Raw genomic sequence first — 237523 nt, forward strand, 5'->3', positions numbered from 1 at the left:
TATGCGTATAAGCATAAATACTACATACTTGCGCGACGCCTTTTGATTTTACTGAAAACTGCGTAGACTATGCAATGTTTTTACAAGTGGAAAATGTTCTATGCTAGATATCATTTTGTCAGACAGTTTTCTTTTTTTTGATTTGGTTCTTATAATATGCCAAAAATCTTTATATTTAATAGAGTTTAACATTAAATTATGCGTTTTACTCTTAACAGACGTATAACCAACCCGATTAACAGACCAATCTCCCATATAGCCGCATACTCAATATAGATTAACCGACCAATCTCTCGGTTAGCCGAGTGTCGGCCGTGATCTTTTGGCTCTTTTTTTGACATGATTATACATTTGATGATACTAGTAATATATTCAAATTTTATGTATATTCTTATATACTCTGACATCTGTTAAAATTTAGTTGTAATTCATTTACGACACTGTAATTATATTACATGAAAAATGTTCATATATACGGCCGTATACCTTGCATCATCTAAATATACATATCATAGATACAAGGATTAAATATTGTATTTACGCAAGACGCGCGTTTCGTCTACAAAAGACTCATCAGTGACGCTCGATTCTAAAAAAGTTAAAAGGCCAAATAAAATACGAGGTTAAAGAGCAATTAGGACCAAAATTCCTAAAAGTTTGGCCAAATACAGCTAAGGTAATCTGATTAAAATAGCGATATGATATCTCTCAAACAACCGTATCATTATGTCAACAGAACAAAATTAGTGAATTGTAATTCATTGGTTTGTCAATCGAAAGTGTAATAGGCCAAACATTTTACAGAGTACTAGGTACAAGCAGGAAGTTCGTTCGGTACTCGTCAATCTATTATAGTCAATCGGAGTTTTTTTTGTAAATTGGTTGCAATCGAAACCTATTTGTAGGCGAACCGAGAATGACCAAGTAGTATTTTTTGTCGATACTAACAAAAATAAGTTTTTAGATACATAAAAAACGAAAAACGAAAAGCACTTATGAACCACATCAACAAACGACAACTATACTGAACATACTGACTACTGTATGAATTATCTCTATCATATGCAATCATGTATATCAGATACCAATATCGGAAATTCTAATTTCGGAAAGAACATGACAATTAGGTTTAAAATAGAGTATGCAATTCATACAAACAGAGATGTATAGTTGCTCTTCACCTTGCTTATAATCTTATGACCTATATGAACTTATAGTTATTGTACATCGACATGTACTTTTTTGGACAATTTAAGATAGATTATATCTTTGGTTTGAGACAAAAAGACTTTTTACACACTCAGCTAAATATGATTTTTGGTAAAGCCTTGGTACATAATCTATAATATACACGTTGATAAACCAGATCTAAAAAAAAAAATGGCACTATTTTGGCAGATTTTGGCAGATTTTGCAGTTATTTACTAAATGCTAGAAATTTAAAGCCCAAATGCAAACATTTAGTTGAAAAACTTTTTCAATGGAAAATAAAACAAACTATGGTACATTTCCTTACACACTAATGTCTTATGGACTTTTATAGGATTTTCTTTGGAAGATTTATAGTACTATTTGACAAATTCAGATTAAAAAAAAGGCTCTCAGGCGCGGATTCAAAAGGGGGGGGTTCCGGGGGTTTTAACCCCCCTTTTTTGGACGACCAATGCATTTGAACGGGGACATGTAGTTTAAACCCCCCTTTTGTCCTGGATCCTGGTTGGATCCGCCCCTGTTTCTCCTATTCAAATTTTAAAACGTTTGATACTCAAATAGGAAAATATTTATAATGACATAATAATAATGTGGTTGAACTATGGTATTAAGTGAATCCACGATCAAATATTTTTTAAAGATTTTAAACAATTATTAAATATTCCATTTAAGAAGAGGATAACAACATTGGAATTTGGAAATAAATAAACGATTGATATTTCGTGACATGTTGCGAATAGTAGTAACTAATAAATGCGCAAAATAAAAGTGTTATTATTCTTACTAGAAAAAGCACGTGAACTTATAAATGACATATACTCTTGAAAAAATACCACAATTATATCTTAAGATTATGAACACCTTTATCAAATAAAGGCAACAGTAGTATACCGCTGTTCAAAAATCGTAAATCTATGGGTGTCTTCCTCCTATTCCCACTTTTTAAAAGTACTATTCCTTCTATTCCCACTTGCAAATAACAATAGATGTTTTGATAAATAATTTGTTTTTATAACAATCAGGGTTAATTAGAATTTCACCTAAGATCTACCTGTATTATTTTTAAAGCATAACATATTTGGTACACTGTTTAGGTATAATACCTTGTTTATTTGTAATATGTTTCTTTTTTCATAAATAAATACTTAAAAATAGAGAAAAATTATGATAAATAGATTGGAGTTAGATTTATTTTTAAACTTTTGAATGTGTACTTCAAAATAAAGAAAAATTATGATAAATAGATTGGAGTCAGATTTATTTTTAATAATTTTTGAATTTGTAACTCATAGCCAGAAATTAGTAGTTCTTTTGCTAATTAAAAAATTGTCTGCTTTACTAATAAATCATCATATAAATAATATTATAACCAAGTATAATCTTATATATAGATAAATCTTTATTCTCACAAACCAAATAACAGAACGGTATAGAGATAATTTTACATATTTCAATACAATTACATAAATATATATAATGTACGAAAGTAGATAGAGGCATTCACAATTGTTCACCCAGAAAAGTTTAATTTGTTATTGATCTCCTTAATAAGTTTACAAAGTTCGTTCAGTTCTGTACATTTTGGGGAATTCGTTAAGTCATAAAACTTCAATGTGTTTGTTCTATTTCTATTGTAAAATGCAATACATTGTTTTCTACAATTATCGAAAGCTGAACAATTAAAAATGTAATGGTATTCACCACCAATGGCATCTGAATAACACAATACACATTTTCTGTTTTCTCTTTCTATGTTTTGCCATCTTCCAGTTTCTATTGGAGATTTCATGTTCAAAGTTCCAAATTTAAGAAATAAGGATATTTGTCGGTCATCCAAAATAAATATTTCTCAAACTCCAAAGTAACTTTAAATTAACGATAATTTAATGCTTTTGGTGATTCCTGTTGGCTTAAGATGTGGAATAAAAGTATACTTTAAAATATAATTACTTGGACCAATAATCAAAGATATAAAATATTGGGTCAAAACTGTTAACTTTACTTCATTATTTATTTTGTTTAAAAAAAAACAGAATTCATACAGATGCAAAAATAACTTATTACCTGTTCTAATAAAAAAAAAACACTGGTCAATTAACAGTTGATTAAAAAATGTTTGTACAGTATAATCCTTTGTTTGCACAAGTTTTCCTTCTATTCCCACATGAAATTTTACCTTTTCTTACCAGATTTATAAAAAGTGGGAATAGAGGGAATGAACCAATCTATGAACAAAAAACAAAATCGGGGAAACAAACTAAAACTGAGGGAAACGCATTAAATATAAGAGGAGAACAACGACACAAAATTAAAATGTAACACACACAGCAACGGACTAAGCATTAGACTAAATCCGATGAGAATAACCAATATAACATCAAAACCAAATACATGAATTTGGGATAGAAAAGTACCGTGACACGTCTTATAGTAATGTGAATTCACACTCAAATATAGAAGAAAACAAATGACACAACGGAAACACAGCGTAAAAATGTTACACACACAGAAACGAACTATGATATAACAATGGCCATTTTCCTGACTTGGTACAGGACATTTTTAATGAAAAAAATGGTAAGTTGAACCTGGTTTTGTGGCAAATTTGATTTGATATTGCTGATTTGATCAATAATGATTCCTATGATACATATATGTTCTACAAAACATTTATATCTATTATGCATTACAGATGAAATAAGACCAAGGATTTGTATATATATAGTATATTGAGAAAGGGAATGGGGAATGTGTAAAAGCGACAACAACCCGACCATAGAACAGACAACAGCAGAAGGCCACCAATGGGTCTTCAATGGGTCTTCAATGTAGCGAGAAACTCTCGCACCGGAGCCGTCCTTCAGCTGGCGCCTAAAAATATGTATACTAGTTCAGTGATAATGGACGTCATACTAAACTCCGAATTATACACAAGAAACTAAGATTAAAAATCAGACTAACAAAGGCCAGAGGCTCCTGACTTGGGACAGGCGCAAAATTGCTGCGGGGTTAAACATGTTTATGAGATCTCAATCCTCCCCCTATACCTCTAGCCAATGTAGAAAAGTAAACGCATAACAAAATTCAGTTCAAGAGAAGTCCGAGTCCAATGTCAGAAGATGTAACAAAAAATAAACAAAATGACAATAATACATAAATAACATCAGACTACTAGCAGTTAACTGAGATGCCAACTCCACACCTCAATTAAACTGGTTGAAAGATTATGATCATATGAACATTAGGCACAATCCTTCCCGTTAGGGGTTCAGTATCTTACTATCATAAAATATATGAGAAGAACATAACCCGTGTCATGCCAACAACTAATTTTTTTAGTGTGGTTAGTTCCAATGCAAAGACCCTATAAGTGAATCAATATTAAAGCCAAAGTATGCAATCTTTACTGACCTGACTACAGTATCGTAACTATATACCTTCTTAATAAGTCTGTTTAAAGGTTTTGTAAGCTTTTGAGGTCAATACTGACATTTTTGTGCTTTGTAAAGAATATTACCATAAAAGATTGGATGTGAAATACCTGAACGTATAAGATGTCTGCATGTAGAGTTATATTAGGATATCGATGATAAAACTTAGTAAATGTGTTGACTAGTTTGTGATATCGAAAACCCTGGTGTAATAATTTTTCAGTAATACATAAATTTCCGTCTCGGAAAATCTAATACGTTGTTACATACACGAGCGAATAGTACAAGTTGAGATATATTACACCATAATAATCCTTCTTGACATTAAAATCATTGATAAGACACACTGTGACAGTAATATGATTATTAACAAATCATCTTGCAAGAAAATTATATCGAAATTCAAACAAAAAAAATGATATATAGAAATAGAGATAATTATAAGCAGAGGTTGCTGTCTTATTTACATCAATAGCGACTTCCTTGAGGGACTGGATGTGGTTAACAAAATAAAAAATGGACTTAAAAATAGAGAGAAGTATGCCAAAACATAAAGAATATACAGTGGTTGTCCCTTGTTGATGAGTTAATTTCTGTGTCATTTGTACTATTGTGGCGAGTGGTTTCATTGGCAATCCACATCTTCTTTTTTATAAATAATGGAAAAGGTGATACAAACCTACAAATTGCTATTTATAAAAAAATCAAGAAAATAGAAATGAATACCCCACCGATATACCGACATCTTTGTCATTGTTTTTAGTAATTTGTATTTATGTCACGTTAGTGATTTAGTATGCTTTTAAAATGATATTCAAGCTCATGCACAAACATTTACTCTACAACCGACACATAAATGTATCTCTAAGATATAACCGACCGGGATTTTTTTTATGTTAACATGGCAGAAGATATACAAACAATAAAAGCGAATCCACAACCTAGCGGTAATGTTTGTTTACTTGACCAGTCTGACAGGGATGGAATGGACTTCCTTGTTACAAGTCCTCTGATGTTATCTCCTACAGGTAAATCAATATTTGTTCGAATTTGGTGGGTGCTCATTATCTATGTTAAGTACATGAGATATATCAGTGTAAATAAACAATGTATGCTCAAGTTTAATGAATAACGTTATTATTGCTTTTAAATATACATATTCAATGGATATTGTATATGAGAATATCAAAATTTGGCAACTTGAACATTTTGAATTTGAAAATAGCCAGGAAGAAGTGCTAGAAGATGAAAACAAATTTTATTTTGTCGTTTGGAAAAAAATGATCAAAATAGTAAACCGAATTAATTTTGACATTTTCAATCTTTTAACATTTCCTTATTCAATACAAGTCTTATTTTTTTCATTATTACAAACTTAAACAGCATAAAAAGCTAGAGCAAGCAGAAATTTTAAAAAAACTTTGTTAAGTCGTTTGTTTGATCAAAATATGTTCCCAGAATAATTCGGACATCATTGTTAAATAGCCTTTTTTTTTACATGCTATACGATTTTCATCATAACTTTTTTTTTACAACAGGGATGAAGATATCTAAAATTTGTCTAAACAATAACTCAATTCTATTACAATAGTACAATTATGTTGAGCTTTATTGTGGAAGTAAAATTCCAACTGCAGGGATTAATTAAAAAAAAACATGTTTCACACCCATTGTTTATTATAATATTATCAATAAAGTTCAAAAATTTATAAATTGTTTTTCAAAGTTTTGGTTTTGAATTACAGCCGATTTCAATTAGTGTGTAGGCAAAGGTAATACCTTTGGTTAGCTTGCTTGCTAGGCGAACCGTGAAGTCATTGTTAGGTTAGGCAAATCACCTTCCTTTAAAAGTAGACTAGTCCGACATATAACCAATCTATCTGTCTGTAGTGCTCGGCTACTTCGAAAGGAGGGTATATACCTTAACTTATAATGACTTCACGGTTCAACTAGCAAGCACGCTTACCAAAGATATACATTAACCTACACACTGTATGGAATCGGCTGGTTATGATAATTATGTTAGTCCATTGTTGTGTAGAAATTTATGACGATGGTGTAAAATATATTTATTGAAGTAAATAATTGCCTTTCATATAAGTGAATAAGACTTTAAAAGGGTACACCCTGCCGCAAGGTAATCAACTTTGAGCAGTGACTACACGAGCGCTCTTCGATACAGTAAAATTTCTATATTGTTTTGTTTGTACTTGTGTTTTGAATTCTGTTAATTCTTCTTTCGTTGTGTTTATATTACATGTAAATGTTTTACTGTACTAATTTTTAGCGAAGTTCTTTAATTTTAACTTTAATTTAGTTAACTAACTGACCTTGATTAAAAGAGGACGGATTGAGATATAAGAAAAGAATTAAAACCTCTAGATAGTCATGGGCCTGTCCTGTGTCAGTAAGATTACAAAAATAAGAAGATGTTGTATGATGGCCAATTAGACAACTCTCCTCAAAAGTCCAAAAGACACAGAAATTAAAACAACTATATGTCTACGCACGGACTTCAACAATGAGAAAAAAAACCTTACCGTATAATCAGCTATAAAAGGCCCTTAAATTACTAATGTAAAACGATTCAAACGAGAAAACTAACGGCCTGATTTATATACAAAATAATGAACGAAAAATAAATATGTTACACAGCAACAAACGACAACCACTGAATTACAGGCTCCTTACTTCGTACAGACACATACATACAGAATGTGGCGGGGTTAAACATGTTAGCGGGCTCCAAACTCTCCCCTTAAGCTGGGACAGTGATGTAACAGTACTAGTTCAACGTAAGAACAAACTATAAAAAGTAGGTGAAAAGATTAGTTTTATGCTATTGTGTGTTTTGTCATTTTAGAGAAAGTGTTCGATGGCAGATCTAGATCTTTGATAGTCCTAAGTCCCTGGGGAAGTCACAGATCGAATTGACATATAATATAGGCTCCTCTCTATTGTTGAAGAGAGTTTGTCGAATGTTGACTGCTAGATATGTATTAAGGTATTTTTCTTGGAGGGTGGTTGAGGTTATCGTATTGGCCTATTGTACCAATCAAATATGTGCAAACTATCCTTTCGTTGGGTTGGTGTCTGTTTTTTCACCCTCGTGTTGTGCTGTACTGTATACATGTATACTGTTTGTTCTCATGGTGTACAGATTTTGTTTTGATTTTGTCGATAATGTATTGCGTTGGTGAGAAATTCAATTTTACCGAGTAATATCCATTTACATACTATTCCGATATGGTATATAATATATATATATGTATATATATATATATATAAGTCTTGTGGCGATTTAACGGATAAGCATGGTCTTTCAGGGGTTACCGGTGTCGAAGGATACAATAAATTTTCAACTGATGTGCAATTTCATTTTATCTCATTGGGCTACATTTATCATTTAATTTACGTTTTACACTAGTTCCCTGGGGATATCAGGAAAAAGGGACGGTCACTTTAGTTTAAGGAGGATCGGGACTGGCAGTGACATATTATATTATATAATAGTATAACAGATATAGGAAGATGTGGTGTGAGAGCCAATGAGACAACTCTCCATCCAAATAATAATTTATAAAAGTAAACCATTATAGGTTAATGTACGGCCATCAACACGAAGCTGAATATCTGACTTAGGACAGGTGCAAACATTTGCAGCGGGATTAAACGTTTTAATGGTACCAAACCTTCTCCCTTTTTCTGAAGCAATAGTATATTTAACATCACAACATAGAAAAACACACGATAAAATATTTGTAATATAACAGTCAATGGAATATTCACATTACACCTGGAATACGCAATTTAGGATATGGCTTCCGAAAACTTCTCCTTCACTAGCAAATCTAATAAAGGTCACACGAAAATAAACTGTTCGAAACACCCTTATTTAATTTGTATCGCAAGTTCAAAATATTCCCTAAACCCATATCCGCTATTTATGAAATTTATTGTTACTTTAGGATTGTATTTTTGACATAAGGGTTTGCGTCACACATAAAATAATGCACTTAGTCTGGGTGTTAAATTGGTGTATTATCTTCTGAAAGATTGTTTATATTTGCCTAACCTAACAACCATTCAATGGCGAGGTAGACTATGTAATCTATCCCACGTGGTTTCAAGTTTACTATACATTAGATGCCACCGTCTAAATAACTTTTTTTGGAAGTTGATACCCTTTAACGGTAAGAATAGTTACTTTTTTTCTGAAATGATATTGCAAATTTATCTATCTTTACTTGTTGCTAAATTGTAAGTCTTAAGAATATTAAGATAGCGCTAAGACTATTTTTAATATACGTTTAAACATGTTAGTCCTAGTAAGTTAGTACAACATGCATTTCTACAGAAGAATGTATTTTTAATGTGTGGTAAATTGCAAGACTTAGTGTAAGTGATGCATTTGTCCTGAATTGTTTAGGTTTTTTTTTGTATTTGTTTTTATCTAATGCTTTTATAATTTTCATGATCATTCTTTGCTTTGACGCTTTGACATAATTGTTTTCTTTCCTATTACGAATTCTTAAAAGCACCGATTTTATAAATAAAAGGACTCTTCTTCGCTTTTGACTGAACTGTTTTCTATGCATGGAATTATGGGGACCTATATAGCTTGCTGTTTTGTGTGAGTCAAGGATCTGTGCTGAAGGCCATACTCTGGCATTTTTGGAACCTTTTATAGCCTGCTGTTCGGTGTGAGCCAATTCTTCGTGTGGAAGGCCGTACTTTGACCGTTATTGGTTTACTTTTTACAAATTGTGATGGAGAGTTGTATCATTGGCACTCATGACCACGTCTTCTTATATCTATATGTACAAAATCTTTAGTTAACAATTTGTATAAATGAATGGAAATGCGTCATACTTTAAAACGAGACAGCTAACCAGGATCAATATTTAAAGGTGAAAACGTATCTAAAGGTTTTAACCAATTGATAAGTGAAGCTTTATTAAGTTCTGATTTTAGATAATTTGTAGATAATTATATTTAAAAGAGAATCCAAAGATATTATTAACTACATATGCTGTATGTGTCGGTATTCATTTATAATGTTAACTTGTTCTCGTCCTGAACATGCATGAAATATTTGTCACTGGACGTTAAGCAACAAACAATCAATCATCAATCGGTATACAATTGTTATGTGTTAATTCTGTATCAAAACAATCAATATTATAAATCTCTCCAATTGTCCCTTCAAAATTCGGTATCATATTAATTATGTAAATTTTTGTAACTAGAATTACCGCTTTGTTTCGCGTCATCCCACTAATTTCCCCACTCCAATTAGAACATACATAAAAGTATAGCCCTTCCCTGACAATTATATAGTGCTTTTGATCAGTGTCATTGTTTACTTAAACTAACTAACAAATGCAGATATGAAGCGTTGGATGAAACAGAAATATATTTACAAGATTGTGAGCCAAATGTTACTTGTTCATGAGTTTTTATTAAACATTGAGGATTAATGCAATCACTAGTTCACTTATCTAAGATATCCCGAAAACCAGGGGTTATTTTGTAGTAGTAGGCAGCGGTGGATTTAGGAGGGGACAGGGGACCCGGGCCCTCCTTTTGTTTTGGAAAATGTGTTTGATTATATAGGGAATCACTGAATCATGTCTGGAGCGAGCCCCCTTTTGGCAGTCAATGGACCCCCTTTTATGAAAATTTCTGGATTTGCCACTGTGGTTGCCTTCGGAACAGATGTATTTCACTACGAGACATTAAACATTGGTGGAAAATTATTATGTAGAAAGGTGATATGTACTGACAATTTAGAATATACCAGGTTTCTATGAAGTTAAACTTTAAGGTAAAATTGTAGAAATCTGTGAAAATTAAGCAAAAATGATCGAATATATCGGGATTTTGAATTGATAAACTAACACCTTCAGAACTTACACTTACAATGTGATTATAATAGTTTTTTGCATTCTTAAAAAAACCTCTTCGAGTGAAATTGACGAGAAAGTGTTTACAATATATACCTAAATAATGTACAACAAAAAATGTAGATTATCCTACTGACCTACGCTTGAACTTTTGTTTCGACTGAAAAGATAAAAGAACCTTTAGGTTTTAATCATCGAAGGCACGATGGAATTCAACCAAATAAATCGATAGTCAGATTGTCGGAATTTTCTTATGTAGAAATTACATTGATAGTCAGATTATCAGAATATTATTATATATAGGGTTACAAAAAAACCCAGTTTTTAATGTAAAGAAAATCTTCAAACTGAAATGTCTACACTGTGTTCCTATCATTGTAAATGTAGAGGCTTATGTCAACACTGTGTTCCTATCATTGTAAATGTAGAGGCTTATGTCTACACTGTGTTCCTATCATTGTAAATGTAGAGGCTTATGTCTACACTGTGTTCCTATTATTGTAAATGTAGAGGCTGATATCTACACTGTGTTCCTATCATTGTAAATGTAGAGGCTTATGTCTACACTGTGTTCCTATCATTGTAAATGTAGAGGCTTATGTCTACACTGTGTTCCTATTATTGTAAATGTAGAGGCTGATATCTACACTGTGTTCCTATCATTGTAAATGTAGAGGCTTATGTCTACACTGTGTTCCTATCATTGTAAATGTAGAGGCTTATGTCTACACTGTGTTTCTATCATTGTAAATGTAGAGGCTTATATCTACACTGTGTTCCTATCATTGTTAATGTAGAGGCTTATGTCTACACTGTGTTCCTATCATTGTAAATGTAGAGGCTTATGTCTACACTGTGTTCCTATCATTGTAAATGTCGAGGCTTATGTCTACACTGTGTTCCTATCATTGTAAATGTAGAGGCTTATGTCTACACTGTGTTCCTATCATTGTAAATGTAGAAGCTTATATCTACACTGTGTTCCTATCATTGTAAATGTAGAGGCTTATGTCTACACTGTGTTGTAAATGTAGAGGCTTATGTCTACACTGTGTTCCTATCATTGTAAATGTAGAGGCTTATGTCTACACTGTGTTCCTATCATTGTAAATGTAGAGGCTTATGTCTACACTGTGTTCCTATCATTGTAAATGTAGAGGCTTATGTCTACACTGTGTTCCTATCATTGTAAATTTAGACGCTTATATCTACACTGTGTTCCTATCATTGTAAATGTAGAGGCTTATATCTACACTGTGTTCCTATCATTGTAAATGTTTCCAATTTATTTGCTCTACCTCTTCCCCTGTTCATTCTAACACGTGTGTTTGTTATTGATTAGTTTCCATCTATGCTATGTAGATATAGGAAGATGTGGTGTGAGTGACAATAAGACGACTCTCCATCCAAGTTGCAATTTATAAAAGTAAACCATTATAGGCCAAAGTACGTATACAGAGCCTTGGCTCACACCGAACAGCAAGCTATAAAGGGCCCGAAAAATTACTATTGTAAAACCATTCAAACGGGAAAACCAACGGTATAATTATATAAAAACGAGAAACATATACATGTACATTCAATACGTACCTCAAACGTATGCATAAAATATTGAAATGAAAATATTTAAGATCTCAGATGTTACCGTGCAGTATGCAAAGTTACAATAAGTAATAGTTTAAAGTCACAAAGATTTTAATGCATTTAGGGAGATTACAATATCAAGCTAGTACGCTACCCTGACACTGTGACAACAAACTGCACAATATATCTTGTACGGTGACATATAGTTGTTAATATCTGTGTCAGTTAGCCTCTTGTGGAGAGTTGTCTCATTGGCAATCATACCATACATGTTTCTTCTTTTTATATGCAATTGCTTAAGCGCATAAGGTCAATTGTTCAATTGCTGGTCAAGCATTGAGACTAATTCAAACATTGTACTGTATAAAAAGAATAGTTATGTGTATAAAGAGTGTCCTTTGAAAAACATTTTTTCACAATTGTAAAAGAAGATGTTCTTTCAAGTTATGAGCAGTTCTCTTTTTATTCTGCAGTTGTTAACTGCATGTGGGATTATCAAACAATCCAAAAATAGGGAACAGAAATCCCTTTTTTAAAATAGTGCACGGAAACCAAACTTGTTGTTTATCAACGGGACCAACGAAATACCAGATCCATTATCTCCTCTGTCGGAGTTTTCCAGAGACCCAGTTTAATTTCTCACTTTGATGAGGACCAGTGTTTTACGTTTTTATCTACCCTTTCTTGTGATTTGTAGGAATGAAACAACTTTAAAACTGTGCGACAAATGCACAGTATCTTGTAATGGAAAGGGTATTCATATCAATTCTGTATGCAGAAAAAAAAACCAACTCTATCAAGGTTGTATTGTTTATCATCCTGACCTTTTTTTTAAGTACATTTGTATTATAAATAACGGTAGCGCAGCCGTACTTATGCTGTCAAGAAGATACCTCTGGTGTACTTTCGAACGTAATTTACTTTCTTTTCCTTTAAAACACTTGTTATAACTACACAAATATTTGATCGTACATGTACCAGTGTTATCTACTGTAATGATTTTCTGCGTAATTTATATGTCTGAAAGTAAATGACAGAAAGGCAAAACACTCCAAATAAGCTTAGATAACGACAACAATATTCTTGGATTTAGATCTTTCTTAACAGTATATTTAAAAAAGAAGATGCGATATGATTGCCAATTAGACAACTCTCCACAAGAGACCAACTATTCAATTTGTCTTGTTCAAATTATTTCCTTCAATTTTTCAGATTTTCAAACGTTTAAATTTATTTAAGGAATGACTAGTATTTTTTTGTGTGTCTATGTATACATTAAATAATCCAAGTAAACTTCTTAGCTCGCCAGTTTAATGATGACAACACTAAATATATAAGTTATGTTTTGCGTAAAATGTATATGACTAACATTCGAATGTACTAGATCTTTTACATATCGATAATGATAATTTCAAAAAAGAATTGTTAAGTATTAAATTTATATATATTAAGATCCATTTTGTTACATCTTGTGATCAATTGTATTTGGCAATCGACAATGGCAGTCGTCAGCAGGGTTAAAGAACATCAGTTGTTCAACCTATTAGTCAAATGTGTTTTGTTTAAATATACTTTTTCACTTTTTTTGGTCTTTTGGAAAATGTTGTTTGTGCTGTATTTAGACCCTTCTACAACGAAATTTGTTTTACATGCACACGTATAAAAATTGCGGTTTTTATCCAACGCAATCATAGGTTTGAACGTAGTTTTCAATTTAGACTTGTTTATATTTTTTCGTTTGGGCTTGTATCATATTTTCCCTCCGGTTTATATGATCCGTTCATCCTATATTGACTCTTAAAACGCAAGAGTCTATCTTAAATTGAGGGTAAATTATATGGCCTTCCAAATACCGTTTCGATCCCTAACATCACTGAAGAGACATATATTGTCGAAATCTAGATCTGGTGTACAAAAAAATATTGACACCTTATGTTTGTGGCATAACATCTGGGCCACAAGTTTATTGTTTTCTGTTTAGCATTAAATTTATATTAAGATTCATTTTGTTACATCTCGTGATCAAATTTATTTGGCAATCGCCAATAGCAGTCAGCAGGGTTAAAGAACATCCGTTGTTCAACCTGTTAGTCAAATGCGTTTTGTTTAAATATACTTTTTCACTTTTTTGGTCTTTTGGAAAATGTTGTTTGTGCTGTATTTAGACCCTACTACAACGAAATTTGTTTTACATGCACACGTATAAAAATTGCGGTTTTTATCCAATGCAATCATAGGTTTGAACGTAGTTTTCAATTTAGACTTGTTTATATATATATTAAAGGAAGTATCCTGAAAAATGTCCGTAAAGATGTATTAATATATTGATATATTATGTACGTACTCACATCCGGACGGACCGGTGACCGAAGACTCTTATTTGAAATCCTAAGCCTCGTATTGGGAATCCGAAGCCTTGTATTGGGAATCCGAAGCGTAGTATCGGGAATCTTAAGCCTCATATTGGGAATCCAAAGCCTCGTATCGGGAATCCTAAGCCTCGTATTGGGAATCCGAAGCCTTGTATTGGGAATTCGAAGCGAAGTATCGGGAATCTTAAGCCTCATATTGGGAATCCAAAGTCTGGTATCGGGAATCCGAAGTCTTGTACTGGGAATCCGAAGTCTTGTATTGGGAATCCGAAGCCTCGTATGATCTTGTATTGCGAATCCGACTCCTCGTATTTGGAATCCGTTATCTTCAGCTCTGACCATGAAAAATAACACCCTACAATGGTCTATATATTTTCAACAAAATTTATTATTATCACCTTTGCTAAATAACTATTTTGCTTAGTTGAATTTTGTCATTTTAGATTTGAACATGGAGGAAAAATCTAAAGAGGAACAACAGAACGGTGGTAATTCAATAGACGTTCCACCACCGTACAGTATGGCCACGTCTGCTGGAAACTCTAAAACGCCCCCAATGGGAACGAAGACAATTCTCAAAAATGTTCTTGTCGTCAGTGTTGGATTTATGTTCCTATTTACATCATTCCAGTCCCTATCAAATCTACAAAGTACATTAAACAAAGAGGAAGGACTTGGAACAGGTGGATTGTCTATAGTATATGGCGCCCTTGTTGTATCATGCATGCTGTTTCCATCTTTTGTTATCGCGCATCTTGGATGTAAATGGACTGTGGCATTATCAATGTTGTGTTATATTGTCTATATGGCATTTAACTTTTATGCCGTATGGGGAACCATCATACCAGCTTCAATAATTGTTGGATTAGGCGCAGCCACATTATGGTCCGCTAAGTGTGCATATCTTACGCAAATTGCTGTGTGGTATGCTAAATTGACAGGCGCAACGGAAGATGACGTCATTAATAGATTCTTCGGTTTCTTCTTCATGATATTTCAAACAAGTAAGTCAGATTTCATTATTGACTTAATTGAACAGATTTGAAGACAATTTGATTCTCAACAAGAAGATAGATCTATACCCTTTTAAAATATTAGTTATGGTTAGGAAGCATAATGGGTTCGTTATTTTTGTTATCTTGGATGAAGGTGTGGATGGGGTTTACAGAATAGATATAAGAATGGGCAAAACGTGCAAAGAAAAGAGAAAAATGAAGCAAAAACAATAGTAGGGTTTTAGAATATAAAGAATAGACAATAATGGGCAAAAAGTATAATGAATAGAAAAAGTAACATAAACAAATTAAAAGATTACATAAAGAAAGACCTCTAGCCGTACCCACTTGTATTACCAGTTTAGTGCAACATGCCTTTGACGTGGGAATCCATATTGTTTCGAAATTTTTGACAATTTGAAATAACCTTTCATTTTTAGCTCACCTGACCCGAAGGGCCAAGTGAGTTTTTCCCATCACTTTGCGTCCGTCTCCGTCGTCGTTAACTTTTACAAAAATCTTCTCCTCTGAAACTACTGGGCCAAATTAAACCAAACTTGGCCACAATCATCATTGGGGTATTTAGTTTAAAAAATGTGTCCGGTGACCTGACCAAACAACCAAGATGGCCGCCATGGCTAAAAATAGAACATAGGGGTGAAATGCAGTTTTTGGCTTATAACTAAAAAACCAAAGCATTTAGAGCAAATCTGACATGGGTGAAATTGTTTATCAGGTCAAGCTCTATCTGCCCTGAAATTTTCCGATGAATCGGACAACCCGTTGTTGGGTTGCTGCCCCTGAATCAGTAATTTTAAGGAAATTTTGCTGTTTTTGGTTATCTTGAATATTATTATAGATAGAGATAAACTGTAAACAGCAAAAAAGTTCAGCAAAGTAAGATTTACAAATAAGTCAACATGACCGAAATAGTCAATTGACCCCCTAAGGAGTTATAGTCCTTTATAGTCAATTTTTAACAATTTTCATAAAATTTGTAAATTTTTATTAACATTTTCCATTGAAACTACTGGGCCAAGTTCATTATAGATAGAGATAATTGTAAGCAGCAAGACTGTTTAGTTAAGTAAGATGTACAAACACATCACCATCACCAAAACACAATTTTGTCATGAATACATCTGCTTCCTTTGTTTAATATTCACATAGACCAAGGTGAGCGACACAGGCTCTTTAGAGCCTCTAGTTACTCTGAAAGAGTGTTTTCTTGTCGCATATTTCCTTCTAAACGTTTCACAGAGAACATTTTGAAACTTAATAGTTTTGATCAGATGCATGTAAACAAAACATGTTTCCAGTTTTGGAGTTTGTTATTCTATATTCCATAAAAAGCTTTTAAGAGCTTATATTTGTATCGTTTTATATATGTGAACCGATTCAAAATAAAATGTTCGTATTCGTATTCGTATTGTCCGTATTTAAAAAAAACCAACAACACCAAGAATGTTAATTTTCAGTTTTTTAAACAACCAAATCGTTAGCCTTTTAATGTAAAAAATATCAAATAATTGATTTAAAAGTAACCATAAATATCAAGGTTTAGGTGAACATGTAAATGTTATATGACAAGTGCATCTCCATTGCTTTTAACATTTGAAAAGACAACTAAGGATATTTTTTTTCAAGAATTCAAGGACATGTTGTTTTAGTACATTTACTTCCGTTTTCTGTATATGATTCGAGTTTCAAGAGAAAACGCACTTGATATAGTGTATACAAGACATTATTTCAACAACTAGAAAATGATACGAAGTAATGTATGTAAGGTATAATAGGTGTCTTTTTCTGAACTTCCTTCTGGTTATGTTGCAAAAATACTTTTTCGTTTAAAACAAAAATTGCACCAGGTATCAATCAATATACAACGAAAAACCTAGAACTCGAAGAAAAATAAATTATCAAAAAAATGAATGTTGTAAAGCATATTTTTGTACTTTTCAGAAAAAAAAAATCATTTTTAAAATCAAGGGCAGATAATTCTTATTCATCGGAACAGTTACCGTAAATGATAAGCTCACTAGCTCAGTGAAGTAACATCAAGCGGAACTCTTCATTAGAATATCGCAACAACGTTGCCTGTAGGCAAATGTGTTTAAATTACTCATACATTACGTTATAACTAAGATAATTTTGGTGCAAATGAAATGCCAATTGTCGCAAAAGCAAATCACCCGAACTAATGCTGCCGTTCTTCGAATCCTGACACGCGTTTCCCAGAATACGTAGTTCTTGATGAATAAAAGATATGAGGAGAATCGTATGGCATCATTAAAATACATTTCTGAACTTATTATATAATTTAACAAACATGCAAGTGCAATTATAGCTAATAGGCATAAAAAGACTGAATAAATAATTTTAAACTTGCAGGAACCTGTTCTTAAATATGATTTTTAGAATGTTTTAACTGATTGTGCCTTTAATATATTCAGGTCAGATTTGGGGTAATTTGATCTCATCCACCGTGTTTGCTGTAACGCCAGGGAATACCACAGAAGATTTAGAGTTATGTGGGGCAAATTTTGATCCCACTGCTCCAGTAGCAAATAATTCTAACTTGGATAGACCGGATGATACAAAGGTTTGTGAAAACTTCACCTTCGTTAAATTTTTGTGATAATATAAGTAAACTATCAAATATTTAATAAAATAGAATTGAGAACGGAAAAGGCGATGTGTCAAAGAGACAACAACCCGACCAAAAAGCCCAAGGCAACCATTAATGGGTCTTCATGTAGCATGAAAATTCCGCATCCGGAGGCGGGCTTAAGCTGGCCCCTTAACAAAAAGGTGTACTACTTCAGTGAAAATGGACGTCACACTAAAATTCTTAACATTTATGAACTAAAATTTAAAAAAAAGATACATACAAGACTAACAAAGGCTTGTAGCTTCTGACTTGGGACAGGCGCAACCAGGCATAAAGCATGACATTTATGATAGCGTGTTGTTTTTATTTTTCTCTTGCTGGTGGGCTGTAAGTCTCTGAGGATATCATCAGCACAGTAGTCATATAGATATGATTTATAACAAACCTTTCTAAAATTGTCCGTTTATAAAAGATATATAGAAACTTTTTCAACAGTCCTTCAGACAAAGTTGACCTTAGATAGATTTGGCTATGTTTTTATGTCCTTTTTGATTATATATAGCTTTCAAATATTCGACTTTACGCGTTCTTGATGAAGGTAAATCAAGAAAAGCGCTTTGGACACATGCAATTGATAACATGTTACTCTCGTGTTTTAGATCCTTGTTCCAAGAACATCTGAGCTCATCACCAACTTTAGGTGGTGGTGTTTCCAAAATTTATGTGTATGTGTAGTGATTGGTTGAATCATACAAGTTAGTTTTCACCATTGTAATAAAACTGACAGATAACATCGTCAAATCATCCATTTAAAACCTATCATCTGTCGTCTGTGCTTGTGCGTTCGCTTTCACAGCATCAATTATGCAATTATGAATTGATGCCATGCAAATTGGAGACGTTTTCTGAACAAAATGAACGTTACAAACGATGTTGCATTAGAATGTATCATTAAAATTTTCTTTGGCAGCAACCATCGATTAAGTATGAAAGTAAATGTACATGTTATGGTCAATTGCAAATGAACAGATTTTCAAAAAAACACCACATTTTTATTAAAAAAAATAGAAAACAAAGATCAAAAATTTATGTAATATTTGATGATTTACTGATTAACTAATCGTTATACATCATTACTTCAATACTGTGAATGTAATTTTTTGTGTCAACCTTTAAAATCAAACTCAAAACAAGTTTTTGAACGTTTGAACTTAAGTTTGATATATTTTGATGATTTGAAGTTGATCAATAAAGGTACGATTACGACAACCGAAATTAATCTATAAATTGTGTTCTTACTTCCTGGTCTTAGAAACATTTATTATTTCTTACAATTTAACCTATTAGTCATCACTAGTACTCGATTATCTTATCATTGAACATCGGAAAGTCCATTTCAGGTTGAGGCCATATAATTTAATAAATTACATATAAATATTCTGACAAACAAAACAAATCAGGAAAATAAAATGACGCTTATATATACCAAAAATGTTAAAGGTTATTCACCCCTCAAAGTTATCGGAACCTGAAAGGCTAGACAGGAATTTTGTTTCGTAGCGCTTTTTTCGAATACCATGACAATAGTCCGATCGTTGAACGAGTCAGTCACACAGAGTCTATCGATCATTCTCTCATTTTGAGTATTGAATGATTGTAAATTGTTAATATTCGTCTGAATTGATTATTTATAACGTTTAGTTTATGTAATACAGATAGTTTGAACATATGGAAGAAATGTATGCAATAATCCATCTGTTATTGAAATTGCCTGTAATGGCTTTTAAGATTAGACATGACTACATGTACCAACTATTTGCAATCAATTAATGCTTGGACTTAATTTCATTATATTGACCAATTACAGGTATACACACTGTGTGGTATTTATGTTGGATGTGCTGTAATGGCGTTTATTATTATTGCAACACTTCTTGACAAGATTACTCTGGATAAAAAACAACAAGGAGGAGATGGCAAAATATCACCTGAATTGTTCCTGTCAACATTCAAGCATTGGTGGGGTTCAACACCACAGAAGCTCCTAACATTCTTAACCATCTACAGTGGTATTGAGCAAGCATTTATAACAGGCGATTACACAAAGGTATTAAACATCTGTTGAGAAAGTATATTACGACTACAGTAATTGAAATTGTACCATAAAAATTAACTTGATGCCTACAGCAAGTAGGTGGCAAAACATTTGTAGTTATGTTTCAGTAAACGTCGAATTATTGTGACAAATTGTAGATAAACTGTCTGTACTCACGTTTTGTTTTGATTTGAGAGGGTAGATGCGATATGGACCCTATCTGGTAATATCTTAAATATTTCAAAGTAACAAATATTCATGTTGATGCATGAATCTTTGAGAAAGGAAATTACCTCATTTTTGTTTGCCATTTCTTAATTTATTTTTAGGAAACACAAACTTTAAGTTTGTCAAATTACACTATTAAGTCATATAGTTTATCTGTAATAAAGTGTATAGATTACACGTTGGGATTGAGCATGCATTTAATATATGCATACTTCATTCGGATATCTAATCTTATAGGTATTTTGTAATACTACCTCGTTTTGAAATGTTTTTCTATCGTTAAAGACAAAAACGACTGTCTGTTTTCAGAATTCATTCGAGTTAAGGGCAAGGTGTGGTAAACATTATATTAATTATATCAAATAAGAAGTATGAAAATTTGAGAAAGGAAAACAAACGATGTTTTGTTTATCTTTCCTGATTATCTAGCATTGAAATTAGCACCCGAAATCAGTTATAATATACATTTTCAATTTGGTAAAAGTTGACAGAGCCGCTTGGATATGAACCACATTTATATTGTTGAAACACAGAACGCATAGTTCGACAAAGTGAATCGCCAAGTCCTGTCAAAGGTCTTATGTCGAAACATTCGCTATACTCTTTAGTTCTAACCATAAGTGGAAATTTGAATGCTTTAAATTTATACAATTTGTTGGACCTTAGACATGAATGCTTATATTGAGGTATTATATTCAAATAAATGGGGCAAAGAAGTATTATATTTGGGTCTTATCGAAACTTCCCCCATTACGGTTTACCTTATAAATGATACACATTTTCAAGAGATTTGATAACACATGTTAACAAAACAGTGGCGGCAAAGATCAAAAGTATTTTTAAAATAAAATTTCCACAAGAATGATGATAAAAAAATTCGTGGAAACAAGTTTATCGATGTTCAATCTCATAGATCCATCAAGAAGATAAAAACAAATTAGGTGAAAAACAACAATTGAATTCAGGCGGAATGATTCCGGATGCGTTGACAGAGTAAAAATCGTCAGCAACAATGCATGCATTACCCGCCGTAGAAATCGACATTCAGTCAAGATGTCACGATTTGTTGACCGCAAGAAATTTCGCTAGTGAAATGAGACACAGAAACAAAAACATTGTCTACTTCTTTTATTACATACACAGGCAAATTTAAATTACATGAATTTCACGTGAATTGAAACTCTTGTGAATTTCACGTGAAAATTACCCGAATTTTGTTTGAAACAAAAATTTTACGTGTATGTTTACTATTATAAACAAATAACATCTAATTATATTTTCAAATTTATTTAAAATCATTTGACATATTTTGACGTCAGATTCAGATTTATCATCATTAATGTGAATCACAATTCACGTGTGAGATTTTCATGTGCGTTTCATGCGTTTAGATCGTTTTAGGTGAATCTCACGTGACATATTTGATGTGAATTTCATGTGATGTTCATATGCGCTATATTTTTCTGTGTTGACTGAGCATGCATGACTGTTACGTTTTAATATGAAAAAACCATGTCAAACTCAGGATTATCATTAAAATAATTATGATTGTAAAAACCGCGGTTTAATTTGCTATAACCACAAGATTAAAATCCGTTCTGTTCTATAACATTTAAGCACCATAAAACAAAGTTCACAATCCATAATTGTGGTGGAAAAAAATATGACATTTTGACAAAAATAGATTAAGATTTCGTATCTTTCACTTCTGATAAAGCTTATCAATTGTTTTGGTGTTTTTTCTTATTTTTTATCCTTTGTCTAAAATACAGACGTCATACTTTTTATTATTTCAGTCGTACATTAGTTGTGCAATTGGGATCTGGAACGTTGGTTATGTTATGATCTGTTATGGTGTAGTGGATGCTATTTGTTCATTCGCTTTTGGAAGATTGGTTCAATTTGTGGGTCATGCACCTTTTTTCCTGCTTGGTAAGATATCTGAAATGCAATCAATTATCGTATTTATAAAATAAGATCCAATATGTGGTCTAAAGATGAAATATGATGTTCTAGACCTTTTCAAAAATGCATGAATAAAAAATATGTTAAGATAACAATATTGTCTTCATTTGTTAAATTTATAAAATTTAAAGACAATAAAAAATAATTATTTTCTTGATATTCTAAATTGAAGTACAATCGAATGCACTAAGTTTTTATAATATTTTTCTTCATATTTCATTTACAACTTAAAATTGAAAATATGAAATAATTTTTCAGCATTTTTATTGCATGGAGGAACACAAATAGCTTTGTTTCTGTGGCAACCAAATCCAGACAACGAGATCCTGTTTTACGTATTTGCAGCAATGTGGGGAATGGGAGATGCAGTTATTCAAACACAAATTAATGGTATTATGTTTAAGAATATCTTAAGTTTTCAACAACAACAAAAAAAAATAGTTATCAAAGGTTCCAGGATTATAATTCAGTACGCCAGACGCGCGTTTCGTCTACATAAGACTCATCAGTGACGCTCATATCAAAGTATTTATAAAGCCAAACAAGTACAAAGTTGAAGAGCATTGAGGATCCAAAATTCCAAAACGTTGTGCCAAATACGACTAAGCTAATCTTAGTTAAAGTATTTGTCAACTAAACGTCAATAAAACAGCAATCACAAAAAAATATATATATTTATAAGGATTGAACATAAGTGGGTGATTGGGGGAAAAAAGATTAATAAAAAAGTGACAAAAAGCTCAATGAATTGCACATTGCAAATTTAGTAAGATATGTAACGAATGAGAAAGTATTGAACCAGCTTGAAGAAAAAGGAAAAAAGTAACAAAATGTCTTACACTACGAGCAAGAGAGATAAGATAGTTTTTAACAAGCAGCACATTCCATGACAAATGGTAGCGAAACGTTTTCACTCATGCAGGTGTTAAAATAGTTCCGACAATTCAATTGCCGTAAAAGTAAGATGCTGATATTCCGATGTTTCATGTTTCATTGACCATGGTATATTAAATGTTATCAGATACGCTTGGGATCAATTGATTAGAAAGCAAACAGTATTAATAAAAAAAAAGGATAGTGTGTATTAATACCAATGATACTGCAAACTAACGACACAAATGACCAGAAGACGTCTATAATCGTTTGATAACATACAATATCATTTCATCTAAGAACCCAGCCAACTTTTGATGGCTTTATAGTTTACATTTCTTGATTATCGAACCGTTTCAGTTGTTTCATGCTGACTTTACTCTTGATTATCGAACCGTTTCAGTTGTTTCATGCTGACTTTACTCTTGATTATCGAACCGTTTCAGTTGTTTCATGCTGACTTTACTCTTGATTATCGAACCGTTTCAGTTGTTTCATGCTGACTTTACTCTTGATTATCGAACCGTTTCAGTTGTTTCATGCTGACTTTACTCTTGATTATCGAACCGTTTCAGTTGTTTCATGCTGACTTTACTCTTGATTATCGTACCGTTTCAGTTGTTTCATGCTGACTTTACTCTTAAATGTTCTATTTTTTTATCAATGTTAAAACCTGTTAGTGACCTTCTGCTGTTGTTTTTTCTATGGTCGGGTTGTTGTCTCTTTGACACATTCCCCATTTCCATTCTCAATTTTAACATTATACAATGTCTTCACTCATTTCCACTCATATCAAAATTAAGAATTAAAATAAGCTTTCTTTTATTTCAGCCTTGTATGGGTATCTCTTCACAAATAATACGGAAGCAGCATTCTCGAACTACAGATTGTGGGAATCGTTAGGGTTCATTATGGCTTTTGCATGGAGTGGATTTTTGGTTACAAAAGTCAAACTTGGCCTTTGTTTTGGATTCCTTACAGTTGGAATGATCTTTTATACAATCACAGAAATTCTTGAGCGTCGCAAAAAGAAAGGTGATTTCCACCTAAATGAAAACAAGAAGACACCTTTGTAAACATTTCATGGTATAATTGGTATATTGTTTGTAATATTGTTGATCTGTACATAACTGATGTGGTGCTATTTATTTTGATTTTATTATTTTTAAAAACAGATTGATAGTCATTCAACTTGCATTTGTCACCAGAACTTTACTGTTTATATATTATGTAAATGTGTGTAAATGTATTGGTAATTATTTAATGTGAATGTATACCATATGTGCATTTAATTCCAATGTCATTGGTTGATTTGTTTAGGACAATGACAGTCAAAGAGAGGTTTAACATCATAGTTATAGTATTTAGTGAAAAGAAATTCCAATGTCGACCATGATCTTCACATTACTAAGGTCAACGAAATAATGTAAAGGTTGTATTAAAAAAAATGAGTCTCGCTTTTTTGATTATTTAATCGGCATGTCAGTGGCGGATACAGAACTTTTCATAAAGGGGGTGGGGCGCTGACTGAACTAAGGGAAGCCCGCTTCAGTAGTCATACTTAAGTGATTCCCTATATTATCAACCAAACTTATCCCACGAAGGAAGGGGGGCCCTTATGACTCTCAAAACACATACCCTAGCTAGAATTCCTCTTTAACCACAGCGGGTTTTTTAGTTGGACGCCCATGTAACCGGAGAGCATGGATTTCATTACAAAATTGTTTGTCTCTACCGGGACCTCAGTGTTACAAGGCAGCGCGTTAACCAACTGATCTAAAGAAGCACTTCCTAAGCACAACCGCTTTCGGGTGACTAAGTATCTACTATATTTTCTAAGGGAAGCAATCCCGTCTAACGTATATGACATAAAAATCTAAAAGTCTTAGATATAAGAAATATATAACGATTCTACAAAATAAGAAAAACCAAAAAGTGCACGAGAACAAACACTGAGAGTGGGAAGTGTCAAGATTTTATCTCTGATAGCATTGCATATTATTTAAGAATTGAATGCTTCTTTTTGTAACTTTATTGGGGTGTAAAAGCGTTGACCGAAGTACATTTTGTATGAAGCGCGGAAGCGCTTCATTCTAAAAATGTGCGCACGGTCAACGCTTTTACAACCCTATGAAGTTACAAAAAGAAGCATTCAATACTTATAATTACATTTTTAGCTAGTAGGATCATAAAAACACGATTTAAATCAAGTTTTTATTTAATTTACCTGTGCACTTTATTATGGGACCTCGTGTCATCATGAATGATAAGTTTTATTGTGTGATACAACTGCTTAAGGAATAACACGTGATGTGCAGTTAGCCAATCAGAATAACGTATTATAATGAAACATACATCTAATGTAATTATTCAGCCATGCATGTATACGCAACCAAGAATAAATGAAAACTGACATGTTTATTCTAGTAAAGGTATGTACATTAAGAGTTATTTTAAATGTTATAATTTTTTCGTATTAATATGACTCGATTAATTCATAACAATAGATTTACCTTATAATTCTATATTCGATAAAAGATTGAGAATTGATCTCGATACGGTTTTTGCTTGATTGTTTTGTTTGGTTGCAGTATCATTGATGTATGTCTAGATCGCCTTTTAATGATATTTAGGTAGTTTTTCGTCTACACATAATGACTTTTTTTTATCACCTATACCAGATGTTTCGTCTACATACGACTCATCAGTTTCGCTTGAAAACAAACCAATTAGAAAGTCAACTCAGCTACGAAGTTGAAGACCAATGAAAATTCGAAGATACAACAAGAGGATGACAGATCTGATAACGGTACAGTTATCTATGTTTTAGGTAACAATAACTTCAACATTCAATAGACAGTGAGCCGACGAAAAATGGTCGTAGCAATTATATCAAATGTTAACACAAGAGTCAATACCGCTAGGCTGATTTTTTGTGATTGCTCTGCGCCGCAACAACACAAAAAAGATTTATCACGGCGATCACCCACTACTTGAATGTACCTTCAGATTTGTTTTACACTGATTCTTCGATGTCAACATTTATAAACCTATGATAAGCATTATACAAACCCAGGTCAAATAAATACATATCATGTAACGGTACTTGTATAAATAAAAGGCAACAGTAGTATACCGCTGTTCGAAATTCAGTAATCGATTGAGACAAAAATAAATTCGGGTTACAAACTAAAACTGAGGGAAACACATCAAATATGAGATGAGAACTACGACACAACAGAAACACAACATTAAATTGTAAAACACACAGAAACGAACTATAATATAACAATGGCCATTTTCCGAACTTGGTATAGGACACTTTAAGAAAAAAAAATGGTGGGTTGAACCTGGTTTTGAGTCATGACAAACCTCCCGCTTTTATGGCAATGTTAAATATAACAATACATGTAAAGCCACTATAACGCTCTAACTTCAAATTGAAGTAGTTTCAGTGCAATTTTATGACGTATATGTATATGTCATGCACTCAATACTAATACTCTAGAACCGCTACTGTAGAGGCTATAGAAACAAATTAAGAGCGTAAGAACTTTTTCACGGTGAACACTTCACATACAAAACATTATTGTTGGATAACTGTTCCATTTTATATAGTTATATATAAAATGTTGATTGAGTTTGGGAGTAGCTTTTATTCGTAAAATGCATGTACCAAGTTAGGAATATGGTAGTTTATATACTGCAGCTGTGCTATTTGAGCAGTCAAATTGCATTGACCGTATATTCATATGTGATATACAGTCACTGACCGTAAATCACCTCGTTTATGACGGTGACAATGTGTTTCCGTAGAGTTTTATTTATGACGTCTTTAAAACATACAGGTTCGCGGAGATTTGACGTCTTCCGCTCAAAATTAACAAATGATGGTTTTTACCCTAAATACTTCATTTAGAACAGTTTAAGAGTTGCAGTATATAGAGAATAATCATACATTGTCTCCAAATATCAATGTTATTTGTACTCGGCTAGAAACAGGTAGAAATGCTCGGCACAGCATCCCTTTCTACCTGTTTCTAAGCCTTGTACAAATAACATTGATATTTCGAAACAATGTATGGTTATTCTATATATATATTTCGCTTGTCCTGTTGATTGGTATCGTTTGATTATGTCAGTTTTTAAAGACTTCCTGTTTTTGGATTTGCCTTAGTGTTCAGTATTTTTGTTTTACTTTTTTTCTCCTTTTGAAAACCACAAAATGTAATGGTCACACTTTCCATACAAAGAAAGGTTATAAATAAAGGCAACAGTAGTATACCGCTGTTCAAAAAATCTATGGACAAAAAACGAAATCGGGGTAACAAACTAAAACTGAGGGAAACGCATTAAATATAAGAGGAGAACAACGACACAACATTAAAATGTAACACACAAAGCAACGGACTAAGCATTAGACAAAATCCGATGAGAATAACCAATATAACATCAAAACCAAACACATGAATTTGGGATAGAAAAGTACCATGACACGTCTTATAGTAATGTGAATTCACACTCAAATATAGGAGAAAACAAACGACACAACGGAAACACAACGTAAAAATGTAACACACACAGGAACGAACTATGATATAACAATGACCATTTTCCTGATTTGGTACAGGACATTTTTAAAGAAAAAAATGGTGGGTTGAACCTGGTTTTTTTGCATGCCAAACCTCGCACTTTAATGGCATTGTTAAATATAACATTAAAATGACAACATAATAATACAGGACTACAATAAAAATAAATAGGAGAACGTATTAGGCAAAGAAACACATGGATAATAGATAATTAAAGGCATCAGTTTTAAAATTCAATACGTCAAAAACGCGCCTCGTCCACACAAGACTTACCAGTGACGCCCAGATATAAACTTCGAAAGTCCAAAAAAGGGTACAAAGTTGTACAGCTCTGTGGATCAAGAGTTGAAAACGGTTGTGCCAAATACGGCTAGGATTTTCTGCTTGTGATAAGAACATCCTTATTATTTAGAACAATTTATGCTATTGCAAACAGTAAATTTTATCAAATGAATATAAAAGATTTACATGATAAAACTCACGTCTTAACTAATTACAGAAAACAAAACCCGAATACATAATACATTGAAGACCTACACAGAAAATAGACACACCCGACTAAGTCCAGGCCTCAACGCAAAAAAAACATTTAATAACAGACATCACTTACCAAGTGTATAATAAAAGGACAAGATTTGTTAGTGGTGACATTATTTTACATAATAATCTAATAAAGTGTAGTTGGTATAACGGGGTTTACAAATTTTGTTTAAAATTATTACAAGGCACATTTAACAATTCCTGAAATGGCAAATACGTCAAAATAAACTAGTAGCTCTAAAACCTTAAGTAATTTATTTTAGCTTTTAAACTTCATATATTTGTACTATAGTCCTGTCATGTAATGTTGTCATTTTTGTATTATATTTAACATTGCCATGAATAAAAGCGCGGGGTTTGACCCACCATTGTTTCTTTAAATGTCCTGTACCAAGGCAGGAAAACGGTTGTTGTTACCTTATAGTTCATTTCTGTGTTTTGCATTGTCGTTTTGTTTTTGTTGCACTTCATTGTTTCTATTGTTTCGCTGTTTTCCTCTAATACATGTAATAGTTGATGTGTTTCCTTCGATTTACCCTCGGTTTACCTTGTAATCCGGGTTTTTTTCTAAATCGATTGATGACTTTCGAACAGCGGTATACTACTGTTGCCTTAATTTACAAATCATACGTCTGTTTTATATTTGTAGTCAAGTCAATATAAGTCATATAAGATTGTATTCAAGTCAATATAAGATTGTAGTCAAGTCAATATAAGATTGTAGTCCAGTCAATATAAGATTTGACATGAAAGAAATTTACATCAGAACATTTTAGATGCTTTAGAAAGAAAAATATAGAAACAAGTTTTAAACATTTTCTAAAATCTGACGAGTGGAAAACTTGTAATTTAAGGATTGAAACCTACATAGAATATAATTGAAATTTATGCCATCAAAGGCATCCATACAATGCAAAGGGAAGTAACTACATTCATTGCTCATTAGTTTTATTCAGCAAGTAGACATAATTTATTACACAAAGGGTGGGTAAAAAATCTTTCTTTTTTATTTAAATTTTTATTTAATACTGCAATGTGATATTGCAAACAATTTATTGGTCAATAATTGTTTATGTCAAAGGAATGTGCAGTGTGACCTAATATCACCAATGTTGCTATAATTTGTTGCTATAATTTGTTGCTTTAATATTTTAAAGTATTAATTCATTTAATTGTAAAATTTGATCCCTAAATTATATTAAAACGTTCATTAAAAGAAACAAACGCATGATATAAATTGAAGTGGAACATTTTATTTCTACCGTGTAGTTTTACTTATGGAAAGCCATTAAGGCTATACATACGAATTGAACTATACAATGTTTTATTTTAAGATAATACTTATATTGTCTGATGGAACACATGATCACAATGATCATTAAGGATCGGATGTATAAGTATTGTGTTTGAAAACAAATATTGAAAAATAGATATATTTTATAATGTTTTGTCAATCGTATCAGTTTACGTCGACAAATTTGGCGGCATGAAAGCATGATTTTCCTCCTTACATTAGTACGACAACGTAAGTGAAGATGGATTAACAAGCAACTCAAATTCAGCTAAGTTAGTTTTATGTTATATTAAATTTTAAACATTTTTTAAAAGAGAAATACATCCAATATTTTAAGATTAGTTATACAAATACCTAATAAGTTGTGTTAAAACGTAAAGTATACCTACAGTGTATATACTTGTAGATACTATCATGCTAATATTTTACTTATATTTACCTGATAGTCCTAACATTCTATTGTTGTACCTGTAGCCTGTATATAGTTATCAAAAGTACCAGGATTGTAATTTAGTACGTCAGACGCGCGTATCGTCTACATAAGACTGATCAGTGACGCTCATATCAAAATGGTTATAAAGCCAAACAAGTACAAAGTTGAAGAGCATTGAGGATCCAAAATTCCAAAAAGTTTTGCCAAATACGGGTAAGGTAATATATTCATGGGACAGTATATGCTAGAACTCTAATTTAATTAACGTCTTTGCATGCTAATGATTTATTGTTCAAATAATATGAGATGCATTTTTGTCAGATTGTAATATCCAATGATGGACAGATGCATAATATGTAATGATAATTTAGACAATGATAAACCGACTGTCAATCTTTGGGATGATGACAGCAGTTCTATGAATAAAGCAAGCAAATAAAATCGTGTAATCACTTTGGAACAAACATGTCAATATGTATATCAGGAATGTAGTAGAATGAACTACAATCCCAAAAGATTTAGAAACCGTTCTTCCTTAAAACCGTGCTCAAATTACAATACAAATGCAACATGACTATCGGATGTTGCACTACTGGGTTTCTCGTACATTTACAATCAGAATCACAGAACGTGTCTATGACTTGTCGGATTTTAAGAAAGGACTGTAGGAAGAGTGAATACTTTGTTATGCATATCCTTTCCGTAATCAATTCTTTATGTTTTACATTCCCATGAATATAACATATTATTAAAAGTCTAGTATTCTGTCATTTGTTTTGTTATACCTTTCCCATACATAACAGTTTAAATTCAACCAATTATCTATAAAAAGAAAGACAACTAGACTTACATTACATATAAAGAATATCTTTACGTCACTTATGTATATTGTACATGATTTTGCCCATTTTATGTAATAATCATTATTGTAATGACGCGATTGTGTTAATAACTGAGATGAAAAAGAAAAAAAAAACCCTAAATATATATATTTGCATTCTTTTCATTGAGACACGGATTTTTTTTATTTAATAGGACAGAAGAATTTGTTGTACGTTACAGCATTCTTTGCGTAATTAGAATGTTGCGGTTATAGGACTGACCTGAAGTTTGGACTACTGTCTAAAGAAATATTGTTTGGGTATTTATTTAAGGATTTATCGCTATTTCTAAGTGTTAGCTAATATAGTAAGGTAAAACATTTATTGACACTCTCCGGTTTACATATTATCTAAGTAAATGATCATTTAATTTACTTCTCGTGTGTTACAATAATATTTTAAGATTTAACACGCCCCGACGCCGGACTTTAGAGATGCACGTACCAAGTTCGGAGGTCGAACCAGTTCCCTAAATTTTCATATCCTTACTTTCGTGACACGTTTGAAAGACCATTATAGATGAAAAACGTTCTACATCAATTCATTCACTTTAAGAACGGTTGTAAAAGATATAAAAATGTAACATTTAGCTTATGTATTCATGAAAAGTACTTTCATTTTGAAATACCCCAACACCAGATGTTCTTTTAAATGAATACGGAAGTAGTGAAATGGAACCCTAAACCATGTTAACTTTTAGATGTCATAATTTCTCCCGATTCTTCGTTCAATGCAGATGTGTACAGATGACATGTTACTAAACTGAATGTTAAACCGTATCCACTATGCACAGATTTTGTATTTCTTTAACATTTTTAGCTCACCTGGCCCGAAGGGCCAAGTGAGCTTTTCCCATCACTTGGCGTCCGTCGTCCGTCGTCCGTCGTCGTGGTCGTACGTCGTCCGTCGTCATTAACTTTTACAAAAATCTTCTCCTCTGAAACAACTGGGCCAAATTAATCCAAACTTGGCCACAATCATCTTTTGGGTATCTAGTTTAAAATATGTGTGGCATGACCCGGCCAACCAACCAAGATGGCCGTCATGACTAAAAATAGAACATAGGGGTAAAATGCAGTTTTTGGCTTATAACTCAAAAACCAAAGCATTTAGAGCAAATCTGACAGGGTTAAAAGTGTTTATCAGGTCAAAATCTATCTGTCCTGAAATTTTCAGATGAATCAGACAACCTGTTGTTGGGTTACTGCACCTGAATTGGTATTTTTAAGGAAATTATTATCTTGAATATTATTATAGATAGAGATAAACTGTTAACAGCAATAATGTTCAGCAAAGTAAGATTTACAAATACGTCAACACGAACGAAATGGTCAGTTGACCCCTTTAGAAGTTATTGCCCTTTATAGTCAAATTTTGACCATTTTTTCGTAAATCTTAGTAATCTTTTACAAAAATCTTCTCCTCTGAAACTACTAGGCCAAATTAAACCAAACTTGGCCACCATCATCATTGGGGTCTCTAGTTTAAAAAATGTGTGGCGTGACCCGGCCAACCAACCAAGATGGCCACCATGGCTAAAAATAGACTATAGGGGTAAAATGCAGTTTTTGGCTTATAACTCAAAAACCAAAGCATTTAGAGCAAATCTGACAGGGGTTAAATTGTCATCAGGTCAAGATCTTTCTGCCCTGATATTTTCACATGGATCTGACAACCCGTTGTTAGGTCTTGCCCTGAATTGGTAATTTTAAGGAAATTTTGCCGTTTTTTGTTATTATCTTGAAAATTATTATAGATATAGATAAAATGAAACAGCAATAATGTTCAGCAAAACAAGATCTACAAATAAGTTTTCATGACCAAAATAGTAAATTGACCCCTTAAGGAGTTATTGCCCTTTATAGTTAATTTTTAGCATTTTTCATATATTTTTGTAAATTTTTAGAAAATATTTTCCACTGTAATTACTGGGCCTAGTTCATTATAGATAGAGATAATTGTAGCAACAAGAATGTTCAGTAAAGTGAGATAATTGTTGCAACAAGAATGTTCAGTAAAGTAAGATCAACAAACACATCACCATCACCAAAACACAATTATGTCATGAATTTATCTATGTCTATTGTTTAATATGCACATAGACTAAGGTGAGCGACACAGGCTCTTGAGAGCCTCTAGTTTTACTTTGCTAGAAAACTTCTAGATGTTCGGATTTTGATTTAAGCCTGATAACTTTGATGAGTTTTGTCATTTTAGATTTAAATATGGAAGAAGAGTCTATGGAGGAAACCATGCAGATGGAACAACTGAACGGTGGTAATCAGATTGACCCTTCTTCCACATCCAACGATGAGCCATCTCCTGAAAACACTGAACCCCCGCCAATGGGTAGAGTGAGGATTCTAAAAAACGTCTTTGTTGTCAGTATTGGATTTATGTTTCTTTTTACGTCATTTCAGTCTCTATCAAACCTCCAAAGCACTTTAAACAAAGACGAAGGACTCGGAACAGGTGGATTGGCAGTCGTATATGGCGCCCTTGTGGTATCATGTATGTTGTTACCATCTTTTGTTATCGCGCACCTTGGATGTAAATGGACCGTGACACTATCAATGTTGTGCTATATTGCCTATATGGCATTAAACTTCCATGCCATATGGGGAACTATTATACCTGCTTCAATAATTGTTGGATTAGGCGGAGGAACATTATGGGCGGCTAAGTGTGCATATCTTACGCAAATAGCTGTGTGGTATGCTAAGTTAACAGGTGCAAAGAAAGATGACGTCATGAATAAATTCTTCGGATTCTTTTTTATGACATGCCAAACAAGTAAGTCGAGTTGCAGTATTTTACCAGTTTCAGATTGCTTTTTCTCTATATATAAAAAAAAGTTAAAACATTAAAGTTTGAAAAGTCAAATTATAGTATTTTTATATACAAATTAAGTTTGAGTGTTATGAATCATTTGACCATTTTGGCTTATGTTTTCTCTGTACTATTCGAGTTTAAACCAATCAAAATTTCATATCGTGACGCATATTATTCAAAGTCAAAAATTGTCAGTATGTTTTGTTAATTCTCATTTAACTGCTGCAAATGTTTTTGAAGGCAGGAACAATATCCTTAATATGGTTTGAATAAATCTTCATCATTCGTGATTTTAATATACATGAACATTCATTGTATATATTTAGGCGACATATGGGGAAATATAATTTCATCAACCGTTTTTGCCGTTACGCCAGGGAATACAACTAATGATATTGATTCATGCGGAGCCAATTTTGATCCAACTGCTCCGACAGGAAATAATTCTAATTTGGATAGACCGGATGATACAAAGGTTTGTAAATGCTTATCTTTCATTAAATGTTCTAACACGCTGCACATACATATCAATTTAAATAATAGGTAAATATTCTGTATAATATGTAGGACTCGGAACCGCGATGGTCACGCTGAAGAGAGATGGTCTACGCTGAAGTGCGATGGTGACATTGTGACGTTAACTTGTTGATATCTACGCTGAAGTGCGATGGTGGTTACGCCGTAGTAAGATGGCTAACCTAAGACTTTGAGTGAAAGCAAAATGTACATGCCCTGTTTTAAATAAATAACAACATTAGGCAGCAACCATTTGATTTTCTGGGGGGTTGGGGGGGGGGGGGGGGGGCTATGTTTTTTTTTGGAAAAAAAAGTTTGTTTCCAGGTTTTGGTGAAAAAAATAATTTGTTTTGGACCCTGAGAAAAAAAAATGTTTGTTTCACCCTCAGCTGCCACTATATGTAATGCTAAAATTGAAAGAAAAAAAAATAGATTGTTCTTCGCTGAAGGCGAAAAAAAAAGTTTGCACAGAAAAAAAAACCATAGCCCCCCCCCAGAAAATCAAATGGTTGCTGCCTTAAGATTTGACAAAAGTAGCTGCTAGCCTCTTATTTGGAAGATGTGTTAACTTCTGTTTAGATCAAACCAAAGACTTTAATTTTTGTTTTAATCTAATTTTCCAAATCTCCAATTCTCCTTGTAGCACGCAAGAGTATGCAATAAGGAGCTCAAGGGAGAAATAGAAAAAAAAAGATTCAGCGTGTAGGTCTTTATAAAAGTGCTAAGAATTTTCCATCTCATTTACTTAAATATTATGATAAAACTTAATAATTGATTAGAGGCGGTTTAGGAGGGCAGAGGACCTACCCCCTGTCTGGATCCGCCACTGTAAATTGCTCACAACAATTCTTCATTAATTTATATATACCTTATATATACCTTATGTTGGAACAGTATCGAGGCAATTATTTCACGAAAAATAAAGATGAGGATGATAAATTGGGAAGTACACGTAGGTTTTAGTCAAGTTAATTTCAGTCTGACATATTGTAGACAATCAACACTGAAACCATAATCAAAATAAGACTAGAGCGGCGGTGTTCTTTCAAAACAAAACAAAAATATCTGGGGAATAAAACAACATTATATGAACCTGATATAGCAAAAACATTGAAACATTGCTAATACTAGCATTTTATTTTATTAAATTGCCCACAAAAAAAAACATGTGACGCTTACGTAAATATAAATCAAGGTTAATATTTTAAATTAGATTAGTATACTGTATTAATCGTACAAAAAGTTCGCGGCATAATTCAGAATACTGGTTAGTCCATTTAGTGGCCAAGTTCATGTATCAGCCGCTTTGCTGCCTAAAATGTTTAAACATGTTTTTGTAACCTCAACATGTAATGCTTAAAACTGTTCTGTTTGGGACTTGAATTGTTTGTTTGTTTCTTATTTCCTTACTTATCTTTGTTAACATGAAACCTTCATCTTCAAAACCCTATTCTCCTGCCTGCGAATCCATGTTGTATTTTGAAAACGTTACATTATTCAAACGTCATGCACAAAACCATCGAACTTCAGCGTACGGACCATCGTACTTCGGTGTGTACCATCGCACTTCAGGGTCCTCATCGCACCTCCGAGTCCTACAAATATACTTAGGGTTTTATTTTATTACTCATGTTCCTATTTGAACGTACATCATTTTGTACATGGTGTGCCCTTTTTTGTTTAAATATTTTAGTACGTCCACTTTTATATTGAGTTTCCACAATGTATGATAACATAGTAGCTTAGATACAAAACACCCAACAGTTGCTCCCAGTGTATCTCTTGTGATTTCGGATACGTTCTTAACAAATATTTTTTCAAGGACCCCCCTCCAGATTCTGTTGAGATTCGCACGACGGGAGGTACATGTATATATAAAAAAGAAGATAAGATATGATTGCCAATGAGACACTCTCCACAAGAGACCAAATAACACAAAAACAGAGCTAAAGGGTCACCGTACTGCCTTCACCAATTAGCACGCTTTCCATGTCGACGCACTCAGTCTTTCTCTATTACAATATGCGAGTCTAAAATATATGTTTATTACCTTTATTTGAAACTCTCAATTGATAATGAGACTTAAGGAGGCTCCTGGGTATAAAAATTTCAGAAAAAAATTTAACATTTATTTTTCATTACAAATTTAATTTATTACCTTTAGTAGTTATAACTTTATCATATGGTACAAAAATCATTCAAAACAATCAATTCGTTTTTGCCCTAGAGGAATTTTAAAATGTAGATATCATTGAAAAAGCTCCAAATTATCTCCATTTGGTGCAAAAATGCTATTTTTTAGCATAAGAATTGAAATATTTGTTTTGACTCATCGGTGACCTATGTTTTTTATTATTATTTTCAAATAAGCTGTACTTAAACTTAACTATTGTAAAAGTTGGGCGATTTCTGTTACTAAGTTCTTTTTTTATTTCCATATTACCTCTATTTCTCCGATTAGTTCAACAGAAAAAAAGGTACCTTTACAAACATGTATGCTTCTTTCGAAGGCAGATTGTGAGCGTAAATGAACGGTGATCCCATTTTTTTATTTTATTTTTTCTATTAAGTATAAGATAAAGTTCATTTATAGAAAAACATAGCGACATCCTATATAAAATTTAAAAAATCGATTTAGACCCGCGAGCCCCGCGAGTCCCACTTTTAATAGTTGGTAAATTTTGTTGAGAATTTAAAAAAAAACATTTTTTCAGACGTATGTTTAAACCGTTTGATATCAAAATTGTAATGTTGTACATGTATGAAATCGGAGACATGTATGCATACTATAAGTTTGTATTACGTCTTAGCTTTATACCTTAATAATAATTAATTACAGGTGTATACACTATGTGGTATATTTGTCGGCTGTGCTGTTGTGGCATTTATTATAACTGCAATATTTCTTGACAATATTACACTGGATAAAACTCCACAAGGGGGAGATTCGAAAATATCAGCCAATTTGTTCCTGTCAAGTTTCAAGCATTGGTGGGGTTCAACGCCACAGAAGCTCCTAACAATATTAACCATATATAGTGGAATGGAGCAAGCATTTATAACAGGCGACTACACTAAGGTATTTAATAAACGCACTATTGTAAACGCACCAAATAATAACTGCTGTATGAACAAGTTATAGATCAATTTAATGATTCGTTTGAAATTGGGTTTTTCTTTTAAGTACTTTTAGTCACATATCTCCTCGTGTAATCATCTATTTCTACATCATTTGCTTAAGGAGGTAGACCTAGGTTAAGGGAAATAATTCTTAAAATCATCAGTACGTTTGTGTCAACCATTTTCAAAAATATATTCTAAGCTTCTAGGTTACATAGATTATTTTCAATCTGTTTCAGGTAAATGCTTAAAATTCATTGAGGAAACTTAACTTTTACAAACACATAACTGATTTAAAGAGTTATCTCCCTGTACCAAGGTCTACCCCCTTAAAACTGTTTATTCGTGTCAATAAAGATGAATCCGGTAAATAGCTTTGGGGAACCATATTTATTAAGTGTTATTTTTATTTTTTCAGGACTTTCTCTTACTGTAACGTTTGTGTAGGCAAATTTTATCACACAAGTTTTTTTAATTCTGTTTCACATCAAAATGCATTTATTAAACAGACAACAATACACGCAGATCGAATTGATTAAATGGACAATCTCTTTTTTATACATAAATAAGGCCGTTAGTTTTCTCGTTTGAACTGTTTTACATTGTCTTATCGGGGCTTTTTATAGCTGACTATGCGGTATGGGCTTTGCTCATTGTTAAAGGCGGTACGGTGACTATAGTTGTTAATGTCTGTGTCATTTTGGTCTTTTGTGGATAGTTGTCTCATTGGCAATCATACCACATCTTCTTTTTTATATCTTTTGTCGCTTCCTTACAAACATTAGTCATGTTATCTGTTCATCAACAAAGATGCAAGTTCGATCATCATTATTAATTTTTCTCTGCAAGCTTCCGATAAACTTACAAATATTAATACATGTATTGTAGAATATATAAAAATATACTAGTATGTATTTTTCCATGTTAGATTGGATTTTCTAATTTCACAATGTTGTTAAATGTGGTACGACTACCTCTCATGTATACACATTTTTGAACGATGGACTCGTATGCTGCATTGATATGAATGTATGAAAATACACTCATCATAGATACCAGGACTAAATTTAGTATATACGCCAGACGCGCATCCCGTCCACAAAAGACCAACCAGCGACGCCCGAATCCAAAAAAGCCTAAATGGTCAAATTAAGTACGAAGTTGAAGAGCATTGAGGACTGAAAGTCCTAAAAGTTTTGCCAAATACAGCTTAGGTAATCTATGCCTGAGGTAGAAAAGCCTTAGTATTTCAAAAAATTCAAAAATTTGTAAACAGTAAATTATAAATATAACCATATCAATGACAATTCATGTCAGCACAAAAAATGATGACTACTGGGCTTGTAAAACCCTCGGGGAAATAAATATCCACCAGCAGTGGCATCGACCCAGTGGTTGTAAATAAACTCATCATAGATACCAGGACTAAATTTAGTATATACGCAAGACGCGCGTCCCGTCCACAAAAGACCCACCAGCGACGCCCGAATCCAAAAAAGCCAAAATGGTCAAATTAAGTACGAAGTTGAAGAGCATTGAGGACTAAAATTCCTAAAAGTTTTGCCAAATACAGCTAAGGTAATGTATGCCTGAGGTAGAAAAGCCTTAGTATTTCAAAAAATTCAAAAATTTGTAAACAGTAAATTTATAAATATAACCATATCAATGACAATTCATGTCAGCACAAAAAGTGATCACTACTTGGCTTGTGATACCCTCGGGGAAATAAATCTCCACCAGCAGTGGCATCGACCCAGTGGTTGTAAACAAACTCATCGTAGATACAAGGACTAAATTTAGTATATACGCCAGACGCGCGTCCCGTCCACAAAAGACCCACCAGCGACGCCCGAATCCAAAAAAAGCCAAAATGGTCAAATTAAGTACGAAGTTGAAGAGCATTGAGGACTAAAATTCCTAAAAGTTTCGCCAAATACAACGAGACATCTACTTCAAGATGGTATCATGTAAAACATATTTATAGAGCAATCATGCCATTGATAACTGAATTACAGTTTAAAACTTCCAATAGATTAGTAATAAGATAACCGAAAAATGTTATATCTAATATAATCAATTGTTTGCCCTATCATCATTTATATAACCGCATCAAAGTTTAGAAGAGGTTAACCATTTTTTAAATTCCTATACTAACTCACCATGATGACCCAACCATTGGTCTACATAACTTATTTTAAATTACTTTCAGTCTTACGTTAGTTGCACAATAGGGATATGGAACGTTGGTTATGTAATGATCTGTTTTGGTGCGGTTTGTGCAATTTGTTCATGGGGTTTTGGTCGACTGGTTCAGTTTGTTGGTCATGTTCCTTTCTTTATTATTGGTAAGATATATAATATTAATTATTTTTTGTGTGCGTGTCTTGTGAAAATATAAATATGTTGTATCTGACGTGCTAGACTTATTTACGAAGAAATAAAGTACATCACAATAACTATTTTACCTTCATTTGTTAATCAAGAGAGGCGAAAGATATACACGGGAAATTCAAACTCATAAGTCGATGACGAACTGACAATGGCATAACAAAACAGCGACTAAATTTCACAACGTTATACAAAAAAATAACGTCACAAAAATACTGAATTCAAAGTGGAAAGTCCCTAATCAAATGGTAAAACCTCAAACATATCAAACTAATGGTTAACAACTGTCATATTCCTGACTTGGTACAGAGACTTTCTTATGTAGAAAATTGTGAATTAAGCCTGGTTTAATAGCTAGCTAAACCTCTCACTTGTATGACAGTCGCATCAAATTCCATTATTTTGACAACGATGCAGGAACAAAACAAACAGACATAAGAGGTAAAAATATCAATAATACAGCAGTCATAATCCTAATCACTATAAACATGTAACAAAGAAGCACAAAGTGGCATACAGACCAAGCATATTAGTAAAAAAAAAATTAAAGACAAGAATACACGAATTTACCATAGTAAGATAACACAATGACTGGATATTCAAGTACAGAGCCACGTCATATATGTAACGAAGAAACATAAAAAGGAATATAGACAAAGCACATAACAGAAACACAAAATAGAATACTAAATAATGAGCAACACGAACCCCACAAAAATTTGGATCATCTAATGTGCTCAGAATTCTGTAAACCAATTAATTTTCGCGAGCTATTTAATGTCTCTACTTTCGAGAGCAGAAACATATAAATCGCAGTGAATACGTAAATTTTGGATTTTTCTAATTTGACTATATGAAATTTATTTTGAAATCTCTAAATTAAAACTAGAATGGAACAAAGTATCCGCGAAAACAAGTTGATCTACAGTATATAATAAATTTTCTAAAAGGATTAATTTACAATTCTTAAATATTAGTATTATGTTTCAGCATTTCTATCACATGGAGGAACATTAATATCGTTGTTACTATGGCAACCAAATCGAGACAACCAGGTCATGATTTATGTATTTGCAGGATTGTGGGGAATAGGTGATGCAGTTATGCAAACTCAAATAAATGGTAAAATATTTTTATTATTAGTTGAAATGATATAATATAATATGGACAACGTTGATGAGAGGTCCTGAGATTTTTACTCATTTGTCGGATTGTTGTCTCTTTGACACATCCCCATTGCTATTCTCTATTTTACTGAGTAGCTAATTAAAAAAGTGAAGTAATAACACAAACATCCATTGAACTTTTATGGAGTCTTAAAATATTGCATCTAAGGTGATTAAAAAGAGAGGTAAAGACACAAATACCATCATACTCATCTTTCGATTGGAAACTTACAACGTCATGGCAAAAGAAAAGAAAAACGTCCAAAAAACAAAAACATATACTTAGACAACTTTAGAGCGAGTAACACAATCCATAAAAAAACGGTTATGATCTCATGTGCTCTGGAAGGGTAAACAGTTGGAAATCCGCACTAACCTTGTTAAACAATTATGATCTATAGGAGATATTGAGTACACGCAATTTTATTAATTTGTAACAAAGCAAAAGGTAGGGACTAGAGACACGGAAATTGCAAACAGTTTGGAATATGTGAAGGACGTAAACATTTCCCTCATCAAAACAAAATATATAAAGTCATTTGGATTATATCTTTATCGTTTAAAGACTTCAATAGTTTTTTAAGGCAATACAATGAAAGTCAGAAGCATTGGTAAGTTTAATTTAGGCGGTATCAACAGCTTTGCAATACACATACATGAAATAATCCGCAAATGATTCACTGGCACTCTGCTTTTCTCATCAATAGGAAATATTGATATCATTGTTGAGCAAGCAAGCAAAGTGATCAAAAACCCTATTTATGTATGTTATGCTACCCTCATTACAATAACAACGTTACTTGCTTTCATTTTTAATGTTATTAAACATCTTAAATAAAGGAAACAGAAGTATACAGCTGTTCAATAGCCATCAATCGATTGAACTGAAACAAATCTGGGTCACAAAACAAAATTGAGAGTAACATATCAAATATAAGAGGAACAAAAACGAAACCGAAAAACTGAACTGCTACAACAGCAACCGCCACCATACATAAAAACGTGATAACAACTGCCATATTCCTGACTTGGTACAGAATTTTTTTAGAAAAACTCATTTCATCAAGGACACATGTTTTAGCTAGCAACGGTTGTAAAATAACTAACTTCAAGTATTTAAAGAAAACGACAACACGTTGAAAGAAAAAAATATCAAGCTTGTGGGCGACTTTTGAAACGTTTCGTACATTTTCCTTTTACATGTTTTACATTACTCTTTGTATAAAACTCCATAAGATATAATCGAGACGAAATAATTGAAAAGCCAAGCATGCATATAAAGAGATGATAGCATCCCAACGACACAAATAACATACTTGCGTTTTGAGAGTACAACACATCAAATTAAACAGGCACGAAAAAAATCGTCTTACGTCAAGGCAATATTTGAACCGTTTAAGTCTGATAACTTTTAAATTCCACTTGTTATCATGCTTTTTTTCAGGAACAATTAGCGTTGAATTTCAAAAACCAAGTAACATTACATTAACCATAATTTTAAATATCACAATAAGCTTTTTTTCCTTCTTCAGCCTTATACGGATATCTCTTCACAACTAATATTGAAGCAGCATTCTCAAACTACAAACTTTGGGAATCGTTTGGTTATATAATTGCATTTGCATGGAGTGGATATTTAGTTACAAAAGTAAAACTTGTACTTTGTCTTGGCTTCCTAACTGTTGGAATGGTCCTTTTTACAATCGTAGAAATTCAGGACCGACGTGACAAATGCAAGAAAGGAGACTTCCAAAAAGTAAACGTTGAAATAGATCAATGATGTCTGTTATATTTAGGATCGGTATATAACTGTTGTGGTGCTGTTTATTTATTATTAATTTGTTTTAAATCATTTTCATGTAAAACATGTTTTGTTGTTATTCAATTTTAACATTTTGTCATGCAAAATGTCATCTACTAGATGTAAAACATCTTATTATTAGTAATCTTTAAATAACATTGTTTCAAGAAATGCATACAAGTCTAGTAATAAACTTATATATATATGCATTGATCTCCTCAATAAAACAAGACTTATATTTAGATACGCAAGGCGCGCGTTTCGTCTTCATTATAGTCATCAGTCGAGTTCGAATCAAAACATTTATAAAGCCAAAGCAATCACGATACAAAAGTCAATGAGAATCAAAATTCTAAGAGGCATTGAAAAATCTGACTTCAGTAATCCATATCTGTGGAATGGTGAAAGAATAATTTAGTTTTCGAATTGATCAGCATTATACATATAATAGATTTTAGACAAAGGAGCAGAGTACCTGGTTTGTGATACCCTCGTGGATTAATTAAAGAATTTAAAATACAAAGGGAAAATTTTATTTTATTGAGACACTGTTTTGTTAACTTTGAGATTTATTGTGTTGTTTTATTGTTTCATTGAGTAGCATTTTCATTTAAACGTGTTCATATCTCCTTTAATTTATTAATATTTATTTTATCTTTTATCTGTATCACATGGTAACACTTTTACTATATCTCTGTGAGCTTTCGACATATTTTTATAGATCATGATTCATTACAAGGAAGTTGAATCAACAGTAAACACATTCGTTATTATATATTGGCTTTCCAATGGCCAATCAAAGTGCATGGATGCGTATTAACGCTTGTATTGTACGTTACTATATATTATCAATTTTTGATTCCAATATCTAGCATGCTTTTGGTCTTATTGAGAGAAAATACTTTACAAAATGATAAAACAGTGAATTGTATTTTATGCTCCGTAAAATAGAAAAACGCACCGCATTTGTATGATTCATATCGTATGGATAACAACTGTCATATTCCTGACTCATGTAGAAAATGGTGAATAAAACCTGGTTTTATACCTTGTAAAACCTCTCACTTGCATCATTTTTGTGACCTGAGGAAAGAAATAAATGAAGCCGTCATGTTTGCAATAGGTCCTTATTTCAAGAAAGATCAAAATTTCATTCGACAATTTGATGTTGACTTCAAGTTTGGGGTTTTGGTTTATTGTTTTGTTTAACTGCTGTATCAATGAAGCATTCCATAGTTTCATTAGTTTTTAAACGTGTATTTGATTGTGACAATAAAGCCAACTGATATACCACAATATGCTTTTGTCAAAATTAAAAAATACTAAAACAAAATTTTCAGCCATTTTGTTCTACAGACTATTTGTAAGTCATCTGTTTCTAAGATTATTACCCTGCATTATAGTTTTATAATAATATTTTATCGACTCTTAACAAATTTTGAATTAGACAAACACTGAAGTCATTGCATATTCGGTTGCTTTTGCAAATGGTAACGTGATACTCCGAATCTGATATCGAAAACGGTAACAATGTACAGATGTGGAACGGGAACCCAATTATTTGCCCCATTGGAACGCATTGAAAATCATAGTAAATACATAGGGTCCTGTTCAATAAATAATTTTGATAGCCACCTTGGGACTTCTGCTTCATGTTAGGCATTCATTTTAAAGTGTCTAAGCACAATCTCAGTTCCTCATGACCGGCATTCCTTTGCAAAAATTTGTTTTTATTGACAACAGGGTCAGTCTGTCTACTTCCGGGGAAGAATAAAGGCTAGAATTTAGGCAATTTACCCTATGTACTGACGCCAGATTACATTTAAATCAATCAAAATTTTTACAGAAATTCAAACTAGAAAGCCTACCAACCCTTTCAAATAAATCTACATTCAGTTACAGAACTAGTGAAATAATAACACTACACAATTTATAACAAAAGTTATATATATTTTTTAAGAACTACATTCGTGGGTACCGGACTGGTTGCCCTAACTGGGATCCTATTCCATGTGTGTAAGTAAAATATATAATATGGATACTTACTTATTGTAGAAGATCGTATATTGACCTCTAAATAAGTATTGTTATAATATTTTGTTGGGTTGCTTTTGTGTGTTCAAATGCCAGTTTATCAATATGTAGGTGTTTTATCTCTTATCTATATCACATGATAATGCCTACTCTATATTAGTGTACGCAATCACTAAATTGTTTCAGATTCTGATTCATTACAAGGTAGGTTCATGAATAATTTGAAAAAAAAAATATTTATCGTAAAACTATGCATAATAATGACTTTTCCAATTAAAGGGCATACATGCGTTGAACAGCTTTTAATAGTTTTTGCCTTTTTAAACTGGAAAGTGTTGCAGTTAATTTACTTAAAGTGCTTAATGTCGCGAGAGGGCACATATTAAAGAATCAATTAGCACAACGTTTTGCGAGAGGATATTTACAAAATCTTAAATGATATCACAGTATTAAATATACTGTTCAAAAAGACGTTCACTTTGTCATATTCAAGACTAAAAACTTGTACAACAATAAAATTACTAAATAGTTAACATAAAATAAGTACATCGTCGAGTTTCAATGTAGTGCAATTACAAGTTACTCAATACACATAACATAATTCATCATGGAAACAGCACACTCAATTTGGTAAATTTCGTTTTGTATATTGTATCAGGATTAATTAACGGATAAGTGCTGTCAAAGAACCTATAAGACGTTTCAAGGTTTCCTTGGATGTGTTACGGACGCAATAATTATTTGATTGACTGATATGGAGTATATTTGTCACAGATATTAATATTTTCCAATTGAGGTCTCGCGCATATGGTATAACCGAATACGATTTATCACCACATTCGGACTTTTCATGCGCACAAGACGAGTGCTACCAGCAAGACAGTGTTGGTTTACAATACAGGAGCTCCATGTGTCGACGCAAAATTCGTAATGCTAAATCTCAAGTTATATTTTAGTGCTTTGTAGGTTATTGTTTGTATTTTCGTAGTTTTTTTTATATTTCATTATTGTACTCTTTGACTTTTTTATTTTATTTCCCCCTTATTGTTATTTTCCCTTTAAATCAATATATAAAGATGTTGTTTTACACTTTACTGAGATTGACAAAAGGAAAAGCAATGTCTATTTAATTATATCTCTCTTTTTTCCCTAAAGTTCTTTACAATTTGTTACAATGAAAATCATATGATGAATAATAATGAATTTATAAACATAAAACAAATATTAAGGTGGTACCCAACACTTTCACTAAAATTAATTTGGCTTGTTTAATTTTCATAAAATTTTGTCAAAGTATTTACTTTGACACTTTAACAAAAATAAAAAAATTTAAAAAATTTTGAACCAACCGTTTTGTCAGAAATACTACACTGGTTATATAGCAATTTGACAAACACCAATTTTGATCATTGAGAAGCTTCATATTCCTTGTACAACACAACGTAATTAAAACGTTAAGCTGACTTTACAGAGTTATCTCCCTGTAGTGTTAGGTACCACCTTAAATTAGAAAGTGAGTGCACTCGCAACACAATACGCCACTTCAAAATACTATACAGCGTATTGCTATGTTGAGGTCAGTAAATAAGTTCGACTGTCTTTTCTTGCAACCGAATACCCTATGGAAACATTTATAACATGAGTAAAAGATTATAAACTTCATAAAGTTTTCCATGGCACCCTGTGTCTCAGGTTCGATTGCTTGCCAGTGCAAAAATGTTGTGTCGATTGCCGAAAACCTTTTTCTTTTTACAGTAAAAAACGGTTATTGTTTTTTAAATATCTAAACTAAAAAAGTTATTTCATGTTCTTGAAACTTTTATTTCCAATTGGGAACATTCTATGATTGTTTAACAAAGTAATTGATGTTTAAGATGTAAAGTATACTTCATCTAATTGTTGAATTTAAAAACAATCATTTATCCACATTATTAGTAAATAAATATGAGAAAATGAAGAAGACGAAAAAACAATGTTTTTAAACACTTTGGTCTTGATAATGACTTATAATTAAAAAACAAAAAGTCTGTCCGAATTACATTAACGTTTAAAATACTTATTAATCACCTTGAAAACAGACACAACCTTTATGTTCACGCTGCCTACAACTACGGAATTTTGTTTTTGTTTATGTTTTTTTTTTTTGTTAGATTGTCTTCTTAATGGACACATTAATTGTATTCCTGGTATTTATAGTTAGGTATTTTATCATATCACGTGATGACACCTTTGTTTATCTCAATTACCTATCGACAAATTTATTTTTAGACTTTGATTCATTTCAAGGTAGGTTCATCAGCAATACTTCACCTGTTTCGATATAAACTACTGAAGTATCCAGTGTAAATGCATAACTTTGCTCAAAATATTCTAATGATATGTATTTCCAAAGAAGTTTACAAACCATAAGTGTAAAATTGTACCTTAAAAAATGTTGCAGCGTCTTACCATGCTCCATGTGCGTTTGTAAATGGACCTACCTTTTAAATAGAAGCATATATTCTTATCTTACCTACTAATCATTTCTAGGTATATCATTGGTTGAATGCGACCGCTTTGGGGTCGTTTTATATTTCATATGGGGATAGTAGGCGTGGTTTATTTCAATACACGTTTAGTAGTGATGTTACGTCCCTTTATATAAACAACATTAAGTTGAGGACAAATATAATGAAACATCAAGAAATTGATGATGAAAGAATGAAAATAAATGCAACAAAAATCAAACATAAATACAAATATTTCAAAGTTAAAAGATCTATAATTAATTTCATGTTATGTTTTGAGAATTGATGTTTTTAGAATATAGTTGTGCTCGTTACCTTTCATATACATTGTTAAGGTTTATGACCCCTTCTATAGCCATTTTTGTAAGAATTTTTCAAACATCAATTGTATCAAAACTACAGCTATAACGAATAATTGAGACAGGCCATTTTGTACATTTACTAGGGGGAAACTTGATGCAAAGCATTATTATTTACTGATTCATTGCATTTAATAGAAAAAGAGTACTTTGTGGCAAATAAACATAGATTTTTATAGAAAATCCAAAGCCTTCAATACAGAGATTTTTGTTATAAAATTGAAAAACATAGATTACTCACTTGCTTTTCTATGACGTGCTAGTGTTTATTTTTTACAAAAAGTTCTAACCAACCTGTAAATTCCAAAATACCTCGTGCAGAGTCACTAAAGTCGAGCACACCCTACTTGATTTGGTCCATATTTTCATTTGTGTTAACCAATAACTACATTAATAAACTTGTTTTAATATGCTAGCACTGCATGCAATAATCCTATATCTATCAGTCATCAAACTGCCAAATATGATAGTACAAGGATAAATACTGTGGATTTTCTATAAAACTTCCATATGTTTAGCATTGAATCAACAGAAGGGTACATAATCCTTAAAGCTAACAAGTTGCATATTTCTGGCATTTGTTTTTTGTATAGAACAATGGAAATATGTTCATAACACTGAAAACTGTATCACTTTGATACGCCGCTAGTTTAAATGCAACATAATCAAAAAGTTGATAAGATAAATCGTTAAGACACTAGCAAACTATGAAATTAATATTATTCATTTATTCATACATGTATGCATGACTTCATTTAAACTGCGTTTTATTGTGCGTGTTGTTGTGTGTTTGTTTAATCTACATTGGCGAGAGGTATAGATGGAGTGTTAAGATCTCATTAAACATGTTTAACCCCAACGCATTGTTGTGCCTGTCATAAGTCAGGCGCCTTCCGCCTTTGTTAGTCCTGTATATATATTTTTTTTAAATTTTAATTCATTTAAATGTTAAGAATTTTAGTATGACGTCCATTTTCGCTGAACTAGTACACATTTTTGTTTAGGGGCCAGCTGAATTCCGCTTCCGACTGCAGGATTTTCTAGCTGCGTTTAAGACCAATTGTTAGACTTCTTTGGTCGGGTTGTTATCTCTTTGACACATTCCCCAGTTACATTCTCAATTGCATGTACTATGTTTGTATATGTGTAGGAATTTTATTCCTCTTTGGCTGTAAATAATTCCATATAGATACAACTAAACTATGTAAACAGACTGTACTTAGCTAACGTGAGCAATAGATTAGACGCGGTACATGCATCCGGAATCATAACAACACCGATCAGGTTCATACAGATGATCGAAGTATGTTAATGTATCTTAAACTTATCAATTAGGAAACGTGCACTGTTTATTTTAATAAAATTCTAAATTGTGGTAATGTCAAAATTACGAATACCAAGCATAGTCTCAGTGTAGTGCAATTTTGAATTTAGTAAAATACACAAACTTGTATTCGCTGTTGTAACAACAAAAATAATTTTGGCTTGTAAACTGTCAATCCTTTATTATAGAACTATAACAAAATATTTTCATTCAAACAGCATAAATAAATAAAGGCAACAGTAGTATATCGCTGTTCGAAACTTATAAATCGATTGAGAAAAAAAAACAACTCCGGGTTACAAATTAAAACTGAGGGAAACGCATCAAATATAAGAAGATGAACAATTTAATAATTTTACCATGTTTGTTACCTATTTATACTAAAGTTCGACAAAAAAAGACGCATAGTTGATTGACCTAAAGCGTTATGCAGTATTCAAAATTCCATTTCCATTTAATTTAAAAGATAAACTTGGATATACAGATTACAAATGTCTCTTACTGATCTTATAATCTGATGATGAAATTACGATAGTCAATCAAAAACATTCATCAAACAGTACTGACTAGTTTCAGAAAATATTTTTTTTTTATCATAAGCATTAAAATGTATTTTCTGGTTCTCTCCATGTTTGTAATACTTGTATAACGATATACATTGTATACACATAATTATGATATATGCGTGGCAAAACTGATCATCGAAAACGGGACATTCCGGAAATAATTGATGTAAAATGGATGCTATTGGTACACATATCATTACAAAGTAAACACGGGTTGTTTGTGGTTACCATTATCTCCTCACAGACTACACCTGCTATTCGAATATACAAAAGAAAGCATCAACCCTTGGAAAATGGAAAATAGAATGTTCCATTTCATTTACAGACACAAGGGTAAAATTTTATAATCATGAAGTAACGTATGTGGGATCTGCCTTTTTACTGCTTAAATTCTATTTATTGAAAAATATACTTCAAACTCCATAAGGGTTTTGGAATAAGAATGTCTTTAACATTAAAACTTAATGATATATTATTTGACTTCTTTTTACAGATTTCACCGACTGTATTTTGAATATACACGTAGAAGAGGTTGTCAATGTGTTACAACCCCTGATATGTTATAGATAATTGTCGTTTTTGTAACATATTTGTACAATCTTTTCGAACTACATTCTAGAACTATTTGTAATACGTTAATAACGGCGAATCGCTAGAAAATAACTTTAAGAGTTCTGAATATTTGCTGGCATATAAAACTCTAGCAGAGATTATATCTGAACGATTGCATAGCGGTGGATACTAGAATTTTACTTTAATGTCCCAACTTATTACTATAATGAAGATTTCGCCATTTTGACAACTTGACTGTTAAATTTGCGGGTTTTTATCTTAATGTCGAATATGGAAGAACAGATACTTGGACTGGAAAATAATAAAACCTCATCACTTTCCATGGGCTATGGGAGTGTGGAATCGCCTAAAAATCCTCAACCACCGTTTAACAAAGACGACGAGCCTCATCAAAAAACAGATCCTGTACCAATCGGGAAGACGAAGATTCTTAAAAATGTTCTTGTTGTCAGTATTGGATTTATGTTCCTATTCACTTCATTCCAGTCTCTATCTAATCTCCAAAGTACATTAAACAAAGACGACGGACTCGGAACAGGTGGATTGTCTGTTGTATACGGCGCCCTTGTTGTATCCTGTATGCTATTTCCATCTTTTGTTATCGCGCACCTTGGATGCAAATGGACTGTGGCACTATCAATGTGGTGTTATATTGTCTATATGGCTTTAAATTTTTACGCCGTATGGGAGACAATTATACCAGCTTCAATAATTGTTGGATTAGGCGCAGCTACTTTATGGTCCGCTAAGTGTTCGTATCTTACACAACTTGCTGTGTGGTATGCTAGATTGACAGGTGCATCAAAAGATGACGTTATTAATAGATTTTTTGGTTTTTTCTTCATGATATTTCAAACAAGTAAGTTCCCTTGCGTTAGCTGGAAGGAGGCAATAATTCTAATTGATGTTGCATCATTACAAATGAAAAGTAAAGATTTCTTTTAGTTAGCAATTCGATCACAAATTATAAAATATAATTATATGACATTAATTATGATCAAACGAAAGATATCATATTGGTACAACTACTACTATATTCATTACATAGCAATCTATGCAAAAAAATGCATATACTTATATGCAATAATATCCTAAAGTTATATAACGTTACAAAGTTGATGCTCAGAAAACCATTTGAAATGCAAAAATAGCATTTCGAGTCTCAATACTTGAAGTTTGAAACTACATAGTGAAGAATGAAATATTGAAGTATGAAACTTTGTTAGTAAATGGTTAGTTCAACAAAACATTCTTATCTATAATAATGATTCTAAAAAAAAGTAACTAAATCGAAATTCGATGTTGTTTGTTGATGAAATCCTTATTTCGATTCAAATACATTTAGGTCAGATTTGGGGAAATTTGATTTCTTCTACTGTATTTGCTGTAACACCAGGAAATACTACAGAAGACCTGGATTCGTGTGGTGCAAATTTTGATCCAACTGCACCAGCAGCAAATAATTCAAATTTAGATCGACCGGAAGACGAAAAGGTTGGTTCATTATAAGTATCGTCTAAAAAGTGGTTATTACATTTGAAGAAACTAAGTTTAATAGCTCAGGAATTTATTAAGCTATAAAACCAGGTTTAAGCCATCATAATCTAAATAAGAAAATGCTTGTACCAAGTCAGAAATATGACAGATATTTTCCATTCGTTTGACGTTTTTGAGCTTTTGATTTTGCCATTTGCTTAGGGACTTTACGTTAAACATTTTCCTTGGATTTGGGTATTTTTGTTGGGTTTTTTTGTTTTTTTTTGTTTTACTTTTTAATAAATTTGAAACATTAAGTTTTGTTTCTTCTCAAGAATGACCAAACTTGACAAAACAACTTGGAATTGTAGTTATATGTTTATGTTTTAAAGTCTCTAGTCGAAAAGTGCGTCTGGTGAACTAAAGTATTAGCACGGTATATTTGATCAGGGTGAGCTCATATACCCAAATGGTTGATGTAATGCTGGTCGATATGTTGATAATTACTTTGGTTTATCATCTGATCGATGGGTGAGTGTCATGTACGACATTTATAGGTTTATCATCTGATCGATGGGTGAGTGTCATGTACGACATTTATAGAGTGTTGTTTTATGTAGACAAAACGCAAATCTACAAAAAAAAATCTAAATATTTAGACGGGACCGTATAAATGACTGCGAAAATAGTCGTTATGTTTTGGCAGTTAATTTGTCAGGTTATCGAGACTTGAAATTTTATAAAAAAAATATATCACTAACGTTACATATGAACAAGTTTAGGAGATACAATTAGTATTAATTTATTTTGACACATTATGGCTTCAAATGGTTTGAATGGATATTGATTAATACATTTTGTAACATTTTAAGAAAATATGACATAAAGAGTTGCAAATTAAAAAATGTCTGTGGATATAATAAACACAATTATCTAACATTGACAAGTGAAGGCTAACATTAGTACGAATTAACCTGTCACTAAATGCATTTCGATGATATCGATATAATCTTAAATTATACCTTATCGGCTCGGAACTATAATTGAAAAGCTCATAACACAATTTAGAAACATGGCTATGCTTCGCTTGTAAAATCAATAGGTATACGGTTTAATGCGAATTTAGTTTTGGCCTTTGAATATAATTATACACAAAGAAAAAAATGTGTTACTTTTGCACATACAAAATGCTTTTAAAACTTTTGATATCGATTGTCGTTCTCAAGACACATGTTACTGGGAGCTTTAAGCTAAAAAAATAAGAGTAAGAAATAGAAAGAAAATTTTCTCTGAGACCAAACACAAAAAGTGCTATCGAGTGAATAAGAAGATAGAAATGTTTTAAAAGTTTTAAAAGAAAAATTTGGCAAATATAACAATTCCAGAGAAAGTGCAAAAGACATGTTGTTTGCACTACTACGACATTTATTATGATTATTATTTTAATTTTATCAAATAATTCACAGGTGTACATATTATGCGGTATTTACGTCGGTTGTGCTGTGATAGCGTTTTGTACTATTGCTTTACTTTTGGACAATATTACACTCGACAAAAAACAGCAGACTGGTGATGCAAAGATATCGGTAAAACTGTTCCTGTCGACATTGAAACATTGGTGGCAGTCCACGCCACAGAAACTACTAACATTCCTAACGATATACAGTGGTATTGAGCAAGCTTTTATAACAGGAGACTTTACAAAGGTAATCATGTCAGTTTCAAAGCTTTTACAATTATTTGTTTTACAAGTTTTATATAGTTTAAAGTAATATATCTATCTATAGCTAGCAATCAAACATCAAACGAAAAGAGTACTAAAGGTAAGCTAAATGCAATTGAAGATAAGAAATACATGAAGTGATGAAAACAACTGCTGTCAGTTACAAAATATGTTAAAACATTTATTATTTTGTTTTCAATACTGTGGATTCATTTATTTTCGTGGGTTTCACTTTTCGTGGATTGAGGATATCTAGCATTTTCGTGAATATTTGATTACGTGGTTTTGTCCAAGTCTAAATCTGTATACCACACAATAGCAAATTTGTGATTCGTTGAAAATTTAAATTCTTGGTTCACCAGTACCAACAGAAACCACGAACGTTGATTTCAGGTCTACGAACAACAATGAATCCACAGTATTTGTTTTAATTCTTTGCAGTCCTACATCAGTTGTGCAATAGGAATATGGAACGTTGGCTACGTGATGATATGTTATGGTGTTGTTGATGCTATATGTTCCTTTGCTTTTGGACGATTGGTGCAGTTTGTTGGACATGCACCGTTCTTCCTCTTAGGTAATTTTTTTTTCCGAAAAAATATTGACAGTATTGATTTTCCTAGCCTTTGAAAACTTTTAAATCAACGTGGGATTTTTTATTTTTTTATGAATCAATGAAAAAACAAGAATGTGTCCAAAGTACGCGGATGCCCCACTCCCACTATCATTTTCCATGTTCAATGGACCGTGAAATTGGATAAAAAATATAATTAGGCATTAAGATTAGAAAGATAATATCATAGGGAACATGTGTACTAAGTTTCAAGTTGATTGGACTTCAACTTCATCAAAAACTACCTAGACCAAAAACTTTAACCTGAAACATGCACTTTCATTTTCTATGTTCAGTGGACCGTGAAATTGGGGTAAAAAGTTTAATTTGGCTTTGAAATTAGAAAGATCATATCATAAGGAACATGTGTACTAAGTTTCAAGTTGATTGGACTTCAACTTCATCAAAAACTACCTTGACCAAAAACTTTAACCTGAAGCGGGACAGACGGACGAACGAACGGACGAACGAACGAACGGACGCACAGACCAGAAAACATAATGCCCCTCTACTATCGTAGGTGGGGCATAAAAATCTGTTTTAATATTATTGTATTGTTGTTAACTTTTGTTCAGATGCTTTATGATACAAAAGTTTGTTAGGTATGAAGAAAGGAATCCTTAGAATGAACATTGAAAATAAAAAATTACACTGTTTCGTGTTTCTCAAATAATAGCTCAGCAATGTTTGTTTACTATGTAATTTTTTCTTAGAAGCTTCATATCCTCCTTATTGTCTGTGTCGTAAAACGAAAAAATCGCATTTCTTTAGCCACAGTACAGATAAGACGGAGTAACACTCATTTGGTAAATGGTATTACCCGGGATTTGATTAATCAAGATAATTTAAGCATTAGTCTTTTACCTAATTCAAGAGTCTAATAAACTCATGGAATGGCAACTCATGCCATTGCAATGCATGTGCTTAGTATTTATGTTATGTTTTATGTTACAGCTTTTAAACATTATAGTGCTGCTTTTTTGTGTATGCTTGCTAAGCTTTATGTAATTTGTGATTTATGTGCTGTAGTTTTTATGTTGCTTTTAGCTTAGTGCTCATGCATGTATATTCTACATAATAGTATTTAAATTAAATTCAAATTGTGCATGAAATGTATATTCTATGTCTTTTATGTTTTAATATTAGTATTGTGTATGATTATTATGTAAATGTTTGTATTTGTCGGTTATAAAAAGCTCAGAGAGATTATGTTTATTTGTTATGTATACGTAACATGCCGACTATAAATAAAGCTTTGAATTGAATTGTCAGTTCATTAAAAAAAATGTTCTACTCAAAAACACAAACCTACCACTCTCAAAAGATGATCATAATGTGACGATATAAATAATTTCATTTACTAAACATGGTTTATCGGAATGTGGAACACATTTGAATATAATTTTTCATTCTGTGTAATTGTCATGTTTCTTTTTTTTTGCTCCCGCTTGCCAATCAAATATACAAAGCAGTTATAGAGCTGGTCAATACAACTGAAACAGGATTCATAACTTATTGTCCATTATCGTTCCCTTTTTAAAGATATGATATTTTGTTTTTAGCTTTTTTACTGCACGGAGGAACCCAAGTAGCTTTGTTTCTATGGCAACCAGAAGCAGACAACCAGATCCTGTTTTACGTATTTGCTGCATTATGGGGAATGGGTGATGCAATTATACAAACACAGATAAATGGTAAATAATAGATGTGTTCTATGGAAAGGGGATGTTGTTTGCTGAAAAAATCAATGAGTATATCGTGTGGTTTGAATATTATCCAACATAAATGAGGAGATATGTACAAAACATTTCGATTCCGATATGTTCATTTTCTCATTTTCTTCAAGATTGCCCGAAACGAATTCTTGGACGTTAGAACCTACAGCAATGCAACTTAGAAATGAAATAAACTAATACATTGTAACACCAAATGGACACCAAAACCGTCTAAATAACACACAAAAATCAAGCTCATAAGGATTTAAGACAGACGCACTTGAGGGTCCATAATTGGAGAATAAAAATCTTGAATCTTGAATCTCGTAGCTTACATAAGACGTATGTTTAAACTAAGACCCAATAGTGGCACTCAAATTAAAAGATCACATGAACATGAGGGGGAAAACTTCGAATTTATCAAATTTGACGTATTTTTTAAGTTTCTTACGTATTAACATAAAAGTAATACAAAGCCTTTACAACACATTAGATAAATATATATTAGCTACGGTTTTCATTTTGTTTTTTGTTGTTGTTTTTTTTATACATAAAATTATAAACAATCATGATCTCTTTTTCAATATTCTTTAAATTGTACATGATTGTGTAAATAACATAACATTTATATTTTAAAATTGCTAAGTCGGTGGTAGATAAATACTTTTTCACTTGACTTTAATAATAATTTTAGTTCATCTGAGAGCAACACGTAAAGAGCCGAAATGGAACCAAGTCGTATAAAGTAACAATTGCCTACAAACATGTGCTTCCATTGCACATTTTGGTGCAACGTGTATATCAGTGGTAATCACATGAATGTGCTTTTCACATTAACTGACAAATATACATGATATAATTGTAAATATACTAGCCTAATGTTACTTTGGGGCTTTAATATGTAAGTCTATTTGGGTTCATCAAAATGTCTGAGCCCTTCGTAAAGGAGGTACTTGACAAAAGGGAATAATCGTGTTGTATTTCTTTTCAGCCCTATATGGATATCTATTTACCAATAACACAGAAGCAGCATTCGCCAATTACAGATTGTGGGAATCAATCGGATTCATTTTGGCCTTTGCATGGAGTGGAATTTTGGTAACGAAAGTCAAACTTGGACTTTGCCTTGGATTCTTGACTTTAGGAATGTTCTTTTATACATTCGTAGAAATCCAGGATCGTCGTAAAAATCAAAGAGTCTTCACAAAGGACGAGGATAAAAGTCCACTTTTTTAAAGAAAATTTAAAAAAAAAAAAAACCTATAATTAAAGACTGTTAAAGTTGTTATTATTGAATATTATTGAATTGACTATGCATACTGATTGTATTATTATATTCTCTTTACTATTGTTTACGTTTTCGTTCTTTTCCAACTTACTCATTCCTTTTGGTATTTTAATATCTTCCTGAAGAAGGAATGCGTATTATATGTTCGTTTGTTATGTGGATCATGCATACTATTATTTATAATTGTTAAAAAAGAAATAACTTGCCTCCTTTGTTGATCAGTAACGTTTTTATCTGTTCCATAATTTAGTAAGATAATAATATTAGAAATAGTTTTTCCTCCTCATTTGAAAATGAGATAGACACAATTTTGAATTCATCGCAACTGTGACTTGAAGAGAGAGTTGTCTAATTGGCACTCTTACTACATCTTCTTATATCTATAAAATCTTAATAAAACATGTAGAATGTTAAGTTAAATTTAAATAAATATTACAATAAAACTCAAACGAGCATACATCCAATTTTGTTCGTAGATATTAAACTATTATTTTATCATTTGTGGCTGTACATGCCAACAGACAGAGTGCTCTGTGAGATGAAATTCAACAGCTTATAATTACTCTATAGAATTTAAGTAAGTTTAACTTAAATGATAGTTAAACAGTACTCAGACTGGTATATACAATTAACAGTTACCAAATTGAAATGAAAACGGACCAATTTAATGGCATTACATCATATAATTATTTATTTATGATAAAAAAAAATAGCATCTAAATAACACCAAATGATAGTTTTACAAAATTAGGGGGTAAATTTATATTTTTTAGCCAACTTTGCAAAATAACGATTTCTTATTTAATAAATCAGCAATCAAAACCCGCGTACAGACCTCATTTATAACTGACCAATGAATATTATGCCCAACAACTTCATGCTATATATACTTGATGTTTTTGATCTGTCAGTAATCATGAAATAGAATTGTAAAGATCAGACCTTAGAAAACAGTAAGTAAACTCTTCCAACAATTAGCTTTTTAAACAGCTTGTTTAAGAACTTTTAATCGGACAGTCCTAGATGCATAAGGTCCTTCACAATATTCATCCGGCAAATGTTCCTTTTGTTTGTACATAAAAAACAAGAAAAGTCAGCTTAATCTTTTTAAATAATTATAAGTCGCATGGCTGATTTTTAGAACATTTTTGTGACTTTTGCTAGAACAATAGTAGATGAAAAGAAATATATAACAAAACCGATTAGCAAGACAATATTAAAAAAAATGAAACGCTCAAAATAAGTTGAATACTTTTTATAAATTGTTGTCAACCTTTTTTATCATTTTTTCCCCTTTTATGACAACTATTATACCAGTCTGAGATATAAATAAACTTCAAACAGCAAATGTTGTCACCTAGACGAGGGACCCGTCATTGTATGCTTCAATATATGAGTTATTGCCACTCAATGAAGATTGTTTTTCTGATGTAGTCCCTCCCCTGTTAGTTTTGCTGGAAATTATACAATGTAACCCCTGATGTGTATGTACTACGACAACGTTATTTTAATATTAAAAAAAAACATTAAATGTAAAGAGAAAAATAATGGAAGAAATGCTAAGATTTACGCATAAAAATTCAAATGTTAATAAAAATAAAATATATAAAAATTGGAAAACTGTTTGAGACTATAATCAACTGAGGACAAATTATTATAAATCACTAAATGAAGCTGATTAATTTATTGCTCCTTTGTGTCCAGTGGCAAATATGCCATGCATATTCACGACTAAATTCAAAGTGGGTCAATTTGAAGCAAATGTTCACAAATTTATAGAGTGGAACTTTTTACAATAAGGCAGAGCGTTCGCTATAGGTAAAACGTATGCCCTAATAGAATAGATTTGAACAATAATGATCGAACTCGTAAGTTATAAAGCCCCCCTTCCTTTTTTTTTTCTCCACGATAGACGAATGTCATATACAAAACGTCATGAATTTACAAACAATAACGGCCACTATAAGTAAATGAGATATGGACTTTTTTTATAAATTAATTCCTATTGCAACATCTCCCGGTTCGGGACAGGTTATTTATTTCCACAAAATATCGCCTGATTATTGATCGAAGGTATTTAAGCAACCAAAAGCACTTTGAATCAAACAAATTCTTGAAATGGTAAATTAAGGTATTTTGCTGGGTGTTTTTACCAATCCTATTTCGGGTCCCCTGATTTTAAGAGGGCGTATCTAATTAGTCATGCCCGATTAACTTTTATTGAATTGAACTTCAACTTAAAGACCTACATCGGGTAAATAAGTTCGAGGTACAATAAGTAGACAATAGAAATCCTTTGTGAAATAAGATCGTCCCAGGTATCTTAGAAAATAAATTTGCGTTGAATAACAATGAAAAATGCACGAGAAGGTTTGTAATGCAGTTTAAAAAAAACAATGTTCTTTCAACTTATTCAAACGAAGTAACCAATGCTATCATTAGCATACCATACAAGCGTGATCCCACACAAGGACCAAGATAAACGTTTTGCTATAATAGGAAAACAAGGATTGGGGTATCTATCCCTGCCGATTAAAAAAATCAGTACGTGCACACCACTCGCTGTATCGTGATTTTTTTTTATCAATGGTTGTTAGTGGCTTTGAGCTAGCTGTCAGTAACCGAGAGTTCTCTCAGATCTCAACTTAGTGTCTGTTTGTTTTTGGGATGTATAAGTACCCGGCCACGTTCATGTGTATGTGTAGTATTTGTATGTTTATCCATCTGATGAGTAACGCCTTTTTCAATCAATTTTTATGGTTCGTTCTTATGTTGTACTGTTTCACCACTGTCCCACGTTAGGGGAGGGTTTGGTTTTCTATGTATTAAGTCCCGTGCACGTTTACTCCATATTCCTTTAATTTCTATTAAAAGGTCTGAACACGACTTAATGTAATTTTAACCCTTCAATGTAAAAGGTCATATGACAATACAATTGATGTTTTTTCAAATGATTTGATACCGCCCGCCGGGAGATTAGAGGTCTCATTTTAATTTAACCCAAGTCAGTTATCTACTTTTATCTACAAGCAAGAATGTGTCCTCAGTACACGGATGCCCAACTCGAACTATCATTTTCTATGTTCAGTGAAATTGGGGTCAAAACTCTCATTTGGCATTAAAATTAGAAAGATCATATCATAAGGAACATGTGTACTAAATTTTAAGTTGAATGGACTTCAACTTCATCAAAAACTACCTTGACCAAAAACGTTAACCTGAAGCGGGACGAACGGACGCACGGACTAACAACAGACAGACGGACGAACGGACGTACAGACCAGGAAACATAATGTTCCTCTACTATCGTAGGTGGGGCATAAAAAAGAGAGTCAGTTTTGTATTCTTTGATATTAAGTTCAATTCTCCATGATGAAACGACCACTTTTTCTGTTTCCAGTAGCATCGAATCTTCTTAAAATATTTTCTCGCACAATGGAGGCGGAATGCAACATTGGCAAACCACACATCCGTTTACTTGTCATCGTAGATCTAATTTAAAATAATTTTACAATTTAAAAGTATTTTTTAATTAGACAAAAGGTCCTTCAGTATAAAAAAAACTCAAGTTTAAAACAAAATTACTAGATTTACAATTATGAAAATCAACACTTAGAGTATAGTCATATAGTAGGACAATAAATTAATTAAAGACCCGGGTACAGATAAGACACATGGCTACAAACAAGACCCAACACTGAAAACTAAAATTAAATAAGAAACATGGATCACGAAAAACCTGCAGAGAACTTGCTTCTTACAAGACACTCGCCGTGAAAACAATTTGATATGAAGACAAGCTTTTGTCTCAACATTTTTTGTTGTTGGAATTTCTAACAGAAGGCATTTGCCTCATTTGCCTGCATGTAGTTACGGCCCTGCAGCTGCCTATTGATTGTATTCATTGTTCAATTGTACTCGTCCCGAAAATGCATGACATATTTGCCAACGGACGTTAAGCAATAAGCAATGATCTATTATTTTCGTATATAATAAAGCAAGCGGTTCTGCAGCATTTTGCCGATTTCCATTGTTTTTCGGTTGAAAAACTCGACATGCCAGGGCTCCACTTTTTAAAAAGTAGATAAAAAGACAACACAGGTGTATTATTTGTAAATAAAGAGCAGTATGTGTCGTATATGTCATGACGTAGTCGGTAATTGATCAGGTAACCGCTCATGTTTACAAACAACTTACCTGTACAAACGAGATGGGCTATTTATACATGTTATAAAGGTTTTCCCAGGTCACGATACCGTTAGCATTGCCGTGAGTACCATTAATCTGATTAAACTATTGCCCTATGATCCTCTTTAGAAACTGATTTTAATCTTTAATTTAATGTCGAAATCTTGAATTTGAATTTAAAAAACTAATATGAATAATGGAAACATGTCAAATCAACAAAATAAATACTTTAGTGTCCAGAAGTGAACGTGTTGTCTACATTGATGAACAAAAATATCTTTAAAATTGTTTTTAAAAAAATACGGAAGCGTATTAGCGCCACATATTTTTTTTTTTTTATTTTTCTTCCTATGTTTGCGTTATATCGCAAACCTTTGCGTTAAACGCAAACCTTTGCGATATAATGCAAACCTTTGCGTTTTAACGCAAACCTTTTGCGTTAAACGCAAACCTTTGCGATATAACGCAAACCTTTGCGTTATAATGCAAACATTTGTTTTATCTTATTTCTTATTTAAGATTCAAAGGAAACAGTAGTTATTAATGGAGGAGGCTGTATATAATAAAATGTATCACCTTTGTAGTAATTGCAAAGTAAACTGCTTGAATAATTAGATCATATCAATGACTAATAATGTGCAGAATAATATAAGAAGATGTGGTATGAGTGCCAATAAGAAAACTCTCCATCTAAGTCACTATTCGTAAAAGTAAACCATCATAGGCCGAATTACGGTCTTCAACACGGAGCATTGGCTCACACTAAACAACAAACTATAAAGGTCCCCAAAAATTATATCCAAGTTACTACTAGTATATATATTACAAAGAAAATTGAGTAAATTGAGGTTATATCTAAGAAAAAAATCAACCCTGCTAATATAGCTATAACCGAATATAAATATACTTCCAAAGTAAGCTCTCGTTTGAGAACTGTGTAAAGTAGGTTAGATTCAAACAAGCTACCCTTTGGCAATAAATGTATAGAATGAAGATGTTTTATTAATAAAATTATGTTCTCTCTATTCAAATTGCTACCCAAGCATCTTAAAAATACTTCATTATATTGAAATGAAAATTCAATGACTTTCTATCAAAGAATCTTGATCATATTCTGAGATTTAAAAAAAATGTTTCCTTATTAATAATTCATTTTAAAGCAGAAAGATCATTTTGTCTATTTGACTTGGAGGTTTCACAATTGTATGACATTATTTTTGATCTTTCAATTTTAATATGACTATATACTAAACTATATCTATTTTCTTGTTAAATTATATACTTTTCTGATGCACAAATCAGTCTTAATTTATGTATAATTGCACTTCAATTATTTCATTATTCCTATGCATATTCATTATAATGATTTGGCCTTGTATGTATGTTTCTCTTTTTATCTACTAGTAAATCACATCCGAAATGAATGACAGACGGACATATATACAAAACTTAATGAATAATTGAAATCAAGATATTTGCGTTATAACGCAAAGGTTTGCGTTATACCTTTGCGTTATAATGCAAATGTTTGCGTTATAACGCAAAAGGTTTGCGTTATAACGCAAAGGTTTGCGTCATAACGCAAAAGGTTTGCGTTACAACGCAAAGGTGTGCGTTAAAACGCAAACATAGGAAGAAAAAAAAATGTGTGGCGCTAATACGCTTCCGTAAAAAAATACTGTTTTCAATGGGCAAAAATAACTACTTTGTCAATTCTGTAAACACAAATAGTGTGACTTGGAAGTTAATTATTCAACCAAGATGAAATATGGTTAATTCAAATGAAATGATTATGAATATAGAATCTAAGTATGTTTTGACTTTTTGTTGTTTAATTGATTGTTGTTTACAACAGCAATTATGTAAATAAAAAAAGAAGAAAAAAAAAAAAGAGAGAGACATGTTTTCATAGAAAGTCCCAAGTCAGGAGCCTGTACATAGTTGTTATTGGTTTCTTGTGGAGGGTTATCTCATAAAACTTCATACAATATCTCCTTTTTATACATGTATGAATGTTCAAAATGAGGACAAATTAACAACAATTCCTATTCATAAGTTCTACAAAGTTTGTTAACACGGATGTGTGATGAAATTAAAATTTATAAATCAATTGTATATAGACAGAGTATGGTACATTTCCTATTCAAAAGGCTATATGTACCTACATGTATGGAATACTCGAAAAGTTCAGTAACCTTGATACTTGTACAGTGTGAGGCTCCCACAGGGTACCCCCCTCAGGTCGCAAGGTCGCTTTTAAATTCGTCGAGAGGTCGTTTTTAAGGGAAATGTACAGGTCGCAGGTCGTTTTTTCCCAACACAGTGGACGGAAGTCGGTCGGAGGTCGTTTTTTCCAAATTTTACAGGTCGCAGGTCGTTTTTAGAAGGCCCTCATGTCGGAAGTCGCTTCTAAAAAGCCCAGAGGTCGAAGGTCGTTTTTTACCCTACGGGAGCCTCCAGTGTGGCATCTTTTCTCCTCGAGACATTGGATTTAACGAGTCTTGTCAGAATAAACATGGTTATATAATTCATAAATTCAAAATGGACGCCATCTCGACGAAACACTGGGCTCTACTACATGTGATGATTGATTCCATTACACTATTTAGTGTCTTATATAATATATAAGTAATGCAAATTAAATATTATCCGTGTATGTTCTAGATGAGATGTGATTATAAAATTTAAACTGGTCTAAATTTGTTTTACCTGAGAGTACCTCACCGTATAAATGATGTATAAATACGCAGACACGTCTGAACACTGATTCGTGTACAAACGATTTCATTGACGGTCACACAGTAACATATTGAAAGTATGCATGAGGACACAACTGACGGGATAGTCAGAGATAACTCTGACGTCCAACGGCTGTTTTGCCAGACAATCCCACGGTCCTAGTTTGTCTGACAAAACAGCCGTTGGACGTCAGAGTTAACTTATCTCGGACTACTGACGGGATTGTATGAACAGAATGTCAATTTGAAACTTAAACTCAAATCTTATAACCTACGTCACATAGATGTACAAAAATCTTATCTAATTGCGTGATTCGTGACAAAGGTAAATGCCATTGCCATAATGTGTATACAATAAAAAAAAAAACAAAAAAAACCCATTCCACCTGTACAGATGAATGGTCGCCGCTTATAGTTTGGATTTTTCTCTTCTAGTCTTAATTGTCTTATAGTTTAATGCCCAAAGGATTAATTAAGCGGGTTTTTTCAGGGGGGCGAACCCGCACCCTTTTCTGGGGAAAATTTGGTTGATTATATAGGGAATCACTGTCTTAAGCAGTCATAGGGTCCCCAATTTCTGGATCCGCCACTGATAAATTTGTACTATTTTATTCCTCAAATGCTCCTTTGCTTTTAAACAACAACTTGTATTAAAAATATGCTATAAATAATGATGGGAAGGTTTTAATTATCAGTAGCAATAGGTTTTCTCTCCAGTTCTGTAAACATTTACAAAATTTTCCTTTATTAACCGTTGAAGACGCTTCGCACACATTACACCCCTCAATTCGAGAATCGACTTAGCTCTTCATCAAGTCGCAATAGCTTCTCTCCAGTTCTGTAAACATTTACAAAATTTTCCTTTATTAACCGTTGAAGACGCTTCGCACACATTACACCCCTCAATTCGAGAATCGACTTAGCTCTTCATCAAGTCGCAATAGCTTCTCTCCAGTTCTGTAAGGCAGCAACCATTTGATTTTCTGGGGGGGGGGGGGGGGGCTATGGTTTTTTTTGGAAAAAAAGTTTGTTTCCAGGTTTTGGTGAAAAAAATAATTTGTTTTGGACCCTGAGTAAAAAAAATTGTTTGTTTCACCCTCAGCTGCCACTATATGTAATGCTAAAATTGAAAGAAAAAAATTGTCTTCGGTTTGTCGCTAAAAAAATAGATTGTTCTTCGCCGAAGGCGAAAAAAAAAGTTTGCACAGAAAAAAAAACCATAGCCCCCCCCCAGAAAATCAAATGGTTGCTGCCTAAACATTTACAAAATTTTCCTTTATTAACCGTTGAAGACGCTTCGCACACATTACATCCCTCAATTCGAGAATCGACTTAGCTCTTCATCAAGTCGCAATAGCTTCTCTCCAGTTATGTGAACATTTTCGAAAAGTCATCTGACCGGTGCAGACGATTACACCCCTCAATTCGAGAACCGACTAAGTTCCCCATCATGGTATTTATACTAAATGATTAATTCTATATTAAAACATGCTTTAAATAATGATAGAAAGGTTTCAAATGTCAGTCGCAATATGTTTCTCTCCAGTTCAATAAACATATCATTTAATTTATTAAAATTATGAAATACCCCTTCATCATCGATTAGACCATTCTGTATATAATAAGACAATCATTCCCATCCCAGGAGATAGTGAGGTCCAACCATATGTCCCATTTAGATGCAATGATCGTCCAAAAAATGCAACCCCCGAAACAACCTTCCCTCAAAGATGCCACTAGGTCGACACGATTCTGGAATCGAAGTCTGAAAATGAGTGAGGTTAGTTTGGAGGGAATTGAGAGTCGAGTGGTATCCAGGTGTCGAGGAAAGTAAAAATATGTTATGCTTCACCAAAAAAATACAGGGGTCAGTGTATTAAATCACTTTATTAATTAAAGAATTCTTTTTTTAGGTTTTCTGCAATTACTTTACCCCGGAAATAATTACAGTTTCATAGAAATTAGTACTTTTTAACTGTCAACCAAACATCAGACAAACTTAAAAAAAAATAAAGATTCAAGATTTTAGCGTTTTTCTTTATTAAAACGCCTGTGTTTTAGACAGGACGAATTCTGGTATATTGTTGTCTGATCGTCTGTCTGTCGTCAGCATGTCGTACAATAACTATAACCTGTGTTTTAAACGGGACGAATTAAGGTATACCGTTCTCTGACCGTTTTTCTGTCGTCAACATATCGTACATTAACTATAATTCTATTATTGTGTTGTTTTGCCTTTTTTTTTAAGAAAGTTTGCTCAACCTTTACAGTTAAAGGGGCGTAACATGTCCAGTTCATGTTCCCCGATACATTCTTATATTTGATTTATAACATACTAAAATGGCCCTATCCAAATTAAAAAAAAAAAACATCTTATTTTATTTATAACATACTAAAATGTATATATCCAAATTCTAAAAGTCTAATATTAACAACTTACGATGCATGGGGTCAATAATATGTATCAGCATATTGTTTGCATTGCAGTATATACGCAATCTAATTAACTATCGAGGTGACCTCCACTGACTTCCTCCATTCATGTACCCAGATATAGAGAGTGTGGCTGTGGCCATTGATTGACACATTAAATTCATCCATTGACTGGGACAATTTACGTGAACGTTTGTCTGTAACGACCACTGTTCACGGCGTACCTACGATAGACATTTAAACTGTGGGGTCACCAAAGGTTTCTTAACGCCTTTAATTATAAAAAAAATTGAAAAATTAATCAGGAATAACCTTTATGTTTTGATTTATATAATTGATATAAATCAAAACATCGTGTTATTTCTGATTAATTTTTCGAATTACTTTATTAAGGTGTTGAGAACCTTTGGTGACCCATAGTTTAAGTGTCTTTAAAAAGTACATAGTGAGCAGTGGTCGTTACATACAAACGTTCACCTAAATTGTCCCAGTCAATGGATGAATTTAATGTGTCAATCAATGGCCACAGCCACACTGTTTTGAATTTCATTCTAAATATAAATATAAATATAAAGGTCTTTCCACATCAAAGATATTTTGAAAAGAAGCTAGTTTCTTTAGACTAATACTATAAATAAATGGTTTTGATCTGCTTTAAAGTGAACAAAAGGAGATAATTTGCTACTTCCGGTAAAGTGAATGTTTCTTCCAGTCTCATAAGATAGCCTTTTTCACTATGATACCAAAAATATATAGTTTCTATATACTCTTGCCTGTAAATCAGGAGATAACTAGCTACTTTCGGTTTATCGAAAGTCACTTCTACTCTTAATTGACCGGTTAGTGTATTTAAACTACAAAACTTATTGATTCAGAGTACTTTTTCATGAAAAAAGTGCAAAAATGGCTACTTCCGGTTTCTCAAGGTTACTCCGGTTATAATTTTTCAAGGTCATATATCACCCGAGCTTTTGTAAAAGGTCATATGGCTTTATAGTGAACCAAGTTGAAGTAATAATCAAATAACCTTATAATTAAATATTTCAGGGGCACTTACTCCCTTAAGATGTCATCGATTGTTTCAGACCAAATGTAAAATATCTTCATTTTAATAAGGCAAACATTTTGCACTCTTTCCTTTAAATAAATCTTTAAAAGTGTTGGAGAAAATGCAAAAACAAAGAAAAGTCAAAATTTAGAACTTGACCTTAACCTTTGACCTTGACACCATTTTCTAAGTAAGAACCTTAGTACCTCAAATAAAAATGTTCCAGGGTTATACGGTTAACGGTTTATGAGTTAAAAAAACATACCAACAAATTTATAACGTAAAGGTAGTTTCAGGTAGATAACTCTTATAAATTTCATAAAAATTGCTTCGATCCAAATTAGCCAAAAATTCCTGAGGATGTAACGAACAATTTGTAAAAGAAATTTTGTCGATATCTTTTTTTGTTACGAAGGAGATGCACACATTTGATAAACAGTGAATAGGCAGATAACTCTTACAAAGAAAATTGTAGTCTTAGCAGGGTGAAATTTAAAAGCACATAAACTGTACAATACAGTATAAGAAATATTCAAGCGACAAAAATTTCAAAATGTGGCGGGGAAAAAAATAATAATCAGAAGAAATACAATAGGTCTTTCCACAGAAAAGTGGAAAGACCTAGATAGGTAAAACTTGCAATTGGAATTTAAATTTTCTAGGTCTGTTTGATTTCATATTATTATAGACTAAAAAATATTTTAATCATCGTTTTACCTGTGTATTATGAATGGGTTTTTGTGGATCGAATCAGTCTACCAAAAGATTTCTCTTTGTTTCACTTTTAATGCTGCCATTCTTTTCCTTTTGATAGCTGAAAACGTCAAATGTATGGCTGACCCATCCATACCCTAAGGAGTTAAATTGCTGGTCACATGATTGTTTCAATCAGGTCGAATTATTCACTTCGAAGTGAACAACTCATTAGCGATGTTTCAAATTGTTTTTGGGTTTGGTTTTTTTTTTGTTTTTTTTTGTTTTTTTTTGTTTTTTTTTTGTTTATCTTAGTTTGATCAAACTGAACCAAACTGGCTGCAAAAAGTGAATTATTATTTTACTATTTGACTTTCCTTAATGATGGAACAAACAAAAATATGTTTTGATTTTTCGTTTTATACATATATATAGTTTATAGTTTAGTTTATTAAAGAAAACTGAGTTTCTCAGCTGCAGAAGACTGCGTAACATGAGCATATTATACACAATATTAATTACAACATAGTTCATAATACAAATAGCATACATTGTTGACTTATACATCGTCAGAAATAAGTCTTTGTTTATTAAAGTTTTAAATTAGACAAGCATCTTTTCTACCTTTTGAATAACAATTGACAGCTTAGACAGCACATTACTATTACAATATTTAAGCATGGTAATTTTTTTACATTTGGATATTTTAAATAATGTGGAGGTATGAACTTCCCCCTTTAATCCTTAACTTCACAATTGGTACATTTACATAAATAGTGGTATATATCCCCAAGACCAGCTTTACAAAATGGACACATTCTCTCATTTCGTGGTACATTTCTCCATCTTCCTGTAAAAGTGTTTCGATGGGAAACTTTGTACTACATACCCTTAATTTACATATACATTGTAGTAACTCTATGACCCCGCCATAATGTAAACAGATATGGTTCTAAGCAAAACTCTTCTTTAAAGTGTAAATAAAATCCCCCCTTGATGAGTTGTTTCTATCAGAGAACCATTTTTGAATAAATTTGAACATTAATTTTAATATAATTAAAATCAACTTGCCGCGAAATATTATTTAGTTCACAAAAGCCACAATCATTAAACACATATTTTACATAGTTAAACCATTTGAAATTATCACCTTCATGACCATGCATGTACCAAGTTGAACGTAACTTATACAGTGTAGCCAAAGATAATAAAACAACGAGGGCTAATATTATTCAACAGAGATTTTGAGAGTAAGATAAAAATTAAATGTAATATAACCACTCTTAATTCATTAGAAAAATTCTTATGATATAAATTAAAATTTAAGATATTAATGTTCAGTTGATATTTGTACAGTTCAGTGATTACTATGATTACAAGTGAACTGATTTTGACATACATTGTGCAATCTGTTAATTAGCCGTATATTTGCTACGTTATATATTTACAATGACTTAAGGATTGTCACAGTTAGCACCCTTTATTTCATCTCATTTAATTTTTTTTTTTACGCATACAAAATGTAAGAAATTGTATAGCTAACTGAACATAAAAAGGGTTAAGAATGTTAAAAAAGTGATATGCAAATGAAAAAAAATAATTGGTTTTTCATACAGGTATATATTGCAAATTGTAAAATGTTAAAAGACCGGCGAAGTATGACATTTTAATTGCAATAAAAAAACATAGATTGTATTATAGTGTGTTGTACTCTTACCTAATGAAGGTTAACTTAAGGAAGGAGTACCAATCTTTCCCACACTATGGTAGACAGTGGCGTCCTCACCGATGGACTGTGGTGTCCACAGACTTTACGGAGTAGACCTCTATACTGTCATAGCCATTTTGGATCTTTGTCATAGCATTCACTTGGGCGAGGAGTTTGGTTCATGTACAGGAGTAAAAGTTCTGGTTAAGTGTCGTATAGGGTAGGGGAAATGACGGGTTTTTTTTTGTTGTTGGTAGGAAGAGTTCGGGTTATGGATTATAGGTTACGAGTTAGGGGGTTAGGGGAAAGTATGAATATGTGTTGGTATAGTTATGGGAAAGCATAGTTAAGGGTATTTACGGGTTGGTATGCGAATGGTTGAGAGGGATAAGGGTATGACGAAGACGTTGGTTAAGGGTCAAAAGGGTTAAGAGTAGGGCTAAAAATTAGGGTTGGGTTAAAGGTTACTTTGTGTGTGAAATAGCAGAGCGAGAGTATGTGATAAGAGAGAGAGAAAGTGTGTGTGAGAGAAGAGAGGAGAGAGGTGTGTGAGGAGAGAGAGAGTGTTTGAGAGAAAAGAGAGAGTGTGTGTGAGAGGAGGAGAGTGTGCGAGAGAGGAGAGAGTGGGGAGAGAAAGAGAGGTGTGTGAGAGGAGAGAGAGAGAGGTGTGTGAGGAGAGAGAGTGTTTGAGAGAAAAGAGAGAGTGTGTGTGAGAGGAGAGAGAGTGGGGAGAGAAAGAGAGGTGTGTGAGAGGAGAGAGAGAGAGAGTGTTTGAGAGAAAAGAGAGAGTGTGTGTGAGAGGAGGAGAGAGGAGAGAGAAGAGTATGTGAGAGAGGGGAGTGTATGCGAGAGGACGACAGTTGATGTGTGAGGTATGTGAGACAGAGCAGACATATTAAGTGTGCAGACATATTATGTGTGATGGAGAGGTATAAAAAAACATAAAATTTCCGAATTCAATAAGGTTCTATCCAGGCACTCTGCTCAAAACCTTGGTTCTATATGGGTTCTTTGGTTCGAAACCATGGTAACTGGTTCAACATCCGGATTTTTTGGTTATAGCAACCCAACTTATTGGTTCTATCCAGGTTCTTTTCTTAGGTTTCCGTTGAACTTTGAGAAGATATCCGCAAGTATCCGAATAAAATGATAAAGTGGACCAAAGACGCTTCCTACATGTAGTTTCTTGCTTACCAATTAAAAAAAAACACCTAATATTGGAAAGGAAAATAAAATATATTATTATTTTCTTTCTAGAGTTTGCATTACACATTTAATTTATATATTGTAGGTATATAATAAAGTGATAGGGAGAAAGAATATACTGATATTAGTACACAGTACAAATGTGAACTATGCGGACAATACTTTGATGATTGTGACATTGCAAAAGGACACGAAAATGTTTGTAGTAGGTTGCTTTTGCTAGATTATTTTTCATTTGTTTTTTTTATATTTTTTTTACCCTCACCTTTGATGGATGAAAATCCAGAAAATTCTTCGGATGCATGAAATTTATAAAGTGTACAGCACTTGGTCTATACCCAAGCCCAGTTTGAAGATTTAAGGATGTTTTGGATTTTTTTCAGATTTTCGAAATGCTCTGGTTTTATCCATTTGAAGGCCTTAACAAATTTTACCCATGGACTCCATTTTTCTTTTTATAAATCTTTTACATGTATAAGTATAAGACATCTATAAAAGTCTTATAAAATCTTATTCATTTTTTGATAGTTTTTGAGAACTTTAACTGGTCAATGATAAAGCTATGAAAAATCAAGAGACAACATTTTCCCACCAGAATTCCAATGGCTAATATCTGGAAAACAAGCACATTGACCCCTATATATTTTTTTGCTTTTTAGCTAACTTGGCCTAAAAGGCCAAGTTAGCTTTTCTCATCACTTGGCGTCCGGCGTCCGGCGTCGTCCGTCGTCGTCGTTAACTTTTACAAAAATCTTCTCCTCTGAAACTACTGGGCCAAATTAAACCAAACTTGGCCACAATCATCTTTGGGGTATCTAGTTTAAAAAACATCCAAGATGGCCGCCATGGCTAAAAATAGAACATAGGGGTAAAATGCAGTTTTTGGCTTATAACTCAAAAACCAAAGCATTTAGAGCAAATCTGACAGGAGTAGAATTGTTAAACAGGTGAAGATCTATCTGCCCTGAAATTTTCAGATGAATCGGATAACCTGTTGTTGGGTTGCTGCCCCTGAATTAGTCATTTTAAGGAAATTTTGCTGTTTTTGGTTATTATCTTGAATATTATTATAGATAGAGATAAATAGTAAACAGCAATAATGTTCAGCAAAGTAAGATTTACAAATAAGTCAACATGACTGAAATGGTCAGTTGACCCCTTTAGGAGTTATTGCCCTTTATAGTCAATTTTTAACAATTTTTCGTAAATCTTAGTAATATTTTACAAAAATCTTCTCCTCTGAAACTACTGGGCCAAATTAATCCAAAATTGGCAACAATCATCTTTTGGGTTAGTTATTTGAAAAATGTGTCCGGTGACCCGGCCATCAAACCAAGATGGCCGCCATGGCTAAAAATAGAACATGGGGTAAAATGCAGTTTTTGGCTTATAACTCAAAACCCAAAGCATTTAGAGCAAATCTGACAGGAGTAAAATTGTTTATCAGTTCAAGATCTATCTGCCCTGAAATTTTCAGATGAACCAGACAACCCGTTGTTGGGTTGCTGGCCCTGAATTAGTAATTTTAAGGAAATTTTGCTCTTTTTGGTTATTATCTTGAATATTATTATAGATAGAGATAAACTATAAACAGCAATAATGTTCACCAAAGTAAGATTTACAAATAAGTCAACATGACTGAAATGGTCAGTTGACCCCTTTAGGAGTTATTGCCCTTTATAGTCAACTTTTAACCATTTTTCGTAAATCTTAGTAATCTTTTACAAAAATCTCCTCCTCTGAAACTACTTGGCCAAATTAATCCAAACTTGGCCACAATCATCTTTTGGGTTAGTAGTTTGAAAAATGTGTCCGGTGACCCGGCCATCCAACCAAGATGGCCACCATGGCTAAAAATAAAACATGGGTTAAAATGCAGTTTTTGGCTTATAACTCAAAACCCAAAGCATTTAGAGCAAATCTGATATGGGGTAAAATTGTTTATCAGGTCAACATTTATCTGCTCTGAAATTTTTAGATGAATCGGACAACCCGTTGTTGGGTTGCTGACCCTGAATTGTTAGTTTTAAGGAAATTTTGCTGTTTTTGGTCATTATCTTGAATATTATTATTGATAGAGATAAACTGTAAACAACAATAATGTTCAGCAAAGTAAGATTTACAAATAAGTCAACATGACCGAAATGGTCAATTGACCCCTTAGGAGTTATTGTTCTTTATAGTCAATTTTTAACAATTTTCATAAAAGTTGTAAATTTTTACTAACATTTTCCACTGAAACGAATAAGCTAAGTTCATTATAGATAGAGATAATTTTAAGCAGCAAGAATTTTCAGTAAAGTAAGATGTACAAACACATCACCATCACCAAAACACAATTTTGTCATGAATCCATCTGCTTCCTTTAATATTCACATAGACCAAGGTGAGCGACACAGGCTCTTTAGAGCCTCTAGTTTGATTCCTCAATTAATCCCCTATCAACATATACTAGTGTCATGGAAAGTGATTTATTTTGAAACTGAGCAGTGAACTTCCTTAAAGTCCCCAAACATGGTATAATCAGCTCAGAAGTCAGTACTTTAGTATTGACATGATTATAAAAACAAGCCATTCTAAAATTGTCCGTTTATAAATTTAGAAGTTACAAAGAAACAAAGGTTTCATCTGCCGCAAGGAAAGTTAACCTTAGATGGATTTGGCTATAAATGGGGGGGGGAGGGGGGTATTTATTTTTATCAAACATCTCTTCAAATGTTTCGGTTCTTATCTTTGGCTTTCAACGATTTTGATCTTTCCAGATGACGGGAAAAAACAGTAAAGTGCTTCGGACGCATGTAATTTATAACGTTTTTTCTTTCTTTTCTGAACTAATACATTAGAACGGAGCGAATACATAAATCAAAATTTATTGAAAAAATTTAATTTTCAATGCCTCTTTCTGGAAAATTTAAATTGAATTTAAGAAAAAAATATAATATCCTGTATCCAAACATATATTTTTTTTTATGATAATGTTGTCATTTTTAAAGATTTACCATTATGTTGTTTTTCATTTGAAAGGATGCATAATTTTATGTTTGATTGGATTTTATTGTTTACATACATGAAGCTATAATATTGATTTACTTTTGTTTACTTTTTGGTTTTCAGAGCAGTACCACAATGACATGAATACACAAAATATCGATCCCGATAACAAAGAAGATATGCTTTCCTCGAAGTCTCATATGTCAACTTTCACTATATCTAAAAACTTAGTGATAATAAGCACAGGATTTTTACTTCTTTTCACATCTTTTAATTCATTATCTAATCTCCAAAGTACGTTAAATAAAGAAGATGCATTAGGAACGGTGGGATTGTCAGTGATTTATTGCGCCGGTGTTCTTTCTTGTTTGTTTCTTCCTTCGTTTGTTATTGGAAATCTCGGATGTAAGTGGACGATAGCTTTATCTATGGTGTGTTACGTAGTATACATGGGAGCTAATTTCCGTGCTGTATGGGGAACAATAGTGCCAGCATCAATAATAATCGGCATTGGAGCATCAACATTGTGGTCGGCTACAAGTACATACTTAACTCAGGTAGCCGTGTGGTATGCTGAATTGACAAAAAGAACAACTGATGACGTCACAAATACCTTTTTTGGATTTTTCTTTATGTTTTTCCAAACAAGTGAGTACTTAAGATCGATGTATTCTTCTGACATCAAAATAGCAATGCATTTGATAATAATCATAATCAAACTTAACTCTGTGAAAGAATTGTGTATTTCCAATAAGTAGTTTTTGAGTAATGAAATTTTCAAATTTTACGATCAATCAAGTCAGTCTCTTTAGCTGAATTTTTTAGAAAGAATGGGTGAGGGGTACAAACAATGATTTTACCAGAAACATAAACTTTTTCTTTTCAAATTTCTTAGATATGTATATTTTTCGATCATTTATAACAAGGAAGTTGAAATGATATGCACTTAGGTCTTTAAACAGAGAAATTTAACAAAATTGACAACATGGTAAATTTGACAGGAAAAAGCATCAACATATGATAAAACTTATTTCATTAACACCTACCTATAGCTTTTTTTTAGTTGAATTTATTCAGATTGGTTCACTTCACCTTTATTGGGAGTATGAAGAAAAGTTTGATTGTGGAACTGTGATTTTTTTCTCACGATAATAGTAAAAAAATGGGTAAAAATCGATGAAAAATGGGAAAATCATCAAAATTGGGTACTTTCAAAGGGCCGTAGCAAAAAAAGAAGCTCACCACCCTATGCTTTTTTCTTCACCAATTATTTTTTTACAGTCATATAAACCCAAAATTCAGGTTTAGAAAAAAAAGTTTAATTCTAGAATTTTTTTTGGCTCCTCAGAGGAGTACATACTTAGAATATATTTTTTATTTAAATAATTTTATTTACAAAAACATGTGTATGTAATACGAAGCATAATTTAAATAGATATAGGAACATGTGGTATGAGTGCCAATGAGACAACTCTCCATCCAAATAACAATTTAATAAAAAAATAAATAAACCATTATAGGTCAATGTACGGCCTTCAACACGCCGGAGCCTTGGCTCACACCGAACAACAAGCTATAAAGGGCCCCCAAATTACTAGTGTAAAACCATTCAAACGAGAAAACCAACGACCTAATCTATATAAAATAAAAAGACGAGAAACGAGAAACACGTATAAATTACATAAACAAACGACAACTACTGTACATCAGATTCCTGACTTAGGACAAGTGCAAAAAAGTTTTTTGTTTTTTTTCTTTCACACGAAAACTTAGTATACATTTGCAACGGTTTAATGCATATTTAGGACAAGAACAAATTAACAATTTACATAGGTTTTGGAAGGGACTAGACCGGGATAAAGATGAGTGTCACAGTTGGTATGCCACTGGAAAATGCGGGAAGGCTGGATATAGAGGAAACAATTTGGCTTTCAACAAGTCACATTTATATATATAAGTCTCCATTCACGAGGCACCAGATTTGACGTTCTAGTTAAGACCAAACGTGGCTGACAATTCATACTTCTCATACATGAAACAGGCGCTCCGATTTATCAAGATGGTTCTTGCCGGAGTTGGAGAAGTTCCGGGATTGCTAAATTCAATTTTAATAATCTTTGGAATACAAGATTTTAAAGTTTTTGATTTCAAAGATTTATATGTTTGAATTCGTTTTTTTATATAAAGATATGTAAAAAAAATAACTAGTACTTCATATTATAATATACCTTGATGAAAGCAGGGCTTTTGAAAGCTTCGTGCGGCAATTTATACATAAAGTGACGATTCTTGCCGACGGTCATCCATATACATGCAAATTGTGTTCCAGTACTTCATTTAATGTAAAATAAAATAACAAAAAACAACAAAAAAAATACTAGAATATTATTTAGCTCAAGATGTATGAATCATGACATTATATTGCCGGTTTCTCAATTTTAGGTCAGATTTGGGGAAATTTGATTTCATCAACTGTTTTTAAAACAAAATCCAGTAATGATACTCAAATTGATTTGCATCTATGTGGAGCTTATTTCGATCCGAAATTACCAACAAATAGCTCTAATTTGGCCAGGCCTAGTGATACAAAGGTAACTGTTTTTGATAGCTGCAAGTATGTTAAGGCCAAATTAAATTTTATGCATGTGTTTTTAGTGTTGGTAGATCGAAATTTGTCGTTGTTTTTCATATTTTACCATGAGTGTACTTTCCGATCATGCATATACGTTACTATAACAATAAAGTTATAACACTAGGTTTGATCCACTATTATCTTTATAAGAAAATGCCTGTACCAAGTCAGGAATTGATAGTTGTTATCCATTCGTTTGATTTGTTTGAGCTTTTGATTTTTCCATTTGATTAGGGACTTTCCGTTTTGAATGTTCCTCGGAGTTTGGTATTTTTGAGATTTTACGTTTTGCATCCTTACTTGATAAAGATATTGGAAAACTAGTGAAAGCTAACATAAAAAGCATATAAAGCAGACAACGCTTAACACACAAAAATATAGAATGAAATTCAAAACAGTGTGGCTGTGGCCATTGATTGACACATTAAATTCATCCATTGACTGGGACAATTTAGGTGAACGTTTGTATGTAACGACCACTGCTCAATATGTACTTTTTAAAGACACTTAAACTATGGGGTCACCAAAGGTTCTCAACACCTTAATAAAGTAATTCGAAAAATTAATCAGAAATAACACGATGTTTTGATTTATATCAATTATATAAATCAAAACATAAAGGTTATTCCTGATTAATTTTTCGAATTATTTTATAATTGAAGGCGTTAAGAAACCTTTGGTGACCCCACAGTTTAAATGTCTATCGTATGTACGTCGTGAACAGTGGTCGTTACAGACAAACGTTCCAGTCAATGGATGAATTTAATGTGTCAATCAATGGCCACAGCCACACTGTTTTGAATTTCATTCTATATATGAATTAACTTGAAACCTCAAGCTTGGTTGAATTTCCCGTTTCTCTACACTTAATATGCATATCGTTGTTGCTGTTTATAATATAATATAGATTAGGACAACTTCATTTAATTAATTTCTATATTCATTTTCTACAGGTTTACATGCTCTGTAGTATTTATTTTGGTTGTGCATTCCTGGCGTTTGTTGTTATAGCACCATTTTTGGATAACATAAATCTAGACGTACGCAACAATGAAACAAAAAGAAAAATATCACTATCAGTAGTAATGTCTACATTTAGACATTGGTGGCATTCTAGACCACAGAAAATGCTAACTATACTGACTGTATATAGTGGTATTGAAGTAGCTTTTATAACTGGAGATTATACGAAAGTAAGTGACTTTACCTGTACTTTTATGCTTATAAAGATGTGTGGATAACACGGAGCGATACTATTATACGTATAATCTCCTGGTATCCTGCTTCTGTTGCGAGCAAACGGTTATATCAAATTACTGTTTAAGATCCTTATTTGAATCGATCTTTAAAAAAAAGAACAGTTTGCGTTTATATTGCACAAGCAAGATCGATCGAGATCGATCTTATTTGATCCAGTGCGTTTACACTACAACATAAAAAGAGCCGGTCTGACCTTTATTTTCCTATTTAAATAAAACACAGCGTTTACACACAAAAAAAGATCGATTCAAATAAAATCGATCTTTTTAAAACCACCTCTAGAGGTAGACTTTTTAAGTCCGATTGACGAAAGATCTTACCCGTTTACACTGGACCAAAGATCGATACTAAGATCGATCTTTTTTGTCAGTGTAAACGGGGTCTAAGTCACAGTTCAATTTGGGGTCCTTATTGTGGTCAGCGTTTAAGTCGTGTCGATTTCTTTCAAAAACTTTAGAGAAAGTTCACGAAGGGTTAAAATTTTTGTTTTTTAAATCGGCCAAAAAATTACAAATTTCACATAGAAATACTTGTGATAATACTATTATGACAAACATATTTTTTCTGGCACTTTCCTTTACAATTTATGGAGCCCTTAAATACATGTACACATAATTTGTATTAGCAGGTGAATTTTGGTACTTTTTTCCCCATAATTTTGATTGAAATCTATATCAAAATTGGAATCTTTTGGTAGCAACACTTTTTGGATCGTAGGTGGCGGCCAAGGTGTTTCTAAAGCTTTTAGGTCTGAAAAATGCACAAAATCATCATATTTTGACAAAATGACCAAAATGGGCTTACTTTGGAGAATATTGTGTACTCTTATGAAAAAGAACTGATATTTTATGCCATTTTGTGCAATAAGTGAACGACGATTTGGATTAGGGGTGGGGGTGAACAAAATTAGTTGCAGGATAAAGACAATAACTGTTTAAATATTGAAATAAAGTAAACTAATGTAAAACTCTCATTATATCTGTTTCTTAGCCTCGAACACATACAGCTGATAGATAAAGACACTGAACAGTTATTGTCTATACAGATATACGAAGCTGCGGTTGTGCCATTGATACAACTCTCCATCCAAGTCACAATTAATCTAAGTAAACCATTATAGGTCAAGGTACGCTCTTCAACACGGTGCCGAGGCTCACAACGAACAGCAAGCTATAAAGGGCCCCAAAAACTACTAGTGTAAAACCATTCAAACGGGAAAACCAAATTGCAACGGTCTAATCTAGCTATCTACAAAACGAGAATTTAAAAATAGATTGTCAAGAAGAAAGCTTATCATTTTTCCATTGTGTACATGTAAAATAAATTCTTCCAATTCATAATGTGATTATAATGCACTGGTACACGGTGATGCAGAAAGATGGCGATTTAAAAGTCACTAATTTTCTAACTGTATCCCAATTCAAAATGTTATAGTCATATTCAACTTATAATTAATATGACGTGCTTCTTTCACTTTATGAATAAACCCGGCCATGCTCTAAATCCAATAAAAGTTGTTGGCAAATGCGTACATTTACTACTGCAGAATAATGAATTTTATCAGAGTGGCATGCATTTAATATATTTAATTAACTTAAAACACTTCAAAACTCTTAAATGATGCAATGTTGTGACTAATTCATCTATTATGACTGTAATGTGTTGCAATTGAAAATTGGCATATTTGACCTAGATACGACAACCGTTCATACTGGCTGTTCAAACTCCTCCCTCTTAAAAACCACATTACCAGTCGTTTGCTTGTTTTATGATAAGTGAAACAAGAAAGGTATGTCCGTGGAAGAGCCAATACAAACGATTTACACTTATACACATCGGACATACATGTAGAAATTACCATATTGTCCTTATCAGAATCAAGGATTTGTATAGTATTACTATACAAATCCTTGTCAGAATCGAAATAATCGAATACCGCTGTGGCAAAAATAATCACGAATATAATGCCTAACCATGTTAAAACTACAATCAAGTATGATAGCTTGCATCAATTATTTCTTAATTTAATATTTTGCACAGAAATCTATTTTGAAGTTAAAAGCCCTTTATTTATTACCGTCTTGATCAAAAGTTTCTTGAAAACAAGTTTAATGACCATAACAAAACAAGGCGATGTAGTATGATGGCCAATAATGACGTGACAACTATCCATCAAAGTTCAACTGAAGTAGATTGTAAGCCATTATAGGCAACCAAACGGCTTTCAACAAACAGTTGAACAGTATATTTTTTCATGAAATCTTATAAAAAATGTTCCAACGGACTCTATGAATCAACCAAATGAAATGTGTGTATATGTCTATGGTTAAACAAAAGAATGACAATGTAATCCACGAATTAATTCTGATGATAATAATGTTATTGATGAAATCGTACTTGTTTTTTAATATAAGTAATTTTTAATTCTTAGTCATACGTTAGCTGTGTAATGGGTATACAGAACATAGGCAATGTGATGATTTGTTTTGGAGCCGTAAATGCTGTATGTTCTTTTGTATTTGGACGCTTAGTTCGAGTCACAGGACACACTCCATTGTTTGTTCTCGGTAAGAAACACATTAGGCAGCAACCATTTGATTTTTTTTTTGGGGGGGGGGCTATGTTTTTTTTTTTGGAGAAAAAAAGTTTGTTTCCAGTTTTTGGAGAAAAAAATAATTTGTTTTTGATTCTGAGAAAAAAAAATTGTTTGTTTCACCCTCAGCTGCCACTATATGTAATGCTAAAATTAGAAAATTGTCGCGGAAAAAATAGATTGTTTTTCGCCGCAGGCGAAAAAAAAAGTTTGTCCAGAAAAAAAAACCATAGCCCCCCCCCCCCCCCCCCACACCCCCGAAAATCAAATGGTTGCTGCCTTAGAGCACGTGTTTCATTTAAACTTAAATTATGAAAGATTGAACTGAAAATATAGAATATCATTTATATGTTCTAAAAATATATCCAAATTGTAAATACCTTTAAACATGTCCGAAATGGAAGCACTATTTTGTTATTTATAGCTTAAATAATAATAAAAATGAAAGAAGCAATTTTATGTAAATGAATTCAGTTTAAACATAGATACAAGCATAATTTTGACGAACTTGTAATGTTGTAAAAATAAATCTTCAATGATTCTTGGGCCAAAATATTTGAAAATCCAAACCATACTACAAACGTTGAAGTCCCCTTGTCATTTAATTCAAAGTCTATGTTTCAACTTTGTTTTAGCTTTCATAACCCATGGAACCACTCAGATAGCACTACTATTCTGGAAACCACATCCTGACCATTATGTGTGGTTTTATATATTTGTAGCCTTATGGGCTATTGGAGATGCTGTAATGCAGTCCCAATTAAATGGTAAGTTATGAAAAGAAAATTGGTAGGAGATCTCAAGTGGGGCAAGGCAAAGAAATAGATGAATATATTTTACGAAACACAAATAATAAGAACCAGGGTGAATTCCGGTACTTATGAAGGGTCAGAAGCTCTTGCTCCACTAGTAAATTTCGCTGTATAACCCATGTTAAAATACGATGAATATGAATTTTGACATTTTTGTCCCCCCCCCCCGTCTGCCTCGCCACTGGGACATAGTCTTCGTCTACCATTAACTATGCATGTATACTCAGAGACTGTTTAGGCAGAGACATATAATACGTCTCTGGTTTAGGCAATAGTCACCTAGTGAGAATTATTTGTCATAACAATTAGTGGCGGATCCAGAAATTTTCATAAGTGGGGGCCCACTGACTGACCTAATAGGGGCCCGCTCCAGTCACACTTCAGTGATTCCTTATATAAGCAATCAAATTTTTTCCCAAAATGGGGTGGGCCTTGCCCCCCCTAAATCCGCCTCTGACAATTGTATTCTCTTGATAATATAATGAACAATATTAGTTTCTTTTTACAACTGCCGTGAGAGTTTGCTTTGGCATCTTGTAATATAGTATTCATTATTAATCAGTTTAGCAGGTGAAACATTTCGAAATCAATCAATTTTATAGCTGGTAACAGTATGTAACGTCAATATTTTGTATGTTCCTGAGTTAAGTAATATGCACATAATTCAGTCTGTGATTTTACTTGTGAAAATGTAATGCAGTTTTATTTACCAAATGCATAAAATGATACCAGATTTTGTTTTGAATTTCAGCGTTTTATGGTTATTTATTTTACAAAGACAAAGTAGCTGCCTTTTCTAACAAGGGATTATGGGAATCAGTAGGTTTTATTATAGCCTTTGCTTGGAGTGGCTTCTTAGTCACTTATGTCAAACTAGGACTGTGTTTAGGATTCTTGATCTGTGGTATGACACTTTATATACTGGTGGATGTTCAAGATAGAAAACAGAGGAAACAGGTTAAAATTGATGAGGACACAATCGCATTACTCAATACCGATTAAGTTCGGCACTAACTATTCAAAAATTAAGGTTATATTTTTTTCTTGAACTCTATAGATCTGTAAACATAAATAATCTGTGATACATGTAATAAAAACAAAACAATACCCGATATATATTGTCATAAAATGAAATTGAGAATGTAAATGGGGAATGTGTCAAAGAGACAACAACCCGACATAGAAAAGACAACAGCAGAAGGTCACCAACAGGTCTTCAATGCAGCGAGAAATTCCCGCACCCGGAGGCGTCCTTCAGATGGCCCCTAAACAAATATATATTTCCTTTCTCAATTTTATACTAGTTCAGTGATAATGAACGCCATACTAAACTCCAAATTGTACACAAGAAACTAAAATTAAAAATAATACAAGACTAACAAAGGCCAGAGGCTCCTGACTTGGGACAGGCGCAAATGAATATATTACAGTCCGAATGATCTAAGTTCTAATATATTTTGTTGTGACTTTGCTTCTGTGTTTGACTCATGTGCAGGCGTTTATTGTGTTTTCTTCAGTAAAAGACAGTTTTGAAATGAGACAAAATATATACAACTTACTTACATTTGTTTGTTTTGTTGATGAATTATAGCATCAAGACTTGGAAGTTATCGGTGTTCTGAATAGTCCTAAATGACAAAGCCCCTCTTAACACAGATATGTCTCTAAAATGTTGTAGATCAAAATTTATCTCTAAACTTCTTGAAAACTAAACTTATATCTCAATACACAAAAGACATTTTCAGCAAAACCTTTAGATATTTAAAAAAATAAGTTGTCAACAATCCAGATTTGTCTACCTTAAAAAAGAGGGACAAAAGATACCAAAGGGACAGTCAAACTCATAAATCTGAAACAAACTGACAACGCCATGGCTAAAAACGAAAAAGACAAACAAACAACAGCACACATGACACAACATAGAAAACTAAAGAATAAACAACAGGATTTAAATGTAATCCATCCATCTCCAGTTACTTCAAAGTTAAGATCACTCTGCTGTTTTGTTACCTTAACATTCTCATTGTTATCTTCATACCAAAATTAATGATATAAAAAACAACTCCTTGCATTTGTCTGCAGGAACCTGATGTTCAGTTTTTGATGTGATTCATAGGTTGAACTTCATAAATGTTTCTCATTTTTTTTTTATATAGATTAGAATGTTGGTTTTCCTGTTTGAATGATTTTACACTATTATTTTTGGGGCCCTTTATAGCCTACTGTTTAGTCTGATCCAAGGCTCCGTGTTGAAGGCCTTCCCTATAATGATTTACCTTTACAAATTGCAACTTGGATGGAAAAGTGGCACTCATACCACATCTTCTTATTTCCTATTGTTAATAACCCTTACCTTTATGGTGATATTCCATTGATTCCCGTGATAGTATGGCATGTACATTTCTCATTTGGTTTGATATGCATTTTTATAATGATAAAAGTACTTGTTTCCAGAATATGTATGTAGCTTCTGATATAACAACTTACATTGCATGAATTTATTGTATATTCTTCTGTGTAGCTCCAATCTGTTTTTGGGAGCATGTCTTTTTTATAATAATTATTTGATTCTTAATTTCTCAAAAATTACTTCTATATGAATGGAAGTTAAAAAAAGAAAAATATAAGGAAAACAAAATAATAAGATTTTTAAGAAAACAATTCTTTGTCTTATATGTTTTAAAATATCTGATAGTTGAGTTTTTTTATTAACTGAAAAAAAAAAGAAACAAAACAAACACACTCACCACCCTACACACAAGTAATAAATGATTTATGGAAAGAACGTAAAAAGTATTCAACTGATTGAGATTAAATCTGGAGGGTGCTCATGTGCGCGTCAGAATATCAGAAACGCTATTTAGAAGTTGTCCAGATTCATGTCCTTTTGATGTTTGGTGATGTTGGTAGATATTTCTGAAATCTAATTCACTTAGAGCTTTTACATATTATATAGATATTGGCCTATTGTTGAAGACCATAAATAAACCTCTAAATGTCTTACTCTTTTTGTTATGTAGGTTTGCTTTTACATTGATGAAAGTAATATTGTTAAGACCTTTTGTAAATTGTTTGTTGACTTCTAGATGCCTCTTTTTTAATTGTTTTTTTGTCACATGATGCATTTTAATTTCCTTTTATTCACACTAAAGATATTGAGATAACAGCATGAATGGGATTACCTTGTACAAAACCAACTGATTTTTTTTGCATGCATTTGTATGATTGGGGGTTCATCTACCAGATGAAGTGGATAAATGAGGGGGAGGACAGGGGGGGTACCCTTCTCCCACCCCTTTTCTCCTTTCTCCTTCCCCCGTTCTCCTTTCTCTCATTAGAATAAAACATCTCCTTTTGAGATATTTTTTCTTGAAATATTAGATCATTTTTTAAAAGGAGATATTTTATTTTTTCTCCTTTCTCCAACTTTTTCTCCTTTCTCCCAGCCTTCCTCTCCTTTCTCCTACCTCTTTTCTCCCATCAGAGAAAGTTGTCAGAGTGGATGTTTTATTGTAGTTCATTGTAATCTCTTTTTATCACTAATTTCAAATCTTGGATAAGCTGTAGCTAGCTTTAGCCTTTGCAACTTTCAATTGATCCAGTTGGCCTAGTGATTTGTAGAAAGTGTCATCACTATTCAGATCACAATCGTTTCCACTGGTTCTTTCAAGAAAGTTTCATGAAGGAGAATAAACGTATTTACACTTTTGATATTTAGCTGAATTTTGCCTCCGAATGACCTTAAATCTACTCCGAATCACATTTTGAAGTCAAGCAACAATCACTTTTAAATTGTGACGTCAAATATTTTAAATTATGATGTCAAAGTTTACGGGAACCTGTGTGATTTTACGTAATGGCGGACAAATTTGCATACAAGTGTAAATACGTCTATATCTGGTCTATAATGATTTCCATAAAGAAAAATCAGATTGAGGAGACATAGTGACATACTCATTATTATGCCTCAGCTCTGCTATGAGATGTATTCAGACAATGATAAATCATGTAAGAAAGATTTCAAGGTACAATTTGATTTATTCTATTTATAAACAATATTAAATTTATTCGTCTGGATATCCACTAATGACATATGGTGGAGGACACTTTGGTTGTCTACAACATTTTCCTGGTTTAGGTTCATCCCATGTACAAACATCAGGTAATTTCCATATAGGACACCTGAAATAAAATGAAGTTATGTGATGAAGCTCTTGTGACGTCAGAACACAAAACTTTAAATTCAGAAATTATTGCATGTATTTATTATTGTGATTTTTTCAATGTAGATTTAAATAAGATTTTAATTTTTTCACAATAATAAAAACCTTGCAAAATTTCAAAATTTACAGTATATTATTATATTACATCAATGGTACAGACATTGTGAAATAATTTCTCAAATTTCAAAGTTAGTAATTATTATCCCAGAAATAGATTACCTTAGCCGTATTTGGCACAATTTTTTGGAATTTTGGATCCTCAATGCTTTTCAACTACGTACTTGTTTGGCTTCATAAATATTTTGACATGAGCGTCACTGATGAGTCTTATGTAGACGAAACGCGCGTCTGGTGTACTAAATTATAATCCTGGTACCTTTGATAACTATTTCATAAAACAACTGAGAGCAGAATGACAACCCTTGTTTCAAGCAAGGTACGTGTAATGTTGTAAGAAACACATTTTAAACTAGGATATGAATTTCACTGGACATCAAACAAGCAACATTCATTTAAATTGAAAGCTGAAATGGAAGGTTCCCCAAATCCATAGCCTCAGAAGTGGTGTGGTCACAAGGTGAGTATGAACAAACTGAAGAATAAGCATAAAAATCAATCCCACCAACACAAAATCATACACCACCCTTCTAATATAGGGTTAAGGTATGAATAAGAGAAAAAAATATAAAAAATATTTACATAAAAAATTAATTTGAAAATCTCATTCAAAAGTATTAAATTCTATCTGCATTTGTTTTCTATCTGCAGATATCAGGGTGACCAATACACATGTATCACTAGCTTGTGAGAAAAGGAAAATAAGTGAGACAATCTATGCTGTAAATACTTACTTTTCTTTACATTGATAGATTCCATCTGTGGCTTTGGTACAAGTACAGCTAAATTTACAGCCATCAGACCAAGTCTCATCTTGATGGTAGACCTTTCCACCGTAATGACAAACATCTATAAATATATAATATAAAATAGACAATTCATAGAAACATAAACTTGTAAATAGTTATTCTTGGTATATCTTAAGTTTTTTGTCCTTTGGAGACTTCGGCATCCATAACAGATGTAATAATACGGTCGCTAACAAATTTAGTTATAACATATCAACTTTCAATATAAAACAAAATGATCAACATCAGGATGCTATGTAAAAATGATGGTCTTGTTCACTGATGAATTTACTTATTCATGTGTTATTCTATATATCACAAAAATTATTTATTAACAAGAATGTGTCCCAAGTACACGGATGCAACATCCACATTATCATTTTTTATGTTCAGTTGACCGTGAAAAGGGGATAAAATCTCTAGTTTGGCATTAAAATTAGAAAGATCATATCATAGGGAACATGTTTGCTAAGTTTCAAGTTGATTGAACTTCAACAACATCAAAAACTACCTCGACCAAAAACTTTAACCTGAAAAAAGACAGACAGACGGACGGACAAATGGACGAACAGACGGACGCACAGACCAGAAAACATAATGCCCATAAATGGGGCATAAAAATTTAAGGACCACCTGTCTACTGTGAAGTAGACAAAATTTTGGTATTCAGAAACTGAAGTTTAACTCTAGATGTAAATGTTACCAGAAGTTTAATTTTATGTTTTTGATGTCCCTCAAATTGATTTATGTATGCCTTCAACATTCTAGAACTGTAAGGCACATTTTTTCTATAGAAAATCACTTGACTTATCAACCATTTTATGTCACATGTATGTACTTACTTTCTATTAATATATTAACAATGGGGCAGCACTCTCCTGGTTTTTTCACTAACTGCCAGTTTGATGGAATGTTTTCATATACTGGGCATCTAGAACAAAAATTGGTTCATAATGATACAAAGAGTTAAAGAAAAATTACACCATTATCATATTCAATTGTTGGTTTATTTTGTAAAACATTTTTTTTTGCATTTCTATAAGACATCAAGTTAAAATTGCTACTGATTTTGGTTCAACTGATGTGAACAAAAAATCTATGAAAATTGAATATTTTTATCTAGTTCATATAAAGATGACTAAACATGTCTGTAGTAGTATACATATTCTTCATTCCCATGTTCAGAGTTGCCTATTACAATATCATTTTAAAAGAATATGATTACATCAGGCCTAGGATTATAAATATCTAAAATTTTATCAAGATTACATTAAACAGAGTTAATTCCCTTAATCTGAGTAAACTCCCCTTCAACAGAGTTAATTCCCTCAATCTGAGTTAACTCACTTAAACTGAGTTAATTCCCTTACTCTGAGTTAACTCCCCTTAAACAGAGTTAATTCCCTTAATATGAGTTAACTCCCCTTCAACAGTTAAATCCCTTAATCTGAGTTAACTCGCCTTAAACAGAGTTGAATCCCTTAATCTGAGTTAACTCGCCTTAAACAGAGTTAATTCCCTTAATCTGAGTTAACTCGCCTTAAACAGAGTTAATTCCCTTAATCTGAGTTAACTCGCCTCAAACAGAGTTAAATCCCTTAATCTGAGTTAACTCCCCTTGAACAGAGTTAAATCCCTTAATCTGAGTTAACTCGCATTAAACAGAGTTAATTCCCTTAATCTGAGTTAACTCCCCTTAAACAGAGTTAATTCCCTTAATCTGAGTTAACTCACCTTAAACAGAGTTAAATCCCTTAATCTGAGTTAACTCCCCTTCAACAGAGTTAATTCTCTTAATCTGAGTTAACTCGCCTTAAACAGAGTTGAATCCCTTAATCTGAGTTAACTCACCTTAAACAGAGTTAAATCCCTTAATCTGAGTTAACTCCCCTTCAACAGAGTTAATTCTCTTAATCTGAGTTAACTCGCCTTAAACAGAGTTGAATCCCTTAATCTGAGTTAACTCGACTTAAACAGAGTTAATTCCCATAATCTGAGTTAACTCCCCTTCAACAGAGTTAATTCCCTTAATATGAGTAAACTCGCCTTAAACAGAGTTAATTCCCTTAATCTGAGTTAACTCCCCTTAAACAGAGTTAACTCCCCTTAAACAGAGTTAATTCCCTTAATCTGAGTTAATTCCCCTTAAACTGAGTTTACTCCCTTTAATAAATCTCCTGCATACTTACATATAGACACAATTGTAGATACCATTCTTACAGGTACAGTTCTTGTCACAGCCATCCTTCCAATGCTCTCCACTTGCATAAGATACACCATTAAACGTACAAGATTTTGCTATAAAATATAAACCAATAAAATTCAATTCTATTTTTCATTAGGACATTACTGTCAATTCAGTAATTTTGTTTTTATCATTGCACTAAAACTATGACCGTATTGGTTTCACAGGAATAAAAACCTGCAATTTTAAATATGGTATCATTTGTATGGAAATTACAAAAACAAGCTTATGCTCATTGTTGAACTATCACAATAAAAATTGCTCACAATAAATTCTGAATCTACAGTATTTCAATGGCTGAAAATTTAATTCAAATTTCATATATCAATTTTTCTGGTTTTGAAATTTGAAAGAAATTAAATGTATACCTCAAACTTTTGTCTGAGTTTCATAGAATGCAATGAAGGTTGACAAAGTTAACTTTAACCTCAGACTGAATCATAATATTGACTAAAACAGAGCCGATTTGGGTTGCTACGTATCACTCTTGTGAATTTCTCTGCTGCCAACACAATAAACAGAAATTTTCAATCAAATCTTATTTTCACAGTTAAGAGAATGAGGAATTAATCCCTTCACTATGTAGAATTTTGCACACTTCTCCCATTAGGAGTTAGAAATAGTGTAAAAAATATTTTGTCATTTAAAAATGAAAAAAACTTACGTGTTGGTGTTGTAAATTGATCTGTAACGATAAATGAATTACTATACTTCTTACTGCATATAGTGCTAGTCAGTTATTCAAGAATCAAATACACACAAGTTACAGCGTTTTTTTAATTGATAAACCTTTTTTTTTTCCTTTAACAAAATGCAGCAATGCATTTTATTTAAACTAGCTGTCTTGCAAAAGTTACAAGAAATTCTTTACAAGTATATTATGCATTTATATCAAACATATAAATATACATGTCTTTGTATGTCTTTAATTAGTTTTTGCTTCTATTTATAACAACCACAATCTCCCACCCTTTCATTGATATACAAGTAAGCAGATTTATTATGTTTAATATTCATTTATAACTAGACAAAATTGTTAAATAAAGTGTTACCTGTGCAAGTTCCTCCAAGTCCACATGTCTTCTCACAATTGACTGAAGCCCATGATTTGTATGCTTCATTTCCACAGACGATATCTCTCTGAGGCACACAGATCTGTGGCTGTATGTCTCTACATGCACTTTGTACAGTTGTTTGTAATTCACAACCTGTTAAATTTATAATCTTGAAAGTTAGATACTGTTCAAAGGGAAATAATCCTTACCTCTTATTTGTTGTCTCCCCTATTAACTTTTTCCATTTATGTGCATGCATTAACTGTTCATTGTTCTATTATGTTGTATTTTATTATTCCTTTATCTAAAAAAAATCATTGTTATCATTGAATGAAATTTAAAACCTGCAAGGGTCCATTATAAATCAAATAAAGAATTTATGTTTCTATTTCTGTAAGAAAGAGGATAGAGTAAAGCACTTTCTACTTGAAAAATTCTTATCTTAAGGTGGTACCTAACATAACAGGGAGATAACTCTGTAAAATCAGCTAAACTTTTTATTACATTGTGTTGTTAAGGGAATATTAAGCTTCTCAATGATCAAAATAAGTGTTTGTCAAACTGCTATATAACCAGTGTAATTTTTCTGATAAAACGGTTGGTTCAAATTTTTTGAAATTCTTATATCCTACCGTAGTCTAAAATCGTTCATCTTGTCAGTTCGTTAGGTATTTGTGTTTGAACTTAACACACGGGGAAACTCCGCATTGACGTCACTACGCTACTTCCAGCGTAGAAAAATAATGTAGAATACGTTTTTTCTGCACTTTTGAATAAAAAAACATTTTTGAAGGTAAGTTTTCATTGTTGTTCTCAATTATTGCTAAAAAATGCCAAATTTCTAATGCCCGTTTCAATCCCGACTTCCGAATGTCTAAAAACATTCTAGAACTTCACAAAATCCCACTTCCGGCCTCCATTGCTTTGTGTACATTCCATTCAGCGTCATCAATCTTGTGGCAGGCAATACAGGTCAAGCAAATCGTATTTTTAGGAATTTTAAAATGACATGCTCCTTACGTCTTTCGCGATTTTCCCGCGAAAAAAGCCCAACCAAAATGAAAGGAAAACTAATTGAAAAAACGATGCCCATGCCATAATTTTGTACAGGAATATAGAGTAGGTTAATGAAAAATAATTTACATTTATTTTTCATAGAATTTTCTTTTTATTCATTATAAAAAGATCGATATTCTGACCATCATGACTGTAGATAAATATTCATACAGAATTCCACTGATGTCAAAAGGGATGGCAAAAAAAGAGTTTTCCTGTTGAGTAAAACCCAAAATTATTGCAAACTATTTTGAAGCAATATCCCACAAAGAAATAACGTAATTGACGTAGACTGGAAAATCCCCTAATTGACAGTAGAGCAATTTGATTGGGTAGAACGAATTGACATCACGTGATTTTGACGCCATTGAAATTTAAATGTAAACAAACAAGGTCAGAAGGTTCAGTATGGGACAGCATCGTACATTTAGTTACTGACAAATAATTATGAGTTACCAAGCTTGACAATGCATGGTAATAAAAAATGAAAGCTAAGTGTACAGAAAAAAAAAGAAAAAAATAGCCTTAGGATAACGACTTATCATTACACCTGGATATTTTTGTAAAAGGGTCAAAGTAATTACTTTGTCAAAATTTTAAGAAAATTAAACAAGCCAAATTAATTTTAGTTAAAGTGTTGGGTACCACCTTAATACAAGGGTTATTGGATCATTCAAGAGGTTTATAAGTTGTCCACTTTTAAGAAATATAAAAATATGGAGTTGTGATATATGCCAATCAGATAACAGATAAAAAGATCAAAATAATAACAATGTGAACAATTACAAATCATTTTAGCTTTTAAAAACATGGAATAAAACACAAAATGTTTACTAAATATCATTGATTTATAGCTAGTGGTTCCATTGGAATAGATCTTTAATCACAAACTTTACTAAATATCATTGATTTATCACTAGTGGTTCCATTGGAATAGATCTTTAATCACAAACTTTACTAAATAACATTGATTTATAGCTAGTGGTTCCATTGGAATAGATCTTAAATCACAAACTTTACTAAATATCATTGATTTATTACTAGTGGTTCCATTGGAATAGATCTTTAATCACAAACTTTACTAAATATCATTGATTTATCACTAGTGGTTCCATTGGAATAGATCTTTAATCACAAACTTTACTAAATATCATTGATTTATAGCTAGTGGTTCCATTGGAATAGATCTTTAATCACAAACTTTACTAAATATCATTGATTTATTACTAGTGGTTCCATTGGAATAGATCTTTAATCACAAACTTTACTAAATATCATTGATTTATCACTAGTGGTTCCATTGGAATAGATCTTTAATCACAAACTTTACTAAATATCATTGATTTATTACTAGTGGTTCCATTGGAATAGATCTTTAATCACAAACTTTACTAAATATCATTGATTTATCACTAGTGGTTCCATTGGAATAGATCTTTAATCACAAACTTTACTAAATATCATTGATTTATAGCTAGTGGTTCCATTGGAATAGATCTTTAATCACAAACTTTACTAAATATCATTGATTTATAGCTAGTGGTTCCATTGGAATAGATCTTTAATCACAAACTTTACTAAATATCATTGATTTATCACTAGTGGTTCCATTGGAATAGATCTTTAATCACAAACTTTACTAAATATCATTGATTTATAGCTAGTGGTTCCATTGGAATAGATCTTTAATCACAAACTTTACTAACTATCATTGATTTATCACTAGTGGTTCCATTGGAATAGATCTTTAATCACAAACTTTACTAACTATCATTGATTTATCACTAGTGGTTCCATTGGAATAGATCTTTAATCACAAACTTTACTAAATATCATTGATTTATCACTAGTGGTTCCATTGGAATAGGTCTTTAATCACAAACTTTACTAAATATCATTGATTTATCACTAGTGGTTCCATTGGAATAGGTCTTTAATCACAAACTTTACTAAATATCATTGATTTATCACTAGTGGTTCCATTGGAATAGGTCTTTAATCACAAACTTTACTAAATATCATTGATTTATCACTAGTGGTTCCATTGGAATAGATCTTTAATCACAAACTTTACTAAATATCATTGATTTATCACTAGTGGTTCCATTGGAATAGATCTTGATTTATCACTAGTGGTTCCATTGGAATAGGTCTTTAATCACAAACTTTACTAAATATCATTGATTTATCACTAGTGGTTCCATTGGAATAGGTCTTTAATCACAAACTTTACTAAATATCATTGATTTATCACTAGTGGTTCCATTGGAATAGATCTTTAATCACAAACTTTACTAAATATCATTGATTTATCACTAGTGGTTCCATTGGAATAGGTCTTTAATCACAAACTTTACTAAATATCATTGATTTATCACTAGTGGTTCCATTGGAATAGGTCTTTAATCACAAACTTTACTAAATATCATTGATTTATCACTAGTGGTTCCATTGGAATAGGTCTTTAATCACAAACTTTACTAAATATCATTGATTTATCACTAGTGGTTCCATTGGAATAGATCTTTAATCACAAACTTTACTAAATATCATTGATTTATCACTAGTGGTTCCATTGGAATAGATCTTAAATCACAAACTTTACTAAATATCATTGATTTATTACTAGTGGTTCCATTGGAATAGATCTTAAATCACAAACTTTACTAAATATCATTGATTTATCACTAGTGGTTCCATTGGAATAGATCTTTAATCACAAACTTTATCTATTTTTTATGCTGCTTTACAACCCTTCCCTGTTCCCCCTTTTTCGAAAAAGTAAAAAAAGACCAATACAGGGTTCGGTTGATGGATTATTGTTTGATTATTGGTTGCTTTACGCTGAATTAGCACTTATAGGCTTTATGGCAGCGTGAGCTAATTCGAATATTTTTACAATTTAAAGCATATTTTTAAAATCAGACAAAAGGTCCTTCAATAAACTAAAATTCTAGACGAAAGCAAATTGATTATTAACAAATAAAAATCAACAGTAAGAAAAATGTGATAAAAATTAAAATCGTTTTAAATATAAATACATCTTTATATTTTATAATATATTCCAATTTCCTTTAAGAATGAAACAATATTTGTAAATGGAACATTATTAAATAAATCATAGATATTATTGACATTGAAATACTTCTTACGAATATCAGCAAAGTCAATACAATTAATTAAAACATGTTTAATAGTATATTTGCAGTTGCAAGGTATACATTGTGACGCATCTTTATTTTTTAAAAGATACTTGTGTGTTATTCTAGTATGACCAATACGACATCTAAAAATAACACACTGATCTTTTCTGCACATAAATGTATTGAAAGGTTTACCTAAATTAGGTTTAATTTCATGTAATTTGTTACCATCTCTCTTACTCAATTCATTTTTAAAAACATTAAAAATGTATTCTCTAATATTAGATTTAAAATCTAAATGTTCAGAATACTTTTAAATGATTGGCTTATTCTGCTTTATTTTATTTTTAGGACCTCTGATGCTGAATGTTATTGATTGACTAAACATGTTTACTGCAGAAAAACTGATCATTTCTTTTCATTTTCAAGTATTGTAAAATTTCAAATTAACTGAAAACAAGTAATGGCTGCAAGGCAGAAGTTAATTTTGCTTAATAATGTAATTTTCCTTGTACACTGAGTGTTGTAAAATTACAAATTATTAACAGACAAAAAGTGGCTGCATGGCAGATATAAAACCAGCTACTATGCAACATTATCAAGACTAACGATCACTATGAAGCTGTAGACTTAACACAAAATTATCCTTTTTAAAGTTGTCAAAAAAAGTAAAGCAGTTACTCCACTTCTGTCGACAAAGGTAAAAAGAGCCTTAATTCTAGAAAAGGGTGTACTTGAAAGAACAAATAAAACAAACAATAGCTTACATAATCCACAGTGTCTAGGACAATTATCCAGCGCCCAACTGTGGAATATCCCAGTACATGCATCATCTCCAAAGTCATCACAGTTATCTAGCTTGTCAACACATTTAGGATCATCACAAGCGACTGTTGTGATTACTGGACTTGTAAATGTTGGACTGCTTGAACAGTCTGGAAAAAAACACATAAAGATAAAATTTAGAAGACCTTTAGTTGTGTTTTACATTACTGTTTGTCAGGAATCTTGGTGTGTTCATATTAAGGGGCGAATCCAGGCATTTTTAAAAAGGGGGGGGGGTTTCCAACCCAGGACAAAGGGGGAGATTGTTCCAACCACATGCACATGTCCACATTCAAATGCATTGATCGTCCAAAAAAAGGAGGGGTTCCAACCCCCGGAACCCCCTGGATCGGCCACTGGTATTTCATTACTAATATGAATAGTGTGGGTGGTTTTTTTTTGGTTTTTTTTTGGTTTTTTTTTTGGTTTTTGTTTTTTTTTCAACATTTTAATGTCTTGTTCAGAATAATTTTGAATACTTGGCTTATTCTGCATTATTTCATTTTTCCAAATAAATTTCTGGCACAAATATTTCAAAATTGAAATTTCCACATATCTTTCCCCTTTTTTTCTTTTTTCTACTTGAAAATGAATCTAGGATTTTTGGTTATGTTTTATCCCTTTACACAATAGTGTTTTTTTTTTGTTAAAGCCTTCATCAATAGGTTAGTTAAGCCAAAGAGAAAGATTTCAAGGACTATTCCTAGACTTGTTAGCCTTATAAATAACACTACTGTACAACACTAGATGCAAAATAACTTCTCATTGATTACCCACAGATTTTGGTTGAGTTCCTATTGCTTAGTCTTTAGTTTTCTATGTTGTGTCTTGTGTACTATTATTTGTCTGTTTGTCTTTTTCTTTTTATCCATGGCATTGTCAGTTTATTTTGACTGTCCCTCTGGTATCTTTCGCCCCTCCTTTCTCATACTTCCACAATTAATATTTGTTAAAAAAAATAATTTAAGCCTTACCACAGAAGTTACAATGGTGAGCACAGTTACGCTTGGCCCATGGAACATATGGAGCCTGGCAAGCTGCTTGTCCATAAGCTTTACAATTATCTAGTGTATCCTGGCACCAGGCACATGTTGGGCGTGTAGGTAAAGCGGTGGTGGTAATTATTGTTCCAGGTGTGCCACTTACTACATTACATTTAGGGCGGCTACAGCATTCATTTTCTAATTTTACCAGTTTGCAAAATGATGGTAGAGATGTATAGGTTGGACATCTAAAATAAAATGATGAAATGGTTTCATTCAAGTTAGCTAGGGCGTCTAAATGTTTGACCATAGAGTTTTCTTTATACTTCAGTGAAATACTTAGGGTCTATGTACTTTCAAATTCAATATGAAAAGTTTGGTTTGCATAAATTACACAGAGAACAATAGCTATTGTATTTATTCAATGGGACAAAAGAACTTACAAAAGTTTAAATAGATTAAACTAATGGAGGTGGATCTGTGGAAAAGTTTTATTTGGTTAACAACAGAAATCAGTTTGCCATTACATTTTACACCTTACACTTGTGTCAATAATCTAAAAATTTACCTTGGAGTGCAACTGAATGCACCCTTTTGTGCATTGTCACAACTGCAATCAAAGTCACATCCATCACTCCACTGCTGGCCTTGCTTGTAAATCTTTCCTTTGTATATGCACACTATGAAAAGAAATTAAAATAGTATTGCATTTATTAATTCTTTTTTCATCTTCCTAAAACATCAAATATTGTTAATACTGGTGCACTGTTATAACTTCAATCTTAGTTAGAGAACATTTTTATACCAAATACTGTGGATTCATTATTATTCGTTGGATACCAATTTTTGTTGGACTTCGTGGGTAAAGGTGAACCACGAAATTAAATGTTCAACGAATGCCAGATTTTCTATTGGCTTGTATGCAATCTTTAGCGAAAACCATGAAATTAACAATCAAAGAATAAATAAGTTTTCCTTAATCCACGAAAATTGGTACCCACGAAAATAAGTGAATCCACAGTAAATTATATAGGTTGCAATTTTGAAGTATTTTTGAGCTTTTAATGTTCATTTCAGAGCAAAGTTAATAACTACCATTTTTTTAATATTCATATTGTATAAATCCAATAAACTGTATTTGCTTACGGAAATTAAAGAACCTTAGTGAGCACGCTCACATACCCCATGTCCCCACATTGTCATTGGAGAAATTAAATAAGTATAAGAAAAAAATTGTATAAGAAAAAATATTGAATAATAATTTCCTGTCAATATACATAGTATGTCCTTATTATCTACAAAATTTCATGAAATTCTGTTGTGTGTTTTCAGAGGAGTTGAGATGACAAACTGTTGCAGAAGTACATTGAAGCAAATAAGTTCAAAGGGGCATAACTCCTAGAAAAAAAATTTGAACCATAATTTCCTGTCGATATGCACATCTACATAGTATGTCCTTATTATCTGAAAAGGTTTCATGAAATTCTGTTGTGTGGTTTGAGAGGAGTTGCGATGACAAACTGTTGCAGTAGTACATTAAAGTAAATAAGTTCAAAGGGGCGTAACTCCTAGAAAAAAAATTGAATCACAATTTCCCGTCGATATGCACAACTACATAGTATGTCCTTATTATCTGAAAAGGTTTCGTGAAATTCTGTTGTGTGGTTTGAGAGGAGTTGCGATGACAAACTGTTGCAGTAGTACATTAAAGTAAATAAGTTCAAAGGGGCGTAACTCCTAGAAAAAAAATTGAATCGCAATTTCCCGTCGATATGCACAACTACATAGTATGTCCTTATTATCTGAAAAGGTTTCGTGAAATTCTGTTGTGTGGTTTGAGAGGAGTTGCTATGACAAACTGTTGAAGTAGTACATTAAAGTAAATAAGTTCAAAGGGGCGTAACTCCTAGAAAAAAAATTGAATCGCAATTTCCAGTCGATATGCACAACTACATAGTATGTCCTTATTATCTGAAAAGGTTTCGTGAAATTCTGTTGTGTGGTTGGAGAGGAGTTGCGATGACAAACTGTTGCAGTGGTACATTAAAGTAAATAAGTTCAAAGGGGCGTAACTCCTAGAAAAAAAATTGAATCACAATTTCCCGTCGATATGCACAACTACATAGTATGTCCTTATTATCTGAAAAGGTTTCGTGAAATTCTGTTGTGTGGTTTGAGAGGAGTTGCGATGACAAACTGTTGCAGTAGTACATTAAAGTAAATAAGTTCAAAGGGGCGTAACTCCTAGAAAAAAAATTGAATCGCAATTTCCCGTCGATATGCACAACTACATAGTATGTCCTTATTATCTGAAAAGGTTTCGTGAAATTCTGTTGTGTGGTTAGAGAGGAGTTGCGATGACAAGAAACAGGACTGACGGACTGACGGACGGACGGACGGACGGACGGACGGACGGGTCAAAAACATTATACCCTCCGCAACTTCGTTGCATGGGGTATAATAATTTACTTTTTAGCGGCACAACTTTGTCCATGAAACCACGGAGCCATCAATATTAATCAGATATATGGAACAAGTGTACAGTTTTATCTGACTTGTTAACTAATTTTTTAATGAAATCTCTATGCAAAACTATTGAGATTATAGTTCAAACATTGTTACCATTTTCTATTTGATTATAGCTAATTAATAAGTTAGAAATACAAAAACATAAAACAGGACATTTACGTGTTAAAAAAGGTACTAAAAATGTGTATTGGTCAGTTGAGGAAATGTATATTGCTCAGGTGGGGAAATGTATATTGCTTAGGAGTGAATACGTGTATTGCTTAGGTTAGGAAATGAATATTGCTCAGGTTAGGAAGTATATATTGCTCAGGTATGGAAATGTATATTGCTCAGTTGTGGAAATGTATATTGCTCAGACATGATTATGTATATTGCTCAGTAGTGGAAATTTATATTGCTTGAACATGAATATGTTTAGTGGTCAGGTATGAAAATGTCTATTGCTAAGGTGTGGAAGTTTATTGCTCAGTTGTGGACATGTATATTGCACAGGTGTAAAAGTATATTGCTCAGGTGTGGAAATGTCAGACTTGAATATATTTAGTGGTCAGGTGTGAAAATGTATATTGCTCAGGTGAAACATTGCTTCAAATAACTTAACATAGATTTACCTATAAATGGAAAAATTCTATTTAGAACTTGTTGTACTTCTGAAAACAAAACCCCATGCAATACAAATAGAAACGACCAGTTGTAAAAAAATAGGTAGGCAGAAGTTTGGTTTTGGTTGTAAAATCAATATTAAGAACATCAGTAATTTTTTTAAACCTACCATTTCTCTGAGTGGATGATGAATTTTGATAACCAACTAATGTTGTAGAGAAATTGTAGTTTGGTCCAAAACCAGTGTAACCATTAGGCAGTTTTCCAATAATTGTATATTTTGTTTGTTCTTTAAGCGGATTAACTGTTTGACCATTTTCCAACTGACATCTTGGCTCGTTGCAACATTTTCCTGCGACCTTCAGAAGGTAGCATTTGTTTGATGGCAAGTTATTGTAAACAGGACATCTGAAATATGTCATAACAAACTCATCAACAGCTGGTTAACAAAAACATCATTCATTTAAACATTTTGTGGATTGAGGAAAAGTGTTCTTGTAGTAGATGATTTTGAGTTTTAATAACAAAGTCTGCATGCTAGTTGTAAGAATACATTTGTAATTTATCATATACATTCATGTTTGACCTTTACCCATGAAATCCATGGACTCTGATATCCCATGAATAATAATGAACTTAAAATAGTTGATAAAAATAAAGTTGATTGTGGAAAACTATGTTTTTTCCTCATTCTGTACTGAATTTCCATGAAATTTCATCAATAATCTCCACACAAAACAATATTTTTACCTCATTCTTTTCTGAATTTCTGTGAAAGTTCACCATTAATTGAGGAATGTTTTCTGTGGTTTTTGTTATATAATTTTTTTAATAATTTTGACTATGAAGAATTCATTATTCAATTTTAAAATTTAAATCTATTTATCAAATACAGGGGCGGATGCAGGAATTTTCGAAAGGGGGGGTGCTAACCCAGGGCAAAGGGGGGGTGCAGGGGGGTGCAAAACATATGTCCCGATACAAATGCATTGATCGGCAAAAATAAAGGGGGGGTGCGCACCCCCGGAACCCCCCCCCCCTGGATCCGCCACTGAAATATGGCAAATAATAGATTTATGCTTAATACTCAAATTCCTGAAAATTTAGATCTACTACAAGTGGGCCAATTGTAAAGTTTCCAAAGGAAGCTAAAGGAAATAACAACTCATCTGATATAAAATAAAGTGAATTAAAAAGTAAAAAAAAAATTAAACAGAGATTTCAGCAAAATTATAAATTATATCATAAAAGAGAGAGAAAACAACCTGGTGAAAATGTAAAAAAAATCCTCTTGTTCAAAATACCTTTTGAAAATTTGTTGAATAGAAAGGTGGAATTATTGACATAAAGGAATGACTGTCAAAAAGCTATAAACATAAAAATTCTATTATAAAAATAATCTTAAAAATGCAACTATACCACTTATACCAAAAGGAAACTAATATGATTGCTTAAATTTTTCACAATTGATTTGATGTGAAGTCATCATACAAGATACTGAGAAACTGGAGAATATCATATTAGAGCAATTAGATAGTATGAGTCTACTGTGAATCCATTTTTTTCCTGGGTAGCAATTTTTGTTGATTAAGGAACACTTGCATTTTTGTGGATATTTATTTTCATGGTTTTGGCAAAGTCTGTATATACTCTTTTAGGAAATTTGTTATTTGTTGAACATTTAAGTTTGTGGTTTACCTGTACCCACAAAATCCACGAAAATTGGTATTCAACCAAAATATTTTTGAATCCACATATAAGGTTTTGAGGTGATTCTTCCAAAAGAAAACCTGATGAAATGGCTTTATGCTGCCCAAAGACAGGATCTGAGTAAAGACCAATTATATGACAAGCTAAAAAAACAGAAACTAAATCCTTTTCAGACACAGTGAAAGGAAAAGTGCCTTAGTTTGCTGGACAAAAAATTTAAAACTTTAACCCATAAAACATCACAATAAAAAATTAACTTCCATCAGCTATATGTCTTACTAAAACATGCAGTTAAAAGAAAGTAACCCCAAGTTTGAAAATGAAACTGCTATCTGACACAAAGTGAGACCAGTGTGTTTTAAAGCAGCAATTGAAACCAAAACAATTCAAAAGTAACAAAGTCTTATTTTACACAGTGTATAGTTATTGGGAAATGGGGCAGACTTTTTCTGACTTAATTCAAGAAAATTCCAATAAAAATGAGGTTAATGTAGTGAGATATATATGATGAGTGCTTTTAAATCGTAAGTATTTTGATTTTTTATAAATCAAATTTTTAACAAAAATTGGACCTTCAAAGAATAAAGAAGGACCTCTAAATATTTAAGGCCAAAGGACCTAGACCTTCCATTACTTAAAGTAAATTTGAACCAAGGGCATATAACCTACTTACTTTTCCTAAAAGACTTCAATAGCCCATGAAAAGATCATGCCAAAATTTCAGCAGATTGTACATTTTTTTTAATTGATATGAGACCCAAATATTAAATGCCAATACTAAATATAAGGTTAGATTCATTTCAGCCTTTTCCCTTTATTTAAAAAAAAATCAAATATCTCAAAAAGAAGTTCCATAACCTATCAACATTTATGCTCACTTAGTTTCTTAACTGATGCTCTTCTGACTTATAGTATTAATTTTAAATTCTACATTTTTTAAATTTCAACCTAACTAACTCCTTTAAATAGTTCTATATATTTAATACTAACAGTGGGTCACAGTAATAATATCCAGTTTTTCCATCCATACACTGACAGCTGAAGTCACATCCATCATTCCATTTTTCTCCTTGGTTGTACACCAAATATTTTTCTGGTTGACCATTAGCAGCTTTACGATGGAATACACACTGACCTGGAGAGATTAAAATGTTATAATAAATGGCAGATTTATACAATAAATTCTTTGATTCTACAATCAAATAATACTATAATTCAAATAATGAAAAATATTCAACTAGTGACTAAACAACACATTAAATCTCTAATGTATGTAGCATATGATTAATTCAGTGTTGTTTGAACACGGTTGAATATTTGTCGATTTTGTAATTTTTTTGAGAAAATAATTATTTTTTATTTTATACATTACCATTTACAAATTAGTTAATAATGCTATGTTCCCCCCTTTTTTCAAAATTTCCTATTCTATATTAGAAAGACTTACTTCTGATTTCAGAAAACTGTTGAGGTAATATTGGGAAACCTCCTCCTGGTAAACTTGGAGCAGACGTTGGTTTTGGTGTGCCTATATTAATGATACCACTTGGTGTACCTGTCACTTTTATGAAGGGGGCAGACGTAGCGATGACTTCACCGGGTGGTTTAAATGATACCCCTGGGATATCACATTTAAGTTTAGCACAACATTGACCTGGGATTGATATTTTCGTACAGTAGCTAGGCAGTGAATCAGGAAGCTGAGGACATCTGAAAAGGAGAAATCAAAATAGTACTTAGAACATAAAAATTATGTGCTCAACAAAAACATTGACTGATTCATTGTTGTTTACTTAATGTCCAGGGACAAATATTTCAGCCATATCTTTATGAAAAGAACACAACTAACATTAAGACGAGTTCCTTGTAAGAAGAACTTTATAAATGTCCGCTACACTGTTTTTTGTTTTTTTTTCTAACTTTTTGTCAGATATTCAGTCATTTTGTTTCATCCACATAGTGGTAATATTAGATTTTTCTGCAAACCCACTCTTTTCTATTTTTAATTTTAAACCACATAGTGACTATTAGTCTAAGATGCTATTTTTGACAATCTTGAAAAATCCTTGTTATTTTTTTTTAAACATTTGAAAGAAAAAAGAAGCCATTGTTAAATGTGTGAAAAATTTAGCAAGTGCTGTAAATTCAGATATTTTTGTGTGCATTTATTATTGCGATTTAATCAATTTAGAATAAAATGCGTTTTTAATTTTTGCAATATTGAGAAAAATTCGGTTTTAATTCATATAGAAATTTTTTAAATGCGATTTTTAATTATTGCGATTATAACTCTGTCGCATATTTCGCAATAATAAAAACATTGCAATAATTTCTGAATTTACAGTATCATTTCCCGCCAATTTTTTAATTGATTTTATCTAAAAAACAAAGACACATCCCTTTAAAATCCTTAAAATTTGTTCTGCTGTTTAAATATAACAGTTCCTTAAAAAGCTTGCTATTTTGAAACCAAACAGAGGAGCAGACATCCCTAAATATAAATAAATCTTACTTTGTTACACATTTATATTGTCCATTAGAGGCATCTTCACATGTACACACATAATCACATCCATCATCCCAAGACTGTCCTTGTTTATACACAACATTTTTGTATACACATGCTCCAAACCCTACAAAACAGGTCAAAGAGATAGAATATGTGGATTTAACACACTTTACATCAGTACAATTTCATGACTTACTGTCAATTCAGAAATTATTGCGATGTTTTTGTCATTGCGAAAAATGTGACAGGGTTATAATAGCAATAATTAAAACTTGTATTTTAAAATTTTTTATATGAATCAAACATGATTTTTCTGAGTAATGCAAAAACTAAAATCACATTTTAAAATAAAAATGACAAAATCGCAATAATAAATGCACGCAATAATTTCTGAAATTTACTGTAGTATTTTATTGGCAGATTTACACAACATTTTCTACAATTGACCAATTTCAAAACAATATTTGTCAAAAACAAAATTTTTTTAGAGATGTGCAGAGAACGGAAATGACCTTCTAAGTGCTTTGGACAGACAGAATCAAGCAGTTATTAAACCTGCCTTCTATGCTGGTACATAAACAGGTAAAATGGGCAATAAAATAATAAAAACTTTAAATCTGAAACCGTGACACTTTCTTTAACATTAAAAATTTCACATCATATTATGAACCTTAAAGTTAATTAGACCACAACTTCTTGTTAAACTACTTTAGCCCCAAAATTAAACCTAAACCTAATATGGTACATGTATTGGTAAAGGGATGAATCAGAAATTATTAAACATCCTTCTTCATTTAAGGGAGCACAATACAAAGATTTTATACTTCCAAATCCCCTGTATTAAAATGCTGTAACTTTCTATATAATGCTTGAAAATTTATAAAAGTGGTATTTATGGATAGCTAAGATATTACTCTTTCAAAATAATGCAACGTTAGTATTATACAACAATTATGTAATCAATTATAATGTTAACTGTGTCTACAAAATTTTGAAATTAGCTTCTTCATGGATATCCCGGGAGCATTCATTTTATTATATGTTGTTCCTATTGCCATTATCTACAAAAGGGTGTCTCAGATTTCAGATAGAATGTATAGATCAAATTTTACACCTAATCAAACATTATCTGCTTTTATGTGGTAAGGATATTTACACTAATTACAGATTTATGAGAGAATGGAATACAATAGCAATAATTTGAGACATCCTTTTGTAGCTCCTGCTGTGTTGATTAAGATTTCGTTAAAATTTCTGTATGTTTATAAAGATGATAGAGCTAAATTCATTCAGGTGAACTGACAAAAATTTTGCCATTAATTGCATAATAATTGATTTTATAATGATTGCATAACAAAAATATTGCATTTATTTAAAAGATTAATCATTTATCTATCTATAAATACTTCTTTTATTAATTTATATGACTTCTTAAGAAAGTTACAGCATTTTAAAGGTTGGAGATTGAAAGTAAAAAAATCTTTGTATTGTGCTACCTTAATAAGCAGGCTATAAAATTATTCTGAAAACTCGGCATTCCTTTAATTTTTCTTTTCCCTACTTTCTTTTCCAACCAACCATGCCTTAACATAACTTGTTGATTAGTTTAGATATAAGGTTCTCTACACCTCGATATCATAAACTATCACCCATAAGCCACAATGTGATCCTTTTTGGCAAGTGAGCCCAGTGGATGAGCTAAAAAAACCTAAAAGGCGTTGTGTCATGCAGCTGATATTTTACAATATCAATAAGAAGGAAATCATGATAATCTTTTTATTGTTTTATTACTGGTCTTTTCCTCCTCCCTTAGACAGTTTTATGCGTGAGGAAATAAAATTGAGAATGTAAATGGGGAATATACAAAGCATATTTGATGACGATAACTTCTTCTCAGACATTATGATGTCACTGATAATGTCTGCTCACGTTTCAAAGCAATTAAAAGAGGACCATGAAGGGGAACGACAATAAAATAATAAATACCTCCTCCTCCAACTCCTGTATAAGTTGTTCCATTAGGAAATTGATTGTTTGTGCCAGATATCACTCCATAATTAGCCACTGGAATGAGGTTCAGTGTGCCTGGTTTTGGTTTTACATTAGATGACCCATTGATTGTGTTGAAAATTGGGTTCAGTGGAATGTTGGTTCCCGTGGCAACACATCTTGGAATCTTACAACATCCATCTGCTGGATCCGGTACCAAACTACATTGAGCCGGTAAAGCCTGGAACAATTTACATCTAAAAAGGATAAAAGTATAAATATTCTCATCTGTTTATACATATTGGTAGTACTGATGTTAACCTTATCTAAACTTTTTTTCACAATTTTAAGGGGATGAAAGGGGTGCGGACTATATATAACTGCGTACTATACATGGCTGAATACGGGAGTACTTATTAGTAGAAGTCTACAGTTTGATGTTTTCCTAAAAACAATAACCAGTCTCACTGTACTAAATTTAAAGTATAAGACTGTACTGAATTTAAAGTATAAGATATTTCATAGCATTGTTGCCTCATGTATAACTACCATCTCTTTCTTTTTTAAGTGAATTTGATCTCTGTTGATTTTTTTGGTATTGTTTTCAAATCCATTTACCATTCTACCAATAACGAATCGACAATAAAGAAATTTGTGAATGGAAAATGGTGAATAGCAGCAAATAATCTTACTTAGCTTGACATTGGTAGATGTTCATGGTGGCATTTTCACATGTACAGTGAAGGTCACAGCCATCATTCCAACTTGAATCCTGTGCATGTGTGGTTCTGTCCTTGTAGACACACATATCTGCAAGCAAATAAATTGTTCAAAATAAATAAGGATATCTTAATATTTCTTTAAATTTATTCCATGAAACTGTTCTATTGTAGAAAAATTTCAGAAATTTTACTAGAATTTTTTTTTTTAGTAAAGAAAATGTACTATCATAATATAGATTCCACCACTGCATTAAGTGTATTACAATTTTTCTTGTCTCACAACAGTTAAATTTAAAAATTTTAAATGTGAGGCTTGTGAAATGTTAAGACAAATTAAATATTAAAAGTAAATATGGCAGACATTTTTATATCCAAGTTAATTTCTTTTCATTCTAGTGTTCTTGATATTAAACAAGATATTTTCCTTTTTAAAATTGGAGCTAAAAAAAGTTTAAAGACAGAACTGTTCAAAGTTTGGTAATTTTGTTTTTAACCTGCATATCTAATTGATCATTTACAATTTAAAAAAATAATATCAGTTTCCTGAAAATCAGCAAAAAAAAAGTAAAACTTCCCCAAACTTTACTGAATCTAATTTTAGCAAAAAGGGATGAGAAACTCACCATTAGATCTATGTGGCTTAAATAAAGGCAACAGTAGAATACCGCTGTCCAAACTCATAAATCCATGGACAAAAAACAAAATCGGGGTAAACTATAAAAAAAAATATCAGATCTTATTTTCTATCTTATTAAAAACTTACTAAATGGTCTTGGTGTTATTGGTCCTGGAGTAATTATAGGTCCATTTGTATTTGTATTTGGAGTTACAGTTTGACTTGGATCACATCTAGGTTTACGACAGCATGCATCGTTGGGATCCTGTTGGTAGGTACAATAAGCAGGCAGATTGTAGTATTGTGGACATCTGTAATATTGAACAATCATTCCTTTAGAATATTTAATTTTTGGGTATACATTATTCATAAACTGCTTCAAATGAACTTGGAAGGATCTAAAAAATGTTGAACCTGCTGCTGTATCACAAAAAACAGATAAAAAATGTCTAAATATAGCTAACCAGCCAGTAAATATAGGGATTTGACTGCAGTAAGTGCACTCTTTGCTCCTAATAAAGGGTAAACCATCATAGAATTAGTAATTTAAATTTTAATGAACATCCCATGGACATGCATCTATATTTATGAAACCATTATTTTTCTGATCAAATTCCAATATAAAGAAATGTTTTTGCAATGCAAGCCATATGATAAACGCAGACTTCAGTTGCCATTTGCCCCTTCAGAATCTAAAGGATTATGGGTAATCTCATTGTTTGTACACCAAGGCAAGATGAAAATTATGTTATGTCATTGGTTGAATTGCCATTGTTTAGTACATTTTAAACCAATCACAACATTTTAGTATATGCTTTTAAAATAATACCCAGAATGCATTACATTCTGAAACTGAGAATTGAACATATGGTATCTTCTACAATGAGCTTTCACTTTTTGTATGGCCTTACCTGTAATCACACTTGTAACGACCTCTACTGGCATCAATACACTGACATCTATAATTACATCCATCGTCCCATCTCTGTCCCTGAGTGTAGGTCTTACTCTTGTACGCACAATAACCTGGTGAAAAAATAAATTTGATTATTTTCACAAGGTCTTTTAAAGTATAAATAAAAATTACAAAATATTGTTAAACAAGAATGTGTCCATAGTACACGGATGCCCCACTCGCACTATCATTTTCTATGTTTAGTGGACCCTGAAATAGGGGTAAAAACTATAATTTGGCATTAAAATTAGAAAGATCATATCATAGGAACCATGCATATATACTAAGTTTCAAGTTGATTGGACTTCAACTTCATCAAAAACTACCTTTACCAAAAACTTTAACCTGAAATTTGCACTATCATTTTCTATGTTCAGTGAACCGTGAAATTGGGGTAAAAACTCTATTTTGGCATATAAATTAGAAAGATCATATCATAGGACACATGTATACTAAGTTTCAAGTTAATTGGACTTCAACTTCATCAAAAACTACCTTGACCAAAAACTTTAACCTGAAATTTGCACTATCATTTTTCTATGTTCAGTGAACCGTGAAATTGGGGTTAAAACTCTAATTTGGCATTAAAATTAGAAAGATCATATCATAGGACACATGTGTACTAAGTTTCAAGCTGATTGGACTTCAACTTCATCAAAAACTACCTTGACCAAAAACTTTAACCTGAAATTTGCACTATCATTCTTCTATGTTCAGTGAACCGTGAAATTGGGGTTAAAACTCTAATTTGGCATTAAAATTAGAAAGATCATATCATAGGACACATGTGTACTAAGTTTCAAGCTGATTGGACTTCAACTTCATCAAAAACTACCTTGACCAAAAACTTTAACCTGAAATTTGCACTATCATTTTCTATGTTCAGTGAACCGTGAAATTGGGGTTAAAACTCTAATTTGGCATTAAAATTAGAAAGATCATATCATAGGACACATGTGTACTAAGTTTCAAGCTGATTGGACTTCAACTTCATCAAAAACTACCTTGACCAAAAACTTTAACCTGAAATTTGCACTATCATTTTTCTATGTTCAGTGAACCGTGAAATTGGGGTTAAAACTCTAATTTGGCATTAAAATTAGAAAGATCATATCATAGGACACATGTGTACTAAGTTTCAAGCTGATTGGACTTCAACTTCATCAAAAACTACCTTGACCAAAAACTTTAACCTGAAATTTGCACTATCATTTTCTATGTTCAGTGAACTGTGAAATTGGGGTTAAAACTCTAATTTGGCATTAAAATTAGAAAGATCATATCATAGGACACATGTGAACTAAGTTTCAAGCTGATTGGACTTCAACTTCATCAAAAACTACCTTGACCAAAAACTTTAACCTGAACGAACGAACGAACAGACGGACGGACGGAAGCACAGACCAGAAAACATAATGCCCCTCTACTATCGTAGGTGGGGCATAAAAACATAAAAGAATTAATTTACTGATTTTTGTAACTCAGACGTAATGTGTAGGAAGCCCAACTATTAAGACTCGAAGCTAACCTTAAATGGGAAAGTGCAAGTTAAATTGTACTACATCTAATATAAATTATCCTATAACTAAACAAGAATGTGTCCATAGTACACGGATGCCCCATCCACACTATCATTTTCTATGTTCAGTGGACTGTGAAAATGGGATAAAAACTCTAATTTGGCATTAAAATTAGAAAGATCATATCATAGGGAACATGTGTACTAAGTTTCAAGTTGATTGGACTTCAACTTCATCAAAAACTACTGACCAAAAACTTTAACCATAACTTGAACCTGAAGCGGGACGGACAGACAACCGAACAACCGAACAGATGCACAAACAGAAAAAACATAATGCCCCTCAATGGGGCATAAAAACTTTTCATGCTTTTCACAGAACTGTAAGGTACTGTAAACAGGGAAATGTTCGCGCCGTCTTTATTTCACTATTTGCCAAGTCAATCTAGATTCGCGTCGTTTTAAATTCGCGGTTTTCCGATGTCCCGAAAAGATATCTTTAAATTTTAAAACTACATACTTGTTTGTGTACCGTTAATTAGTGAACTATATTTTACTTGTAGTACTTGACGAAGTGGCAAAATTTCTCAAAAAAAAGAAAAAAAACTTGATAAATTTGAAATTGACACAAGATTAAGCGTTATTAAACCACTGCACGTCCGCTGGCTAGTGTAAACAAAAAAACATTTAAAAAACAAAGAATGACCTTATTCGTAGCGCTTTCGAAGCCGCAGGGATAAAAGTTAATCGATAAATCCTTTGATCTATGTGACAACTAAAATGTGCTAATCGGTATAAAACGATTTACAGGTGTACTTTACCTAACTGTAATATGTGTTGTTTTTATAACAATTTTATCAGTGTCGGAATTAGACTTGAGATAATTTTTATCCATTTGTCAATATTATTAATAAATATTTTATTACCAAATGTCTTTGTATATAAACTTTTAGAATCAAAGGTAAAGTAGTGTCCATTAAAAAGTTGTTGGTATACATTTGTCGTCGACATATACTATTTTCAGACCATGTGCTTGGAGTAGATTTCGTTCACGACTATACTTCGATATAGGTAGGAAACACATCTTTTCCAGTTAAATATTCGCGGTAGTTTTAATTTCGCGTACCAATTGCTACCGCGAAAATAGTGAAAATAAAACTACCACGAAAATTTCCCGGTTTACAGTATTTAAATTTGATATTACATATGGTGAAAACAGCATGCTTTAATTGATCTTAAGGTAGCACAATACAAAGATTTTTTCACTCCCAATCAGACAACTTTAAACTGATGTAATTCATTTCATCCTTCTTTATATTTTATAAATGAGGTACCAAAAGAAAGAAGAAAGATTAATCTTTCAAATTGTGATAATTTCATTATGACATAATTATTATATAATTAATTATTATGTAATTAGTTGCTATATTGTGATGTCCACACTTGAATGAATTTAGCGTCTTTGTTCTTCATAGCATCCCAAAATATTTTATAGATTCTTGTACAACACAGCTTGACCTCTAAAACTGTGTCTCAGATTTCCAAAAACATCAATAGAACAAATTTTATACCCAATTGAATTTAGTGGTCTCTAATGAATTGATGTTGATAACTTCATTGAAGATTTATGAGAGAATGAAATACAATAGGAAAAATCTGAGACACAGTTTTGGAGGTCAAACTGTGTTGTGCAAGAATCTATAAAAAAAATTAGGATGCTATGAAGAACAAAGAAGCTAAATTCATTCCAGTATGGACATCACAGAATGGCAACTAATTACATAACAATTAATTATGTAATAATTATGTCATAATGAAATTATCACAATTTGAAAGATTAATCCTTCTTTTTTCTTTTGGTACCTCATTTATAAAATTTAAAGAAAGATGAGTGGAATTGCATCAGTTTAAAGATGTCTGATTGGGGATGAAAAATCTTTGTAATGTGCTACCTAAGGATGTACTTAGGTCAGGTTTAAGATTTTTTGTCAGATGTACGGACTCCTTGGGTTTTTTCCTATGATACAGGGTAAAATATTTTTCCCCATATCACCCTTCTTTTTATTATAGAAGACTTCAATAGGCCATAAAAGGTCATTACTAAAATCAACGCAGATTATAGATTTTTTTTCTTACTATTTGAGACAAAAATAATGCCAATGCTAAATATAAGATAAAAGTCCAAGTCAGTCTTTTCTCGACACTTTATAAAAATCAAATATCTCAAAAAGTAGTTCCATGACCTATCAATATTTTTACCTTGTTGTGTTCCTTAACTAATGCACTTCTGACTCAATTTTTTTTAATTTCCTAACTACATCCTTAACTTTAGATTTTTACCTATAGGCACCTGGATAATTTTGCCTCCTTTTATTCATATGGTCAACTTTAAAAAAAAATTTAAAAAAAAAGGTTAATGATTCTTAGGGCAAAAATTTTCCATTAAACGTAAGACAAGAAATCTACCTGTTCCATTTCCAGCAAACTGGTTGTAGTTAGGAACAAGGGGATTGTTAGGAGCAATAGTTCCTTGGCCAGTAATAGCACCCTGAATTGGAGTAGGAACAATAATGTTAGGTCTGGCAGTTGTTGGTGGTGTGCCTGTTCCGGTGTATCTTGCAGTACTTGGGAATAGGTTACATTGTGGTACAGTACAACATGGATCACTTTTGTCAGCAACCAAAGTGCATGATGAGGGTATGTTGTTGAATACTGGACATCTGTAATATAAAATATAGTATATGTGTTCCGTAGAAAAATATGGATCACCATAAAAAGTACTTTTATTTGTTATATCAGAAAAATAGGGTTCCAGAAAAAAATGTAAAGGGGATGGGGGTGTTTGGAAGGCAGTTTGTTTCAGCACCCGCCACCCAGACAATTGCAACTATGAATCAAAGTGTATTAAAGTGTGAAAAGTTGCTCTGATACCCATCAACTTTGTATTATTTATATAAAGTGTCTTCCAACCCCGTACCTTGTTTTTTGGAATAGCACGAAGTATAAACATGTAGTGAATATATGTAACAGAGACCACAAAAAATCTGCAACAACATATTTGGCCAACAGCAAAAACACTCAGCTATAAACAAAGAAAAATTACTGGCAAAGTTCTTTACTTCAATTTCATGTTTAAAAACTAACGTCACGATACCCGAATAGCACTGCGTACCCAAGTTGCACCTATTTAGCAAAAATAGCAGCAGAATCTTACAAGTTTTCCTAGAGACTAAACAATTTGTATTTATATGATTTGATACTATGCACGTCTTTCAACATAAGTAAATATATTCAAATATACACAAAACGTTCACAGGATATATCAACAGATTAAGTGTTCACTGGAAAAAGTAAAAATGCAACGCCCATACAAAGTCATCTTTTAAAAATTAGCAAATAAAATAGGTTACAAGCATTCATATCTTAAAAAATGAATAGTAAGCATGGACTTATGTCAAATTGTTCTAAATATTTGAAAAAGTAAAACAAAAGATCTGTCATTGGTCTTTTAAGGATGTGAATTTTAGCATGGATGCAATTTGGGTACTCCTCTTTACAGAATCATGGATCCTTTGGAGGTCTGTTCAAACCCATTTTTGTATGATTCAATATGGATACCCTCATGTTATGTGTAACAATTTTACTTCCACATTTCATACCTGCCAACTTTTTTAAGTGCAAGAGGACCTAATGCTCCTCTTATCTTGTCATAGTGTTCTTAACCTACTACTATATGTTTATGTTTTAAATAAGTATATATGTGCTTAAATACCCTTTTAACTCATTTGAATGTCTGTTTTGATGTCTTCAGTTTATATAATGAAGAATTTCAAAATTCAAGTCATCACCTGTCATAAATGATATTCCTCATAAATCGGGATAGTTGGTAGTTCGTAGTAGCTGAAATGCTGATGCTTGAAATTTTATCTTGAAATAACTTTTCCATATATATGCACTTCATATTCTAATATTTTACCTCTGTGTACAGCTGTAAAGACCTGTGGTTACATCATCACATCGACAACGTTTGTCACAGCCATCATTCCAAGTTTGTCCTTGTCTGTAGTATACTCCTTGATATACACAATATCCTAAATAAAAAAAATAAGTAGCAATGAAATGTATATCTCACTACAGACTAAACACTGTCAGCTAATCAAAAGACGCGTCACATCCAAAATTAAATTATTCATGAACACTTTTTTAAGAAAAAATGTGTGATTGAAATAATCATGTGGCTATCATAATTCTGAACTATTATAAACGGAATTCTTTCAACAAAACAATTGGTTCAAGTTGGCTTAAGGATGTTTTCTACTCTGTTTCAAAATAACAAGCTATGTAAAAGACTGTTAAAATTGATAGTATTTAGACAAAGGAACTAAAAAAGACGGAAAAAAAACGAAGGGTCTGTGTACTTGTTTTTGAGATATAAACCACTGAAAATTTGGCAGGAAATAATTCTCTCATGATTTTTCATGCATTCAAAATTGGCACCTTTTTCCTTTCAAAAACTATAAAAAAAACAAGGATTTTATAAGATTTTCAAATATGGCTTTTGAAACTATATGTAATATTATTATGAAAAGAAAAGTAGGGGTTAGCCAACAATTTTTTTTTATGACACTACATAAAAACATAAAAAATATCTGGTATAATTCAAAAACAAGAGTAGCGCACATCCTTAATTAGCAAAAACAACTTTCTGCTCATAACCAACTTCTCCAACTCTTCTATTATTTGTTGAAGTTGACAACATATTGATGGTGGTCATTGATATATATCTTTATAGCTTTGTAGCATTTTCTTAGCATAATTTTCCATCAGTTTATTGATGTGAGAAATCAGTCCATACAACCTGGTTACCTCTCCATCACCACCCCTATCCCTTATCAACAATCATGAGGGAGTGGGCAGGAGAGCCCTGATTCCCAATTCCCTTCTTTGGACCAGGTGAGCTAAAAATATGTTCAGAATTGAATTCACTTCAAAATTACCAAATGATTACTCTCCTCAATTAAGAAGAATTATATAAGAAGCAATCATTTTTGGTGGATAACTAACATATATCTATATGATGTCTATAAAAAAAGGGCCAACCAGCAAATTTAATATGTAGCAGATCGTCTAGAATAGTTGATACTGCTCAGATAAGGAAAAAAATATATAGTTCTAAAGATTTGAACAATGTTACTAATATAAGATGGTAATATAAGAAGATGATGTTATAAAATACTGTAAACCAACTTATTTATGCGATTGAATTATTTTCATGAGAAGAAAAATGACGCAAATATAAATTGTAGTGAAAATATAAAACCTTGATCTTTCCTTGTCTAACTACATCAAGTAAATTTGAAAATTGCTATATTAAATTGCTGTGAATTGGGATAGAAAAGGCTTAACGCGAAATAAGGTATCTGCGAAAATAAGTTGGATTAAAGTAGTGTACAATTTACAACAACATTTATACTCACCAGACTTTCCAAATGGTGATGGAGTATTCTGGCCTGTCATTGGAGGATTGGTTTCTGGGTTCACAAACAATGGATTGTTTGTACTTGGGAGATATGGTTGATAGGTTGCTGGTAGAGATGGAGTTGGGTTAACTTTGTCACAGTAAGGCACTGGACAACAGCTGTCCTTGGGGTTCTGGATCAATGTACAGAATTGTGGTAGGTTAGGATAAGTCTGGCATCTATAAAATAAGAAAAGTAAATAATTACACAACAGAGGTTTTAAGTAAGAGGTGCTTGACATTATCATAGGACATTATGTTAAAAATCTTAAATCAACTTCATTCTTAATTGATTAATGATAAGCCATTTAAGGTGGTACCCAACACTTTCACTAAAATTTATTTGGCTCATTTAATTTTCATTAAATTTTGACAGAGTATTTACTTTGACCCTTTGACAAAAATATAAAAAATTCAAAAAAATTTTAACCAACCATTTTGTCAGAAATATTACACTGGTTATATAGCAATTTGACAAACACTAATTTTGATCATTGAGACGCTTAATATTTCCTTAACAACACAATGTAATTAAAACGTTAAGCTGATTTTACAGAGTTATCTCCCTGTAGTGTTAGGTACCACCGTAGAGAAGCAGATGATACTGAATATGACAGCTAACTGTTCATCAACAAGTCTTACAAAAGAGGTAACACTTTAATTAATTTAAGATTAGAGAGCAACAAAAAGGACATGGCTAAAATCCGACAATGAAATTTTCCCAAAAGTTCTCTTTGAAAAATGGCCTACTTTGTTTGTCAGATAAAAGGTTTTGATTTTTTTATTTGTTTTGATTTTTTTTGGGGGGGGAAGGGGGAAGAGGGGGGCGGTTTCGAAAAGAAACCAAAGTCTTCACCTTTCAGTACATTTGTATTGTCCAATCATCTCATTAACACATTGACATCTGTATTGGCAGCCATCATCCCAACTCTGTCCCTGTTTGTAGGATTTATTTTTATAGAAACAACCTGAAAAAGAACATGATTGTATAAACCTTACTTATCTTCAGTATTGTAACACTTTTGCATGGCATTATTTGTGTGTGTGGTTTTTATGGTTGTCTTTATGTTGACAATATGGACTTTGATGGCAGAGTGGTCTAAATAGTCAACTACTGTATCACCAGCCTGTCAACACTGCGGTTGTGAGTTATATCTAGACTCCAATCTTAATTGACAAGATTGTCACTTTTCCTGCTGAATGTCAAGTTCCCACCCTTACTCTGGCTTCCTCCACCAGTAAAAATTGATGGCTAGGAAATAGCCAACAGTGTTGAAATTGGCGTTAAATACCAATCAATCAATCAATCAATGTTGACATCACTCTTTTACAATATAAGAACAAATTTCACACATTTAAATGAAAAATCTTTCTTGATAATGATTACAGTAAGATTTATATCAAAGGTGATAAAGAAAGGGTATGAAAAAAAATCACTTTACTTCTTAGGTGGTCTCGTCTATGAGAGCTTGTCATAACTGAGAAAATTTAATATTAAACAGTCATGTAGTTACTTGGCAATATTTATTTTTTTAAAATATTGATTTTAGTTGAAATAATAGGACATTTTTTGAGTGGCAACTCACTTCTGTCCAATAACTGTATTTACCTGGTTGAGGAGTAGGTGCAGGTTGTGTTGGCAGTCCTGTTTGAGGAGTAACTGTGACAATCTCTCCATTAGGTAACCTCATTGTTGGAGAAGGAGTGGGTTGAGGTGTTGGGTTTGGAGCACTGCCAGTAAAGGATCCAAAGACTGGTACTGGGGGAGTGAAGATTCCAGGAGTAGGTGTGGCATTATCTGGTATCAGTTGACATTGTGGAACTGTACAACATTGAGGGTCCTTTGGATCAGGCACCAGAGTACAATATGAAGGTGTATTGCTGTAACTGTTACATCTAAAATCAAGGAATTTATGTTAAGACATACTAAAATTCCTCAATTATTACATTTACTATATATTTCGTGCAAACATACAGTTTATTAAGTGATTTTATTTAATTCTTCAAGATTTTCGAGAAAAATCTATTTTTTGGAGAGAAAGGAGCAATGTTAATTGAGTATTATTTTGGTATTCGATACTATATACTAAGGCCAATTAAAATTAATTGATAGATTTTCATCCCCGCCCGCCCCTCTGAAATCGTCCCGCCCTGATTTTTTTTATTTTTAAAAAATTACGACTTCCGGATTTTGTTCATCTCCGTTTCCGGTAGCTGTCAAAAATTATGTTTCCTTCCAAACTTCCTGTTTCAAATTTCGGTTTTCGTATTTTCTCGAGTAATTAAAAAAAGATTCTGCAGCTCTATGATGACAAAATCGTCTAGCGAGAATAGAGATTGATTTCGAGAAGTGCATGTAATAATTGGGTTACAAGTAATACGTTGTGTCCAAGATGGCAAATCGCGGCATGACACAAATTTCTGTGATTAGAAAACCGTTGATTTTTTTTATTGATTAAATGACTTTGTGGCAGGAATTTTTGACTGTGAATTATACCCAAAGAGCAAGAATCGTGGAACACATTGGTACAAAAACATAACTATAAACAAAATGACGCAAGCACGAACTTGTTAGATTTCTGACAGTATTTTGAGTTCAAAAAGTCGGCAAACATAAACTTAGATTTCTTCTTCTTTTTTAGTTACAGAAAACCATCAACATTTTGAAGATTACATTCTGGCGCATGGGGTTGCTTTTTAAATTTGATTTCAATTTTTCTTTATTTTTAAACCTACAAATTTTTATTGAACTTTTAATTTTTACATTTGTTTTCTAAAAATTAAGAAAAAAAAAAGGGTACATTTAGTTAAAGTGGGAAAAGGTTTTCATGGGTAAGTTCATCCTTAAAGTTGTCTGTAGAAGTTTTGTTTGAAATTTCAGGTGGTAATTTATTCTAATCTTTGATTGTTTGGCTTTTTATGAGAATTTAAAACTCTTTATGAAACCGTCTTTATTGCATTGGAGCTGTCTGAATGTTAATTGATGAGTAGATCTTGTTTTTGACTGGCTTTTTATGAGAATATCCTGAGATGGTTTTGCAATTTCATTTACCCATGGGTATTTTTTTGTTGACAAACAGCAATCACCTTCTGTCCCAATACCCTCAATAGAGCCATTAAACAACTACTTTTTGGTTAAGTTCATGTTTCACATGTTAATTATATTTGCATCTATAAGAAGAATCATAAAAGCACCAACCCTTTTGTTTTCATTTTATTCTGTACTCGTAATTCTTTAGTTGCATATTTGTTTCATTTTATGGAGACAAGAAAATAGCTGCTTAGAAAGACACATCAATTTGGTGAAGGTAGTCCAACTGAAGAGAGCATTCTTCTTTTATGTTTTTGCTGTTTAGGTTTCTAAAGCAGCAATTACATGTAGAACAGTGGTTGTCAATCAGAGATTTTTATTCATGTTAAGATTTGAAATATTATTTACGATACCTTATACATGTATATACATGATATAAGCTCATTATTACACTTGCATATTCGAAGAACACGTCACAAAAGGGTTTCATAAGAAATAAAAAATAAAAAATAAAATCCTCCCAACCGCCCCATTTTTTTCAAAAATTTGGATGAAAATCTACTAATTAATTTTAGTTGGCATAACAAGCAATACTCAGGTACTCAAGTATTCGTTGACATCTTATTATTTTTAATCATCATGGATAAACACTCTGGCAATAAATATTTAACTTCTTGGAATTGAGTATGAACATTGTTCTCTACTTGCTGCCAACATGGACTAAAACATGAAAATCTTTCATCCATTGGTCTCATCTGCTGAGCAATTTCATAAAAAACCAATGTGTTCCCTATACAGCCAAACTAAAACACATCCAACACATATCTGTTCTATCACATCAGGTCATGTGATACCTGAATAATATTTGGCGAGTAAATATATTGAGGCCTACTGTAAACAAAACTAATTTTCTTGAGAGATTTATTTCTTGCGAATTTTGAGTAGAAAATAACCTGAATATGTATAAATATATCAAGAAAATAATAAGATAGCGACAATAAATCGCTGTGAGGTTGGCTAGAAAGAACTTAACGTGAAACAAAAGTGTGCACGAATATAAGATGGTGTACAGTATTCATTCATGTGTTTATTCATTCAATCATTTGTATTTCCCACAGCAAAAGATTTTTCCCCTGCAAAAAAACTGCTTCATGTAAGCTGTAATAACAGTGAATAGACTATACCTTTGCTGACAACGATAGAATCCTTTCATTGCATCTTCACATCTGCAGACCAAATCACATCCATCATACCACTGTTGTCCCTGTCTGTATGCTACGCCATTGTATACACACATTGCTGAAATATCAAATTTGTTTCTGAATTTTGACATACTGTTAATTAAGAAATTATTGTGAGTTTTCTTTTAAAGCGAATAATGCCACTGGTTGAGTATCGCAATAATTAGCACTTGCATTATGATAACTAATACATATATCTATATATCTGTATACAGATTTTCCTGAAATCACAATAAATATTCATGCATTTTAGTCCATTCCTCAAAAATGTTAATAATTTTTTAATTTACAGTTTTCATTTTTCTTTCCCTTGTTTAACATTAACATTTTCATATTAATTTTTTTTTTTTTTAATGAATGGGGCTAAATCAATAAAATTATTTAAAAAATAATATAATTTTTGTCAATATGCACGTTTTTTGCTTTATCTGATTGAAATCTTATTTAATAAAAAAAAAAGTAAAAGTGGTGTGTTAAAGGTATTTGCAGTTGAAAAAACTATAGGGTTCTACTGTTTTGGATAGAAACTTTTTGATTGTTTCCAATGCTAATGAATTTATCTCCCTTCATTTTAGAAAACATTTTAAAAATAAAACTGATTTGAAATATACAACATTTAGGCAGTTTGTATGAAGAATATGTAAATCAAAATAACACAATAATATGTGTTCATTTCCATATTGCGTGAACAACAAAATCTGGGGCAAATTTCTAATTTAACATTTACATTTAACAGTTCACTTCATGTTGAACTGGGTAAAAGTTGATGTAAACTTTAACCTACTTTAAACCATAATTAAATTTTATACAAAACTGATGGATGGAGGGATACAAGCACAAACAGAATTGAAAACAAAATAGGCCTCTACAATTGTAGGCTTGGCATAAAAGGTAGAAACAGCAATCCTAACTATTTATTACAAAGACTACTTACTATTCATTATTTTGTAAAACTTACATGTTGGTTTAGGGGTAAGATATGTTCCTGGACTTGGTGGTTGTTGACCTGGACCTGGAGTTGGTTGTACTGGACAGTAAACTGTCTGGCAGCAAGTGTTTTTGGGATCTTGTACAAGGGTACAGTAAGAAGGAACTTGTGGGAATTTTGGACATCTGAAAAGAAGAAAACAGGCTTATTTATAAATAAAACACTTTTAAGGACATATGTTTGCATGAGGTTCTCATGTAAGACACTATTTCAAGCTGTGATATCAGTAGTTTTAACACCTTGTGAGATATTGGGATAGATTTGCTCAATCTTTAGCTTTACATGTACTTTTTTTTTTAATAATATTTGTTTGTTCATCTTTTTCTTTTGGTCAAGTTTTGTCAATTTTTTGGCATTAGAAACAAACTCTCAATATCCTTTTAAAGTTGTATGATATTGATCTTTGATTTTGCCTAAGTAGTCTGTAATCCATGATTCCTGTAGCATTATTAGAAAAAAAAATTGTATTTTTTTTTTTAAAGAATTTTCAAAGAGGGAAAAAAAGTAAATATGCCATGAATGCAATTCAAACTACTCACACTTCAGTACATCTGTAACGTCCAGTTGATTCATCAAAACATTCACATTCAAATAAACAGCTGTCTTTCCATTTTTGTCCTTGTCTATATGACTGTCCGTTGTAGACACATGCCTCTGTAAAAAAAATGTGAAAGATAACAAAATAAACATTCCTCTACTTTTACACTGACCATGGACTTTCTTTACTTGAAATAAAGTTAAAACTGCAAGGAACTGTATCTTTTCCTACACATTCTCTATTCATTTCAATGGAAAGTAATCAGCAATGTCTTGAAAAACCCATTGTTGTGTGATATCATCATCAGATAATTATACGATTTATTTCACATGTGAAATTATCGGTTTTTAATTACTGAGAAGTCAGTTTTTCATTGCAACCAGTGTTATGAATTAATATAAACATTGAAATTGTAATTACTGAAATATATGACCAATGAGGTCATCTTTTTTCACAATGAAATTACCCATTGTCTCATAGATTTTGCAATGGTGAATAGACATGTAGGTAAGGTTCCAAATGTCAAACAAAATAAACATTAACTGCTTTTGTATTGGTGTTATACATTTATTCATTCATCAATGGAAATTGGGAATGTGTCAAAAAGGCAACAACCTGACCAAAGAGAAGAAAACAGCCCAAGGTCACCAATGGGTCTTCTGCACTGGGATAAAATCCCGTACCCGAGGCAACCTTCAGCTGGCCCCTAAACAAAAATGTTTACTAGTTGAGTGAAAATGGACGTCACACTAAACTGCAAAACATACAAATGAACTAAAATTTAAAAAAAATCATACAAGACTAACAAAGGCCAGAGGCTTCTGACTTTGGACAGGCGCAATAATGCGGCGGGGTTTAACATGTTTTGTGAGATTTTAACCCTTCCCCTATATCTAGCTAATGTAGAATTTAAAAAAAACACATGGCAATCACACAGTAAAACTGTTTGCTTTGATAATATTTTATTTGATAAAATTACAGTAAAATAATACAAGCTAATGTTTTCTTTTACTTTTTAATGTTTTTTTTTGTTGCTGTGTTTTTTCTTCTTTCTTTTTTTTTTTTGGGGGGGGGGGGGGGGGAAGAGTTTAGAGATGGATACAAAAAGCCCAATATCAAATAGTAGAAAATAAACTTCTTCCTTACTTCCATTTGATGTCTGTGGAACTTGACCATTTGGTCCTACTGGTGGTTTATTGCCTCCAGTAAATGATCCCTTAGGAGCTGTTATAACTTGGTATGGATTATTGGGGTTTTTGCCAACACATAATGGAGCCTGGCAACACTGGTCATTTGGATCTGTCAAAAGCTGACAACCATCTTGTAGTGCTGGATAAGTAGGGCATCTACAACAGAAATAAAAAAAAAACAGCATGTAGTGTAAGCTATCTGTATGTGGAGAATAATTTTGAGGAGACAGTTATTTTTTTTTTTAATATAAAACATGAGGCTAGCTGAGCATTTTGAATATCAATTTAACTGTCAAAAGTGGATAAATATTGTATTGCATAAGACTTGGTGGTGAAATCTGTTTCTCTATTGATTTTTAGACAATCTGTTGGCTAACTCTGTCTTTCTTTTTCAATTTTCTACAAAAACGTGTGTTCTTTCAATGTGAAATTATAGAAAAACGGGAAAATTTGACGTCATAATTGAATTTTGACCAATGATAAACTGAGATGAAAAGAGCCACATTTTGATTATAAAAAAATAATCAATATGTTGGGGAAAGTATAAATCCGCTAAGAATAAGGGTAACTTACCTGTCATCACAGTTTATTAGACCCATAGAAGCATCATCACAGCGACATTTCTTTTCACAACCGACATTGAAAGTTTGTCCTTGTGTGTATGGTATACCATTATATACACAATATTCTGAAAAGAATTGTAAAAATAAAAAATTATTGTTTCCTTCCATATACATCCATGAAATACATTTTTGAATCATTTATGCAGAGAACCATGTTTGAGTTGTCAAAATTTGTTCACATGATTTAAACAACTTGAACCAATTTTCTTGCAGTTAGGATTTTGGTAGTTTTACTGACATATTCATGGAAGAATAACTGCAGATATGATAATACTCGTCTATCAATGAGGAATTGCACTGCCTAAGAATTGGCAATTAGATGTTCCATTTCAATTTATAATATACTGTTTTTGAACATTCAAGGCCTATGCCTAATGGCATATTCTTGAGACTATTTTGGGTGATTCAAGGTTGATGGTTGTACTAAATGTTGAGTCAAGTTATAGTTAGAATCAAAAATTGATGATGGAAATATTTGTACATAGCATGCAAGAAGTGATGTTAAGTGGTTTGAGTTTTAGAACTGATGAGTTCAGGTATGTTAGGATAAACAATTGGCAGATGGTTAGGTATTACTTGTTTGTTGTTACTTGTGTTGTATCATATATTGTTACTTACATGGTTGTGGCATGATATATGACTGGTGGTTAGTCTTTTGATTGTTAAAAGAAACTAGCTCAGCATGTTTTAAATAATTGTTGATGGCTAGGTTATTGGAACTTACTATATTTGACATATTAGGATTAATGTAAAGTTACTAGGTTGTGGCATGTAAGATATATAGAGGTAAAGGTTTGGTACCATTAAAACGTTTAAACCCGCTGCAATTGTTTGCACCTGACCTAAGTCAGGAATCTAATGTTCAGTAGTTGTCGTTTGTTGATGTGGTTCATAAGTGTTTCTCATTTTTTTATATCGATAAGACCGTTGGTTTTCCTATTTGAATGGTTTTACACTAGTAATTTTTGGGGCGTTTTATAGCTTGTCGTTCGGTGTGAGCCAAGGCTTTGTGTTGAAGACCTATAATGGTTTACTTTTATAAATTGTGACTTGGATGGAGAGTTGTCTCATTGGCACTCATACCACATCTTCCTATATCTAGTTAGTCATCAGATATTTGGTACTTACTAGGCTGTGGCATGTTAGGATTAAATGTTGGTGGTTGGATAGTTCTGTTGGTTCCAGGTATGGGTGTTACATATATCTGAGGGCAGTTTGGTAGTGGACAACATGGGTCCTGTGGATTGTACTTCAGAGTACAGGTTGGTGGGATCTTGCTCATATCAGCACATCTAGAAAATGAAATAGAATATAGTTTGTCTTAGTATGACTTAGTAGAAGTTGTTAAAACACTTATTGTTTAAAGCTCTATAAATATGCATATATTGCTGTATTACATATTTGTTTTTCGTTTGTTATATTGTACATGAATTAGGTCATTAGTTTTCTGGTATAAATTGTTTTACATTGTCATTTCGGGGCCTTTTATAGCTGACTATGAACTATTGGCTTTGCTCATTGTTGAAGGCAGTACAGTGACCTATAGTTTGGTATCTTGTGGAGAAATATCTCATTGGCAATCATGTAACCACATCTATTTTATATACACATAATTTGATATGTAATGCAAGATGCAAGATAGAGAAATTTGTATTTTCCACAGATGGAATCATCCCAATTTTTTTATTAAAAATGTTGTTTATATTCTGTATAAAATTTTCCCCAGTACAATCTCTGCATCTATTTCTGAATTAATAGAATAGGATTTTATAAAAGCAAAAATTAAATAAATTATTTCACATACCTTTGAATACATTTATGCATTCCCATATCTGCATTTACACATTCACAAGTGTATTTACACCCATCCTGCCATCGTTGTCCTTGTGTGTATGATTTACCATTGTAAATACACACTTCTACAAAGCATACCATAACATTTAACAATGAGGTAAATTTAGAATTACACTTTGGGAGTATCTTTTAACATAAAATGTCCAGATTGGAAGAAAATTTTACTTTTGCAAAAAGCAAAAAAAAAAAAGTAGTTCTACCTTTTAAATTGTACATTAGACAAACAACAAGCAATCAATCAAAACTATTCAATATGTTCTAGAATTTTTCAAAACTGTAAAAAAAATATTCAAGATTGTGATTAACTCAAAACCAGTAGAAGTGATTTTTGACAGAATCATCTTGTGTGAAGTGAAAAATTTACTGGTCTTTTAATGCATGGCCGAAAACTCAGAACTTGTGTAAATGACCAAACTCAAGGAATACTTCAGTACAAATTGAATATAACATTTTAGTAAAATGATTAAACTAAAGGATAACTTGAGTTGAAATTGCATCAAACTACCCAGTTTGAGGTAAATTGATCAAACTAAAGATAACTTGAGTTGATCAAACTAAAGGATAACCCAAATAAGTTCAAATTGCATGCAACTCTTTGGTTAAATTGTCAAACTAAAAGATAACCCAAGTTCATATTGCATGTAACTATTTGGTGAAATGGCCAAACTAGAGGATAACATGAGTTCACACTGCAATTTGCTTATTACTTACTAGGAGGAGGTGTGGCTGTTGGTCTGGTTCCACCTGAAAATGAACATTTAACTATTTGCTCATTACTTACCAAGAGTAGGTGTGGCTGTTGGTCTGGTTCCACCTGAAAACGAACTTTTAACTATTTCCTGATACTTACTAGGGGGAGGTGTGGCTGTTGGTCTGGTTCCACCTGTAAACCAACATTTAACTATTTGCTCATTACTTACTAGGGGGAGGTGTTGCTGTTGGTCTGGTTCCACCTGTAAACCAACATTTAACTATTTGCTCATTACTTACTAGGGGGAGGTGTGGCTGTTGGTCTGGTTCAACCTGTAAACCAACATTTAACTATTTGCTCATTACTTACTAGGGGGAGGTGTTGCTGTTGGTCTGGTTCCACCTGTAAACCAACATTTAACTATTTGCTCATTACTTACTAGGGGGAGGTGCGGCTGTTGGTCTGGTTCCACCTGTAAACCAACATTTAACTATTTGCTCATTACTTACTAGGGGGAGGTGTGGCTGTTGGTCTGGTTCCACCTGTAAACCAACATTTAACTATTTGCTCATTACTTACTAGGGGGAGGTGTGGCTGTTGGTCTGGTTCCACCTGTAAACCAACATTTAACTATTTGCTCATTACTTACTAGGGGGAGGTGCGGCTGTTGGTCTGGTTCCACCTGTAAACCAACATTTAACTATTTGCTCATTACTTACTAGGGGGAGGTGCGGCTGTTAGTCTGGTTCAACCTGTAAACCAACATTTAACTATTTGCTCATTACTTACTAGGGGGAGGTGTGGCTGTTGGTCTGGTTCCCCCTGTAAATGAACCACCTGGGCCAAATGTAATGTACACAGGTGGATTTGTTCCAACAATTACAGGTGGCTTTGTGTTCTGGGATGGACATTGTGGTTTTTTACAGCACTGTGGATCTGAGGGATCAGGAATTAGAATGCAGTTAGGATTCTGATCATACTGTGGACATCTGAAGATAAAAAGACAAAATTGAAAAATACAGATTTCCAATGTCCCCTGCTTTGATTATATTTATCTGTCAACTTTTAGGTTTTTATTTCGTTCTTTAAAACTTTTTGGTAAATATTTTAAAAGAAATGTAGGCTTGAAAGTACTAACAATTTGTAATTTTCCATATATTTTATTTCAAAGGAGCATAACTCTTTAAACAATACTTAAGGGGGCTGGCAGGTATAAATCAATTTTTTTTTTAAATATAGGATTTCGCTATAGTTGTCTATAAATGAACTTTCATATACTTTAAGAAAAAGAAAATACAAAAAATTTTGGGTCAGGAATGAATGCTAAAAAGCCTGATGAACTTATTATTACACCTAGTCTTACTGGCTAAATAGAGGAAGAAGAGGTTAAGCCTGCTGAGGATCAAATGCTAAAAAGCACAATGAACTGACTATTCCAGAATCGTTAAAAATTTTAAGAATTATTTCTCCTAGTTAAAGCCTTAAGAAATTTACAGCAAGCCATTAGTTTTTATGAAAAAATACCTACCTTTGAGAGCAACTGTATGCACCTGTTTTTTGATTGACACACACACATTTCATGTCACAGCCATCATACCATGCTTGTCCTTGTGTGTATGTTTTACCCTTGTATACACACACTTCTACAAAAGTTATAAAAAGGAAAATTTCAAACATGACAATGCTATAAGACACAAATAAGAAGAGATGTGCTGTATTTACCTGGGAATAACTAATTTTTGGGAAGTACCACCTTTTGTGATGGGGGGAAAATGGTATTTTCATGGAAAATTTAATTTGTTGTTTTGCAAACGTTTGTATGTGTTACAGACATTTGTGTTACAGACATTTTATCGATTTAGGCATTTTGTAAAAGGACTGAATTTTCAGGAAATTAACAAATTGTCTAACATTGACAGGCATTATATGAAATGACTAAATATAACTGGACATTTTGTAAAATGATAGGAATTTTTTAACAAAATTCAAAAATTGCCATTTCAATTTCGGGTAGTTTGTAGGAAAGTTGTATCATTAAGATATGACCAACTGTAGTTAGCCAGTGCCTTTCTTTTGTGTGTACAAAACACTGATCTTTTATAATATATACTGAGTAAAAAAAGTTAAGCAAAACATAATTACTTTTAAAAATCTTCAAAATAGACTTTACTTCTAAACATAAACCATAAAAAGTAATGATTACCCCACCAAATATGTTCAAAAAGGTGCTTTCACAACTTTTGAAATTTTTAGTGATTAAAATGTTTTTTAGTAAACTTTTTTACTCAGTATATTTGGTAGTTATGTATGATATATCATACCTTTAGGATTTGGCAGGAATGGATTAGTCTGTGGTGTTGGATTTACTCCTGGTGTTGGAGTTACTCCCCCTGTTGGTGTAGGACCAGAGTTGACACCAGTCGTTGGAACATAAATTGGCGCAGGTGTTCTTGGACAATCTGGTACCTGACAACATGGATCGTTCTGGTCAGTTACCATGCTGCAGCCAGCTGGTAGTTGTGGGAATTTTGGACATCTGAAAGTATAAATGGTCGTTCAGTGTATTTTCAATTGTGTTACTACGTATTTTCATTGAGTTTAGCCATTCCAATTGATATTCAGTAGTTCATTAGTTGTTGTTTTTTTATGTGGTTCATAAGTGTTCTTTGTTTCTTGTTTTTTTTATATAGATTAGACAGTTGGTTTTCCTGTTTGAATGGTTTTACACTAATAACTTTTTGGGACCCTTTGTAGCTTGCTGTTTGGTGTGAGCCAAGGCTCTGTGTTGAAGACTGTACCTTTACCTATAATGGTTTACTTTTATAAATTTTGACTTGGATGGAGAGTTGTTTCATTGACAGTCATACCACATCTTCCTATATCTATTGTTAAAATACTTCCTTGTGTCCAAAATGTACTGGGGGTTCAGGGTTAGGGGTTCATTTTGGGGTTCCACTTGAGAACAAAGGTTATATCAAAGACTTCTACAGTTAAGACTCATTGCAAATTTAGGAACACATACATACAGATATATAGACAAAATATCAGAATATGAGTTCTTATTATCGGAATTCTCAAGGAGTCACATTATTTGCATTTAAAAATAACCTCAAATAATTTCAGAACTCACAGTTCATCAATAATTCTGCTGCAAGTCAACCACAACTTAAACATAACATTTATCAGCAATACCTTTGAGTACACTGTTAAACATTAGACATTACCTTTGAGTACATTGGTAAACATGAGTCATTACCTTTGAGTAAAAAATAAACATTAGTCATTACCTTTGAGTAAGTGATAAACATTAGTCATTATCTTTGAGTACACTGTTAAACATTAGACATTACCTTTGAGTACATTGGTAAACATGAGTCATTACCTTTGAGTAAGTGATAAACATTAGTCATTACCTTTGAGTACATTGGAAAACATTAGTCATTACCTTTGAGTACATTGGAAAACATTAGTCATTACCTTTGAGTACACTGATAAACATTAGTCATTATCTTTGAGTACATTGGTAAACATGAGTCATTACCTTTGAGTACAATGGTAAACATGAGTCATTACCTTTGAGTACATTGGAAAACATTAGTCATTACCTTTGAGTGCAATGGTAAACATAAGTCATTACCTTTGAGTACATTGGTAAACACCAGACATTCCATCAACACAAACACAGTTGTAATCACAACCATCTCTCCATTTCTGGCCAGTGGAATACCGCACTCCTTTGTATTCACAGTATTCTGCAAAAAAATAATTTACATATACAATTACACACTCATCCGTTAGGTTCAACACAAAAACATGTAACCATTATAATATGTATAAGTCCACAAAAACATATTAAAACCATAATTTGAAAGTACAAACAAAAACATGAAACCATAATATTTTTAAGTCCACAGAAGCATGAAACCATGATATATCAGTCCACAAAAAACATGAAACCATGATATATCAGGCAACAAAAAAACATGAAACCATGATATATCAGTCCACAAAAAACATAAAACCATGATTTTTTTAGTCAAAGGTATAAACTGTGAATACTTTCATTAGTCCTGGTTTTCACAGATCGCTTGGCAAGCCTCACGTTTTAAATTTGAAAATACAACAGTCTTGAGTGGATAAATATCTTATTACACTCGATGTAGTGATAGAATCTATATTTATATACTCACTAGATGGTGCTGGTGTATATTGGCTGTATGGATTTGGTGTTGGTCTACCACCTTGGATGACACCGCCTGGTAATGTTGGTACTGGGTATCTTGAAGTTGTTGGGTTTGGTGACAAAGTTGGTGTTCCTGTATATGGAGTTGGTTGTGGTGTTGGGGGACCATGGTAGGGTGTTGGTTCAGGTGTGGGAGGACCATGGTAAGGTGTTGGGCTAGGAGCCAGAGTTGGAGCTCCTGTATAAGGAGTTGGTTGTGGTGTTGGTGCAGCAGTTGGGCAGACTGGAATCTGACAGCAGACATCGTTTGGATCAGTTGTTTTAGAACAGCCTTGGGAAAGGTTGGGGAAAGTTGGACATCTGAAAATTGTCAAATAATGTATACAAAGGGGGGATTATACATTCTATTCCAGTATCAAGTCCTTGTCCAAGACAAAATTCTAAGAATTGTTCATTTTAGGGTATTGCATTATTATTCATTAGACACAAATCTCAAAAACAAATTTGACTTGCATTCTTTAAACAACTGACATTAGTTTCATTGAACATCATAGTTAATATCATTCTTATCACATTAAATGTTTACAGGCATTAAAGATTTCTAACTGGTAACATTTATTGAAAAATTACTATCAAAAATAAAGTTGTTAAAACAATACTATAGGTCCTTAATCCAAATTTGTTTTTTTACACATTTCTGTGATTTCATATTGTATTTTAAAAACCTTATCACTGAAAGGGAACACATCCAACACTTTTGTTAAACAAGTCTTATCATCTGAGTTTTCTACTGTGCATTTAAAAAAAACATGTAATTCTACATAAATTTAACTATTAAAATGAAACTACAAAATCATATGAAACTTTTAGAATTTTGATCCATGTTAGTTAGGTGCTTTATTTTCTCATTTCCTCATAACAATTTGTTGACTTTTAAAAAAAAATACTGTATCCCTTAAAAGATGTAATATTTCTTAAAACAAAAAAAGCTTTTCTAATATATCAAGTACCTGTCAAAACATGTGTAATAATTGTTAGTCGCATCATCACATCGACATCTCTTCTCACAACCTTGGTCCCAGGTCTGTCCCTGTTTGTATGGAACACCGTAGTAGACACAGAAAGCTGAAAATTAAATTGTCAGTAAAGTTTGTTATAGATACATGAAAAATGTCTCCAATATTTTCATGTGAGAGTTAAAAAGGATGATAACTCTATCTTAATCACAATGATCACCAGAGCATTACGGTGAATTCATTAATATTCATGGGATACCATTTTTTGTAAATTGGTGAATGAAGGATAGTCACAACTTTAAAAGTTCACTGAAGTCCAAATTTTCCTCAATCAATGAAATTTGATATCCACAAAAAAATAAATGAATCCACAGTGTATGACTGCAACGTGTCAACACAGAGGAATTGAAAAAATAGTTTGGACATGGTTATGCAAAAATTTTGTAAAATCTTTGAAATTGATTTGATTTTGATTTGCTGTGTTTTAACGCCACTTTTAAGCACTGTTTTGGGGCTATTTTGTGGCAACCAGTTTGAATTGGTGTAGGAAGCTGGAGTTCCTGGAGAAAACCACTGACTTTCGATAGGAAAACTGATAATACTAGTCAATTAAGATTGGAGTCAAGTGCACTATCACCAGCAGGGTTCAAACTCATAACCTCAGTGTTGACTGGCTAGTGATTACAGTAGTTACTACTTACACCACTCATGCAGCAATCAAGGCTTTTTTGAAATTGAAAATATTTGCCAAGAGACTTACAGATTAACATTTAGTATTTACCTGGTGGTGTTGGTGCAGGTGTAAAGGTTATTTTTTGTCCAGGATATTTTGTTGTATATGGTTGAGGTGTTGTCTTTGGTTCTAATGGATTGTATGTTGGTACTAAGGTTGGTGGGACGAAGGGTACAGATGGTGACGTCTTCTGGCCACACACAACAGTTTTACAACAGAAATCACTAGGATCTTGTGTCAGGGAACAGGTTGGTGGTAAAGCAGCTGGGAAAGATGGACATCTGAAACAAAAATTATGACCAATTTCAAATACGAAAAAATAGGCATTGGTGACAAAAAGCTCAATAAGTGTGTACATTTCCGGTAAAAACACAAAAACTCACTCTTAAAATCACCTTTATATGTATAGAATATGGCTGAGATTTTAGGATTGCTATAAAGGCTTAATTCAATGCTTCACAGAGCATTGTACTCTTCTTTCATATCCAAACGAGAAAATGCTGTTCACAGAACACAATGCCCATCTACACTATCACATATCCATGTTTATTAAAATTAGGGTCAAAACTTCAATATGATAAGAGACAGATGTCCAAAATTGCTCTACTGGAAATCAGTTAAGTGTGACCATTAGAAGCTTTAATAACACAGTTGACATAGTCATTTTTATTTATCATTAATGGTGTAACATTGCGGGTAGCCGGGTAAATCTTTATAATTATAAAATTTATAATTTGCTATGATGGCCAATAATTTCATACTAATGCCTAATATATAACTCTGGTGGATAGTTGTCTCATTTGCAATCATACCACATCTCCATATTTTTTATGTCAGATTATTAATTTCTCAACCTTATCATATACCAGGAAACTGGAAATAGTGAACTTTTTAAGTGGCGCATCCTTACCACACACCGTTAGACTAGAGGCAAAAGATACCAAAGGGACATCCAAAGTTGAAAACAAATAAGTGACTACTTGGATTAAATTCTAATTTCTTAAATGGTCCTTTCTTTAAAAGAATTTCTTAGATAATATTCATATTGACACCACTAGTTGAAAAAGACAGTTTACAGGTTAAGCATGAATGTCTTTGAAAATATGATTCCAATGCTTATTTCCTAATTAATTTTCACTCTGTATACATACCTTTCTTTGCAAGAGTAAAAACCAGTCATTCCATTTTCACATACACAGTTATATTTACAGCCATCTTGCCATTGTTGTCCTGTCTTGTACTGAACACCATTGTATACACAATATAGATCTGAAATATATATGGGATTCTGTACTTCATTCATAAATTATATATTTGCTTGTTTGTAAGTGAAACTGAAGTTGAACTGCAAACAAAAAAAACGTTAAGTCATTGTATCAGTAAAATACATAATAAATATTACTATTTTTATCATAAAAAATATTTTGTAAAATTTTCTTAAAATTAAGGATTTGACAAACTTATTGATAGCTGAAAAAACTTAAATCTTTGACTGCATCTTTATGTAAACTGCAAAAAAGTAACACAGTTTCTATAAGAGTTTTATAAAATTGCCAGGTTTGGCAAAATCATTTAGTTTGAAAGTTCTAACCAAAGACTGAACAGTAATGTTGACTACGCAGACGACAGATGGAATGTAGAATAACTATCTTTCTTTTCAGGACTTTTGACGCAGACATAACAAAATTTTATTCATCACCTTTTCATATTTATTGCTATGGAACATTCTTTTGGAGGCTGCTGGGACTTTTCAAAACATCAACAACCAATCAATGAATTTTCTACTTACTTGGCTTTGGTTTAGTAGTAGGAATAGGATTTAATGGTGGTGACACAGTTGGTCCAGTTCCTGGTGTTGGTCTCCTTGTTGTTGGTTGTGGAGTAACAGTACCAAAGCCTGTCACTTTACCTGTTGGTCCAGTGAAATATATTGGTGATCCAGAGGGTCCAACTGTTTGGACCTGAGGTATGCATGAAGGGATCTAAAGCAAAAAAAAAGTAAAAATTAAATAAAATGATATACAAAAATCCATCAAATACACTGTTTCTTTAAAGTGGATGACTCATTTGATTTATATTAACTTTCCAAAGGTGAAGATATGATATCACCTCTAGGGGGGGGGGGGGGGGCACATGTGTTTTATATACTGTTGGTGTTATCAGTTTGTTTTCAACTTTGGATGTCCCTTTGGTATCTTTTGCCTCTAGTCTAATGGTGTGTGGTAATGATGCGCCACTTGAAAAGTTCACTATTTCCAGTTTCCTAGTATATGATAAGGTCGAGATATTAATAAAAAATATAACACAGGTTGTTGTCAATTAAATCCAAAGTATATGACCCAATCAAATGTCACAAATGCCATTTTAAAACCTCAATCATAAATGCATCAGATATTTGTCAAATCTATTTTTCTTTCCACGAAATAAATCAATCAAGATAGCTATATGTATATCTTTTGACAGGGTATACATATTTGTTATAAAAAGTATATGACAAGGGCAGGGATTGGAAACCTCAGCTGTTTAACCCTACCACAAAAGAATTGAAGTAGCTGCCCATTTAGTAGTATAACATTTATAATTTATGCTAAATCTGATAAAACAAGAATGTGTCCCAAGTACATGGATGCCTCACTCGCAATATCATTTCTATGTTTAGTGGACCGTGAAATTGGGGTTAAAACTCTAATTTGGCATTGAAATTAGAAAGATCATATCATAGGGAACATGTGTACTAAGTTTCAAGTGGATTGGACGTCAACTTCATCAAAAACTACCTTGACCAAAAACTTTTACCTGAAGCGGGACGAACGGACGGACCAACAGACGAACGAACTGAGGGACGAACGAAGGACCCACAGACCAGAAAACATAATTCCCCTCTACTATCATAGGTGGGGCATAAAAATAATTTTTAAAAGCAAACTTTTTACACATTTCAGATAAACAATGAATTGTAACAAAACAATTCTATTTTGATTCTATGCAGAGTTGTTTTAAAATGTAAGATGTCCCACATCACAAATACTTAATAGACTCCCATGTGATCATAATATAGAACAACAATAAGAGAACTGTTCCAATATTTCATCCTTTTTCAAGTGCATGTAGGGATTATATGTCCCACATGAATTTTAATTTTAATACATCATATCCCTTCTTTTCCTTTAAATGTGAGCTAAGCTTCTGTAGTATGTCATACCTGACAACAGACTGGATCTTTAGGATCTGGTACCATTGTACATCCTGCAGCAATAGTATCGTAAGTTGTACATCTCTGACGACATCGTATATAACCTGTCATGCCATTCTCACAAATACACACTTTGTCACAGCCATCGTACCATTGTTGTCCTTGTGTGTATGGCACACCCTTGTATACACATATATCTGCAAATTCAAAACTAATGCATTATTTTTTTTTTAAGAATGTTGAGATATATTTCCTTTCAAATCTTTGTATTCAAATATTGCATTATCATGATTATTAAGACAAAAAAATATATCATTTTCTTTCATTAATTATTTAATTTGACAGTCTTTGGGTTTTTTTTTGTTTTCTTAATAAAGAAGCATTTTGTTAACTTTACAAAAGCAATCTTTCTGAGTCATTTTCAATTATCTTATTATTTCACACTGACTGTATAGAAAAATATTCAGTCTATATAAAAGTACAATATTTTCTTTTTGGAGCTAGAAACTCACAAGAATAAATTTTTTTAATAAAAAATGAAAAGTAACTCTTTTGGGAATACATGTACATATAGTCACTTTGTTGGAGAGACAGAGTATGTGAAAAGAATAGGTTGTTTCCATAGAGACTATCTGCTAGTAGGGGAGACAACTCTTTGGAATAAACAAGGGCAAATAACTCTTTCTCTTGAAAACTTAAATATGGAGATGAGTATTGTGAAGAAGTTGGTTTGGTGTTTTTTTTTTTTTTTTTTTTATTAAGCTACCTTCTCAGAAGAAAGAAAACTCTTGCAAATAAACAAGGGCATGTAACCTTTTCAGACAAATATGTAAATATAATACTTACTTTGCTGTGGGGATGGGGTAGGTGAAAAGAGTGGTGGGTTTGGTGTTGGTGATTGTGATGGGTTGACCCCAGGAGATACTGTTGGCATTGTTGTTCCTGGTCTGGGTGACATGCTTGGCTGAGCTGTTGGATTACACTGTACTACTTTACAACAAGGATTACGTGGATCAGCGACCAAATTACAGTAAGATGGTCTGGGAAAGTTAGAGTAGTCTTGACATCTGAAAGCAATAAAAGAAATCCATACAATATATTAACCTACTGGGATATTTTGACTAATTGTACTAATATAGGGTAGAAAAAGTAAAACATAGGAATGATATTTTGCAGGTTAATTGCCATATCTACATATTGAAAACAAGTGAAAGTGTGAGCTACCATTTACTGATGATAGCATCACCCAAACATTGGTCAGTAAACAGGAATTTATTAAGTGATGAATCTGAAAACGCATCACACAGCATAGCTGACTTTTATAAACACTGAAACCAAATTTCAGAAACCCTTGTAATGCAGTTGCTGAGAAAAATGTGAAGAAAAAATTTCAACTTGGATGTCATGTGTCAAATAATGTGAGGATTCGGTAAACAAGGAGTTGTTGAGTGATGAATCTGAAAACACATCACACAGTATTGCTGATTTATATAAACCCTGAACCAAATTTCAGAAATCCTCATAATGTTGTTCCTGAGATTAATGCTGTGAAAAATATTCATTGGAACGAACAGACGGACAGACAGACAAATAGACAAAGTCCATCATGCAAATAAACTAAGATTCAAAATGACACATACAAAGTATATCATGCAGTTCATTTCAGGAGTGATAACTAATGGATACTAATACAATGTATCATTTTTTAGAAAATTTATTTTCACTTATTTCTAGGTACATACAGGAATAAAAGGGTAAATTTCTTGTGATAATCTATGGTACATACATGAGAATCATTAACTTAGACTAAATGAAGTACTTTGTCAATGATAAGTTGTCTAATACTGTGCATGTATTTATTTTTGTGGGTATCGATTTTTTTGTGTATTGACGAAGAATTGCATTTTTGTGGATATTTGATGTCATGGTTTTTCCAATCTCTGTATACAAAGCTTATAGAAAATTTACAGCTTGTTGATAATTTAAATTCATGGTTAACCAGTTCCAATGAAATCAATGAACATAGGTACCCAACGAATATTAATGAATCCACAGGATTATTATATTTAAAATTAACCCTCAAATATCCTCTACCCATCTGACGCATTGGTTTAATTTAATCAGTTATTTATTCCTTATTGTCATAAAATTATTTAAAATAATTATCATAATTAAAATTTAAATACTTCAATGAGGAAAAACATGTACAATCTCAAACAATGAACACAACAGTATTGAAGTTCTCTTTCATAATACATCTAGCTTATGAAATTGTCAACATACAAAAAGGAGGAAACACACAGTTATAATCAAAGTGCTTGTTAGCACTGAAAGGTAAAGATTCCGTTAATTTATAATTGGGAAGTAAAATTCAATATTGCATTGTAAATAAAGCATTGTTTGTAGTTAATTAACTAAAATTCTGGACAATGGGAGATAACCAAAATTTTAAATAAGTCTCTACTAATGACATCATTTATATTTTTAGAACAGATGTTAAATTCCTGCACCTTGCAAAAGTTATGCATTTTTTTGGTCAGGTGTAACTTTGTTTTGTGACTTGGATATCTGAGCATATATTACATTGATAAATTTCTAGAAATGTTCATGTATAGGATGTATAGAATATTATGATCAATGCACTATATTTTGTGTATCAAAAAGGTAGCGATCAACCTTGGAAGATTTAGATCTCAAGTCAGTAACATAGAGTTTTGATTGCATTTCATGCAATCTTTACCCAAAAATGAATAAAAGATATATGTTTACACAATAATCTATAAATACATACTTGCTCTGACAGCGATATCTTCCTGTCTTTTGATCGAGACATTCACACTCCAGTGAACATCCATCGTCCCATTTCTGTCCCTGTGTATGAGCTACTCCCTTGTACATACAATTATCTAGCAAAATATAAACAATGGTAAGTTTAAGACATAAAACCTGAAATTATAATCTTCCAACTTATTCCACAGAATGGCAAATTCATGATTTTAACAAATTCAAAAAATAATAGATATGATAAACATGTGAAAAAAATGTTTCATTAGAATTTGATGATTATCAGCTGTACACAAATCAAATCTAGAGAATTGGAATTTTATTAAACTCTCAACGAAAGTAGCAAGCATTAAGAGCACATTATTTTTTTCAATGATCTGAAAAATGTCAGGGATATGTCCATTTAATTTGATACTGTCCTTTTTTTTTTACATTTCCAAGTTTTGTCTGTTAGATTGGATTATTGAAGTATTAATGAAGTGGGATAATATTTATTGTTTCCATATCTTACTGTATCCTACCTGAGTATCCTGTTCTGACTGGAGTTGGTAATGTAAAGGTATATGGTGTTGGTGGTTGTGTCGGTTGCGGTGATGGTGTTGGTTGGTTTGGAAACAATGTTGGAGCTACAGTTGGAACATATGTTGGTGGTGGTGTCATGACCTCTGGTGTACAAATTGGTTTCTTACAACAAACATCATTGGGATCTGTTGTTAGACTGCATCCTTGTGGTAACTGGGGCCATTGTGGACATCTAAAATTATAGTGTATAATTAGTTTGATGTACATATTCAATATGAACAAGAATGCACAATTGTTAACCTCCCCCATCCCCCTCTTTTCAAAGCAAAGTATCAGAAAACATAACTTCTGCTTTGTTAGCAAAATTTGACTTTTTCACTTTTTCATCTGCGTCTTCAAACAGAAAGTAAAACATGACATTATTGATGAAATTTGTCATTGAAATATAAAATAGATACTGTGGATTCATTTGTTTTTTGAGTCAACCAGTTTTCATGGACTTTGGAAAAATGATATTTTTATGAATACTTGATTTCGTAGTTTAACAAAAGTCAACATTTAAGCACACAGATAATATTTATGTTGTTGAACATTTAAATTCCTGGTTGACCTGTACCAAGGAAATCCATGAAAATTGGTATCCCACAAATAATAATGAATCCATAGATAGCATTTTTATGTAAATATGACTTTTTACCTGATATTACCAATTTGAAAATGGTTAATTCTTACCTGTCGTCACATCTGTAGAAGCCTGTTTTGGAGTTTTCACAAATACAACGAAGATCACAGCCATCATTCCATGTCTGACCTTGCTTAAACTGTACTCCATTGTATACACAGTATGCTGCAATGAAATATATATATATCTAAGGATATTTTTTTCCTACAACAAAAAAACAAATTGCCTTACTGTCATTATTAGGGTCTCGGTGCCGGAGCGGTCTTATTAATTATATGACTAGCCTGTCAACAATGAGGTGGTGAGCTAGAACCTGGCAGGTATGCTTGACTCAAATCTTGACTATAATTGCCAGCTTTCCTGCCAAAGGTTCTGGTTCTCTCCTGGAATTCTGACTTCCTAAACCAAATAACAACTGACTGCCAAAGGTTCTGGTTCTCTCCTGGAATTCTGACTTCCTAAACCAAATAACAACTGGCTGCCACAAAATAGTCAACAGTACTGAAAGTGGCGTTAATCACCAAAAAGCAATCAACCAATCTTAACTTCCATCATCAAATATTGGTTGTTTATCAAATTTTACAGTATTTCAACAATCAATGGTTTATTTATATATAAATGATATTACCAAAAATGTGCCTTATATTTTGCAAGGTTTCCAACACTCAATTTAGGGGAAAACATATGAAAATATGGTCTATACCGGTATATTGAAAGATTACAAATGACAATCGATGGGCTGTCCTTAATTTAAGCAGCAGTTGGTAACACAATGGATCAATATCAATATTTTAAATTTATGACCAGTGGTGTGTACTTACTTGCTGGTAGAACAGTCTGTGGTTTTGGTGGAGTTAAGGTAAATGGATTTGGAGTTGGTGTAGGTGGACAATATGGTTTCTGACAACAGGGATTTGAAACATCCATAACCAGACGACATCCAGGTGACAAATTAGTGTAGGCTGGACATCTGTAACAAAACAAAATTAAAAACTATTTTCATATCATTGGGAATAGCTTTTCCAATATGTAAACAAAATTATGGTGAAAAAAGTAATACATTTAAAATATTGCATGTAACTTACTGCCTTGAAAAAAGAACACTAATTAGACAAATTTTGTTAATTAATCTTAATTTTGTATATACAAATAATCCTGTTAAGTGCCAAAAATAAAATCAAATTTAAATTCTTTATTATCACACAATAAAAGGAAGTCATTGGAGTGATTAATGTTAGAATTTGCCATTTCAGAATCAATAAAACTATGGGTAAATTTATAGTGTGTATCCCAAATTGTAAATAACATCATGTCATTGGTTGAATATCATTTGGTAATTTCAGGATATTAACCAATCACAACCTTTTGGTATGCATGTTTGAAAAAAAGTTACCCAGAATGCTTTAGATTCTTAAAAGGCAATTTGCCTGAAAGTCTTTACAACATTATAGTAATTTTTTTTTTTACTTCAATGTAAATTTTCAAATTAAACAGAAAATGATTTCATAATGACATATTGTTGTCACTTGTTTATTGTTGAAGATGTATGCTGCTGTCTACATGTCTTTTGATTATTTTTGTTGTTTGGTTGCTTTTTCATTGACATATACTCTACACCTACATTTATTCACAGAAGTTTTAATGTGAATAAGAAAAAGAGATGTTGAGTATAAGAATTAATTAGTCAGCAACACAACTACACATGTTCATTAAAAAAGACATCTAAGGGATCATAGATTTATTCTTACGAGGAAGCTCCGAACATGCTTGTAGGATGCTTGGAGCTTTTTAAGTAGGCTATTCTCAGCAGTTTATGAGACAATAATTATCATGACCCATTAAAACGTCAATCAAATCTTTAGCACTTCTATTAAAAGGAAAGTAAAGCATTATAGAGGAAGCTCAATTAACACCTGTGTAAACATCTGGTCTATTCAAATACATCTTGCATGAAATTTTACAAAACTAAAATAGATAAGACATTCTTCAATAGTAATGTGTATAAACTGTCACCATGGTAATAATTTTGAATAATTGACAGGTGTCATCACCACATGGAAAGCTGCAAATCCCTCAATGTTTCAAATATAATGAAATTACTTTTCTGTGCATCTGTAGTGTCCTTGATCATCTAGGCAGACACAATCATACTGGCAGCCATCTTGCCATTTCTGTCCTGGATTGTAGGATTGACCCTTGTATACACAGGTATTGCCTAAAAATCAACAATACACAAACTTAATTAATATAAAAATGTTTTTGAAAAATATCAATTCTCCAAGCATAAATGTAGGTTATTATGGCGTGATTTTCATAAAAACTTTTTAGATTATGAGAGCTTGGATGTTTTCATTTCTGTATTCTAATTTTTCAGCCTTTTTTTCAAATCTTCCTTTACCCCAATAATCTGTATTCTTTATATTTAAGCACCCCAATAATCTCTTTTCTTTTTGTTGTTACATTTTTCTCTATTCTTTGTTTATGGCACATTTTTCTCTCTTCCGGAACCCCATAAGAACCCCCAGAGTATGGTTTGGTACCATTGGCTATGTTTATGCATGGTATAAGTAGGATTCTTAATGCATTGATATACTACTTACGTTGATATACTGGTTTCTGGGAAGGTGTTGGGTCTGTCATCCATGTTGATGGAGTTTGTAGCGTAGGTAATGGGTAAGGAGTAAATACTGGTACAGGTGTGATCTTTACATCTGGTGTTGGATTAGGTCTGGGTGATGGGGTCACAGTTCCAAGACCACCATCAATTACCCTGGTTGGAATTGTCTGGTATTGGGGTGTGGTCTGATCTGGTCTTGGGGTACATACTGGTACTTTACAACATAGTGGGTCCTTTGGATCAGGCTGCATAGAACAGCTCGAGTCAGACTGCATATATTGGGGACATCTAGAATAAATATTGTATACAATTTTACAACTTTATAAGACTAGTTCATAAAAAGGAGGAGGGAAAGTCTAACACTGTTTCCTATTTCAAAGATTAATACACATACCATTATAAAAATGATGCTTTAATGAATTTACAAAAAAAACTTAACCATACACTTTGCATATTAACACTTTTCAACTGAATCTCTTTAATTTTCATTATATAAATGAATGTAATTATCAAATATTTTTAACATAAATCTGAGTTTATTAGATCCACATTGTATAATTTTGCCATATTGACAATGTTCTTGAAAGCATGAAAATATTACCTAAATCTTAAAAAAAAAAACGTGAAAATATTCCCTAAATCTTAAAAAAAAAAGTTCAGTGTTTTTCATGCATTGCCTTTAGAGAAAAAATTAACAAAACAGAGAAAATCAACTATGCTTTTTCATTATTATATGGTTCATACCTATTGTTACATCTATATACTCCAGTTGATCCGTCTTCACATACACATGAGAAATCACATCCATCAAACCATTTCTGACCTTGTGTATAGGGAACACCTTTGTAAACACACACATCTACAAATATATATAAATATTTATAGCAAAGTGAGAAGGAATTGTCCATTAGAAATTCATTTTTAACAGTCTGATATAAAATGTATTGGTCTTTATTTTGTATAACATTACAGAAGACAAAAATTGAACAAATGGTAGTGGGTTTTTTTTAAGATGCCTTATAGACAAATACAAAATAATTTAAAATAAATTTTGTGCATGATGAAATAAAATAATAGTGTATTCAAATCCCACCAAAACACACATTTATCTCCAAACTGTGCCATGTCTTCTTGCTAAATAATTCCTATTGATAACAGAAAGAATGAGCTGGAAAGCTACTCACTTGTTGGCTGTGTTGGTATTGGTTGTTGTGTTGGTGTCCCACTTGGTGTTAGTGGAATGGATGGTTTTGGACTTGGTGTTATTGGACCGACATATGGTGTTGGGGTTGGTGTTACTGGGCCAGTGTATGGTTTAGGACTTATTGTGACACCAGGAGTTGGCGTTTGAGTTGCTATACTATAACATTCAGGTATCTGACAACATGGTTTCCTTGGATTTTTGACCAGTCTGCAGGTTGTTGGGATATCTGTATAGACTGGACATCTAAAAAGCAAAACAAATTCATAAAATACAAATGAAACCATTACATGATTATTCAATCATATTAAAGGGAGTAACATTTAATCGACTTTTACAGAATTGAAAAAAATTATATAAATTAGAAATCAAGATTTATATAATAATATTGATTTCTAATTAATAATTCAAACAATCTGAAGATTCAACATAACATTTTTATCTTAGTTTTTTCAGTAAATGGAGTCAAAACATTATAGAACTCCTACCTGTTGAAAATTGAAATTACAAGTGAATATTTTTGTAAAATGTTCTTCAGTTACACTGGACTTCCTATTAGAACATCTCTAATACTGTTACAATAGGAAATCACACTATAGTCGCCGTCACATAAAATTGGCACCATGTTTTTTGTCAAAATTTTCTTAAATATCGACCGCATTTACTAAAGATCATGTTTTTCAATTAGCGGAATAAAAATCTGGTCCAAATATCTACTACTGTTCTACCTTTTATTGTGTTTGCACTGTATAATCCTGACCTTCACATAATTCAAGATTATTTTGTATGGTGGAATCCGACATTGTTATTACCGGAAGTGTTGCCGTGGAGTTCCACGTGCTCTCCATTTTCTTGTGTCTCTCGGAGCTTTTCGTCATCTTTACGTAAAAAAGCGCGGGAAATTGTATCATCAATGACAATGATATTACCGGAGAGTAACGAATGTTATGGAATAAGGGATCCTCATAGAAACCAAGATGGTGGTTTTACACTGTAAATAATGTTGAAAAATGTGAAGGTCAGGATTATACAGTGCAAACACAATAAAAGGTAGGACAGTAGTGGATATTTGGACAGGATTTTTATTCCGCTAATTGAAAAACATGATCTTTAGTAAACGCGGTCGATATTTAAACTTTTTTTTACTAAAAACATGGTGCCAATTTTATGTGACGGCGACTATAGACCCTCACATGTAATGGTGCAATCAAATAAACCATTAAAATGAAAACGGGATATAATTGAAAAATCATCAAAACAATACTTCCTTAGTTTCTGTATGATTAATGCTAAAATCTTACTTTGGAGAACATCTGTATTTTCCTTCCATTGCATTGAAACAAACACAATCAAAGTCACATCCATCATCAAATTTTTGACCTTGAGAATACTGACGACCTTTGTATATACAGACACCTACAAAATATTTAATATAATTATGCCATTAATATATAAATTAGATTTTGTCTTTGCTTTATATCAATTTCTGTAAACTCAGAAATTATTGTGAGGTTTTTATTCATAAGAATAATGCGACTGGGTGAGTATTGCATTAATGAGAAATCACATTCAGATACCTGATGCATATATCTGTACACATGCAGCTTTTCCTCTTGATTTAAGTAATTTCTTTAAAAAAAAAGGCATTAATAAATGCACGTAATAATTTCTGTATTTACACTTACACCAAATTAATTCAAGAATCTGAACAGGTGGAAAGTGTATATTTGCAGTGTTTAACTACAAAGCCAGTTACAAAGTTAACTTTATAATATTCTACTTCACAGTTCTTGCCATCTATCTTTTCGTCAATTATAAATTATCACTAAATATGTACCTTCTTGATTTTTCTTTTGCAAATCAGTCTGTTAACTAAGAGCTCAGGCCAAATAAAATAGTATGTGTGGTTCCAGTTACATCGAAAATAAGTTAGGGTAGATAGGTAGGGATTTTTTTTAATTTTATGTTTTTTTTACCATTGATTCTATGGGAGCAACATTCTGACTTTAACAGTGCTTGATGAAAAATGACAAGAAAATCTTTAGGGTAGGCTATTTTAAAGACAAAAAAGCAGGGAAGGTAGGGTAACTGGAACCACACATATATCTTTATTTGGCCTCAGGAAAACATTGATTTTAGTGTGATTGATTGACTGTTGGTGTTGAAGACCTCTTTTAACACACTTAGCTATATCATGGAGGCCACCAACCTTCAGCCTCAAACTGACATTCTTAGCTACATCATGGAGGCCACCAACCTTCAGCCTCAAACTGACATTCTTAGCTATATCATGGAGGCCACCAACCTTCAGCCTCAAACTGACATTCTTAGCTACATCATGGAGGCCACCAACCTTCAGCCTCAAACTGACATTCTTAGCTATATCATGGAGGCCACCAACCTTCAGCCTAACACTGACATTCTTAGCTATATCATGGAGGCCACCAACCTTCAGCCTAACACTGACATTCATTGTCAATTAAGATAGGAGTCAAACACACCTTCAAAGTGTGGAGTTCATTATCACAACTTCAATGTGTACTGGTAACGGATCACTATGAATGAACTACTTCAACCACTTAGCCTAAGAGGCCCCTGCTTTTGTGAAATGTTTGTAGATACTAGAACATTCAATGAAGAAATTAGAATTATCAACAAAAACTGAAATTTTAAACCATACCATTCATTTTAAAGTAGATTATAGATAATAAACTATTCATGACAAATGGATGACAGAAAACAGCAACCCAAAGGGGTCAAAGAAAGCTAGTTCATACTAAAAACATTACCTAGTTTAGCAGGAGTCGGTATTGGTTGTCCAGGTATACGTGATGGTGTTGGTATATAGACCTGTCCAGTGATCAGATTGGGTTTCAATGTTGGTACCTGTGTTGGTCCATTGGTTGATCCTGGGCCTGGTGTTGGGGTAACTTCTGTACAGACCTGGGCCAGACAACAAGCATCTCTAGGATCTGTTTTCAAGGTACATCCAGGTTGAATATTTGGTTCAATTGCAGCACACCTAGCAAAACAATAATCTGTATATATATCATAATATTTCAGAGAGTAAAAGTAGTAAGGAATTCTCCCCGTCTTTGCTTTAAGCTTTTTTTTTCCATCCTTAAATATCATATGAAAAGTGCATTAAAATACTTCAATCTAACAACTGACAGTTCAGATTTAATAATATATTTATAAATAAAGACCGTTATTTTCTGTTCTCTGAAAAATTGACATCATCTAAAAATTTTAAGATCTACTATCCCAGTATAGATCAAAATAACTAAAACATGTCATTACCATTTAAAGTTTTGCCTACATACCACTACATGTTTTCACTACTTTATTCCATATACATCAGGGGTACTACTTGTACAAGTTAATTTTATTTACTTGAAGAAGTAAAAAAAAAATATACACATATAAGTAAATAAATAATGTTTGAATAATCTCCCCTTAATTATCTCAAAAATTTACTTGTATAAGTAAATTTTTTCTTACAATCCCACAAAAATCCTCAAGTTTTGAGATGTAAAATCATGCTTAATGATTTTTCCCAGGTTTGCTCAATTTTTTTATTACAGTTCAATTTTTCATCTCATTAATTCAACAAAGAAACTGATTAAGTGTAAATGATTAGTTAAGACATCTGCAAATGGTACACAATTTAAAATTCTATTAGAGCAAAGAAATCTTAAGAATTCAAGAAAAGAAAAAAGAATGACTTTTTTTTACTTATACAAGTAAAAAATTCTGAATGTTTAAGGGACATAACTAAGCCAATTTTTTTTTACCTATACAAGTAAATGAAATTCACTTGTATAAGTATCCTACAAATTTACTTATGTGTAAATTTTTTTTTACTTCTTCAAGTAAATAAAAATTACTTGAAAAAGTAGTACCCCTGACTGATAAAGTTAACACAAGCTTTGGAGATTGTTTTATACTTAGTTTTTTTTAAATTATTTTAATGTTTACTAATAGTCGCTATTATGTATGATGGCAGTTACAATCATCAACAATAGTTCTTAATAATTTAATTTTTGATGTAACGCATCTTCTGATTGGCTGATGTTGTTTTGTTTATCAGCTCATAGACATAATTATGCCATGTGGCCGTGACGTAATCAATGTTTTTCCATGGTTTACAATTTAGAATTAAATTATAAGAAATAATTGTAACATTTTATCGTGTCTATTTGAAATAACATAAAAAATGTGGACACTTTAAAATAACCCCCTACACAGATTATTGAGTGTACACCACATATTTGATGTAATTTCTTCATAGACAGAAAAATATTAGTCATTCCTTAAAAGGAGTTGCAAATGTACAATTTTTCAAGAGTGTTTAGCAACAAGTTAGACCTTCTTAGATATTTTTGATTGATTCTTCATGGTTAAAAGTCTCCTAGCCATAGAAGATTACAGAAGACACTAGGGCACTTCTAACAAATAATTTGAGGTTGATTAACAGCTGTTTTCATAATAAAATGATTCTCTAACACACCTTTGATTACAAGTGTATATTCCTCTGCTGGAGTCATCACATCGACATTTGAAACTACATCCATCGTCCCATTCCTGGCCTTGTAAGTAGCGTACTCCCTTGTATACACAAAACTCTGTAAGAATTTTTTTTTTTTTATTAATAAACAAGAATGTGTCCCCAGTACATGGATGCCCCATCCGCACTATCATTATCTATGTTTAGAGAACGCTGAAAATGGGGGGGAGGGGGGGGAAATCTCTTATTTGGCATTAAAATTAGAAAGATCATATCATAGGGAACATGTGTAATAAGTTTGAAGTCGGTTGGACTTCAACTTCATCAAAAACTACCTTGACAAAAACTTTAACCTGAAGCGGGACAGATGGACGGACGAACAGACCAACGGACGGATGCACAGACCAGAAAAACATAATGCTCATAAATTGGGCATAAAAAATTTATTCATCTATTAACAAATATTTTGTTAACTTCCAACTTCATCCAGCCACAAAAGTCTTTATTCAAACAAAATTAATAGAAGCATTCATAATATAATTCCTAAAAAGATCTTATACTTAAATTGTATTGATGTTTTTTTTCAATTAAAACACTTTTCATTTCATCAACTACTAAAAGAACTCTCTCGAGAAAACTTCTTGTGAGTACAGAGAACAGCTTTGTGATCAATAAAAAATCATTGTCAACTTTTCAATTTTATGCTTTAGATTTGAAAAAAACAATTTTAATATCAACTTACGTAATTGAGGTGCGAGTGTTGGTGGAAGATTAGTTATATTATAGTAGACACGGGTAGGTGGTGGTCCAGTCACTGTACACTGTGGCTTCTTACAACATGGATTACTGAAGTCTCTCACCATCTCACAACCAGGTTGTAGATTGATGTATACTGGGCACCTAACGATAAATAAAGGTTAATTAGCGGAAAAAACTTTGTGTTACCCTCACAAAATTGAAAGCTGTAATGAAGCCATTGAAAACCCATAACACAATAGATTTAAGGTGGTACCCAACACTTTCACTAAAATTAATTTGGCTCGTTTAAATTTCATAAAATTTTGACAAAGTATAGACTTTGTCCCTTTGACAAAAATATAAAAAAATCAAATAATTTGAACCAACCGTTTTCTCAGAAAAATTACACTGGTTATATAGCAGTTTGACAAATACTAATTTTGATCATTTAGAAGCTTAATATTCCCTTAACAACATAACGTAATTAAAATGTTTAGCTGATTTTACAGAGTTATCTCCCTGTAGTGTTAGGTACCACCTTAAATGCACTGTAGATTTATAATATTTCATTAGTTATAAGTTTTCTGAATATTTTGTTGATATAGGAAAGTTCACATATTTACAGCAAAAATTATTGATGTATAATGAATTTATTTCCCCATGGTTTGTTCGATTCAAATTTTATCCACAGCTTTTTAAAAAGTTGAAATCATTGCTCAGGTGAAGCTGCTTGCTTTAGGTGAAGCTGCTTGCTTTAGGTGAAGCTATTTGATCAGGTGAATCACTTCTTAAGGTGGAACCTCTTGATCAGGTAAAGCCTCTTGTTTAGGGTGGAACCTGATCTGGTTTGTTTATTAGAACTGAAAGGGTTATATTCTATGATTCATTTCTATGAAGTTATTACCTGTCTGTACAAGAGTAAACTCCCTTTAATTCATCTTCACATGTACATGTATAATCACAACCATCTTCCCAGATAGCTCCTTGTTTGTATGCCTGACCTTTGTATATACATACATTGCTTCTACCTACAAACATATTAAGATTGTATTGTCAAGTGAAACATGATATTAACACCCAATATGTCTTTTTTTCAATTGCAGAAAATGATTTTAACAAGTGTTAAATAACCCGCTATGCACGTTATTCAGTGTGCACCACATTTTTTATGTTATTTCTTCTTAGACAGAAAAAATATTACAGTCATTCCTTAATTATTAATATAGAATGAACTGGATAACATTAAATTCCTAGAACACTTCAATCCCCCACACACTTTTCAAATGCATTTTTCAGTAATATAATTATAATTCTATTTTAGAGAAGAGCACACTATAACAGTTAAACAATATACCTTTTCAGACTCTATTGCATTTTGGGTAATATGTAAAAATTGAACATTAAAACAAAAGTGATTGACTAAAATTGTTCCAAACAATGAAAATTCAACCAATGAAATCACATTAGTCTCAAGGTTCTGAAGCAGAGTATAAGAAACCAGGCTAACTTACCATTAGTACCAGTCTCTATTCCCTGATATTTTGCAGGTGGTACAATAGCAGGAGTAGGATTTGGGGACTGGGTTCCTGAAGTCTCATTGACACAGACTCTCATCTGACAACATGTTGGGTCCCGAGGATCAGCGATCAATTTACATTTAGAGTCAGAACTAAATGGATACTCTGGACATCTATTGAATAATCATATGATATATATATAGATGCATATAGAATGTATAGGAACATGGAAACAGCTTTCATCTAAGCTGATTGTAATTAAAAACATGAAAACAGCTTAGTTCATTTTGAAGTATTCAAATAATAAAAGAACAATTTCTCTACCAATATTTCATTTTGCAAAAAATCAACTTATAAAAGTACAGTAATTGCTTAAATCAAAGTGTGCATTTATATACATACGTGCAATTATCACTGTTTAATCTTAATGAATCAAGTTTTAAATTGTGGTGCAAAAATTTATAAAAACTTGTAGTATTTTGAGAAATGGCAGACATTTTTGCACACAAATAGTACACCTACATCCCTTCAACTCCCAGCTCCACTCTTTATAATGAAAACCATAATTTTTTAGATTATTTGTGATAAGTTTATAAATAATTCCTAATCAGTATTTTTTTAAGTTAGATTTTTTTTGTGATAAAATTAAGTTACATACACTTTGGAGACATAAATATTGTTAAAGGTTAAGATCTGTTAATGTTTATTCAAACATTGTATTTATCTATTATTAAAGCTCCATCCTTAAAAATTATTCTGCAATGATCTCTGAGAAGTACAGCTTTCAAACCCCCAAAAAATCATTTTATATCAAATGTGAAAATGCTTAAATTGTTGGGATGCTTACCGACTAAGACATCTGTAAATACCATTCTCAGCATCTTCACAGGTACATCGGTAACTACAACCATCATACCAAGTTTGTCCTTGTTGGTAGTATTGTCCGTTGTAAGTACATACTCCTACAGAAAAATTAATGTTATTATGAGGTATGTAACCTTATTCTTATAGATTTTACACATGACTAAAGTTTCATGCTTTTTAACATACATTTATGCAACAGATACAATTCTTATACATTTTCATTCAAAAGTAAAAAATTTAAGAATACAAGAGTAATGAATTACATACAATGAACATCTGAGGCATAAATAATATAGTGCAAAAATAATAACAATGTGTGGGTCTAAATCATATTTTCAACTTTAAAGATTACAATAAAATTGAGAATGGAAATGGGGAATGTGTCAAAGAGACAACAACCCGACCAAATAAGACTTTTTTTTTTCATAGAGGCCTTATCAATTATCAGACTGAGACTTCAATATCAGCAAAAGGCCTTGATGGCTGTGTGGTCTAAGTAGTTCATGTACAGCAATCAGTCAGTAGGCTCTCAAGGCGATCTTACTTCCTCCATATTAATAAAACTGGCCTCCAAAAGAAGGCTAAAGTTGTATTCATTTTACAGTGGGAACTTAAAATCAAAGATTTCACTGTTTTAAGCTCAATGCTATGTATCAATGATTGTATTTGGTTCAACTACAATTATGAACAACTTGATGTTTTTTTTCTCACTGTTGAAGGCCATGAGGTTGCCTATAATTGCTTACATCAACTTTACTTGAACTTTGGTATTGTGTCATTGGCATTCATACCACATCTCCTTATTTCTAAATGATAGTTAACTCCAATTTTAGATATGACATCATTGATAATTAGATTCATCATACAATGCTTGTCTACAGTTAGACAAAAACATATTATTTTGATAACTTGGACATTAAATTAAATATTTCAATGATAAATTTCTTATAATATTTATGCATAGAAATCAGTGTTGTGATCAATGCACTGTGTTTTGTTTTAATCAAAATTAGAGATATAGTCTTGAAAAAAGATTTAAATTATCAAGCCAGCCTCATAAGGGACTTGATTGCATCAATGATATCTTAATCCCAGAATTCTTACCTTGTTTAGATGACTCTGTTGTCCTTAACGTACTGTGTTTTGTTTATCTCAAAATTAGATATGAAGTTTGGAGAAAAGTTAACTATCAAACTAGCCACATAAGGGTTTTGATTGCATCAATGTACTGTAAATTCAGAAATTATTGCGTGCATTTATTATTGCAATTTTGTCATTTTAGCATAAAATGCGAATTTTTATTTTTGCGATATTGAGAAAAATCTGGTCTAATTCAAATAAAAAATTTCAAAATGCAAGTTTAAATTACAAATGTATTGCGATTATAATCCTGTCGCATTTTTCACAATAATAAAAAAAAATTGCAATAATTTCTGAATTCACAGTAATCTTTATTCCACAATTCTTACCCTGTTTGGATGATGGTGTTGTCCTTACTCCTGTGATTATTTCATATTGTGGATCAACTGGACACTTAGGTTTTTTACAACAAGGATTTAATGGATCTTGAAGAAGGTAGCATTTTGGTGGCAAATTTGTAAAGTGGACACACCTAAAAAGATAGAGTAATTTGTCATTAAGATGGTACCTAACACTTCAGGGAGATTACTCTGTAAAGTCAGCGTAATGTTTTAATTACATTGTGTTGTAAAGGGAATATTAAGCTTCTCAATGATCAAAATTGGTGTTTGTCAAACTGCTATATAACCAGTGTAATTTTTCTGACAAAACGGTTGGTTCAAAATTTTTGAAATTTTTATATTTTTGTTAAAGGGTCAAACTAAACACTTTGACATAATTTTATGAAAATTAAATGACCCAAATTAATTTTAGTGAAAGTGCTGGGTACCACCTTAACAGCAATTTCATCTCACTAAATTATAAAGTGTTAAAGATAAATGTTTGACATGCTGATGAAGAGCATGCCCAATATCACTTAAGCAATTTTTAATATATATAATAGTGTCTTAAATATGTTTCATGATTTAATTATAACTTTGAACAGAAATTATTTGCTCAAATTAATCTTTTATGATTGATTTGTCGATCTATTACATCTAGACAAAAAAAAAGCAAGTTTGCTTGTGAGTAATTTCTCGCAATGGAACCCGTTATACATCTTCACCAAACAGCAAGTTGATAAGTGATAGATGTCAAAAAGAGAACCCGCAGTAAAGAAACTTTCATATGAAGCTTGATTCCAAATTTCAAATAGTCTTAATTTTTTTGAGAAAAATGTACTGGTGACCAAAATAAATGTCATCATTTAACAACTTGATGTAAAATTAAAATCAAAATTTAAACAGTGTATCCTAATCTAAAGAACAAAACACATATATGAATATTGTAAATGTCAGAGTACCTACTTTTCTACACATTTGTAATGACCTGTTATGCCGTCATCACATATACAGTTATACTGACAGCCAACCTCCCAGGTCGCTCCTACGTTATAACGTTTACCATCATACTCACAGTATCCTGAAATGTATCACAAAATTTCAGATCAGAAAGTACATTCACTTTTTTTTTTTTATTAAACATTTTTTTAAATAAACTGTACAAAAAATGTATCAAATTTATTATCAACATGTAAATCATTATCAAAGAGACAGGTAAGGAAATATCAATGGACTAAAAATGAACAATGTATCTTTTTGGACATAGATAATGCCCCTGCCCGCATATAATTCTACAAAGGGACATAACTCAAGAAATGTAAATGTGACACAAACTAAAGTCAAGCATTGTGTATAAATTTCTTAACATTAGGTTAAGACAAACTAAGTCATATGTCTCAAGTCAGGAGACTGTTGTTCAGTGGTGGTCATTTGTAAATGTGGTTTATAGGTGTCTCTCGATTCTTGTTTTTTAAATAGATAAGACCAGTGGTTTTCCAATTGAATTATTTAACACTAGTCATTTTTTTTTATATATATATATACCCCGTATATGATTATGCATTAAAGCTTATATGAGAACAAAGTCTTAACATTAATTTAATTTTTACGATTTTGAGAAAAATCCTGTTTAATTCATTTAAAATTTTTTAAAATGCCAGTTTAAATTATTGCGTTTACAACTCTATTGCATTTTTCCCAATAATAAAAACCCTGCAATAATTTGTGAATTTACAGTACTTTGTTTGACTACTTTGATTACTATGGATTCATTGTTTATATACTTTAATATGTTTGAGGATTTTGTTGGTACAAATTTAAATGTCAAACATAGTTCAAATCAGTGATAATGCTTGAATACAAAATAAAGTTAAAAATCTAAGAAAAAAATCTAAATCCTTGAAAATTAGTTCCCATAGCAACAAATGAATCCACAGTATAAGTGCTAACCCACATCTTAATTTACTTTTAAAAGCCCAAAAAAGAAAGTGCTATACTAACCTCCTGCTGACAGTTTTCCTGGATCAACTGTGGGAGGTTGTGGTGTGTTAACTGTGTTTTTCAAAATAATATGTGCATTAGTAAATCCCTGGTTTTGGGTTGCTCCAGTCTGAGGGGAGACAACTGCGTATGTCAGTGTAGACTTTCCAAATGTTGGTAATGGTTGAGGTACTTTACCAAGATTAGCATCAAAGGTACATTTTGGAGCAGTACAACAAGGATCATTGAGGTCTGTGCTCATTACACAGGTTGGGGACATGTTTGTGTATTTTGGACATCTGAAATTTAACATTTTGAAAAATTATTTCTTGACCTCATCATTTGATTATTGATTAGAAAAATTGACCAGGGGTGTGGAAATGCTATGCCAGACTCGCCCGACTCGTACATTTGAACAACCGGACAAGTAATTAGTTTTGTCTTGGTTGCCGGTGGACAAGTAAAAAAATATACAAGACAAAGTTCAAATCCAACAAAAATATATAGAATAAATTTCAAAACGTATAAAGATGTTTAATTTATTTAAAAGAAGCCAATGTTCAGCAGGTAAAAACATCAATGTTCATGACCCATAAATATTGCATAAATAACGGAAATAGATCGATTACCAAAATAAATAAAAACAAGTATGCGAACCCAAGTCGCGTAACATTGCATTGGCTTTGTCCATTGACCCGGGTTCGTCGATTAGGTTTTATCCATCATTCACCACAAATGTCATTTCTTTAGATTTTGTATCGATATTCAGATTGATAAATACTTAATAAAACACCGGACAAGCAAGACAAAAATAGTAATGAGTCGAATAGAAAACTTAAACGCAAATGGAGGACATGCAGCATTAAAAAAAATAATACAGAAGCGAGAATTTCAGACATCGTGGATATCAGATTGGCCCTGGCTATCTAGGATGGGAAATAAATAAATGTTTTGTCTTATTTAAAGATGAAAGCTCAACATTATTTGTTGTTAAAGTGGTAAATAGAAGGGACGATTTTATTGCCCATCAAGACAATTATCAAGAAAAAACAAAGTGTGTCAGTTGAAAGAAACCCCAAAAAAAACAATAGTTTATCTATTAATTAGTTTCCATTTCTTTACTCACTGTCATCAAAATTAGTATATGTACATGTACCTACTGGCTACAATTTTTATTCAAAAACTGCTGCAAAATTGTCCTTTACATGTCATTTCATTGGTTGGTTTGATGTTAGGTTTCTGTCCCATTGATGTTAACCCATTTCCTACTTTCCTAAATTTTTACACATAATCAAATGGATTTCATTTGTTTGTGATGCAAAACAGTGCTAAGAATCATATATAAGGCTTAGCTAACAATGGAATACTTCAATATTTATTGGGACCATCAGGGCAAGTAACTTATTTTCTGGACAAGTAAAATTTACAGTTTTACTTGCCCAGGGACAAGTGCTCACAACAAATATTTCCACACCCCTGTTGACATTTTCTAATGTAGTCCTCTCAAGAGTATGGTTGGGACATTAAGAGAAAGGTGCATAATAGAATATTAATTCACTAAAATATGTTTTTTTTTTCAATCTAATTAAAATTAGTTCTCTGCACTTGCTTCTCGTTGTTTGTATGTCACCTGACATATAAACATATATGTTGCCTGACATATAAACATAAATGTTGCACGACATATATACACAAGGACCAAGTGCGACATATAAACAACAAGTAGCAAGTGCAGAGAACTAATTTTAATTAGATTGTGTTTTTTGAACTAAATTTGAGATCAACAGTTTTTTCAGACACATTCCCAAGAGAAAACGAAAACGGGATCGATCGGGATCCCAATGCAATCCCGGTGAAATTGTCGGGATAAGCCAGGATAAGCATCCGGAGGCGGGATCCCATTCGGGATAAATATCTGAAACTGGGATCCCATTCGGGATAACTGTCTGAAGCCGGGATTCCAGTCTAGATGAAACGGGATAAATATCGGACACTGGGATCCCAATCGGAACTGTTTAAAGCCGGGATCCCAATCGGGAAAACTATCTGATGCTGGGATCCCAGTCTAGTTAAAACGGGAAATTGTCTGAACCATAATTAATTTATGTTGTTGAAAATATGCAAGTGTTTTGTTAGTGTATACATATGTCTCTAATAACATCAAGTATAGGTTATTGGTGTTAATTAACAATGTGTATGACACCAAAGCTGTCAGGTGAAGCCAATCACATTTAAGTGTCACTTAATATTCAGTTTGACAGATATTTACAAGTCAGAAAAATGCCGAGATTTTCACGATAAAAATGATACTGGAGGGCGTCCGAGGAAATGTCAACGGGTGTTTTGCCAGACAAGCTTGGGCGTTTCTAATGTTCCCCAAGTTCTCATAAGTGCGTTTCTATTAGTTGTCGTCCGGCATCAATGATAAGATAATGACTGACGTCGTAAAAACTTAGGTAAAATGTTAAAAAAAAAATGGTGACCACGTGCTTTGTTTTCAATTGTACCAGTTCGACCCAAGAAAATACTGTCCTAAATAATGCGGCCACTATCTTATCCGCATGCACCAGGTGCCGATTAGGGACGACATCAAAAGTTCAAATGTAGGATAAAAAACTTAATTCACATAGTTTTTTCGCTGACCCCCCTACCCCTCTTCTTAACTTAATTTGGGCAAAATTGATTTACCTATATTGATATATGTAAAATCGATTTTAGATTAACAAAACTTGCAGCAATGTTGACCCCCCACCCCCAAACTATTCGATTTAAGTTTTTTATCCTACATCGATCTTTTGATGTTGTCCCTTACTAAAGTATTCTTTTCTTATGTTTAGTCAAAACTGGCCAGTAATTAATTCTTTTATGCGATACCCTTAATTTATTTATAATACCGTTACGGAGACAGATCAACTTGGCCGATATAATTTGGGGCGAGATTGTCACGTCGACGTTTGTGTACTGGTAAAAACGTCATCAAAATTTGTTTACGCTGAATTATGGCAGGACGAAGATGAAGATGTTTTCAGATAAGTGCATTAATAATTTAATTTAACATGTGTATATGTGCATATAATGATTATAAAAATAATTTATTGAGGAACTATGATTTGTATGGTTTTTATCTGAGCAAATCAACATCAGAAAGTCTGAAAGCATAAACTGAAAATATATTTATTTTTAACATATACAATGAATAAACTTGTTAACTTGTCACATAACAGGCATAAAAAGTAGGTATGTCAAAATTTAATTCAGTTGTGTGTATGTTTATTTGGTGAAAATAATAAGTCACTAGTTATTTATCGTCAGGGGATAAAAAAGGGGGAAGGTCGTTAATTTGCAAAAAAATTAAAATAACCTTCCAAGACGTCATAATTATTTGGACTAGCTTCCAATCTACTGTATTCTATAAACATTAACATGCAATAATATTTCTATTGAATTTGTTGCTTCAAAACGTATTGAACAAATGATTCTTTGTGGATTTTTTTGATACTTTTAGGGGATATATACTGATCTTTTTAAATGGAGCTGCCAACGAAACAGATTGCATGCAGATATTCCAGTTACCATAATTTACTCAGCAATTCTAGTTGGAAGTACAGAGACAGCAATTTAATTAACAGAAAAGAAAACATGACATGTATCCTTTTGCATAAATAACCCAGGAATCCCAGTGGCAGTGCAATTTGAATTGGTGCATGTATATCCTGCTGGTATTTATTTTTGGGATCCCGCTTTTTTTTCCGGGAATCCCAGTATATTTCCACTGGGATTTACATCGGGATCCCACTTCTTTTACGGGAATCCCGAAATTTTATCCCAGTACATTTACATCGGGATCCCGCTTATTTAGCGGGAATCCCGAAATTTTATCCCAGTGGGATCCCAATTGAATTCCCACAATATCCCAGTATATTTCAACCGGGATTTACATCGGAATTCCCGGACTTTTGGCGGGATTCCCGAAATTTTATCCCGGTGGAATAAGGTGGGATCCCACTTGGAATCCCATCAAAATTCCAGCCGGGATTCCAGTGGAATTCCAGATTTATTTTCTCTTGGGTTAATATCAACAAACTTTTATGAACAGATCTATGTCTTTTTTAAAATAATTGCTATGTATATGATATCTTATTCAAAGTGCTTGAGAGCACTGAAGGGTAAAGATTGCTTTCATTTTGCAATTTTGTGAATTTTGAAAAAAAATTATTTATATTTTGCCAGGAAAATCAAAAATTTAAGTTAGAGTTATCTTCCTTTGTTTATGATTGTACATTTGTAGTTGATCCAATTATTAATAACAGATTTTTAATAATTGAAAACGCATTTTCTTGGCAAGTAATTCAAATACACATCAATTTGTAAATAAAATATCAAAGTATAAGATGTCAGTAATAAGTTGCATGACATTGATTGGATAAGAATCTAAATAATGATCACTTCTTTGCACTCTTTTGTTTGAACCATCAAAGTATTGATAAACCTTGAAAGATTTAGATATCAAGTCAACAAAAAACGGTTTTGATTATAAATACAATCTTGACCCCAAAATTTCATGTATACTTTACTACATAATTTACATTTACTCTAAACAGAAAATACTGTATAGCAGGTATTTTTGCAGGTGTAAAAATTTCGTGATTTTCATTGAATAAAGTATAGCGGATTCAAAACATTTCTCAATACCTTTGCATGTGCACTTTTAAATTGACGAAATTTATTTTGGAGATTTTGTTCTATTGGTGAAAATAAGCAAAAATTTACACACCTACAAAAATAACCTGCTATACGGTACTTACCTTTCCCTGCATGACAATTGGCCTTTGGAAGCATCTACACATACACAGTATTTGGAACATCCATCCATCCAAGCCTGATTTTGTGAATACACTTGTCCATCATAAAGACATCCCGCTGTATAATAAAGGTTCAATTTGTACAATAATCTGTCTATATTTCCCCCAAAATTGTAAACCTATTGTTCATATTTGCCAAGCAAAACCGTCACAATTATTTTGATCATAAGCTGATGGTAACCAGCATGATGTCAAAAGTTTCAATCAAATAAAGTAATCTATTTTAAGATAGTTTGCTGATAAAAGAAGTGTACCTTTTTTTTTTCGTTCATTTGTTCTTGCTTTAGTTTTCAATGTTGTGTTTTGTAGACTGTTGTTTGTTTATAGTTTGTTGCCATGGCGTTGTCAGTTTGTATTCAACTGATGAGTTTGTGTATCCCTTTGTTATCTTTTCCTCTCTCTCATAACTTTGACTATATCCATGTTTGCTACGAGAAACCCAAAAAACATAAGGGTAACAAAAGAGATGTACAATGCCAATTGATACTACGTAGAAGTGTATGTGAAATGAGTTACAAAAACACAAAACAATCGTTATATTTCATTACTCTAGGAACCAGAGTGTAATACTATAGTTAAATAATTGTATCACTGATGTACAATTTACCAATTGTTGGTGGCATAATTCCTGTTCCTGAATTTCCCTGTTGTTGTCCAGGTATTGTTGGTACGGGGAATAGATTTGAGTTTTGATTGATGATTTGAATTCCACCTCCACCTCCAAGAGAATAGCTGTTAGTAGCAGAAGTCAGAAACACTCCATTTGTACACTGTACCTTTTGACAACATGCACCATTTTGTCTTACACGATTACATCCGGATGGTAAATTTGTGTACGTGGGACAACTGAAAAAATAAAACTAAGTGAAATTTATTGAATAATTATTTTGAGTATTTAACATTGGTTTTTATATGAAAATTAAACATGTAAATAGGGTGGTAAAGGGTTATTTTCATGCAACCTGTTTTGCCATTTTTATTTCACGTGCAGCCATGAAAAAGGTTCCTTATTCACTGTGTTTCGTTAAATCGGTTAAAAGATCAAAGTGCAAGACATTTCTAAGTGTTCATTCATTGTGGAATGGCAATTTCATTTCGCGTTCTTGCGTGCAGATACCCCCCTTTACACACCTCGTTGAAGGAATAAAGGTGACACCCTTTACTGTCAAGATACATTAATCAGACCAAATATATTTATGAATTGACAATAAGAGTGATAAGGTTTAACCTAATAACACAAATTGATGAAGATTGGCCAACCTTGCTTCCCAACTGTTTTGCATGGTTTTCTCATGGAAAAGCAACTGAACGTTCTACAGGTTGCAAATGAGAATTTTAACAATTATAAACATATGATATTAAAATAAATGGTTTCCTCTGATATACATTATTGTATATAAAAGAAACTTGTCTAATGTTGAATATCAAAAGTTGATCCCTAGATGTTATTCAACAAATGTAAGCATGGGCAAGAGAAAAAAAGATAAACAAATAAACAACAGTTCACAGAGCTTGACACAGAAAACTTATGATTCAACAACAGGAATCCGTGCAATAGTCAGAGGGTGCCTCTAAAGGGTACATAGTTCCTGCTCCATTAGTGACATGTGTCATGTTAGTCTTCCCAAGCAAACATTGGAGGAATGTGAGAAGTTGCATTTTGTAAGAGTGGGTGTCAGTTTTCCAAATTTCAATACCTCAAATTATTTAATTAGTAAAATTTACACATAAGCACTTAAAGCCGTAATATAAAAATATTTGTTTACCTAAATATAGGTATTGTGAAATCAATCAAACCTTTCCCAAGTATCAGCTGGAGTTTACCTATCAATAAAACATTTTAAGAACAAAATTTTATGTTTAAAAAAGGAGTTTAATCACAGTATCCAAAGTTTACTATGACTTACAACATGATGGACATTAAACATAAAATATATTTTACTAAAAATTTTAAATCATAACATCTTGTCTCTTAGTACATGTAGTATAAATCGGTTAAAATATTTTGAGCATATATTTGAAACTTTATCATGTATATCTGACTTACGTATTGACACATCTATAATAACCATATTTGGCATTTTCACAGGAACATCTCTCGTCACATTTTGGCGACCAGGCTTCTCCCTGTTTGTATGATGTTCCTTTATATACACAACGATCTGAAATACATGATGACTAATATATTGCATTGTGTAGCAGACATTATAGAAATTAAAATAAAAGGCAAGTTGTGTTCACGCACAAAATGCATGATTTTCCTTTTGATGAAAAAAGTATATATGGAAGGTTATCTTAACAGATTTTTTCAAACTTTTTGTGAGACCAGTGATCTGTCATTTTCAACTATAGTAAGAAGAAAAAATAATGTGTCCCTTGTACACAGATGCCCATCCCCACTATCATTTTCTATGTTCAATGGACCGTGAAAATGGGGGAAAATCTCTGATTGGCCATTGAAATTAGAAATATGACGCTGTTCATGTTTAAATTGAAGCTATATTTTGTCTATGACACTGTTGATTTTCAAATTGCAGCTATTTCGTCCTATGACACTGTTGATGTTTAAATTGACAACAGCACATTCCCCTTTAGTTTCTGAAGATAGTTTCCAATTTCAAGTGAGTATACATCGCATGATATGAAAAATTATCACATGAAAGATCAAAGGAAACTAGAATTGCCATTGCAAGCAATAGCGGATGTCACCCTTCCGCCCATTGTCACTAAGCGGCAGCCATTTCAAAACAACTTAACAGTGAATGCAGATCTATAAATTGCGATATATCTTTTTATAAATTTTCAGTACAATAAGAGCATTGTCAAAAGTTTCACATTTCTGCTGTTTCCATGGCAACGGCAGCCATTTTGAAAATTCCAAAGTCAAAAGTCTCATCTATACATGCCAGTTGACAATAATATTAAGTTTCATTAAGTTTGGAGCATTTTGAAAATATTTGACAATTCTGCAGTTTCCATGGCAACTGTGGCCATTTTGGAAATTCCAACTCCAAAAGTCTCATGCAGACTTGACAGTCAACAATCATATTAAGTTTCATTACTTTTTGAGCATTTTGAAATTTTTGAAATTTTTAACATTTTGGCTGGTTTCTATGGTAACACAGACCATTCCAAATTTCTAATGGCAGATTCCACATTGGTACATGGGAGGGAACATACCATAAGAGTGTCAATGGATTTGACCTACCATTTTAAGGAAGTAAATGCCACTTTTTAAGGTTTTTAAAGCGTTTTGACCGTTTTGCCTTGTTTCCATGGTAACACAAGACATTTTCGAAATTCGAACGCCAAATTCCACATCTATCAAAGTTGCTCATCGTTATGCTAAAGTTTCAAAAAATTTGGAGCATTTTGATATTTTTGAAATTTTTGGTGTAGTATCCATGGCAACATAGTAGTTCCAATGAATGCCACAAATCATCCAAAAGAAGTATATAGTGGGCACCTACATTGTATCAAAGTATAATGATTCTGAGTTTAAGCATCTCCAAATTATTCACCAAAACCCAAAAATTTAATTTTTCACATTTGTTCCGTTTCCATGGTAACGGCAGCCATTTTTAATGGTCTTATGACCTACTGCAACCCGGAATTTTGTGTTCCTCATTATAGTCAACTATCATTAAGATTGGTTCCATTGTCTCCAAGAAAACTGCCGGACAAAATCATTGGAAGAATAATAATAATAATAGTAAAGAAACAGAGGAAAAGCAATATGTCACCCGACATTGTCGATCGGGTGACATAAATACACAAAAATCTATAACAACAATTACAATCATAACCAAAATAAATCTTAAATAAATAATATACAAATACATTGACAGATTATCTGTAGTTCTGAAAGCAAGAGGGAGTTTCTTTACTACAATGGAAGATGTTTATCAAGGCTTATAATGACAGACATAGTTTGACTCCAAATAAAACAAGAATGTGTCCCTAGTACACTGATGCCCCATCAGCATTATCATTTTCTATGTTCAGTGGACCATGAAATTAGGGTAAAAACTCTAATTTGGTATTAAAAATTATAAAGATCATCTCATAAGGAACATGTATACTAAGTTTAAAGTTGATTGGACTTCAACTTCATCAAAAACTACCTCGACCAAAAACTTTAACCAGAAGCGGGAGGAACAGACGAACAAACGAATGAATGAATGGGTGAACAGTCGCACAGACAAGAGAACATAATGCCCATAAATGGGGCATAAAAATTCTTACCGCTTGTTCCTGCAGTTTGTGTGCTTGGACCTAAAATATTAAAACAAATCAGTTTATTTAGATGCTGATGCCTTATTTCAAAATGTGGGTCATCAAAAGTTGACTAAAATGCAAACTTTTTTTTTGCCAATAAACAAAGGAACTTCATATTGAATATTTTTTATCAGAATAAATTAAGTTATAAACACATAATTTTTACAATAACAATGTATATTGATTTTTGTTGCAAACTTTACAACTGTGTACTATATGTACCTAGACTTTTATCACCATTTTTTTGTCTTTCAGAATAATATATCTGATCTTGTTATCATCACAAGATCTTGACTAGGGCCTTAAGCTTGCTGATCTCAACCTAAAATCTAGTCTTGGTTGATTGTTATAGTAAATTCAAAAAATTGCGTAATAATTCTATTATTTTTTCAAGAGAAGCTTGAAAACAAAATCCTTACAATTTATTGTTTTATACAATTATTCATCTCTGAACTAGAAGCCGACAACAGTAATGGTATTGATGTCGCCTGCCTTCTCTTTAAATAACCACAGATTACTGGGCTTGTAAAATTCATCTCTACAAGCCAGAGAATCCAACTAAACTATGATTTAAAGAAAGAGCTTGAAGGCTCCTAGGTATAAATAGATAGAGAACACGTGCAATCTTATTTGCACAATAATTAATCTCACATTTTTGTCCATTTTTGTTATAGCCTTAATTGTTTCAAACAGAAAGATTACTTACATAGCCTTAATTGTTTCAAACAGAAACATTACTTACATAGCCTTAATTGTTTCAAACAGAAACATTACTTACATAGCCTTAATTGTTTCAAACAGAACAGATTACTTACATAAGTTACATGTCTTCTTGCAATTTTTCATGGCCCAGTCTTTATACTGTGTACATACATTATTACCATATGTAGAGCAGGTTACCAAGTCAACACAAGGACCTGTAGAAAATGGTGACTGCATGCCTAGAAAAGAGATATTTTCAAATAAAAGGTACACAGACAATACAAATTCTACTTAAATATAGTAAGGGTATTCCTATAAATATGAAAAAGATGATCTATCAGTACAAAAGTTTAAATTTTTCATCATAGAAAGAAGAACTATGCAGTAACTCTTCACAAGTAAATAGATATCTAGATAAAAGTTACTGGTTTATCATCCTGGCATGGAATACCCCCGCTCAAGTTATGCAATTTTTTCAACTTAAAAGGGGCATAACTCTAGAGTGGTAAATTACTCACTGCCCAAGGGTAGGTTCTATCTGCTTGATGTGATTCTCAGCATAGTGCTCGAGTTTCATAAAATTTGAATCAGGAAAACTTAATAAAGAGTGCATGAAAACGGGACAGACAGAAGGATGGTCAAGGGTTACACATATTGCCCCCATTAACTACGATAGGGCATAAAACATTGTCTAAACTTAAAAGAGGCATTTTTAAGACTACAACTTTTAAACTTACTGGTTCCATTTCCACTGATCATTCCATTACCAGAGAAGGTACCAGCTTGTTGGGTAAATTCACAGACTGGTTTCTTACAACATTGTCCTGGTGTCTGTTCTAAATGGCAGATCTGGGGGAGAACAGAATAGGATGGACATCTGAAAATTAAGTGCAAAATTAAATTATTTTAAAATCTTTTAATAATTGACACATAACCTATGACCTCTCAAAAGTTGTCAAATACTTTTGTTCATATTTTAAAAACAAGTTGTATTGCAGAACAATCTTGCCATTTACACTTTCTGCCTATCTATTACTTGTATTTTTCTCTATTTTATTTTAGCTATGAAATTTGCTTCCCATGATAAGTTTTTTCATGGATTTATAATCCATGTCTCATGCATATGAATAGTGCATTTTTCTTGACTTGTTTTCAATTCAATTTGATAAACATCTCTGTGATGAAGGTTTTAAATCGTCTTTTTTTTTTAGAACATGGATGAAGGTGTTAAACTGTTATTTTTTCGTGAACAGTTTTGTTGTATTTCCTGAGAACTGTGACCACCAAATTTAACATTTTGTGAACCGTGATGAAAACTGCCCCATTACCCCTTATATTTCAGTGATGCATCATTTATTATAACTGTAAAGCTTGTTATAACAATTCTGCAGAACTCAATTTTCTATCAAAGAAGTTTTTGAAATATAAGAAATGCTTTGACTTTCTTCTCTGAAAATCTAGCCATCTGTAATACTGAAATATATTAAGACTTACAATTGTTCACACTGGTAGAGTCCTGTTTTAGAATCAGTACATGTACACTGGTAGTCACATCCATCAGTCCAGCTCTGGTCTTGGTAATATTGTTTTCCCTTGTATACACAAACATCTGAAAAGCAGCAATGAAATTCACATATTAAGTCCGAAATAACATCTAGATTAATTTTGTAAAGCAGAGTAGAAGGGGTCTCATTTGCAGTTCTGATCCCAGTTCCGACTTACTGTTTTGTCAGATTCCTGTATCCTGCTTACACTATGTATGTGAGCAATTCTCATTTTTTTGTAATTTCCCACTTTCACCGCACAATAATTTGACTTTCACGTGTCACGCTTATAAAAAATCATCATGTTTAGACCCCAATGAGACCCACAGTAGAAATAGGTTTACACCCATTTAATATAGATCATATTTTTAAAATTTGAAGAAAATTGTGTTTTTTTTTCAAAATATATCTAACAGTTACTTAAAAATGCACATTTAAATCAGGTGTGCTACTCTTCAGACAAAAGTTGACACGGCTTGTCTATGTATAAACAGTGCTTGAATATAAATGCTAACTTCATAAAATTCATCTTTAAAAAATGTTAATGCGCCTGATGAGTGTTATAATTAAAACACGTACCAATTCCTTGCTGGTTTTGTCCCTTTCCTGCTGATTCAAATTTCTGAATAGATGGATTAAAATTACAGACAGGTTGTAAACAACATTCTCCTGGTTTCCTGACAAGAGTACACAATGATGGTAGGTTGTAGTATACAGGGCACCTGTAAAAATATAATTAGTATTACACTTTCATTTAATGTTGAATGTGGTTGTATCTCTCCAGAAAGCATCAATAACCTTTAAAATAAAAAAGAATATGACTATGTACAAGTATGTCAAAAATGACCAAGTTCAGTAAATCATGAATAAAATGAGATTTTAAGGTAAATATGTTAATAATGTGAAAGAAATCCAACAAAAACAGACTAGACTTTGTCAATTTTTAAGTAAAAATTTGACAAAAATGTTAAATTTGATCAAGATTCTTTTATTGTGCCTATATTTGTCTTGATATCCTTGAAGTAGGATTTGTACAAATTCAAAGTTTAGTTTTTTCTGCTTTCAGGAGCATGAAACTCTGGAATAACTCAGGCATTTGAGAACTGGACATAAACTTTGTGGTTCGTTGCAGTGTTAAGATGAGGAGACCTTAAAGTTTGGCTACTTCACAATATCATGGGGCAAACCAGGGCTTCCAAAAAATATTTGAACCAGCCGGACATTTTATATCTGATTCCGATTTTAATCCCTGAAGACTTATGTATATTAGTCACAAAAGGCAATTATGGTAATCAAATGGCCATTCCAATGATTGACATTACATTAAAATAACGATTTTAAACTTTACTTTGATATGAATTTGATGTTCGGATGTAAACTGTTAAATTGGCAGTGCATCATTCAAATTGTGCACATCAGCGTGCTCATATCTGCCTTAGAATCTTTATTTGTGCAAAATGACATTGTCAAAAACTTTACTTTCATTTTTAAAATCACATTTTTCAACCGGATGTTGACTTGACAATGGTAAAACATGGACCATAAACGGATACTGAAAATCCGTGTATGTTTACAAAGCACGACTGAGTGAAGAAGCTCTTTCCACGTTATTTCATCGGTAAACATTTGTAAAAAAAGAAGGCACTACTATAAATTCAAGTTGCAATAACAGCAAGTAATTGTGCTTCTTTCATTAACGCTTTGGGTAAAATACTGCAATGCTACCATTTGATTTTTGATTTTCGATGTTTTAACACCACTTTTAAGCACCGCATTTAAGCTTTTTCTTGGCGGCCAGTTTTTATTGGTGGAGGAAGCCGAAGTGCCCAGAGAAAACCACAGACCTTCGATATTGGTGGAGGAAGCCAAAGTGCCCAGAGAAAACCACAGACCTTGGATAGGAAAACTGACAATCCAAGTCATTTAACATTAGAGTCAAGTGCACCTGCACGAGCGGGGTTCAAACTCACAACCTCAGTGTTGACTGGCTAGTGAATACAGTAGTATCTGCTAAGACCACTCGACCACTGAGTCCCCTAAACTTGACCTAGACCATCATTCAAGCTTAATGTATTTTGCAATTTAAGTTTAAATAAAAAAAGTCGTTGTGTAAGTTATCAAGTATGAATTGTTTCCCAAACAAACCTGTTATAACATTGGTATTTTCCAGTGGCGCCATCTTGACAAACACATTCATAATCACAGCCATCATTCCATTTCTGTCCAGGGCTGTATGATTTTCCTTTGTAGGCACATCGGTTGTCTGTAAAGACAATCAAAATCATTTCATTTAGTTTTATTTCATCCAGCATAGACAATTCAAACTTTCATATGAAACTATATTTCCTGCATGTATGTACATTATAATGTTAATATAGTGCCAATAAAAAACGGATTTAGAGGGCAGGCAGGACCCTTAATCTTTATGGTTCTATAATATGGTTAATGCATTATGATAGATCTTTTACTACAAGTCCAAGTTTTTACATTGTCCTACCAGGGGGACCCCTTTTCAAAATTCTGGTTCCAAACTTGATTATGATCAAAGCACAAGTCTGAAATACTTTTGTTTGTTAAAATATATATAGAAAACATACTTACATACATGTAAATTGTACTTTTACTTTACAAGATTGTTACATTTGTAAATACATTGTACAGGTATAATTATTACTGAAAAATTCCTGTATAATTGTTAGTCATCTCAACAAGATTGATTTTCTTGCATGAGCCAGTATAGCCTAAGTAAAAAAGTAATTGAGTTGAGATAATCAATACTAATCTTTTTATCTCTAATTTACATATGATGACTTTGATAATTTCATTGACAACGGTACATGCGCCCTTAGTTTCTAGTGATCATTTTCATATCACACTACTCATGCTACTGTGCTAAGAAAGGAAATTATCAGCCAGTAAGATCAAAGGAAAATTTCGTAAAATAGCGATAATGCAGATTCATATTTATAAGAATAAGGTTTGGTTATCAATTTACATTGTACTATATAATATGTCATCATTCATTAATTCGCATATTTTTGATTCAAAATTTTACAGACTGATTTTTCATACATGTACTTGATGGTGCTAGTTGATATGAAAGTGGGAAAAAGAAGTCTCTACTTTCTGTAAGGTTCATCCAGACCTTTTTGCCAAAATGTATGACAGTGTGTGTTAATAAATGTACCTCAAATTGAATCTGAACAAGAAACACCTGTGCACCTAATATAGATTCAAGACATAGCACTTGTTTTTGTTCCTACAGACATTGACAGAAGATGCCAAAATAAATAATGTTTGGAAAGTGGTTTTATGACTTCCCCAGCTAAACAGACATGATATGTAATAACTGAAATGAATTGGACAATAGATATATGGCAAAATTAAAAAATAGTAAGTTTCTAATTTCCCTACCTACATTATATATTTTGACATTAGAAAGAGCCTATCTTAGCCCAAATGTCTTTAAGTTAGAAAGATGAAGAAAGAATTTTAGTTAATAAGTTAATAGTCTATCAGTATTAACATGATTAATGAGAAAAAGGATAAAATTTGAGTTATCTGTCTTTGTGTTCAGAGGTGTTCTTACTGGCGGAGGACTATAGAGAGGAGAAGTGAACACAAAATGGCATCAATTTTAAACCAGAACTGGACAGAAACACTTCCGATTAAAAAAAAAAATCCGATTTCCAGATCATGCAACGCTGTTTTCAAATTAGTTCATTACAGTTTTCGTCTTTCAGTGAATTACGATTTGTCATGAAAATACGGTAAACATGGCAAAATGTGATCCTAAAATAAATTGATTAAAATTGAAATGACAAGTTGACCGATTCTGTTTAAAAATTAATTAATTTTGAGGATTGATATGACCCATGAGATAAGCAGCTAGATTACATGTAACAATAAATTATTACACCTGTTGTGACTGTTGGTTAAACTGAGTTTTGTCATAAATATGTCGCCAGGTAAAATTATAGATTTGTATAAATGATCAGAAAAACTTCAAAATCGGTAACCAATTAATTTTTACAGGTATATTTTGAGAAAATCAGGATTTTTATTTGTTTTACGATCGATCCCAATATCGCAATTCAGGTTGAGGCATGAAAATTTGAATGAAACCACCAAAATCAAGATAATGGCAGACATGTCTGTAGATATAATAGGAAACACACATATTATTTAATTTGGCATACATTTTTTTTTATTTTTTATTTTGTAGTAGGTGATTTACTCATTGGTGTTGTCGAGTGGACCAGATCAAGTAAAACAAGTGTTTGTTATTTCATCATGTTTTGCCATGTCTGCAGGGATGAAAAAAGAGCACATCAAGATTACATTTTTTTCTGCATTTCTGACAAAAACTTTGGTTCTAGTGAGCATCATGCATTTGTGCGTTTAGGGGGCATTGTCACTTCATTTCTATGTTGAACAGGCAGTTGAAAAAAAGCTATATTGCACAAATTACAAAGATGCTTGGTGGACTTCAAAAGTGCAAGTAATAGGATACAGGTGATCCCTTCAGTCTGGTAAATCATTTCATAAAGGCAGGAACTGACAAACTTTTATAGTGAAAGGCTCCAATTAAGGCAAATTGGTCAATTCACATTATAATTTTTATAAGTGATTCCATAAGTGACATGTACCGAAATAAGGTGGGTTAAAAGTTATAACATCCTTCCACTATCTTACAAGTATCTTACAGATTTAATACCTCAAGTTTAATACTGACAGAGACATGTATAATACATTGTATCATATGTCTCTGATACTGATGAACTAAGTTCTCTGGCGAAATTTCATGTTATATTATCAAGTGCATTTGCAAAAAGACCAAAGATTTTAAAACTCCTCGAAAGCATTATTGAACTGTATATTTAGATATACAATTTCTTGAAAACACCTAGGACTAATAGATAATGTATTAGTCCCAGAAAACACCTACGAAACTTTTGCAAATGTTTGGGTAAAATGGAGGCTTCGGTGAAAGGGGAAAGAAACCAAGCCAAAACCTATTTTTCCTTATCGCCTCGTTTTCGTTTATATAATTAATGACCATGATAATTTCTTTGATTGGAATATGCAAATATTATTTGGGATCACGTGTTTGGGATAATTTTTCAAACTTTAGGTTTATCCTTTATAATCAACAGGCCGAAGCAGTTAAGGATGTACACCTCTGAGGAGCCAAAAAATTCTAGAATTAAACTTTTTTTCTAAACCTGTGTTTTGGGTTTATATGACTGTAAAAAAAAATTGGTGAAGAAAAAAGCATATGGTGGTGCACTTTTTTTTTTTTGCTACGGCCCTTTGAAAGTACCTGATTTTGATGATTTTCCCATTTTTCATCAGTTTTTACCTATTTTTGGGCTATAATCATGAAAAAAATCACATTTCCACAATTAAACTTTTTGTCATACTTTGATAAGAACGTTTTATCATGTTGTCAATCATGTCAATTTTGTAAAGGAGTAGGTCCGGTAAGGGCCGATTTTGGCCTCAAATTTCAGGTTCATCTAACGAAAGTTTTTGGACACTTTTTAAACACTTAAGTATCTATTTTAATTGATTCGATTAGTTTATGTGAAAGATTTTAACTGATTTAGTCACTAAAAACGCTCTGATTCAAGCTTAAATATGAAAAATCTATCAAATATGCTAAAAAAAAAACGTCACTTTTCAGATGGTTTTTGTCAAAAATGAAAGTGGCCGGATCCGTGTTCATCCTCAACCTTTATATACATGTATGTTTTGTATTATCATCAAATACAACTTACATTTCAATATTATGAATTAACAGGAATGTGGCCACTTTCATTTTAGACGGAAACCGTCTAAAAATTAACCAAAATGCTAAAATTTTGAAGATTTCAGTAATTTACCATGACTTAAGCATTTTACTTTCCAAAATATAGCTTAAAGATTACATTTTACAATTTTCTAAAACTGCTATATTTTGGGGCCAAAAAGGGGTCTTACTGAACCTACTCCTTTGTGATGTTTCTCATAAATATATAACAAAAAGATAAGAGATAAGAGACACAATGGTACCGATGTATGATCACTTCAAGTAGGTTAACTGAAAACTATGTCAACTTAAAGCCAATAGCACATAGTAAATAAATCATGTTCTCTCAGGCCAATATGATATAGACATATAAGATCATATAAACCCCAGCACTTCTACATACATGTACTATTATTTCAAACAATATTTACAGCAATTGAAATGTTAAAATCTATTTTTACAGAACTACGGATAATGATTCAATTCGCTTATTCAGAATGTTATGCATTCTTGGTAATATTTTCAAAAACGTACACCAAAACGTTGAGATTGGTTTAACGTTATTTCATTTTGGTGTACAAACAATAAGATACCTATAGTCTTTTATATTCTGAAAAGGCGAGTTGCTTATCATGAAGAGTTTTCAAAGCCTTCAGATGAATCGAGTGAAAACAAAGGTCAAAACTTTTACAAAAACCGAGATAAAAGTTATATTTGTTATACTTACAGAATCCTCCTGTCATTGCTGAAGCAGCTGAAAGAAAACCAAAAAAAATTAAGATAACAGACTTTCATCATTGCTTAAATAACCAATGTGTTTCCTGATCGGAGAACCGTCATCTCATCCTATACAGGTCAGTCATACAGTAAGTATGGCATTATAATCAATATAAAAAGAAAATGAGGAGTTCATCAGATGAGTTATTATATTAAATTGGGAATAGCAACTATAATTACAAACAATAGGTCCGAGACCACAATTGTTGTCCCTTGATTTTCGTTGTTCGTCCCTTGATTTTCGTTGTTCACAAATATAGTCCCTAGTGTTGACAGTGGGTTACTTGCCATTAATTTTATACCCCTTCCAAATTAATTTCTCCATGTTTAATGCCTCAAATTGCAAGTAGGGGGTGAAATTACACAGTAAAAAAATTTGGGTCTAGAATTTTAAAGGAAAGTAGTGATTTGGTCCAGCTGAAAAAGGTTGAAAATACGCACTTCGGAAGCTGTCAAAAGATTTCAAGACGCCCTAAACATAAAATTGTCCATATTTTGAGTTAGAGCCGATGAAGTTTTCTACAATTTTGATATAATTTGTCCCAAAAGTAGTACAACACACTGTAAAAGTTTCTTTGAGAAAGCGCAGGTGGGATTTTTTTTATTTTCATTTATGTTCTAAAAGAAATGCACTACGAAATAATTGTGGTCTCGGACCTATAGATGATTCAAATAACGAAATTGCCAGTGTGAACAAAATATCCATTGCAAGCTTGCTTCAATTTTTTGAAATGATAGTTCACGTTATACATATATATATCTGACTTCTCTCATAAGTCTGAAGTTTTTTGGCAATTTCTTTACTATATTATATAATTCTAAATCGGCAATATTACCATACACAAATATGTAAATTTATAAATCCGCAATACTATAATTAAAAAGTCGGTGATTTGTTTGGGGAAACCAAGGAACCAAGGACGTATATACGTCCTTGGGGAAACAAATTAATATGCACTCACGGCAAAATCCACAGGATTGTTTGCAGTTGTCTTGGGCCCATTGTTTGAATTGTGTACACGCACTTTTTCCATAGCTGGCGCAATTTCCTACAGCGTCTGTGCATGATTCCGTTACAGAGTATTGGACTGAAGATAGAGAAACATATATATTATCGGTAATAAATAGCAAATATTAATATCTAATATTTCATATCAAACATATTGTCTGTTTTGAAAAGGATTCATTAAGTCTCCCGTTAACCATGATATTTAAGGCGCAATAATGTTCTGCCATTTGGGTATAAAAACGTTTGTTACATGGTCATCGTTTACAATTGTTAAAGAATAAAACCTATAAAGTGGTTCTCTTACGTGGTTACCGACCGTGCAAGGGCTGTATAGCCAGTCAAGGTCGTTAAAAACTTCCATATCTTACGTGGTTACCGACCGTGCAAGTGCTGCAGTGGCGGATCCAGAGGGGGGGTTCCGGGGGTCCGCACCCCCCCTTTATTTTGGCCGATCAATGCATTTGAATCGGGACATATGTTTGCACCCCCCCCTGCACCCCCCCTTTGCCCTGGGCTAGCACCCCCCTTTCGAAAATTCCTGCATCCGCCACTGTGCTGTATAGCCAGTCAAGGTCGTTAAAAACTTCCATATATATCTTACGTGGTAATTTGTCATATAAAATTGTATATAAAGAATGATTTATGGATACGGTAGTCATCAAAAAGATTGTTAACACAACCTATTGGGTGAAAAACATTTAATTTGATTCCGTAGTTGAAAATATTTGATTTCATTTATTTTTTCCATACATTGTAATTTACTGTTCGTGAATAGTTTACGAGACAAAAGACATGCAATCTGTTCTCATATATGTGAGGGATAATATGTCATTCAATATTTTTAATAAACAAGCGAACATATATGTTTAATATATCTTGATTTGTAATTCAAAATGATATACAACAAACCCTGTAGTGAGTTGATTTAAAATTAATTTGTTATGAATGTCAATAATCCAAGACGTTAATAATGCTTAACATAGTGACAAAAAATAAACGACCAATTTCAAAAAAATAAAATATCTGACAATCTAGCCGAAATTTTTATACACAAAAAGCGCTGACTATTTCTTAACATATAAAACCGTCACTTTTTTTACAAGTTGCATATGCTAATAACAATAATTACTTACATTTACAAGTTTGACAGTATGCCTGACAATTTTCTGCTGCCCATACTTTGTACTGACTGCACACGTTAGATCCATACTCGTGACAATTGTTTACTTTGTCTCGGCAGTCAGTTTGGTCTGGAGGAGGAGACATTTAGATTAATTTTAGAGCTAATTTCCTAATGCATGTAGCGTAAAACTTTGGTTGAATTGCTTTTTTGTTTGTAAAAAAAATAATTTAGCTTTGTAATAAAGATTGACATCTTCAAACAATATGTATAGGCATAGTTAAACCTGTATGTATTATATTTGAATTTGATTGGAGGTTATTCCAATTACAATTGTACAATTTACAAACAAAGCAAACATGCTAACCAAAGTTTCACTCTACAAGCATTAGGAAATTAGCTCTAATTCAAATAAATGTTATTGTCATTAAACATTTACAGTGTTGCAATGCAAATTTTAAACAAACAAGAAACAACAAAATGAAACGAAAACAGTATGTAAAAAGAAACACCAAAATACACAAAAATCATAAATGATAAATGTACAATATTATCAGATTATTACATGGCATTTTTCATATCGTATGTATTATCAGCCCTAGGTTCATGGCTCGAGGCAATATGAAAAAATGACATGCTATGATCTTTTGATCATATGCCTCAACAATGGAGAAAAATAACAGATTCATATATTGATCCTTTTAAGTGGTTCCCAAATAGAAGTTCAAAGAGTGAAAAGTTCACGGACATCGATCGGACCCCAAATTTAGAACATTCGATATGAAATCTTTCTATCATATGCCTCAACAGAGAAGAAACACATTTTAATATTGACGAATTAAAAAAAATATACATAATAAACACTGTTTGGAAAAGTCAACTTTCTAAATTATGTTTGAAACTTTTTAAAATGCATTTATTTAATAATTTGTTTGTTAGTTTGGTTTTTTTGTTTTTTTTTGTTTTTTTTGTTTTTTTTTTTTTATTATTTTACACAATATACTTCCCAGTATCCAAATAATTGTTTTGTACACATAGAAAACGTAGCATTGAGGCGTATTTGCCGAGTATCACCGGAATGCCATGCGATAACGTTACGGAAAGGCATGTGATAACAATCGAAGCATGTGATAAACTTTTCATATCAGCCCGCTAAGCACCAATTCGAAAAAAATATGGAATTTACGTTAATTTAGTGCTATTATCATGCAGTAAAAATCCTGTGTTATTTAGTCTAAGTATATGATAATTTATATTATATATTCAATATCCATGTTACAATGATACATCTGCTCACAGTTCAAATTACCTTTCAAAAAAGAAGCCAATAATTATAACATGTCTATAGAAAACGGGGTTTAAAAAATATAATAATGTTTGTTCATCAGCTAGGGAAATGAATGAAGTGTGCATATTCTAATTGTATATCAGTATATAGATTTTATCTGATATTTTCGTTTACCTTGCAATTGAGAATAAAATGAAATTCATCTTCGATGACTTTGCATGTTTTACACAGTCTTTGTTTTCGATGACTTTTAACGTAACGACCATTTTCTATTTCGAGACCATGATCACTTTAATTATATATATTCCTGATAGAAAAATAAACATGCTTTGCTACTTTGCTGAGATGCATATGATTAGGTATACTTTAAACAAAATACTTTAATTTTCATTTAAAAAAAAAGATTTGATATATTGTTGTTCCTCTTTCATTTATTCCCGAAAAAATATTCGTTTTCTCAAGTGTACTTATGAAATCATATTAAATCGTGAAAGTTAAAACAAATACTAATCTCGTTGTCTCATTTTGTTTTAATATTCAGCATTGCTAACACAGGCACTTGTCTCAGAAATTTTTTTCCTATATACCTTGATATATATTAAGGTATATAGGAAATTTGTTTTCTGAGACAAGTGCCTGTAATTGCTAAGATTCAAAGTGGACCTCCCAACAAAAAATAGAATATAACATTTCACACATGACGGTAGCAGAAAACCAGCTTATGCCATTCGTATACTGTTATTGTATATAAATGATAAGTAGTATCCATGATGGTGTAAGTGTTTAACCATGTCAACGACCTTGACTGGCTATACAGCCCTCGCAAGGTCGCCGGTTGAGGTATCCATCTATGACACAAGATCAGTAGATGCACAGCAACAAATACAAAAAGCAAAGGAACAGCATTTATAATTGTTTTTCCATATTACGGAGCAAACAACTCTCAACTCACTGCAAGTTAAAAACTACCCCTAGCACCGGTTTGGATGGTTTATTCCTTAAATTGTGTTTGTATAACTCGTGAAACTTAACATATGCACGTCCATGGAAAAAAACTTAACGATATGCTACATTTACTCATTTCGGATGATTTTTTTCAATTTATCCTTAGCCGAAAACAGAAAAGGTATCCTTAAAAGTTGTACCAATGCCGTTTTGATTTTTATGGAATATTGCACACTATTTGTTTTGTGTATGTGGAATATTGCTCGTTCTTTTTTTTTTCCTTGTCGGAAATGGGGATGGGGGTTCACGATTTTTCTGGCGATGGTGGTGACTCTTTAATTTATGGATCTATCGTCATTAGGAGTGTTAAAACTTAAACCCCAAAAATGAAAGCAAGGGGATTTATAAATATGACCAAAAGGAAACCCCAAAAATAAAACAAACACATCAGTATAAAGTTAACTTTGCCTGAGATGAAGTACATCGCTTCTAACAAAAATCACTTTAAAGCTACTCTAAGTTTGGTTTTAAATAAAATTTTAAGACCAAAATTAATGAATATAACATATAATTATTCTTATTTTACTTACTTGTTGCAAAGTTAATATTTGTTCGAACTGAAAAAGACAAAAAACATAATGTTTTAAATAATTCCAAACTATATAAATTCTGTCTTCTTGCATTACTTTTTTTATTCAAAATGTTGTTTATGATATGTTATTAAAACAGTCAAATTTAAAACTGTTATCAGAAAAGAATTTAAAAAAACATTTTTTTAATCTTACCACCGCATGTCATTGTCATGAGCTGATTAGAAATTGCTTCTAACTGGTCATAGTTGCTGACTGTGATCACGTGACTTGCTGATGGTTGATTGGCAACCCCGTTAAGTTCCTGCATGTTGACAAGTCCACCGACACCGACTCCAATTAAGCCGATATTTGCAGCTCTTGCTTTGTCAGCTTCAGCAATGGCCGCGGCTGTTTCCGAAGTTCCACCATCAGTTACCATAATGGCGATTCTTGGAACGTTTGATCTGGCACCTGCTGCTGGAGAGAACATCGTGGTTTTAGCAAACTCAATAGCATCACCGGTGTTGGTTCCACCTCCCATTATCTGCATTCCGTGGATTGCCGTTAACACATCGTATCTGTTGTTGTACATGCGCAGAGGGAACTCAGCAGAAGGACGGCTGCCATATTGCTCAATGCCTACATGGACACCATCCTTGCTGACATTTAATTTCGTGACGAAGTTTTTAATAAAGTTTTCTGTTTTCTCTAGATTGAGTGCACCAACTGTATTTGATGAATCTATCATAAAGACGAGGTCAGCTTTCTGTAAACAACCTGAAAAAAAAACCATAACGTGAAATGTAAGCTTGTAGAGATTCACTTACAGTTAAATCAGAGTATGTTTTAGATAAAGAATTTCAGTTTGCTTATGTGTACGGGAAAAATGAATTTATGGTACATATAGACACAATAAGGGTAATAATTTTATCAAATGTGCATGGCTATAACAATGAAAAGGTTAATAGAGGCATGGAGACAACATTAATTTATAGTGCATACGGATCCAAAGTGGGATTGAATTATTGTTTTGGAAGCCAATAATATATCAAGTAGCTATGTTTTGTAGCCTTCTTTTTAAAAAAATGAGCCAAAATTGCTGCTTAATTCACGAAATTATAAACTCAATATTCCGCTTTTATTAATGTTCGAGACAAAACATGTTTTGCCTACATTGTAGCTAATGCCATTTGAGTATATAAAATATGTTTTCACTTCATGGATTGTACGTATACCAAACGTTTCTCCAAGTTAATTATTGAAGTAAATGAGTTAATTTAAAGAAACAGCATACCGAGACGCATTTTATTATGGTGGACACGAAGCTTATTAATACTAACCTGTTGTTGTTGGCAGCATACTACGATCTGGTACCTCTGAAAGAGATAATGTCACTTATCATTTCGATTTTGTTGCAAAACTAACGGGATAGAACCGTTTACATAGTCACACAAATGAGTAAAAACAACAAGACAAAAAGGGATGGAGGACATGGAATATGCGAACTCGAATATTTATATATATTAGAAGCAACATAAGATAACCTAATTTGATATTTCAATATAAGAAATGAGAAGTAATACACATAATATAATATATATATAGTGAACAACAGTACCAATAACTATAGATGCCAAGACTTCAAGACTTGAAAATATAAATTCTGAATTCAACATTTAATAAGAAGGTAATAATCAAACGTTCATAGTTTTTTTCTTCAAATTATTGTTTTCCCATTTACGAATATAATTGCCAGCTTACCGTTGCATACTTTAGTTGCCAGAAGCTCTGACAAGCTGTTTAGGGAATCAAAGTTATCGGCCGTGAGGAAATAACGAGAGTCTGGATTGCTGGAGACTGATTTCAATTCATCTCTATCAAATCCTCCTCCAACACCAACAGTATAGACGATAACGCCGTTGTCTTTGGCGGTTTGAGCTCTTAACTTTGTTATATCTTTGGTTACTGACGGTCCATCGGTGACGAGAACCATGATATGTGGTACTCCGCTTCTGGAGCCGTGTTGTGGAGTATATGTTGTTTGTGTGACGTATTTGATAGCATCACCAGTATCTGTGTTTCCTGGTAGATACTTGATGCCAGAAATGGCATTCATAACGTCTGCTTTGGTGCCATAATTGTTCAAGAAGAACTGATTATGCACACCTGAACTAAACGTCACAGTACTAACGCGCACTTTGTCTCCACCTACATCTAAATTGTTCACTGTATTCTTAACAAAGTTTAATTGTTTTGCAAAGTTTGTTTGTCCGACTGTATCTGAGGAATCTAAAACGAATGTTACATCTGCTTTTGTTGAACATCCTGTAAAAGAAAGTTAGTACAGATAATACAATAAGTTAAAATGGTTTGCCAACACCACTTAAACATTTTGTTAAAGTTTAAGACACCCAGTTTTCTTATTATCTCTCTGACAAAACCTTGCCGAATTTCACGTACAACATATAACTTTCTATAATGCCTTTCGCTGAGTGTTTGTTTACACAAAGAAAAATGGAAAGTCACTGTATCGCCATATTCACTCATTTACGCTTTACATCAAGTGGATTTTGATTTTGATTGTGTATTTATGGTGAACTTTGTCATTTTGCTTTGTTTTTTTCTGTTACTTTTCTAACATCAGAGTTTTACTGTGCGTATTGCTGTGTGTTTTAATTCCACACTGGCCATAGGTATAGACAGAGGGCTGAGATATCACAACACATGTTTAACCCGACCGCATGTTTGCACCTGCCCGAAGTTCGTAACCTCTATCGCTTTTGTTAGTCTTGTGCGGTTTTATTTTTAAATTTGCGTTCATTTATATGTTTTCGTCCATTTCGCTGAACTATAGTGTACGTTATTTTCTCTAATTTTTGTGCTATTTTCACATTTTCTGACCGGTGAGAGAAAAATATTTCTCCTCACTAGTGAAAAATCTGTTCTCGGCAAATGATTAGTCGAAATTTGATTATGACGTCTAAATGTTTTGTTTTCTTCTGAATTTTGCTATTGTGACGTCATGAAAAAAGGCGACAATGCCTGATGACGTCGCATATAAAGAACACAAGTTTCTGAAAATCTTTGAAAAAGAAGGATAAAAATCATTAGAGAAACAGATTCCTACACTATAACTCGTGTATTACGATATTTCTCCACTCTCGACAGTTAAATTTTAGTTATTTAAAGAGCTCGGCAAGCCTCGCCCTTTAAATAATAAAATTTAACTGTCTCGAGTGGAGAAATATCGTAATACACTTGTTGCAGTGTAGGAATCTATATGTTTATTGGACAGCTGAAGAGTGCCTCCGGGTGCAAGATTTTCTCGCTGCGTTGAAAACCCGTTTGTGCATGGCTTCGTGTTGTCTTGTGCTCTTTGGTCGTTTTTTTTTGTCTATTTGACATATTCCCTGTATCCATTTTCAATTCTATTTTAGCAACCACACAATAAGCAGAAGATTGGGATAAGTCGATTCATATAAAGTATACAGTGTAGCGTCAAAATGCATATGCATTGTGACGGGGGGGGGGGGGGGGGGGGGGGGGCATTGATATATAATTAAGGTAGGTCTGGTTGGGTTTACAGAATATTGTGAGGAGGGGGCATTGATATATAATTGAGGTAGGTCTGGTTGGGTTTACAGAATATTGTGAGGAGGGGGCATTGATATATAATTGAGGTAGGTCTGGTTGGGTTTACAGAATATTAGATAAACAAAAAGTGCAGAATAAAAGGACAAAAAAGTAATAAAGAATATAGAAAAATAGTCTTTAAAAATATAGAATAGATAATAATGGCCATTTGAATGCATTGATTATACTATTCAGAAATGATTCATCCCTCAGTTTGGTAAAGTATGTTCAGTTGATACTGTATATTTTGTCCAATCACACTGTTCAGATACACCTAAATTTCGTTATGCAAATTATACAGTGCTAACTCAAATAACGATGATTGAATTATTATAAGACAATTGTGGAAAACGGTCAGTGGTTTGAGATGATATTATTGTGAAGATTTAGTTAAAACAGTATTTTATCCAAATAAATTGAATTGGATTTGGCAACAGGCATAGCCTATGTATTGTGAAGGTTTAATGCAACAAGAGACAAAAATATCCTATACGATCCTGTACATATATAATGGTACATATATTGTTTCATTCAAAAAAAAGGGTTTTTAGTGATGGAGTTTCAAAATAAGGAATAATGGATGAACAATAAACGAAGGAATAATAGGCAAATATTAGTAAAATAAAAAAAGGGGGGGGGTAAAATATCATGAAAAAAAAAATGAAAAACATATGTGGAGGAAAATCCTATGAAAATATATAGGATACAGAAGACGCTCACCCTTTTCCTACTATATTAGTAGGTTAAGTACTTTGTATACATTTCTATCTTGAAATGATATAGTATGGTATAATAATGAGGACAAGGAGATGCGATATCTTCGTCAATAGATACATGTAACAACCCATCGACAAAAAAAACCCCAACATATTGCTGTTTTCGTGATCTCATGTGTGTTGTTGTGCGTTTTTTATCCTCTTACTAAGTGGACTACCATTAGATTTTCTAAGGGGGATGCAGGAGGATTTTGAAAATGAACAACTTGACCTGGTTATAACTGAAAATAAATAATTTTCACAAGACAGGATGTAAATGAATATTCCGCAATACGAAATTCCGGAAAGAAAGAAAAAAAATTGCATGTGTAGTAACAGATGAAAAATAAAAACCTCTTCCCCAAGAAAATCAAATGGTCTTCCCCTAGTGTTTCAGACTTTCAGACTTGCAGATCATATTGTCATTATAGTTTTTTTTTAATGATATGCCATCGTATATTCTTTTTGAAGCAAAACTATAAATTCATTTTTAATAAATAAAAATTTTAAAAAGTAACAGTTTATCTTTTGGCCATCTCTATGTATAAAAAGTAGAATTTTTTTGCTAATAATTTTGAATTACTTAGATCTTTCTTTAAATATTTACTACATTGTAAACTGAGTTAAGAGGAGATGAATTAATAGTTCATGAAGTCTTATCATTTGAAAAGAACAGCTCGAGTCACGTATGGTTACTGATAATCTCATCTCTATCGTGCCTATGTTAGGTAAGACTGAATCGGTCAGCTGTTACCTTGTCTTGTAAACACGTTCGGAATAGTTACCAGTATTGTGACAATATATAAGTGCTATAAAAGATATTCATCTCGTATTCAAATATAAACAAATATTCAACTGGTAACCGAACAACTTATGCGGTACTATGCGCATTCGTGAATTAATGCGTTGTTCCGTTTGTCACTTGTTGACTATTTTTTCCCATATTTGAATTCTTCGGTTAGTTTTTCTATAATTATTTGTACCATTTGAGGAGGGGTACTTAAATTTTAAATAGTACGAAATGAAAAAAAGTTATCAATGCAGGTTTATATACTAAATAATTCTTATAAAGCACATTCACCATTTTCCTTTAAAAACGAAACAAAGATGAAAAATTTTAAATAAAAAATTGTACGACACTAGCAGAGATATATAACATGAAAGATTTGAAAAAAATGTTATGCATACATAATAGAGTTTCTTTTTGTCTCTTATCCTTCAGATTCAATTCCAACATCGAATAAAGAGTCATGAAATATCATGTAGGCCTATATTCCGTATTCTGATGAAATTTATATTAAGAAAATTCAATTTGTCTCACTTTCTTAGTGAACGAATGCATTCATTCATTTAAGAATTAACATAAGTTGTATTATATTTAAAACAAAAGTAAAAAAAAAAAGGTTGTATGTACAATTTTTTGTCAGTTTGTCTGTTTGTCTGATTGTGTTTGTCTTTTTTAGAAATGGCGTCGTCAGTTTATTTTCGACTTATGAGTTTTAATCCCTCGGGTACATTTCGCCTCTCTTTTGTAAGAATATGAGTCTTTTCAATATGAAAAGTAGTTCAATTGTATCTTGTATCTTGGGTTTTTAAGGTCTTTGAGGCACGGAGGTATTCTCTTTAATAGAGAACCAAGATTTGATTGTAAAACGAATTTGAAAAAAAATATAAAATTGAACTGGAAAAAATTAAAGGAAATAGGAAAAAAGCGAGAAAAGCGAGAAACCCCCAAAACAAACAAAAGCACTGACCTGCTGCATTCGAAAGTGTCACCGTCTGATAGACGGCGACGGCGCAAAGAATCAGAGCCTTAGCGCTGTACATCCTTTGCTATACGAAAAACGAAATACTGATAGCACGGAATATTCCAGTGACTTATATACTCTTGCTTACGTAAATATTCCCATTGGACAGTAGTTCTAAATCCGGAGTTGAAGTATAGGCGATAAGAACAGGAAGGTCAGAAAGTTTAATGAAGGAACACCTACGGTACAATATAATTGTTGAAAATTGTATAAATAGGAGTGACCATCCCAAGACTTCTGTTGAATTATAAACCCGGAAACACATGCATAGCTACAAATGTATAAGGGAGACGGATTTAAGTTTTTCTTGTTTCCGAATCCCTGTATTTATATTGTATAATTATACTTCGTCCACTTTTTGAAAATAAAAAAATTGTTTAAACTAAATGTATGAGGCATTAGATAAGTTTGGTAATATTGTCTTTAGTAACGGAATAATTTTGACTTTGGCAAAAAGTAAACTTTTATATAACAAGGAAACATAATTTGTCAAACTACTGCTGCTTTAATTACTGGTTGACCCAGAGCGATACAAGAGATTTTATGTACGGTGAGAGCAATACAACTACTTTTATCTATATTGTTCTTTATTTATTTCAATTAAATACCTTCATAATTTTTGGCGTTTTCAAGTGCTAATATGTTAAAGAAAATCCATACACATTTCGGTGTCTTAAAGTTCCGAAAGAATAAATCAATTATTACACTCAGTAGCCAATTAATTGCAGTCATGGCTTATTGAGAGTAAATTATTGCGAGGAATTCTTATTTATTCGCTCTTTTGCACTTTTGAAACATATGAAAGCTAAGTATAAGAAAGGACAGGGATCAAACAGAGAGGGAAAATCACTACGAAAGGAAAAATCTGTGAATGTCTTGGAACTATAATATATAACGTGTAACTTTGCAAAATTTACAGATCTAACATTGTTGGGTTGATGTTTAGACGAGTTGTATATACATTATGTACACAGCCATGTATCACCATCATTGATGGTGATCCGATGGATACTTTTGTTGTAGAGTTGCCTCACCTAAGAGCATTCATTATGTTTTTTTTTCGGTCTGTTCGTCCGTCTGTCCTGCTTCAGGTCTTTGTCTTTTGATTGAGCTAAGCCATATCAAGTGATATTTTATAGTGTGTCTTTTTTATGTTGTGCGGTTACACAATTGTTTCAGATGAGGAAGACAGTTGGTACCTATTAAAACGTTTAAACCTGCTGGATTTGTTTGCGACCGTCTTAAGTCAGGAATTTGGTGTTCAGTAGTTGTCGTTTGTTGATGTGGTTCATAAGTGTTTCTCGTTTCTTGTTCTTTATATAGATTAGACCGTTGTTTCCCCTGTTTGAATGGTTTTACACATGTCATTTTGGTGGCTGTATAGCTTGCTGTTCGATGTGAGCCAAGGCTCCGTGTCAAAGATCGTACTTTGACCTATGATGGTTTTTTTACAAATTATGACTTGGGTGAGAGAGTTTTTTAGTCTTTGGTTTAACTCAGTTTTGTAATCAAAGTTATTTTGAAAATTAAAAAAAAATAATCACTAATAACGCCCATTGACAAATACTTCATTCAGTCAAATTTCTACTTTAATTTTATTTTAATTTTATCTTATTTTTTCTTTGATTATAAATTTGTCATATACTTTTGTTGGTTTTCTATGCTGTAAGCGGTAAGAAAAGTTTGGGATGTAAAAACTCTTCATACAAAAATATGCGCCCGAACAACCACTTATCCGACCCTATGAATTAATCAAAATCATTATACATTTTAATTCTACAACATTGAAATTAAGAGTTATATCAAGCTTCTCGTTTTGTTTGTTTTTCTTCGCATTTTACTCTATCTCGCATATCACGGGCAGTCATATAGCTGTTGTGAAAAAAGAGTGCCTAGAGATTGTTTTCAGGTAATCAAAATTACGAGTTGGAATCATACATCACTTGAAATTTAATTATTGGGGGATAAATATATACTCCTGACCATAGTAAATACCCAAGATATGCCAGAACTCTTAGATCTGTACTTGGTGTCTTTTTGTTGTGGGGATGTATAAGTACTCTGTCACGTCCACTTTGTGTTTTTGTTAGATGTATTCTGCTTTGTATGGCTCTGATGAGTTAAGCACTTTTGAACCCCCAAAAAATGGTTTTTCAGTTTGTTCTTTTGTTGAACTGTTACACCACTGTCCCAGCTAAGGGACAGGGTTGGTGCGCCTTCAATTAAGTTTAACGTTGCCCATAGGCGGATCCAGGGGGCTGGGGGGCCCGGTCCCCTCTTTTGTGGGAAAACTGATTATATAGAGAATCACTGAAGCATGACTGGAGCGGGCCCCCATTAGTTCAGTCAGTGGCCCACTTACAAGAAGTTCTGGATCCGCCACTGCCGCCACATTCTGTATGTGCATTTCCCAAGTCAGGGCGGCCTGTAAAACAGTGGTTGTCATTTGCTGCTGTACATAATATTTGTTTTTCATTCATTATTTTGCACACAAATGTTTGAATTGTTTTATATTCGTCATTTTGGGCCCTTTCAACGCTGACTATACGGTTTGGGTTTTGCTCTTTGTTGAAGGCCGTACGATGACCTAATATAGTTGTTAATTTCTGAGTCTTTTGGTCTCTTATGGAGAGTTGTCTCATTTTCAATCATACTACATCTTCTTATCTTTATATGAGCGATTTAACAATATTAATGTTGTTGATATATAAGATTTTTGCAGCTCACTGTGTTAATAAAGTACATGTACACCTGGTATTTTCAGTTCTTTGGCATTGACTTTTGGATTCCCATTTTTTAAGGATTATCTGACCAAAGTTCTAAGTCAATTTTCAGGTTAATGTATTATTTTCGCAATGGAGTGATCTTCTTTCTCTCTTATCTTGATCATGTATCTCCGTTTATGTATATATATATTGTTCCGTTTGAAATTATTAAGGGTTCAAGACAAATTAAGACATTCAAAGATATCCGGGAAAGTGTTAAAGTAGTTTTGGTTATCTTTGATCTTTGACCTTGAATTACCAAATATAGCATGACATAAACTATTTGGGAATGGTCACTGGAGTATTTGTAATCATCAAGCTATTCATTCACAAACCCGTGTGACCTTTCCTGGTCTTTGACTGATTGTCGTCTTGTCATTGGATAGTTTAATGAGGGCCTGGGTGGGATTTACAGAATATGAAATTAAAAGTGCAGAATGATGAGCGAAAAAAAAGAATAGAGAAATATAGAAAAAATAGAAAAAAACGGGGTCTTAAAATATTAAGTATAGAGAATAATGGGCCAAAAATATAAAGAATAGAGACAGACAAGGATTAAAATATTAATTAAAACAGAAAGGAAGGACTTCCTTATCATACATATACCTTGATATTCAACATTAATTTTACGTTCAAATCATCATCTCCTTTTCTTTTAATAGAAATTACTTTTTATATGTTGGCATTTGAACGTGACAGGGGTTCGTGTTGTTTATTCTTTAGTTTTCTATGTTGTGTCATGTGTACTATTGTTTGTCTGTTTGTCCTTTTCATTTTTAGCCATGGCGTTGTCAGTTAATTTTCGATTTATGAGTTTGACTGTCCCTCTGGTATCTTTCGTCCCTCTTTTAGTTCCTCTTGTTTTTAGTTAATTTTAACAATTTTATTATAAATGTACAATCACTTGCTAAATAAAATTAAAAGCGATTCTCAAACAGGTATCTATAAATCAACGATCAGATATCTCTAAAATATGTGAAGCTAAAAAATTGAATCGATTTAAAAAAAAAACATCATGAGAATGAAACACCAAATATGCGTCGCTGAATTCTTTAAACAGCCAAAAATGTATTATAATTAGAAAATGAGAGGTCATTTTTATAATGTTTTTTGGGGCGTAAACACGTTGACCGAAGCACATTTTATACGAAGTTAGGGAGCAATTCGTACTAACAATGTGCGCACAATTAACGCTTTTTCAACCCTATAAAATGATAAAAGGAACACTCAATTCTCATGATTAAATGTTTATGCTACAACGGTTACCATGAAATTAAGAGTTGTTATATCAAGCTTTGTGGTTGTTTTTCTATGCATTGTTTTAACATTGTCATGGATAGCACATGCAGTCATATAGCTGTTGTTTTTTGTACATCATCATTATCATACTTAATGTCCTCTTTTATTGCCTATAGTAAGACAAACGACAACATGCATGTACTATGAACAATCATAAAAAATGGAAAACAACACGTTTTATAGTTTATTTTTTAAGCGCTTTTCTGGATTTACCTTCATCAGGAACGCTCAAAGCCAAACATTTGAAATCCGAAGATGTATAAGTACCGAAAATCGTTGAAGAGCTTTATGTAAAAAAAAAACTAAAATAAATACCCAAATTCATCTAAAGCCAACTTTGCCTGAGGGAGTTGAAACCTTAGTTTCATAATAATTTCAAAATTTATAAACAGACAATTTTAGTAAAGTTTGTTAAATCATGTCAGTACCGAAGCACTGGCTACTGAGCTGATGATACCCTCGGGGACTGATAGTCCACCAGCAAAGGTATATATTAAGCATTGTAAACATGAAATTAGAAATGTTAATTAAGATACTTTTAATTGTAAAGCGTGTACAGTCTACAGTAATTTAGAAATGAAAATACATCCTTAAGGACCCCCAATCAGAAAATCGAGAAATGATCTCGTCTGATTTTGAAAACAAAGGTTGTATACAAAATTGTCACCAGTCAGTTCTTTTAATCTGTTACAAATACATCAAGAATCACTGTGTTTGAAGTTCTGTGCACAGACTAATTTGATTTTTAAGTGTATCTTGCACAAAGTGTCCAAACACTTTGCAGTTTCCACTAGTTGGAGGAATACTCCCAAGTTTAGCTACATTTTTCGCGGATACAACTTGGGTGCCATAATTTTTGTATAATACCACAGGAAATAATACTTAATAGACAATACTAGGAATCTGATAAAATTGTTGTCTCCACGTTTGCCATCTAAACATTTAATTTTTTAGTGAATCACATTTTGATTTATCCAGTGGGCTAATAAAGGTTATGACCCTTAAATTCATCCAATCATCTTTTGAGGTCAACGACAAGTACATGATATTTTGGCTCTCAATAATGACGACTTCAGTATGTATACTAAAGAAATTTATCCTGTTGAACTTACTTTAAATAAAGCTAATACTAACAATGACCACTGCCCTTTCATCGATCTTGATAACGGAAAGCTTAATACTAAAATTTATGATAAAAGAGATGATTTCTCATTTCCTATCGTTAATTATTCATTTTTAGATGGTGACGTTCCCTTAGTCAACATCTTACGGTGTTTATATATCTCAACTTGTACGATTCGCTCGTGTATTTAACAATGTTTTATATTTTAACGAGAGAAATTTATGTATTACTGAAAAATTATTACACCACGGTTTTCGATATCACAAACTAGTCAAAACATTTACTAAATTTTATCATCGGTATAAGGACATCATTCGTAAATATAGCTCAACATGCAGACTTCTTACACGTTCGGGTATTTCACATCCAATATTTTATGGAAATATTCTTTATAAAGCACAAAAATGTCAGTATTCACCCAAGAAGCTAACAAAACCTTTAAATATACTTATTAAGAAGGGATATAATTACGATACTGTTGTCAGGTCATTAAAGATTGCATATTTTGGCGTTAATATTGATTCACTTATAGGGTCTTTGCATCGGAACTAAACACATTTATAAGAAACCAGTTGTTGGCATGAAACGGGTTATGTTCTTTTCATATATGTTATGATGGTATGATACTAAACGCCTCACGGGGAGGATTGTGCCTGATATTCATATGATGAAGACATGATTTTTCAATCAGTTTAATTGAAGTCTGGAGCTGGCATGTCAGTTAACTGCTAATAATCTGATGTTATTTATGTATTATTGTCATTTTGTTTATTTTCTTTGGTTACATCTTCTGACATCAGACTCGGACTTCTCTTGAACTGAATTTTAAAGTGCGTATTGTTATGCGTTTACTTTTCTGCATTTGCTAGAGGTATAGTGGGAGGGTTGAGATCTCATAAACATGTTTAACCCCGCCGCATTTTTGCGCCTGTCCCAAGTCAGGAGCCTCTGTCCTTTCTTAGTCTTGTATTATTTTAACTTTTAGTTTCTTGTGTACAATTGGAGTTTAGTATGGTGTTCATTATCACTGAACTAGTATATATTTGTTTAGGGGCCAGCTGAAGGACGCCTCCGGGTGCGAGAATTTCTCGTTGCATTGAATACCTGTTGGTGACCTTCTCCTGTTGTCTGCTCTATGGTCGAGTTGTTGTCTCTTTGACACATTCCCCATTTCCATTCTCAATTTTACACATTGGTTAAGTTTTCAAACGATGAATCTGGAAAGGCTTAAATTGTCAGAATAGAGAAATTTACGTTACGGAGTGTCCGTTTCATATAGCTCGGAAAAAAGTAACAAATACGAACTTCGGGGATATCTGCAATATTTAGAAATCTAGAGGACGTCATGCAGTCTTCAATAAGACAAGTCTCGAATAAAAAAGGGTTAAACAATATAAATTAAACTAAAACTATCAAAACTAAGCTAGTCATCAACGAAAATAATCGGCCTAAATTTCTTTTTTAAAAGAGAGGCAAAGGATACTAATAGGACATCCAAACTAATAATTGAAAAATAAACTGACAACGCAATGGCTAAAAAAGAAAAAGGCAAACAGTACACAAAATCACATAGAAAACAAAAGAATGAGCAACAAGAAACCCACAAAAAACGGGGGAGGATATCAGATGCTCCAGAAGGGTAAGTAGATCCTGCCAAGCATTTGGCCCCGACGTGTTGCTCATGTGAGTACAAAAACGGTGATGTGTCTAATTCGGTAGGTCCCATTCGGGAAAGGGACGAGATTTTAGCTACGACAAAAAAGCAAAATTTCGAAACCATTAATAGGTTTTGTTTTACTCGGGAATGGATAATTTAAGTCATTTAGAACTTTGTTAATCACATTTTTGAGATAGATGTGGCTTAGTTTTTGTTTTAAGTCATCTAGCCTTAAAGTTCGTCCCAATTACACGATTTGTAGTCTGGAAGTGTCTCAACAGTTTCATTTTGTTTTCTATGCTGTTTTTTTACCCCGTTATTTATCATTTGGTGGCTTTCTTTTTTTCCATGGCGTTGTCAGGTTGATTTCTATTTTAATAAACTTTTGGTATCTTCTGCCTTTCTTATCAGCCCCAAGCTTCGATGGTTGTCTTGGTCGCTGTCTATCATAATTGTTTTTGAACATCGTAAGGCAGGTAGTGTTTTCGTTTGGACTGTTTTGCATTTTTTACATTTCGAAGCGTTTTATAGTATAGGTTAATACACAGTATTTATTTTGCTCATTGATGTAGTTCGTACTGTGACCTATAATTGCTTACACTTACGTCATGTGGTCTTTGATTGGGAGTTGTGTCATTGGCAATCGTGCCACATTTTCTTGTTTTCATATTATATAAAAGAAGATGTGGTACATGTATGATTACCAATGAGACAACTCTCCACAAGATACCAAATGACCGTCAAAGGAATTAATGAATATAGGTCACCGTACGGCCTTTAACAATGAGCAGAGCCCATTTCATATAGTCAGTTTTAAAAGGCCCTGAAATGACGATGTAATACAATTCAAACGAGAAAACTAACGGCTTAATTTGTGTGCAAAAAATGAACGAAAAACAAATATGTAACACATAAACATACGACAACCACTGAATTACAGGCTCCTGACTTGGGACAGGCACATACTTACAGAATGTTACTGGGTTGAACATGTTAGCGGGATCCCAACACCCCTTACTGTGGACAGTAGTGATACAGTACAACATAATAACGAACTATAATTAAAGTACTGAAGTACCGAACATCGGATGACCGCAAGTTCTTGTGGATGGTCAAAAGCATGCACTTGTCACAGAAAAAAAATCACATCTCTGTATACCTGAAAATGAGGTTAATGTACACAGATGTTTTTTTTTAGACCTGATTTTAGGTAGGCTTCGAGATGTTTTAGGTTATATCTATATTTTGTTGTTTGTTCTTGTTATTGTATAGTTGTCGTTTATTCACCCCACTTTGTACCTTTTTCATTTTTGAATAAACAACTATATCTATGACCATTACACATCGGTATTACTCTATGTAGATCGCATGCGTATGGCAAGCCGTTTTCTATTTATTCTAATTTCAAAATATCTCATATACTTTAGAACTTATCTCATAAACTTAAGAAGATATCTTATATATAGTATATTTCATATAGTTTTTGAGATATTTCATATAGTTTTTGAGATATTTCATATAGTTTTTGAGATATTTCATATAGTTAATAAGATATCTTGTATAGTTTATACGAAATCCAATAAAGTATATCAAATATCTTAATATATAAAAAATAGTTATACCGTAACGATATCTAATAAAAATATAGTTATAAGATATTCGAAAGTATTCGAATAAAGAATAAAACGGCTTGCCATATATGTGTACTTCCATCTAATCAGTTAAGTTATATATAATATAATACATATAAGTACGTCTGAGTCAGTGACAACTCTACAACAAAAGTATCCATCGGATCACCAGCAATGATGGTGATACATGGCTGTGTACATTATGTATATACAACTCGTCTAAACATCAACCCAACAATGTTAGATCTGTAAATTTGCTTTCGAAAATTTTGTTCTTCCCCCGCCGGGATTCGAACCCATGCTACTGAGATATCGTGACACCAAATCGCCTGCACGGTAGCCGTCCCGCTAGACCACACGACCACCTGGGCTTCCCAATAATAAAGCTTTCGGTGGCCGTGTGTTACCTTTCCTCGTCAGTTTTAATCTAGCGTCGTACTACAGTACATGATATATAAGGCATGGAGATGTTATTGTTGCAGATCAGCTCAATTATCTATAGTAAAGGATCCTACAAATTAATGCAAAACACAGTCACAGAAAATAATTATATTTATAAGTACGTCTGAGTCAGTGACAACTCTACAACAGATTTATCCATCGGATCACCAGCAATGATGGTGATACATGGCTGTGTACATTATGTATATACAACTCGTCTAAACATCAACCCAACAATGTTAGATCTGTAAATTTGCTTTCGCAAATTTTGTTCTTCCCTCGCCGGGATTCGAACCCATGCTACTGAGATATCGTGACACCAAATCGCCTGCACGGTATCCGTCCCGTTAGACCGAAAGCTTTATTATTGTGAAGCCCAGGTGGTCGTGTGGTCTAGTGGGACGGCTACCGTGCAGGCGATTTGGTGTCACGATATCTCAGTAGCATGGGTTCGAATCCCGGCGAGGGAAGAACAAAATTTGCGAAAGCAAATTTACAGATCTAACATTGTTGGATTGATGTTTAGACGAGTTGTATATACATAATGTACACAGCCATGTATCACCATCATTGCTGATGATCCGATGGATAAATCTGTTGTAGAGTTGTCACTGACTCAGACGTACTTATAAATATAATTATTTTCTGTGACTGTATCTTGCATTAATTTGTAAGATCCTTTACTATAGATAATTGAGCTAATCTGTAACAATAACATCTCCATGCCTTATATATCATGTACTGTAGTACGACGCTAGATTAAAACTGACGAGGAAAGGTAACACACGGCCACCGAAAGCTTTATTATTGTGAAGCCCAGGTGGTCGTGTGGTCTAGCGGGACGGCTACCGTGCAGGCGATTTAGTGTCACGATATCTCAGTAGCATGGGTTCGAATCCCGGCGAGGGAAGAACAAAATTTTCGAAAGCAAATTTACAGATGTAACATTGTTGGGTTGATGTTTAGACGAGTTGTATAATATAATACATATATTTCTCTACCTAAAGATAAGTTCATGTATAGCATTGATGTCGTAGTTATCTTGTCCTTATATGTTGAACTGATACTGATACCTGTGTACTTATCAGTGATGTACAAAGAATTATATTTTTCAAAGATATTGCTCCTAGTATATACCATCGTTCATCAATAAATCAAACGTTACAAGAAATTTATTCTTCTGATTCAGTTTCTGTTCGATTATCCACCTCCCACTCCCTCTATTTCTGTCTTTTGTTGTTCTGGTACTAATAAATAAAAATTTGAACAAAATTTAACCAACATTGTTTTACCTCTTAACTGAATGATAATTTTCCACATTGGTAATGACTGATTCTCGCATAGAGATTTTACTCATTAAAAAATGTGGTGTTTCTTCATGTATTACACATGTAGATAACATGTATTACACATGTAGATAACACATGTAGATAACATGTATTACACATGTATATAACATGTATTACACATGTAGATAACATGTATTACACATGTAGATAACACATGTAGATAACACATGTACATAATGATTACATTTACGGAAACTGCAGTCAATGCGATCATTGTCCATCACTTAACATTCTAGTAAATTAACAAAAAATCCGAACTACAAGGGAAATGCAACACGGAAAGTCCTTAAAAAATAGTGAAATCAAAAGCTCATACACTTCTAACAAAGTCAGTTGTCATATTCATGACTTGGTACAGGCATTTCCGTATGTAGAAAATGGTGGGTCAAACTTGGTAATTAGTTAGCTAAACCTCTCACTTGTATGACAGTTTTAGAAGTGAATACAATTTCAAACAACCAAAGTGCATCAGTATGACGTTCGTTATCCTTTACACAACCATTTCTAGTTTTAATCTTTTTGACAGGTTAAAAGAATGAATTATTCATTTTTTTCAAAATTGAAGAGCCAACTTAGATCTAAATGACTCGTATTAGCATAGACATATCATAATTTGTATAAAAAAGATTTTTTTAGGTTCAAACAATCAATTATTATATCTTTTAATTAACAAAACATATCATTTTTCATTTAGTGGACTTGGTTTTGTTTAGCACAGTCGATCTTCCTAATCACAATCTGTCTTCTCTTTTTCATGGCATGTCCAATTGTAACTGATGTATCAGCAATTTTTAAAATCGGTGGTTGGCTTCGAGTTGTTCGACTTTAAGTGTTTTTGTAGTGTTTTGTCAGTACGGTTGTATTTTTTTTTCTTTTTAAATAGCTTTCGTTTTTCCCACATTTGTTTTTCCATTTACACTTTGGTATTTTCTCCCTTTTTGAACTAGAAATTATACTAGTCAACAAAAGAAACGATACACGACCTTTTTTTCAAATTAATTATAAGATGAAATTTCCGTTTATAGGACCAATATTGAAGGTAGTAATACTTAATGACCATGGAAATATAAATCCGTTTTGATAAACAAATTTTTGCTTTCATGACGTCATTTGGCGATTTTTTTTTATATGGAATTTACATAAACCGACAATTTTAAAAACAGAAATTCCTACTTATGATGCCAATCTCTCATTTAAAGATAAAGACAATGTTTTTGTCATCAATTCTTCTAAAAAATCTTCCTTTATCTGTAAAGCAAAGTTCGGCCCCACAAGAAATCGTTAAAAAGTATACATTATCAATTAATCAACCATAGACAGTATATGGAAAGTGAAATTCAAAAACGGTAACAATCTTAAAACTAATTCGAAATGTTCCAAATTTACAGTGTGTTGTTTTCATATCTAAAGCATTGATTTGAGACAAATTTAAAAAAAAAAACCACTTTTTTTTTTAACAAAAATTAAAAAAAAAAACAATATTTCAACCCATTAGTTACAACATGAACATGACTTGATAAGCATATTAAATATTTTAAAACAAATTTGAAAATTCATTTAGTAATTAGAAAATTATGTGTCGATTTTTTATCCAAATTTCCGGAAAAATAAATTGCACCCTATGATCGTATGCACGGGATTTAGTTAAGTTCCGACAGCTTCTGATTTTCATTATTATGTGCATACATAGCAAATGAAAGCTTTTTGAATTATTGTATTTCATTTTGTTTTATGTTTTGAACTTTTTGATAAATTTTATTCCAAAGTCGTGTATCGTTTCTTTTGTTTTTTAGGACTCTAAAGTGCGATGGGGACGCTAAAGTACGATGGTCACGCAAAAGTGCGATGGTATACGCTAAAGCACGATTCCTCCATACGCTAAAGTGCGATGGTCCGCGAAAGTATAGACTAGAGAATTGTACTTGGATTATGACGTTAACAGTCGTTTATACAAACCAAAAGTGTATATGCCGGAACATAAATTAAGAACATTTGATTCACAACTTTTAAACCAAATATCCATGTTTTAATTTCAGACCTAACCGTGCTTCGTCGGCTGAAGCAACTGTGTTGATTTATTTCGGATGCTGGAAGAAGGACTTGTGTCCTGCAGTCAACCATTTTACTTTATAGATGCTAAATAGGTTGAAAATAGTATACGCATATAGGTATCGTAGATCCTGCTTCTATTGGCAGCGAACGGATGCACTGAAATTATTGTTTACAATTCAGTTTACATTGCTGTCCCCTTAAAAATATTTTCGATTTTATTAAAAAGTAACGTCAGTAAAATAAAAGTTCATGTTTTTCAGCGTAAATTATAAATTGTCGGCTAAAACATAGTTTGTACAGTGGAGGAAAATATAACATGTCTTTTTTACGGAAAAGAGAAAACTTGACGAAATTTGACTTTTTCTCGCATTTGAGAATAAAACACCTTGTACACATAAATGTTACTTAATGTATTCCGACAATGTGGTCGGTCTTCAAAATAAATTTTAGAAACTATCACTTATTATAATAAGCTTACCGATAAATCATAAAGCCTATTACATATGTTATACCTTAGCATTCTAGCTTTTGCAAATAGACCAGTTTTTTTTTAAATCCATTAATTTTTAAACCGTCGACCTTATCATATTGGTCCATCGCACTTTAGCGTGATATACCATCGTACTTTAGCAAACAAACAACCATCGCACTTTAGCGTGAGACAACATCGTACTTTAGCGTAGACCATCGCACTTTAGCGTGACCATCGCACTTTAGAGTACCATCGCACTTTAGAGTCCTACATATATACAAACGATACATGGCAATATTTTATAATGAAATTGTGTACATTGTATCGAGTTAAGTACTTAACTGATTGTTCGTTTTACTATAGGGTGTTATTTTATCATCAAAACCACTTTTGCCATCATTTTCCGCAAAATATTTGTCCCTTGATTCAAAACGAGATATTATCTAACTTTCCAATTTGTCAAATTCTTTTAATGATATGCATTTGCTTTGTAAATGATTTTTGTTCATTAGATAATTTAACAGTTTATCCTATTTATCATGTTTATTATTTTATATGATAAATTGAAATTCAAACTTGTGTATCGTTTCTTTGGTTGACTAGTATATGTAAATGTTATAAATTTGCATTGTTCTATATAGATCGAATGCGTATTTAATCATTTAACTTATACATTTCTCAATTCATAGATAGTACATGACTTTGTATAACATTGATGTCGTCCTTATATTTTTCTAAAGGTTTAACGTGTACGAATTGTCAAGCATATGTACTACATATAATCACTGTTATAGAATTGGTATTATTTTTTCAAGAGATTTTAATTCTTGCATAAGTCTCTATGTTCTACAAATTAATCTTTTTATATCAATTGTCTTTTCCACACATTATCGATGTCTAATTCTCGTAAAATATTTGTACTCAAGTATTAAATAAGGAGGCTTTACTGAAGGCTCATCGAAGTCCATAACACGATTTACAAATGTAGAATAATGTTATTGTCTTTGAAGGTTTCAACAGTTTCATTATGTCCTTTAACTTTAAGAGCGATATGATTTGTATGCACCTTTCGTCCGAAGTCAGGAGCATGTTGTTCAGTGGTTGTCGTTTGTTGGTGTGGCTCATAAGAGTTTCTTATTCTCGACTCCTAGGAGTCGAGATTAAGAATTGAACGATGGACAGATAGTGCGTGAATTTTTCTTGCTTCCTAATTGGAAGATATTACGAGACGTGAATAATCAAAGTTTATTGATTGGTTAGGACAATCCAAACCAAGTAAATGTCCTTCAATCCCGTAGAGTATCGGATTTGTTCTCTCTATTTTAGCAATTAGATTTTACACAGGTAACCTTTATCTATAAATAGTCGAATCCTCTGGAGTAAACAACAACGTTAAACGATACTCCTTCATAGCGTGTGACCTCACGTGTGTGGTAAAATTTGCTGATAGATGCACGTGGCTATTCTAGTAAATGAATTAATCTACAAAGCGAGAGCACTTTCCATTTTCATCAGCTAAGAGTCGAATAGCCCTTTTTGAAAGGCTAACGCTTGTTTTAATTACTAGTAGATTAAACCGTTGGGTTTTCTGTTTGAATTGTTTAACACTAGTTATTTTTGGTACCTTAATAGCTTGCTGTTCGGTAAGAGTCAAGGCTTCGTGTTTAAGACCGTTTTTCGATTGTATAATTGATTTATTTCTATACATTGTGACTTGGATGGAGATTTGTCTCATTGAAACTCGTACCACATCTTCTTGTTGAAATGTAACAATTACAAATACTTACTTTTAGTTATTGCCTTAAGTTTTGCAAACATTGAACAATAAGAGGTGTGTGGCACCGTTAAAGTCCACAATTCCTCTAAAGTCCAAAACGCCGCTAAAGTCCACAAACTTTCCGCTAAAGTCCACAAAATGACCTCCGCTAAAGTCCACAAGAAAACACCGTTAAAGTCCACATTAACAAGTTCCGCTAAAGTCCACAAAAAAGCACCGTTAAAGTCCAAACAATTTTTTTTTTATGATCAAAAGATCAATTTTCTGTTTTTTACACCCGATATTATAAATCTAATTAAAAGTATGGACTTTTGTATATCTTGTCAGCATAAATTATATTTTTTGATGAATAAAAAGATTATATAGTATTTGCTTTATCACCATGAATTTGATCTTTGTGTTGCGATTTTTTTATCAATCAAACAAACAACATTTCTGAAAAGTTATCTAGCTATTATACTCTTTTTATTCTTTAGTAAACATTTGTTCATCCACTAGAAACTCCAATATAGCGTCCTCTTTATGTATATGCATGCTGGAGACATAATTTGGAGCCTATATTTGACATTAAAATTTCCTTTGCAAATATCTATAAAACATAAGTGAGATTTCCATTCAGTGTCTGTTAGGCTCAACAGCAGTGAAAACGGTCCGTAAATCTCAAAAATAGACTTTGAACCATCATGTTCTTGTTTGAAATCAAAATAATGATAAAGAATACCACACATTCATGCATTTTTTGGTGCTCAGCAGATTTCCATCACTCATTGGTTTTCATGTTTGTTTTGTTTTCAAAAAGGAAAATAAATTTGTTTCAGAATGAAAGATGAATTGAATAAAATATACGCGGCTGTGGTTCTGTATTGGGTATTATCCATGATTAGTACAAGTATAAAAAAAAGTTATTTCAACAATGCTACATGTATATAGGTTCCAGACAATATGAGTATGTTAATCGTACGCGTACGGTCTGGACCATATACGTATACCTGAACGTTTGCTCGTACCGTATGAGTATACTCAGTGTATATAAAGTGAGAATTCAGTTTCTTCACTGTCGTATGCGAGTATGTCTACTGTAGAATAAAGGATGACGTGAAAAAAAATATGTTTGTTTACTTTTTGAAAATATGAAATAATTGATTTCAATGTAGGTTTTAACACAATTTCATTAGAATATAACTTTCTAATGTAAAATAACATGATTACAGTCCACAAAAGTGTAATTAAAGCAGCTATATCCATAATATTGTTGACTGGATGCGATTAATTTTAACTATAGATGCGATGAATTATCACTGTAAGTGCAATCATTTCTGATGTGGAATTTTTGGAGATGTGTGGCACCGTTAAAGTCCACAATTCCTCTAAAGTCCACACCACCGCTAAAGTCCACAACAAATTTCCGCTAAAGTCCACAACGCCGCTAAAGTCCATAAACTTTCCGCTAAAGTCCACAAAATTACCTCCGCTAAAGTCTACAAGAAAACGCCGTTAAAGTCCACAATAACAAGTTCCGCTAAAGTCCACAAAAAAGCACCATTAAAGTCCACACCAATTTTTTTATTGTTAAAAACATATTATTCGTTATTTTTATCCCGTTAGTACAATACAAAGCATTGGCCTTTCTTCTCGGTAGTATTTTTTTTTTATCAGTTTGATACATGAAAAAAGTACAGTATCGGTATATGATTTTGTTCTATCAATTTTGATCTTGATGGCCAATTTGGACATCATTTCTAAAAAGTTTGTAAATTCGTCATTTATTATTACTGCATTCAACAAGTAATTTTTTTCTCTTATTCTTTGCATATAATCACTTTTTGACATAATTAATGTACAAAACAAATGTGCCTCCTAATCTATAACATTTGAACGGCATGCAACAATCTTGATTATATCATTAAACAAAAAAATACTAAGTTTATGAATTCACAAAGGTCTCCTGTCGCAAAACTTTTAACCAACGTTTAACGTTATTAATTTCTGTTATGATTTTCAGAACGGAAAAATGAAGCCAGTATGATAAATTCCAAATAAAAAAGAAAATATTCTATGCTTTAAGTTATATTTTTAACGATTAGTATCAGATATCGATGCGTTGAATGAGTTTCTACCAAAATGTCACAACAAAACCTGATTTGATCGATATAGGAAGATGTGGTATGAGTCACAGTGCCAATAAGACAACTCTCTATCCAAGTTAAAATTTATAAAAGACCATTATAGGTCAAGGTACGGCCTTCAACACGGAACCTTGGCTCACACGGAACAGCCAGCTATAAAAGTCCCCAACAATTACAAGTGTAAAACCATTTAAAAGGAAAAACCAATGCCCATAAATGGGCCTTAAGAAAATATACATACACTTGTTGTTTATCTTGGTAAAGTGTTTTAATCACATGTAAAATTACTCACAAGATTAATTTCTATCAACTCACAAAACGCTAAATCTGTTCTACAGTATTAAACCAATAAAATTGTATTGAAAAGAACAGAAACATTCTTTGATATTTTATAATTCGTAAAAGTTTCAGCTTAAAACTTCATACTAGTCTTCCATTTAGCCTTTTCAAAATACTAAAAAAAGTATCTTTAAAAGAGAATAAAGAAACGAAATTAACTCTGAAAGCGATACCGTGAACTTTGATGTGACGTACATTTTATCAATCAATATGACTATAGGATAGTTCAACAATTGTTGGTGGTCGGGCTCAATGCAAGATGAACGTTCCTATCGCCTTTATTCTATATCCACATCCTGTCTTTATCCTATATCCACACCCTCCAATGCTCATAGACATTTATTTTTATTAGTTCTGGATTTCCCAACACACAAAGACGTTGGCAAGTTTTTTTTTATTTGGTCATACTTTTCTTCGGTTAGTTTTGTTTTTCATTTTTGGTGTAAATCAAATTTTTGGATAAGATATAAACTTTGTGTTATATCATCAGAAATTGAGACTTAACGCTTCAAAATAGATAAATTACCAAATAAACAAATAAACCTATGAGAGGTCTGCTTCTGTTGGTACTAATTTTGATTAAAATCTTACATGAAATAGTTCCTAAATATTTGTTATGAAAAATACCCGTAGATTTCATGATATATATAACAACTTATTATAGGTGACAAATACTTCTGACCATTTTACTTAATAACTTCCATAACTTCAATTGCAATTTGAGCATTTGAACTTAATTTCATACTAAAAAATGTAGCGTCACTTTTTAGCTAACCTGGCCCGAAGGGTCAAGTGAGCTTTTCTCATCACTTTGCGTTCGGCGTCGTCCGGCGTCGTCGTCGTCATCGTTAACTTTTACAAAAATCTTCTCCTCTGAAATTACTTAAACAAAGTGTAACTAAACATATCCACAATCATCATAAGAGTATATAGTTTAAAAAATGTGTCCGATGACCCTGCCCGCGAACGACGATGGCAGACATGGCTAAAAATAGTACATAGGGTAAAATCAGTTTTTGGTTTATATCTCTGAAACTGAAGCATTTAGAGCAAATCTACGGTGGCAAATTTAGATATATCTGCCCTGAAATTTTCAGACAACCAGTTGTTGGGTTGCTGCCCCTGAGTTCTTTGCTATTATCTTAGATATTATTATAGTATCTAATTATATCTTATAGTATAAATTATGATTTTAACCTTATTTTACATGATTTCCAAAGGATCAGTAAATACAGGTGAGCGACACAGGCTCTTTAGAGACTCTTGTTTATTTGGTTAAAGTTTTTATTTCATTTTCTGACTTTTGATAAATTTGACAAATGCACATGTATGGTCGACCTCATACTAAACCATACGAGTATACTCATACGGTACGAGTATACGTTCAGGTATACTTATATGGTCCACATTGTACGCGTAAGATCAAATCAGATATATTCATATTGTCTGGAACATATATATACATGTAGCATTGTTGAAAAAAAATTATACTTGTACTCATCATGGATAATACACAATACAGAACCACATCCGCGTATAATTTATTCAATTCATCTTTCATTCTGAAACAAATTCAGTTTCCTTTTTGAAAACAATGCAAACAGTTGTTTATAATGTCTGTGTCATTTTGGTCTCTTGTGGACAGTTGTCTGATTGGCAATCATACCATATCTTCTTTTTTATATGCAAACCAAAGAGTGATGGAAATCTGCTGAGCACCACAAAATGCATGAATGTGTGGTATTCCTTATCATTATTTTGATTTCAGAAAAGAACATGATGGATCCAAGTCTATTTTTGAGATTTACGGACTGTTTTGGCTGCTGTGGAACCTAACAGACACTAAATGGAAATCTTACTTATGTTTTATAGATATTGCAAAGGAAATTTAAATATCAAATATAGGCTCCAAATTATGTCTCCAGCATATACATAAAGAGAACGCTATGTTGGAGTTTCTTGTGGATGAACAAATATTTACTAAAGAATAAAAAGAGTATAATAGTTAGATAACTTTTCAGAAATGTTGTCTGTTTGATTGATAGAAAATCGCATAAAAATCGATAAAGCAAATACTATAATTTTTTCATTCATCAAAAATATAATTTATGCTGACAAGAAATACTTTCTAAGAACAAAAGTCCGTGCTTTTAATTAGATCTATAATATCGGGTGTACAAAACAGAAAATTGTCTTTTGATAATGAAAAAAAAATGTTTGGACTTTAACGGTGCCTTTTTGTGGACTTTAGCGGAACTTGTTGTTGTGGACTTTAACGGTGTTTTCTTGACAGCGCTGAAGTACGTCCATTATTCATAGTTCATTATTCATTATTCAATAATGAATAATGAAATAGTTCACTATTCACTATTCAATATTGAAAAATGAATAATGAATAATGGAATGGTTTATGTTTCATTATTCAAATTGAAGCGGTGAATAGTGTAAAAAAATATAAAGAAAATTGACTGTGACACTATAGCTATATTTTGATTCGAAATGACCACAAGACGGTTTACGGAGGACCTAAATGCCACAATATGCATAAAAATGAGGAAATATAAAAAAGAAGATTTGGTATGATTGCCAATGAGACAAATATCCAGAAAGACCACAATGACACAGACATCCAGAACTATAGCTAACCGTATAACCTTCAACAATGAGCAAAGCCCATACCGCATAGTCAGCTATAAAACATTCCGAAACGATTATTAGAAGACCTAAATGCCAAAATATTAATGAAAAAAAAGAAATAGCCAATTTTGAATAATGAAATGGATATTTTGTATAATGGAATGGACTGCGGCGACCCTTCAATCCCTAATCATAGATAAATCTTATACCTCATTCGAAAGCTGATTACAAGAGGAACAAAATGTATATAATCAATATGTTCCGCAACGAATATTAGAATACCTTAATGCCAAAATACGCGTGAAAATTAAGAAATAGCCAATTTTGAATAATGAAATGGATATTTTGAATGATGGAGGACTGCGGCGACCCTGTAGCCCTAATTATAGATAAATCTTATACCTCATTCGAAAGCTGATTACAAGAGGAACAACATGCTTATAATCAATATGTTCCGCAACGAATATTATAAGACCTAAATGCCGAAATACGCGTGAAAATCAAGAAATAGTCAATTTTGAATAATGAAATGGATATTTTGAATAATGGAATGGACTGCGGCGACCCTTTAGCCCCTTATTATAGATAAATCTTATACCTCATTCGAAAGCTGATTACAAGACGAACAAAATGTATATAGTCAATATGTTTTGCAACGAATATTAGAAGACCTAATTGCCAAAATACGCGTGAAAATTAAGAAATAGCCAATTTTGAATAATGAAATGGATATTTTGAATAATGGAATGGACTGCGGCGACCCTGTAGCCCCTAATTATAGATAAATCTTATACCTCATTCGAAAGTTGATTACAAGAGGAACAAAATGTATATAGTCAATATGTTTTGCAACGAATATTAGAAGATCTAATTGCCAAAATACGCGTGAAAATTAAGAAAAATTCAATTTTGAATAATGAAATGGATATTTTGAATAATGGAATGGACTGCGGCGACCCTTTAGCCGCTAATTATAGATAAATCGTATACCTCATTCGAAAGCTAATTACAAGAGGAACAAAATGTATATAATCAATATGTTCCGCAACGAATATTAGAAGACCTAATTGCTAAAATACGCGTGAAAATTAAGAAAAAGTCAATTTTGAATAATGAAATGGGTATTTTGAATAATGGAATGGACTGCGGCGACCCTTTAGCCCCTAATTATAGATAAATCGTATACCTCATTCGAAAGCTAATTACAAGAGGAACAAAATGTATATAGTCAATATGTTCCGCAACGAATATTTGAAGACCTAATTGCCAAAATACGCGTGAAAATTAAGAAAAAGTCAATTTTGAATAATGAAATGGATATTTTGAATAATGGAATGGAGTGCAGCGACACTTTAGCCCCTATTATAGATAAACCTTATACCTCATTCGAAAGTTGATTACAAGAGGGAAAAATGTATATAGTCAAGATGTTCCGCAACGAATATTAGAAGAACTAAATGCCAAAATACGTGTGAAAATTAAGAAATAGCCAATTTTGAATAATGAAATGAATATTTTGAATAATGGAATGGACTGCAGCGACCCTTTTGCCCCTAATTTAGATAAATCTTATACCTCATTCGAAAGCTGATTACAAGATGGAACAAAATGTATATAGTCAATATGTTCCGCAACGAATATTAGAAGATCTGATTGCCAAAATACGCGTGAAAATTAAGAAAAAAATCAATTTTGAATAATGAAATGGATATTTTGAATAATGGAATGGACTGCGGCGACCCTTCAACCCCTAATCATAGATAAATCTTATACCTCATTCGAAAGCTGATTACAAGAGGAACAAAATGTATATAATCAATATGTTCCGCAACGAATATTAGAATACCTTAATGCCAAAATACGCGTGAAAATTAAGAAATAGCCAATTTTGAATAATGAAATGGATATTTTGAATAATGGAATGGAGTGCGGCGACCCTTAAGCCCCTAATTATAGATAAACCTTCTATTTCATTCGAAAGCTGATTACAAGAGGAACAATATGCTTATAATCAATATGTTCCGTAACGAATATTAGAAGACCTAAATGCCAAAATACGCGTGAAAATTAAGAAATAGCCAATTTTGAATAATGAAATGGATATTTTGAATAATGGAATGGAGTGCGGCGACCCTTTAGCCCCTAATTATAGATAAACCTTCTATTTCATTCGAAAGCTGATTACAAGAGGAACAATATGCTTATAATCAATATGTTCCGTAACGAATATTAGAAGACTTAAATGCCAAAATACGCGTGAAAATTAAGAAATAGCCAATTTTGAATAATGAAATGGATATTTTGAATAATGGAATGGACTGCAGCGACCCTTTAGCTCCTAATAATAGATAAATCTTCTACCTCATTCGAAATCTGATTACAAGAGGAACAAAATGTATATAGTCAATATGTTTTGCAACGAATATTAGAAGACCTAATTGCCAAAATACGCGTGAAAATTAAGAAAAAGTCAATTTTGAATAATGAAATGGATATTTTGAATAATGGAATGGACTGCGGCGACCCTTTAGCCCCTATTATAGATAAACCTTATACCTCATTCGAAAGCTGATTACAAAAGGAACAAAATGTATATAGTCAATATGTTCCGCAAAGAATATTAGAAGAGCTAAATGCCAAAATACGCGTGAAAATTAAGAAATAGCCAATTTTGAATAATGAAATGGATATTTTGAATAATGGAATGAACTGCGGCGATCCTTTAGCCCCTATTATAGATAAACCTTCTACCTCATTCGAAAGTTGATTACAAGAGGAAAAAAATGTATATAGTCAATATGTTCCGCAACGAATATTAGAAGACCTAAATGCCAAAATACGCGTGAAAATTAAGAAATAGCCAATTTTGAATAATGAAATGGATATTTTGAATAATGGAATTGAGTGCAGCGACCCTTTAACCCCTAATTATAGATAAACTTTATACCTCATTCGAAAGCTGATTACAAGAGGAACAAAATGTTTATAGTCAATATGTTCCGTAACGAAAAATAGAAGACCTAAACGCCAAAATACGCGTGAAAATTAAGAAATAGCCAATTTTGAATAATGAAATGGATATTTTGAATAATGGAATGGACTGCTGTAACCCTTCAGCCCTAATTACAGATATATATTCTACTTCAATCGAAAGGTTATTAAGAGAGGAACAAAATGTATATAGTCAATATGTTCCGCAACGCATTTTAGAGGAGTAACGAAGGACTTAAATATCGAAATACGCCTGAACATTGAGAAATAGCCAATTTTGAATAATGAAATGGATATTTTGAATAATGGAATGGAGTGCGGCGACCCTTTAGCCCCTAATTATAGATAAACCTTCTATTTCATTCGAAAGCTGATTACAAGAGGAACAATATTCTTATAATCAATATGTTCCGTAACGAATATTAGAAGACCTAAATGCCAAAATACGCGTGAAAATTAAGAAATAGCCAATTTTGAATAATGAAATGGATATTTTGAATAATGGAATGGAGTGCGGCGACCCTTTAGCTCCTAATTAGAGATAAATTTTCTACCTCATTCTAAACTGATTACAAGAGGAACAAAATGTATATAGTCAATATGTTCCGCAACGAATATTAGAAGACCTAATTGCCAAAATACGCGTGAAAATTAAGAAAAAGTCAATTTTGAATAATGAAATGGATATTTTGAATAATGGAATGGACTGCGGCGACCCTTTAGACCCTATTATAGATAAACCTTATACCCCATTCGAAAGCTGATTACAAGACGAACAAAATGTATATAGTCAATATGTTCTGCAACGAATATTAGAAGAGCTAAATGCCAAAATACGCGTGGAAATTAAGAAATAGCCAATTTTGAATAATGAAATGGATATTTTGAATAATGGAATGGACTGCGGCGACCCTGTAGCCCCTAATTATAGATACATCTTATACCTCATTCGAAACCTGATTACAAGAAGAACAAAATGTATATAGTCAATATGTTCCGCAACGAATATTAGCAGACCTAATTGCCAAAATACGCGTGAAAATTAAGAAAAAGTCAATTTTAAATAATGAAATGGCTATTTTGAAAAATGGAATGGACTGCGGCGATCCTTTAGCCCCTAATTATAGAGAAATCGTATACCTCATTCGAAAGCTGATTACGAGAAGAACAAAATATATATAGTCAATATGTTCCGCAACGAATATTTGAAGACCTACTTGCCAAAATACGCGTGAAAATTAAGAAAAGTCAATTTGAATAATGAAATGGATATTTTGAATAATGGAATGGACTGCTGTGACCCTTTAGCCCCTATTGTAGATAAACCTTATACCTCATTCGAAAGCTGATTACAAGACGAACAAAATGTATATAGTCAATATGTTTTGCAACGAATATTAGAAGATCTAATTGCCAAAATACGCGTGAAAATTAAGAAAAATTCAATTTTGAATAATGAAATGGATATTTTGAATAATGGAATGGACTGCGGCGACCCTTTAGCCCCTATTATAGATAAACCTTATACCTCATTCAAAAGCTGATTACAAGAGGAACAAAATGTATATAGTCAATATGTTTTGCAACGAATATTAGACGACCTAATTGCCAAAATACGCGTGAAAATTAAGAAATAGCCAATTTTGAATAATCAAATGGATATTTTGAATAATCGAATGGACTGCGGCGACCCTTTATCCCCTATTATAGATAAACCTTATACCTCATTCGAAAGCTGATTACAAGACGAACAAAATGTATATAGTCAATATGTTCCGCAACGAATATTAGAAGACCTAATTGCCAATATACGCGTGAAAATTAAGAAATAGCCAATTTTGAATAATGAAATGGATATTTTGAATAATGGAATGGACTGCGGCGACCCTTTAGCCCCTAATCATAGATAAATCTTATACCTCATTCGAAAGCTGATTACAAGAGGAACAAAATGTATATAGTCAATATGTTCTGCAACGAATATTAGAAGAGCTAAATGCCAAAATACGCGTGGAAATTAAGAAATAGCCAATTTTGAATAATGAAATGGATATTTTGAATAATGGAATGGACTGCGGCGACCCTTTAGCCCCTATTATAGATAAACCTTATACCTCATTCAAAAGCTGATTACAAGAGGAACAAAATGTATATAGTCAATATGTTTTGCAACGAATATTAGACGACCTAATTGCCAAAATACGCGTGAAAATTAAGAAATAGCCAATTTTGAATAATCAAATGGATATTTTGAATAATCGAATGGACTGCGGCGACCCTTTATCCCCTATTATAGATAAACCTTATACCTCATTCGAAAGCTGATTACAAGACGAACAAAATGTATATAGTCAATATGTTCCGCAACGAATATTAGAAGACCTAATTGCCAATATACGCGTGAAAATTAAGAAATAGCCAATTTTGAATAATGAAATGGATATTTTGAATAATGGAATGGACTGCGGCGACCCTTTAGCCCCTAATCATAGATAAATCTTATACCTCATTCGAAAGCTGATTACAAGAGGAACAACTTGCTTATAATCAATATGTTCCGCAACAAATATTAGAAGACTTAAATGCCAAAATACGCGTGAAAATTAAGAAATAGCCAATTTAGAATAATGAAATGGATATTTTGAATAATGGAATGGACTACGGCGACCCTTTATCCCCTTATTATAGATAAATCTTATACCTCATTCGAAAGCTGATTACAAGACGAACAAAATGTATATAGTCAATATGTTCCGCAACGAATATTAGAAGACCTACTTGCCGAAATACGCGTGAAAATTAAGAAATAGCCAATTTTGAATAATGAAATGAATATTTTGAATAATGGAATGGACTGCAGCGACCCTTTTACCCCTCATTAGATAAATCTTATACCTCATTCGAAAGCTGATTACAAGATGGAACAAAATGTATATACTAGTAGTCAATATGTTCCGCAACGAACATTAGAAGATCTGATTGCCAAAATACGCGTGAATATTAAGAAAAAAATCAATTTTGAATAATGAAATGGATATTTTGAATAATGGAATGGACTGCGGCGACCCTTCAACCCCTAATCATAGATAAATATTATACCTCATTCGAAAGCTGATTACAAGAGGAACAAAATGTATATAATCAATATGTTCCGCAACGAATATTAGAATACCTTAATGCCAAAATACGCGTGGAAATTAAGAAATAGCCAATTTTGAATAATGAAATGGATATTTTGAATAATGGAATGGACTGCGGCAACCCTTCAACCCCTAATCATAGATAAATCTTATACCTCATTCGAAAGCTGATTACAAGAGGAACAACATGCTTATAATCAATATGTTCCGCAACAAATATAAGAAGACCTAAATGCCAAAATACGCGTGAAAATTAAGAAATAGCCAATTTAGAATAATGAAATGGATATTTTGAATAATGGAATGGACTGCTGCGACCCTTTAGCCCCTTATTATAGATAAATCTTATACCTCATTCGAAAGCTGATTACAAGACGAACAAAATGTATATAGTCAATATGTTCCGCAACGAATATTAGAAGACCTAAATGCCGAAATACGTGTGAAAATTAAGAAATAGCCAATTTTGAAGAATGAAATAGATATTTTGAACAATGGAATGGAATATTGTAACCCTTTAACTCCTAATTACAGATATACCTTATACCTCATTTGAAAGCTTATTAAGTGAGGAACAGTAGTATGATTATGAGAGTTCTGCCACACCCCGTTTTTAGGTTGGGGTCGGGGGAAAATTTGTCTTTGTGGAAAAAAAAAAAAAAAACCCCACACACACACACAAACAAGAGTGCACACGCTGAATTGTCTCGCCTTCTTTACTACTCATTGATATTAGGTTGATAGTCTTATATATAATATATATATATATTTATTTAGAAACTACCTCTTTACAACGGGGGCACTTGCGGACGGAGTATCCACAAATGCGTCTAACAACATATGTAATGAATATATACAGACAAGTAAAAATATTCATAAAATATTTTCAGAAATTAAATTGGTACATAGTAATATAAGACATCATATTTACATAAGAAAAATAAACATTATGTACAGCATAAAATATGAACTAAACTAACAGTAACGTAAAAAAAATAACATTTAAATTTTAGGTTCCAAAACCAATTGTCTCTTAGAGTACATTTCACAGAACATCTTTTTACTTAAACTGTTCAATGTTTTACTAATGTAGGGATCAACCTGATAAAAGCAATCACAAACCAGTATTTGTATTTTATCGTAGGACGATAACTCTGTGAAGCAGAGGCCCGGGAAAGCAAAACTTAGATATTCATTTATATCAGATATGTATTTATTACGGATTGAGGAGAAGCCATAACACTCTAATAGGAAATGTTCAATGGACTCTTCAGAATTAAATAAACACATTTGGCAAGTGAAACTCTCGCTAAGATTTATCCTATACAAGACTTTGTTTACAGGTAAACAATTTGTTCGTATTAACATTTTGAGTCTTATAGACTTGAAGTCCAGCAAGTTCGTCAGATATGGTTGCCTTCCTTGTGCAAAGTTAATTTTTTAGAAAATCTCTAGACTGCTTTTATCATTTATTTCTTGATATTGCCTTCTCCGGACAAACCTTCCAAGAAAATGTTTAAATATATTAGAGTTGACATTCGAGCTATAAAAGTGATCCAGACCAACCATACTGAAGCTTTAATGACTTGAGCTCTTCAAATACAATTCGGCATAGTTTACTTGAGTCAAGGCCTTGAATCCTAGCAAAATAAGACACCTTTTGTCTATCAAGAAAATCGTTTATTGGCTTCCATCCCAAATCTAGGAATAAAGCAGCTTTAGGAATATTCATCTTAGTATTAAAAATTAGTTTGGCGGTTTTATATTGCCATGTTTCAAGTATATGTTGACTAGAAACGGATGACGGTAGCCATATGGCACATCCGTGTGCTAGAGAAGAACGGATGACCGAGTTTCAGAGGGCATCCCCAAAAGATATGCGATTAAAAGATCCGTGTTCATTAAGTAGCTTAGTCATATAATTCTATATAATTAAAAGCTTTATTACAATTGTCAAATAAACTCAACATAAACCAAAAAAATGAAACATTGACAATTAACAATGAAAATAAGGTCAAGATCAGATGAACCATGCCAGGCAGACATGTACATCTAACAATTCTTCAATACAACAAGACCTTTTGCTTATAAATTAAGAAAAACAGACCAAAACACAAACATATAACACTTAGCAATAAACTGTGAATATGAGGTCAAGGTCAAATAAAACCTGCGCGACTGACATATTATAGATCGTTATGTAAATAATTTCCATACACCAAATATTGTTGACCTAATGCATATAGTATTACAAAAAGTAGACCAAAACTCAAAAACTTAACTTTGACCACTGAACCATGCAAATTAGGTCAAGGTCAGATGACTACTGTCAGTTAGACATGTACACCTTACAACCATTCCATACACCAAATATAGTAGACCTATTGCATATAGTACTAGAAAAATAGACCAAAATTCAAAAAACTTAACTTTGACCACTGAACCATGAAAATGAGGTCAAGGTCAAATGACACCTGTCAGCTAGACATGAACACCTTACAATCATTCCATTCACCAAATATAGTAGACCTATTGCATATAGTATAATAAAAAGAGACCAAAACACAAAAACTTAACTATAACCAGTAAACCACTGAACCATGAAAATGAGGTCAAGGTCAGATGAAACCTGTTAGTTGGACATGTACATCTTACAGTCCCTCCATACATGAAATATGCTAGACCTATTGCTTATAGTATCTGAGATATGGACTTGACCACCAAAACTTAACCTTGTTCAATGATCCATGAAATGAGGTCGAGGTCAAATGAAAACTGTCTGACGGACATGAGGACCTTGCAAAGTATGCACATACCAAATATAGTTATCTTATTACTAATAATAAGAGAGAATTTAACATTACAAAAAATCTTAACTTTTTTTCAAGTAGTCACTGAACTATGAAACTGAGGTCAATGACATTGGATATGTGACTGATGGAAAGTTCGTAACATGAGGCATCTATATATAAAGTATGAAGCATCCAGGTCTTCTACCTTCTAAAATATAAAGCTTTTAAGAAGTAAGCTAACACCACCGCAGCCGGATCACTATCCCTATGTCGAACTTTCTGCAACAAAAGTTGCAGGCTCGACAATAAAAATTCACAGATAGAATAAACACAATGGATTTTACGATTACAAATATGTCTGATCAGAGATAGAATACGGCGCAAGAGGTAGAAATTCTGAAAAAAAGTGGACGCTGTTAAGGCCAATCGAGAACAGCGCTGCAATGATGAGAAAATTCTCAAATGACAAGGAGTAGTGCAGGACTCAACCTGGATTGTCAAAGACATTAAAGATGTTGACACGAAGTAAAGGTTTGTAAAATTATTACCTTGTGCTCGAAAGGGGAAACTATTCGCACATGGTAATGTGAGAGATTAAACAAGCAGCTTACTACCGTCTTGGTAAAGAGAGATACCGATGGAGTTGTGCAATTTGTGAGCTATGGGAATAAAAAATCCAGACGCAACGGGTACGTTTTACGACTTTCTTATTTTTTGTAAGGATTGTAGGATCGAGAGCATAAGGATTTGTTTTGTAGGCCCGAAATATGGGTCTGAAAACCAGTGAATTGGGGATGGTGGTTTTGGAGTGACATAAATTGATTTTTTTATTGTTAGGATAAAGACATGGATCCAATAGTGAACACGGAGTTAGTAGTTGAAAACGTCAAAGCCCTGAGAGGTATAACCAAAATGAACCACCTTCTAGGGTATTCCCGGTTAAGGAAAGATCAGTTTGTTGAGAGGTGATAGAAACGAAGACAAATTTTAGATTTCATCGTCGTCCCAAACCCCACACGAGGAAGGAGATTATCACCCAGACAAAACAACTTGGGGTGAAAGGGGTTAGCAGGCTGTCGATAGATCGATTGCTAAAGAAGGTGCAGGAAAAGATTGGGGAAGATAGGAAAGCCATTGGGGATAAAATTGAGGTACATTCGCCGAAGAAAGCCTTTAAAGATGTTTTTACTACCTGGAATATGACCCCCACCATAACATGGATGTGCAGACTTCCCTTAAGGTCTCTCGGGTGTCACGGATGGGCATTGTAAGGGGCAAACCAATGTGATCATGCACTGTGCCTTTGAAAAGATTAATCCAACAGGTAAGGAGAATGATGAGAACGAGAGATACTTTCACTCTGGAAACTAGATTTTCATCGCGGCCACGGACTTGGTTAAAACCCTTGAGGAGAAAGATGAAAAGATCGTAGAAAAGATTGCCCGGTGGACCTCTGACAAAACTAGGGAAATGGGGAATACTTCTTCGGTCAAGCGGGGATGTATCTCTTCTCGAATGTACCTTTCTTCTTGGTGATTTGGAAAATCGAGGTGGTTTAATGGGAGGTATGCTGTCGTTAAGTTTCCAATACAACCTGTTTTTATGCTCCTTAGGACTTGCGGCAACAGGGGCCATCTTGATAGTGGTGCTTGCTGGTATTGCACTGGCGAACAAGATCGTCCATGACATCGATATAGGTGCGTGTGGAGTTTGCTGAAAAGTATTTGAACATTTCCTCTTTCATGGTGCGTTTCCAACGTTTGACTTCTCGACTTCTCTCCGTTCCTGGAGTAGATATCGATACTATGCTTTTGAAGCAGCTGATTTACATGTTTGTTGTAAAACTCAGTGCCTTAGTCTGTACATAGCTTCTTGGGCACACCGCTTGGAAGGCATCCCGCACCGTCACCCCCTTCTTGTTCTTGGGTGGTATCAGCCAGCCATATTTCGATAATGCTCAGGGTAAATTTATTTCCCTTGTTGTCCCTGGAGAAGTCACTCATATCAACGAGGTCGGCCGCCCAGGTATCATCCACACCACCCACCGCTACACAGCGTTTATGAAACAAACTAGCGTCGAACTGGTTTGTGCAACTCCTCATCTAGTTCATCGGTCCAGCGAACAGTTTTTTAACACCCAGACTTTGGTAACTATAATGGGTCCGACGATGCTGCAGTCCAATCGTTCGTGTGTGGTAGAGTTGGGAATGGTGTGAAGCGAGGTTAGCATAGCTTCGTCACAGATGGTGTTGCGTGCGGTAGCATCCTTTTGCTGGGCATAACAAAGATCGTGGTGATATGCTGCCTGGTCAACTTGATTAATGGGTTTTGACCAAGCCTTCGGATACCATCGGGAAGTAGTTGCTTGCTAAGTCTAGTTATTTTATTTTAATAAATGAACGTTGAAGACATTTCCTACAGTGCCAACACCCCCACGAGGAGTAATCACTACCGCCTACTTCATCGATCGATAAGACGGTTGATCATTGGGAAGTCGGACTGTAGTAAGACGACGCTGCTGAACAACCTATTCCTGCGCGATGGATGGCTCCGACTACAATCGATTGTACGTCTACGTCTAAGCATTGAGGGTCCAAGCCCTATGGATTTGTATCCATCGATTTTACAAGCACCAAGGCAAATGAAAATATGCAAATTAAATGAATTCTTTGAGGTATAAGATAAAGAATCATTATGGATCAGCCCGAAGATTTCTTTATGGAACTGAAGTATGAAAAATATCTGGACACAGAGGAACCCCAGCCCTGCAAGTTCGAATTGCCCTGCAAATGCAATTTTGAGTGGGTTCCATGCTGAAAATGCAGTTGCGTGATCATTCGACCGATCTAAAGCTGTGGAGGTGATTTCCACGCATGGAACTCCACCATTATGTTAAGGTATAGCGATTTTCTCAACCCAAATGCCCTGTCAAGACGATTCGAGGCCACCAGTGCACATACCAATTGCACTTGAATCTTTTGAAGAAAAGGGATTCGTATCAGCTGTGTAATACTTTCATTCGCAACTCATTGATTAGGGGCGTTCACACCAACGCTTAGGGACCCTAAGCAGCGTGAGGCACTTGTCAGTGAGTTAAAAGACACCGAACGGAAGATTCAAGCCAGTAATATGCAGCATCGCCTCAACAACTTTGAACTTAGCCGGGACCTTTACACGAGTTGGTTGACCGTTATGGAATAACCGTTTAAAATGATATCGGATATGTTCCTTACGTCGTAACTAAAATCCCCTTCCCTTTCATGAATGTGACCTACCGAATTAGACTATTTACCGGATATGTTATTACATAAGCAACACGACGGGTGCCATATGTGAAGAAGGATCTGCTTACCCTTCCGGAGCACCTGAGATCACCGCTAGTTTTTTTTGGTGGGGTTCGTGTTGTTTATTTTTAAGTTTTCTATGTTGTGTCATGTGTGCTGTTGTTTGTTTGTCATGGCGTTGTCAGTTTGTTTTAGATTTATGAGTTTGACTGTCCCATTGATATCTTTCGTCCCTCATTTACAAGGTGTACAAGCCTGTGCAAGGCTTAGCGAGAGGCAGCTTCACAGATCACCAAAAGATGCTATGTCCAACATCCTTATAATCACCGAAGGGTTGACCTTCGATGAAAGTCTCCAAGAATATAAGGTTCACGAATACGAAACTGAAGCCGGTGTCAGCATGAATAATCCAGGTGAGATCCGAATCAACATCGAAACCCAAGACTTGTTCCTCCATCCCGCTGAAAGTTATCTCTTGGGAGAGGAGCGATTGTAAAAGAACCACGGTAGTTCGTATGCTAATGCAGATCTAGTGTCTCTCATTCACAATGAAATAATGTATCTCTTCAAGACTATCAGTTACAATTAATGCAAGCTCTCAGGCCAGCTGATCGAACATATCAACGACCCAGTCGTTGCTATCACTATGCTGGGAATGTTGTTTTTTATCCCAACAATTTCTCCAAATCCCAAGGTCTCAACAAAGATTCATCTACCGAAGCCAATGCCGAAAACACAGGGTTTGCAGCACGTCATGAGTATATCATCACCAAGCCCGCCAATAAAAGGATCTTTTTCATTCCATACCCCTGAGACATATTTTCGGCTTTTACAACAAGATTATGTATGGATTCAATGCAAGCACCAATTGTCACTCGTGCGCGACTCGAACGACGATGCCTTTCTGCTGCTGCATGCTGTCAACGACGTGGCGAAAATCAACCTGAGGACTCGGTGAAAATCAACCTGAGTAAGATCTCTTGGTTTGTTCCTCACGTCCTTCCTTCTTTCCGAAAAAAAACTGTGGTTGTAAAAGACCATCCAAAGCAAGAGTAAGATCGATTGTGGTTTCCGAATACGACAGTGTGATTCTACAAGTGTTACCTAAACCTTACACTGGCGTTTGTCTGCCAAGAGTGGTCGGGAAAAACCGAGATACATCATCGTTGCCTTTAAGACCGGTAAAAGTACGATCGAACTCAAAATGAAGCCGTGTTCAACCACTGCCGGTTGCGAACTATCTACGTCACTCTCAACGCAGAACGCTACCCAGCGGTAGACTTCAATGCCAGTTTCACACAAACCAAGATCGTTAGAGTGTATAAGAATGTCGCAGAGTTCTAATTACGTCAACATTTTATCAGCAACTGCAACATTAACCCCTCCGATTTCGTCGATCTGTATCTACTGTTTGTCATTGATGTGAGTCACCTGTTTAAGCGGTTGAAAGAGTCGACAGTTGACTTTCAGATCCTGATCGAGTTCGGGCCCAAAGTACCTGCAAACACCGAGGCATTTTCACTTGTGATTTCAGACAGAATCCTGCAGTTTGAATTCGATGGTCAGAAGATGAACGTCGTGTACAAAAAGTAAAAAAATGAATAAAATTCACCTACAAGTAACTCCTCTTTGCCAGCCGCACTGCCGAAGTCTATGCGATCGTGGTAAAGGTAATTAATCAACTGAGAAGTATGACGGTATCGAAGAGTGGAAGCAAACATATGTGACAATAGTGTACCATAAATGAATGGATAACACATGGTTGCAGCAAATTGCTAAAAGCACCAACACCAAGCATGGGTTTTCCTTCATCGTTTCTGGAAACGATAGCCAAATCCTTACTCAAGGAATCCAAGACGAGATGGCATTAGTAAACCTGAAAACCAATAATTCCATCCCTAACATTCATATGCATACAGGTAACCATTCCTTCCGCTACTCTCCCGATGATGGTGCCAACTGGTTTTCTATCGCACTGATGACAGGTTCCTATGACATCGAGGACATCAACAATGAAATGCAGCGACATCTACGGCTCACCAAACACAATACGAAAATCATCATCGATGCCAACCGGGCGACCCTAAAGGCACCGCTGACCCTCGCCAAACTCTATCAAGTAGACTTCAAAGTTGTCAATAACATCAATTGACACCGTCCTTGGATTCAAGTGGCAGATTTACACGTTCGGTATGATCACAAACGGTTATACAGAAGGGAAGCACATTGTAAATATCATTTAAAGTTATGTAAATGGTACACAGCAGTCTTCAATCTACAGCTTTTTCTCGCAGACGGTCCTGGTATGAAAATCATTCAAACCCCCAAGCACCTATAGGTAGTATACTTGGCCGTGATCTTGCGAACCAGCAATCGCATGCAAACATATCTCAACGATCAAGACGGTAGGCTCATCGATCTCAGAGGTGAACATCTCACTATCCGTTTTCATCTTCTTGCGTTTGCACAGTGAATCCAAATGGCAACGGTTTCTACCTCAAATCCTCAAACGCCCGGATTACCTATGGGTATAGACTTTACTTGGAGCGTGGTCAGCAATTCCACGACGGAGCCGTTCTGATCTTATATTTAGATGCTTACAGTCCCTTCAAAAATATTCCTTTCCTCGGTATGCTCCTACAAAATAAATGAACGATTTAGATTCTTGGTACCGACAGACTATAGGCAGTGTGTGTCGAATCAACTCGATGCAGAAATTTGATGGTATCAAACTACTTTGAATGCCTATAAACGTCTGAACAAAGCTGTATCTGTAGCACTGGGTGCTTGTTCTGTGGTTAGTTTGGTGTTAACCAGCAGTACCCTGGGTTCAGGTTAGACCGGTATAGGTGTTAAAGCCACCCTTCCTCTGCGGTTTCTAGCTTGCTTGAATGCTACCACCGTAATGGATCTCACACGAATTTCTAGGCATGTAACCAAAAAAAAAAAAGAAACACCACGATACCTTGCGATTGCTCCAGTCCAAAAAGTCCTTGGTTGAACATATCTATGATGCCAAGTTTGGGAAAGTCGTCACCTGCCTCAAAAACTACTATGACCATAAAGATCAGCTGCAGTAACCCGTGTCCAATTTCAGCGAGGATCTGTCAAAATGTTTCTTTATGGTTTTTCCCACCATCCCCAATTCAATGGTTTTAGACCCTATTTTCAGGCTTAAACAACATATCCTAACACTTTCAATCATACCGTCCTTATCAAAAATATAAAAGTCGTGGTAATTATAGCCGGTGCGCCTGGTTTTTTTTTTCATCCCATAGCTCACGATTTGCACAGCTCCATCGGTCTCTCTCTTTGCCCCGACGGTGGTCAGCTGTTTGTTTAGTCTTTCACATCCCCAAGTGCGGATAATTCCCTTTCCAGCACAAGGTTCTAATTTATGCGAACCCACACTTCGTGTCAACATCTATAATGTCTTTGACAACCCAGGGTGAGTCCTGACCTACTTCTCGCCATTTGAGAGTTTCCTCATCAGTATTTTCCAAAATTTCTACCTCTTGCGCCATATTCCCTCTCTGATCAGACATATTTGTAATCTTACAATCCATTGTGTTTACTATCTGTGTTTTTTTTCTTGGTTTGTTTTCTTTCTTCCACAAAGATACATTTTCCCACGACCCCAACCCCCACTTTGTTCCCTTTAGTCCCAACCAACCACGTTTTCCCCTCTTAACCTCATCAACGAGCGTGCAAGATTTTCGGATTTCTCGGTCTTGTCCCAGCATAAATTTCCCTCAAAATGTTCACGCGTATTTCGATGTTTAAGTCCTTCGTTAATCCGCGGAATAAATTGACAATTTACCATTTATTAAGCTCTTTATAAGCCTCCGAATGAGGTATCAGGTAGTAAAGGGCTGAAGGTTCACAGCATTCCATTCCATTATTCAAAATATCCATTTCATTATTCAAAATTGACTGTTTCTTATTTTTCACACGAATTTTGGCATTTAGTAACCCCTCAAATGGTCATTGCGGCACATATTGTTTTTTCTCAATTTATTCATCTATTATTTCGACATATAAGTCCGTCGTTACTCCTGTAATATGCGTTGCGGAACATATTGACTATAAACATTTTGTTCCTCTATTAGTAAGCTTTCGAGCGATGTATAATATATATATGTAATTAGGGGCTGAAGGGTCCTGCCAGTCCATTCCATTATTCAAAATGTCCTTTTCATTATTCAAAATTGGCTGTTACTCAATGTTGACGTGTATTTCGATATTTAAGTCCTTCGTTACTCCTCTAATATGCGTTGCTGAACATATTGACTATATACTTTTTGTTCTTCTCTTGATAAGCTTTCGATCGAGGTATAATATATATTTGTAATTAGGGGCAGAAGGGTCCTGCCAGTCCATTCCATTATTCAAAATGTCCTTTTCATTATTCAAAATTGGCTGTTACTCAATGTTGACGTGTATTTCGATATTTAAGTCCTTCGTTACTCCTCTAATATGAGTTGCTGAACATATTGACTATATACTTTTTGTTCCTCTCTTGATAAGCTTTCGATCGAGGTTTAATATATATTTGTAATTAGGGGCAGAAGGGTCCTGCCAGTCCATTTCATTATTCAAAATGTCCATTTCATTAATCAAAATTGGCTGCTTCTCAATGTTGACGCGTATTTCGATATTTCAGTCCTTCGTTACTCCTCTAATATGCCTTGCTGAACATATTGACTATATACATTTTGTTCCTCTATTAATAAGCTTTCGATCGAGGTATAATATATATATGTTATTAGGGGTTGAAGTGTCATAGCAGTCCATTCCATGATTCAAAATTTCCATTTCATTATTAAAAATTGGTTGTTTCTCAATGTTCACGCGTATTTCGATATTTAAGTCCTTCGTTACTCCTCTAATATGCGTTGCGGAACATATTGACTATATACATTTTGTTCCTCTATTAATAAGCTTTCGATCGAGGTATAATATATATTTGTAATTAGGGGCTAAAGGGTCCTGTCAGTCCATTCCATTATTCAAAATTTCCATTTCATTATTCAAAATTGGCTATTTCTCAATGTTCACGCGTATTTCGATATTTAAGTTCTTCGTTACTCCTGTAATATGCGTTGCAGAACAAGTTGACTTGATACATTTTGTTCCTCTTTTGATAAGCTTTCGATTGAGGTATAATACATATCTGTGATTAGGGGCTGAAGGGTCCTGTCAGTCCATTTCATTATTCAAAATTTCCATTTCATTATTCAAAATTGGCTATTTCTTAATTTTCACGCGTATTTTGGCCTTTAGATCTTCTAATATTCTTTGCCGAACATATTTACTATATACATTTTGTTCCTTTTATAATCAGCTTTCGTATGAGGTATAAGATTTATCTATAATTAGGGCTAAAGGGTCGCCGCAGTCCATTCCGTTATTCAAAATATCAATTTCATTATTCAAAATTGACTTTTTCTTAATTTTCACGCGTATTTTGGCAATTAGGTCTTCTAATATTCGTTGCGAAACATATTGACTATATACATTTTGTTCGTCTTGTAATCAGCTTTCGAATGAGGTATAAGGTTTATTTATAATAAGGGGCTAAAGGGTCGCCGCAGTCCATTCCATTATTCAAAATATCCATTTCATTATTCAAAATTGGCTATTTCTTAATTTTCACGCGTATTTCAGCATTTAGGTCTTCTAACATTCGTTGCGGAAACTATTGACTATATATATTTTGTTCCTCTTGTAATCAGCTTTTGAATGAGGTATAAGGTTTATCTATAATAGGGGCTAAAGGGTCGCTGCAGTTCATTCCATTATTCAAAATATCCATCTCATTATTCAAAATTGACTTTTTCTTAATTTTCACGCGTATTTTGGCAATTAGGTCATCAATATTCTTTGCCGAACATATTGACTATATACATTTTGTTCCTCTTGTAATCAGCTTTCGAATGAGGTATAAGATTTATCTATTATTAGGGGCTAAAGGGTCGCCGCAGTCCATTCCATTATTCAAAAAATCCATTTCATTATTCAAAATTGGCTATTTCTTAATTTTCACGCGTATGTTGGCATTTAGGTCTTCTAATATTCGTTGCGGAACATATTGATTGTAAGCATGTTGATCCTCTTGTAATCAGCTTTCGAATGAGGTATAAGGTTTATCTATAATAAGGGGCTAAAGGGTCGCCGCACTCCATTCCATTATTCAAAATATCCATTTCATTATTCAAAATTGGCTATTTCTTAATTTTCACGCGTATTTCGGCATTTAAGTTTTCTAATATTCGTTGCAGAAAATATTGACTATATACATTTTGTTCGTCTTGTAATCAGCTTTCGAATGAGGTATAAGGTTTATCTATAATAGGGGCTAAAGGGTCGCCGCAGTCCATTCCATTATTCAAAATATCCATTTCATTATTCAAAATTGGCTATTTCTTAATTTTCACGCGTATTTCAGCATTTAGGTCTTCTAACATTCGTTGCGGAAACTATTGACTATATATATTTTGTTCCTCTTGTAATCAGCTTTTGAATGAGGTATAAGGTTTATCTATAATAGGGGCTAAAGGGTCGCTGCAGTTCATTCCATTATTCAAAATATCCATCTCATTATTCAAAATGGACTTTTTCTTAATTTTCACGCGTATTTTGGCAATTAGGTCATCAATATTCTTTGCCGAACATATTGACTATATACATTTTGTTCCTCTTGTAATCAGATTTCGAATGAGGTATAAGATTTATCTATTATTAGGGGCTAAAGGGGCGCCGCAGTCCATTCCATTATTCAAAATATCCATTTCATTATTCAAAATTGGCTATTTCTTAATTTTCACGCGTATGTTGGCATTTAGGTCTTCTAATATTCGTTGCGGAACATATTGATAATAAGCATGTTGATCCTCTTGTAATCAGCTTTCGAATGAGGTATAAGGTTTATCTATAATAAGGGGCTAAAGGGTCGCCGCACTCCATTCCATTATTCAAAATATCCATTTCATTATTCAAAATTGGCTATTTCTTAATTTTCACGCTTATTTCGGCATTTAAGTTTTCTAATATTCGTTGCGGAACATTTTGTGATTATAAGCATGTTGTTCCTCTTGTATTCAGCTTTCGAATGAGGTATAAGATTTATCTATTATTAGGGGCTAAAGGGTCGCCGCAGTCCATTCCATTATTCAAAATATCCATTTCATTATTCAAAATTGGCTATTTCTTAATTTTCACACGTATGTTGGCATTTAGGTCTTCTATATTCGTTGCGGAACATATTGATTATAAGCATGTTGATCCTCTTGTAATCAGCTTTCGAATGAGGTATATGGTTTATCTATAATAAGGGACTAAAGGGTCGCCGCAGTCCATTCCATTATTCAAAATATCCATTTCATTATTCAAAATTGGCTATTTCTTAATTTTCACGCGTAAGTTAGCATTTAGGTCTTCTAATATTCGTTGCGGAACATATTGATTATAAGCATGTTGAACCTCTTGTAATCAGCTTTCGAATGAGGTATAAGGTTTATCTATAATAAGGGGCTAAAGGGTCGCCGCACTCCATTCCATTATTCAAAATATCCATTTCATTATTCAAAATTGGCTATTTCTTAATTTTCACGCGTATTTCGGCATTTAGGTCTTCTAATATTTGTTGCGGAACATATTGACTATATACATTTTGTTCGTCTTGTAATCAGCTTTCGAATGAGGTATAAGGTTTATTCATAATGAGGGGTTAAAGGGTCGCCGCAGTCCATTCCATTATTCAAAATATCCATTTCATTATTCAAAATTGGCTATTTCTTAATTTTCACGCTTATTTTGGCATTTAGGTCTTCTAATATTCGTTGCGGCACATATTGACTATATACATTTTGTTCCTCTTGTAAACAGCTTTCAAATTAGGTATAAGGTTTATCTATAATTAGGGGCTGAAGGGTCGCCGCAGTCCATTCCATTATTCAAAATATCCATTTCATTATTCTAAATTGGCTATTTCTTAATTTTCACGCGTATTTTGGCATTTAGGTCTTCTAATATTCGTTGTAGAACATATTGACTATAAGCATGATGTTCCTCTGGTAATCAGCTTTCGAATGAGGTATAAGGTTTATCTATAATCAGGGGCTAAAGGGTCGCCGCACTCCATTCCATTATTCAAAATATCCATTTCATTATTCAAAATTGGCTATTTCTTAATTTTCACGCGTATTTTGGCCTTTAGGTCTTCTAATATTCGTTGCGGAACATATTGACTATATACATTTTGTTCGTCTTGTAATCAGCTTTTGAATGAGGTATAAGATTTATCTATTATAGGGGCTAAAGGGTCGCCGCAGTCCATTTCATTATTCAAAATTGGCTATTTCTTAATTTTCACGCGTATGTTGGCATTTAGGTCTTCTAATATTCGTTGCGGAACATATTAATTATAAGAATGTTGTTCCTCTTGTAATCAGCTTTCGAATGAGGTATAAGGTTTATTCATAATAAGGGCTAAAGGGTCGCCGCAGTCCATTCCATTATTCAAAATATCCATTTCATTATTCAAAATTGGCTATTTCTTTATTTTCACGCGTATTTTGGCAATCATGTCTTCTAATATTCGTTGCGGAACATATTGATTATATACATTTTTTCCTCTTGTAATCAGCTTTCGAATGAGGTATAAGATTTATCTATAATTAGGGGATAAAGGGTCGCCGCAGTCCATTCCATTATTCAAAATATCCATTTCATTATTCAAAATTGGCTATTTCTTAATTTTCACGCGTATTTCGGCATTTAGGTCTTCTTATACTCGTTGCGGAACATATTGACTATATACATGTTGTTCCTCTTGTAATCAGCTTTCGAATGAGGTATAAGGTTTATCTATAATTAGGGGCTAAACGGTCGCAGCACTCCATTCCATTATTCAAAATATCCATTCCATTATTCAAAATATCCATTTCATTATTCAAAATTGGCTATTTCTTAATTTTCACGCGTAAGTTAGCATTTAGGTCTTCTAATATTCGTTGCGGAACATATTGATTATAAGCATGTTGAACCTCTTGTAATCAGCTTTCGAATGAGGTATAAGGTTTATCTATAATAAGGGGCTAAAGGGTCGCCGCACTCCATTCCATTATTCAAAATATCCATTTCATTATTCAAAATTGGCTATTTCTTAATTTTCACGCGTATTTCGGCATTTAGGTCTTCTAATATTTGTTGCGGAACATATTGACTATATACATTTTGTTCGTCTTGTAATCAGCTTTCGAATGAGGTATAAGGTTTATTCATAATGAGGGGTTAAAGGGTCGCCGCAGTCCATTCCATTATTCAAAATATCCATTTCATTATTCAAAATTGGCTATTTCTTAATTTTCACGCTTATTTTGGCATTTAGGTCTTCTAATATTCGTTGCGGCACATATTGACTATATACATTTTGTTCCTCTTGTAAACAGCTTTCAAATTAGGTATAAGGTTTATCTATAATTAGGGGCTGAAGGGTCGCCGCAGTCCATTCCATTATTCAAAATATCCATTTCATTATTCTAAATTGGCTATTTCTTAATTTTCACGCGTATTTTGGCATTTAGGTCTTCTAATATTCGTTGTAGAACATATTGACTATAAGCATGATGTTCCTCTGGTAATCAGCTTTCGAATGAGGTATAAGGTTTATCTATAATCAGGGGCTAAAGGGTCGCCGCACTCCATTCCATTATTCAAAATATCCATTTCATTATTCAAAATTGGCTATTTCTTAATTTTCACGCGTATTTTGGCCTTTAGGTCTTCTAATATTCGTTGCGGAACATATTGACTATATACATTTTGTTCGTCTTGTAATCAGCTTTTGAATGAGGTATAAGATTTATCTATTATAGGGGCTAAAGGGTCGCCGCAGTCCATTTCATTATTCAAAATTGGCTATTTCTTAATTTTCACGCGTATGTTGGCATTTAGGTCTTCTAATATTCGTTGCGGAACATATTAATTATAAGAATGTTGTTCCTCTTGTAATCAGCTTTCGAATGAGGTATAAGGTTTATTCATAATAAGGGCTAAAGGGTCGCCGCAGTCCATTCCATTATTCAAAATATCCATTTCATTATTCAAAATTGGCTATTTCTTTATTTTCACGCGTATTTTGGCAATCATGTCTTCTAATATTCGTTGCGGAACATATTGATTATATACATTTTTTCCTCTTGTAATCAGCTTTCGAATGAGGTATAAGATTTATCTATAATTAGGGGATAAAGGGTCGCCGCAGTCCATTCCATTATTCAAAATATCCATTTCATTATTCAAAATTGGCTATTTCTTAATTTTCACGCGTATTTCGGCATTTAGGTCTTCTTATACTCGTTGCGGAACATATTGACTATATACATGTTGTTCCTCTTGTAATCAGCTTTCGAATGAGGTATAAGGTTTATCTATAATTAGGGGCTAAACGGTCGCAGCACTCCATTCCATTATTCAAAATATCCATTTCATTATTCAAAATTGACTATTTCTTAATTTTCACGCGTATTTTGGCAATTAGGTCATCAATATTCTTTGCCGAACATATTGACTATATACATTTTGTTCCTCTTGTTATCAGCTTTCGAATGAGGTATAAGGTTTATCTATTATTAGGGGCTGATGAGTCGCCGCAGTCCATTCCATTATTCAAAATATCCATTTCATTATTCAAAATTGGATATTTCTTAATTTTCACGCGTATTTTGGCATTTAGGTCTTCTAATATTCGTTGCGGAACATATTGACTATAAGCATGTTGTTCCTCTTGTAATCAGCTTCGAATGAGGTATAAGGTTTATCTTTAATTCGGGGCTAAAGGGTCGCTGCACTCCATTCCATTATTCAAAATATCCATTTCATTATTCAAAATTTGCTATTTGTTAATTTTCACGCGTATTTTGGCATTTAGGTCTTCTTATATTCGTTGCGGAACATATTGACTATATTCATTTTGTTCCTCTTGTAATCAGCATTTGAATGAGGTATAAGGTTTATCCATAATAGGGGCTAAAGGTTCGCCGCACTCCATTCCATTATTCAAAATATCCATTTCATTATTCAAAATTGGCTATTTCCTTTTTTTCAGGTGTATTTTGGCATTTAGGTCTTCTAATAATCGTTGCGGAATCTTTAATATCTGACTATGCGGTATGGGCTTTGCTCATTGTTGAAGGCTGTACGGTGAGCTATAGTTCTTGATGTCTGTGTCATTGTGGTCTTTCTGGATATTTGTCTCATTGGCAATCATACCACATCTTCTTTTTTATATTTCCTCATTTTTATGCATATTGTGGCATTTAGGTCTACCGTAAACCGTCTTATGGTCATTTCGAATCAAAATATAGCTATAGTGTCACAGTCAATTTTTTTTATATTTTTTTCACTATTCACCGCTTCAATTTGAATAATGAAACATAAACCATTTCATTATTCATTATTCATTTTTCAATATTGAATAGTGAATAGTGAACTATTTCATTATTCATTATTGAATAATGAATAATGAACTATGAATAATGGACGTACTTCAGCGCGGTGTTTTCTTGTGGACTTTAGCGGAGGTCATTTTGTGGACTTTAGCGGAAATTTTGTGGACTTTAGCGGCGTTGTGGACTTTAGCGGTGTTGTGGACTTTAGAGGAATTGTGGACTTTAACGGTGCCACAGAGGTGCAATGAATTTTCATTATTGTTTTATATGATTTATATATAATTCGACATGCAACAACTGAAAATAGTCTTACTTGTTTGTTTGCTTTTTGGCCTTGAATGTTTTTCCCTAATATTTTATTAACTGTGCATTTGCATTCAGATATCGCAGATCAAATGTATTCGTTCATAGTGTGTTAATTTACGTTTTTTGATTGAGTTAAGCCTGCCACATGTGCCAATTGATATTTTATCGTGTGTTTTTCTATGTTGTGATGGTATACTATTGTTTCAGAAAAAAGAGAAGGTTTGGTACCATTAAAACGTTTAATCCCGCTGCAAATGTTTGCACCTGTCCTAATTCAGGAATCTGATGTACAGTAGTTGTCGTTTTTTTATGTAATTTATACGTGTTTTTCGTTTCTCATTTTTTATATAGATTAGATTAGACCGTTAGTTTTCCCGTTTAATGGTTTTACACTGGTTATTTTGGGCCCTTTATAGCTTATTGTTCGGTGTGAGCCAAGGCTCAGCGTTGAAGGCCTATAATGGTTTACTTTTATGAATTGTTATTTGGATGGAGAGTTGTCTCATTGGCACTCATACCACATCTTCCTATGTCTATCAAAATGACTTTTATATTGATGGTATTTACAATGCAAGCTGGTTGTATATGCTAACTTGAATATACAAGGATATAACCAACTTATTGTTTATTCCAGACATTGTGATCATGATATGTTGTATACATAAAAAGAAGATGTGGTATGTCAAAGAGACAACTTTACACCAGAGACCAAATGACACAGAAATAATTTGCCTTTTTATGTATCAAATAGAATTTTGATCAAATGTTTGTTGTGCTGCCAGACATGTTTTGTATTTCCTATTTATAAAAAAGAAGATGTGGTAATATTGCCTCCGGCCTCACCCCTATGGATTTTACTAACAGGCTCTATGGATCTGTAGGGGGTCAGTAGCGAACCATATAACTTATAATATTGCTTCGCGATGCAGCGGATAACGTCCGGAATCAATTGCACGGCGGTTATACTCCGTGGTTTAGAACCAGTTAAACATGTAACAATAAACTATTATATTAAAAAAAATATCCTTGTTTTCTTACAATTACGAATTTGCTTCTTTGTAACACCAGTTTGTGAGTAATTTAAACATAAATTTAGGTGACTCGATTGTAGCTCGAACTTTCTTTATGCCCGCGTCACACTGTCCCGATTTTTACGCCGATGGCAACACGATAATGGAAATTTTCAAAATCGGGGCTGATCGTATCCAGATCGGGCTATTCGTAGTGCCATCTTTAACCATCTTTAACCATCGGCCACTTTTTCTAGCCTTCGGGGACAACTTCGGAAGGGTTCTAAATTTTTTAACATGTTAAAAAATCCCCGAAGGTGCGCCCGATGTTGAGGGTTCGTATTGAGTTCGTATCACCATCCTCAATATCGTAATGTCACCGGGAATGCATCTTTGCACATCGTATTGCATTCGTGTTTCAATCGTTTCCATCGGGCAGTTTTGACATTACGATGTCTACTCGAATGAATCACGAAGGTACCCGAAGGTCTTACGATGGCAACATGACTTCGTGAAGACCTCGTAATCCCGTCGTGTTGCCATCGAATAAAAGTACGAAGGCGACAAGATGGAACTACGACGGCAATAAATCCAGCTAAATGTAAGTTAATTTTCGCGCTAAAATACATTTAAAGTGCCATGCGCGATATGCACTGGTTAGTCCAAGACAGTTAAGAAAGACGTTCACAAAACATGGAGCTCATATCATATGATTCTATGAGAACAAGAAAGGCGACAGCGTTGTTTCTATTAATTCAAATGGAACAAGAAGAGCAGCTATTACAGGCTCAGGATTTACTTTTACAAGTAAAATATTATTTTTTGTCAATTTTTTATATCAAGTAATATAATTAAAGGTGACAAATAATTTAGATTAGAGAATGTCGGAACATATTCAATTTCTTCTATTCACAACAACAACACGAAAAGACAAAAACGTTAGTTATGATAAGAGCGATATGTTCAGGCCTTTTCCATCTGGATTGTTTCATATCATTACATGCTGGGGTTCCTTTAAAGGGAAATCACACTATTTATACTACTAATAATAAATCATTGAAGTTTTGCAAGTAGACAGATCATACTTTTTACAATATTTTAGGCGAAAAAAAAATTGGGGTCACCGATGTTATTTTCGAGATATGACGTCATCAAAAAGTGAAGAATCGCGTTAAACCGAAATATAGAAATAGCGCTCGAAGTTGCTAATTGAAGGCAAAATCATTGAAAAACGATGTTTTACTGATAAAACTGAAACAGTCAATTGTAATTTTTACCTTATACACATTTATTTTTCTCAGTTTCCTTATTTTTCAAGGCCTTTGAACATTTCCCGCCGTTTTTAATTTCGATTTATTATAGATTTTTCTTGAAATAAAAAAACTCTACTAATGTTTTTTCCTTCAAACTTCTGCATAAGTTGCAGCTTCAGGGGAGATTTTAAAACCATAAATAAAAATGGGGGGTCACCGATGTTTTAAATCCGCTAAAACGGAAACAATCTTATTATCGATTTTTGGCGGGAACTATTATAACTAACGTTATAGAACGACGTTTTTAGCATAGGAGCATTTCTTGCAATGCTTGGAACTATTGGGTTGAACTAAACCTTTTCACTACAAAATATAATAACATTTTTTCAGGGTATTTCGATTATTCATTGATATTTTTATCAATCTATCGAAACGTTAAACATTAATTACAGTAACAGTTTATTATAAAGTAATTGTCAAAGTTGAAGTCATCTACATTTTTCAATTGCATTCGTTGTATAGGGAAAACGATTGTCTGCCTCATGCCGTATTAAAAAATAATTTACGGCTTGCAGATAAAGAATCTTCTACTTCGGAAGACTGATGGTATCCGGATTGAAAGTTACACGTTCCATTTAGACTACAAACAGAACAAATTCACTAACTTGTATATTCGCACCGGGAAGATAAAACCTGATATGCCGTGTTTAAAAACCCACAGACTCGGCACTTTAAAAAAAAAAGCCTTTAATGACATAATTTTCGGAAGAAATTTGAAATTGGTTAACATTGTGTGATCTGAACTAGCATTACTAGTTTTTTTTCCCCATTGTTTTCATGAATTTTGCAAAATTTTCAGTGGCGAATATTACATGATCATAAGCACATAACTTTGTCTATATGAGTGGAATATTGTCACACGAATGTTTACTTCATAACCATTTTGTTTTCTATATGTCATATTTTGCCGCCTTTGTTGCTTTCCCCACATCCTTCCTTTTGTCTATATTATTGTGATATTCTCCTGGAAAGAGCTCTTTTTGAATAAAAGGGATCAACGAACTCATTACCTTACCTTTAAGATAGATCAGTAAACATGGGTTATTCAGACTAGTGCACACATTTTACAGTTCAAACAAGGCAATGCCGAGCGTGGCATCCCCTCGTATGTAACATATTGGGGACAAATATGGACACTATATTTGTATATAACACATGCAGAAAATGGTAAATTGAATATGCATATTTGATACATAAACTATTTTTTTAGAAATCAACCAAAACATTTAGTAACTGGAAATACCTTTAATATTGTCCCAGCAGGTAAAAAAATGAGCAACCTATTTCCTGTGTATTAAGCCGCTATTTCAAGGAGAAAAAACAAGTCCATCTGCATGACCTTGACCTTTGGCTTTGAACGTAAAAAATGTCAGATCATTACAAGGAGGAACAATATACCAAATGTGGTTAAAATCTTTTGAAGCATATTGGTTTTAGAGTGTCAACAAGGGTGATATTGCCTTGTATTACAACTACCACTGTGACCTTGACCTTTGAACTTTAAAGTCAATAGCGCTTAAGATATTCTTAACGAGTAACACCATACCAAGTTTTGAGCATTTTGGTTCTAGAGTGTCCATAACAATTTTATCTACACGCAACTTACATGTAGTAGGCGAGGGGATAATAAACTAAGTTTTATAAGAATTAGACAAAAAGATCGATTACCCGCCATGCATGGCAGACTTGTACAGAAACGATATGTTGTCGAAATTCTGTTCGTATTTTTTAGACATCGTATTGCCATCGTGCCATCATCGTAATCCATCGTGTAGCCTTCGTAATCCATCATGTAGCCTTCGTGATCCATCGTGTCGGCTACAGCTGAGATATGAAGCTTAAATACCCGTCTTCGGTTAACCTTCGTATGTCCATCTTTTGCTATCGTATACAATTTCGGCACCATCGTATAGACTTCGTTATTCATCGTACTTGCTTCGGTCACTTTTTTGGTATTTTAACGAGATCGGGGCCAACTTCGTACGAACTTACAATTTTAGAATTCGGGTGTCCATCGTATATAAAAATCGGGACAGTGTGACGCGGGCATTACTGTATAAGATGTACATGCATATAAAATGGCACGATCAACATCAATTATTCAGTCACCAAAGCATCAAAGGTAAGGCAGTTGTGTGTGCGAGATGAAAATGTTACCGCTCACTGAATCGTGAAATGATGATTGCTTTGTGAATGCTCTTTATTATCTAAGATGCAGCCATTAGAGCTATTTCCATAATGCTTGTAATTACACAGTTTAATTGGCTTGCATGCTTTTTTAGAATAAATGTTTGCTCAATCTTGATAACAATGCAAACATTTCTGCAAACAAAGCAAGCAAGCCAACTACACTTTTAACTACAAGCATTAGGAAAATAGCTCTAATGACGTTTTATAAGTATGTGCTGTATTTTTAGACCGAAATCCAAAACTGCTTTTTCGGTGACGTGGATTGGTTAAGCTGTCCAAGATATATGTATACATACAATAATGGCATGTCATAGGAAAGGATATATCCTACATGCAGATGTGGGTCTGAACAAATTATCAGAGAAAATAGAATTGACAATATAAGCAATAAATGCAATTCTTAATGAATTTATTGATATATTACCTTTGACTTCACTCACGAAGTATGCATACATAATCAACTTCTGACTTCATAATTTTTGTTAAAGAGTAGGCTAAACAACAACTTTATATGATGAAAATTAAATAATACCCTTCTGTGAAAATGCATCGCATATACTGTACAATAGTAATGAATCGCATCACAAAAACAACATATTGGAATTTGATTCAATATCAACAAGCTGAACAACAGAACCTGCTTTAAGTTATACAACATTATTAATCATTTTAAAAGGTATATTTTTCTGCAAATGAAACTTAACTGCTTCTTTTAAATCTCTTGCACGCTCTGTTCCTGAACTATTCTTAATATTATCTATTTGTGTATCAATTTTAAACCTAAATGGCTGTAGTCGCGATTAGAATCCTTCCGCATCAAATACCTTTATTATGAATTTATAAAAACTACATATTATATATTAATTCTTATTTTATTAAAAAATCACGAATTTATCGTCTGTTTATTTATCATTCTACATAAGAAATTCATCACGGATACAGTGAAAATGACATTTCAGGATTCACACATTACATACACTGATACTCGTACGGTTTAGTACGAACTTGACCGTACATGTGCATTTGTCAAATTTATCAAGAGTCAGAAAATGAAATAAAAGTTTTAACCAAATACAAAAGTGATGCTACATTTTTAGTATGAAATTGAGTTCAAATGCCCAAATTGCAATTGAAGTTATTGGAAGTACATATCGTCGCTGGGCTTCTAAAATGTTGTAAATTACAAATTTTTCAATAAAAAAATATCTCACAAACAGGCTTTGAAAATTTTGGCAAAATGCATGCTTCCAAAATGTCGTATGTGAACTTGAAATTTTTGGTAAATAGCAGTGAAATAAAAACTTTGACATTTCTGGATTATCCAAGAACTTTAACTATTTTCACTGAAATAAAGAAATGTACAATGATTTTTTTCCCCAAAGCCATTCTACAACGATTTTCAAGTTTTCATACAACATTTTGGAAGCAAACATTACAAACAACTGACATTGGCAATTTTGTAATATGTCTTATTTCACACATTTTGATTGGTCTAACTGTATGCTATTTTGTAATACCAAAGATTTCCTCCCGCCCAGACCATTAATGTCACAAAGTTTTTTTTTGACGATATGTAATATATGTATATTTTGGAAGATAAGTTTTTAGAACATTTAGGAACGTTACTCCAAAAACCGTCCAGCCAGTAAACTATAATGGTCAGAAGTATTTGTCACGTACAATTTATTGTTATATATATCACGAAAATCTACGGTTTTTTTTGTCATAAAAAATATTTAGGGACTATTTCATGTAAGATTTTAATCAAAAGTACCAATAGAAGCAGACTTCTCATAGGTTTATTTGTTTATTTGGTAATATATCAATTTCTGATGATATAACACAAAGATTATAGTTTATCCCAAAATTTGATTTGCACCAGGAGATAAACAAAACTAACCGAAGAAAAGTATGACCAAATAAACAAATATATATTCAGACAATTCTGCGACTTTCAACAAATGGTTTGTGAAAATCCAACTGTACATGCCGTCAAATTTATTTTTTTGCATTCACTTGCCGATGTATTTGTGTGTTGATTAATCCAGAACTAATAAAAAAATATTTGGCTAAGAGCATTGGAGGGTGTGGATACAGGATAAAGGCAGGGTGTGAATATAGAATAAAGGCGAGATGAACGTTCATCTTGCATTGAGCCCAAACACCAACAATTGTTGAACTATCCTGTACTATAGTCATATTGATTAATAAAATGTACGTCACATCAAAGTTCACGGTATCGCTTTCAGAGTTAAATTTCCTTTCTTTATTCTTTTTTAAAGATACATGTTTAGGATAAATGGAAGACTAGTATGAAGTTTGAAGCTGAAACTTTTACGAATTATATAATATCAAAGAATGTTTCTGTTCTTTTCAATACAATTTTATTGGTTATTGTAGAACAGATTTAGTTTTTTGTGAGTTTATACATATTAATCTTGTGAGTTATTTCACATGTGAGTAAAACACTTTACCAAGATAAACAGCTAGTGTATGTATATTTTTTTAAGCCCCATTTATGGTTTTACACTTGTAATTTTTGGGGACCTTTATAGCTTGCTGTTCGGTGTGAGCCAAGGTTCCGTGTTGAAGGCCGTTCCTTGACCTATAATGGTTTACTTTTATAAATTTTAACTTGGACGGAGATTTGTCTCATTGGCACTCATACCACATCTTCCTATATCGATTAAATCAGGTTTTATTGCGACATTTTGGTAGAAACCCATTCAACGCATCGATAGTCGATACTAATCGATAAAAATATATTTAAAGCATAGAATATTTTCTTTTTTATTTAAAATCTGAATAAATGTCATTCAAATGTTATAGATTAGGAGGCACCTTTGCTTTGTACATTAATTATGTCAAAAATTGATTATATGCAAAGAATAAGAGAAAAAAAAGTACTTGTAGAATGCAGTAATAATAACTAACGAATTTAAAAACTTTAGAAATGATGTCCAAATTGGCCATCATCATCATAATACAAAAATCGAAATTAAGGGATTTAAAAAAAGCGGTTTAGTCACGTTTCTCCAACATTTGATAATTAGACTAAAACAACATTAGGGATTAGGGGGTCCTCATAAGGACTGGCATCGTGATAACCACCTGTAATTCACCTATATCAGGTCTTAACTAAAATATTGTAAAATTGGATATTGTTTAAAAATATTTATATTAAAACATTAACAAACCATATGGAGAGTTGTCTCATTGGCACTCACACCACATCTTCCTATATCCATATGTTTTTGGTCGAGTATAACTAGAAACGGTTACGTAATTATTTTCATCCGCCGTATTTGATTTACAAAATTAAAAAGGTTATTCGACAAAAAAATCCTTAAATAAACAAGGGAAATTCTAATCAAACTGAAAATTTCATAAAACATTATGAAGAAATAATCTCGAAATTTTTTTTTTTAAAAGATTTTTTTTTATTAAAAGTAACATGAAAAATCGAAATGTTCACTGACTGTACCTCATTTTAGTAATTTATTCTATTACTTGATATATTTTTGTATTTGTGTTACATGTAGATGTTAAAATCTAAACCAATGCAAAACAGCCAAGTTTTATTTATGTAAAAAGTCACAAAAGCGATTGTCTTCTAGTGCGAAGAACCGTATATCTACCTAGACGTTCTGTCTGTATATCACTAGAGCCGAAGCCAGTTTTCGTGGTATACTGTCTTAGTAGATGAATAGTCAGTCGTATATCTATCCACTTTTTCCACGAAAACGGAGCTGATACAAAGTGGGTACATCACATCGCGTCATGATCTATATAGTGTTTAACTGTGGGAACTGGCTTGGTGAATATTGTGCACTACTAGTATTTTCGATTTGTTACTTAAGTTTTGGATAATTAATGCAAGTTGACTAAGAATTTTGAATAAACTGTATCGGTGATAATAAACTGCGTTTTGTACTTTTATATAAGATTAATGATTCAAGATATATAAATTCTTAATAGCTCTCAAAATATAAAATGTTAATTTTTATTCAAGATCGCAACATTGTAATCTATAATACATTATTATGAAAAATAGAAAACAAAAAAGTACGGAAACGGATACTGGATGTGTAGTGATTGATAATTTAGTCTTAGATTATTTGTTGCTTGTTTATGTATGTTTTTGTATAGTTCTTTTATCGTTCTGTTGCACCAATGTCTCAAGATAAGGGGGAGTGTTGGAGCCTGTAATTCGGTGGTTGTCGTTGCTGTGTAATATATTCGTTTTTCGTTCATTATATTGTACATAAATTAGGCCGTTAGTTTTCTCGTTTGAATTGTTAAACATTTATTTTCTCGGGTCCGTTTAAAGCTGGCTATGCGGTATGACTTTGCTCATTGTTGAAGGCCGTACGGTGATCTATATTTGTTAATGTCTGTGTCATTTGGTCTCTTGTGAATAGTTGTCTCATTGGCAATCATACCACATCTTCTTTTTTTTTGTATACATTGTAATTGTTAACTTCTGTTTCATTTGGTCTCTTGTAGAGAGTTGTCTTATTGTCTATCATACCGTGCACATCTTTTTTTATATAAAATAAAAAATTACATCACTGTGTTAGACTATATGGACTTTTACAATTTTGGGAGACTATTAAAAAATGTATATATCATATATACATTTTTTAATAGTCTACATGTTTTAAAAGTCTCCAATATCTTTAAAAATTATATACCTTTTTAACAATATTTTGGTCAAGAACAGGTGAATTACAGGTAGATATCAAGACCCAGTCCTTAAGAGGACCCCATAATCCCTAATGTTGTTTTAGTCTAATTACCAAATGTTGGAGAAACGGGCAGAATCAATTTGCGCCAATTGCAGTTTTGAAAAGGTATTAATTGCGCCACTCTCTTTTATTTTGATGGTTTGAATTGCGCCAATAAATGAAATGAAATTGCGCCACATTTACCTGTAAATATTTTTTTACCTATATCATAACTGTACATGTTTTACCTATTATATCATACATGTACTGTACTGTAGCTAAACTTTCCACTTAAGATGTATCTGAACACTCATAAAATTCAAGAAAACTCAACCTAAAAATCAAGCAGAATTTCACAGATTGGATGATTTTGGTGGTGTAAAGCGGGATAATGTTATTAGGATGAGAGGCTAATTTAAAATTTCTGTGTCAAAAGATTTTTTTTTGTGATGGTACCTTTATAAATGTTGTCCAAAATACTTTAAACAACTTTAAAATATACATGGCTTTAAGAATGGACATTATATTCCCTTGTTGCCGTCAAAATCAGAAGGTTGTTACAGAAAAATGATTAAAATTTATGTGTACAATGTAGAAAAAAATCGCTGATTACGTGTTATCAACATACATGTAAAGGATAATGTGTTGTTTCCTCCTCCTGTACGGGCAGAGATTCCTTCAAATAACAGAAGAACCAATAACGGTCCTGAATCATTTCAAATAAAAATAAATAAAATTAGCGCAATAAGATGATTATTTTATTGACGCAAATGATACATCGAGTTTTGAAAATTAGGTGGCGCAAAAGAAGTATTGGCGCAATTAAGTTGTGGCGCAAATGAGTTACTTTTTGGCGCAAAAAGATATCGCCCGGAGAAACGTGACCACATCAAGGGAACAAAATCATATACAGATACTGTACTTTTTCCATGTATCATACTGATCAAAAAAATACTACCGAGAAGAAAGGTCCATGGTTTGTATTGTACTAACGGCATAAAAATAACGAATAATATGTTTTTAACAATAAAAAAATGGTGTGGACTTTATCGGTGCTTTTTTGTGGACTTTAGCGGAACTTGCTATTGTGGACTTTAACGGTGTTTTCTTGTGGACCTTAGCGGAGGTCGTTTTGTGGACTTTAGCGGCGTTGTGGGCTTTAGCGGTAATTTGTTTTGGACTTTAGCGGTGTTGTGGACTTTAGAGGAATTGTGGACTTTAACGGTGCCACAGAGGTGTAAAAATAAAACTTAATCGACAAACAGAAAATTGATCCAAGGCATATGTAAATAGTTCTTTACACCTGAACATAATAAAGATGCAGACAAAACATTAAATATCATTCAATCATAGAAAACTTTGACAATGTAGCATGTTTCTCTATTGTCATAAAAATTCATAATATCTAATAAAATTAATAGATTTAGCTAACAAAGTCCTTATATTTCAATAAGGTAACTTTATTTGTTAATGGAAAATTGTTTAACGTTAATTAGGCTTAAATCAAAAATTGTTTGCTTTCCCCTCTCTGTGATTAAAGTAAGATAACTCTGGTCAATTTTCCTTTCATTCAATCATTATAGGAAGATGATATAGTTCTGTTTTCATTTATAGTCTTTTTCAGAAAAGTTCTAATTGTTTTGGGTAGGTCTCAATTACATTTTTACACTCTAGCATTCGGCATCAGTTAGAAGCTTCTGGAATAAAATGGTGGCTATGGTGTACTGTTTTGTGTTTGTGTTAGGCGTTATTACACTTCTTTCATGTATTTGTCTTAAGGGATCGAGTAAAGCAGATAAGTTACATCAGCTTTCTGCTTCATTTGAGTTCTGGCATAATGGATTACACCATACCGATCTTAGAAACCGGCAAATGCCTTTACGAGTAGAATGACGAATGCTGTTGGACAGTTTTTGGTGCATACCACAACTTGAAACAGTGTATTCTTGACAACACAATTAATGTTTTTCACCGGCATATTGTACCTCAAATTAAAAGTAGGAAAAAAGTGTTTTTTTTTAATAATTTCCAGGATATGGATTTAATAGAGAGCAATTTCATGAATACTGGGAAGATGCTTTTTCTGTGACATAGTCACTTGTTTCAGAATATTTACCCCTATATACCTTAATAGTATATTATTGTATTTATAACAATGGAAAGTTTTATTCTGTAACGAGTGCATGTGATCTGTGATTTAGAGCAGTTTGTCTCATCGCTCTAAATGAAGGCAGATTTGACCTTGCTTACTTTTTTTATATATAAACCCGGTATGAACACTTACAGATAACAAAAAAATATTTATAAGCTAACAAAATAATTCTTTATATTGGTATATATTAATTTTAAACATTTCAAAACAAATAAAAGGAATTATAGATATACATAAATGTCTTTGATAAACTAATGAAAAATACGAGTATCTAGTACATTACATCTTTTGTAACGATTTTAAATTAAAAAAAAAACTATATTTATAAAATATAATTATAACCCTGTTCAAGGTAGACAATCAACATATTGACTTTATGAAATTAAACATAGACTCGTAGTTCAAAGGAATATAACTCTTGTATTCAAATGACACATCAATCGAGTTATTTAGCTGCGAATTCGTGCGCCACCTTCAATGAAGATTCCAAATTATCAATATAACCACAAGTTGTTAATCTATAGATACTGACGACTAATGAATTCTAACCACAGTAAAGAATATTTGTTTGAAATTTTTTACCACTTACTCAGAAAAATGCTCGATCTACTTGACTTTCAAAGCTCATAATTAACGTGTTTATACACTGATGTAATATGGTTGTTAAACATAACAAACCTGTAATCGTATAAGACACTATACACCTCGTGTCCTTGCATTAACTTATCCAAAAATATATTTATTTCAAGCCTAAATATTTCGACATGTTATTTACATTTAATAAATTTTAGAATCACAATTTCCGGTTAAGATTTGACTAAACACAAATTCTTGATATCG

At 32.8% G+C, this 237523-nt stretch overlaps 5 protein-coding genes across 12 annotated transcripts; 4 read left to right on the top strand and 1 right to left on the bottom strand.

The window, feature by feature from the left end:
* Positions 1 to 5529: 5529 nt before the first annotated feature.
* On the top strand, positions 5530 to 24728 carry LOC143080120 (protein unc-93 homolog A-like). Of its 2 annotated transcripts, none has more exons than XM_076255808.1 (7): positions 5530 to 5671; positions 14949 to 15509; positions 17954 to 18102; positions 19979 to 20218; positions 22231 to 22366; positions 22658 to 22789; positions 24104 to 24728. In XM_076255808.1, exons 1-7 carry the CDS (start codon positions 5545 to 5547, stop codon positions 24346 to 24348), a joined length of 1590 nt encoding a protein of 529 aa, XP_076111923.1. In that variant the 5' UTR covers positions 5530 to 5544; the 3' UTR covers positions 24349 to 24728. The 2 variants fall into 2 exon arrangements, with proteins under 2 accessions (XP_076111923.1, XP_076111924.1); XM_076255809.1 differs by lacking the exon at positions 5530 to 5671 and adding an exon at positions 8686 to 8836.
* A 5066-nt stretch (positions 24729 to 29794) lies between these two features.
* LOC143080121 (protein unc-93 homolog A-like) lies at positions 29795 to 43044 on the top strand. 2 transcript variants are annotated; one of them, XM_076255810.1, is made up of 8 exons: positions 29795 to 29970; positions 31167 to 31324; positions 33230 to 33805; positions 34171 to 34319; positions 37200 to 37439; positions 39690 to 39825; positions 40859 to 40990; positions 42567 to 43044. In XM_076255810.1, the coding sequence occupies exons 3-8, from the start codon at positions 33238 to 33240 to the stop codon at positions 42812 to 42814; spliced, it is 1473 nt and encodes a 490-aa protein (XP_076111925.1). In that variant the 5' UTR covers positions 29795 to 29970; positions 31167 to 31324; positions 33230 to 33237; the 3' UTR covers positions 42815 to 43044. The 2 variants fall into 2 exon arrangements, with proteins under 2 accessions (XP_076111925.1, XP_076111926.1); XM_076255811.1 differs by having other exon boundaries at positions 31167 to 31272.
* A 7018-nt stretch (positions 43045 to 50062) lies between these two features.
* Positions 50063 to 57219, top strand: LOC143080122 (protein unc-93 homolog A-like). The gene is made up of 6 exons (XM_076255812.1): positions 50063 to 51057; positions 51544 to 51692; positions 53141 to 53380; positions 53839 to 53974; positions 55573 to 55704; positions 56717 to 57219. Exons 1-6 carry the CDS (start codon positions 50460 to 50462, stop codon positions 56959 to 56961), a joined length of 1500 nt encoding a protein of 499 aa, XP_076111927.1. The 5' UTR covers positions 50063 to 50459; the 3' UTR covers positions 56962 to 57219.
* A 665-nt stretch (positions 57220 to 57884) lies between these two features.
* On the top strand, positions 57885 to 82424 carry LOC143080123 (protein unc-93 homolog A-like). 5 transcript variants are annotated; one of them, XM_076255815.1, is made up of 8 exons: positions 57885 to 57966; positions 71113 to 71232; positions 74142 to 74666; positions 76461 to 76609; positions 77604 to 77843; positions 80342 to 80477; positions 81139 to 81270; positions 82067 to 82424. In XM_076255815.1, exons 3-8 carry the CDS (start codon positions 74159 to 74161, stop codon positions 82315 to 82317), a joined length of 1416 nt encoding a protein of 471 aa, XP_076111930.1. In that variant the 5' UTR covers positions 57885 to 57966; positions 71113 to 71232; positions 74142 to 74158; the 3' UTR covers positions 82318 to 82424. The 5 variants fall into 5 exon arrangements, with proteins under 5 accessions (XP_076111930.1, XP_076111929.1, XP_076111931.1 ...); XM_076255814.1 differs by lacking the exon at positions 57885 to 57966 and adding an exon at positions 61212 to 61282; XM_076255816.1 differs by lacking the exon at positions 57885 to 57966 and adding an exon at positions 61212 to 61282 and having other exon boundaries at positions 71113 to 71225.
* A 2909-nt stretch (positions 82425 to 85333) lies between these two features.
* On the bottom strand, positions 85334 to 181727 carry LOC143080127 (uncharacterized). Of its 2 annotated transcripts, XM_076255824.1 has the most exons (76): positions 181604 to 181727; positions 177223 to 177786; positions 176802 to 176837; positions 175675 to 176238; positions 175480 to 175506; positions 172670 to 172786; positions 171490 to 171615; positions 170478 to 170504; positions 166105 to 166222; positions 164539 to 164681; positions 163910 to 164024; positions 163153 to 163292; positions 162529 to 162654; positions 161681 to 161710; positions 159483 to 159597; positions 158043 to 158281; positions 157379 to 157493; positions 152595 to 152872; positions 151560 to 151674; positions 150603 to 150745; positions 149117 to 149231; positions 148264 to 148442; positions 147657 to 147780; positions 146757 to 146914; positions 146018 to 146132; positions 144297 to 144529; positions 142809 to 142923; positions 141491 to 141753; positions 141051 to 141165; positions 140290 to 140594; positions 139790 to 139904; positions 138511 to 138659; positions 137740 to 137854; positions 137007 to 137239; positions 136493 to 136607; positions 134548 to 134768; positions 133711 to 133898; positions 132298 to 132490; positions 131660 to 131777; positions 130557 to 130789; positions 129770 to 129884; positions 128968 to 129119; positions 128767 to 128934; positions 128214 to 128328; positions 126898 to 127112; positions 126105 to 126219; positions 125366 to 125565; positions 123836 to 123950; positions 123160 to 123323; positions 121982 to 122096; positions 121365 to 121564; positions 120220 to 120334; positions 119651 to 119805; positions 118636 to 118750; positions 116030 to 116316; positions 115277 to 115388; positions 114380 to 114600; positions 112879 to 112993; positions 111369 to 111622; positions 107340 to 107454; positions 106576 to 106739; positions 105783 to 105900; positions 105088 to 105347; positions 103105 to 103225; positions 102040 to 102302; positions 101583 to 101727; positions 99052 to 99290; positions 96319 to 96430; positions 95742 to 95998; positions 94710 to 94877; positions 89741 to 89896; positions 89353 to 89373; positions 88633 to 88741; positions 87286 to 87374; positions 86390 to 86504; positions 85334 to 85497 (listed from the first exon to the last, which is right to left on the bottom strand). In XM_076255824.1, exons 1-76 carry the CDS (start codon positions 181674 to 181676, stop codon positions 85380 to 85382), a joined length of 12231 nt encoding a protein of 4076 aa, XP_076111939.1. In that variant the 5' UTR covers positions 181677 to 181727; the 3' UTR covers positions 85334 to 85379. The 2 variants fall into 2 exon arrangements, with proteins under 2 accessions (XP_076111939.1, XP_076111938.1); XM_076255823.1 differs by having other exon boundaries at positions 128767 to 129119.
* Between the last annotated feature and the right edge of the window lie 55796 nt (positions 181728 to 237523).

Source organism: Mytilus galloprovincialis, chromosome 6 (genome assembly GCF_965363235.1).
Source record: "Mytilus galloprovincialis chromosome 6, xbMytGall1.hap1.1, whole genome shotgun sequence".
Lineage (NCBI taxonomy): Eukaryota > Metazoa > Mollusca > Bivalvia > Mytilida > Mytilidae > Mytilus > Mytilus galloprovincialis.

What these genes read in the sequence shown, in the direction of transcription:
- LOC143080120 (XM_076255808.1), top strand. Translation starts at nt 5,545, where the DNA reads ATGGCAGAAGATATACAAACAATAAAAGCGAATCCACAACCTAGCGGT. An exon ending in TGCACCTTTTTTCCTGCTTG is followed by an intron (nt 22,367 to 22,657) that starts GTAAGATATCTG and finishes ATAATTTTTCAG; the next exon opens with CATTTTTATTGCATGGAGGA. An exon ending in TATTCAAACACAAATTAATG is followed by an intron (nt 22,790 to 24,103) that starts GTATTATGTTTA and finishes CTTTTATTTCAG; the next exon opens with CCTTGTATGGGTATCTCTTC.
- LOC143080121 (XM_076255810.1), top strand. Translation starts at nt 33,238, where the DNA reads ATGGAAGAAGAGTCTATGGAGGAAACCATGCAGATGGAACAACTGAAC. An exon ending in TAACAGGCGACTACACTAAG is followed by an intron (nt 37,440 to 39,689) that starts GTATTTAATAAA and finishes AATTACTTTCAG; the next exon opens with TCTTACGTTAGTTGCACAAT. An exon ending in TGTTCCTTTCTTTATTATTG is followed by an intron (nt 39,826 to 40,858) that starts GTAAGATATATA and finishes ATTATGTTTCAG; the next exon opens with CATTTCTATCACATGGAGGA.
- LOC143080122 (XM_076255812.1), top strand. Translation starts at nt 50,460, where the DNA reads ATGTCGAATATGGAAGAACAGATACTTGGACTGGAAAATAATAAAACC. An exon ending in ATCGACCGGAAGACGAAAAG is followed by an intron (nt 51,693 to 53,140) that starts GTTGGTTCATTA and finishes AATAATTCACAG; the next exon opens with GTGTACATATTATGCGGTAT. An exon ending in TAACAGGAGACTTTACAAAG is followed by an intron (nt 53,381 to 53,838) that starts GTAATCATGTCA and finishes AATTCTTTGCAG; the next exon opens with TCCTACATCAGTTGTGCAAT.
- LOC143080123 (XM_076255815.1), top strand. Translation starts at nt 74,159, where the DNA reads ATGAATACACAAAATATCGATCCCGATAACAAAGAAGATATGCTTTCC. An exon ending in CTTTATGTTTTTCCAAACAA is followed by an intron (nt 74,667 to 76,460) that starts GTGAGTACTTAA and finishes TCTCAATTTTAG; the next exon opens with GTCAGATTTGGGGAAATTTG. An exon ending in TAACTGGAGATTATACGAAA is followed by an intron (nt 77,844 to 80,341) that starts GTAAGTGACTTT and finishes TTTAATTCTTAG; the next exon opens with TCATACGTTAGCTGTGTAAT.
- LOC143080127 (XM_076255823.1), bottom strand. Translation starts at nt 181,676, where the DNA reads ATGTACAGCGCTAAGGCTCTGATTCTTTGCGCCGTCGCCGTCTATCAG. An exon ending in TCCTAGACACTGTGGATTAT is followed by an intron (nt 89,897 to 94,709) that starts GTAAGCTATTGT and finishes TAAATTTAACAG; the next exon opens with GTTGTGAATTACAAACAACT. An exon ending in TCAATTTACAACACCAACAC is followed by an intron (nt 88,742 to 89,352) that starts GTAAGTTTTTTT and finishes TATATTTTATAG; the next exon opens with CAAAATCTTGTACGTTTAAT.